The 279,362-nt window shown below is 40.4% G+C and overlaps 4 protein-coding genes, 1 long non-coding RNA gene, 1 other non-coding gene and 1 pseudogene across 9 annotated transcripts; 4 read left to right on the forward strand and 3 right to left on the reverse strand.

Moving 5' to 3' along the window:
- The first annotated feature begins 16,082 nt into the window (after positions 1 to 16,082).
- On the forward strand, positions 16,083 to 16,203 carry LOC136316572 (U4 spliceosomal RNA; annotated as a pseudogene).
- A 10,480-nt stretch (positions 16,204 to 26,683) lies between these two features.
- On the forward strand, positions 26,684 to 185,328 carry NT5DC1 (5'-nucleotidase domain containing 1). Of its 2 annotated transcripts, none has more exons than XM_066247960.1 (12): positions 26,684 to 26,871; positions 33,579 to 33,670; positions 35,095 to 35,166; positions 37,323 to 37,429; positions 43,546 to 43,625; positions 46,566 to 46,650; positions 160,353 to 160,527; positions 163,218 to 163,315; positions 171,676 to 171,794; positions 173,286 to 173,438; positions 177,983 to 178,151; positions 184,325 to 185,328. In XM_066247960.1, the coding sequence occupies exons 1-12, from the start codon at positions 26,779 to 26,781 to the stop codon at positions 184,438 to 184,440; spliced, it is 1,359 nt and encodes a 452-aa protein (XP_066104057.1). In that variant the 5' UTR covers positions 26,684 to 26,778; the 3' UTR covers positions 184,441 to 185,328. The 2 variants fall into 2 exon arrangements, with proteins under 2 accessions (XP_066104057.1, XP_066104058.1); XM_066247961.1 differs by having other exon boundaries at positions 46,569 to 46,650.
- Positions 47,654 to 85,951, reverse strand: COL10A1 (collagen type X alpha 1 chain). Of its 3 annotated transcripts, XM_066247959.1 has the most exons (4): positions 85,729 to 85,951; positions 56,078 to 56,246; positions 49,390 to 50,553; positions 47,654 to 49,122 (listed from the first exon to the last, which is right to left on the reverse strand). In XM_066247959.1, the coding sequence occupies exons 2-4, from the start codon at positions 56,229 to 56,231 to the stop codon at positions 48,665 to 48,667; spliced, it is 1,776 nt and encodes a 591-aa protein (XP_066104056.1). In that variant the 5' UTR covers positions 56,232 to 56,246; positions 85,729 to 85,951; the 3' UTR covers positions 47,654 to 48,664. The 3 variants fall into 3 exon arrangements, with proteins under 3 accessions (XP_066104056.1, XP_066104054.1, XP_066104055.1); XM_066247957.1 differs by having other exon boundaries at positions 47,654 to 50,553; XM_066247958.1 differs by lacking the exon at positions 85,729 to 85,951 and adding an exon at positions 56,746 to 56,808 and having other exon boundaries at positions 47,654 to 50,553.
- Positions 185,329 to 191,504: 6,176 nt separating the features above from the next.
- Positions 191,505 to 195,530, reverse strand: TSPYL4 (TSPY like 4). The gene has a single exon (XM_066248019.1). The coding sequence runs from the start codon at positions 195,463 to 195,465 to the stop codon at positions 194,230 to 194,232; it is 1,236 nt and encodes a 411-aa protein (XP_066104116.1). The 5' UTR covers positions 195,466 to 195,530; the 3' UTR covers positions 191,505 to 194,229.
- Positions 195,531 to 213,877: 18,347 nt separating this feature from the next.
- On the reverse strand, positions 213,878 to 217,200 carry TSPYL1 (TSPY like 1). Its single transcript, XM_066247919.1, has one exon. It carries the CDS (start codon positions 217,099 to 217,101, stop codon positions 215,791 to 215,793), a length of 1,311 nt encoding a protein of 436 aa, XP_066104016.1. The 5' UTR covers positions 217,102 to 217,200; the 3' UTR covers positions 213,878 to 215,790.
- Positions 217,201 to 220,041: 2,841 nt separating this feature from the next.
- On the forward strand, positions 220,042 to 241,950 carry LOC136316129 (uncharacterized). Its single transcript, XR_010727654.1, has 3 exons — positions 220,042 to 220,091; positions 237,700 to 237,896; positions 241,650 to 241,950. It is a non-coding gene; the product is annotated as an uncharacterized lncRNA (long non-coding RNA).
- Positions 241,951 to 256,169: 14,219 nt separating this feature from the next.
- Positions 256,170 to 256,245, forward strand: TRNAI-GAU (transfer RNA isoleucine (anticodon GAU)). The gene has a single exon. It is a non-coding gene; the product is annotated as a tRNA-Ile (tRNA).
- Positions 256,246 to 279,362: the final 23,117 nt, after the last annotated feature.

Genomic DNA, 279,362 nt, shown 5'->3' on the forward strand with positions numbered 1-279,362 from the left:
AGAAGGAAAATATCTCAACATGATAAAGGTCAAATATGATAAACCATCAGCTAACATCATATTAAATGGCACTAAACTGAAGGCTTTCCCCCTTAAATCAGGAACAAGACAGGGTTGTCCACTCTCTCCACTCTTATTTAATGTGGTACTAGAGGTTCTATCCAGAGCAATCAAACAAGACAAAGAAATAAAAGGCATCCATATCGGAAAAGAAGAAGTAAAGGTATCACTTTTTGCAGATGATATGATCCTATACATCGAAAACCCCAAAGAATCCACAAAAAGACTACTAGAAACAATAAGCCAATACAGTAAGGTCGCAGGATACAAAATTAACATACAGAAGTCAATAGCCTTTCTATATGCCAACAATGAAACAACTGAGAACGAACTCAAAAGAATAATCCCCTTCACAATTGCAACAAAAAAAATAAAATACTTAGGAATAAACATAACAAAGAATGTGAAGGACTTATATAATGAAAACTATAAACCATTGTTAAGAGAAATCGAAAAAGATATAATGAGATGGAAGAATATTCCTTGTTCTTGGTTAGGAAGAATAAATATAATCAAGATGGCCATATTACCAAAAGCAATATACAAATTTAATGCAATTCCCATCAAATTTCCAATGACGTTTTTTAAAGAAATAGAGCAAAAAATCATCAGATTTATATAGAACTATAAAATACCCTGAATAGCCAAAGCAATTCTAAAGAAAAAGAATGAAGCTGGGGGCATTACAATACCTGACTTCAAACTCTATTATAGGGCCACGACAATCAAAACAGCATGGTATTGGCAGAAAAATAGACACTCAGACCAATGGAACAGAATAGAAAGTCCAGAAATAAAACCACATATATATAGTCAAATAATTTTTGATAAAGGGGCCAAGAACACATAATGGAGAAAAGAAAGCCTCTTCAGTAAATGGTGCTGGGAAAACTGGAAAGCCACATGCAGAAGAATGAAACTAGACTACAGTTTGTCCCCCTGTACTAAAATTAACTCAAAATGGATCAAAGATCTAAACATAAGACCTGAAACAATAAAGTACATAGAAGAAGACATAGGTACTCAACTCATGGACCTGGGTTTTAAAGAGCATTTTATGAATTTGACTCCAATGGCAAGAGAAGTGAAGGCAAAAATTAATGAATGGGACTACATCAGACTAAGAAGTTTTTGCTCAGCAAGAGAAACTGATAACAAAATAAACAGAAAGCCAACTAAATGGGAAATGATATTTTTAAACAACAGCTCAGATAAGGGCCTAATATCCAAAATATACAAAGAACTCATAAAACTCAACAACAAACAAACAAACAATCCAATAAAAAAATGGGAAGAGGACATGAACAGACACTTCTCCCAGGAGGAAGTACAAATGGCCAACAGATATATGAAAAGATGCTCATCTTCTTTAATTATTAGAGAAATGCAAATCAAAACTCCAATGAGATACCACCTCACACCTGTTAGATTAGCTATTATTAACAAGACAGGTAATAGCAAATGTTGGAGAGGCTGTGGAGAAAAAGGAACCCTCATCCACTGTTGGTGGGAATGTAAAGTAGTACAACCATTGTGGAAGAAAGTATGGTGGTTCCTCAAAAAACTGAAAATAGAACTACCTTATGACCCAGCAATCCCTCTACTGGGTATATACCCCAAAAACTCAGAAACATGGATACGTAAATACACATGCAGCCCCATGTTCATTGCAGCATTGTTCACAGTGGCCAGGACATGGAAACAACCAAAAAGCCCGCAATAGATGACTGGATAAAGAAGATGTGGCACATATACACTATGGAATACTACTCAGCCATGAGAAATGATGACATCGGATCATTTACAGCAAAATGGTGAGATATTGATAACATTATACGAAGTGAAATAAGTAAATCAGAAAAAAACAGAAACTGCATTATTCCATACATAGGTGGGACATAAAAGTGAAACTAAGAGACATTGATAAGAGTGTGGTGGTTATGGGGGGAGGGGGGAAAGGGGGAGGGGGAGGGGCACAAAGAAAACTAGATAGAAGGTGACAGAGGACAATCTGACTTTGGGTGATGGGTATGCAACATAATTGAAAGACAAGATAACCTGGACTTGTTGATCTTTGAATATATGTATCCTGATTTATTGATGTCGCCCCATTAAAAAAATAAAATTATTAAAAAATAAATAAATAAATAAGCCTTTGAAGAAATGGTCTCTGCCTTTTAAGACTGTTACGAACTATGGCATCTCAAACCTTATGCAGGTTTCCTTTTTCCCAGAACCTGTTGGCTCCAAAGCAGTGGGTGTGCCCCAGCCCCATGGAAGAAGGGGAACAGTCTCTTTCCTGGTCTTGCTTTCAATATGGAAGGGTCTCTGAGAAGTCTGAGAGAAGGTCTGTGTGAGCCATGTGGGTGACAGCCTCATTAAAAAATAAATGACGGTGTGTGCATGTGCATGTGTGTGTATGCCACAATGTCTCTGTTGAGGACATAGGTTGGAACATACAGAAGGAGAAATTTGCCCCAGATAGGCCTGTGGGGAAAGAGAGCAGTTAGAAAAAATGAAGTGACATCTAAACTGAGACTTGAACAGTATGAGTGATCCAAATCAAAAGGTAGTGAAAGAAAGTGTCCCCAACAGAGGTAAAATGACTGTAAAGACCGGAAGCAACAGATAAGCTCGTATACTGGTAAGAACTAAAGGCTAAACTCATTTGGTATTTTCAGGAGGTCTTATCCAGGTCTGAAGAAGGCTTGCCTCTACTGAATTTCTCACGTGAAAGAAGAAAGGAGTCCAACTGGGACAGGATACCTGCCGATGTTTGGGAAAAACTCACTGGGGCTTCAGGCCACATTTTGATCCTCTCCATTTTGACACAAAGCATAGCTGGGTGGGCATCAGTATTCACATATTTGCTCAAGCCATATTGCTTGTAAATATTTAATGTTTGTGTGAACCATCTGAAGTTCATGTCAAAATGTAGATTCTGATGCAACAGAACTGGGTGAGACCTAGGAGTCTGCCTTTCTGACAGTCCCCAGATGAGGCCCATGCTGCTAATCTGAGTACCACAGTTTGTGTAGCAAGAGTTTAGTGCAGTGGTTCTCAAAGTGTGTGCCAGGGTGCACTGGTGCACCCTAGAAGAGTTCCAGGTGCACCCTATGGTATTCTAGAGAAATATGTGCCTGTTGGGAACCAAAACACCAACAGCGTTTTTGGAGTTTAGATTTTTGGGGGGCAAAGGTGTAGGGAATTGGGTGTAAGCTGACAGTCTGCCCAACTCCCCACCTCACTTGCCTGATTAGGTTGCCAAAGGCTGTTAAGCTGTGGTGCTGGATTGTTTACATTACTCCCCATGTTCCCCAGAAGGACTGGAGGCAAGTTTCTTCTATCCTTTGTTTGGTGTAAAGATGATATGTATGGTAGGGGTTTTCTGCACTCAACACAATTTAGAGAAAAAAAGAGAGGAATTCTTCAATGTATTGAAATGAGAGTTTGCCTTTTAAATATATGCCCAAACATTGAAGAAATCACTAGGACATATCAGGCTCATGTTTCTCATAAATACAAGAATGAAAAAACAACACATTCATGCCAGGACCAGCCGAATTTATTAAATCTTACTAAGAATGCATCTATATATATATAAAGATAACTTTTTTGTTTTTTTTTATTTTTAACCCCTCTTTTTTATGAATTCTAAGAAACATAACTCAAAAAATGTAACATAAAAATGTTTTTTAATGCAGAATAAATTTAATTTTGTTGCATTTATTTCATATAATTACCATAAAAGCATACTTGGACTTTATATTTTTTCTTTAATATTTGACTTAATTATTATAACATATTTCTCAGAAATTAGTATATAGTGTGCCTACAATTATTTGTAGGATTTTAAATGCGCCCTGACTTCAAAAAGTTTGAGAACCACTAGTTTAGTGACTCAAATCACAGCTTGCTTCTCTGAATGGGACATTAGCACATCCTCTACTCATAATCACTTACCTAGGAAAGTAATGTTATTATCTATCTTTTTTATTTTATATCCTTGAAAGACATTTTAAAGACTATCTGGTCCTATTACCTCATTTTAGAATGAAGGGAACAGCCCAGAAATGGAGGTGACTTGCTTCAGGTTACAGAGCTAAAATTGATAATAAAGTCAGTAATACCCAGCATTCTTGCCAAAGAAAGGGTCTTTCCTTCCCATCACACAGTTGCTTCTCTTCAAGAAGTCCAGTCAAAAGAGGATTCTATACAATCTTTGGCTTAGTTGGGGGAAGAGACTTTGGGAAGTAGAAGAAAAGAATGTGGCCAACAATCATTTTGACAGGATCCTACCCAAGATCCCAAAACAGGTTGTGTTCAAACTTGAGCAGAAATCTGGGCTCTTCATTCTCCTTCTAGGCAATTTATCTTGTATCTTTCTGAGTATTACCTCTGCAAATTACATAACCTTGAACCATAAGTTTTACTTTCTTATAATGCCACATACATGGTACAATAAATCTCAATAGCATTTTTCAACATTTTTATTATTTTTTAGTATTTACATAATTCCAATAATATTAAGAAAATCTTAACTCGGGGGGGAAAAATAGTGCCATATATCCAATGAGCATTAAAAGAGATATGTAATAATTTAGTTATGTTATCCAAGCTGTAAAGGCTTTAGTAACTAGCAACAACAAATGTACTGGTTCTTATATTGATACATACATGATTTTATATAGAAACAACAAAAAAAATTTATTCTAAACTTCCCAGATTTAGAATTTTCCAATGTCCCTGCCAAGTAATTGGGCAGAGCTTCAAGAATCTCCTTTCCAACTAGGCCTTTTTTTGTCTTCTTGATAAATAAGTAGTATACTTGGCATTCTTTATTTTGATATTGGACTATCTCTAAGTAACCACATTCAGGTTCCTACTGTTGATATCAATGGTGATTGTGCAACTGTATTCATGTTTTTAAGCATTTCTTTTCATTTGCTTCTTAATTTTAAAGAAAAAAAATCCTATTATCCTCATAAATTTCTACTATTTAAAGCCAAAGTTAAAGAAATATTTTCATTGATTTTAGATAAATTATTCCAACAAACTTTCAAAAATAATAAAACAATTTTTATGATGGTTAATTTTTTTAAACCCATGGCATTTTAATAACTAAGCTCACAGTAATAATGTCTTAGCAATGTTTATATTGAAAATCTTTTGTTGGCCCTGGCCAGTTGGTTCAGTGGTAGAGCACTGGCTCAGTATGTGGATGTCCGGGTTGGATTCCTGGTCAGGATACACAGGAGAAGTGACCATCTGCTTCTCCACCCTTCCCCTTTCCTCTTCTTTCTCTTCCCCTCCTACAGCCATGGCTTAATTGGTTCCAGCACATCAGCCCTTGGCACTGAGGATGGCTCCATCAAGCCTCCATCTCAGGTGCTAAAAAATAGCTAACTTGGTTGCAGGCAATAGCCCCAAACGGGCCGAGCAACAGCCCCAGACAGGTGGGTTCTGGGTAGATCCTGATTAAGACACGTGTATAAGTCTGTCTCTCTATCTCCCCTGCTCTCACTTGGAAAAGGGGGGAAAAAAGGAAAAAGAAAAGAAAATCTCTTGTTAAAACATATAACATGTATAGTTGGCTATGGCACAGCAATTTCTATACTTGTAATTTGTGTCACTGGTGCCCTGGCTTTGAAAAATGGAGTTTATAATTTTGGAAATATAACTAAGTCTCAGGGTTTTAAAATTCCTTGGAAAATCATCAAAGTAAGTATGTTTGGTATAATAAAAGCCTATTAGAAGGTGGTTTGCTTTTCCTCAAAGTTAAATGAGTCACACCTTGTCCTGTATATATATGTGTGTTTCATTTTGGCACAAAAATCTATAATCTGTGATCTGCCCTTGTCTTCAGGAAGGAGTAGTCATTCCAGTATTGAATGTGCACATTTTTACATCTCCTCAGCTAATAGAAATTTCAGAATATCAAATTTTTAAAAGTACAAATAAATTATGTTACAAATCCATTCTACAAACTTAGGGCCAAATGTACAGAATATAACAAATCTGAGTATCATTCTCCACTTTGGCCATCAGAAGATGGTCTGTCTACAGCCCTTGAAGGTCATCTGTTATACTAACTCCATTGCCCAGTTAGTGTCAGATGCAATCAGAACTTTGTCCAGTTATAAAAAAAATCAATCACACTCATCTGCTACTCTATCAGAAGCAATTGTAACAATTCATGCATTAGAACCGTGATGGCGAACCTTTTTATAAAAACCACCCACTTTTGCAGTGCTGGTCAACCTGGTCCCTCCTGCCCCGCCCACTAATGGGTGTTCCAGCTTTCCATGGTGGAGCAACCAAATGGCGCCATGATTGGCCCATCATGAAAGCTGGAATGCCCATAGTGGGCAAGAGGGACCAGGTTGACCAGCACTGCAAAAATGGGCAGTTTTTATAAAAAGGTTCGCCATCACGGCATTAGAAGACTAAATCATATCTTATTAATGGACCAGTTGAAGGAAGCATACTCTGGTGACCATTGTAAAACAGTGGCCTATCTATTAAAAGTCATTTATTTTAGGAGTTCTTTTGCTTCACTGAGCCAACAAATATTTATTGAGCTCCTACCAGGCATCAGGAACTGAGCTGGTGCTTGGAGATGTAAAATTAAATAAAACATGCACAATTTCTCTTGTGCAAGGACATTATTGCAAACCAAAAACGTGACCAGATAAATATTGTCGCCCTGGCCGGTTGGTTCAGTGGTAGAGCGTCGGCCTGAGTCCTGAGCGTGCAGGAGTCCCAGGTTCGATTCCCGGCCAGGGCACACAGGAGAAGCGCCTATCTGCTTCTCCACCCTTCCCCCTCTCCTTCCTCTCTGTCTCTCTCTTCTCCTCCTGCAGCCGAGGCTCCATTGGAGCAAAGTTGGTCCCGGCGCTGAGGCCTCTGCCTCAGGCGCTAGAATGGCTCTGGTTGCAGCAGAGCAACACCCCAGATGGGCAGAGCATCGCCCCCTGTTGGGCATGCCAGGTGGATCCCGGTTGGGCGCATGCGGGAGTCTGTCTGACTGCCTCCCCGTTTCCAACTTCAGAAAAATACAAAAAAAAATATATATATATATATTTTTTTTTTTTTGTGACAATATATATATATATTGTCAGTGCAAAGGGAGATAATGGATATAAATAAGATATAATTTGTTTTAGAAGTAATATCTCCTTTTCTGACCTCCACAGTAGTTTTCCACAATAGTTTTCTTCTTTTATAATTTATTCAACACATAAACATCAAACATCACCTATTAAGTCTCAGGCACAGTGCTTGATCTTGAGACTATAGATATGAAAAGAGATACAACCTATATCTTAATCAGAATGTATAAACTTGTAAAGGAGACAGAATTACACAAACAGTTACAGAAATAATTAAGGCATTTGCTAAAAGCTATGAAGCAGAAATACCAAGTGCTATAAGAGTATTATTGTGCTCTATTATACACAAGGGTCTTTAGATCTATATTTGTTTCATCTTTTTATCATACACAAAGCTAAGAAAAGTATAGTACATTGAAAAAATTGACATTAAATAAATATTTGTGGAGCTCTTGATCCCTGAATTTGAGAATGGGGTCAGAAATATCAATCTTTAAAATTGAAAATATGCATCAAAATGACTAGTTGTGATATTTATTATTGCTATTCAAGGATATTTCCAGTTCTCCTCTTTCAAGCACATGGTAGAATTGTACTTTCCTATTCTTTTCATGACCATATGATTTGCTTTCACCAATGAAATATTTGAGTTGATCTGTATCACTTCCAGCTAAAATCCCTTAAGAGTGTACAATTAGAAAAATACCATATGACCTCACCCATTTGAAGAATCCAATGAATAATGTGAACTGAGCAACGGAACAGAGGCAGAGGCGGGATCAAAGGGACCAGAGGGAAAGTGGACAGAGGGAAAGGGGAAGAGAGGGTGGGATCAGAGAAGGGAAAGAGATTAATGAAATTATATATACATAACACAGCATTATAGATAATAGGACAGCAAATCCTGGAGGGAAGGGGGAAGGCATTGAGGAGAGGGGACATGGGGGCGCCGAGGAGGAATAAGGGGATGGGGGGAGACATATTCGGTGGGACACTTAAACACAAGTTAAAATTATAAATTAAAAAAATAAAAAATAAAAAAACATTAAAAAAAAAAAGAGTGTACAATTAAATGCATTCCTTTCCCCTAGCATGACCACACCGTCCCATAAAAGGGACGATCTATTCTCCTGCTTCCTTGTCTGAGCAAAACTTGCAGCAGAACCTCACTGACCAGACAAGTACATATAACCTAATGGAGAAATACCGTTTGTTGTTCGGTTCCCATAGATTTTAAAGGCTGTTAAAACAACAAAAAGTATTTCTCAGAGATTTTAAGGGCTGCTTCTTATATGGCCTTAACCTGATATCCACTGATAACCTAGATAAAGTTAGATATTTTGTAGAAAGTGTAACAAGGGGGTTGGGGGGGCACCTAGGAGCGTATAAACTAGTGGTAAGATTAGAGCACCTCCTAAATCTCTAAAACTTAGAGTGCTCCCTGCAAAAGGACATATCCCTTTGAAATCGATCCTAGAAAATGTGATATGTTTATCATGAGAAAGTTTGTTGATGCTATACAAGTATTTTCCGTGTATGTGACTGATAAATACTGAAAGAGAAGACTGGTCGACAACAATGTATTTACCAATGTGTCTCTATTGTGCTCTGATTTTAGCTACCAGTTATTATTACAGAATTTTGGTCAGAATGAGAAAGGATCGCATTCTAGGACATGTCAGAGTGAAGTTATCAACGGCTTAGTAACACCAAATTACCTTTTTCAGATTCTGTATTCACTAAGCAATCTCTTTTTTTTTTTTGATTCCTGAATTACTAGCTTGCCAAGGATATCTCTCATTAAGAATTAATAATTTGACATTCTCTAATGAACTTGATTAACTATAATATATTTTATAAATTTGATCATTTGGGGGTAACTTGACTTTTACAAAGTTTCTGAGTATGCATTATTAAGAACCAGCCCCTGCATCTGTGGTGATTCTACTAAAGATTTGATGCCATAAGACACTCAGACTGAAGCAGCTGTCGGCCTAATTGTGACACATTTGGTGCTGGGAGACCATACTGTCAGTGTCTTAACCAAAATAGCAGCTACAGCTGGACAGGGTTATGTAGGTTAAAGTTATGAGAAATGAGAGAAATATTCACATTAATAATCTTGATCTTAAAGTTAGACATGATACCTCTAGAAGTTAAACTTTTAAAAGTTGTTAAAAATGACAGCTACATCCCTGCTGTCACAACATGAGGCAGAATGTTTAAAAATAATCTTTCTGAACTGGACTAGCTTTTAATATTTAATGTATTTCTATTTTTGCCATTTGTAAAACATCATCATTGTGAATATTTTGAGAATTGTTACTAATATGCATTTTATTAGATATTTTTCTATTTTATATGATTTATAAGATTAACCTATTTTTATGTTCAAAAATCCTGTTTTCTTCCTGTTAAATATATAGCTAGTGCTTGATTTATGACCACGATTGGTTCCGACAGACCGGTCATAGCACGATTTGGTCATAAGTTGAGTAGGCTATATGTACAGTACTGTGAAATGATGTTATAAAAATCTTTAAGTCATATTTTATCATAATTTTCTTTCATTATTGTTATATATCATAATTTTCTTTGTTCATTTTATGCCATTTGTATCATCTCTACACCATTTTGTTTCTTATTTTTACATTCATCAGGTTTAAGTAAAACACTGCATTACCAGTACAACTGGTTTAATATTTGCAAAACATACAAAATTACAAAATACAGGTGCATACAAAAATACAAAATACAGGTGTAAAAAATACCATAGGAAACATTTTCCCAATTGCAAAACATATCAAAATATATAAACATGTACGAAACATTTTATTGGCCAGCACTGTCATACATCCAGCTGGGCAACAGTTGCACTGCCAGACGTGGAGCAGTTGTGGCTAACGATTGTGGTCGTAAAGTCGAATGGCCATAAGTAGTATAGGTCGTAAGTCAATCAATACTTGTACTTTTAATTGTATACATGAGAATGTCAGAACGAGGCAAAAATCCATGTAACAGGAATTTGATGTGCAATGATCTTCACCAGAAAAATATCTAGTCTCTTAAGCAATGATTTTTTAATAGTTATTTCTTTTCTTTTTTTTTTTAACAGAGAGGAGGGAAGATAAACAAACTCTCGCATGCGTCCAGACCGGAATCCACCCAGTAACCCATCTGGGGCCAATGCGTGAATCAACAGAGCTGTCTTCAGTGCTATGGCCGATGCTGGAACCAATTGAGCCTCTGGCTGCAAGAGTAGAAGAAAGAAAGAAGGGAGAGAAGGAGGGAAAGAAAAGTACCAAAGATGGTTGCTTCTCCTGTGTGCCCTGACCGGGGATCGAACCTGGGACGTCTGCACGCTGGGCCAATGTTCCATCCACTGTGCCAACCGGCCAGGGCCAATAGTCATTCTTATGTAATAACTAATGTCTGTAGTATATTGGAAAAATTTCAGTAGAGGAAAAGCAGTCAATGATTTTAAAAATATTAATTGGAAACAAAGAGATGCATTGAATGTAACAGGACACAAAATGCATCAATACAACCACAATAATAAAAAATAAGTTCAGCAGAGATTATGGTTGAATATATTAAATAAGAAACACAAAATGCCCTGGCTGGGTGGTTTGGTTGGTTAGAGCCTCTTCCTGAAGTACAGAGGTTGCTGGTTTGATCCCCAATCAGGGCGCATGCAGGGGGAGGACTGATGTTCCTGCTTCTCTCTCTCTCTCTCTTTTCTTTTCTCACTAAAATCAATAAATAAAAATTTTAAAAAAGAAAAACACTAAACTTATTAAAGATGAAAGGGGAAGTGGCAGATATTATTCCAAACAGACACTATAGTCCATGGCTTATTTTCCTTCTGTACATCATATTATGTAAGAAATAATTTTCCAATTCATGCAATAATATTTATACTGCATTTTTAATTTAAGTATGCTCATAAATATTAATCAATTCCCACAACAACACTGTGAAATAACTAAGAACTATCCAGCCTACCCAGGCGGTGGAGCAGTGGATGGAGTGTTGGATGGGACGCAGAGAATCCAGGTTTGAAACCCCGAGGTCGCCCGCTTGAGTGTGGGCTCATCCAACTTGAGTGCAGGCTCACCAGCTTGAGCGCGGGGTCGCTGCCTTGAGCATGGGATCATAGACATGACCTCATGGCCACTGGCTTGAGCCCAAAGGTAGCTGGTTGATCTCCAGGTCCCTGGCTTGAGCAAGGGGTCACCTGCTCTGTTGTATCCCTTTAGTCAAGGCACATATGAGAAAGCAGTCAGTGAACAACCAAGGTGCTGCAACAAAGAATTGATACTTCTCATCTCTCTCCCTTTTGTCCCTGTTGTAAAATAAATGGAAGAAAGGAACGGAGGGAGGGAGGGAGGGAGGGAGGGAGGGAGGGAGGAAGGGAAGGAAGAAGAGAGAGAGAGAGAGAGAGAGAGACAAAGAAAGAAAGAAAGAAAGAAAGAGAAAGAAAGAAAGAAAGAAAGAAAGAAAGAAAGAAAGAAAGAAAGAAAGAAAGAAAGAAAGAAAGAAAGAAAGAAAGAAACTATACAGAGATGACAGACTGAGAGCTGAAAATGATGTTTGGCTATGATGCCAAGGACTGCTGAGGGAATTAAGATCGCTGACAACAGAATCCAGAATGTTGGCTCCTGGCTGCTGCCTGGGTGAAGGAAGCTGTCAGAGCCTTCTTGTTGTATCTTGACTTTTGTCCTCACAGTGACACAAGGAGTCAAAAGCACCTGCTTCTACATTACCCCTGTATGGTCAGCAAAGCTATCACACATTATTTCTATCCTAGCTCCTGGTGTTTCACTGAGTTAGGTAACTCATTTCTTCTTTAAAACAAGAAAATGCTCAAATTAGAGGCCTGCCTCAAGAACTCCTCCATGAGGCCAACTGAGAGAAGTCTAGCCTAGGAAGAAATAACATTGCATTCTGCAAAGCTAAAACCAGTCATACTCAAAGTGACTTATCTGAATTCTTAGTGACTAACACCTTTGTTTACATTTGTTTACATGCCTTTTTTTTTTTAGAGAGACAGAGAGAACGTCAGAGAGAGTCAGAGAGAGGGATAGATAGGGACAGACAGACAGAAATGGAAAGAGATGAGAAGCGTCAATCATCAGTTTTTTGTGCGACACCTTAGTTGTTCATTGATTGCTTTCTCATATGTGCCTTGACTGTGGGGCTACAGCAGACCAAGTAACGCCATGCTTGAGCCAGCGACCTTCGACTCAAGCTGGTGAGCTTTCTTGCTCAAACCAGATGAGCCCGCGCTCAAGCTGGCGACCTCGGGGTCTCGAACCTGGGTCCTCCGCATTCCAGTCCAACACTCTATCCACTGTGCCACCGCCTGGTCAGGCTGTTTACATGCTTTTAATGTTAGGGAGTTAATGGTTTGCATGCAGCTCCTGGTGACCAGCTCTCCTAGTTTACCAGGGACCGAGGATATCAAAGCACAAAGGATTTTCTGTGTTAACATTGGGAAAGTAGCAAACAAACCCAAGTGGTTGGTCACCTTACCTGCGGGTAATAAAATATGCCAGCGTTTCTTTGTTTATTTTATGTGATTAATTAACTCAATCAGTCTTACTTCTGTAAGGAAAATAAATATACATTGGGCAAAATTAAACTTGAGCAAAAACATTTTACATATATTTTTAAAATACACCTTTTAGTGAGTCTGGTAATGTTTTCATAGATAGTGTAAGTTCATATACTATAGTCATATTGCCATGGGATAGGGTCATCCCTATATCTGAAAATCCACTCAGAAAATTTGCCTGAAGATTCTTTCCTTGCATAGGAATCAGACTGGAGAGGATAAACTTACCTTGTCCCAACCTGAGGCCTCTTCTCTTCTCACCTTTGGCTCTGAGCCATCCTTAGAGCCCTACCTTAGAGCCCTCTTCGGGAGCATAAGAAACTTCCTAATGTTCTCCAGAGCACAAGAGAGTCTGAGTAGCAGCCCTTTTTTATATGCCATGCCTGCTCCACCTGCTGTGCCAAGCTAAATAAGGTCTTCCCTTGGAGCTTGGTCTTGCTGGTTACAGCCCAGGAAGCAAGAAGCACTTATTGCTCTGGGGTTTCCCCATCATCTTTTGTGAGGGCTCAGTCAGAAGGAGAGAAGCAGAAACAAGGCTCACTTCAATCAACCAAGAGGGGTTGAATCACTAGCTCTAACCAAGGCTCCTCTGATTCTCTTCTTCCCGCCTGCTTGTTGACCTCTTCCTTCATTTTGGGAGAGAAATAAATCAGTTCTCACATCGTCATCCATGTATTTCTCTGCTGTGGGTGGAACAGACTGCTGCGCCCGCCAGGCTTTGGCTTTTCTGTGGCTATTGATTATCTATATGACTATAGGCACATAAGCTTCTTTTCTTATTTTATTCTCATGCCCATTTTCTTATCTGGAAAAGTGGGGGTAATTATAGTACCTGCAGCATATAGATTGTTGTAAAAATCAAATGAGTTAATAGATGTAAAATGCTTATAAAAATTTTGACATAAAGTAAATCCTCAATAAAAGTTAATAATATTTTTTGTTTTCTTGTGGGGTTTTTTTTTTTTTTTGTATTTTTCCGAAGTTAGAAGCAGGGAGGCAGTCAGACTCCTGCATGCGCCTACTGGGATCCACCCGGCATGCTCTGCCTATCTGGGGTGTTGCTCTGTTGCCACCGGAGCCATTCTAGCACCTGAGGTGGAGGCCATGGAGCCATCCTCAGCACCAGGATTAACTTTGCTCAAATGGAGCCTTGGCTGTGGGAGGGGAAGAGAGAGATAGAGAGAAAGGAGAGGAGGAGGGGTGGAGAAGCAGATGGGCGCTTCTCCTGTGTGCCCTGACCAGGAATCAACCCAGGACTTCCACACACTGGGCCAATGCTCTACCGCTGAGCCTACCAGCCAGGGCTTCTTGTGTTTTTTAAACTCCAACTATAAATTACAAAAGTAGTAATAATAATGTTTTATTTTTCCTCTCAGAAGCTGTTTCTTAAAATAAAAAGTCTTTCTTTTACAACTGTTGCTCTTAGTAAGGACTCAAAAATCTACTTTGAAATTCAGGTGATAAAGCCATTATGGAAGAAAGTATGGCGGTTACTCAAAAAAGTTAAGAGCCTGACCAGGTGGTGGCACAGTGGATAATGTGTCGGACTGGGACTCAGAGGACCCAGGTTCAAAGCCCAAGGTTGCAGGCTTAAGCGCAGGCTCATCTGGTTTGAGCACAGCTCACCAGCTTGAACCCAAGGTCGCTGGCTTGAGCAAGGGGCCACTCGGTCTGCTGTAGCCCCTCAGTCAAGGCACATATGAGAAAGCAATCAATGAACAACTAAGGAGACTAAGGAGCTACAACTAAGAATTGATGCTTCTCATCTCTCTCCCTTCCTGTCTGTCTGTCCTATCTGTCCCTTTCTCTGTCTCTCTCACAACTATAAAAGGGTGTGTCTCAACCCCAAGTTAAGGATAAAAAAATACAAGAGTGATATTAGTGCCTTTTGCCAGCTATGTGACCTTGGCAAGTGTCTTAAATTTCAAGCTGCTAACTTCCTCATAATAATAATAATTTAATGATTGAGTAAATCAATCAACAAAATATTTATGATAGACACGTTGTCTGGTCTTGGAGATAAAACCTTGAACAAGACAGATACAATGTCTGCGTTCACAGCCTAGCATAAAATCTAGAGATAAATCAATAATTTATAAACAAATCTAGTAACATCAATTGTGATGAATTGGGACTTCAAAGTGGTCAGAGGCTTCCAAAAGAAGAGGCATTGAATGGGGAGACTTTATTAAAGACTTGAAAATGAGCTGGGATCAAGGGCAGAAAAGTGACTGAAGAAATGGACTTAAAGAGTTGTCTTATTTTGTAAGTAACTTGATATACATGGGACTACATTAAATTTGAGCAAAAATAGTAAATCTTTCATGATAAAGTAATGGCATTGCAAGGTTGTGCATATGAAGAGACCTCACACGTCAGCAGACGTGGCTGACAGATTGTCACCAAGATTGGATTTGAACTTCATGTGTAAAATAAGCATGCTCTTACCTACTTCTGTGTGGTCATGATTAAGTGAGGTCGTTATTTATTGTTCTTAACACAATACCTATCATGTAGAAGAACCTCAACAGTGTGTGCTATTTCTCCACTCACTGACAAGTCCCGCAACCCGCATGCAAATGAGTTGGGTGAGTGTATGCACAAACACACGCTGCAAAGAGGGAGAGACAGACAGAGAAGAATGTGTCTAGACCCAGAGATTCTGGAGCACCTGTGACTCTCCATAAAGTACTCTCGTATTTGGGAATGAATAGAAAGCAAGGTAGAAGGAGAAAACTGACATGCTGTTGTTTGTATTGCTTACGTGGCTAATTTTCAGAAGATACTACTAATAATAAATTATGTATATATTGACACTTCCAACTGTAAGCCATAAGCAGCATTTATTCAACCTTTCTCATTAAGAACTATTGGCACGGCCCTGGCCGGTTGGCTCAGCGGTAGAGCGTCGGCCTAGCGTGCGGAGGACCCGGGTTCGATTCCTGGCCAGGGCACACAGGAGAAGCGCCCATTTGCTTCTCCATCCCTCCGCCGTGCTTTCCTCTCTGTCTCTCTCTTCCCCTCCCGCAGCCAAGGCTCCATTGGAGCAAAGATGGCCCGGGCGCTGGGGATGGCTCCTTGGCCTCTGCCCCAGGTGCTAGAGTGGCTCTGGTCGCAATATGGCGACGCCCAGGATGGGCAGAGCATCGCCCCCTGGTGGGCAGAGCGTCGCCCCTGGTGGGCGTGCCGGGTGGATCCCGGTCGGGCGCATGCGGGAGTCTGTCTGACTGTCTCTCCCTGTTTCCAGCTTCAGAAAAATGAAAAAAAAAAAAAAAAAAAGAACTGTTGGCACAAGCTTTGCGCAGTGGCAGTATCGTAGCCAATGAGGTTTATCCGAGGCGCGATTATTGCTAAGAACTGTTGGCACGTCCAAATGACATTTTAAAAATGTAGCTTTAAGAACAAGAATAAATTGCAGTAGATAAAAAGTACTACTTTTCAAGAGTCAACAATTATAATAAATAGAATTTAGTAGGCAGTATTATCTCACTGTAGGCAGAATTTAGGAAACTAGGAGAATTCTGTGAACCTCACAATAAAATAAAAAAACCAAAGTTTTCAAAATAGCCACTTTTCTACATGATATATTATTAAAGTGTTACTGAGAAAGTTCATTCTTAGGTTCCCAAAATGTTGGCTTAAGTATTTTTACCCTGTGATTATTTGTACAGCCTGCATTAGAACGCCTGGAATAGATAGTGAAGACTTTACTGAAGGTCAAATAAAAAATTAGTGCCTGATATACTAGTATTTGAAAGAACTAAAAATTAACAGTTGTCTGTACACTGCCTGAAATCGCAGCTCCAAGTAATTAAACTCTTTACTATAAGTTTGTAAAATGTAACAACATGGAATTCAAAGTCAATATAGTTTCTCCTGCTCCAGGTAAGAACTTCTTTGTATGCATTCAAAATATCACAATGGCCTGACCAGGTGGTGGCGCAGTGGATAGAGCGTCGGACTGGGATGTGGAAGGACCCAGGTTCGAGACCCCGAGGTCGCCAGCTTGAGCGCGGGCTCATCTGGCTTGAGCAAAGAGCTCACCAGCTTGGACCCAAGGTCGCTGGCTCCAGCAGGGGGTTACTCGGTCTGCTGAAGGCCCACGGTCAAGGCACATGTGAGAAAGCAATCAATGAACAACTAAGAAGTCGCAACGCGCACAACGAGAAACTGATGATTGATGCTTCTCATCTCTCTCCGTTCCTGTCTGTCTGTCCCTGTCTATCTCTGCCTCTGTAAAAAAAAAAAAAATATATATATATATATATCACAATGCCACCTGACCAGGTGTTGGAGCAGTAGATAGAGCATCAGACTGGGATGTGGAGGACCTAGGTTTGAGGCCCCGAGCTTGAGTGCAGGCTCATCTGGTTTGAACAACTAAGGAGCCGCAAGGAAGAATTGATGCTTCTCATCTCTCTCCCTTCCTCTATGTCTGCACCTATCTGTCTCTCTGTCTCTCTCTGTCACAAAACAAACAAACAAACAAAAATCACAATGCCTGAAGATAGAAATTAGGCAATGGAAATTCATTCATTCATTCAGTGAACATTATGTGCCAGGTTGTGTGCTAGGCACTGAGATATAGATGTGAATAAGACACAGTCCCAATCTGTACAGCCAATACAGAAGCTTAACATAAAAACAGATAATAATAAAACAAGCCAGCAAAAAACGATATCTTCAGTTCCCTACAACTGGGTGAAATACTTCATCTTATTCCAAGGGTAATATGGGAGATAGCTTGCATGAGAATGGAGATTAGGAAATGAACAGAGGCATGATGGTTAATGTTATGTGCCAAGCTGAGCAGTCACAGGGCACCACCTGCATAGCTGGTAAGACATTAATTCTGGGTATGTCCGTGAGGATATTTCTGAAAGAGATTAGCATTTCAATCAGTAGACTAAGTAAAGAAGAATACCTTCATCATTGTAGGTGGGAATCATCCAATCCATTGAAGGCCTGCATAGAACAAAAAGGTGGAGAAAGAACAAATTCACTGTCTCTGCTTGGCCTAGAGCTTTCACCGGCTCCTGCCCTCAGACATCAGGGATCATGGTTCTTCAGACTTGTACTAAATTAACCCACCAGTTTTCCTCACTTTCCAGCTTGCAGATGGCAGATTATAGGATTTCTCAGTCTCCATAATTGTATGACCCAATATCTAAAATAAATCTCCACCTCTCTATATCTATATGCATGTCTAAATCTAACTTTTATCATTTTACCTATCTGTTTGTTTATATCTCCTATTGGTTTTGTTTCTCTGAAGAGTCCTATTACAAGAGAAAAAACCATTTGGCTAGGGTGTACAGGATAAGTTGAGGAAGCCATGCCAGACTAGCTGTACTATATTACAATTATTAGGTTTGTGTCATCTCCCTCTCTAAACTAGAGGCCCCTTGTGAGAAATACAATTTCATCTACTTTTGTATTCCAGTGCCTATAATAGTGCCTGGCATTGATAGGGGCTCAATAAATATTTCCCAAATCAAACTAAGAAGACAAGAGTGTACTACCATTAACAAGAAAGCCTAATTTTTTTTTCATATATATATATATATATATATATATATATTTTTTTTTTTTTTTTTTTTTTTTTCCTGAAGCTGGAAACGGGGAGAGACAGTCAGACAGACTCCCGCATGCGCCCGACCGGGATCCACCCAGAATGCCCACCAGGGGCGAAGCTCTGCCCACCAGGAGGGGATGCTCTGCCCCTCCAGGGCGTCGCTCTGCCGTGACCAGAGCCACTCTAGCGCCTGGGGCAGAGGCCAAGGAGCCATCCCCAGCACCCGGGCCATCCTTGCTTCAATGGATCCTCGCTGCGGGAGGGGAAGAGAGAGACAGAGAGGAAGGAGGGGGTGGGGGTGGAGAAGCAAATGGGCGCTTCTCCTAAGTGCCCTGGCCAGGAATCAAACCCGGGTCCCCCGCACACCAGGCCGACACTCTACCGCTGAGCCAACCGGCCAGAGCCAAGAAAGCCTAATTTAATAGAGAATTTCAACCAATTAAGTGACCAGACAATTCTTGGTTATAGTTGTGCTAAGATATTGAACAACTTTACCTCGTAGGCCTTAGAGGAGTCTCTGAGCTTCACGAGCCCAGCCTGCCCCACCTTCCAGGGCTAGCTTCTTCTGTTTGTGCCAGTATTGGTGCTAGATAAACATTACCATTCTCCTCATGAGCCACGATGTGACCAAATTTGGAGAGCACTGGACTAAAACACCCGTGGCAGGTTCCATTAAGTTTTAGTACTTTGCATTAGGGCAGAGAATGCACAGAGTAGATCACAGATGGAACACAAAGAGGATATAGAATCAACAATGGATTGGAGACAGAATAACCGACAGAGGGAGATAGCATCCTCAATATATTGTTTTCATTGAAGTTGAGAAGCTTTTAGAATAGCCACTGTAGCAGATGGTACTGGTAGGTAACCTGTAGCAGATAATACTGGTGGCCCTTAACCCACTTCTGATTTCTGCCTCAACTCACACGTGGTCATTGTCATGTGAACTCACAAGGTCTTTCTCTTTGGTGCCTGAGGGCCTTCTTTCAGGCTACAGGAGCTCCATCTTAAGCACAGCCTGAAAGTCAGTGTGTGGGTAACCATCAACTAAGAGAGAACAAGACAGGAGCCCACAGATAAATACTCAGCTGGAATTCTGAGAGATGGCGGTTTGCAGAGCATCCTATGACAATATGGGACAATTACTAGAAAAGGAAGGGTCACATCTGGATTGAGAGAGGGTCTGAGGTAGCCACCCTCCCTTTCCCCACCATGACATACACCCTCCTTTTCTGAGGCTTAAAAGCTGAAAGCTCCCTGTGAGGGCTCCCTGGGACTGCTCCAGAGGGGGCAGAGGCTGGCTGAGTGTGGAATGGCACACCTGAAATGGTCTCAAGGTTTGGTTGAAAACTAGAGATTTTCCTGATGACCCTGTAACGGGAGGTGTTGCAGAGCACCTGGTTATGCGGCAGAGAGGGGTGCTGATGGTGTGGCTGCTGTGGCCAGAGGCAACCACAGGCTGACTGGAATGGCCTCGCTGAGGAAAAGCAGTTGTATGGATGTAATTACTCAGGGACCAGAAGTCTCTCTCCAGACTCCTTGACCACATGTTAACCCTTCTGCAATTTAGAATCCCCACACTCTCAGGACAGCCAAGGCAAAGGGAAGTAGGGTGAATTGACTATCAAGATGATAGTGAGTTTAAACCAGAACTACTTGAGTTTACCTTGAGTTTATCTACGTTTTATTTCTAACTTAACAGATGTTAAATCAAGATTCCCCATCATATATGGTTCAAGCTGATGATTTGAACCTAACCCCAAAACTTAACATTTTTCTTAAATTTTAATGCATTACTACATTATTTAAGATCTTTTGAATCAGAATTTTGCCATTTCATACTTTAGTTCTCTCTACAAGAGGAACTCATTTACTAATTTAAATATTTGGTTCTTTATTCAGGTATAACCTTAATAAGGAATTTCCTACCAAAAGACTTTGTCCCATCATATCCTCCCCTTTCCACCATCAAAAATAAAGAAAAACACAGCAAAATTTCTAAGTAGGCTTCTTTTCTTGTGACAAGAGCAGAAATGGAAGGAAGAAAATAATGTATTTTTTATTTTTGAAATTTAAGGATTTTAAAATTACTAAAGATAGTAAATAAAAAATATTCCTAATGCAGAACTACTGCCCTCTTACGGCCACAGCCCAGTATTACAAATCAGCTTTTGGTTCTATTTAGCTAAATGGCTAATATTTAAATAATAGGTTAATTTTTTGGCATTTCTGTATTTCATCTTTCTTCAAATTACTAAATAAACTTTATTGTTCCCCCTTAAACAAATCATATGATACAGAGAAGATGTGTATGTTTACTTAATTTATATAAAAGGTCGAACATTACAATATTTACTCTGGGGTATTTAGAAAAGCACATTTTAATCCACTGAAAAATAAACAGGCCATTTTCCCTGCCCCAAAAATAATGGTTTGGCAAATAACACTTGCATTATTGATGTTAGCATACAGCATTATAAATCCACAAAAACTAATTTACTGAATTATTTTAGAGTCTAGAACTTAAACTATCCCGAAGTGCAGAGGTTGCTGGTTCAATTCCTGGTCAGGGCACATACAGGAACAGATCAATGATCCTCTCTCTCTCTCCCTCTCTCTCTCTCCCTTCTTCTCTTGCTAAAATCAATAAAACCAATCAATCAATCAATCAATATATAAAACTTAAGCTAACTGTTCTCAAAGTCACTATTTAGGTAAATATCAAATTTAGTAAAAGGCATACGTAATGTTAAAGTTGCTAAATTATAGTATTATATTTATTAAAATGCAGGTCAGTTATAAGAATAAAATTCAATGCTAGAAAATCAGCAATGAATATTATTACTTCTTATTTCTAAGCCTTTCTAAATTGTTTCATAACTTTCTAGTTATAAGAAAAAACACAATACATGGAAAACTAAAAATTAAAAAATCCTAAAACTTCACAGCATGGTATAAATATTCTATACGAGTAAAAATATCAAAATTTCTAAAACCAACAAATACCTTAAGCCAAAGTGTCTGCTATTAAGAGATCTTCCAAATGGCAAGATATTATCTGCTATATATTTTTTTTATAACAGCATTGATTAGAGTCCAATTTCCCTACTGACTGTATTAGTCTGCTTGGCCTGCCTTTAAAGAATGCCACAGACTGGGTGATTTAAATGACAGAAAATTATTTGCTCACCATTCTGGTTGGAAGTCCAAGATCAAGGCCTCAGTAGGATTGATTTCTGGTGAAACCTCCCTTTGCTTTCAGACTGCACCTTCTCACTGTATCCTCACAGGGTCTTTCCTCTGTGCGTGGTGTCTCTTCCAGTCATATGGAATTAGGGCCCCACTCTTATGACGTCATTTAACTACTCTTAACCTCCTTAAACTCCCTTTCTCCAAATATAAGGCTTAGGGCCTTCAACAGATGAGTTTGGGGGGAACAAATCCCTCTACCCGCTCCACATTTCTCCACCCCTCTTCCCTTTAGCAACCATCAGCTTGTTCTCTATTTTTTTCTTTTTTTTTTTTATTCATTTTAGAGAGGAGAGGGAGAGACAGAGGGAGAGAGAGAGAGAGGAGAGACAGAGAGAGAGAAGGGGGGAGGAGCTGGAAGCATCAACTCCCATATGTGCCTTGACCAGGCAAGCCCAGGGTTTCGAACCGGCGACCTCAGCATTTCCAGGTCGACGCTTTATCCACTGCGCCACCACAGGTCTTGTTCTCTATTTTTAAGGCTCTGTTTTTGTTTTGTTTATTTATTTATTTTGGTTTTCTTGGAGGCCATATACAAGGGAATTAATATGGTACATAAATATAGATATAGACCACATCGTTTTTTGTCCATTCATCTACGGATAGACACCTGTGTTGGCTGTTGTTCAGTAACACTGCAATGAACATAGGGGTACATATAGTTTTCAAATTAATGTTTTTGTTTTCTTCAGATAAATAACACAGAAATGAAATTCCTGGGTGCATGGCACTTCTATTTTCAATATTTTGAGAAATCTCCATACAGATTTCCATAGTGGCTGCACCAGTGGTGGGATTCAAATAATTTAACAACCGATTCTCTGCCCTAATGACAGTTTTAAGTATAAAAAAAAATGATATCATGAAAGGTAGTTTATTATTTCATGCATTTAATACTTAAATAAGAATAATAAAAGAGGTACATAAAACTAGATTATAAGAGTTTTAAAATATTAAATAATACCTGACGAACAACAATAAAACTGTTACTTAATATACAGGTATATTATATATAAAAGGTCTACCGGAAAGTTCTGTCCGTTTTTGGAATAAAACAAAATACAAATTTTTCTTACCGTCAATAAACTTTATTAAATAATATATTTCCACACCAATCTTATCTTCCGAATATGGTCCAAAATGGTTTGCTGAGCTGAATTAAGCCTTTCTGCAATCTCCAATGTTGTCAGAAAAGGACCTTGCTCTAACATGGTCTTAACAACATCGTCAATGACCAAAGATGGTTGCCCAGAACGTGGCTTATCAGAAAGGTCGAAATCACCTGTTTCGAATTTTTCGAACCGTCTTCTGCATGTCCTGTCAGAAACTGTACCTTCACCAAACACTTTCAATAAATTTCTACATGCTTCTGTAGCATTTCTTCCTTGTTGAAATTTGTATATAATACAGTGGCGTAAATGAACTTTATCAGTAGCCATGGGTACACTATCGCTTCACACATAAGGCTAACGTGAATCAACTTTTAGTTAATTTGCTACGTCAGTATGTATACATTAAGAGTCCAGGGGTCTCCAAACTTTTTACACAGGGGGCCAGTTCACTGTCCCTCAGACCATTGGAGGGCTGCCAAATACAGTGGTCCTCTCACTGACCACCAATGAAAGAGGTGCCCCTTCCAGAAGTGCAGTGGGGGCTGGATAAATGGCCTCAGGGGGCCGCATTGCAGCCTGCGGGCCGTAGTTTGGGGACGCCTGCATTAAGTGATAAAAATAGAGAGGCACACATGTGCCAAATAAACATGTGCTTACGTGTCGAAATTTGTTGTGATAGAAACGGACAGAACTTTCCGGTAGACCTTATATAAATTGCCCTCATTTGCAATTTTTTTCACCTATGGACAATGGCAAGAACATTAATATGGGCACTTAGAATACGCTGTTGCACAGAGGAACATTAAAAAAAGTAAGAAATGTGAATTTGTGATTTCCACATTGGGGGGTTGCCCAGGCACCCACCTTAGAGAGAACCTTGATGAGACAAGTGCCATTTTAACAACTGGTTCGCTGAACTCAAAAAATTAGGTATCGGTTCTGTTGAACTGGTGCAAACCAGCTGAATCCTACCACTGGGCTGCACCAATTTTGGGGGTGGAGAAGCAAATGGGCGCCTCTCCTATGTGCCCTGGCCGGGAATCGAACCTGGGTTCCCAGCACGCCAGGCCGACGCTCTACCGCTGAGCCAACCGGCCAGGGTCGAGCAGTAGTTTTTAATTGCTGCTCAGCTGACCATTGCTGGTCTGCCAGAAATTTCGTGCTGGACCAAAAGAGTTAGCCACCTTGATGTTGTAAGAAGATTACAGACTCTGGTTGAAAACCACTGAGTAGAGCCTCTTTTCATATATCTATTGGCCAGCTATCTGTCCTCTTTGTAGAAATATCTATTCAGGGCCTCTGCTCATTTATAAGTTGGATAGTTTAGGGTTTTTTTTTCTTTTTCTTTTAGTGTTAACTTGTATGTTTTAATATTTAATATATCACTCAAAGAAACAGAAATTAATTGGTATCTAAGTAGAACATTGAACTTTTGGTTGATAATAGAAGAGCTGTGATATTTTTTATTAGTAAATGTGATAAAATATATAGAAAAAAAGGAAATATTTCTATTTGAAAATAGCCTTATGACAGAAAGTAAATGTTTGTATATTTAAGTGCAGGGTTTTGTAGGGAGTCGAGAAAGGGAAAGAACCCATCTCACTTGTTCTCAGAGGACTTAGATGGAGCTTTGGAACACTGACCAGGAAAGGTTACCGGAGCTCCAGGAAGAGTAAAATCTTTCAGAATGATGGGATTGGATTATTCCCTAAATTATCCCACAAAGTCTGCAAATCATAGACTCATTCTGCAGTACAAGGGCTTTCTGTACATGAGAAACAAGAAATATAACAGTTGTTATTCAGCAAGTAGATGACCAGGTTGTTAGACAAATAAGGTTGTAAATATGATGTTTATAGTTTGCATTGGGTGTGGAAGACAGGCTGTAAGCTGGCAAGGCGCTTATAGCGTAAGGCTTAGTTTTAAGACCAAGCCTTTCTTACCCTTTAATACTAAGATCTTTTCAAAACTAAGCTTTTCCCCACACCCTTGACTGTTGCATGATGTGGGGTGGGGGAACAGTCTTATGAGGAATCCCATTTATACCTCAGATGAATGGCTTTGTATCAGAGATTCCTTGTTTGTATATTGGATTAAAGGTTTTGATTTTTACACTATAAAATGGGGCAGAGAAGCCCATGCTAGAGGAAAGCAGAGAAAGGAGAGCAGGAGAGGAAAACAGAGAAAGGCCACATGGAGGAAAGGAGAAGCAGCCAAGATGGCCGAGTGCTGAAGGAGAAGCCAGTTTGTGCAAAATTTGTGCAGAAAGAAGAAAATGGGGAACAGAGGTGAATAAGGCTGGTGACGTAGAAACCTTTAATTCTAGAAAATTTGGATAAGTCAGTGGCTTTGGGAGCCCAAGTGTTTTCCCACTGTGTGTATTTCTTGCCCGCCGGGTGCAAGCTAGAATTAAAGCTAATGGCCCACCAGTTCTTGGCTCCATTGTTTCATTACTGTCCGAATCAAATGCAAACCTACAAGGGCCAGGCGGCTCTGATGGTGGCCATGGCTACTGGCTTTACAGATGCCAAGGAACTGTAAAACTTAGCATTAGCAATACCATTTTAAAGAGGAAAGGTCAGGTTTCTTAACCCCTCCTTTCTGTAGAGACTGGAAAGAGAAGAATGCAGGAGCTTCTTGGCTTACAAGGACAACTGGGTCATCTAGTCACAGTTTAGCTGATTCCTAGAATTCTCTGAAGGGTGCCTGGGACCAGTTGCCACACAGAGCAAAGAAGGTAGAAGTTATCTGAAAGCCTTAGAAAACAATGTTTATGTACCTTAATCAAGAATTCCTATACTCAGACTCACCCTAAAGTCATGAGAGTAACGTATACCTCTAGACCGGTGGTAGTCAACCTGGTCCCTACTGCCCACTAGTGGGCGTTTCAGCTTTCATGGTGGGCAGTAGCGGAGCAATCAAAGTATAAATAAAAAGATAGATTTAACTATAGTAAGTTGTTTTATAAAGATTTGTTCTGCCAAACAGCAAAAATCCGACATAAAGTACTTGGTAATTATTATTATATGTTTTAACTTGCTGTAACTCTGCTTTATAAATTTTATAAAGTAAAGTTACTTCCCTACTTTATAAATCATCATTACTGTGGAACCAGTGGGCGGTTAGAAAAATTTACTACTAACAGAGGTACAAAAGTGGGTGGTAGGTATAAAAAGGTTGACTATCCCTGCTCTATATTAGGCCCTACATTTTTTGGGACTGTGCCCCATGTAGCTAGCTGGATAATTAATAAACTCAAAATTTCTTCTGTAACCTGCCTTGGTGTCTCTATGTAACCCGCGGATTACACTACTTTACAACAAAATCAAATAGCAAAACCAATATGGGTTTCCTTAACCAGTGTCATTTTACAAAATGGTCCCTCATGATTTCTATTAATTTTCGATGCCACTCCAGGGGGTGAAATGTAAAACATCTCCCAGTTCACTATTTAGGAATATATTTAGGAATTTACTATGGCAAAGTTTTTGATTCAATCCATGGTCAGAGATCTCGCGAGCAAAAAGATCTTCCCAATCCTAGGCCAACATGACCAGAGGAACATTTGTGGATAAAACTGTCTCCATAATCTCACTTACAGGCTCGGGGCTAATTTTACAAACTCCTTCCTTCCCTGGCGCCTCTGAAACGAAGGGGAGCCCCGGTTCATTTTGCGGCAAGGGCTATGTGCCAACAGGGGCTTAGCTGCGCCCTCAATTCCATCAGCAGTGGCAGAGCGCCAGGTCACATCCCGCCTTGAGGAACCCGGGGGACAGGAGCCTGTCCGGCGAATCACACCTGCCGAAAGCCAGCACACCGCTCTGTGCAGGCAAGGCCAGGCGCGCGAGGGGCGGGGAGAAGCGTCGCCTGGGCGGTGCTCGCTGGAGCGGGAAGCGCGAAAGGCCGCCGCGCCGCGTCCGGGGATGGACGCAGCCCCGCCCCGCCCCGCCCCGCCCCGCCGCGTCCTGCCGGGTCCTGTCCCGCAGCGTCCCGTCCGCGCGTTCTCGGCGCACTCTCCGCGCACAGGCGCTCGCCGGTGCTCCCCGCGCAGCCATGGCTCAGCACTTCTCCCTGGCTGCCTGCGACGTGGTGGGCTTCGACCTGGACCACACTTTGTGTCGCTACAACCTGCCCGAGAGCGCCCCGGTGAGTGGCGCGGGATGTCCAGGACGCACGGAGTGCAGCCTCCATAGCAGCAGGGGCTGAGTTTCCGCCCGGCTTAGGCGGCGGCTAGCGCTGCCGGGGGCCTGCAGCCGCCGCGCCTTGGGGCGGAACTCGGCCTCCCGCCGTGGGGCGGGGCGGCAGTGTGCATCCTCCGGTCCCATCCCGGGAGGTGGCCGGGGACTCACTGGACCTGGCCAGTCGTCCAGTTTGAGAGAGGGTTACGGAAGAAAAGGGGAGAAGGAAGGACAAATTATGCGAGATCGGGCTGGTGAAACGGTTCCTAGGGCAGAGGATGGGTGGGGCTAAAGGAACTAGGGTATCCTTTACGTCCCGCAGGCCTTGGAACTTCCCTGAAAGTCATTTTGTGCACCAGCAGCGCGCCACCTGGTTAAGGGCTTGTATTTTCCATGGCAGCGTTTTTCCTTTTGCGTGTCCTCGCAATCACCTGTCAGTTTTTAAACACCGCAGTCATGGAAAGATTGTGTAGTGTACTGGAAGGAACACTTGCTGAAAAGTCATTAGGATATCTTAGCCCTAATTTTGTCTTTTACCAAGAGAAGAAAATGACCGTTGCACATCTACTACGTGCTCCATGCACCTTGACTAAGTTTAATCCTAACAACAGCTTGCAAAGTTTGGGTCCTCACTGCACTTTGGAAGGGAGGAGAAAGTGGAGTATGTATGATTACACACCTGTAACCTCAAATGAATTGTTCTAACCTCCCCACCCCATTCCTTTGGTTTCACAAGAAAACACTGTGAAAAATCTAAAGGGTATTTTTGGGGGCGGGGGGCAGTCAGAGATCTCCGCATCCAAACAGAAAAAAAAACCCAGTAATGAGCACAGTGGTCAAAGCGAGAACTCTGCAGCCCGTCTGCCCAGCCTAGGGCACCAGCTCATCTGTTACTAGTTCTGTAACTATGCAAGTTATTTAATCTGTGTCTAGTCTCAGTTTCCCCATCTGTAAAATGGAGATAATTGGATTTACTTCAGGAAGTTGTTACAAGGATCAGCTAGGTAATTGAAGATGAATAATGCTTAGCAGTGTCTGCACAAATAAGGGTTTGCTTTTTGGTTACCACCCAAACCATTTTGGAGCTTTAGGGCATTGGTGCAGCTATCCCCCAGGTTCCTCATTATGGTGAGGTCAGTGCCCTAATGGGCTGGTCAGGTACCCAAAGGTCAGAAAAGTGTCTGAAGCACTCTGGTGTTCTGCAATATGTACAGATGCTTGAAAAAAAAGTGTATTGTTTCTGCTGTTGCACTTCTCTGCTTTTCCACTGTACAGGTGTTTGCTCAGTTATACTGAGAGTTAAGAAGGTTTTTATTTTCCTCTTGATCCTTTGGCTACTGCCTCCTCTAGGTCTTTGACTCATATTTTTCTTTCCTCTGTGCCTTTAAAATCCACTCCTGGTTCATGTTTTTGCATTTCTTCTGTAGTCACCTTCATTTGGAAGAAATTGTTAAAAACCACTGTCATGTTAGAGCCAAACTTATGCATATGTGAGCATTAGGTTTCAGAATATAAGATCCTTGAAGATGGGGGATTCTTTACTACAAACCTCACATGTATGTGAGGCTTAAAGATTGAAAACGGTAACCTGGTGTGCTTTGGATCCTGTTTGGTTTAGAAATATTTTATTAAGTACTCGCAGTGTGCTTAATACTATAGTAGATTTGGGGATACAGAGATAACACACAGGCCTTCAAGTGGCCTTGGAATGGGCTAAGTTGCTGGAAGGTTAGTTTGAGACCCCTGTGATGAGGTTAGCACTGTCTGGGCCTTGCTGCCTTGCTGCTGGTTCTTTGTTACCTGTGCCTAGGGCCCTCCTCCCTCCATTGCACTAACTTCTCATATGTCGGGTCTCATCTTAAATAGCACTCCCTTTGCAAAGCCTTTCCCAGCCCCCTAAAATTTACCCTTCCTCCCTCATCGCACCTCCAGTTTTCCATAACAGTCTTAATTTCTCAAAGCACTTAGACACGGTATTAAATTTTCCTGTTTGCTTCTAATCATCCCCTAGAGCCTGGAGCCTGGAGCCATGACTCTGACGTGGGTGTGTCTGGCAGTTTATTGTTTGTTCTGTGTGCCTGGCAGATAGTGGGTTCAATAAATAATTGTGGAATCATTGAGTAGATAGTAAGTATTTTAATAAACTGAATATGCCACTTAGTTCCACTATTCTAAAAGCATTCTGCTTCGATGAACTGCCTTGATCCTTACAATAATAGCCCTGTGAAGTAGATGTTACTATCATCACAATAGCTATTTGGGGATGAGGAATAAGAAAGGCCCAAAAGGACAAGTGGCTTATCCAGGATCACCCAGCACGGGCATTCTGGCCCGAGTGAGTGATGCTTGAGCTGGGTCTTAGCACAGGACTAGAGTTGGCCAGGCAGGAGGCAAAGAAGAGCACTTCAGGCAGAGGAAATAGAGCCAGGGCTAGGACCTAGAGCTGGGTGGCAAGTCTAAGGTTGGAGTAACGGGAGGATGCTGGAGAAGTCCGTGGCGGCTGCATCAGGGAACTCTCGGAGTGCCTCTCTTTTCAGTCTCTTAAGCATTTAGGAAGTGCAGAGTGTTGTGCAAATATGGAACCAGGTGTGTCACCTCGCTTGGGGGCTCCGGAAAGGAAAGGCTTCTTAGAAGTGATGACACCTGTGTTCTCCTGGGGTTGCAGACTCAGAAGTGTATGGAGCCAGGCAGTTGACCTGAATGGGAGAGGGGAGCCTGTAGCAGCCAGGGGAGGGGGGTGCGTGCACTGCTGAAGGTGCAGCCCTGCTCGGCTCTGTGCTTTTGCTGCGAGTGGAGGCTCAGTCTTCCCAGATTTATTCCTTTAAGAAAGTTAGAAATCTAAACATGTATGAGAAGTCTCTCAATTTTTAAGTGTTAGCTCATCTTCAAACAGTATGTTGGCAATCAAACATACAGGATACCCAGTTAAATTTGAATTTCAAATAACAAAATCATTGTTAGTATACATATGTACCCCAAATCCCATGGGATATGCTTATATTAAGAAACTATTTGTTGTTTATCTGAAGATCAAATTTAGCTAGGTGTTTTATATTTTATCTGGCAACGTGAGTTAGGAACCAGACATAATCTGCTCTGCATGTGGCCTGTCGGGCACCGGTTTGCAATCCCTGTGGAGCTGCATTATCGTCAGTCAGGTGAGACGGAGGCAGGCAGTGGCGGCCGAGCCGGGCTGAGGGAGGGGGCTGGTCCAGGACCTGTGCCGTGGAGTGGAGGCTTCTCGGGAGACTCAGCTTCATCTAAGAGAAAGCTCAAGAGCCGAGGCCCTGGGACTAGAAGGGGTTTCTGAGGCACAGAGTCCCCTGCGTTCTCGGCAGCACCACTGTTCTCTGCTTCTCCTTGCACATTGACCCCATTCTCTCCTGTTACAGAAATGCCTCCTCCGGGAGGGAACGCAGCTGTGGGGCCCTGTTGGCAGCCCTACTAGAAAGGGCTTCTTTGTCTCGGGAAGGAACCTGAGCCCATTGGAATCATAGGTCCGTGTCTTTATGGGTATTGCCAAGGGGGTGAGAAACTCCAGTTGTCCTGTCGCAGGAAGGTACACTGACGGAGGACACACTCAGACAACTCAATTAATAAAGGAAAGAGAATTTATTTGTAGCTGGTGGAGCACGTGGGGATAGCAGCACCAAAGAACGAGCTCCCCAATTTAGATTTTCTTACAGGTTATATACCTTTACAGTATCCAAGCAATGGGCATGTGATTCATTTGTTTAAGGTTCCCCAGAACGCAGGGAGAGGGGAAGGGGAGTTTCAGTGGGGTCAGCAAGGGGGAAGGGGTTTCCGGATCCCTGGTTGCAGCTACATACAGATCCTGCTTTTCTTCCTCTGTGTGGCAAGCAGCTCTAAGCAACCATTTAGAGAACTATGGGATGTAATTAATTTATAACTGGCTGACTCAGTTATCCCTGCTGGCTTCTTTCCCTTGTATTCTTCTGGTTTCTCTCCTCTCAAAGGAGGAGGGAGGCTTGCTCTTTCCTCAGTCCGAAACCATAGAAAGTGCCTTAACCAGAGGCAAGTCTAGTAGTGTGCAGTAACCGTTGGTAGCTTGAAACTGGCCAAGGTGGGAGTGTTTATACGGTGAAAATGGACAAATGCTACAACTCAGGCCGTTTTTTAAAACCAGCGCATGACTGATAATAATAGCAACACTTAAATTGAACTTACTTGTATGCCAGGCACAGCTCTAAGCTCTACATCTGTTAATCCCATGGCACTGGTTTCTTGCAGGGAGGCTCATGTGTGCGTGTTTTTACACTTGATCTTAGCCAAAAGACTGAGAAGCAATGTGTGCGTGCGTGTTTTTATTGTTCCTAATATGCCGTATTTCAGAATGACTCAGTATGTTTTGATTGATTTTTTAAAAATGATTGAATAAAAATCTATATAACAAATCAGGAGTGTTCACTCATCTCTGAGCTTCAGGAATGCTGTAGCAGCCCCATCTGGGCCCCACACTGTCCTGTAGGGCCTGGGATTTCTGGGTGGTTTTGAGAACCATCACCCCTTGATACATAGTATTGATGTAATGTGCGTCCGTCTGTTTACAATGGGCCTGAATCAAGGTCACATTGCATTTCATGGGAATGCATTGATAGTGACTTTCGTCAGCTGTATGACACAAAACAGTTCTATTTGACAAGAAGCCTTTGCTTTCTCCACACTCATTTCCTGACACTCATACCCTAGCCTCCAGCTTCCATCATGTACCCCCTGGACCTGTCCCCTCCCCTCTTAATTCACCAGCTAAGTGTTCCTCCTGAAGGTGTCAGTGTAAACATCACCATTTGCAAGAGGCCATCTCCCACTTCTTGCGCTGTGTCCTTACCTGCTTCCCCCAGTACCGTCCTGTGATATTTAAACCTGTCTTGGTTAACAGCTATAGAAGAAGGGTCAGGTTGCTTGCTGTGCCTTCCTAGACCCTGCTGAGTCTGACCCCAGGCCATGGTTCTGCCTCAGGTTCGAGTGCATGTGATGCTGGCCTAAGAACACTCTCTGAAGAAGAACGGGGAAAGGCTGATGTAGACCGTCATCCACCTTTTGCCTAAGTTTTGTTTGATATACACAGGTCTTTAAATATTGAGCCAGCTCTTTGAAAAAGCAAAACAGGTATTTCACTCAAAAAGCTGAGATTTTGTAGTTGTTGAGAAATCAGAAGATCTGGCCTGACTGGTGGTGGTGCAGTGGATAGACCGTTGACCTGGGACACTTGAGGTCTCAGGTTTGAAACCCCGAGGTCGCCGGATTGAGCACAGGGTCATTGACATGATCCCATTGTTGCTGGCTTGAGCCCAAGGTCACTGGCTTCTGTAAGGGGTCACTGGCTTAGCTGGAGTCCCCAGGTCAAGGCATGTATGAGAAGCAATCAATGAACAACTAAAGTGATGCAACCATGAGTTGATGTTTCTCCTCTCTCTCTCTCTCTCTCTCTTTTTCTTTCTCTCTCAAAAAAAATCAGGTTTGTCAACAACCAGCATAGCATTTATCTTTGTGCTTGCTTCCAGAGGCTTCCATTGTCCTTTTTCCTTAGTTTTTCTTATGGTGGAAAAATAAGAGATATGTCCTGTACCTGACGGAGGCTGCATGATTTCTCCTTAGGATCACCTGCCGGGTGCCATGTGTATTTCTCTTTGAGACTCCTTTGTGTCCAATGACAACAACTGAAACAAATAACTAGTTGGAGCCTGACCTGTGGTGGCACAGTGGATAAAGTGTCAACCTCGAAATGCTGAGGTCACCGGTTCAAAGCCCTGGGTTTGCCTGGTCAAGGCACATATGGGAGTTGATGCTTCCTGCTCCTCCCCCCTTCTCTTTCTCTCCCTCTTTCTCTACTCTCTAAAATGAATAAATAAAAAAATATTAAAAGAATAAAAAAAATAACCAGTTGGATGTCCTATAGCCAAGGGAAAACAGCCCAAGCACCAGGGGAGTATAGTGCCTCACTGGCAGTGGGCCCTTCCCCCAGAAGGGTTTTGCACAGAGAGAGCATTAGAAGAGGCAGTCCTGACACAGAACATAAATGGCTAGGAGGCCAGGGATTTCCATATAAGGCTGGAAGGTTCCTGTCTCTTACTGTAAGGTAAGGTAAACCTGAACAGGAGGACTGTGACTGGTGTATACTAGATTTCCTTGACGGCTATTCCCTGTAAGTGCAGGCTGACTTAGCTTTAGATTTGTGATGTGGGCTGGACCCCTGGAGCTGTCTCCATTTTGTGGGCCCGGATAGGTGAATGAACTTGATCACCTGAGATGGGGCCTTTCTAGCAAGATCGGACCAAGGCTAGATGTAGTGAATATATAAGTGGCCAATATGTTTATCATTGTGGTCACGTGTTAAGTAAGTTTACAAAGTTTTGCCAGGTTTTCATGATCTCCAACCCATTAGAATTTGGGAGTTAGATAAATAATTCTTGGTTGTATAATTGCATACTAATGATATAATTTTAGAGTATAAAAAGAGGACACTATAGGAACTTGGAGCTCGCAGGGGTGGTTACATTGCTTGGGAAGGAGATTAAACTGAAGAGCTTTATAATTGCAGATATTTCTCCCCCACCTGCCCCATGAACGATTTCATTAGGTCTTCAGGTGTGTGAAAGTAAGAATGAATACTGAATTTTATATTTAACCATTTTTTTTCCCTCTTATCTACAGCTCATTTATAGTAGCTTTGCTCAGTTCCTGGTCAAGGAGAAAGGATATGACAAGGAATTGCTTACCGTCCGTCCAGATGATTGGGATTTCTGGTAGGTTCTTGTTTTTAAGGTTTGCACATTCCTTCTAATTTTTAATTGTTGCTGATAAAATTTTAGTGCTTCCTCTTCTCTGGAGGCAGAAAATGAAATGTGAGATTGAGTGAAAGGACAAAATGCCTTCTCTACCAAAAATTTTATGTTTAATGAGTTAACGTCCTTCCTACTTTAAGTTTAGACTTGGTTAATTAAATGTTAAAACAAGCTAAGAGGCTATGTGACTGATTGGGATATTTTCACATGGTTAAGTGTGCTGTTATTAAGAATTTCAGAAGTTACAAGAACTATCTCTAAAATTTACATCTATTGAAAAGTTTTTGTTTTATTGCCCATCAGATGCACAACTATAGAAGGAATCTTGAATAAGGATCTGAATTAGGACACTTGGTTTTCTGTCATTTGGATAGATGTTCCTCTTTGTCTGGACTTAATGCTTATTCCCTTCCTGGGTTCGAACTCTGGGTTAGGATTCTCAACTTCCCAAGGCTTCCTAAGGCTTCCTTTGTCCTCCTTCCTCGTTTTAAGCAACAAAACCAAACAAAAATCCTATTAAACCACTTTAAGTTGTTCTCTTGAAAATTAATAGTAATCCTAAAACACATGAAAAATACATGCAGAAATAATTCTAGAGCAGCAGTGTTCATCTATTATGCATTCCTCTGATGTTTGGTTAGTCTTTTTTGATTTATTCCTTTTGTAAAAGAAAGAAGGGGAAACATTTTACTGTATGAAATTGCTGAGTGAAAATTTTACTGTGGACCAAGGTAAATAATGCTTCTAAAGTACCCTGTCATTTTTGTTTAATTCTCTTGGTATATGGTGGCCATTTTACCTTCTTGCTTTTATTATTTATAATAATGAATCTATACCCATTTTTCTCCCCAAAACCCACAAGTTTATGATAAGAAAAAAGAACTAAACTTAATATTTGACTTTCTTTTAGTTGTTTTCAATGATATACTTTACCCGGAAAACTAGTTTTATAACCTTGACCTAAACTGAGGCAAATTCTAAAGAATAAAAAAGGCCTCTGGCTAGTTTCTTAACTTGTATAGTGTGCGTGTGCGTGCATGCATGTTTTATTTCATGGAAAATATATATTTTTTAACAGAAACATGCAATGATGTTCAGTTCTGGTTCACTTTGAGTTTTGTATTTCTCTTTTAAAAGCTAAGGATTTTAGAAATAGAAACTAAACATGCTATCCTTTCTTTGCTCACATAACAGTTTTATATACTTGCTCTGTGAATGATGTTGAATTTTAAAATTCTTGAATATCCTTAATTGTTTGATTAATGTATCATTCACATGGGTGGGAGAATGCCTTTATTGCATTATGACTTTTTGAAAATACAGATTATTATTTACTGAGTTAGGTAAATACATGAACTGATGGTAATCATACATTTCTGTTTTAGTTGCAAGGGTTTGGCATTGGATCTGGAAGATGGGAATTTTATTAAACTTGCAGATAACGGCACAGTCCTCAGGTAATAAAATTTAGTTCTGAAGTCAAACTTTAGTCTTTTCAGGACACTTTATTACTCTATAGCATTTTATCATTAAGATATGGTTCAATTAGGTTACTGTTTTAGTCAGATGACAGATACTATGTGACTGCATGGACTTGTATGAATCGTTTGAGCCATTTAAATACAAATCTTAAGCATTAGATTTAAACATCTAGTTCCTTTCAGTTTAGCTCATCAGAAAGATTTGCAGGAAATACAGTAGAATGTTGATAACTTGCTTCATGCCATTGAGCACCCCTATTGCAAAAAAGCCTTGGAATTATGTTGTGTTCGGTGGGTATGTAGGTACCTGAAATTAAAGTTGGAATTCTTTTTATTGAGCTAGGTGAGACTGGATGTTGGATGGGGGTTGGTGGTCTACACGCACTTCTCTTTCTTCCTCCCTTTATCCAAACTCGCCGCTGTTATGCAGGATTCTTGTTGTGCCCCAGCTCCGTTTGGAAGGTTTTTAAACAGTTTGAATCTTCATCAGTCTCTCCTGCACTCAGTGCTGACTCCCTTCCCTCCTGTCAGGGCAAGCAGTCGAGAAGCAGCTGCTATTACTGCTCTGAGTCTTAAGAGACAGCATCGCAGAGTGAGCATCTGTTTCTTCCCCCAGTGCTGATAGTTCAGGCAAGTCAACCTGACCATGCAGCTCTGTGATTGATTATTTATTCTAAGAGTCCAAGGACAGGACACTCAGAGCAGGTTATTTCTGATACGTACTCTCCTTTTTGATACTTCGTTCTCTTTGCACAGAACAAACTCATGCTCTCCCCGCAGACCTTCTCCTAATGTGCAGCTAGCTACAGCTGCTACAGCTGTTGGTGTGGCCTCACGTCTGATTATTTTGTTACCATGCGCATGTTTTTCCCTGGGCAATAAGAGATAGAGTGTATGTACGTACACATATGTATATATCATACATACACACAGGGCAGTTTTGACCATGGCCTTTAACTCTATAGTCGTATTATTACAGTGCACTTGTTTATTTTAAATCCCAGATTAGACTGGAAAGCATTCCACAATTTTGCTTCTTTATTTCATTGTTATGCTGTCTCCCCTTCTCCCAACCCCCTTTCTACAAGGTCTGACCCTCTCCATTCAAGTTCTAACTAACCTGCAGTTTCTCCTGAATTTACTAGCTTACCTCCTTCCTGCTTGCTTTTGTTGAATATAGTAGCTTCCTTGTCTGATCATACTATATTTCCCACTCAGGGTTCCTCCATCGCTACATCCCACTTTCAGAAACATTAACCACTTATAAAAGGGAGGCTGTTTGTGATTACTCCTCCATTTGCCATTTTTATTTCATTTCCTTCTCCTTTCATTTTATACTGTGGCCTAGCTACCACAGTATAACCAAGAGAAGAATGACGACACTCCCCAGCATTATCATTTTTTATAATAAACTACTTAAAATATCATCTTTCTCCATAAACTTAAGAGTCCTTAATCAGGATGCAAGAGCAATATTGTGAGCATGGAAAGGAGCTACATCCTTGTCTTGCTGTTCTAAGTTTTGTCACATTCATCTCACTGTCATCCATTATGTTTTTAGTTATGTCGCATCCTTCAATGGGCAGGTCGCTTGCCCATCTTCACAGTCTCCTGTGCCCACAATCTGGCCACCCTGAGGTGCAAGACACATCCCACCTCCTCAGCAGAACTGGTGTGGCTCAGATTCTGACTAACTCTCCTACCTGCTGCTCCTTCTCTCCTGTTCCCAGAGCAGATCCACCCCCCCCCCCACTGTGGATAATTGTGCCCGTTAGGTTAATCTTATTGTCATAGTTACATGACAACTTCTTAGGAAAGGATGGTCACATATTTCTTCCAGAGAGATCATAGGTTATAATTTCTATGTTTTAGGTCTAGAGCAGTGACCACAATGTGGACCTCAGAGTGAGCTGTTCTTGATCACTTGCTAGTTGGTGGATGAAGTGGAGGAGGAGCTAGAGCCGTTGAGAGAAAGACCATTTATAGATTCCTGAATAGGGAGGTCATCCAGTTGAAAACAGAAACAAGGAAAACTTTCATGAATTGAAGTGGGGGATCTGTAATAGCAAAGCTGAAGGAAGGGGTATTCAAGGGAGCCATTGGTGAGCAGTGTACCTTATCTTTCAACCCAGGGCAAGCCACGGCACAAAGATGATGGCTCCCGAGGAGTTGGCTGAACTCTACGGCAGGAAGGAGTGGAAGCACTTCATGTCCGACCTTGGGATGGCTTGCCGGTCAGGTATGACTTACGTAGGCAGATCCCCTCCCCCTTTTTTTTGGACCCTGAGCCTGCTACATAAGGACATGAAGAAGGCCTTTTTAACGTTCTGCTGGGTATGTTAATTTATAGGAAGAGGATGTGTTTTTCTTCTACATGTGTCTGATTTCTCTTTGGCCCTTGATTCTGTTTTAGGTAAGGTTTTGTTGCTACTCCCGTCCAGCACTTGTTCTTGAGGAAAAAGACTAGTTCTTTGAATAATGTGTTCCTTAGTCTTCTGTGTTTTTATCAGTTTGTTACGGGAATAATATTTACTTTTACTTTTCCATCCCGTTTCTTCCTACATTCATATTACCCCCATCTCTTGTTTTCTAGAATTTTTCTCCTGCCAGTTCTATATCTTTTCATTTTTTCTTTTTCTTTATTTTCTTTTAAATAATTTTACTTATTTTTTTCTAGTCTTTAAAGAGCTTCACCATAGGCACAAATGAGAACATTTTTCAGAAATTATTTACAGACACAGATGTGCATCGAGTAGTAGGGAATAATTTTAAACGGTTATAAACAGACCTTACTAAAAGTCATAATTGTTAGTTTTTTGTCTTTTCTAAAATTTTTTTGCCTTTTTTCTCCCACACTACAGTTTTGATATATATCTGTTCTCCTTTAGAAACTGTAATAACTTGACAGTAGTCGAGTTAGTCCTTGTCATGGTTGTGTTTCCTTTATTTGTTACATTTGCTGTCTTTGAGAGTTTTGTTTTTGTAAAGTGATGAAAATGGCAGGAAATTGGAGTGCTCTTGATAAAGGAAGTTGATAGGAAACACTGAGACTTCACTTTGGGGTTAGGTATAGAATGCTTTCGACACATCTCAGCTCAGAATAACTAGCGGAAGTTAAATGGACAGATAGCCTTTACTCAAGTGAGGATAAAGAACTGTTGTATCTCCAGACATAGGCAGTTGTAAATAACCCAGAAGAGCGAGGCACACAGCTAAGTTTTTGACATCCATTCAGAAACAGAGTATTTAAAAAAATAAAGTTTTTCCCGTCTGCAAAAAGAGCATTCACCCTATCTGAGCCAGCTGTTTACTCACTGCTCCACCCACTCTCCAGTGGGAACCAGCAGCTTCTCTCTGGAGCTGAGTTTATCCAGGAGTCTCTGAGGGTGGCCTTGGGGTTCTCAACGCTTAGTTGGGTTGGTGAGGGAACTGTTTCCATTCCAAGTACCCAGTGGTCAAGCAGTGACATAACAGGGGCCTGTTGTTTCTGCAAATTGTAAGAAGCTAGTGCCTTTAAAATACGATGCTTGCTCTTTAATGTAGCGATGTATAAAAGAAGAAAATAAACGGCCTGTGATTCTACAACCCAGTTAAACTTGGTTTTCATTTAAAAGAAAAGTGAGCATATGGCTAGGAAATGTAAATATTATAGAAAGGAGTAAAATGAAGAGTGATTATATCTAGCCCCTACCCCCGAAAATTCCCTTTTCCCAAACTTATTTTTTAAAAGTATGCTAAAGGAATCATCCATTTTCTGTCCTTTGCTCTTTGTAAGTTACATCTTGGTGATCCTGTCAGGTTAGCGTGCACTGGAGGACCTCATTCTTCTCAGCGCTGGCATGCCCTGCTGCCCAGTGCCTATGCTGAGATTTATTTCGCCAGTCTGCTCATGGTGGACATGTACATTGGGCCTGCTGTTTGGCCATTACAAACAAGCCTGCAATGACTGACATCTTTATATCCGTACATTGTTCACTTTTATAGATATATCCCAGGGTGAACTCCTAGAAGTACAGGTACTCTAAGGGTATGCAGGTTTAAAATGATGATTAATATGGCCAAATAGGGATTTTATTTTCAGAAATTCCAGTTGATTCTTTGCATGCTATTTTCTTGTGCACTGAATGTATGTATCTTCTGAGTTAAGTAGAGAGTTGTGAAATTCATTTCCTACCAGTACAGTTAGGACAGTTCAAGCAATAATGTTTATGACAGTTTATTTTATAATCCCTTTCAGGATGTTGACTTGGCATAAGTATGGTTTTCCTTACCAGCTGATTACTGGAGGGCAAGTTCTTTTGAGCTTTTTTTTACAGAGACAGAGAGATAGATAGGGACGGACAGACAGACAGGAATGGAGAGAGATGAGAAACATCAATTATCAGTTTCTCATTGTGGCACTTTTAGTTGTTCATTGATTGCTTTCTCATATGTGCCTTAACCATTGGCCTTCAGCAGACCGAGTAACCCCTTGCTCAAGCCAGCGACCTTGGGTCCAGGCTGGTGAGCTTTTGCTCAAACCAGATGAGCCTGGGCTCAAGCTGGCGACCTCGGGGTCTCAAACCTGGGTCCTCGGCATCCCATTCTGACGCTCTATCCACTGTGCCACTGCCTGGTCAGGCTCTTTTGAGCTTTTCTCCCCCAAACTGATAGATTATGTGGAAACTGTTTGGTATAGTGCAAATCACAACCTGTATTATATTGACTCTGTTACTTGCTGGATAAAGAGATCTGGTCAATTACTAAGCCACTCTTAGCATCGCTTGTTTTGTTTTCAAATGGAGATAATATCACTCACCTGCAGGAGAAGTGAACTTACGCTAACATAAATTGTTTTCTTCTCCTCGGTGGATTCATTCATGTGCCTTTGTTCCATTATCACTAAGAGTGTGTAGTTTACAAAAGGGGTAGTGTTGACAGTATATTTGGGGGGAACAGTTTTTTTATGTGCAGAGCTTAATGATTAAGGGACTTGGTCTTGATTCAGAGGCTAGTTTTATTGAACTGAGCTCACCAACCACGTCATTGCCAGTGAGCCATCTGTTCTATTAGCAGGTGGAAGGTCTACGCCTCCATGCTGTACAGTGTCAGAGTTTTGGTGTTAGGAGAAGCATTGACAGAAGCCTGGCCTGGTTAAAAGGTCAAGGCTGAATAAGCCTCACTGTGTCCACACAATGGTCAGCCCGTGTTTGACAGTTGAATGACGTCAGCTCCTTGCCTCGTGGGTGGGAGTCAATGAGCCCTTCTCATTAAACCCCTGAGTTATTTTATTAGATCTCAATCAAGACTCATTAATATTCAACCCTTAAACTGAATTCCATCTATTAATGCCTACAAAGGGAGAGAAAGAGACGGAGAAAAACAAGGGTATAATGATACTCTGAGGATATGTAGGTTTATGGATATGTTCTACAGTGCTTAGGATCAGGCAGGTCACTCTCATGTCAAAGGCAAGAGGTAAGATAACATACAGGTTAATGAACTGTGCCCGCTGTCTTGCGTCAGGGGGGCCCTGGAGTACGGTGTGGTACAGAGTAGCAGAGCGTAGGCAGAAATGTACGTGGGCTATGATCTTCCTTTTCCTCCAGACTTCTGGCAAAGCCATTCCTAATCTTTCTTATGAATGAATAATAGTCTGAGATGTTCCCCACCCCCTGCCAACAATTTCAGCTCTGAAATAGTTAAAAACAAGAGCATGCCAACCAAAATATTTTTAACCGAAAAGAACGCAAACCAACCCAGCTGATTTATGAATTAACAGAAGAAGAACTTTGACTTATTTTTATAAATTCTTTTTTTTTTTTTTTTTTTTGTATTTTTTTTAAGTTGGAAACGGGGAGGCAGTCAGACAGACTCCCGCATGCGCCTGACCAGGATCCACCTGGCATGCCCACCAGGGGGCGATGCTCTGCCTCTCTGGGGCGTTGTCTGCCACAATCAGAGCCATTCTAGCGCCTGAGGCAGAGGCCACAGAGCCATCCTCAGCGCCCGGGCAAACTTTGCTCCAGTGGAGCCTCGGCTGCAGGAGGGGAAGAGAGAGACAGAGAGGAAGGAGAGGGGGAGGGGTGGAGAAGCAGATGGGCGCTTCTCCTATGTGCCCTGGCCGGGAATCGAACCCGGGACTCCTGCACGCCAGGCCGATGCTCTACCACTGAGCCAACCAGCCAGAGCCTATACATTCTTAATAATTTGACACAAGTGAAGAGCATTAATGACCTTTAAAGGGACAGACAGAAAGTTTTCTTCTGATTTACCTATGACACGACATCATTTCAAAATTATCCATTCTGTTGGATAACTCATTCATTCAGCAAACATTTTTTGAGTTCCTGCATAAGGTAGACATCAAGACAGCTTTGTTCTATAACCTCATACATAGCTTATGAATGAGAGGAAGAGGGACTCAAAATCCAGGAATTATAATACTGTGCACAAGAGTAGTAATGACCATTTGGAATGTACTTTCTTATATTAAACTAAAATCTGCCTCCACATATTGGTTCTGTTTGGTTCCTCTTTGTACCAAGAAGAATCTATGAGGTAGAGTTCCCCCAAAGCAGAGTATTGCTACCGACCCCAGTAGTGACAGTGAGACCATGGAGAGGGTAAGACAGGGGAGGAATGAACGAGGGGCAGGCTTTCACTGAGACTTCTGAGGAGCAGCACAGAGAATACTTTTCAGAGCTGTGAATCCAGGGGCCAGGAGGCTGGCCATCCATTCACTGGCTTCTGCCTCTGGTTTGAGGTTTGCCACCCTGGCCACGTGAGCTCCAGAGGCTTCCAGAGAAAGCAGATGACACAGCTGTGCTTGGGTAGAATGATGCTATTCAGTGCAGCTGCCGCTGGGATCAGATGTGGACCCAAGGGGTGTGACACGGGTCTTCAATAGTGTCTACCTAGGGACAGCAGACAGCTGATTCAAAAGCGACATCTGTGCCCAGGAAGGGCTCACGGTTAATTCTCTGTAGGGCCACATAGGATAAATCAAGTCCCTCTTCTCCCTGAGACGCTGGAGTGTGCTGGTCCTGTGCTCCCGAGTGTTCCTAAGATAAGTGCACCGTGTCTTCACATGGCACAAATATTTTATTTCTCTCATCACTCTGGTTGTTCTCACACGGTACTAAATAAAATTGCACGAAAACTGAATGTGGTCCTCTAAGTGGGCCAAGCAGCAAAAATACGGAAAGGCACTATTGTGAGGAGCACTTTATGATACTCCAGTGTTAGGTTGTTTTGGAATTTAATGACAATAACAACATAAACTGTGGCTTTTTCATAGTCCATTTTATATTTGGGGTATAGCCTATTTTTGGTTTAAAACTGTAACTTAAATATGTATATCATATTTTACCTTTCTTGTAGCACCCACATAGTTTAAACCTTTAAAAGACAACAATAGCCTATATTAGAGCCATTTTGAATGGAAATAGAGGCACCTTTAAATGAACTACTCCCAAAATCTTCTTAATAGGGGAAACTCAAGAGTTAAAATTTTAGCTTGAAGTAATGGTGGCTTTGGTTATGGTCAGTGGGTGTAATGGTTAGTGCAGGGTTCGGGAACCTTTTTGGCTGAGAGAGCCATGAACACTACATATTTTAAAATGTAATTCCGTGAGAGCCATACAATGACCTGTGTACGTTACGCGTTATCCAATAAAAATTTGGTGTTGTCCCGGAGGACAGCTGTGATTGGCTTCAGCCACCCACAACCATGAACATGAGCAGTAGGAAATGAATGGATTGTAATACATGAGAATGTTTTATATAATTAACGTTATTATTATTTTATTAAAGATTTGTCTGCAAGCCAGATGCAGCCATCAAAAGAGCCACATCTGGCCCACGAGCCATAGGTTCCCGACCCCTGGGTTAGTACAAGTAAAAGTTTTGTTCCAGGAACTGGCATACCTGAGCTAGCCTACGTGACTTGACGAGATCTGCGAGTGACCCACCTTTGTGGGAGATTGCAAGCAAAGCCTTTGTAGTCCAAGGATGAAACACCTACTGACTATAATCCAATTAACATTGACTATGATCTGATTAACTCTCCCTTGAAATTCCAAAACCCTTAGCTACTCTCTTCTTCCCCTTATAACAAGGTTGGCTGAGGATAGGGGTTAGAGATGATTTGGGAATGTAACCCCATGTCCCCAGATTGCTGGCCATCTGAATAAAATGCCTGCCCATGAAGGATTCAATCCCTGTCTCAACCTTTTTGCTTGAATTGGTGACAGGCAGCACGAACTCTGATATTTTCTGGTTTCATGTGTCTCTTCAGCAAAATTTCTGTGTATGTCACATAAATGAAGTATTGCCTGTAATTTGTTTCAAGTTTAAAATTTTGTTCTTTTCTAGGAAAATATTATTTTTATGATAACTACTTTGACCTGCCAGGAGCTCTTCTGTGTGCCAGAGTGGTGGACTCTTTAACAAAGGTGAAAACATTTTATTCATTGTTTTAGAAAACTGTAATATATACATTTGGTATAAACCAGAGGACTTAATTATATATGTCTTTTGCATTGAGATTTAACTCAATTTCTTGTTTGTGGTTTTAGAAGTGACTAAGGAGAAAAACAGAATTTGGCCAAAATGTTTTTGGAAAATTAATTAAGCAGGGATTTCCCCAAGGATAATAAACCTATTCTCCAATACTCCAGCAGGGGGTGCAAAAGTCTAGAAAAACAGTACAGAACTTGGCAGCTGCTTGAACTCTTTAAATGGTCAGGATATGGGGGATAGACATGCCCCAGGTATATATAACTCTTGAGTAAAAGGTTTATATTTGCCATAAGGAAGCCCAGTTCATTGTTTCTCTGCATTTAGGTTAACACACCTTTAAAATAAACTGTAACCACCCTTAAGAGAGCACATAATCTTGTTAACTAGCCTGTAATCCATTCCCCCGCCTTGCTTTCTCCCACCTCCCTGTAATCTTCCTTGTTTCCTTCTTAATGTCAGTTGCATAAAACAAGCTGCAAACCTGTTTCTTTGCAGAGCAGTTAGATCTTTCTCCCCAGCATATGTTATTAGGTTGGCTCAAATAAACTCTTACAAAATTCTCTACAGGTTTGAACATGCTTACATTAACATCTTTATCTTCAAGTCTACAGTGTGGCTTTAACTCTGCATTTCCCACTGATTGGTCCCATGTCCCAGAAAGCATTTGGTGCCTGGTCCCTGCCTCAGTTTTCTGTGGCTCAAGTCACACACCCCCATTTTGGACTTCATATTTTGAGGGTTGGGTCAGAGACAATGCACCTCAGTCTCTATTTGCTTCTTCAGAAAATATAGTCCAGTTGTGGGATAGAAGCTCACTGCATTTAAATAAAGCGAAGGAATAGGTTTAGTTTTGCTGTCAACTTGTAGAATCAACATGGGAAAAAAACACAAAAACAAAATATGCAAAATGATTGATGTCAGTTCAATAAATGCATTTTTTAAAGCAAAACAAAAAACTTGTATAGGGAAAAGTATTTTTTCGCTTTATTAACAGAATAAAAACAAGTAAAAATTATTAAAGAAATTCTACATATCTTAATACGTTCTAAATAATATAAAACTCGAAAATTAGATGAAAATTTAAAATTCATCATTTTGTGTATCAGTTTAATGCATATACACATTTTTTGCACTGTGTATCAAAAATAAATTTCTAGTTATATGTTTCTACTTAGAATTTAAACATATGAACATAAAGTGGTTTTATGTCATAATCACTTTCCTTTTTGCTAATGTTATCTTTTAAAATCATAATGACCATGTTTATAATAGAACACAGGTGATGGTTTAGTTTTTACGCAGAATTATAGTCATGTGTTTATGACGTTTCTGTAGAACAGAAGTTCTGGTGTTTGTAGAAGTTATTAATATGAGATGGAGTTAGTTTCTCATTTCATAGTTGCTACAAGCAAATGTACTGTCTTTACATATTTTGGAATTTTTATAATAGACACAAGTATCTAGTAATTGGTCTTTCTTTACATGGAAGCACAGCTTAATATTTTCCAGAAGCAAAGTGTTGTGGAGTTGTGTTTAAATGTAATATTTATTTGCTTTCTGGTTCAAAATTTTTTTTTAATAAAAATGATTTACACCCTGACCAGTTAGCTCAGCATTAGGGCGTCGGCCCGGCAAATGAAAGTCCCAGATTCGATTCCCAGTCAGGGCACACAGGAGAAGCAACCATTGGCTTCTCTACCCCTCCACCTCCTCTCTATTTCTCTCCTCCCCGTGCACAGCCATGGCTCGAATGGTTCAAGCAGTTTGGCCATGGGAGCTGAGTATGGTTCCATGGGCTCGGCTTGGGCACTGAAATAGCTCGGTTGCCGAGCAGTGGAGCAGCAGTCTCAGATGGGCAGAGCATCACCCTTTTAGGGGACTTGCTGGATGGATCTTGGTTGGAGCACATGCGGGAGTTTGTCTCTCTGGCTCCTGTCTCCCTGCCTCTCAGTTAAAAAATTAAAAAAAAAAAAAAAGATTTACATTCTGGATCTGGAACCTCCTTCATTCACTCTTTCATATTGAAATTCAGGTAAATGTGCTTTGAATTCCGAAGTAACCAGCTTTTAAGATTTTAAGTTTCAGGCTTCTTAGCCCCATTGATGCCAGAATAACACAAAATAAAGCATTCTGATCTCTCAGAGGCTGTAACATTGTAAATTTACTTGTGTATTTAGAATATTATGTAATGTTTATACTTTCTAGTGAGTGGAATTTTTTTTGGGTTATATGAACTATATTAATATTTAGTTGTATGTGTACTACATATATATATACACACATATATATATGTATATATATACATACACACACACACACACCCCATATTTTCCCATGTATAAGACGCACATTTTTGGGAAAAATTTGAGGTGTAAAAACTGTGTGTGTCTTATACAGTGGTTGTAGATATTTTTTACTTGCATTTCCCACTTTTTCACGCTTGTTTTTGTGCTCATTGTTGAAGACAGTGATTGGTCATCAGACACAGATAAGTTCAAACTAATGGATGGGAGTTTTGACAGTGGTGAGGAGTTATATGAATTTTATGATGAGTAAAACTTGAGTTCAATAACTTTATGTAATACATTTTTTCCCCAAATTTCGGGCCCCAAAATTAAGGTGTGTCTTATACATGGGAGCGTCTTATACATGGGGAAATATGGTACATATATATCTTTGTAATAGTGATCTTCATGGGAGATTTTTCTTAAAATCATGTTTAGGAGAATGAGAACTTTATTAACCTGGTATGTTTTCTAAAACAGGTCCCTGTTTTAGAATACTGTAACATTGTAATTATTTGCCAAGTATTTTCTGTTATGCTTAAAAATAGAATTACTACATGTGTTACATTTCAAAATTTATGTTTTTAGCAGAACAATGGTCAGAAAACATTTGATTTTTGGAAGGATATAGTTGCCGGTATACAACACAATTATAAGATGTCAGCTTTTAAGGGTGAGTACGGTGAGAATTTTCTAGTAGATGTTTGTGTAATGCTGTGTGTTTAGTAAATTACTTAGACATTACCTGCTCTGCTGCGTTCCTTATTTGGGACTTAATTTTATCCTAAATATCACTGTAAAGTTGGTATCATTTATATTTTAAGAGGTTCTTTTGTTTATTCTGAGCTGTGCTGTCCTTTGCGTACCTGTCAATAGGGTCATTTGTCTGTACCTGGTACTAAAGTTCTGGTTTGGGTGTTTCCTGGCTTGGCAGTTAGGGCTGGTGACACCTGTAGCCATTAGTGTGGTAGTTACAGACAGTTGGAAAAAAGTAAAAATTCCATTCTTTTTGCTTCAAAAACAGTACTGGCTGACCCAGAATGGGGGCAGAGGTATCACCAACCTGAGCCTAGGTTCTATTCATAGGTTTGGGTTACACAACTGACTTTTAAGAAAGAAAGAGATGTCTTTATGGTATGTGACCCAGGTGATCTCAACCAGACTGTTCTGATTCACCCAGGGGACTGATGGATGCTCAACAGCAGTATTTTTCAGCTTAGAAAAATACTGCCTTTTGATTAACATAAAAACTGCTTGCTTTCTTTTAATGTAATTTGAGTTATCAAAATAATCCTAAATATTATGATTAAAAACATATCGAGGCAACAGATAGTAACTGCAGAATACTTGTTCAAATTACAAGTCTCCCTGCCACCTGCTTCTTTCCCTCCCAGAAGGGCCCTGCTGCGGGGTGGCTGTCTCACTTTTCTCTCCCGGCCCCCAGCCCTCGCCCTGGCTCGCAGGTCAGAGTGGTTCTGCAGGTGCCTTTCGCAGGCTGCCCTCAGGGCCTGGCCAGGTGGGAATGCCCGTCTGTCTCCAGTGGAGGAGCATATCCGGGACAATGATAAAGCCACCCACCACTTTAGGGTTTTACTTTTTATTAACTTTGTAAAAAATGAAAAGCCTTAAAAGAATGGTTGAGAATTGCAAATTGCTCCTGTCAAATAAATTCCGCATAAAAATCCATTGATGTTATTTTTATTGCATCGTAAATAAGGAGTAGGTAAAACATTTCGTGCTTTAATAAGTGAGGCACAGCTTATAAGTTTTAACAGCAATATAAAAATACAGTACAGAGCATAAATAAATAATGTTTTTTCATGTCTAGGCAGATTTTGATAATAGTTATAATTTCACTGGAGTGGGAGGCACAAGGTACATACTGTAAACCCACAAAACCGTACAACATAAAACTCAATAAAGGACTTAAATCAAATTAATCACTCTTGTGTTAAATAAATACAATAGGTCAGACACCTGCTTCCAAGTTGTGAAGGGTATATAGAAAGCTTTTCTGCTATCACAGAAAAGTTTGAAAAGGTTCATGACAACAGCACCTTGCATTTCAGGTTAATTTCAACATAATACTTGGTGTTTTATGAGAGCTGTAAAAAGTCTATATGCACCTCTATATTTTAATAGATTGACTCAAGGGGCCATATAAGCCTTCGAGTAATGCACCATCAGAGAGAGCCTATGGTATATGATATCTTAAATTTGAATATTCAAGTATTTAAGTTCTATAAAGTTATGATACCTCCTGAATGTTTCCTAGAAGTTCTGTTAATTGTTAGAAACAGACTTATTTTAAAAGGAAATGCTGAGATTCTGAAATCAAATTTAACATAATATAGCATCACAGATCACAGTTTTTTGTGATCATTTTGTATTTTAGCTTAGCAGGACTTGTATGGTGAAATTTTTAAATACTGAAAGACTTCATGGAAAACTTTAAAGAGCCTTAGGGTTGCTGACTAGGAATTTGAGAGGGTGTTCACATACTGTTTACCATTGCTGCTCAATTTTTTCTGAGGGAAAATTTGTTCGTCTGAAAGCTCAAATCTCTATTTTGAAAAATTAAAATGAGCAATCTCTTTTTCAGCCTACCTCCATATGCATTTTGTGGGGCGGGATGAAGTTGGGGAATGCCTTTTCAAGCAGATTAATCTTAGCTTGTTGGAAATTGCTCACATTGGAGCCACTAAGAATCCTGAGAAAGAAGAATGGACATACTCAGAGGAGTACAGGCCATTGGACTCGGTGTTGGGCAGTTGGAGCCACACCTGGTCATTTTCTGTGAGGTCAATTATGGCACTGCCTGAAGCCTGATCGAGGAAGCCCTTGGTGTATTCATCATATGTGTACATCACGGGGGTGCCATTCTTATAGAGACCCACCCAAGCGTGGTTCCCTTTGACATGCACATGGTAGGAGAAATAGTATATTCCAGGTATCCTGCAGGTAAAGATTCCTGTTCTTGGGTCATAATGCTGCTGCTTGTTGTACACAATCTTATCGAACGGGATGGGAGTGCCTATTGCTGGGTAAGCTTTGGAGAGAATGACCGTGAAAGCAGACACGGGCGTTCCGGTTACGCCCTGGTTGGCACTAACGAGAGGCATCCCAGAAAGACTGGGTCTTTGACCTGCCTTTGTAAAGTCCTCAGGAAGGACTCCTTGGCCTGGGGGGCCTGGGGGCCCCGGGGGCCCCGGGAGGCCAGGCTCTCCAGCATGGCCTTTCGGACCTGGAGGCCCTGGTGGTCCAGTGGGTCCGCTGAGGCCCTTAGTTGCTATGCCGGCTGGGCCAGGAAGACCTGGGGGCCCTGGATCGCCTTTAGACCCAGGGAACCCTGGGATGCCTGGGGGCCCAATGGGGCCTTTGGTACCTGGTATTCCAGGAACACCTCTTGGACCTGCCTCACCATTGTATCCAGGAATTCCTTTAGCACCTCCTGGCCCCACAGGGCCTGGGACACCAGGAGGTCCTGCCACTCCAGGGTCACCTTTTGGACCTGGTAACCCTGGGTGACCCTTAGGACCACTGAGGCCTGGCTCTCCTGGGTACCCCGGTTTTCCATCTAAGCCAGAGGAGCCCCTTTCTCCCTTAGCCCCGGGGAGTCCTGGAGGCCCAGCTGGCCCCATCTCACCTTTGCGGCCTGGGATCCCATTGTTGCCGGGGCTGCCCTTGGGTCCTTGGGGCCCCATACTTCCGGGGGGTCCAGTCAGGCCTGGCTCCCCGGGACGACCCGCTGGGCCTTGTTCCCCTTTGGCACCTGGACCTCCTGGAAGGCCGGCAGGTCCTCTTGGTCCCTTCAGGCCTGGCAAGCCTGATTTCCCAAAGCCAGGAGGCCCCGGGGGTCCAGCTACCCCTGGAGCCCCAGGGTGACCTTTGGTTCCCGGCACCCCTGGCTGGCCCGCGGCTCCAGGGGCTCCTGGCTTTCCCGTGCCTTCGGGTCCTCGCTCCCCAGGCGGACCTTGGGGGCCTGGTAGGCCAATTGGTCCTCTTTCTCCTGGAAAGCCTCGATCACCTTTGATGCCTGGCTGGCCTGGAAACCCGTTTTCGCCCCTTTTCCCTAATCCCGGAGGGCCAGGCGGTCCCGTGGGACCCTGAGGGCCTGGAAGGCCCCTCTCGCCTGGACGGCCAGGGGCGCCGTATCCATTTCCCCCTTTCTGTCCATTCACACCAGGGACTCCGGGTGCCCCCTTTTCTCCAGGAAAGCCTCTCGGTCCCGGGGCTCCTGGGGGTCCCTGTTGGCCCGGTTTTCCTGAAACAGAAATTCCAGCTGGGCCTGGAATTCCAGGTGGTCCTGGTGGGCCCCGTGGTCCTGGCAAACCGGCTGGTCCAATGTCTCCTTTTGATCCGTATGGTCCTCTCTCCCCTGGTTTTCCTGGCAAGCCTGGTAAGCCTGGCTTCCCAGTGCCTGGTGGTCCCGGCGGTCCTGGCAACCCTGGCTCTCCTTGGGGTCCAGGACTTCCGTAGCCTGATTTTCCTGGTGGTCCAGAGGGACCTGGGTGCCCGCGAGGTCCACTTGGTCCTGGTGGACCGGGCATGCCTTGCTCTCCTCGTACTGCTACACCTGAAAGACATGCCCCATACATGCACCCAGAGAAGGGCATCATTAGTAACATTAAGGATAATCATTGCTTCTCAAAATATGAATAAGGGCAGAACATTGCAGTGTCAGTCAATCCATTTTTATAGGTTGGTCTTAAATGGTTTTAGACAACACATTTTATATTGTTTTAAAAACAAATATTTATATATATTCCCACATAGGTGAGATATAAACCTGAGACTCATGGATATAGATAAAAGTGAAGTGGTTATCAGTGGGAGGGGAGTAAAGTGGAACAAAAATATGATGACAGATAATGATTTGACTTTGGGTGATGGACACACATGCAATCAACAGTTCAAATGCTATAGAGATGTTCACCTGAAACCTATGTGCTCTTTTTTTTTTTTTTTTTTTTTTTTTTAATTTTTTTGGTATATTTCTGAAGTGAGAAGCAGGGACCAGAGAGATAGATTCCCGCATGTGGCCAGGGCCCAAACCTGTGTGCTCTTATTGATTAATGTCACCCCATTAAATTTAACTTCTAAATAAAAAAGAAAAGGCTCAACGCTAGAGCATAGGCCTGGTGTGTGGAAGTCACAGGTTCGATTCCTGGCCAGGGCACACAGGAGAAGTGCCCATCTGCTTCTCCACCCTTCCCCCTCTACTTTCTCTCTATCTCTCTCTTCCTCTCCCGCAGCCAAGGCTCCATTAGAGCAAAGTTGGCCTGGGCGCTGAGGATGGCTTCATGGCCTCTGCCTCAGGTCCTAGAATGGCTCTGGTAGGAAGGAAGCAACACCCCAGATTGGCAGAGCATCGCCCCTGGTGGGCTTGTCGAGTGGATCTCCAGTCAGGCACATGCCTCTCTGCCTGTCTGTCTCTCTGCTTCCCTTTCTCACTTCAGAAAAATATTAAAAAAAAAAAGAAAGAAAAGAAGGAGAAAGAAAAAGAAAGACAAAGATTATTAGAAAGTATGGTTTCACAAGACTAGCTACCATAGTACTTAAACTCCATCCTAATGATCTGTGAAAATATGCAGGGATTGAAGAATTCATCTAGAAGAAGAGTGCAATGGGAGCCAATTTATTATATGTATTTTGGGAAAATTATCTACCTAGGAAGAAAAGGAGGGAAAAAAAGTGTCTTACAGAAAAGGAAGAAAAGACAAGTGCAGAATAAATGGGGAAATATTTAAGAACTATGAAGATTTTCCCTCACAAAAGCTATTCTATAAGACATAAATGAGAAATACCCTTAATTCTAATTTATATCAGCCATGACCCTACTGAACACAGTTTAGATTTAGGTTAAGTTTTTGTTTTGTTTTTTGGGAACTCAGTACATAATATGTGCTCTTACATTCTCTGTTACTAACTTAAAATTGAAACAAAGAATTAGAGAATTAGCCCTAGTGGGAGAGGTACATAAAATAGTATTAAAGTGATTAAAGTTTTCCTTGATAAATGCAGATACATGTTGATTTCATAGAGCTCTCGGTTCATTTGAGCTATTTCTAATATAATAAATTTAAACTAAAACATCACTTAAATACTTGTGATATGAAAAGTACTGTTGAACCACAAGTGTGGGCGGAGCATCTGATAAGAGCTGCGATCACAAAAGGAGTAAGACAAGTGTGTGTGGGTTAAGTTCTTGTTTGTTTGTTTGTTTGTTAGTTTAGTGAGAGAGAGAGACAGACAGGAAGGGAGAGAGATGAGAAGCATCAAGTCTTTGTTGTGAACCTTAATTGTTCATTGATTGCTTTCTCATATTTGCCCTGACTGGGGGGCTCCAGTAGAGCAAGTGACCCCTTGCTCAAGCCAGCGACCTATGGGCTCATGCCAGAGACCATGGGGTCACATCTATGATCCCACGCTCAAGCCAGTGACCTCACACTCAAACTGGTGAGCCTGCACTCAAGCCAGCTACCACAAGTTTCGGACATGGGTCCTCTGTATCTCAGGCTGACACTATTCACTGCACCACCGCCTGGTCAGGCTATGGATAAGTTCTTTAAGAGGTATCCAACAGGTATTTTTGTCATTCAGAAGTGGGATGTAACAGCATTGCTGGCATTAGGATGTATCATAGGCCCTATGGCATAGGGAAGCATTACAGTGTCAAAGAATTGTTAGGCAGTAACCACCACAAGTGTCTATAGAAAATATTCATCTTTCTCAGAGAAGATCTTTAACAGCTAGCAAAGATAGTAATAAAATTATGTATGATTTAAGTATCTGGTTGCATAATTTAGGTTAAAATAATTTTTGGTTTAATAAATTTTCAGAAACATAATTAGAATGCCTCCATATACTATGTAAATTCTTGTGCTGTGTGAAAATGGTTCATTGTAATAGTAGATTGAGTAGATGTCATAGTAGTTGAATAGTTTTGTCAAAACCCTAAAAATGACTTACAGCTATGACTTTTGAGCCACATACTTTTTGTACAAAAATGAATAATATGCTTAATATCTAGTTAATGAAATCTTTAATGACTTTAAAAATCAAAATGAATACTAACTTGGAGTTCACATTAAATGAATTGAAATTATAAATTGAATTAAAATGAGAAATTATATATTAAACTATAAATTAACCTTTAAAACATAGGTATAGTTCCCTTTATTAGTTGTTAGTACATTTTAAAAAAATATTTCATATTAACCAACTGCCATGAAAGAAATAATCAGCCAACAGTAGTTGCTGATATTCTCTTGAGTAGAGATATTCATGAAATTCGAGTAACATTTGGTGACAAATGGAATATAAAATATAGAGCAGATTTTTTAAAATAGATATGCTGAAATATGAAAATTATTTTAGACCTGGGTATCTTTATATTTTGTACTAATTAGAGTTAGATTTAATTTTGCAAACATTCAAATGTAGGAGCTTTATTTACCCATGAATTTTCAAAAAAGGTTATCAGGAAAAAGACTGAGTGAGAAAAATCAATCTATGGAGAAGATTTTCATATGTTAACAGAAATCTTGTGATTGCTTTAGTGCATATACATTGTATCTCTCTATAAATGGGTGTTGATACATTGCAGCTAGATGAATAAAGGGTTTCTTAATGGTTTGGAATAAAATAATGCATACTTTAAAGTGCAACCTATGCCAGGTTGGAGTTTGCTTCAGAATATTATAAAGATCATGTCCATACTAAAAATAGTTGTCTTAATCTGTTTGGAAATCTGTTTTACCTGTTAAAATAGGAAACAAGTCTCCTTGAAAACGACTGCGTTAGACACCATTTGAGACTAGAACTTTAAGGACAGGGTGATCTCTGCCACCTGGAATGTGATACAGTACACATAAAATATACACATAAATACGGAAACCTCTTAGGGCAAGAAAGAATGTGACTTCTTTTGTGTCCCTAGAGGACAGCCCCTCTTTATAACCTGCCATTTGGGTGGTACCATCCTCATGGCAAAACAGTTACACAGTAGAGAAGTTTCTTAAATGCCCACACCCTGAAACAGTGGTTGGATGTGCAGGATGTGGCACCAGCTGTGGAGCCCTCGACAGCATCATTTAGTGTGTTTTGGCTGGCCTTTCTTTTAGCCTGTGTTGAACAGATGTGCATTTTGTATTTCTGTTATCAACTTAATGTTTAACTGGTATAAATTGTGAGCTTTGCCTTCATTCAGTGTACAATGCCTGGAAGAGGGATGATAATATATTGAGTTTCTACCTTGTATAATCAAGGCGAGATTAAGGTGGATTTAATAATTAAAATACAGCTTCTCAACTTTTTATTTATTAACAAGATACATAATTTTATTCTGCAGAAGTACCCAATAATGCAATAAATTAAAGTGAGAAGATAGAAATATTTTTAACCTTCTAAAAGTAGTGCATGTTATTTTTAATTTAAGAGAGTTTCTTATGATCTTGGTAAATATAAAAAGTCTGAATTTGTGGTCATAGAGAGTATAACCCAGAGCTGTTTGCCATATCATTTCTGAATTCCATTTGTTGCTTCAAGGATCGGGTTTCCTTACCTTTTCTTTTTCTTTCCTAACTTATCTTTTTCTCTTACTTGTAGTTTGAGACATTCAAGAGTATCTATTGTGTACCTGTGCATTTATATTTTAAATTATTGATTAATTTCAGAGAGACAAGAGACGAAAGGAGAGAAAGAGGGAGGGGGAGGGAGGGAGGGAGGGAGAGAGAGAGAGAGAGAGAGAGAGAGAGAGAGGGAGGGAGGGAGAGAGGGAGAGAGAAGCATTCGTTTGTTGTCCCCCGTAGTTGTGCATTCACTGGTCACTTCCCTTATGTGCCCTGACTAGGAATGGAACCCGCAACGTTGCTGTCCTGAGATGATGGGTCTTACCAACTGAGCTAACCAGCCAGAGCCCTGTGCATTTGTCTTTAAACATTAAGTTACCTTTCATGAAATAGTTTAAATTTCAACTTGATTCTTAAACAGACAATCCTAAGTTTAATTAATTAGTTCAAAATTATTGTCTCCAAAAGCATAATTTTTAAAGTGAATGGCAAATATCCTTAGCTTCATTTACAGGACAAAATATATAACTATAGTGAGAAAATACTATGGATAGAAGTGTAGAATCTTACAGTCAGTTCAAATTATTCGGTTTAATTTAGTAGATGCTTTACCAGGCAGTGTGTGTCAGATGTTATTTAACAGAATTAGTGAATATGAACCCTAACCATTGTTTTTCTTTGAGGATCTGTTAGCACTTTACTTAACATTTTCTCAGTACTCTTACAGGAGCTGAGAAAGCTGAGCTTTTCCTCAGAGGAGGAAAAGATTCAAGAAGAAAGTTAAAACAGTCTAAGGCTACACCACCAGTACTGTGACGGGGAGAGGGAGCAAGGGGGAGAAGGAGAGGTAGTTATAGCTAACACTTAAACACTTGACAGATATTAACTCATTCACAGGTCGTAACAGCCCTGTGAAATAGCTTTTCCTTTTACAGAAGAGGAAACTAAGGCACAAAGAGGATAACTAACTTACTTGGTTGTGTAGTCTGTGCTTAACTACTAACCTATACAGAAATGTATAAACTTACAAGAAGAGCTACTTCATTTGACTGTTAAATTTCTGAGAGCATAAGATTTTATTTCATCATTAAGATTCACTTTTGCATATATTTGCAAGCTAGCACAATAGTTTTTAACAGTAAATATATTTAAATATTCAGATATATAAACTGCTACTCTTGATTGTGCAATTGGCAGCTATTTTTAGTTAAACCACCTTCAACTTGATTAATTTTGATTGGATTAGTATTCTTAGATTATGAGTGGTTGTGTATGCAAAAGCATCATTTGAGGAACAAATTTCTGCACATAAAAAAAGTTCAGGTATATCTTTTTACTATACTTATTGTGCAAAGGATATTTATGTTCTTGTATAGACCTCCTTTTTCCATAGTTCATTTTGGGTTAATTTCAGAGGTTGAAATGAATTTAACACCAAAAAGAGTTAATAGCATTTTGTTAGATCATTAAAATTGTAGGAGGCAACAACCAACTAGTTAGTTGAGCAACATATACAGTTCAGTTTACCTTTACTCTTTATAGCATAGGGAATGAAGAACTGTGTCTTGGTGTTGGGTAGTGGGCCCTTTATGCCTGTAGGTGTTTGGTATCTCTCAGCATAAAATGCTCCATGAACCAAGTTCAAGGACGTTAGCAGCAAAAGGGCTGATTGTGGCAGCATGTTCTCAGATGGATTCTGAAAAAAAGAAATAATTTTATTCAGCTTTGTTTACTGACCTGTTTTATTTTTCTCATGTTGCACACGTGAATTCCTTATACAGTTACCTACTTTTATATCCTACCTTACATATTTTGAATATATTTCATAATTAATGAGCTATAATTTTTTTAGTTATATGAATATATGTTTTTGGGAAACCACATTCCAGTAGTCAAATAAAAATGAAGTCAAACAAACAAACTGTAATTGAATGCCTGTATTAAATAATTCAGGATCTTTGAATAGACAAATATATCCAATAGTTTTAAAATGCACTGAAATTCAGATTGGGGCATGTTTTTGCAAATTCAGTTTTTATTAGAACTATCTTTTATAAAGACAAACTTTCTGAGTGCATTTTAGTGGAAAGCATTTTTTTAAAAAATCACAAAGTCCAAGTTGTTAATTTATTAAAGCTTGTTGCCAAGCAAGCTGACATGGAGGCCCACCTGTGAGCATTGAGTCGGAGACTTACCTGAGTGCTGGAAATTCCTGGAGGTGGTTTGTTGGCAGCTTTCTGAGCCCTCCTCTACCCAGGTGAGCAATGCAGAAGATGCTCCCTGCAGAGCTGTCCTGCAGTATTTATACTGTTTTCCTCCTACTACATCAAGTTCCTAAACTTAAGCTCCTCCCCCAGAGGTGGAAAGCACTAATTATGGTGGCAAGTTCTATTGGGCAGACATAACAAGATCAGGGTAGGCTGTCTTTTTCCTTGTTTTCTCATTGAAAAATAAACTCTTTGTCTTAAACACATATTAATAGTTTTAACCATACACCATCTTTTACTGTGATTTTATTTTGGAAGTTATTACTCAGATGTTTAGGTTTGTTCATGATGGGATGATACTACCCCCTTTATATTTTTGAAAAGCACATTCTTGTGTTATTTGGTTGAAAATATTTGGTAGTATATAAAGTAAGAAGAAGTATTTTGGAGGATGTGTGGATTTAAAAGAGCATCCGGATTCTTCAATTATTACATAAAGCCATCAATGAGTACATTAATGTTCCTAAACTTTTATGAAAACAGCTCATCCCAATTCTTACTTATTTTTAGGCTTGAGAGTAACAGAGTGGTGAAAATGTAGGAATGCTGTTTTATATGTCTGGATTTTAGTGTAAGTCCTCAGAAGTTAAGAGAAATTTAAAATATAGCATATGAATATCTCAAGTGTTAAATATTAAATATTTTATATTTTTCAAACAGAGGAAAGCTATACATGAATTTGAAAGTAGAGTTAGCAATATAATTACCCTGAAGGATTTAGTTTATTCACGGTACTATGTTTAAGTAAATGATTTCAGATTTTATTGTTTAATTTTGGATATTTCTTTAGAGTTGCAGTAGAGATTGCATAAAAAACCTTAACCTGATAGTGTCATACAATGTCATTTAAATAAGGTTGCATATATTTTTGTGTGCATATATGGTTGTATACATATACTTATTTGTGTGCATATATGGTTGTATACATATACTTATTTGTTTATGGTTTAAATTTCAAAGGGACAATTTTTTTTCAAACTTTGCTTTCAGTTTTTTAAAAATATCATTGGCTTATGTTGTAATTTCCACTTAGGAATCTGGAATTAGCCCAATTGGAAAAAATTTTCCCCCAAGGTGACAACATTATACTTGTCATTTAAAAATAATTAGTATTCTCTTTAACAATTAAGGGCCTCTTAAAATTAGTTTTAGGGATCCTGAAGAATATAGTAAAGGTAGAAATTTGAGAAGCTAACTTGTGAATCTTATTGCATCATTTTGGAACTAACTCAGATCAACTGTATAGGTCACATAAGTGAGAAGGAGCATTTCATGCATAGGAATATATATATATTTTAAAAATCTCTGTAGAAGTAAAGTGATATGGATTCAGGATTGGCCATTAATGGAAATAATTGAATGTTTGACCAGTGCATGGATAAAGATTTGTTCTTTGTCTTTTCCCTTCTTCCTCTCTTATGTACAATTTTCAGTATGTCTTTTACATGAAGCTTGTATAGCACTTGTGGAAATGTTTAAGTGGTAACTCATCTCACCGCCTTCCTTTCTCCTCTCACTTTTAAACCTTTTACTGGTTACCATATTAAAAACCTACATTATCATACATACTGCCATTTACAACAACATGAATAGACCTTGAGAGTATTATACTGAGTGAAATAATTAAATCAGAAAAAGCTAAGAACTACATGATTTCACACATAGATGGGATATAAAACTGAGACTCATAGACATGACAGAAAATGATTTGACTTTGGGTGATGGGTACACAACACAATCAACAGTTCAAATGCTATAGAAATGTTTACCTGAAACCTATGTACTCTTATTGATCAGTGTCACCCCATTAAATTTAATTTTCTAAATAAAATTTTTTTAAACCTACATTATCTTATATATCTATTATAATACTCATTGATACACATGAAATGTGGCTTTATATCAGTTCAGATTAATAGAAGAATTGGGAAGTGTATATTCTAATCAGATTCCATCATTTGGAAATTTTCTATGGAATAGCTTTTGTAACAATTATATGTACTCCACTATGTCTGTAAAAGACCATGAGAGATATATGAGAGAAAATGGCACCTTCCATCTGCTTATGGTTCATTTGGACAGGATTTTGAAAAGGTCAGTTGGGTAACATTGTGGATGCTCTTTAATGCTCAGAAGAATTTGTTTTGAAAGAAGTTTTTGGAAATACATATTTTAGTATTTTTGTGTGCATATATGGTTGTATACATATACTTATTTGTTTATGGTTGAGTTTGCTACCCTTTAGATACCATTCATGCAAAAGTTCAAAAGATTTATTCTCAGCTCTGCCTATCCAGCATGGTGCACCTGCATAGACTCTTCGTTCATCGGTGGCTGTAGTAACTATTTTCAGAGCTTTTCACCTTAACCTCTCTAGGTGTCTGTTTTTTCAACACAATGAAAAGGTTGGGTTAGGTTTTTAATCTAAGCTTCTCCCAACTTTAAAATTAGATTATTGTTGTGTTTGAGGTATTCTGCTCTTCCTTGTGGTCAGACAGTGTGCTTGGCTCCATTTAGTACTTAATAGAGACAAAATCCATACCAGGTGGTTATATGTCTTCTTTTTGGGATACATAAATATATGTGGGTGTTTGTCATTCTATATTCCCCTTTAACTTTGGAAACTGTGGTGTCTTTATTGAATAAGCCTCAGATGTTCAACCCTTTTTGCAAATAGTGCACTATTTCAGCACAGGGAATCTGACTACTGTTTGCTTTGTTAGTCACATAAGAAGCAATGTCTTGACCAAAACAGATTGTAGAATCAGAATATTTGCTAGCCACACCCCACCCAATTGTGTATTTAAAACTATTTTTATTCTGGGAGTTTACTTTGTAGCTGTTTGAAGTGACTAGTCTGTGGCTTTATGACAAAAACCCATTCCACTTAAAAACAGAGAGCCATGCTCTTTAAACTAAGTAACCTAAGTGATTTTTAAAATATCAAATATAAATGATGTTTTTGCACATCTAACTTTTAGCTGCTATTAACCTTGCCTATTTATTTTCACTTCCTGGGATCCTTCATTAATTCACCAAATATTATTTGAGTACCACTCTGTGTCAGGCATGGGGATAAAAGCTGATGAATAATGTGCAGCCTGTATAGTGTTTAAGCACTGGTTCTCAACCTTTGTCCCTACTCGCACAGTATTGAGGATATGGCAGAATTCCTTCAATTTTAGACGTTCATTAATATGGTAGAGGTTCAGAGACTATATTTTGAAATTTTCTAAGTTGTAATGTCTTAGTCAATATCAGTGTTCTATAGTTTTTGCTCATATGGTTTCTAACTTTATTATAGAAAGTTTGTCTTATATAGAAGTGGAGAGAATAGTTAAACTGTGTGCCTGTGTACTCCCCCTATAGCTACTTGCAAGCTACCAAGATCAAGACAGCTAGTTCGCAAAACACCTGAACCTTCACCAGGAAACAGTACAAGCCAGTTCCAGATTTCCAAAACAGGGAGCATGCAGAGGAGTCTGGCTTCAGTTACTCCCCTACCCACCCTGGGTTTCACCTTCTAGAAGTAACATTTTTTTAGGTTTATCTTATTTAAAAATATACATTCATATCCCCTTCCAATTTCTTTGATAACTGTCATCATAATATACATATCTAGTTCTGCCTCTTTTTATATGACTGTTTATCCTGGAGACTGTGCTGCATAGTACTCCATTCTGTGACTGTACCACGGTTTTTTCAGCTTTTTCTCTGTTGATGGTCATCTGTGTTATTTCCTTTCTTTTGCTGATACAAATACTACTACAGTGAATAATTCTGTATGTGTGTGTGTGTGTGTGTGTGTGTGTGTGTGTGTGTTGACTGAATGTCTTTAGGCGAGATCTTACAACTGGGATTCATGAGTTAAAGATAAATGCATGTGTAATTTTGTTATATAGCATTAAATTCTCCTCCATAGGTGTATTATTGATATTTCACATTTCCACCAGTAATGTGTGGCAGTGCCTGTTCCCCACACCCTCCTTAATAGGATATGTTGTTAGGCTTTTCCCATTATAGAGATAAAACTTGGGACCTTGGCTAGTTGTTATTTTCATTCTTCTTGCTGAGCATGTGGTGAAGCATCTTTTCAGAGTTCACACCACATGTCTAGCCCACTTTCCTGTGTGTTCTGTATCTTAGGAATATGAGCCTCTCCTCTGTGATACAGTTTACACATATTTTTTCCTAGTTTGTCATTTGTCTTTTAGTTTGCTTATAAGGGTTTTTTTAAAAAGTTCAACATTTTCTGGTAAGATACATACAATTTTTATTCAGAATATTGTTGTTTCATAGACTCAGAGCTGTAAGGGATATTAAAGGTCACTTAGATCAATCATTTCATTCTTCAGATGAGGAAACTAGTTTCTCTGTTATGAATGTCTCATTCCCTAATGTTTAATCAAGTTAAATTTCTCAAGTGAAGAGCTGTTGCTGAGAGAGCCCGTTGAGGGAAAACACCACCAACTAAGCTGATGTGTTCATCTTCTCACCTAAGCAGGATGCTGATTTTCCTGTCCTCTAATTTTTCAGTCTGTTCGCAGTGGAAATGGGAAGAGTGCCCAGAAGTTTAATTAGGGCACTTGGAGACCCACAGCTTCCACCACGTAGCTATACCTCATTCTTCTTGAAAAAGTTTTAAGAGAACATTTGTGGGTGCTATTACAGAGCCCAGCAGCTAAAAATGATCTATTTGTGTAAATAGTCTAACTTGGTTTAGTGGTAAGATACCTGCTGAGAGTTTGAAAAGAGAAATTCATGCATAAAAACAGGTGTTTATGAAAACCCTTGCCACTTCAGGCCAGGTCAAGAAAAACTGAGAATCATTTAAAAAGTTTGAACAAGGGCTTTATATTCTATTTTCTGTTATACATAAACTGCTACATTACTTAAAGAATTCATAGTTTTGTGCCCCAGGTGCCTAATGACATCATTGTCTTTCCATAGTAACCTGCCCGGTTAAAAATAGAGAGCTTCTTGGCCCCTTGACCTCAAATCTTCAAGGACCTTGGCTGCCCAACAGGTTCTCCGCCATTTAAACACTTCTGGTCTCTATACAAACAAGTTCAGCTCTCACCTGCAGTCAGTCTCTGCTAAATGGAAAGGAGAAATTAGAGAGTTAAAGTGTTAACTGGGAAAGTCAGGGGGTGACACTTTTTATTTGAAGCTCTTTGCTACCCTGTTTATTGTCATGTATCAGAATGCCACAATTGCCACCTTCCTATGATGTGCGAAGTACCTAGAGGACACAAAGCACAGTTGTTGCAGGTGGCAACACAGATCCCCAAGAAACTCACCCGCCAGACCGATGCCCATGCAGGTGTTAACTTACTCATATTAACAATTAAAATACATCCCAGAGCTTTCAGTTTAAGTAATGTTGGGTCTTACTCTACTTAGTCTTTGATCTCCTAAATGGGGAAACAATGTGGGATTCTCAACTTCAGAGAGTTTGATGCTTTGGGTTTTTTTGTTTTTTTGTTTTTTAAGATAGCAAGCTTTTTATGAATTGGTTTATACTTTGATGTCTCTTGTAATATATCCTAGGTAACCTTTGACCTACTTCTTTCAACGGTAATATTTCTTCAGATTTAATATATTCAAAATAATTCAGCTTTGAGCTCAAGATTCATCTAATTCCTATCTTTAGTTCACTCCTGCCTTTCAAAATGGAAAAAGTCAAATATAGCATAAAGAACTCAAGTATGTAATTGTATTGGCACCAAAAACCTTAAAATAAACTTGAAGTTTAGTATTACCTTTTTTAAACTAGGACTAGCGTGCTTACCAAGAATCTTTTTCTCTCCGAATTTAGGTAAGTTCAGTACTATGTGTATAGTAAGTTGTGTTCCAGTATAAAGTGTCATTGACATAACGCTACTTCTTAATTTTGAGTTTGCAGCAGTTTCATTATTTGTGTTTATTATTTAGACAAACTTTCGTGGTTGAGCTGATGGAGTGGCATTAGAATCTATGCTTACTTTTGCAAAGAGCACTGCTAATTTACATTCATAAAAGACATTTTAGAATTTCTTTTTTTTAATGAGAGACAGAGAGAGGGACAGACAGGCAGGAAGGGAGAGAGATCAGAAGCATCAGTTCTTCTTTGCGGCTCCTTAGTCTCCTTAGCTGTTCACTGACTGCTTTCTCATATGTGCCTTGACCAGGGGGCTCCAGCAGAGTGAGTGACCCCTTGCTCGAGCCAGCGACCTTGGGCTCAAGCCAGTGACCATGGGATCATGTCTGTGATCCCACACTCAAGCCAGATGAGCCTGCACTCAAGCCGGCAACCTTGGGGTTTTGAACCTGCGTCCTCTGAGTCCCAGTCTGACGCTCCATCCACTGCGCTACCACCTGGTCAGTCTAGAATTTCACTTTTGATCTTCATATATATACAAAATTTTATATTTAGCATGAGTTAAAAATGACAGTATTTTACCTCTGATTACAGCTATGATGTTAAAAGAATAAAGCTATATGGATATTTCTCATTTTTGTCTCCAGTAGAAAAATGGTTTGATTTTCCTCATAAAGCTTGATTTCTTACATTGGCAAATGTTAGTTTATAATTTCTTTTTAATTTCTTCAAGGTGAGAGCCATTTGTATAAAGGTTGTCTGCCTTTGATGCCCTACTAAGGCAAAAGTCTACTGTGGGTCATTTTTTAAAATAGCATTCTGTGACTTTTACTTTAACTACAATAGATCTGATTTAACTTTGCCTTCAAATTGGACTTGCATGTATTAAACATCTTCTGTGGATCAGGGACTCCTTTTATTTGACCCACAATAACCTTTTGTGATAGATATTATCACTCGTTGTGTAAGGAAACTGAAGCCCAAGAGGTGAAGGAACTATACAGGTTCCACAGCCAGTAGCTGGCAGCGTGGAGAGTTTGGATGCCAGGTTCAAAGGCTTCATTGGCATTTTCTGCAAGAGCACGCTGGAAGGCATTTTTAAATATACTTCTTTTGCTTAATTTTCTCTGATGGTTCTGTAAATCAATTTACTTATGTTCCATTCCTATAGACTGTAGCTGAAGTGCTAATATATATATAAATACTTCCCCAGGGTAAAAGCACCTCCTTTGCTCTTCCGGCCACATCATGCTTGTTTCTGCCATACATCATTGTTTTCACAGTTTTCAAGAATTAGGATAGTTCAGTTGGTTACAGCAGTGATTTATAACCTTTGTTTCTCACGCACTCATCAACTAATTACTAAAGAAAAAGGGGCCCTGACCTCTTCTCCCTTAGTAACTAATTTATTTGTGCCATGAGATGAAAATGGTTGTATTTAGTCAGGGGCGCTGACCTTAGTAATTAGTGTGTGTTTGTGCCATGGAAAAAAAAAAGGTTGAAAATCACTGGGTTAGAGCATTGTCCCAAAGTGAAGAGGTTGCTGGTTCGATCCTTGGTCAGGGCAAATTCAGGAACAGATGTTCTTGTCTCTCTCCTACTCTCTCCCTTTCTCTCTCTAAAATCAGTACCATAAACATTAAAAAAAAAAGAATTAGGACCCCTTTTTTCAATTAAAATTGGGAGTACTTTGATTCATACATGGTTTATATAATTATTTTCTGTGAAAAGCAAAGAATATTAATACAGTGGTCATATTAGTATCTGCTACCTAGATTAAGAAACCTACATTAACACCTACTTTTTGAAGCCCCTAACGGAATACAGACACTTCCTTGTGTCCCTGTCAAGGTAGCTGTGATGAATTTTGTGTCTGTTATTCCCTCTGTCTTCATAGAAAGTGTACCCTTCCAAAAATCACACATATATATCCCATAATAACTTCTGTTGCATGTTTTTAAATTTTACTTAAAAGGAATTCTACTGTGTGTGTTTGTGCAACTTGCTTTTTTGATGTAACATTATGTTTTTGAGATTTACTCATATTGATTTGTGTGACTGTTGTTTGTTAATTTTTTACTGCTGTATAGTTTTCCCTGGTATGAGCACATCAGAATTTGTTTACCTGCTGGTGGATATTTAGCATTTTTTAAAACTCAGTGAGAGGAGGGGAGGCAGAGAGAGACTCCCACATACTCCTGACAGGGCTCTACCCAGCGAACCCACTAGGGGGCGATGCACTGCCCATCTGGAGCACTGCTCTGTTGCTCAACAACTGAGCTCTTTTTAGCCCCCCAAGTGGAGGCCCTGGAGCCATCCTCAGCACTCAGGGCCAACTCGCTACAATTGAGCCCTGGCTGCAGGAGGGAGAGGGGCGGAGAGGGGTAGAGCACTTCTGTGTGCCCTGACTGGGAATCAAACCTGGGACATCCACATGCCAGGCCAGTGCTCTACCACTGAGCCAAATGGCCAGGCCTACCTTAGTTTTATTTGTTTGCTGTTATAAATGATGCTTTAAACATTTTTATACTTGTTTCTTGACTATCTGCAAAAGAATTTTTCTAGGAAGTATATCTAGGATTAGAATGTTTAGCATATATATTTTTGTTTTACTGGCTAATGTCAAATTGTTTACTAAGGCCATTTTATATTTTAGCAGCTGAGTGTAAGAGCTACAACCTCTTGGTATCATCTTGGTTTTGAGGTTTGGCAGTCAGTAGTTGTAACATGCTTTCTCATTAGATCTTTATTTCCATATTTCTGATGAGGTTGAGCATATTTTCTTACGTTTATTTTGTTTACTGTTCTCTCAAAAGCCTGCGTGTATCTTTATGCATTTTTGTATTCAAATGCCTGTGTTCATATCTTTATGCATTATTTCTTGGGTTGTCTGTTTGGTTACCGTTGATTTTTTTTTTTTAGCAGCATTTCTTACATCTTTTGCATATTAATTTTCATTAGCTATATGTGTTGAAGATAGATAGCATCTTATACATTGTATGTTATCTTCCATCCAAGAAAGACTATTTTTTAAAATAACTCGCTGAAACCCAGTAAGTTATGTTATTTTTTCCCCGACTTTCAGTGGGACTCTAAGCCATTATATATATAATACAAGATATGGCACTTCTCTGAATGATGGTACTGAATGTTCTACTGATTTTTTCTTTTTGATTTTTCTTTCTCTAATACAGGTAAATGATTCTTTTCATAAAATTTGCACTTATTTTTTTATTGTTATATATTTTTATTTCTATTTTTTTTTTTTTTTTTTGTATTTTTCTGAAGCTGGAAACGGGGAGAGACAGTCAGACAGAGTCCCGCATGCGCCCAAACGGGATCCACCCGGCACGCCCACCAGGGGCAACGCTCTGCCCACCAGGGGGCGATGCTCTGCCCCTCTGGGGCGTCGCTTTGCTGCGACCAGAGCCACTCTAGCGCCTGGGGCAGAGGCCAAGGAGCCATCCCCAGTGCCCGGGCCATCTTTGCTCCAATGGAGCCTCGGCTGCGGGAGGGGAAGAGAGAGACAGAGAGGAAGGAAGGGGGGGGTGGAGAGGCAAATGGGCGCTTCTCCTATGTGCCCTGGCCGGGAATTGAACCCGGGTACCCCGCACGCCAGGCCGACGCTCTACCGCTGAGCCAACCGGCCAGGGCCAATGTTATATATTTTTAATTGATTGATTTTGGTGAGGGGGAGAGAAGGGGGGAGAGTGAGAAAGAGGGGAGAGAAGCAGTCAGCCTCAACTCACAGTAGTTGCTTCCCATATGTGCCTTGACTAGGCAAGCCCAGGGATTTGAACTGGCAACCTCAGCATTCCAGGATAATGCGTTATCCACTGCGCCACTACAGGTCAGGCCATCAGGCCATAAAATTTGCTCTTCTAAGTTTACTTGGCAAAAGGTTCAACCTCTATCATTAATGTAACTTTATAGTCACATTTGAATTCTAGTAAAATTTATTTTCTTCTCATGTAGTAATAACTAGCACTTCATTCTCTTTATTGGAGTTTCCAACAGGAAACTCTTTCTAGTTGAGGATTATAATCAGCATTTAATTACTGAAAAACATTGTACAGGGTCCTGATTGTTTCAGTAAGTCATTTTGAGGAAAATAGAGGATACATGTGAGATGCTTCTAGTAGACAGTACATATAAGGAATTACTTTTTCAGGAAGATTTTGAAGCTACTTGAATGAAAACCTGAAAAAGATTTGTTACCTCTTATTTTTATTTCATAGTTTATTTGTAGTGCATGATACAAATGGAATTGATGGATGCCAGGATATTATTCTTACTACTTTTATATTTACAAAAGTTTTTGTGGGGGGCTAAATGGATATCTTTTCTAAAACATGAAACACATTAATACAGTTCACAGGTGTTCCATTTTGTTTTTTGGAATTTGTGGGACCAGTTTTGGTAATTTAATTTTTAAAGACAAGTATACCACAAACTGCTCTATTAGACAGCAGTTTTGCTTTTAATAAAACATTAAAAAAAAAAAGTTGTTACCTGCATATATTCTTAGAAAAAATATATCAATAGTAGGGGTTGCACTGAATTAAAAACAAACTTGCCTGACCAGGCGGTGGCGCAGTGGATAGAGCGTCAGACTGGGACACGAAGGACCCAGATTCGAAGCCCCGAGGTTGCTGGCTTGAGTGCGGGCTCATCTGGTTTGAGCAAAAGCTCACCAGTTTGAACCTAGGATTGCTGGCTGAGCAAGGGGTCACTCTGTCTGCTAGAGCCCCCATCAAGGCACATATGAGAAAGCGGTCAATGAACAGCTAAGGTGTCACAACGAAGAGTTGATGCTTCTCATCTCTCTCCCTTCCTGTCTGTCGCTATCTGTCCCTCTCTCTGTCTCTGTCACACATATACAAAAAAAATAACAAAAAATATTTTAAAAAAAACAACAAACTTTTTTTTTTTTACAGAGACAGAGAGTCAGAGAGAGGGATCGACAGGGACAGACAGACAGGAACAGAGAGAGATAAGAAACATCAATCATCAGTTTTTTGTTGCGACACCTTAGTTGTTCATTGATTGATTTCTCATATGTGCCTTGACCACAGGCCTTCAGCAGACTGAGTAACCCCTTGCTCAAGCCAGCAACCTTGGGTCTAAGCTGGTGAGCTTTGCTCAAATCAGATGAGCCCGCGCTCAAGCTGGTGACCTCGGGGTCTCGAACCTGGATCCTCCGCATCCCAGTCTGATGCTCTATCCACTGCGCCACCGTCTGGTCAGGCCAAACTTACTTTTAATAACATGAAAACAAAAACTGCATACAACTTAACTTGGCTACTGAAAGTATCTCCTGCTTAGTTTCAGATTTCATATTTTATATTTAATTATTTTATGTCATCAGTGCTACTTCCACTCTTAAACTCATTTTTTTACTCCTCATACATGTTAAATGAGCATGTAAAATTCTGTGGAAATTTGTTGGAATCTGAAAATAAATATGTACAGAAAATGAAATCCTTTGTCTATAGCGTGTGCTAAACACTGAGCTTATAGTAAGCATTGCCATTAGCAACCTGGGTATCGTGATAGAATGGTAACTCAAAGAGGTGGCTGTGTCAGAGGTAAGCAGGAAGGAATCAGTGAAATAAATTATTTATTTATTTATTTACTTTGTTAAGTGAGAAGAGACAGACTCCTTCCCACATGTGCCCCAATTGGGATTCACCCAGTAAACCCCTACCAGGTGATGCTCTGCCCGTCTGGGGCTCCTGCGCCTTTGCTCAGCAACCAAGCTATTTCAGTGCCTGAGGCTGAGGCCATGCGTAGAGCCATCCTCAGTGTCTAGGGCCAACTTTACTTGAACCATTCGAGCCATGGCTGCAGTAGGAGAAGAGAGAGAGAGAGTTGGGGGCGGGGAGAAGCAGATGGTTGCTTCTCTGTGTCCTGACAGGAAACTGAACCTGGGACTTCACATGACAGACCAATGCTCTACTGCTGAGCCAACCAGCCAGGGCCAGCAAAATGAATTTATGGCACTCTTCCTACCTTGAAAAATGTAATTTTCTTGATTCTTTTTATTTCTTGCTGTCTTCTTCAGACTGAAGAAGGCATGCTTCTGTATTTCCCAGCCCCATGAGACAGTTTCTGTTCTAAAGGCCTTTACACGTCCCAGTTTCTTCATGTAAGTCACTGAGTATGTGGAAATCAAGCAGATGCTCCCAAATACATGCCTTAACTGTTCTCTGTTTATGTTTTTTAGTGGGAAAAGTTGGTGGGCAACAACATAGACATTTGGTTTTATATCTTATTTGGAAAAGGCTGTGGTTCTGTCATATATATTCTGATACTGCTATGAAATAACTGCAGACAAGATTTTGTGGTTTTGAGTAATATTTAGAAGTAATATCAAAATGCCTGATACTTGACTCATATTGAATTTTCCTCTCGCATGGATGATATTTGAAGGAATTGTCACCAATACAGGGCATTAGAAGGATTAGTGCTTCATTTTTCCACCTTTTTATTTTAATTTTTTTGTTGAAATTTTTTTTATTACAGACAATAGAAAAAGATAGGTGTAGTCTTATTACAGAATTGAAATGTAAATGAGAACAAACAGCTGTGTCCATTCCATATACTGAGCTGCTAAATAATGTTTCTTGAACTTGTTTTCCCTAATTTACCATATTACTTAAAATACAAGATTCTAAATGTAGAACTCAAATATTTGGATATATTGAAGTTAAGTTTGATTTTCAATAAGCTAGTAAATAGATTCTTAGCATTTACTTGTAATCCACACCAGACTTTGGGATGACTGTTTCTTAGACTTTATAACAGTAACAGAATCTTTCAGAGGGTGGGGTGAGATCACAGGAAGTAAACCAGAGTGGTGAGTCAGTGATTGGTCCCCGATGACTCTGAGCTAGTTCACCATATCCCAGCCACAAATATGCATGATAGGAGACTAAAACCTCTGTTTGGCAGATAGTTCAAAATGAGACTATTTAAAACAGATTTTAGACTGATAGCATTGACTGTTCTCTGCACAACTTTGTTGAAAGTTATTGGATTTGTTTTTAATGTGCTAGTTGCCAGCAGTTGGGGTCAAGATCTGAGGGAAGAGGTTTCACCTGGAGTATGGTGTGAAATAATTCTGAATGAATGAATGTAGATATTCTGAGATTTGAATCTATGTAGTTTATGGTTAAAAAGCACATGGAAAGTTATCAGGCTGCAGAAAACCACTGGATGTGTACTTTTTGAGTCGGTGGCATCAACCTGATTCTAGATAGCTTGTTAAATGGACTTGGTTATACTGACCTGCCAAATTGAAATAGGAAGGGGAAAAGTGAATTTCCCTGAAGCTACATGCCATAAGTAATTAATTAGTTTCTTCACTCAGGATGAGGGAAAGAAGTCCCTTTGGGTCAAAGCACGGAAAATTCTCAGCTGGCTCCTTGAAAACATTCTCCTTAAAAAAAGGAAATATGTACCAATGGTGAGGGCAAGGGTAACTGAATTAACAAGTAAGAGTCAAGGGGAGGAGAAATATTTATTTTATGTGTATCTTTTAGTTTTCTGTAATTATGATATAACATATTTCTTGCTTTAGTGTACTAGACACTCTTTCTGATCTATATTGTTTAAAAATGATAGCATTAAAACTGAATAAAAGTCCAGAAGTAGATCCAAAGGCACTGGTAAATTTAGTATATGATAAAGATATTTCAAATCAGTGGAAGATGAATTACTGAATAAATGGTGTTTGACCCATGGGTAGTCATCCGAAGAGAGTTGTGCACACACATTTAACACCAAAATAAATTCCATCAAGGTCAAAGATCTGAACATAAAAAAAGAAATAATAAAATTGCCTTTAGAAAATATGAAAGATTTATACATACATACCTACAGATATATATTTATATATATTTAATCCTTGAGTCAGAAAACCTTTCTAAATATGATTCCAAACCCAGAAACCATAAAAAAATGTATGAATGTGACAACATACAAAAATTCTACATATAAGAAAAAAATAGCAAAATTAAAGACAAATGGCAGAATGGGAGAAAAACTTCAAACTCATGTAATAGATAAGGTGCTCATAATCTTATAATGTATGAGTTTCTTTAGAAATTATTAAAAACAAAATAATCCAGTTGAATAATGGGTAAAGGAAATAATCAGTTAACAGAATAGTAATTATAAATGGCTTTAAACTATGCAAAATATATATTCTCACTCATAATAACAAATTGCAAGTAGAAACTGCTGCAGGAAGTGTAAATTAATACAAACTTAAAAAATTTTAAATTATTTATTTATTTATTCATTTTTAGAGAGGAGAGAGAGGGAGAGAGAGAGAGAGAGAGAAGGGGGGAGGAGCTGGAAGCATCAACTCCCATATGTGCCTTGACCAGGCAAGCCCAGGGTTTTGAACCGGCAACCTCAGTGTTTCCAGGTTGACGCCTTATCCACTGAGCCACCACAGGTCAGGCCAAACTTAAAAAATTTTAAATGTACATGACCTCTGCCCAAGAATTCTATCTCTAAGAATTTATCCTACAGATAAAATTGCATGTATACAGGTAATGTATATACAGGGTTATTTTTTACACTGTTGTTTATAATAATACCAGAAGATGGAAACTGCTCATATACTCATTAATAAAAACTAGGTACATTTGCATACATAGGAACAATGAAACACTAATGAATCATTAAAAAGTTGGAGGCACCTTGTTATAGATTGATATAGAAGGACCTCCAAATATATTTAGTAGAAAAAAAGTGTGTAGAATAGAGTCTGTGGTAAACAGCACTTGTGTAACATACATATAATTGTATGTGTAGCGTGGAACATCTCAAACAGTTTTTTTTTTAGTAAGAAACTAGTAAGAGTGATTGTCTTTTGGCAAGGGATTTGGGTGGGTGAAGGGTGCTGTGGGAAGAAGACTGACTTCATTGTATGCAGGTCTGCTGGTCTTCACCTTTTGAATGTTGCAACATGTACAAGGATAATCTATTCCAAAGTACATTGTATAAAAGGACTAAGAGCAATTGAAAAGAGAATGTGGCATTGTTTTCATTGCATTTTGCTATATAAGTCCTCCAAATATTGTCTGTTTTTCTTAACATTGGAATGCAGTTGTAAATAACTATCCTAAAATTTAGTTAATATTTTTTTAGGTAATATTACTGAATCTTGCATTATTTAAGACTGTCATTATGAATATCAGTTTGCATTATACTCTCAAAATACTAGACCTACTAATTAGTGGATGTGTTAATGATGATAGCAGAATTTATATGTATTTTTAAAGTACAGCAATATTTTTGTTACAGAAGAAATGGCTGGTTTATATAACAATATAATTATTAAATAAAATTTGAGAATTTTTGTTTTTCTACATGGGAAAGAAGCAAATGAGCAAAATAATATTTAGTATTAAGATACATTTAAGTGTCTGAGTGTGACGCTATGGATAAAGCTTTTTGACCCGGAATGCCGAGGTCGCTAGTTCAAAACTCTGGGCTTGCCTGGTCAAGGCACATAAGAGAAGCAATAATACAAGTTGCTGCTTCCCACTCTTCACCAACTCTCTCTCTCTCTCTCTCTCTCTCTCTCCCCCCTCTCTAAAAGCAATAAAAATTTATATATACAAATATATATATACTTAAGTGTACTGACTTATATTTTTAAACATATTTTGAATAGCTAATTTTATAGTCATTTCTGTAAGTCAGTCAAAATAAAAACATGACAGGGAAAATAAGGATCCAGCCAAAGAAATATTTTCAGTAACAGATATTATGTAACACTAATTTATAAGTTACAGTTTATTCTAAAGAGTGAATCCTTTTTTTATCACTAGGACATACTAAAAATTTAAGTCATGGATATTGAGGATGCTGCTCAAACTTTCTTAGACATTTGGATTTTTACCCTAATTCATGTGTTTCTTAATTTTTTCTGTCTTTATTATAAGACAAGTACATAATCCATGGATAAACACAGGTGGACAGTAAACCAACAAAATTCTCAAAATACATTTTGTCTGGCAGGACATTTTGGGTAATTACACACTTGGTTCAGAATTTGAAGGTGTAGGTGATATAATTAGCAATTTCAACACAATTCAAATTACTCAGCGAGTTCTAAATGTTAAATTAAGAATGTTTTCATAATTACTAGCTTAAGTCACTTTTCATAATTGTAAAAATTTCAGAGCAGAATAAGCCATTTCTATATACTAAGTTAAACTTCTTCCTACTGTGCATGACAGGAAATAGAATAGAGGGTGTGTTTCTTTACTAGACTGACTCTACATTTTGAGGATTATAATCTTTTAAATTATTTTCTTGCCAATACGAACAGAACACTGACCTATTAAACTGTTACTCTTGTAGGGTAAATAAGTTGAGTCTGAGATGGATCTTTCCACACAGTGGTGTTTGAATTGGGAAGTACATAGCACAAAGGTGAACCAAAGGATAGCTGTCAAAAGGGTAGCTAGACCTAAAATTAAAGGAATATTTCCCAGAAATACCCCAGTGCCTAGTGCAGCACTGAATTGTAAAGAAAATCCTTGAACTTAATGTAGGTATACAAATTCAGTGTAGGGATGGGGGCAGAACTGTTGAATCTCAACTCTCCATTTAAAATAAGTTATGAAGGCCCTGGCTGGTTGGCTCAACGGTAGAGCGTCGGCCTAGCGTGCGGAGGACCCGGGTTCGATTCCGGCCAGGGCACACAGGAGAAGCGCCCATTTGCTTCTCCACCCCTCCGCCGCGCTTTCCTCTCTGTCTCTCTCCTCCCCTCCCGCAGCCGAGGCTCCATTGGAGCAAAGATGGCCCGGGCGCTGGGGATGGCTCTGTGGCCTCTGCCTCAGGCGCTAGAGTGGCTCTGGTCGCAACATGGCGACGCCCAGGATGGGGAGAGCATCGCCCCCTGGTGGGCGTGCCGGGTGGATCCCGGTCGGGCGCATGCGGGAGTCTGTCTGACTGTCTCTCCCTGTTTCCAGCTTCAGAAAAATGAAAAATAATAATAATAATAATAAAATAAGTTATGAAGAATTATAGAATTGGAGCCCTGGCCGGTTGGCTCAGTGGTAGAGCGTCGGCCTGGTGTGCAGAAGGCCCGGGTTTGATTCCCGGCCAGGGCACACAGGAGAAGCGCCCATCTGCTTCTCCACCCCTCCCCCTCTCCTTCCTCTCTGTCTCTCTCTTCCCCTCCATCAGTGAGGCTCCATTGGAGCAAAGATGGTCCGGGCGCTGGGGATGGCTCCTTAGCCTCTGCCCCAGGCGCTAGAGTGGCTCTGGTCGCAACAGAGCGACACCCCTGAGGGGCAGAGCATTGCCCCCTGGTGGGCAGAGCGTCACCCCCTGGTGGGCATGCCGGGTGGATCCCGGTCGGGCGCATGTGGGAGTTTGTCTGACTGTCTCTCCCCATTTCCATTTCCAGCTTCAGAAATATACAAAAAATAAAATAAAAAATAAAAAAAATTATAGAATTGGAGAGCTTGAAGATTCTTAGAGATCTTTTTGGCCAGACTCCTTTCTTTAGAGATGAGGAGATTGAAAAGAAATACAATTAACACAAATATTAAGGGTTAAGACTCATGGCTTATTCTCTGAAGTCCAGTATTCCCCTTCAGAGCTAGGTACAAGTGAAGGCGCCAGTACAGCATTTTACCTTTATTCCCCTGGAGAGCTCCCTTTGAAGAGACTACCAAACTGTTATTGAGGACCTTAAAAAAGGTTTGTGGGCCATGAAAGATGAGACTTAAGGGGCTAGATCACATAGTTTTGTAGGCCCTGGTCTCATCTTTAACAAGGGCAATTAGAGGCTAGGCTTAAAGGGTATTTAAGAATGTCGTAGTTAGATGTCTGGCTGCAGTGTGCTGAACTTGGGGGAATCAGTGGTTACTAGATCACTTAAGAAAGTAGTGTTTTGGGGCCTGACCAGGAAGTGACACAGTAGATAGAGTGTTGGCCTGGGACGCAGACAACCCAGTTTCAAAACCCTGAAGTCGCCTGACCAGGCGGTGGCACAGTGGATAGAGCGTCAGACTGGGATGCAGAGGACCCAGGTTCGAGACCCCGAGGTCTCTAGCTTGAGCGCGGGCTCATCTGGTTTGAGAAAAAGCTCACCACCTTGGACCCAAGGTAGCTGGTTCGAGCAAGGGGCTACTCGGTCTGCTGTAGCCCCACGGTCAAGGCACATATGAGAAAGCAATCAATGAACAACTAAGGTGTTGCAATGAAAAACTGATGATTGATGCTTCTCATCTTTCTTCGTTCCTGTCTGTCACTATCTATCCCTTCTCTGATTCTCTCTCTCTGTCTCTCTAAAAAAAAACACAACAAAACAAAGAAACCCTGAAGTCACCAGCTTGAGCATGAGCTCATCCTGCTTGAGCATGGGCTCACCAACTTGTGCGTGGGGTCACCAGCTTGAGTGTGGGATCATAGACATGACCCCATGGTCGCTGGCTTGAGCCCAAAGGTCACTGGCTTGAAGCCCAAGGTTACTGGCTTGAGCAAGGGGTCACTGGCTTGGTTGGAGCCTCCCAGTCAAGACACATAAGAGAAAGCAATCAATGAACTAAGGTGCCACAGCTATGAGTTGAAGCTTCTCATCTCTCTCTCTTCCTTTCTCTCTCTCTCTCTAAAAAAAAAAAAAAAAAGTGTTTTGGACTAGAATGACGTAGTATAGATAGAGTAAGATATCTAGATAAGGGTAATATTTAAACACTACAAATATTTAGAGATTGGGGCATTAATCTAGCAATATTTGGTAAGCTTGCTTTTATTTGACATTGCTGTTATTGCTGTCTGTCATATATTCTTGTCATTTAATATAGTATCTGAATCTAGGGAAGCTAGAGAGTTGGATGTTTATACATGTATATAGTAGACCCTAAAGAGCATTTCTCGTATCAGTAGACACAATTTGTAAACATCAAATGTGATGAATTTGGGAATATAAATTAAAATTATATGTAATATATACAGTGTTCATATTTAAACATTACATACATTTGATTGGCATTTAAGTTTTATGAACAATTTTAGATCATAAGATTTTTTTTATAAATTAATAGGATTACACTTTACAATGTTTTATGGCACTTAAAAATGTTACCTTCTGTCGATTGAAATCTCAACATCTATGGAGCTTCATATCTTTCTGAATTTGCTCAGGGATTAGAATTTGCAGCTCCTACTCACAGTTTGTATCACCTGTTCAGCCCTTTGTTTTGCTCCTGTACAGTTCTCGTACCCACCTTCCACTGCTGTCAGTGCCTGAACCATGACTCTCTGTCTCCCTCTCTGCCTGCATTGTTAAGGACCCTCATATCAGAATGCTGTGCCTTCCAATGAGCGTATCAGCCATCTTAAATTCCATTCACATATGCAAATACATATTACTGTACATATTATCTTGGCTAATAACACAGGAAAAAATAAATGTTTTCAACTTATACTGGTTTTGGTTTACATCATCATCCAAATTACAATGGGATTAAAGGACACTTGTAGAGCAAAATTTTATTCCATTCATTCATTTATTCACTTGAAATAATTGAGCATTGGCATGCTGTTTCTCATTTAGGTTTGCTAATGTGGGCCATTAAACTTAAATAATTTTTATTGTGGTCTCTTGATATGCTTTTAAAGTTTACAAAGTTATCAAGAGAACAGTGCACATTGAAAAATGTGATATTAGGTTGTTAAATATAGGGTTAAGTTTTTAGATAGTGTGTTGGAAACCATTCATTTTTTATTCCTCCTTCCCATTTATAATGAGAATAGAGTCTGTCCATTTTAGCTTTTTTATAATAAATGCCAGCCTTAAACAAAACTTAACATTTTAAAAAGCAGCAACAAAATATTTCACTATAACCTGTAAAGAATAACAGTTCTTTTCTTGGTTGTTGAGACATTTATAAACTAATCATTTTGTCTCTTCAGACATTCTTTTGTTTCTGGAGCACCAAGGTGTTTATTTTGGCTTCTGAAGTTTTAGAAGGACATGTTATTTGGGGAGTAATTGATGCCAACTTTATTAAAAAACCTATTTTACTAAGCCACTTATTTGACTAAGATGCAGGATTACAGTGACCTAGTTGAATCTCGTACACCACTCCTTAAAAAGGGAAAAGAAATGGAAATTTTGGAGATGGAGTTTGTGAAGTTTGTATCTCCTAGTCCACTCTAAAAGGAAGTACTGTCTTCATTTTCATTGTACTTTCAGTGCAGTTGACGTCTGAAATACAAATTTTAAAGTAGTTTGAAGATTTAGAGTTTAAAATGAGAATATATGACTAGAAAATATAGGAGCTAATTGATTCTTTTTCACCTATTAGTGATTAGAGTTTTGACATGTTAAAGTAGCATACACCACAATTGACTGGTCAACTTCTTTTATTAATACTTAACTTCCATCTCTTTCATTTCATCCCCTTCTTCTTCCACCTGAGATAGATCCCTTTGCATCTTGTTTCAAAAATAAGAGAAAACATTAGATAATTTTTTCAGTTTCTCCTCTACCTTTAATTTCATCTATGATGGTGATTATCCATACTACTGACTCAGAGACTGAGGTGCCTTGCTCTTTCTCCAAGGCAGTCCAGCTCCTGTATGTTGGACTCATCCCCCTCTGTCTCAAATGGGACTTTTATTCTGACACTTATTCTCCATCCTATCTTCACCATATCCTTGTGTAAACCCCTTAACATATTCAAGGCTTTGAATGTTATGAAATGAAAGGAGAAACCATTCTAAGGCTCTTTTTTTTTTTTTTTTTTTTTTTTTTTTTTTTTTTACAGAGGCAGAGATAGACAGGGACAGACAGACAGGAACAGAGAGAGATGAGAAGCATCAATCATCAGTTTCCCGTTGCGCGTTGCGACTTCTTAGTTGTTCATTGATTGCTTTCTCACACGTGCCTTGACCGCGGGCCTTCAGCAGACCGAGTAACCCCCTGCTGGAGCCAGCGACCTTGGGTCCAAGCTGGCGAGCTCTTTGCTCAAGCCAGATGAGCCCGCGCGCGACCTCTGGGGTCTCGAACCTGGGTACTTCCGCATCCCAGTCCGACGCTCTATCCACTGCGCCACCGCCTGGTCAGGCCATTCTAAGGCTCTTTAGTTTTCTCTTTTCCTCTCTCCCTTCACAGCCATACTTCTTGGATAACTGCTCCACATTTTTGCAGTCCTTGACGCCCATGATTAATAAGATCAACCAGAAACTCTAACATGCTCGCTCCAGTGATCTGTTTTCAATAGTCACATTACCATTCTTCTAAATATCTGACATTATAATCACTATTTCTCAAAATTCAGCCCTATCTTGGCTTTCTTACTCCCTCTCTCCCTGGTCTCCTTATCAGCTCTGACTTCTTATTTATTCCTTGATTTCTTTTTCTACTCTGCTCATCCCATGAATGTTGGGACTCCCAAAGGTCCTATGTTTGGTCCTCACGGAGGGTAACTGGATGATCACACTCTTTGTCACAACTTCACTCCCTGTTTATTTACATGCTGATTTCTACCTTACCTGGTTTCTTCCTAAAATCTCTTGCCTCCTCTCCAGACCCATATTTCCAACACTCTGATTGAAACTTACTAGACACAGGGAGTTAGGAATCAGAAAACTGCTGTAATTGTCCTGCTAAAAGATGATATGGGAGTAAACTTAGGGGTTTCAGGAGATAGAGAAGTTAGGTTTTTACAAAGTATAGTAAGGAGGTAGAATCTTACATTTCTTTTGATTGGGGGAAGTGGGAGTGAAGAAATGACTGAGGTTCTAAGCTTGGTCACTTGAAGGTTTGTGGCTCCATTCATTAAGATTTCGGGTACAAGAAAATGGGCAGATCTTTCACAGATGATGGTTGTATCTTTGTACATGTAGAGTTGGAAGTATCTGTTGGATTTCAATACTTTATTTGACTTGTATGAATATAGAGTTTCAGAGAGATTTGGTATGGAGGTAACAGACTTGGAAGGAACCCATCTATAGGTGAACATTGAAGAAAACAAGCACAGAAGGTGAAGAGAAGGCTAATGTCACAGCTTTTCATAAACTCTCTACTCACATTTCCCACCACTTCACAAGCTGTTTTTCCCTATTTTTAATGTAAAGATTGTTGTAACCATGGCAAATCTCTTGATGTTCTTTTTCCTTTGTCTTAATACATATTGATCAATGTTTTAATCCCCTTTTCCCATCTAGTGAATTTTGTCTTCCAAAATTTAGCTTAACTATCATCTCCAGGGAAGCTCATCAGTTTTAAACATTCCTCTATCTGCTCCCGCACTTACATTTCTGTGACTTACATGTGTAATACCATTCCCAATAGACTGTCTTCTCTATAGGCTTAAGATGTATGTTGGCAAAGTCAGGGCCAAATTTCTTATTTGCTAAGGTATTAAGAATTTTTGGTAGAATGTTTTATAATTTTATGGCTCTTGAAAGTATAATAAAAAATAACTTGAAAACTAGTGCCTGGCTATGTTAATATTTAAACATGATTTTTTAAAGGTTCACTAAAAAATGTCTGTGACCTCTTGATTAAGCTCTGTGAACTCACCCGAGAAAAGAAACAGTAAATTTAAACAACCTTCCATACTGCTAGTCTTATTTTCATAGTATAATAAAACACAGAGAAATGATGGCTTTATGCTTTACCACTAGATGGCTGAATTACATTGCTTTTGGAAAAGAAGTGAACTCTTATTAATCACTCAAAGTACCTTAATATGTAGCATTTAACAAAATGTGTCTGATATATATGTACTAACACATATACATACATATACTACCCACACATAAATAATGTAATATTTGAATAGCTAAGTTAATTGGAATTAACTGTTTCTTAAAAACTTGTAGAAATTCTAACCTTGTATGATTTTTGCTCTAATTTGTTATATTTGCATAAGACACGTAAAAGGTCAGTATATTTTAAAATCATATTCTTGTTCAGAATATCCACAGTCATCAGCTCTGCAGTTTCACAGACACCTTGATGGTGAAGTTCGCTCTCTTAGAGAACCGGTAGCTGTTGTCGGATGAGGAGATTCACTTTTATCTTTCGATATAGTTTCGATATAGTCTTTGTTCAATTAGAGTTCAAAATGGAACAAAAAGATAATACTCTATTTCTTCATTGAAGTTTTAAGTTGCAAAACATTTCATTCCAGTTTTTAAATCTCCTTGAATCAACTGTTGGTCATAAACCCCTCTATTTTTAGTCAGGCTTCTGAAGTAAACTAAGTTGAACCAATTGAAATGGCTACTTTCATTTATCAAAAACAGTGAAATATCAGCAGTTTCATGTAGTTCAGCCGAATACCTTTGTGGTTTTAGTAATTTTCGTTTCTTACCTTGCATGCGGTGACCTGAATAGTTCCTGTCATTTTAGAGCTGTTGAGCCTTGGTTGGCACAGGTGGACCTTGACAGTTTGTTTCTTTACCAAGTGTGTGGGATTTGGGAGAAGACAGATGAACACAAATGCAGTCTGGCAAAACAACCTTCAGCGTAACAGCAGTTCTTAGTAAATGCCAGATCTTCCAGATACCTTTTCAGTGTAAAAGTATATGTGTTGAACTCAGAAAATGCACGGCACACCTTCTCAACGAGCACGGGTAATGCATGTCTACAGGGACTGTTGCTAGGCTTGTCTTGGTTATGTGCTCATTGAAGGGGTTGAACAAAAAGATGTTAAATTGTGGGTCTCAGATCAACATTTGTTTATAATATAGTTTTGTGCCTTGGAACAGCATTAATATAACTATACTTTTTACTTTTGGTTATTTAGTGATAATGCTAAAATTTTAAATATGTGAAATTTTAAAATAATTGGGAAATTTAACATTTTACCGAAACAGCAAAATATCTGAAGTGATGTTTTTGGCCAAATGAAAAGTTGCTGTCACTGAGGGCCTGATGTCTTTCCACTCCTGTGTCCGAACACCCTCCATAGTAATCCGTTTTTCCTCTCAGGGAGAGGCATACTTTTTTGATCAATTCAAAAGTAAACAAGGCAATACTTGTTTACTTCCTGAACTCCGACAACAGAGTCACCCAAACATGTACTCCTTGCTACAGGTGATCTTACCCGTGTTTTGGAATTTTAATGTCAACCTTCTTTTAGGTCTTCCAGCAAAATGTTGATTTTAAAAAAATACACAAAATTTTGTATTTGCTTTTTAAAAAAAAAGTATTTGCTTTTTTAAAACAAAATGCTAGCACAGTGACTTAATAGAACGGTTTGAAAGTACACTGTTCATGGTGTTTATTTTGTAAACTCCCAGGTTAATTTAAGTATGAAAGGGAGAGGTCCTCCCTGATAAATATTTGGTTGTTTTTCATGACGGAACTAAATAATTTCTTATTTGTTCTGTTTTATTTCACTCATCAAACTAATGTTTGACTGTTTATGCCTTAGGATTAATAATTGGGAGATGCTTCTTAGCAGGCATATCTTATTACATTTCTTGATTTAGCTATAATGTCTTGTACATGAGGAGAAATAATGAGTTGTTTTGAGAAAATACAATATTTCATCTGAGATAAAAATAGAAAACATCATTGAGGATTTTAAAAAATTACTAACACATTGTTTTTTTATCTATTTTGTTTTTAGTCCCTGTGCCGATTTGTAATGAGGCTATTATTACAATAGAACTTCATTTTCACAGGTAGTTTATAGACTCTATATGTGGCCAGCTTAATAAATATAGCATTGATGTATTTCTTCATTTGAATTATTTAAGGGTATAAATATTTAATATGGCTGTAGTTTACTAACTTCAAAATGCTCCAAGGATCTGGGATAATATGAGAAAGATGACACTCTTTTTTATTATGAATGATTGTTTTACTTAGTACTTTATAGTATTAGTTGTTTGGGTTTTTTTAAAATCGATTTTACAGAGAGAGAGAGGAAGGAAGAGAGAAAGAAACACTGATTTGCTGTTTCACTTGTTTATGCATTCACGCTTGTTTCTTGTATGTGCCCTGACTGGGGATCAAACCCACAACCTCAGCATATCGGGAAGACAGGCTAACCAACAGACTACATAGCTAGGGCCAGTATTCGTTTTTATTTTAGGGCTCCTGTAACTCATCAGCACAAGCACCTCTTCTGAAAATCAGTGACATTTGCTAGGTCACCTAAAGGACCTTTGTAAACCAAATTTTGACCAAGACCATAGTTTGAAATTAAATAATATAATACATTAAATCTAGTTTAAGAAATTTGACCGTGTACTTTACAAGACTAAAGCGAACAATTTAAAATGACTTTGAATCAATCAAAAATTACAAATACATTTACCTATCAGTATTCTATTCATCAGTGAAAGGACATATGAACCATAGTATCCATTATTACAACATTGGTATAAAAGGAAAAGATGGGAAATAAGGCATTTATTCATCTAAAAGGGACTAGTCGAATAAGCCACAGTGCAGCCACACAAAGAAATAATATGCTTCTCCTTTAAAAAGAGAGAGAGAGAGAGAGAAAAGAGGGAACGGGGGGGGGGGAGTTAGAGAGGGAGGGAGGAAACCACATATCCTGAAATGGAAAGATTTCTGGAATATGTAATTTTTGGTAAAAGCATGATACAGAGCTGTATACATTTTATGCTATCTTTTGTATGAACAGGATTGGGATGGATAAGTAAGTATTTATACAAAAAGACACTGGAAGAATATGCAAGAAACTAACATAAGAAGTTACCTAAAGGCACTGAAGGTTGGGAATAAGCTACTAAAAATTTCATTGACTTACATCAAGTTCAGTAATAAACTATTTCCTATAATGAAATATGATAGTGGCCTAATATACTCTTATTATGCCATTGCATAAAAACCTTGAAGTTATGTTAAGGTCATAACATTTTTTTACTTTGGAAAAGTATTAGTGGCCACTTGTTTCTGATTATCCTTCATTTGGGGGAACAATAAATATAATAAAGAATGATATTTTCCATTTGCCTCATTTTTTGTTTAACATTTCCTTTCTATGGAGTTTTCCTCAGTCTCTGCCTTTCTGATTTTCTGACAAAATTAATGCACTTTGATTTTGCAGGTTTGAAAAGAGGCATTATGTGGTCTCTGCTTTTCAATCCCAAAGTTCCAAACTTAGCTTATTAGAGTCTATGAAAGGGTTACCGTGCTGTGTATAGTACAAAGTAGAGAGGGATGTGTAATAGAGAAGACAGGAGAAAGTAATGGAGGGGAGGTAATATTTCCTCATTGGTAGCGGATGAGGAGGGTGTAGGAAGCCTTTCTGGGGCTCAATTACAGTTGCCTTAAAAGATACAGTAGAAACAGAGGGATGAAATCAGATGGATGACACTGAAGATATTCTTAAGACACTTTTATAACATTTGCTTTTATTTTTTTTCTTTTGATTGAATATATTGGGCTGAAATTACTTAACAGAATTATATGGGTTTCAGGTGCACAATTCTACAACCCATCACCTGTACAGTGTATTGTGTGTTTACTGCCCAAGTACAGTAACCATCCGTGACCATTGATCCCTTCTGTACTCTCCTCCACCTTCTCCTGTTACTCTTCCCTCACCGGTCACCACACTGTTGTCTGTGTCCATGAGTTTTTTCTTTCTTTTTTGCTCAATCCCTCTACCACCCCACCCAGTCCTACAATCATCAATAAATCAATAAACAAGTGCTGGCAAGGAGGTAGATAGAGAAAAGGGAATCCTCTGCACTGGGAATGCAGACTGGTGCAGCCACTGTGGGAAGCAGTGTGGCGTTATCTCAGATTAAAAATGGAACTGCCTTATGACCCATTGATTCCACTTCTGGGAATTTATCCAAAGAAACCTGAAGCACTAATTTGAAAGAATATATGCACCCCTGTGTTCATTGCAATGTTATTTACAATCCCCCAAATTAGGAAGCAGCCCAAGTGCCCATCAGTAGATGAGTAGATAAAAAGCTGTGGTACATTTACACGTTGGAATTCTACTCAGCCATAAAAAGACGGAAATCTTACCCTTTGCCACAGCATGAATAGACCTGGAGAGCAGTATGCTAAGTGAAATAATCTAGTTAGAGAAAGACAGGTACCATATCATTTCACTCCTGTGAAATCTAATAAGCAGAATGAACTAACAAGCAATATCAAGCCAGACTCACAGATAGGAAGCAAGCTGATGGCTGTCAGGGCAGGGAGTTGCAGGGGATCATGACATTTGCTTTTAAAATTCAAAGTATCATGAATGAGGACATTTGAAAACTTTATCAAAGATCTATATGGATATGAAGATAATAAAGATTACATAACAATAACTGTGCTCAAGTCCACCCTCCATCCCACTCTCTCATCACAACACAACTCTGAACAACATCCATGATGTCCTCCTCAGGGCTCCAGCTCATGCCACTAGCCTCTGGTCCGTGGAGGAGCCACTTCCTTCCTGGGAAGCAGGATTCCTGCATCTTTCCTCATGACAGCTGTGGTGTTCTGTTTTCTCTTGGCCTCAGTGCACTCCGTAACACTACCTCCCCTCTGAACAAATAAGACCGGAAAGGAAAGAAATTCACCTTGGGCTGCAATTCCCTGGATTATTTGGGGTGGGAATGGGGACAGCAAAACTTGTATGTATCCCCAACATTTGCTGTCCCAGGTATTTTGCTTCTTTTCCCTCAATCTCATGTTTTCTTGATTAACTTGGTCTAAGAATAAGGGTTCCCACCCCCAAATCCCCACAATCTCTCAAATTTGTTGTAGTGCTCTTAAGTTCTGTAAAACTCATTGTGTGGGACCAGTTGTTACGGTAGTGGAACCCTAGACAAATAACTTTTTATGGACTTGCACACTCACTTCAATCCTTTGGCCATGGCTATCTTGGAAGCCCAGACAGTGGGAACTGAACTGTGGGACAGGTTCAAAGAGTTGAAACTATGTTGAAAAACCTGTCTGCCAAAAACCAGTGTTGAAGTCTTAAACAGAATCGTTTTGCTTTTTTTAATCTGAAAAATAATTAACATGAATTGCTGAAGAGGTTTGAGTCCAAAGGGAAACCAAGGCTATATAAAACTGCTTTTTTCTAAGCTCCTCTTTTTCAGTAGACCATAACAGAAATGCGTGTGAATCCACAGGAGGGGCTACCTCACTGTCCTCTCCAAATTTGGGCCAATTTCTTAACAAAACAAATCAGTTAGAATAGTGAAATAGTGAAAATAGATGGAAAGATGAAATCAAGATTCAGTTCAGAGACTTTGAGAGGGAAATCATAAACATTACTAAAGACCAGTGGCTGACCTGACCCATCTGTGGAGCCTCTTCTGAACTGGGGCCCTTGATTAGTAGTCTAAAAGATGGACGACATTCTTAAAGTATACAAGCCAGATCCCTTACATGCACTACAAGAACATTCACAGGAATGAAAAGCATAGATTTCGATTCCGTTTGTTGGTACTTTCCTTTTCAGCCCTGTCTTCCCATCTTCTATTTCAAACATTCCCTTTTTAGAGAGTATCACACATAATTGGCAGCTTGAGCTCAAAAGAAGGCAATTTCTCTAAACTCCCCAGAATTTACTAGTTTAATAGCTAGAATAAATACAAATGACTGTACTGCAGTTTTTATTACATAATAACTGTAATTATCTGTCCCGGTCATCTCCCATTGTTGGGAGATGTTTAGTATTATAAAAGTGAGTGCAGGTCTGGGAGTGCTGTAAAGACGGTCATTTGAAGGCACATGCAGTTTCAAACACTGGCTTTCATGTTTTGTGCATCTGCGTGGATGTTTCCTCCCGTTTAATTCGCCTGACATCTCTTCAAACCCAGAAAAAGATATTGAGTTAGTTAATGATTTGCTTTTTATTTACCCATTGCTTCATGGAAGAAAAACTACAAACACAATCTTATGAAATACAGAAACAAGAATCATATTCTCTCTATATAAATATATTTTATCTCTTCAGAGAAATTGTTTAAAATAGTCATAATATTTGTGCCATGTTTTTCATTTAATTACAGCATTGGCCATAAAAACCTATTGTCACACATTTCCATTTTCCTACCTGTATTTGCTGGTCCCTAAGTACTTGTTGTTGGCTGGTCTTTAAAAGTCACTAGTCATCGTGGTGGGTTCTTCAGTTACACACAGTCAGGAGTTCATAGATGCTGCCGGCAGTGATTCCAGGCAGGAGAAAAACAGTCCACGACTTCCAAAACACTTTTGGGGTCGTTTTTGAACTTTATACTTTTTTTGTACAAAGCTCTGCTGAATCATATGCTGGCTACCAGATGATGGTCTGCCTTCTGATTCATTTCCAGAAGAAAATAAATTTCTGTTGTTTCCCAGCACTCAGTGACTTTGAGACGTGGATGGGGGTGGGGGGAGGGAATTCCATTTATTTGATCCCATGTGTTAATGCAAGAATGGAATGACACCTTGGCAAGAACACTTGCATTGGGATGGCCCCAAAAACAAATCTTTCAGTAGTGTCATCTAATAAATCTAAATGATGTGTGCATTTTAGAAGGAAAATTACTTTGTATCTACCTACTAACGAGCAATGAAGACTAGTTTCTTATGCTCTTTCTTTTTGGGGAACAGTGATAGTTCTAAAAATATACAATTATAGGTGACTTTTTCTTACACCTTTATTGATTTTTATTTTTTTACTCCTTTTTAAAATTGACTCAGTTGTGTGTTTATTCTTATTAAGAACCAGAAAAACATAACTGTTTCTTTAAAGAGAAAGAAAAGACTTCATACTAATTCATCAATCCTAGTCCTGTTTTTTACTCACATGGTTTTTACTGATTACCCAGATTCAACAATTTATCCATATGATTATTGATTTTTTTCTCCATTCCTTTGTCATTTCTCCTAAGTAGAAATACACTATGAATTATTGGACACTCTTTTTCACCGTTATAACTAAATGTCTGATTTTCTTAACATCATGTAAAAAGTTAATTTACCAACTTGTTGAATCTTTGTGCCACAGCACTGGTGGCTTTTTCTACACACTGATAAATAGAAAGCACTCTTAAAACCAGGTTGATAATGTATTTTTCGTCTTTTTTTTTTTTTTTTTTTTCATTTTTCTGAAGCTGGAAACGGGGAGAGACAGACAGACTCCCGCATGCGCCCAACCGGGATCCACCCGGCACGCCCACCAGGGGCGACGCTCTGCCCACCAGGGGGCGATGCTCTGCCCATCCTGGGCATCGCCATGTTGCGACCAGAGCCACTCTAGCGCCTGGGGCAGAGGCCACAGAGCCATCCCCAGCGCCCGGGCCATCCTTGCTCCAATGGAGCCTTGGCTGCGGGAGGGGAAGAGAGAGACAGAGAGGAAAGCGCGGCGGAGGGGTGGAGAAGCAAATGGGCGCTTCGCCTGTGTGCCCTGGCCGGAATCGAATCGGGGTCCTCCGCACGCTAGGCCGACGCTCTACCGCTGAGCCAACCGGCCAGGGCGGTTGATAATGTATTTTAAAAGTAATTCAGTCATAATCTAAATCCTTGATAACTGTCTACTGAATTTCCAAAGGGATCCTTTCATCTTATATCTAGTAGCTAGTTAAATATGTAAAAAATGAAAATGATTTTCCTGAAGTTAATTTCATCAGAGTAGTTTCTGTTTAAAAATGAAAGGAGTGAAATTTAAATTTGCTGCTTCTAATCTTGAAATGAGAGTAATTTTATTTACCAACTATGAAATGAGAAAAAATTATTCTCAGTTGGAATTAAGCTGATGAAGTATATTTCCTCTCTTTCAGAATTTTGTTTATGAAGTAAATTATTTAGGGTCACCTACTGTGTACAAAGTTGTATGCTAAGTATGCTATAGGGGTTAAAAAGATGTTTAAGAAATATTTCTTGCCCTCAAGAAAATTAAATCACACTCAGACTATTTATTGTAAGCATTTAGCTGCTTTAGAATCATCTTTTTTTTTTTTTCTTTTTTTTTTTGTATTTTTCTGAAGCTAAAAACGGGGAGAGACAGTCAGACAGACTCCCGCATGCGCCCGACCGGGATCCACCCGGCACGCCCACCAGGGGCGACGTTCTGCCCACCAGGGGGCGATGCTCTGCCCCTTGGGGGCGTCGCTCTGCCGCGACCAGAGCCACTCTAGCACCTGGGGCAGAGGCCAAGGAGCCGTCCCCAGCGCCCGGGCCATCTTTGCTCCAATGGAGCCTTGGCTGAGGGAGGGGAAGAGAGAGACAGAGAGGAAGGGGGGGGTGGAGAAGCAAATGGGCGCTTCTCCTATGTGCCTTGGCCGGGAATCGAACCCGGGTTCCCCACACGCCAGGCCGACGCTCTACCGCTGAGCCAACCGGCCAGGGCCTAGAATCATCTTTTATAGACATTTTTCACAGGTGATTTGTGTGTGTGTAATAAAATCATCAGATGTAAAAGTGATATACTTTGTACTTTAAAAACATCTATAAAATTAATTCACATGGAATAATTTTCTAAAGCAATAACAATAAACAATGTTGATATTGAACAATTGTATAGATTTTACTTGATGAAATTCAGCCATTTGACAAATTGATGTATGTTGCTCTTTCCTTCTTAAACCCTCTACCTCTCCTCAGTTTCTAAATTGGGTTGAATTGTTGTTAAACGGTACTTGTTCTTGGTGTCTTATAAAGTGGAGCTTTCTTAGAAAAGACAAAACCTGTGACCTTTGTTGAGAAATTAACTTGCATAACCCCCACATTGTGATGAATATGTGTGATTATTTAGCTCAACTGAAATGTAAAAATATTACTCTGTGTATCTGGTTTTTGTTTTCCAAAAGTGTTTTTATATCACCTTCCTTTATTGTTGAAGGATATTTTCGGTAGGGATAAAAGTCTAGGTTAGTGGTTATTTTTTTTCAGTACCTTTTACTTTCTATTGTTTTATGTTGAGAAGTCAGTTGTTGTTGTCTAATCATTAGTTCTTTAAAGGGTAGTCTGTTTTGTTCAGACTGCTGTGAAAAATATCTCTGTCTTTGGTTTTTATCTCTTTATTTTAATGTTCTTTTGTATAGTTTTCTTTTTTCTTATCTTTTTGGGGTTTGCAGGGTTTCTCAAATGTGTGCTTAATACCATTGATTGATTTTTGCAAAACTATGAGCCATTTTAGCTCCAAAAATATTGTTTCTATTCCTTATGGAATTTCCTTATGGAACTTCCGTTATTTTAGAACAGTGTTTTTCAACTGCCAATCTGCAGACTGGTGTCAGCCCACCAGAAAATTTGTTCAGCCTGCAAAGGCGTTAACCAATCTGATGTTACATAAAGATTATAGACCCATTGATCTTAGTGAAACTTGCTTATGCTCAGTGTGATTGCCACTTATCAGCCTGTATAACTGATGAAAATACCATTGAGGTTGTCTTAGATATCTTTGGAACTTGTAGATACATTTGAACAACCTTTTGCACTTTGCAGAGCATTTACAAATCACGCACAATAGACAAAAAGCATTTGGACAAATTTATGTAGTAGTCTGTGCATCAAACCTCTTTTCTAATTCTATCTTTAGCTGTGTCTAATCTGTTTTTAAATCTATCCTTTTAAAACTCAATTTTGGTTACTATATTTTTTAAATCTAGAATTCTGTTTAGTTCCTTTTATATTTTATCTGTAGCTCCTTGCATTTGGTATGCATAGTGTTGAGCAGATAAAATATATTATGCTCACTTTGTTAAAGATGGCACTGCCCACGTGGAAGCCAGTTGCCCAGGTGATTGCTTGGGATGGGTGTGATTGTATTAATGTGTGTTGGGGGAGGGCTTTCTCACTAAAACGTTTTAAAAGGAAGAGAGATCACGTTGTTCCGGGAGAAGAGTGATTATGTTCTAGGTCTAGGAGGAGCCCATGCTAGAGGGGAACAGAGGTGAATGGGGCTGGTGAGCTAGGAACTTTGATTCTAGGAAACTTGGATAAGTCAGTAGCTTTGCTGGATAAGTCAGTAGCGCAGAATGAGTGGGTATTGGAGCCCAGTGTGTGATTTACTTGCCCGATGGGTACAAGCTGGGATTAAAGATGATGGCTCACCAGTTCCTGGCTCCGTAGTTTCATTACCGTCTGTCCAAATCCAATGCGAACCTGCATGGGCCAGGTGGCTGTGATAGTGGCCATGGCTACTGGCTTTACACATAGATAAAAACCATAGTGTTAAGTTGGTCTCATTATGCCATAGGAGCCCCTGTGTATTGGGTTCCATCAACTGTTTTTCCCTCTTGGTGTATTTGATATTTTTTTTTTTTGCCTTTTTTTTTTTTTTTTTTTTTTTTGTATTTTTCTGAAGCTGGAAACGGGGAGAGACAGACAGACAGACTCCCGCATGCGCCCGACCGGGATCCACCCGGCACGCCCACCAGGGGGCGATGCTCTGCCCCTCCGGGCGTCGCTCTGCGGCAACCAGAGCCACTCTAGCGCCTGGGGCAGAGGCCAAGGAGCCATCCCCAGCGCCCGGGCCATCTTTGCTCCAATGGAGCCTTGGCTGCAGGAGGGGAAGAGAGAGACAGAGAGGAAGGAGGGGGTGGGGGTGGAGAAGCAAATGGGCGCTTCTCCTATGTGCCTTGGCCGGGAATCAAACCCGGGTCCCCCACACGCCAGGCCGACGCTCTACCGCTGAGCCAACCGGCCAGGGTGGTGTATTTGATATTTGATTTCATTTTGTTTTCATGTTATTGCCTCTTTGTGTACCTTTTTTTTTTTTTATCAGCTATTCTATTTTTTAACAGTTACTGAAAAAATTTGAGGCCCTGCATAATGGTGTTACCCTTCTACAGTGAGAACTTCCCTTTGCTCTGGCAAGCAGCTGGGGCACCAGCAATCTGGATCATCTTCAATTCATGTTTTCAGAGATGAGATGATTTGAAGTTGTGGCAGGCCACTGAGGAATGTTCTGTGTCTGGTTCACACTTATTCCTATAGGGTAGCCCTGTGAGTCACCACACAAATCATGGATGGATTTTTGGCCTCCAGCCTACCTTGTACTCTATTTATGCCACCAACTTCTTGAGGCTTTCTAGGTTTTCCTTTACCTCTTTTGGAATTGGCATTGCCCTAATTCCAGAAGGAGGCCCCAAATTTCAGGCTTATCTCCCTAGATTTCTGTCTTCCCTTATGTTGTCCCCTTAACTCTTCATTGACTTTTTGGCTCTCCATTGATTTAAATCATATTTTTTTCAAAACTTTGTCCAGTTTTTCTAATTATTCTCTTCGGATTGCATAGTCCTCCACTATCAGCGAGAGGCCAATTTTTTCAACATTTAAAAAATAAAAACATGGCCCTGGCTGGTTGGCTCAGTGGTAGAGCGTTGGCCTGGCATGCGGAAGTCCCGGGTTCAATTCCCGGCCAGGGCACACAGGAGAAGCGTCCATCTGCTTCTCCACCCCTCCCCCTCTCCTTCCTCTCTGTCTCCCTCTTCCCCTCCCACAGCCGAGGCTTCATTGGAGCAAAAGATGGCCCAGGTGCTGGGGATGGCTCCATGGCCTCTGCCTCAGGCGCTAGAGTGGTTCTGGTTGCAACAGAGCAACACCCAGGATGGGCAGAGCATTGCCCCCGGGTGGGCATGCCGGGTGGATCCTGGTCGGGCACATGCGGGAGTCTGTCTGACCGCCTCCCCGTTTCCAGTTTCAGAAAAATACAAAAATAAATAAATAAATAAAAACATTATAATTTCCAGTTTAAAATTATATATCCATTGCTTATTAAAAGTTCCACTTTTGTAAGTTCCAATAAGCAAAGTAATTACCTAGAATATCATCATACGTACCCTAAATCCTATATGAAAGAATATGTGGTAAGAAAATACATATCTAAACAAGAGTTTTGGCGTCTTTAGCTGTTCGTACTGCCTGCTGATCCAATATGTATACAATAGTAATGCATACCTTCTTTAGCTTTGGGGAAGCCTACAGTATCTGCTGTATTTTATGCTTAATTTTTTTCATTTAGAAATTTTTTTAAAATGGGTAAAACAAGAAGATTGAAGAGTTCTGTTAAGTTCTATTAAGTGTGAGATAGTCATTTGATGTCCTAGAGGGGATGTTAAGGACTGCACAGCTAGTGGGAGTTATATATAAAAATCTCTTGAGCCTGACTAGGCAGTGGCACAGTGGATAAGAGTGTCTGACTAGGACGCAGAAGACCCAGGTTTGAAACCCCAAGGTCGCCAGCTTGAGCATGGGATCATAGACATGACCCCATGATCACTGGCTTGAACCCAAAGGTCTCTGGCTTGAAGGGACCTTGGGCTTCATGAGCAAGGGGTCACTCGCTCTGCTGTAGCCCCCCCAGTCAGGGCATATATGAGAAAGCAATCAATGAACAACTAAGGTGCTGCAACAAAAATTCATGCTTCTCATCTCTCTCCCTTCCTGTCTGTTCCTATCTGTCCCTCTGTCTCTCTCTCTCTCTCTCTCTCTCTCTCACACACACACACACACACACACACACATACACACATCTTGATTATCAGCATATACATGGTATTGAACTCCTTGAAGGAAATAAAATCTCAGGACTGAGAGAGTAACAGGCCAACAGTGAGAGTTGCTTCTGGTAGTGGAGGAGTTAAGAAGAAGGTCAAATAAGACTGGAAAAAAGGAAAACAATAAAAATAGGAGAGAATGGTGTCCTGGGGCTAAGAAAAAAAGTACTCATCTCATGAGCTGTCAGGTTATATGGACAGTTAATTGGCCATTGGGCTAGCAATGTGGAGGCCGCAGCTGCCATTGTTCACAGCAGATTCCTGCTCTCTTCAGTAGGACCAGTTGGAAAGGAGAAGGGGAAGTGAGAAAGTGGATATGGCTGGCATAGACATCTCTTTATCAGTTTTGCTTGAAGTAGAGAAAGGGAGTGTAGTTAGAGGAGGGTGTGGAATCAAAATAGATTATCTTATGCCCCCAACAGAGAATGGGGTGTGATCTGAATGAGAAAAGAAGAATGGTGTATTCATATATACGTTTTATTTTTGTTCAAAGAGAGGATTCCGAGAAGATAGGCTTAAGTTAAACTGAGTTTGGCCTGACCTGTGGTGGCGCAGTGAATCAAGCTTCGACTTGAAATGCTGAGGTCACCAGTTCAAAACCCTGGGCTTGCCCGGTCAAGGCACAAATGGAAGTTGATGCTTCCTGCTCCTCCCCACTTCTCTCTCTCTCTCTTTCATTTTTATCTCTCTCTCTGTCTCTGTTCTCTAAAATGAATAAAATAAAATAAAAATAATTTAAAACAAAAATAATTAAAAACAAATAAACTGAGTTTGGAGTCTATCCTGCCACTGTGTTTGGGAGCAAATTACCTGGCTGCCATTATCTAATAGAAATAATTCCTATAATTGTGAATTAAAAATTAAGTAAGAAATGTATGTATAATGCCTGGTTCATTGTAAATAACAATACACTGTATTTATTTTGTTCTGTTATCTTTAAATTCTGAAAAGGCTATGTTCAGAAACAAATCATTCCTGTTTCTAGGGTTGTTGAGAATATAATGTTAAATGAGAAATGTAGGTAAAGTGCCTGACTCATAAAGTGAGCAATACACGTTAGTTAGCCTTTAAAATCTGAAAGGGTCTATGTTCAGAACTAGTTAAAAACCATTTGTGGATTGTTGGGCAGATAAAATGTATTATGCTCACTTTGTAAAAGATAATGCTGCCCATGTGGAGGCCGTTGCCCAGGTGATATTAATGTGTGTTGGGGGCAGGCAGGATTGTTGTAGCCTGGGCTTGGTTTTAGGATTAAGCCTTTCCCACCCTTTTTGATGTGGGGCGGTGCAATCCAATCATGCCTCAGAGAAGTGACTTTGTATTAGAGACTTCCCTATTTTGTATATTGGATTTAAGGGTGTGAAGCTACACTATAAAATGGGGGCAGAAGGGAGCTTGCGCTCTTGGTTCCTGGGATGATTAGCATGAGAGAGCAGAGGGAGCAGAGCAGAGAGCAGAAAGAGGCCATGTGGCCAGGAGAGAAGAAGCAGCCAAGATGGCGGAGTGCTGAGTGAGATGCCAGTTTGTACAGAGTTTGTATCTGGGATAAGGAAGGAGATGGGGAACAGAGGTGAATAAGTCTGGTGAGCTAGAAACGTTTGATTCTAGGAAACTCGGATAAGTCAGTAGCTTTGTGAGCACTGAATGTGAGTGGGTTTTGGAGCCCAGTGTATGTTTTTACTTGCCCGCCGGGTGCAAGCTAGGATTAAAGACTATGGCCCACCAGTTTGTGGCTCCGTTGTTTCTTTACCGACTGTCCGAATCCAATGCGAACCTGCATGGGCCGGACGGCTGTGATGGTGGCCCTGGCCGTGGCTTCTGGCTTTACATGGATAGAGTCATATTTCTTTGGAATAGCTTAAGTCCTCGCTTTTGCTGGACCTCACTTTCCCAAAATTCAGCCTTACCAGACAGCTTGCTGCTGTTTCCCAGTGCACTTCCTAGGATATCACGCCTCAGTTGACCAGCTCGGAAGATGTGGCCCTTCCCCCTCACCCCCAAATATCCCATTCTCATCTACCTGGGCCAACTCAGCTTTCAAACTTCAGCACAAGGGTCACCCCTTCATGAGTCTTTTCCTGACACCTGTTTTGTCCCACATAATTCTGTGATTGACCCCCATCCCTTGTGGCCCCATTTTAGCCTGTAATTACCCTACCACTCTTCTTTGGACTTCCTTAAAAGTAGTGAACATTCATCTTTTTATTCCCAGCACAGTACTTGACCCATAGTAGGTGTTCCATGAGCGATTGCTGAACCCATCAATAAATGTGAATGAACTGTTAATATAATCGTCACCACTGTTATGGTTTCACATATTTCAATGCTTTAATCACTTGGTTTATTAATTATTTGCCAAGCTTATTATTTTAGAAAGAATACAAGTCTTCAAATCAAATAAATGTGTGTTTTTGCTCTGGCTTAGAAGAACATTATTTTGTTAAAAGAGGTTTGAGACCAGGAATTACAGATAGACACTTTTTTCAAAAGGTCACTTATAATCTAGTTAGAAATTTGGAATATACTTTCTAAAACAAGTTATACTGTGCAAGTGTTAGTGCTGGTAAATATTATTATCATCGTAATAATCAGGTTTCAGACCTGCACTTATAAAATACTTGTTTAAATCATGATCTATAGCTTGAAAACTAGCTTTTGGGGAGGGTATCTGGAATAGGGCAGTGATGTGGCAGGAAGACAGCTGATTCCACATTTGATTAGGCTGAATTTTGCTATTTTCTATTCTACTTCTGATTTTAAAGATGATTCCTGAACGTTTCTCCAACGGTAGGAACAGCGAGGCTGTGTTGTGCACTTGGGGTACAGTGAGAGGCTTTGGGACAGTCATATGTATGAATGTGTGTTGTGCACTTGGGGTACAATGAGAGGCTTTGGGACAGTCATATGTATGAATGTGTAATTTATAAGTCCCTTGTTTTGAGGTTCAAGATGTTCTTAAAGAGTTGCCATTAAACCCAGATTTACCTACGAGAAGTCCAAAGATGAGAGTTTTCAGATTCACTTGGCTTAGTAGTGAGGGTTTTATTGATGGATGGCCCGCCAGATGAAGGCTGCAGTATCTGAAAGGAGACATTATCTTGTGGAAAGATTGTGAAGAAGGAAAGGAGCCTAGGCTCTTGCCCTAACACTGTTATTTTCATCCAAGCCCTGTTTGAATTTAAACAGATGTTGAGCTTCAGTTTTTTTCTGTCTAGAAATCAAGGTGAGTGTTAACTAACTGAACATTTTTTAACCTTTTTTTTTTTTTTTTTTTTTTTTTTTTTTTAGCAAAAGAGACAGAGAGAGGGACAGACAGACAGTAAGGGAGAAAAATGAGAAACATAAGTTCTTTGTTGTGGCTCCTTAGTTGTCCATTGATTGTTTTCTCATATGTGCCTTGACTGGGGGGCTCCAGCAGAGCTTAGTGACCCCTTGCTCAAGCCAGCGACCTTGAGCTTCAAGCCAACAACTGTTGGGCTCAAGCCAGCGACCATCGGGTCATAACTGTGATCCCACACAAGCCAATGACCCCATGCTCAAGCTGGTGACCTTGGGGTTTCGAACCTGGATCTTCTGCGTCCCAGACCAACACTCTATCCACTGTGCCACTACCTGGTCAGGCTGCTTCTCCTTTTGTAAATTTATGAACCCTGTCCAATTTTTCAAGTTATTTTGTCATTTTATATGGTATTGATGTATTTTAAGTTTAAAATATTATATCAGATTAATATATTATTGAAGATTTATTATAAAGTCCATTTTGAATATAATTTATAAAAAATTTTATTTTTGCTACAGATCAGGTAACATTCCATTTAGTTACATGAGAAACAATTATTTGTTGAGAAATTTTTAATTGTTTAATATATTTATGTGTTGAAGCATCAAAAATAGTCAAAAACTATTTTTATGTCTGGATGTTTAGAATTCTTGCTTTTCAGCCTTTAGGAAAATCTGCTCTTTGTTACTGTTTGGTTTCTAAATAATGAGATGGGAAAGAATGTTTCAGGGTTCTACTTGCAAGCATTTTTCTAGATTCTCATTGCAGGTGTGGATAACCACTTAGAATCAAATCATTTTTATATTGTTCCCTTAAATATTTTTTTCTGAAATACCAGAGATATCTTGATGTTATGTAAGACATTTGATCAGATGAATACAGTTTACAAATATAATTAATCTGAGGTGGACCTGTGAAATTAGTCATTTCTACATACTTTCATAATTAGTCAAAGTTTAAAATTTATAGTTTTTATGCTTTCTTTTTTCTGTGGTCTATCATGTGAATAAATTAAGCACCATATACTGCAAGTAACTAAAACCACTGTGTGAGTGTCTGTATCACAGCGCTTAGCAGTATCCATCTGGGTGATAAACTGCCTGTGTATAAGTGTTAGAGGCTGCTCATTACTACTTACTAAAAGTACACATCAAGGCTCTCAAAATTTTGTTTTAAAGGGCTACAAACTTGAAACTTTACAAATGTTTTAAAAACAGGAAGAAATTGCTACCCCTTACCAACCTGAAACTGAAATACCTGCCTCCACCTGGGTCAGTGGTCAGATGATGTGGAGAAGTAATGAAAACACAGAAGCTGGGCCTGACCTGTGGTGGCGCAGTGGATAAAGCATCGACCTGGAAATGCTGAGGTCACCGGTTCGAAACCCTGGGCTTGCCTGGTCAAGGCACATATGGGAGTTGATACTTCCTGCTCCTCCTCCCTTCTCTCTCTCTCTCTCTCTCTCTGTCTCTCCCTCTCCTCTCTAAAATGAATAAATAAACAAAAAAAATTAAAAAAAACACAGAAGCTGTCCTCTACCTGTGCGATTTTTGGACAACAGAGAAGAATATTGTAGTGATGTGGTCTAAGAGGATAGTAAGTCTGAACAGTGGGCTTCATTCACATGAAATGCTCCATCCAGGCAGCAGTGACAGAAAAGACACATGAGGGCACGTGTGCTCCTCAAAACAGACACCGGTCAGAGAACCCACTTGGTCATCTCTTTTGCTAGACATGTTACTTTTGTTTTTTAGTTTATTTTTTGTTGATTTATAAACTTTTTGTTTTGGGATAATCCCTAGATTTACAGATAAGTAACAGAGATAGCATGGAGAGATCCTGTATGCCCCTCGTCCAGTTTCCTCTAATATTAACATCGTCCATGGCCATGGTACATTTGTCAAAGCTGAGAAACCAGCATTGGTACCTTGCTATGAACTGAACTCCAGACTTGAACTGGATTCTACTAGTTTTTCAATTAATATCCTTTTCCGTTCCAGGATTCCATCCAGGATACCACATTGTGTTTAGTCATCATGCCTTGTTATTAGTCTCTTCGGGTTTGTGATATTTCTCAGCCTTTCCTTATTTTCCGTGACCTTAGCAATCTTGAGGAGTACTGACCAAGTATTTGGCAAAAATGTCCCTCCATTTGGATTTGTCTTCTGTTTCCCCCATGACTAGACTGGGGCTTTGGGTTTGGAGAAAGAGTCACCAAGGTGAAAAAGTATTCTCATCATCACATCATATGAGGGATATATGCTGTCAGTGTAATGTCACTGGTGATGTTAAACTTGATTATCTAAACAACACAGCATTTGCTAGGTTCCTCTCCTGTAACGGTACTATATTATATATTTACATTTTATACTCTATTCTTTGGAAGCAGCTTACTAAGTCCAGCCCTCCAGTCAAGTTAAACTCCTCTGCTTGGAACAGGAGAGAATATACTTATTTGGAAGTCTTTTATAAGAAACATTGCAGCCTGACCTGTGGTGACACAGTGGATAAAGCATCGACCTGGAACACTGAAGTTGCTGGTTTGAAACCCTGGGCTTACCTGGTTAAGGCACATATGGGAGTTGATGCTTCCTGCTCCTCCCCCCTTTTCTCTCTCTTTCTCTTCTCTTTCTAAAAATGAATAAATAAAATCTTTTTAAAAACCTTAAAAAAAGAAAAGAAACATTACAGATAGATTGTTTTGACCAGTGTTAGATTCTTCTCCAGTGTTAATTTTATCCCTCTCTCCTGAGGCAAAACATGATATGCATGTTCAGTGAAATATTCAACTCAAAATATGCCCATGACTAGATTGAATATATTTTCACCACTGAGTATAAAATTTAGAGCGTAAATGTTGCATGAATAACGTATTCCCTATTCTTGCCTGCTTTCATGATAAAAGTAATGAAAAATAACAACTGGTAGGGAGAACAGACAGACTAGAATTCTAGCGTTTTTCCCTTTACCATTTCAATATTTCTTGTTTGTTTTTGTTTTTAATGAAAGCCACCTTGAAAATTTACCCAGATAAAATTTGGACTGCTTCTAGCTCCCATGACTTTTTTGATTTGTATCTTGCTTTTGTTAAACTCATTTTTAAAGGATTCAGTCACCAGTTCTTCCACTTGCTTTGCAACCTGCTCATAGCATTAGGTAAATTCAGTCTGACTAGATTATTAATATTGTTGCCTGTATCCTTTACATAGGCTGTGTTGGAATAGCATAGTTTTTGTTTTGTTTTTTGTAGTTTTAAAGATACGTACATCTAAAAAGTTGGGTCCTGTAATAAACTGTTTTGATTTTCTCCTCATGGTCAGAATGACCATAATACTCATTCATAAGAGATACAGAATGTTTCCATGAACAGGATTATGTGTTCATTATTTGAAACATTAATAATTAGTTATGTTTATAGACTTTAGAAATTTAACTTTATTACAGTATAGTGTATCCACAATAACAGGTGCATATTCTGTCGACAGTTTGGTGGGTTCTGCTATATGTGCATGCTGAGTACCTGCCACCTCAGTCAAGGAACAGAACTTTTCCAGAAAGTTTCTTTTTCCCACCGGAGTCAGCCCTTCAGACATCTGGTTTCCCACCCCAGGAAACGAATGCTGTTATTTCTGCCACTGTTCTGACACACTATAGGTTAATTTTAGGAAAGCTTAATTTTATATTACATATATTTTCTGTAGCTGTCTTCTTGATTTTCTCTTTATATTTGCTTTTTAAGTTTTGCTATGATATTTTAATATTATTTATCTTGCTTGCGGTTCTCTGAGTTTCTTGGATCTGTATTTGATATCTTTTATTACTTTTTGGAAAATTCTTAGTCATTATGTCTTCATATATTTCTTCTGCCTTATTGTTTCTCTCCATTTTCTAGGACTGCACTTACATGTATTTTAGACCGTATGATATTTTCCTGCAGCTTTTGAATGCTCTGTTTCCACTCCTCACAGTATTTTTTTCTCTTTGTGTTTCAGTTTGGGTAAATTTTAGTGTTTTCTTCAAGTTCATTGGTATTTACTTAGATGAGTTGAGAAGCCTACCAGGGAAATTCTTCATCTCTGATCCTGCCTTTTTAATTTACATCCCTACTTGATATTTAATTTACCCCCTTCAACATCTGGATCATTTTTTAGTCTGTTTCTCTTGATTGCTTTGTCTCTTAACAGTGGGTTACCTGGGGCATTTTTGTTTTTTTTTCATATATGAGTCGTAATTTTTTATCAAATGCTAGATATGTAAATATTAGAGACTAAGGCAGTGCTTACACTTCAAAATGGGATTGTCTCTCCTATTGGGTTATTAGCATGTGGGGTTGAATCAGTCTATTCAGGACCTGAGCTGGGTTGGGGTTTTGTTAGGCTCAGTGAACCAAAGGCTTCCAGTTCCTCTAGCACTGGGCTTCCCTTGCCTACCACTGTACATAGCGCTGCTCTGAAGGGATTTCGTCAGTATTACTGCTCCACCCGCACCTTTCATCTGTCCCTGCACGTCTGCGCCAGAGAGGGCATCACACTCCTGCTCTTTCCCCAGGAGAAGACTGCTGTTGCTTGGCCTGCTGTGCTGGGCTTGTGTTTGGGCATGGAGGTGGGGTGTGCTTTCTCTGTTGTTCTTGCTCAGCTTCAGTTTTACGAAGGCCATGTACACCTAGATCTTAGAGGTGCTGTTAGCATTTTTGCCTCCTTCCTGCCTTTTACTTGCCATGCGCCCCGGGCAGATGTTTCCCGCCCCTCTCGGACCAGTAGGGAACCTCTGTTCAGCATTTGTATCTGGCCTTCCTCAGGGTACAGAGCTGCCCCTCTGACCACAGTCCGTCCTTTCTGGGGCCTGTGCACACTTGCTGCCCTCCCTCCAGCTGCTTAGGCCTCTTGCTTCATTGGCATGCGGAGTCTGCGGGGATAGGTGGGGCTTGCACCTGTCTGCTGCCGATATCTTCTCTCTTCCCAGGACTGCTGGTCACCTCCTTGGAGACCTGTTGCCTGGAGGGTTTGTTGTTGTTCCTTCAGTAGCTTAAGATCTTTTTTTCAACAAAAAGAGGAGTCCAAGGAAGTTGGCAAGGCTTTCTGCGTCACTCCCACCGCCCCCTGAAACCTGCACAGCTGTACCGCCTGTGAGGGCTCCCTCGGGTCTCCTACCCTGCCCCGGTCTTGTTGTGACTTACAGCGGGTGCTCGAATAACAGTGTTTCATTCCACATGGTTTCTCATCATGGAGCTGATGAGATGCCACAGGCACATCACTCTTGTTTCCATCAGTTAGCCTCGGTCATGTTATATATACTTCATTTCACTTAAAATCACAGAACCCATCAATTAGCATTGAAGATTTACTGGACAACCATGTGAGTAAGAGCAAAGACCCCTTTTGTCCAGTGCTCTCTGCTATTTCAGAGTGAAATGCCAGCCCACACTTGACTTACTGCAGCCTTTAAAAATTTTACCCGACATCATCTTACCAGCTTTGATTGTGGCTGACCTTTTTTCCTCCAGTGTTCTGCCACAGGTGAGCTGGCTCAGGTGTCCTATACCCAACCTCTGCTGATTCTTAAAATCCCTGTGTGCAGCACAGTGACTTCACAGAGAGGCTTACCTTTGATTTGGAGCCCTTCCAGATTTAACCCAACAAGTGAGCCCACAAACAAAACCAGAATCTGTCTGGTTTCTTCTTGCCTGACAGACTGCCCTCCCCTGGTGAGCTCGTTTCTCCAAGCCCAGTGACTGGTCCAAGATAGGAAGGCGGCCTCTTCCTCTTCAGTTCCTTCTCATGTTCACAGCTCTCCTGTGGTTTTAAAGAAATGTATGCTGTTGAGGTTTATCTTGGGATTTGTCCTGCTCTGGGCAGGACTGATGTCTTTCGCATCCTTCATTCCAACCAGTAGTTTGTAGATTTTTCAGCTACTCCATATTCTGCCTAAACTTTTTCTACTAAATAGACATTCATTTGAAGATTATACATATTGTTAAAAAATACCTACTTTGTATTTGTGGTGAAACATAAAATTAGTTTTCTTATTAGAGCTGGGTAGGAGGAGGTCTCTAATGAGTAAGCATTTGTGGGATTTATAGTATTTTGAGGAAGAGCAAGAATTTTACAGACTTAAGCACAGTAGGCTGAGTAAAAGAAAGGCATTTACTCTTTCTCACCTATACTATTTTTGCAACTTCCCCATAGTTTCTGCCTCTATATTTTAACTAATCAAAATTGCTCGTATATTAAGGAAAATAATTTATTATACTGTATTCTAAAGTATTCCATTATTTTTAGTTTTTACTTATATTAACTAAAATAATAGATAAGTAGTTTTTATTTTATTAAGGCAGATTTCTTTTTCTAGTCATCATTTTTATGTCTAAGCTTTGGAAGTTAACAGAATCCTATTGCTTTTTACTCATTCTTCTTGAATATTTCCTTAAAAACTACTTATTATAAGAAAATTATGTATATAGTAGAAACCTCTTAGGTCTATACTAAACATTATTATAGTGCAGGTATAACATGAATATGAATGAAAGTTCTCTCACTATGAAGTATGATAAGATAAAACTTATTCTTTGCTAACAGGTTTACCATAGTGTTAATGAATTTCTCAGACATTTAATAATGTTTTTAATACATTTTAGGATTATTCTTGTGATTTCTTCTTGGACATATATATGTAATTACAAGAATAGAAAAGTAGTATCTCCTTTGGAGGAAGAATTTGTTTGTTATAATAGAAATCATAGCCATAATTGAATTCACATAGCGAAGTTATGTGGTATACTCCAAACAGAACACATTCTAAGCAAGATATTTGAGCTTCAAATTTGATTTCTTGACCAGCCTTGTCAGGTAGCTCGATTGGTTAGAATGTTGTCTTGATAAGCCAAAGTTGGGGGTTCAATCCCCAGTCAAGCACTTAGAGGAATCAGTCAGTGAATGCATAAATAAGTAGAACAACAAATCTATGTCTCTCTCTCTCAAAGCAATCAATCAATAAAATTAAACATTTGATTTCTTGAAATATGTATATAATCAAAACAGCTGAACTGACATTATTAACGATTTAAGGTGGTTATTTAAATCAGAATTATACCTTTGGGGCTGTTTTGACTTTTTTTTTTTTTTTTTTTTTGCGCGACAGAGACAGAAAGAGGGACAAATAGGCACAGACACAGGAAGGGAGAGAAATGAGAAGCATCACATCTTCAGCACCTTAGTTGTTCATTGATTACTTTCTCATGTGTTCCTTGACCAGGGGGCTGCAGCAGAGCAAGTGACCCCTTGCTCAAGCCAGCAATCATGGGGTCATGTTTATGATCCCACACTCAAGCCAGTGACCTTGGGGTTCTGAACCTGGGTGCTCTGCATCCTAATCCGATGCTCTATACACTGCACCACCGCCTGGTCAAGCTATAGTAAACTTTTAGAAAAGAAAACTTAAATAAATTGAGATGGAGAATGAGGATGAGTTGCCACAGTTGCTTTAGAAGTATAGAGTAATTAAGATGTTAACTTTTTTATTGACCTGTTACATATCTTGAGGTGATCTTTGCAGACATAATATATAATATAATGTCCTCATCATCACCATTGTGATACATGTATCATGACATTCCAGTCCCCATGATCTTAAAATATAAAGAAGACACCATTGGCAGCCAGCTGAGTACATGGCATACAAACCGCCAGAATGAAACCAGAAACTCAGTTTCTGGGAAAAAGGGGTATTGTCTAGCTGGATATACTAAAAAGAGCTACCTACCTCGTTCTTGGTGAAATAAGGCACAGCATGTTTTTTGTAGCTTGGAAAGTCTAGGGTTAGAACCCAGGTTGCGGCGCTCTTTACTACCTCATCCTGGGAATCTATATTCTGGCAAGAAGTGATTGAAACTATTCCTGTCTTCTATTGGATGCACTTTTATTCTCTGGGAGTCCCATCCCCTCCTTTCTACTTGTAAACTTCTGTCTTTTACATGCTACCTTTTCTGGAATGGCAACACCAAAACATTTCTTGAAAATTGTATATAATTTACTAGTTAACTCGTGTGCATGTGTGTGTGTCATTTGTATGATAAAGTTTTTTTAAAAGTCCTTGCATGGGTTTTTGTTTGTTTGTTTGTCTGTTGGAAAACTCATAGACACAGACACAGTAATATGATTACCAAAAGGAAGGGAGATGAGGGAGTGATTGGGAAAGAGGGTCAAGTATGAGACGCTGGAAGATGATTTGACTTTGGTTGGTAAACAAACAATGCAGTACACAGATCATGTATCATAGAAATGTGCGCTTGAAACCCATCTAATCTTATTAACCAATGTCACCCCAATAACTTGAATAAAAAAAGACATTGCAAGACATGTTTAAAAAATGTATTCGCATAAGGGAATGTACATATTCTACACCCCACCCCCATTAACTATTTCGGTGTATCAAGGATCACGGCCGGGGAGACTGGTAGAAGTTCATGAGCTGTTCAGATCACTTGAGAAAATTAAGAAATCCCATTCAACCATCATTGGCTATGTTTCTGGTTTGCTCAGTGGTTCTAATATTTCTTTTTCTTCCTGTCAGCTCATACTTGGAAGATTCTCTGAATTTTGTAAAATTGTCAGTGCTTTTTAGGACCTTGCACTTTAATAGCATACAAAATAAAGACACAATAGTGAAACCTTTCTACATAATACACAGATTTCCTTCAACTAATACTTTCAATACAGGACTTCAACCAGCTTTTTTCACATTTGTTTTTAATTTTGTTTCAAAAATATTGATATATTAAAAAGAAAGTTTATAAACAAAAAATATCTAGTAAAGAATTAAGTACTAACAGAAGTCATCCACTTTTCTTTTTTTGTGTGTGTGATAGAAACGGGGGGGGGGGGGGGGGGGGGACAGATAGGAACAGACACACAGGAAGGGAGAGAGATGCGACGCTTCTTTCGTTGGGGCACCTTAGTTGTTCATTGATTGCTTTCTCATATGTGCCTTGACTATGGGGCTACAGCAGACCGAGTGACCCCTTGCTCAAGCTAGCGACTTTGGGCTTAAGCTGGTGAACCTTGCTCAAACCAGATGAGCCCACGCTCAAGCCAGCAACCTCGGGGTTTTGAACCTGGGACCTCTGTGTCCCAATCCGGTGCTCTATCCACTGTGCCATTGCCTGGTCAGGCTCCACATTTCTGTAGTAAATGGGTAGTAAGCCAACAACAATGGAACAAACTGCTTTTTCGATTATTCTATGTTTTTCATATTTAGTCTTTTAAAAACACCTTTTCTAACCCCAAATGATTTTAGAAAGCTAATGGGAACTTTAGATATAATTTTAGTTCAGTTCCTTATGTTATTTAAATACTGGGAGCCATGTGTGTTTACAAGATATCTAGAAAACCACGAAGTCTGAAGTTCTCATTTATAGTGTTGTTTCTGTTAAAATAAAATATGTAGAGTAGCTGCAATATAAATACTAAGTAGTATCTCACAGAATAAGTACATGCACAAGACTATAAAATTGTCTTTTATTACATGAGCTTTTCATTTCCAACAGATTCTCAATATAAATAATTATAGCCCCAGATTATTATCCTTTGCTATTTCTCTTGTGTTTATAACATTCATGACATACTTTTCAATTTTCTGTGTTTTCATTCATGGGCGTTATAGACTTTAAGGGGAAAACTGGATAGAATAGATCCAAAGACGCCACTGTAAGATCTCGGCTTTATTATTTCTGTGATTGAAACTCACCACTCTCTAAATATTATAAATGGCTTCCATCTGTTTCATTATAAAGTGGGTTAAAAATACATTCATGAGCTTCTTAACTATAAATTTTCTAGGTACATATGAAATTTATTACTAAATTTAAAATGTTTGAATTTAAGATAACCCAACAGAGGTATAGGAGGGGTATATAGATGCAAAGATTGATAGTGATAAAAGCTGAATGGTGGGTATAGCAGTTTGTTATACTGTTTTCTACTTATATATGTCTAAAAACTTCCATATAATTAAAAAATAGTAATATCTCCAGAAATATCAGATAAATGTCATAAACATTAGATACTTAAATTTCTGTTTAAAAGAATATAATGGAGCCTGACCAAGTAGTGGCGCAGTGGATAGAGCATCAGCCTGGGATGTTGAGGACCCAGGTTTGAAACTGAGATCGCCAGCCTGAGCGCGGGCTCACCAGCTTGCGTACAGGGTTGCCAGCTTGACCATGGGTTCAGAGGCATGACCCTGTAGTCACGGGCTTGAGCCCAGAGGTCATTGGCATGAGCAAGGGGTCACTCACTCTGCTGGAGAGCCCCCCACTCCCGATCAAAGCACAAATGAGAAAGCAATCAATGAGCAACTAAGGTGATGCAATGAAGAATTGATGCTTCTCATCTGTCTCCCTTCCTGGCCGTCTGTTCCTTTCTATTGGTGTCTCTCGCGCGCACGCGCAAAAAAAAAAAAAAAAAAAAAAAAGGGAATATAATGTAATAAAGATTGAAAAGAATCAATCATAAAACTATTAGCGGCCCTGGCCAGTTGGCTCAGCGGTGGAGCGTCGGCCTGGCATGCGGGGGACCCGGGTTCGATTCCCGGCCAGGGCACATAGGAGAAGCGCCCATTTGCTTCTCCACCCCCACCCCCTCCTTCCTCTCTGTCTCTCTCTTCCCCTCCCACAGCCGGGGCTCCATTGGAGCAGGGATGGCCCGGGCGCAGGGGATGGCTCCTTGGCCTCTGCCCCAGGTGCTGGAGTGGCTCTGGTCGCGGCAGAGTGACACCCCGGAGGGGCAGAGCATCGCCCCCTGGTGGGCAGAGCGTTGCCCCTGGTGGGCATGCCGGGTGAATCCCGGTCGGGCGCATGCGGGAGTCTGTCTGACTGTCTCTCCCCGTTTCCAGCTTCAGAAAAATACAAAAATAAAAAAATAGAAAAAATAAAACTATTAGCAAACTCAGTATATAAAAAGAATGTATAAAAATATTTAAAAGTTACTCCCTTCTCAGAGTGCAATACTGGTTTAACATTTAGAATAATTTAACTCATGACATTAGCCAATTAAAGGAGAAGGGTCATGAGGTCAGTAGATTCAGAAATACTCTATTAATAATTTTTTAAAACCTTAGGAAACTAGGACTAGAAGAGAACTTCTTGACTCTCGTTGTAGGATAGGTCTATACTTCATGCTCTTTGTGAAAGTGTGCTGTTTAAGACTGGGAATAAGACAAGGAGGCTTGTTATCTCCGGGTTCATTCGCTATACAAAAATCAATTGTGTATCCAGATTACAAACTAAAAAGTTTTTGAATACCATTTGCAGTAACATCACAAAAGAAAAATACCTAGGGATAAAATCACAAAGCCTATCTATCACAAGTCTTTTATGCAGAAAACTAAGATACTACTGAGAAAAAATAAAATAAGTCCTAAATAGAGAGCTATATCATATTCATTAATTGGAAGACTTAATATTTCAAAGATGTCATCTCTTCAAACTAATCATATAAACTCAATGTTATTTCAATCAAAATTTTAACAGGTTTTTTTAAAAAAAAAAAAAACAACTAAAACTGATACTAAAATTTTATGGAAATACAAAACGCAATGAAGAGTCAAGACACTCTTGAATAAGATCAAGGTCAGAGTATCTGTTCTATAAGACATCAAGACTTGCTGGAATATTATAGTAATGAAGACTGTGGTTTTTATGCAAGAGCAGATGAGTAGATCTGTGTACCCTGAGGTCCCAGGAACAGGTTCATGCACATAGACAAATCCCTGATGACAGATTAGGTACAGCAGAGCAATGGGGAAAAGACTGTCTTTTAGAAATAGTGTTTGGGCGGTTGGTGACCATGTAGAAAGTTGTAATACTTGACCCCCACTTTACACCGTACACAAAAATTAATTTCACATGTATTTTAGCTGTAAATGTCAAAGGCAACCCAAAACTTTCAGAAGAAAATGTGAGAGAATATTTTTATAGCCTTAAGGTAGTGGAAGATTTCTTAAATAGGGTTCGAAGGATACTAATCTTTAAAAAAAATTGATGTTTGACAGACATTAAAATGAAATATTTCTGTTCAGAAAATAATTAAGAGAATAAAAAGGCAAGCTATGGAATAAGAGACTATATTTGGAGCACATATAACTGGAAAAAGGACTTATCTCCAAAAAATAAAGAAGTTCTATAATCAGTAAAGGAAGACATCAACCCAGTAGCAAAATGACCAAATGTCTTGACAGGCATTTTACAAACAAGGAAACGTAGCTATTAATATTTTAAAAATGGTCTCTGGCCAGTGATTCAATGGATAGATTGTTCTAGAACACCAAGGTCGCAAGTTTGAATTCTGTCATTGTACATAATGGAAGAAATCATTGGCACAATGAAGTGAAATGAGTTGATACTTCTCTGTCTCTCTCCCTTAAAAAAAAATTGTACTTAATGTTTATTAATAATCAGGAAAATGCTCATTAAAAATCACAATGAGATGTAGATGTATACTCAGTGGCGTGGTTGGAATTATAGTCTGGTGATATCAACAGTTGGTGATCAGTGTGAACCCTCCAAACTGCTGGTGGCAGTATAAATTGGTTGAACTGGTTGTGAAAATTGTTGGATATTATTCTGTCAAGTTGGAGAAGAGCATTTTCCATGACTTAGTCATTCCATGCAGAAATATATGCCATTCAGAGTGTTCTTACTCTCTTTCACGATAGTTCTAAATTAGAGATAACCCATCAGTAGTGCAGCTGATAAGTTATGTAGTAGAATTCTGTTCTTCATTGAAAATGAAGAAATTATAGCTATATCAATAAAATGAATGAATCTTAAAAACATAATGAGAGAGGAGAAAAGCCAGACACAAGAAATATATACTGTGTGACTTAATTTATGTAATAAAATTTGGAGTGTAATGAACTAGTGTATAATTAAGTTATAAAATAAGAAATGAAAGGGTGTGAGTACCATAAATATTAGGACAGTTGTTACCTTTGGACAGTGGTGTTGGCCATCTTTTAAGGATCCTGGAAAAACGCTACTTCTTGACCTGGTCACTAGTTACATGAATGTTTACTTTATAATATTTCACCAAAGTTTAGATTTATGGTTTTTGTGCTTCTATGTACATGTATATATCTTACAATAATTTTTAAAGAGTCATGTGCCATTTCTGAATTAAAAGCATAAAGCTCATTTCATGGCTAATAACCTTGTTTTTCATTTTGTTTTTTTATTTGTTTAAAATTAAGCATTCCTATAATTTTAAATTACGAAGTCTAACTTTGTAATGGCAATGGATAAATAAAATATTAACATTGATTCACACATTAGATGTTTACTATATTAAAAAAGATCTTTAGAATGCTAGAAATTATAGCCTTGCTTATTCTCACCTTATAACAAAGTCTTCCCCTTTCAACTGACTTGTATTATAATGTATTTTCCCAAAGATTCATTGCATTCATTTGAAATGAAATACCTTTTCTCTTGAATTTTGTTCTTTTTTTTTTCACTCTTGAGAATTGTCTGTTAGGTGTAAATTTTCAGAAAAGCTTTACCTTGGTTAATTATCTAGAACTTTCTTCTCTCTCACTTAGACTTGTGTGACTGATTGTATATCTATATTTTTCCATGATTTTGAGTGCCAGTTAGGTCCGAGCCCGATTTGAGACATACACGTAGTCCCAGTGTTACTATATGTTTGCACTTTATTTCTTGTCTTCCTAGGATTGACATTTTACTCTGATTTTCTCTGGGTTGTGATTTTTTTTTTCTTTATATATCTCTGTCTTAACTTCTAAGCATTTCGTGCAAGTAATTCAAATTCTTTTTACATTAAGCAGAACACATGAATGAACATACAAACGAATGAATGAGTGTTGGATGGCGTTGACTTGTGTTTATGAAACTGCTGGTTCTCCATAGTTCTTGTGGATGAAATAAAGTTCAAAAGTTTAAACCAGCTATGCAGACTGTTTTTCTCTCCTTTAAAAGGGCTCTTGCTTGTCAAGTTAGAGTAAATATTTATAGTTGGCTATGGAAAAATGTCCTGAGGGTGAAGAAAATGATTTTAATAGAACTGTATCCTGAACAGGCAATGGATACAAAAATCCATTCATATGCAGAAGGTTGGACAAGTGAAGTAATGAGTAGGCAGCAGTTATTTAGTTAAATTCTAAGTGCTTATTAGCATCCATTTAAAGGAAGTACTTAATTATTTTTTTATACACTATGCTATATGTATGCAATTGCATTTTGGGAAGATTTATTTTTTTCCTTCTCCTGTTGAATTGCTGAAGTGCGTTTGTTGAAATTAAGGAGATTTTAAAACGGATTTCAATCAAATATAGTTTTCAGATAGTGGCAGAGTAATGTGAGCAGCATGATATAATGGGAACTGTATGGGCTCTGTTTAAATATGGGCAAATAATCTCACCCCTCTGAATCCACCTCGGGCTTTTTCCAGCAGTAACAGGTACAGCAATATCTACCACCAAGGTTGTTATGTGAGATGGGTGTATGAAGTTCCTGGCACGTAGTAACTGGTCAGTGTGTTTCTTTTTTTCTCTATCACCAGATTTTCAATAAGGGAAAGCTAGCCCTCCCTGAGGCAAAACAGTATTCTTTTTTTAAATTTTTTTTATTCATTTTAGAGAGGAGAGAGAGAGGGAGGGAGAGAGAGAGAGAGAGGAGAGAGAGAGAAAGGGGGGAGGAGCTGAAAACATCAACTCCCATATGTGCCTTGACCAGGCAAGCCCAGGGTTTCGAACCGGCGACCTCAGTGTTCCAGGTCGATGCTTTATCCACTGCACCACCACAGGTCAGGCCCAAAACAGTATTCTTTTAAGTTATTTTTTTATTTTTGTCTTCTTTTATATCAAATACAGTGTTTTGTTTTGTTTTTCTTGAAATGTGAGGTGGTTGTTACATAACACAAGGAAGTCAGTTTTGATGGTTCTTATTTAAAAGAGACGTGTTTTGCTAGTGGATATAGAAAGAGAAGGGAAAGTGTGGATAGTTATTTGGATGATGGTTGAGAGGTGAGGGGAAATAAGGAGTCAGTGTCACTGTATCTTGAGAAAACCAAACATACAACTCTCCCCACCCCCACCCCCACCCCCATCACATTAGTTGCTCTTTTTACACAGCTAAATTTAAATCAACCTGAATAAAAATGACAGTGGTTGTTGGGGTAAACACCGAGCAGAAAGCTTCTACTTTTACACAACTCTTTGCTTTATTGGGTCTTGAATAAAATCAAACAGGAAAGACTTTAGACCTGTGAAGCTGCCAAAAATGTAGTGGTCTCTGGACTCCTGACAGCTTCACTGCCAGGATCTTGTGGTGGATAAAACGGCTGGAAAGAAACGTTCTGCTAAGGAGCAGTGACAGGTCTGCTGGATTTCAGTAATCCAAGAAGGTGCCAGAGGCTCGCTCTGATGGTCTCATTGCGATGGCTTCTGTGTGGGTCTTCTGCAGGGCCCTCATCAGCAGTTACCCCTACTTATTTTAAAGATCAATACAAGGAAATCCTAGAATTCCAAGACTGGGAGGGATTTGAGAAATCATCTAACTTCAACTCTTTATTTTAAATAAGGAAACTGAGGCTCAGAGGCCTCAGAGTGACTCCTCCTAAAATTACGTTAGAACTAAGGCCAAGACCCTGAGTCTCTGAATTCCTGGGCTAAATGCTCATAGCAGAAGAACTGTTTTAAAAATGTAATGTGTGCTTCTCTACCCATTTAACATTATTCAACTAGGAAAGTCAGTATCTTAAATTAAAAAAGAAAGAAAATAAACAATTCCTCCCCTTCCTTCTGTAGTTTAGGAAGAATTTATACCTTTGACCTAAACTCCAGACACTGTTGCTTCAAGATACAAAACAGAAAAGAGCATCTGAGGTCTTTAAAAATGTTAACCATGAGTAAACAAGAAGCCTGTCTGGCTGGGTGTGTTATGATAGCCCATCGCTCTGTGGAGGGGAAAGGGAGAGGAGACTCAAAGGAGGGAAGAAAAAGAGTTTTATAAGTGTAAGTAATTTCTACTTAGTGTTTCATAAATACTTACTGACAGATTTATACTTCCGTGATAAGATGAAACAGCCTTCAACAGTCACTGTCTAACTCAAAAATATTTTTATGTATTTGAATAATTATACATAAGAATAACCACATCTTGATCATTCGTAACCACATCTTGATCATTCACTGTGTGTGATACCACCAAGTATATGGGATGAGCTGCCTCAGGCAGGTAAGTCTGTCCAGAATGCCTGTACCAAAAGTATTTCTGTTGCTAAAAATCATCTAAATTGTCTAAATATCTTTGTGTAATAATGTAGATTATGTAAGTTTCTAAAATCAACATCTAAATTTTGAGATATTACTCCTAAAAGTATGACTATTGACATGCAGAATTTGTATATGTGTGTGTTCACACACACACACACACAGTTGGCAAAAGTAGGTTTTCAGTTGTAAGTATGTGAAATACAATTTATTCTTATATTATTATTTATTATTATATATTTGCCATACGAACAACTGTAGACTTTTTTGGCCCACCCCTGTACTGTGTTCCCTGAACCTTCAGCTGTCGGGTTCTCCTTGTTTATTAATATCCTCACCAGCGGCCCTGGCTGGTTGGCCCAGCGGTGGAGCGTCGGCCTGGCGTGCAGAAGTCCCGGGTTCGATTCCCGGCCAGGGCACACAGGAGAAGCGCCCATTTGCTTCTCCACCCCTCCCCCTCTCCTTCCTCTCTGTCTCTCTCTTCCCCTCCTGCAGCCGAGGCTCCATTGGAGCAAAGATGGCCCGGGTGCTAGGGATGGCTCCTTGGCCTCTGCCCCAGGCGCTAGAGTGGCTCTGGCCGCAACAGAGCGACGCCCTGGAGGGGCAGAGCGTCGCCCCCTGGTGGGCGTGCCCGTGGTGGATCCCGGTCCAGCGCATGCGAGAATCTGTCTGACTGTCTCTCCGGGTTTCTAGCTTCAGAAAAATACAAAAAGAAAAAGAAAAAAAAATATCCTCACCAGCAAGAGAGCAGAAAACATGATCAGAAATTCAAATCAGTTTTGCTACTTGTGAGCCATGTTAATTGCTCCCCCCCTCCATTTTAAGACGTAATAAAGATGAGGTAGAAAGTATCAACAAACATAACAATGAGCATTTGTTCTTATGAAATGTATCTAATTAATTTCCCTTTGCCCTTTATTCAGATAAAAATTGATAATCATTAACATATTAATATTATGATAAGAATTTGTCATGTGGACTTTCAGTATACTTAATTTGGTAGGTAGTATATGATTAAGAGATAGGTGTGAATTTGGAGTTGATTTGTAACATTGGCAAGTTAATCAACCCCGATAAATCTTCATTTGCTCATGTTTAAAAAATGGGATAACGTCGTTATGAGATAATGTGTATAATGTGTTAAGCACAGTGCCTAACATGTAGTGCACTCTCAATAAATATTAGGTAATATTATTGATGAAAAGTATGATTCCCTTTTTGCATACAATCAAATATTCTAATCAAGTTCATTTCTGCTTTAGAGCATTATACTCATTTCCCCCATCAATTTAAAAAGAAAAAATTGGAACTGGTTTTTCAGCAATGAAAGATTTCAAATGGACATTCCTTCTCTCAAATTGGATTCCATGTTTCTAGAAAGTTAAGTGGGTTCTTGTTTATTAAAAATGAAAAAAACTCTTTCCTAAACTATTTCCTTTTAGTGTAGAATCAAAAATCAAATTTGAAAGAACATTAAAGAATATTTATTTGTGTGTATTATAAAAGGTAAACATGAAGCCCTGGCTGGTTGGCTCAGCGGTAGAGCGTCGGCCTAGCGTGCGGAGGACCCGGGTTCGATTCCCGGCCAGGGCACACAGGAGAAGCGCCCATTTGCTTCTCCACCCCTCCGCCGCGCTTTCCTCTCTGTCTCTCTCTTCCCCTCCCGCAGCCGAGGCTCCATTGGAGCAAAGATGGCCCGGGGGGCTGGGCATGGCTCTCTGGCCTCTGCCTCAGGCGCTAGAGTGGCTCTGGTCGCAACATGGCGACGCCCAGGATGGGCAGAGCATCGCCCCCTGGTGGGCGTGCCGGGTGGATCCCAGTCGGGCGCATGCGGGAGTCTGTCTGACTGTCTCTCCCTGTTTCCAGCTTCAGAAAAATGAAAAAAAAAAAAAAAAGGTAAACATGAAATTCAAAATTTTGAAATTGAATATTTCAGTTTTACCTTATATAAATACATACCTGTGTTGAGAGTATAAATCCTCAGCGAGACTCCATCTGGTCCCAGTACTAATATTTGGCGTCTGTTCCTGAGGGCACATTTTTCTCTATTAGGTATTCCTCCTGGTGTTAAGGGGAAACCTGTATTTTATATTCACACTACTAAAGTGAGCCTGCTTCTCTAAGGCTCGACTTCCACCAGCTCCTCACACGGCCTTTTCTCCAGACCCGTGTTCTCTTCCTGCATGGTCTCTGGTTGTCCTTGACCTTTCCTAGTCGACACAGAGTTGTACCTAGGAAGCTATTTGTGGGAGATAAATTTAGTTCTTCAGACTATGAATGGAATCTCATTCCCTATCATATGAATGATACATTATTAAAGCAGTACATAGTAACCCCAATACCTTACAGACTCATATATTACTTGAGAAAGCTAATATTTATGAATCTTTGGACTTCTTGACTCTTCCATTTGTTGCAGCAGATCTTTGTGTAATGGCCTTTCGGTTTATTTGTGTTTTTCTCCTAGTTCTGCCAGCTTCTCCTTTGTTTATTTACAAAAGTCCTTCCCCATAGAATCTGGTAATAAATACGGAGTGAAAGTACTCTGTTGCTTTCCATAGGAGTGCTGTAATTGATAACAAAACCCCTAAGTCAAAAAATCCTGATGCTTTACTTCTAAACAAAAAGCAGAAAGAACCCATGTGTTAGGCAGCTGCGGTGGAAGCAAAGAACACTGGCCTTTGAAAATGAAAACCAGGTTTCAGATCTGCAAATTGTTCAATCTTGGTTAAATTGTTCAGTCTCTAATCTTAAATCACTGTATTTATGTGAGGGGAAGATACTGCCTCCTTCGTAGATTGAGAGCATAAAATAAAATATGTGTAAGCAGTGTTTTATAAACTGGGAGTACCAAACAAATGGAGCTCATTAATTTATAGGGACTATATCTCATTTCTGTGCTAAGAGACGCATAAGCAAAAGCCTATCTTTAAGCATTTATAAGCAAAATAATATCTTCAAAAGTTCAAATTTTTTATGTTATATTAGACCCAAACATATAATTTTGCTGTAAAAATTTGATGATTTGATGAACAATAAAAAGTAAAGACATTATAAATTCCTGATAAAAAAAAATCTACAATGATGTAGAGTCCAATCATAATGCAAAAAAAAAGTGGCATGATTTTGAGCACTTACGAAAACTATGGAAAAGAAATTTATTTGATCTTAATTCTAATAACAGATTGCTCTTTTGAATGACGATTCATAAAAATGGACCTCTGGAAATAGTGTGATTGATTCTAAGACATTACTTACTTAACTTCTATGAATAATATTTATATGTCACCATACAGTAAATACAGATTATTTGCCTTTAATTTTTAGAAGCAACTTATAAATAAAACATAGAAAGGTTAGTTTCTATGTTTTATTTGAAAAAATAAATATATAAGATGGCGGCCAAAAGTTAGGATGTAAGAGTTGGAGAGTTGGGAAGGAGAGAGTCACTAATAGCCTATTTTATGTTGTGGGGAGTTAAAAATTGTTGGAGCAACAAATAGAACTTGGGTGCATTATTTAAAGTAAAAAGTGAACAGTAAAAGAATAAAGCTATAACTATAAATTGTAAAGAAAAGGGAGATGAATAATAAAGGGTAATGAGTTAAGTTAATCCTCATTTCTTGGGAAGTCAGTAGATGTGTAAAGCTATGAACTGAGAACTATAAGTACTGTATATTATTTAGAGTTGTGAATATAAATTATCAGAAGAGTTATGAACAAATAGCTAAAGAAGGTGGGCTTTGAGAACAGCACTGAAGACGGGATTATGGGGCTAAAACCTATTGTTTTATATTGTAAGCCATAAGCATTCTGTGCTACTGAAGTAACATTTTTACCATGTACAGATATTACTTTGATGCAAGCATTTTTTAAAAATGTGCTAATAGTGAAAAACTATGGATGGATACTGTGGCACATATAACCCCAGGCCCAAATTTAGACAAGATACTGTAATTCTTCAGGCCTAAAGTCATCTCACTTCCCTGTCATTTCTGCTCACCATTCCTAAACTTTCTATGTCCTGCTCTCATACCTGGTAGTATGGAGTGGTTTTGATTTCCAGTTTAGGCTCAGCCTGTGTCACGTTATGTTTTATGTCATTAGTGGAAATTCTTGATTATCTTATTCACTGAAACATCAAGATAGCCCTGGCTGGGTAACTCAGTTGGTTTGAGAATTGTTCCTTATACACCAAGATTATGGGTTTGATCTCTGGTAGAGCACATACAAGAATTAACCAATGAATGCATAAATGGCTAGAACAACAAATTGGTCTCTCTCTCTCTCTCTCTCTCTCTCTCGCTCTCTCTAAGTTAAAAAGAGAAGAGAGAGGGAGAGAAAGAGTGGGAGAGAGAGGGAGGGAGGGAAGAAGGAAGGAAGGAAAGTCAACATTCAGATGTATGTTAGTAGGTGACACCGTGTTTCTGCTGCTTAAAAATGGTTTATCTATGGCCCTGGCCGGTTGGCTCAGTGGTAGAGCGTCGGCCTGGCGTGCAGAAGTCCCGGGTTCGATTCCCGGCCAGGGCACACAGGAGGAGCACCCATCTGCTTCTCCACCCCCCCCCTTACTCTCTGTCTCTCTCTTCCCCTCCCACAGCAAGGCTCCATTGGAGCAAGGATGGCCCGGGCGCTGGGAATGGCTCCTTGGCCTCTGCCCCAGGCGCTAGAGTGGCTCTGGTCGCGACAGAGTGACGCCATGGAGGGGCAGAGCATAGCCCCCTGGTGGGCAGAGCATCGCCCCCTAGTGGGCGTGCCGGGTGGATCCCAGTCGGGCGCATGCGGGAGTCTGTCTGACTGTCTATCCCCGTTTCCAGCTTCAGAAAAATAAAAAATAAAAAAATAATAAATGGTTTATCTTACACCAAAATTGTATACTAAAAATTTACTATAAAAATCATGAAGCAGAGGACAATGTTGATTGTCCAAAATACTGGAAATTTTATGGAAGTACTATTTTATTTTCTGTATATTTCTAATAAGTTTACTTTAAATTTTTATTAAATTAACATTTGTTTCTGTTAAAGTAGTAGTGGTAGATCTGCTTGGACATATTCATTTTTAAGAATAGTTTATTATAGCAATAATTTAAATACCTTTAGCTATGACCAGATTTGAATTTGGTACTTTGATATTTTCAGGCTTCCGTTTCCAAATGTTTGGTTTTACTTTATAATTTTGGAATGGGGATGGTAGAGATAGGGAGAGGTTTCCCATATTTGATAACAAGCATTTTGGTCACTTCTTCATTTATCCTTCCATTCACCTACCCAATATTTGTTTGAGTACTGACTGTAAAACTGTGGTTGGTAGTGTGGGGACATCAAGGGGATAAACTTGACTTTGTTTATTCCTCTAATCTTCTAACCTCGTACCATCTTCATAAATCAGATTATATTGCAAAGCCAGTTTTCCTTTTCTTGCCAAATATTCCATAAGCATCTGATTTCCTTAATGGCTTAGACGTCAAGTCATCCAGCAACAACTTCCAGGGATTATATTTTAACTGTTAGATTATTTGTATTTTCCAAATCACATTTGTTTATTTCTGAATTGTAAGTCAGATTTTTAAAATTTTTCTTACATTTTTGCATTGATCTAACAAAAGCAACAGAACAATAGGAAAGAGTCCAGTTAACCAAAATTTAAACCTGCTGTTATACTTCATAGTACTTAAATATTCCCTAAATTTTTCCCCAAACTATAAATCAAGCCATTATTGGCAATTAGTTTAATTTAGAAACCAGTTTTCTCTTCTTAGTTGGGTGTTTATTTTATAAGCACAAAAATATTGTGAAAATTATTTATTTAGAAAAATATTTGAATGTCATTTTCTAAAATTACATAAAACTATATAAAATTTTGAAAAAAATATTTATATATTAAATTTTACAGTTTGAGGTCAGGGGAACAGGAAGAATAAGAATAGCTTCATTTCATCAAACAAAATGCATTTATCCCCGTCTACTGTGACACTTTTTGCGGATTTCACCAGTGTTGCTGGCTTTCTGGGTAGAGCATGTTTAACTGCCTCATAATTCTGCAGTGGCTGGAGTGCTGGCTCAGTCTTCCACTTTTCCTTCTGCTCGTTGTGCAGCTTTGAGTATGCTGGTTTTAACAAACACTCTCGCGGTGCCTGCCTTGAGCCGGGCGCCACTCTTAATTCTTCCTTTTCCATCCCTGTTCTGTCCCTGGTGTTGGAGGTATCCTCAAATGAAATAGCTATGTTTTCTTCAGAGTCTTGTCTGGTTGCACCTGATCAGCCCTTTTCTCCAGGGGGTCCTCACATTTCTAATGCTGTGCATTTCTTAGAGCCACAGCCTCAGAGCCAGGGGTTAGTGAGAAGCAGGGTCTCTTCTACTTCCTGTAGGGCTAGGCATGCTCTGGTCTCCTGTCCACCTCTGCCCCCTTTCTCCACTTTTAATCTGCCTGTTGTCCTCCTCATCTTCACTATCTTCTCCTTCCTAGCTAGGGCCTGAATTAGGCATGAGCCTTCAGAAACATCTGGGCATTGATCTGCTTTGCCTAGTTAATGATGCAGATGTTGGGATTTTCCTAAACCACAGTTTGTAGACACCATTCCCCTTACTGGGCTCCACAGAAGACTTATAACTAAACTTTTTACAAAGCCCACAAAAAGGCCTTTATTCCCTGCTAACTCTCTGAATACCATCTTGTCTGATTTGAAAAGTTAAGCAGAATTGAGTTCTTGGAGAATACTGAATAGAATGACTGTCCACATTCTTCACCTTCACCAACTCTTACCTCTGTTACCCTAGTCTTAAGAGCACACAGCCAGGTATAGTATTGAATAATAATTTCAGTGGTTGTGATGGATTTAAAGGACTATATGAATACAGTGGCAAAGGTACACAAGTTTAGCAAATCCCAGTTCTGCTATTTTCTAATTATTTAGCCAGTTGACACAATTATTAATAAAATTTCACATGTGGAAATAAAACTGAAATGGTATTTAATCTCATAAGCTAGTTATGTATGAGCATTCATTGAGATCATGTGTAAAGCACTTCACACAGGGCCTAACACACAATAACAAAAAACTCAATAAATATTCTTTATTAGTGCTACTACTGTATTTGGTAAGCAGTTACTCTGTACTGGGCATTATAATGCATTGAATACTTTTACATATGCATTTCCACATTATCAGAAGCTTACCCCAAACTGGACTACCCCTGTAAGCTGTCTGCATTTTTTTCATAGAGGGCAATGGCAATTTAGCTTCACTCAGAAAAAGTTTTCATCAACTTGTTAGTACCAGGAGTGAGCAAGCTTTTCCTAAAGCTTCCAGGAGAGGTCCTGGTAAACAAGAGGGTTCTTCTGTTAAACTTCTTGGTGGTTACTGACTACATCAACAAACAGGGATTCAGTCACTCACTTCCTTTCCAAATTGAGGTCACTGAGCAGTGAACAGTTTCTGGGTAACAGCCATCTACTTAGTAAGGTTCACCAACTTATGAGCAGATTTTCCAAGCCACCTTACTGTTCTGCACAGCTTGTTCCTAAACCAAAAGATGGCAGACAGCATGGCATGGCAAGTGGCTGATTACATGTAACTGTGTCCATCTTTGTTCTGTTCATTCCCTGCTTAGCTCAGGGAATTCATTTAAAATAGCACCTTCTGCTTCCATTTGACCTACAAATAAGAACCATAGAAGGCTCTTCTTATCTGCTTATGAGCCACATTTTTTTTTTTTTTTGTAATAGAGAAGAGAGAAGGACAGATAGGGACATTTGGACAGGAAGAGAGAGAGATGAGAAGCATCAATTCTTCATTGCAGCACCTTAGTTGTTCATTGATTGCTTTTTTTTTTTTTTTTTTTTTTTTTTTTTTTTTCCATTTTTCTGAAGCTGGAAACAGGGAGAGACAGTCAGACAGACTCCCGCATGCGCCCGACCGGGATCCACCCGGCACGCCCACCAGGGGCGGTGCTCTGCCCATCCTGGGCGTCGCCATATTGCGACCACAGCCACTCTAGCGCCTGAGGCAGAGGCCACAGAGCCATGCCCAGCGCCCGGGCCATCTTTGCTCCAATGGAGCCTTGGCTGCGGGAGGGGAAGAGAGAGACAGAGAGGAAAGCGCGGCGGAGGGGTGGAGAAGCAAATGGGCGCTTCTCCTATGTGCCCTGGCCGGGAATCGAACCCGGGTCCTCCGCACGCTAGGCTGACGCTCTACCACTGAGCCAACCGGCCAGGGCTGATTGCTTTTTCATATGTGCCTTGACCAGAGAGCGAGTGACACCTTGCTCAAGCCAGCAACCTTGGGCTCAAGCTGGTGAGCCTTGCTCAAACCAGATGAGCCCGAGCTCAGGCGGGCAACCTCGGGGTCTGGAACCTGGATCCTCCGCATCCCAGTCCAACACTCTATCCACTGCGCCGCTGCCTGGTCAGGTGAGCCACATTTCTTACCAAAATAGGAGGCTTTTTTTTTTTTTTTTAATAGGCTAACACACGAGAACACGAATCACACGAGATCTTCCATAATTGTCCCTCATAGCCACCAATAGGAAAGTAACTCAGCAAGAATAGAAAGTATGAAATTGGATGAAGGTCTTTAGTGGTAATTCCTTTGGCTTTAGGATCTCTCACCATAAGCACTATTGTCATTTTGAACTGGATACTTTGTTGTGAGAGTTGTTCTATGCATTGTAGGATGTTGGGCAATATATTTGGCCTCCATCCACTAGATGCCAGTAACAGCTAGCAGCACACCCCTTCCCAAACAAAAATGTCTCCAAACATTGCCAAATGTCCCAGGGGTTGGGGGTGAGGGAAGAAAATTTACCCCAGTTGAAAACCACTGCTATAATATAATTGAAAACAAAATTTCAAGTTGTTTCTTCTAGATAGATAGGGGAGTCTGTCATATGTCCCTGCTCAATTTTCCCCCTGAAAGGACTATCTTCTGGAAATATCTATTTCTTTTTCTTTTCTAAGTTGTTAATCTAATATTTTCTGCTTAGTCCTCATCCCAAAGACATCGGGTAGTAAAAAGAACCCTAAACTGTCATCAGAAGACTGAGTTTCCCCAGCACTGTCATCGTTAGCCCCGCTCTTGAACAAATCCCTTAACTACTCTGACCTTAGTGTAGCCATCTGTAAAGGGGTGAGTACATGAAAGGAGAGTGTGTGTAAAAGCACCTTTAAAAACCAGAGAAAGCACCAGTTTGGTTTCTGATGCCATGCTTCAGTAAAATGAACCAGGGCTCTTGGGAGAAATGGCTGACTCTAGGACTGGGGCAGGCAGGATACAAAATGAGCCTGTAGCATCTTGTAGCTTTGGATGCAGAAAGTAAGGAAGTGCTCAAAAAGAAAAAAAAAATTGTGGGGTATATCGAGGGGACACAGGAATCAAATAACAGAGCTCCCAATGGCCAAAGCTGGAATAATTTGAGAACAAAATAAATAAAGTAGTATTGAATTTATAACCCAAAGTATAAAACAAATATCAATGAGTCGTTCTAATATAAATAAATGATTGAACAAATAAATGAAGGAGAAGAGACTCCTTTCCTATGCAAAAGAATGCCAATTAATTTATACAGACACTTCACCATCAAGGAAGTGCAGCATAACTTCCAGCTCCTTAGTGGTAGGCTGTGAATAGTGACTTCATTCCAGTGATTATAGTACGGAAAGGAGAGAAAGAGTAAATTCGCTGTGGAGGAAGCTGACAAGCACTGCCTCAGCCAGGTGACCAAGGTCACCATCAACTCTGGTTAAGTCATGTTGATAGCGTGTACTCTTGATACACTCTGTTGAGAAGGGCCCCTAACCTTTGTGGTCTTCCTCCTGAAATCCTGTAACGCAAGTCTCACTGTGGGGGAAAAAAATCAGACAAATCTCAAATGAGAGGAGACATTCCACGGAATACCTCACCAGGACTCCTCAAAACTGTCCAGGTCATCAAAAACAAGAGGAACCTAAGGAGACATGACCACTAGATAGAATACGGTATTCTAGAGGAATCCTGACACAGAAAAGGTACATTCGGTAAAAACTAAGGAAATATGAATAAAGTTTGTACTTTAGTTAGTAATAATGTATCAGTAGCGGTTCATTAATTGTGTTCATAATATGTACTATTTTAAGGTATTAATAATAGAGGAAACAGTGTGAGATATATGGGATTCTCTACTTTCTCTGCAATTCTTTTGTAAATCTTAAATTATTCTGAAGTTAAAATTTTTTTAAAATTATGGCTAAAGTTAAGGCAAACTTTTATAAGTAAAGATTATTTTATCTAGAAGGGTATATCATCAAGCACTAATATATGATTTCCTAAATTTTCTATTTATGGAGTCTCTCTCCAGATTAATTCTCACAATGATGTTTATCGCCTTTATCAATCAGTTCTTCTAGTAGCTTGGGGCTCTTTTAGGTTGCCAGCTGGAGGCCAGCGGGTATCACGTGACAGCTCTCTACCTGTTGGCGGAGGTTGTGCAGCAGACCAGGGTTACTTTCTCTTAGGAGGAAACCCCATGTGCTCCCTGCTTCCCCCACCTAGTCAGAGAAGTACAGCTGTCTCTACAGCATACCGGCGCTTTCTTCTCAGGTCTAGAAGGTTCCCTGTTTGGGTTCCGTGTTCTCTGGGAGAATGGGGAACGTGAGAAGGTGTCAGCAGCCTTTTACAGTAGTAGCATGAAGCGCAGACCTGACCTGCAGTGAATGCCCTGGATATGTGCAGGATCGGGAATGGAAGATGGGGCTGCCCTTCGGAACGGCAAAGCCTTGGAGGAACTGTTAGCGGATAAAATTGGTTTAATGTAGCTAACTAGAACTAGTATCTTTATGACACTCTCACCTTTCTGGCTTTAGCCACAACACTTAACTACAATATATACAGTTGTCTACATCACAGTGTGGAAATTAGGGGCGCCAACCCCCGATGCAGTTAAAAATCTGCAAGTAGCTTTTTGGCTCCCCCAAAACTTAACTACTAATAGCCTACTGTTAACCAGAAGCCTTGTGGATAACATAAACAGTTGATTAAGACATAATTTCTGTGTTCTATGTATTATATACTATATTCTCAAAATAAGTTTAAAGTAAGCTAGAGAAAAATGTTAAAATCCTATGGAAGAGAAAGTACATCTACAGTATTTGCTGAAAAAATCCACATACAAGCAAGTGGACCTGCACAGGTCAAACTTGTGTAGTTCAAAGGTCAATTATAATTGGACGTTATCCCCACATCCTTATGCAGTGAACACTATTGTTTATTAATTCTCTGCATTTAGCACTGTGTAAAAGTATTATTTGAACTTGATACATTATAGAAACTGATTTCAGGATCACTTCATTATATAGGGAGCAGCATTCTGTAGTGTCGTAAGTGATGATAATCTCTTAGTGACTGTACATTAGCCAAGAAGTTTCCCTAAACTGACCAGTGACTTACGAAATCACTTCAGGGATGCTTTTCAGTTCTGAGCACCTCAGTGAGCTGAGCATTTGCCATAGTCAAGTTTACTGATGATATCGGAAGAGTTGTTTAGCATAAAAATAACAACATACCATGTGTTTAACCACTCTCCAAACACTCTCATTTTAGGCTTGTCGCCCATCCTACCCATGAAGTAGGGAAGGTAACATATGACCACCCTCTGATGGTTGAGGCCAAGGACACAGCTGAAACACAGGTGTAAAGCCTTAGCCACCTGATCCTGGGCACAGTGTTTTCCCTACTAGCCCGCACTGCAGCCTTGGCATGGTTTCATGGTTATAATAGTTACTTCTACCTTTTAAAATGCTTTATTTCTGGACTGAAACATGTTTGCTTGTTCTTTTGATTCAAATGCCACACTGTAGCTTTATGCAGCTACGGCTGATAATTTAAGAATAGTGGACTGAAGTTGACCTAGAGGGGTGCTGACGAATAGAACTTTCTTAATGATGAAGTGTTCTGTATCTGTGCTACCCAGTGTGGTGGTCAGTTGCCACATGTGGCTGTCAAACACTTGAAATGTGGCTAGGGTGTTTCGGGAACTGACTTTTAAATTTTAGTTAAATTTAGTTAATTTCACTTTAAATAGCCACATGTGGCTATTGACTACCATATTAGACCACCGTGGGTCTGGACATGGTAAAAATCCTCCATTATGATGCAGGTTCCTCCTGTATGTTAGTTAAGTCTCAGCATTGGTTGCACACACTTAGCCATTCTTTTAGAGAAAAAATATTTTTTTGAGAGCTTTTTTAATGCTTCGGATATTTGGAGTATATAAATTGTGGCAAAACAAAGGTCCTTCTAAATTTTGACCAACTTAAATTTAAAAGTTGTGAAATTTTAACTCGACCCCCAAAATAAAATTCACTGAGTCTAACCACCATATTCCTTTTGGGAAACATGAGGAGATAGTGATATCATATGTTCTTGATTCTACCTTTAAGAGTCCGGACCTTTAGGAAATTATTATTGGCAAGGCATTTCTTCCTTTGATTCTGAAAACAGAGAGCTATTTTGTTTTATAGATACACATCTGTTATTTGATGCCTGCAGAGTTCAGTGGCACTTGAAGTCAGGATTGAGTGATATTTACAGAGCCAAACAAAAGTTTAGTCACATGATGTTCACATTAGGCTGAGAATGGAATTCTGAGATTATAGTCTGGGAAAAGGGGAACTGTGTTTTATAAACTGACAACGCACTGCAGATCAACATTAAAATGTTAAAACAATAACAGCTGTTCTTATTACTACTGTTAAATTAAACAAGTAAATTCGGTTCCATGACTGGAAAAATCTCAAAAGTGAGGAAAGTACACAGGTAACAAATGTTACTAGGAATAATAGAAATGCCTTCTCCTAAAAGGTGGGGGTGCTATCTCATAAGCTGTTTTGTTCTAACATGGATTTTGACTGCTTAACTCAAGTGCTTAAAATGAAGTTTAGTAAACAACTAGCTGCCACAGAATGTATTAGAAAAACACTTTTTAAAAAAATTTTTCTTTATTCAGTTTTAGAGAGAGAGGAAAGATAGAAGGAGGAGGAGCAGACAGCATCAACTCCCATATGAGCCTTGACCAGGCTTAGTGCAGGATTTTGAACCAGCGACCTCAGTGTTCCAGGTTGATGCTTTATCCACTGCGCCACCACAGGTCAGGCTAGAAAAACACTTCTTATGCAGAGACAGGAAATAGTAAAGTTAATCTGAAATGTTATTTAATGCCAATTTAAGCAAACTAAATTACCACGTTTGATTTTTTTATATTCATATCATAGGATATGTTACATAGATTATCTCTTGATGTCACTCTTCAATTCTGATTTAGCACTTGATTCTACTCTATTTTTTCTATTCACTTTCATGGTCATGAAAATATTAATATTCTTAATAATCACTGTTTGTTAAATACTGCTAAATGTGAACGTATTTTCAGTCCCCAGAAGCCCTTTATATGTTCCCTTCCAGCCAATGTCCCTTTCCTGGATGAACATATAAAATCATAGATTAATTTTTGTCAGATTTTTAACTTGATATAAGTGGAATTAACCAGTAAGTATGGTCTTCAATCTGGCTTTCTTTCCTTAACATTTTGTTTGTGTAATTCATTCCTCTTGTTCCTTGTAGCAGTAATTTACTTGTTTTCATTACAGTATATCATTACACAGGGGGAGGCAAAGGTGAGTTTGTGTTTACAGTTGTGAGTATACAAAACATAGTTTATTCTTGTATTTTCATTAATTATTGTATTTTCCATACAAACAACTGTAAACCTACTTTTTCCCCACCATATATAGCTATATTGCAGTTTATCCATTCTATAATTGATAGACACCTAGGTAAATTTCAATTGGGGACTGTTACAAATAATGTTTCATGAACATTATTTACCTGTAATTTGTGTAACTATTTACATGTTCCTCTTAGACACTTACCTGGAAGTAGAGTTGATGTGTGATAAGGTAATGTGTGTTTTCAGTTTTGGTAGGTGTTGCCAAACAATTTCCCAAAATTCTTGTACAATACAGGAGAGCTCCAGATAGTTTATACTTCACACACACACACACACACACACACACACACTGTGATCATCAAATGTACCCACCTCGAACTTTCCACACAGTCATCCAAAAAACACCTTGCAGACAGTGGCCTTTGACCCAGTTCACTCTGGCAGTATAATTTGCAATTTGATTCTGCAGGGAAACATTTGGGTAAGAGAGTCTGATGCCCTTCTGTGAGCCTGAAGGCTTTTGGTGGGGTAAGAAATACTTGAGGAGTTAATAACGCTGGAATTTGCCAAATGCTCTCAGAGTGTGTTTGGTCAATTTTTATAATAAAGTAATTTGACATAAATGGACCTCAGTTCACCCAATTGAATCCAATGAACATTTGTTTTAATGAGTGTTTCATCCCAACCTTGCATAGTATAGAAATGCAACAGGAATGAAGGGTGATGCCTAATAAAGATACAAAAGGATGCTCTTTTATTGTCAAGGAAATGCAAGGTAAAAATACGAGATACCCATTTTCTACCTATTCGATTGGCAAAAATTAAGTCTGACACTATGTTCCTGTGAGAGTGTGAGGTAAGGGTATACACATAATTGTTGCTAAAATGTTATATTATCCTGGAAGGAAGGAAGCACAGTGTACCTACTAAAATTAGAACTGTACATATACAGTGACCCAGCCGTCTTAATTGTAGGTGTAAAGTTCTAGAGAAACTCAGATATACACAATAACGTTTACCCTAAAGTTTATAAGAATGAAAAACTCAGCAACAAAGACTGGCATCGTCCTCTGTGGTATATGCATACAGTGGCTCACTATGCCATGATTAAGAAGAATGAAACAAACATCTCTAGAATGTAAGCTCTATGAGGGCAGAGAATTTGCTTTTGTTTATTCCTGTGTCTTCAGCAACTAGAATTATGCACAGAATGTAGTAGATGCCCATTAATTATTAGCTGAATGCATCTGTAAGTACATGACTAGATGTTCAAATCATGTGTTGAGTGAACAAAGTAAATTGCAGGAAATTTGTATTGGAAAATATGTATGCGTATGTGGAATTCCATAAAAACTCACTGGAAAGGTTTACACCAAAATGTGAAATACGTACGTGTGCTTGTACATCTACAAGTACTAATCTGGAAAGATATACACCAAAATGATAACAATGATACCCTAAAGGGTAGACAAAGGGAAGGGACTAGAATTTGGGGATGGTATTCAAAGAAGTCTTTAGACTTTTCTGCAGTTTCAAATTTAGAAAAGGATACTCTTTTCTTATATTACTTGGGTAATTACAAGATAATTTTTAAATGACATTTTACTAGGGAAAGATACTTTCTAGTTATCTGGCAGGTTGAAATTTGCTGGGTGAGGAGCTCCTCCCTCTGGGGCCCCAAAGCCTTCACCCAGCTGTACAAAGGGTACATGCTTACAGGGTTTAGTTTCCCAAATAGAGTTCCTTGAATATGAGGAATTAATAGGGAAACAGCCATCCAGTGAGTCTGTATATTTCTTTAGAAATAAACCAGCTATTTGTATGTTTCTTTGTTCTGATTTTATATTTGTAGGATGCATTAAATTTGGGGTTTTGTTTTTTTTGCTAATTACATTCACATTACTTTATAAAAAGGTCCAGTAAATATCTCAGTAAAGGAGATAATAAATAAATAGAAGTAGACAGTAAGAAATACAGAATGAAAAGATCAAGAGGTGAGGATTTGTAGTCCATCATGCTTTTTCTCATTCATTGTGTGATCTTCAAGGTAATCCTCTGTGAACCTCACTTTTGTATCAGCACAGTGTGGGAGACGGGGATTTTGCCCCACACTTCTCATGCTCTGTAAGAAATTATATATAACTTATATGGTCAATTAATATATGACAGACGAGGCAAGAACATATGAATGGGGTAAAGACAGTCTATTCATTAAATGGCGGGAAAATTAGGCAGGTAAGCACAAAAATAGGAAACTAGACCACCTTCTTACACTTCATACAAGAATAAATTCAAAGTGGATTAAAGACTTAAATGTAAGACTCAATACCATTAAAAATTTTAAAAGATGGCCCTGGCTGGTTGGCTCAGTGGTAGAGCGTCAGCCTAGCGTGCAGAGGTCCTGGGTTCGATTCCCGGCCAGGGCACACAGGAGGAGCGCCCATCTGCTTCTCCACCCTCCCCCTCTCCTTCCTCTCTGTCTCTCTCTTCCCCTCCCGCAGTGAGGCTCCATTGAAGCAAAGATGGCCCAAGTGCTGGGGATGGCTCCTTGGCCTCTGCCCCAGGTGCTAGAGTGGCTCTGGTCGCAACAGAGCGACGCCCCAGCGGGGCAGAGCATCGCCCCGTGGTGGGCAGAGCATCACCCCCGGTGGGTGTGCCGGGTGGATCCCGGTCCAGCGCATGCAGGAGTCTGTCTGACTGTCTCTCCCCGTTTCCAGCTTCAGAAAAATACAAAAAAAAAAAAATTTTTTTTTAAAGAAAATATAGGCAGTAAATCTCGGACATTTCTCCTAGCAATATTTTGTTTTATATATCTGCTTGGGCAAGAGAAACAAAAGAAAAAATAAACAAATGGGACTACATTAAACTAGAAGTTTTTGCACAGCAAAGGAAATGATCAACAAAAACGAAAAGACAGCCTACTGAATAAAAGAAGATATTCGCCAGTGATATATCTGATAAGAGGTTAATATCCAAATTTTATAAAGAATTCTTATAACTCAACTCACACACAAAATCCAATTAAAAAATGAGCAGAGGCCTGACCAGGCGGTGGCGCAGTGGATAGAGCGTTGGACTGGGATGTGGAGGACCCAGGTTTGAGACCCCGAGGTTGCCAGCTTGTGCGCGGGTTCATCTGGTTCGAGCAAAGCTCACCAGCTTGGACCCGAGGTCTCTGGCTCGAGCAAGGGGTTACTCAGTCTGCTGAAGGCCCACGGTCAAGGCACATATGAGAAAACAATCAATGAACAACTAAAGTGTCGCAACGAAAAACTGATGATGTTTCTCATCTCTCTCCGTTCCTGTCTGTCCCTATCTATCCCTCTCTCTGACTCTCAGTCTCTGAGAAAAAAAAAAATGAACAGAGGACCTGAATGTCAGACACTTCTCCAAGAGGACATACAAATGGCCAATAGACTTATGAAAAGATGTTCAACATCACTAATAATCAAAGAAATGCAAATTAAAGCCACAATGGGATATCTTCTCATACCCATCAGAACAGCTATCCTCAGGAAATCCACAATCAACAAGTGTAGGCAAAGATGTGAAGAAAAGAAAACCCTTGTGCCCTGTTGTTTAGAATGCAGATTGCTACATCCATTATGGAAAACAATATGGGGGTTTCTCAGAAGATTAAAACTGGAACTGCCTTATGATACAGCAGTTCCACTTCTGGATATATTTTCAGAAAAACACAAAACAATTCAAAATACTGTATGCACCTTTGTCTACATTACAGCATTATTTACAATAGTCAAGATATGGAGCAACCCAGGTGCCCATCAGTAGACAAGTGGATAAAGAAGATGTGGTACATAAAAACAATGGAATATTACTCGGCCATAAAAAGACTGAAACTTACCTGACTAGGCAGTGGCGCAGTGGTTACAGCATTGGCCTGAAGGCAGAGGATCCATATTTGAAACCCCAAGATCACCGGCTTGAGCATGGGCTCATCCGGCTTGAGCGCGGGCTCATCAGCTTGAATGTGGGATCATAGACATGACCCTATAGTCACTGACTTGAAGCCCAAGGTCACTGGCTTGAGCAAGGGGTCACTCGCTCCGCTGTAGCCCCCAGGTCAAGGCACATATGAGAAAGCAATTAATAAACAACAAAGATGCCACAATGAAGAATTGATGCTTCTCATCTCTTCCTTTCTGCCTCCTCCCCCCTCTCTTAAAAAAAAAATACAAGTGCAACTTTATTGTGACAACATGGATGAGGGTATTATGCTAAGTGGTGAAATAAGTCAGTCCTTGAAAGGCTGATACCATGTGATTTCACTTATCTATATAGGGAATCTAAGAAAAAAATAAAATAGAAACAGACTCATAGATATGGAGAACAGACTGATAGTTGCCAGAGGGAAGAACGTTGGGGTTCTGAGTAGAAGGTGAAGGGAGTAAGAAGTACACATTGAGAGTTACAGAACACTCACAGGAATCAAGTACAGCACAAGGAAAATAGCCAATAATATTGTAATAACTGGATGGTGCCACCTGAAACTAATGCAACATAATATTGAATGTAAAAGAAAAAAAAAAGAAATGATATATAATAGAGTAATAGGACAGTTAGCCCTTTGTTTTGCCCAGAAGTGACAAAAAGAGGGACCACCTTGCTTCCCCCTCTGTAGACTTGGGTTTTTTTCAAAGTATGTTTTAAAGGTTAGTGCCACTTCCATAAGGGAAATTTTGCACTTTGAACCCATGCTGCGGAATTCTGTGATACAATGTGGTCCATGGCTTTTCACAGTTGATTAACTGCCGGTATTTAAGCCAGAGTAACTGACAGTGTTCACTAGGTACCAAGCACTGTGCTGAGTGTTTCACATACATCATTGCATTTAACCCACACAATAACTTTAGGGTATGGGTCCTATAATCATTTCACAGATGAGTCAGTAGTTTCCGAATGATTAAGGCACTAATCCAAGTAAATTGCATGACTGAGTTTTGAATTAAAGACTGTCCAGTCTGAATACAGGACCATCCAGGAACACACAGGACCATTTCCGTAATATGGTTATATATGTGTGTGTCCGCGCTATACAGAACTGCTCTGTCCTTTGAAGATTTTTCAGTAGGAATGGAATAGCCACTCTCCTTAATAACAATAGCCATTGCTTAATGAAGTCATCTGCAAATCATGAATTCTTTTCTCCCTTCCTTCCTCCTTTGCTCTGTAATGATTTAATTTGCTGGCATGAGTCATTTAGATTACACTCCTTTTGAAGTTTCACATAGAGTTTTTATCTGGAAGGAAAAACATTTCCTTTGTCATCGTTTTCAGATAAGTTGGACAGTTATTGGTCATTTATGAGGTCGAGTGCGATTTCCTTTTCATTCACATTTTTTTTCATGAGTACACATAGCTCATTTAGTGTTTATTGCTAACATTTGCCAAACACTGTGAGTAAAATATTTGCCTCATTTAAATTGAATTTTGAATGTTTCCTTGGTTATTGAGTAATCCCAGGCTTTGGGGTTCTTTGGGTCTATGTTGACAGCTCCTTTCCTTTCAAAACGAAATAGTGTGATCACTTATGTCATATGCTTTCTTAACAAATTTTTTCCTAGGTCAAAAGAAAGTAGGAATATAATTTTTCATCAGTAAATGGATTATTGCAGTGTTGTTTTATTTGGGTCCTCTGGGAACTTGTAGGACCTCTGTGTTGATAACTAGCACTGTGTTGTGCTTATAGCATATTTGTTGTGCTTTATCCTAAAAGACCGAAGACTTATACCATCTTTCAGATTTATAGTCCTACACCTTATACCTTTAGCCTTGAGATTCCATATAATTAGAACTTGGGGTAAGTAGGCCTCATTTAGACTGAGCAAGAAAAGGTTTTCCTTTGACTACAGAAGAAATGGTTTATATTGTTAAACCACATAGTACTCTAAGATTTCAAGGGACTGTATTTAACCTTCTTAAGAGAAGATTTAGTTACATTACCTTTACTGACTATATTCTATATGCTAACTATAATGGCACACACAAAAATAATGCTTTATGGAGCTTAGGTGAAAGATCAAAATCTATTGCATAGTTAATAAACTGTATAGAAAAATTGATGAATAAGTATTGCAGTATGTGAACTAGGACAGGGTAGTTGGCATATTCAAAGGAGAGAGCAAACTAGAAAGAGTGGGCATTAAACTGACCCCTAAAGGACAGTGGAATTGAGAAAAGCAGAGAAAAAGGATAATGGGGTGGGCCAAACCAGAAGCACTCTGCCAAAGGCATTGCTGGAGAAACCAGCATGCCCTGCGGTCCAGCTGAACAGCCTTCACTTCCCGTTCAGGGTTCGGTGGACTCGGCTCCAGACCTCTCCCAAAGTTCGGTCTGTACCTTTTCTTCTCTCCTCTCTTCTGGGTTTCTCTTTGTCCCATTCACAACCTACTGAAATGCCTCTCACTGACGGAGACCCAGTCCGCTCTCCCCTTCTCTTGCCCCCTCCCCTCACTGGCCTGAGAAGAAGTAGTCATTTCTTCCCCAGCGGCTGCGGCAGGTGACCATCTGCTGGTCCAGCACATGTCGGACTGCATTTCAGTTTCGATTGTTTTAACATTGAGGCCTTCTTGCAGGTTAGAACCACGTGTCATCTAGCTATCACATCGTGCTTGGCCCCAAGCAGATACTCAGTAAGGAGATACTGGTTTTATGGACTAATGAAAAAAAAAAATGTATTTCTCTAACTACATTTTCTGTTAACATTAATAGAGTCTACAGTTACAGAAGTAAACGTTTCATTTTTTTATTGTAGACTTAATGTGTCTTTCTTTTTAAAAACCTTTCATTATACATATATATATGAAGACAGTTCTTGCCTAACCAGGCAGTGGCAGTGGATAGAGTGTCATCCTGTGACACTGAGGTCCCAGATTCAAAACCCCAAAGTTGCCAGCTTGAGCATGGGATCATAGACATGACCCCATGTGTTGGTCAAACAAGTTTGTAAATGTGATATATATGTTTGCTCGCTTTGGGTGTGAGAGATAGACTGTAAACTGGCAAAGCCATTATAGCCTAAGGCTATAAGACTATATAGGCTTAGTCTTAAAACTAAGCCTTTCCCTCCCTTCTAATACTAAGGTCTTCTCAAAACTAACCTTTTCCCCACACCACTGACTGTTGCATGATAGGGGGTGGTGCACTCTTATGAGGAATCCCATTTATGCCTCAGATAAGTGGCTTTGTATCACAGACTTCCTTATTTGTATTTTGGCTTAAAGGCTTTAATTTTCTACACTATAAAGGAGATAGACCGGGGACTTTCTTTGGGGGTTCCTGCTATCAGCATTGCAGAGGCCTCCCTGACCCCTTGCCCTCCATGGGAAAAGCAGGTTTTCTGCTTTTCCCTTGTCTTCTCTTGTGGCTTGCCTGTCTTAGTGAGACACCAATTAACAGAATGGCCCACCATCCTCCGACCACACCATTTCTTTAAGGTCTACCCGAATCCAATGGGAACCTGCATATGAATGGCCACGATGGCGGCCCCTGGCCATACACAATGGTAGTTGGCTTGAGCCCAAGTATTGCTGGCTTGAAGCCCAAGGTTTCTATCTTGAGCAAGGGGTCACTGGCTCGGCTGGAGCCCTTCTCCCCCATCAAGGCACATATGAGAAAGCAATCAGTGAACACCTAAAGTCCCACAGTGACAAGTTGATGCTTCTCATCTCTCTCCCTTCCTGTCTGTCTGCCCTTGTGTAGAGCCAGTAGACACAAGCACCATTGCAGCCGCATGGCCCATGCAGGTTTGCATTAGATTTGGACAGACGGTAATGAAACAGTGGAGCCAAGGACTGGTGGCCATTACCTTTAATCCTAGCTTGCACCCGGAGGGCAAGTAAAAATACACACTGGGCTCCAAAACCCACTTTTTCAGCACTCAGAAAGCTACTGACTTATCCGAGTTTCCTAGAATCTAAGGTTTCTACCTCACCAGCCTTATTCACCTGTTTCCCATCTCCTTCTCTCTGCACAAACTCTGCACAAACTGGCTTCTCCTTTAACATTCCATCTTAGCTGCTTCTACTGGCCTCCTCCACATGGCCTTTCTCTGCTCTCCTCTTTAATGCTAATCTCAGGAACAGAGAGAGAGCAAGCTCCCAGTCTGCCCCACTTTGTAGTGTAGAAATCAAAACCTTTAATGCAATATACTTCCTTATTTTAATGCAAAATAAGGAAGTCTCTGATACAAAGTCACTTATCTGAGGCTTAATGGGATTCCTCATAAGAGTGCACCACCCACATCATGCAGCAGTCAAGGGTGTGAGGAAAAGCTTAGTCTTAAAACTCAGACAAAAAAAACAAAAAACAAACTCAGGCTATAATGACTGGCCTGCTTACAGCCTGTCCCCCACACCCACTACAGACTATAAGTGAGCAAATATATGTATCATATTTGCAAACTTATTTGACCAACACCTTGTTTATAGCTCTCTCTCTCACTCTCTCACTTAAAAAAAAAAAAAGTGAAAAACAGTTTCTAACCTTATTGTAAAGACATTTTGTGTAAACCTGGCAGTTTTTTTATTTTTATTTATTCTTTATTAAGTTAGAGGAAAGGAGGCAGAGAGACAGACTTTGGCATGCACCCCGACTGGGATACACCTGGCAAGGCTCCTGTGGACCAAATCTCTACCCATCTGGGGCCACTGCTTCACTGCTCAGCAACTGAGCTATTTCAGCACCTGAGGCAAGGCCATGGAGCCATCCTCAACACCCAGGACCAACTTGCTCAAATCATCCCAGCCATAGCTACAGGGGGTGGGGCGGGGGGAGCAGATGGTCGCTGCTCCTGTGTGCCCTGACCAGAAATCGAACCCAGGACTTTCACACTCCGGGCCAACGCTCTACCTCTGAGCCCAGCCAGCCAGGGCATTTTTTGATATTTTAGAATATTTCATACTTCAGTGTTTAAAAAATCCATATGACTGTCATCTTAATACAGCCAGATGTTTTGTTTATTCAGAAAAATCCCCGAGACATAAATTTGTTCTTTTTAAGTTAAATTGGAAGGAGGTAGAAGGAAAGAGGTGAAAGGAAGAGAGGAATCAAGCCAAAGGAGATAAAAGGAGACTGAGGAAGTTCAAAGTCCTGCCTGGAGGACCATATTCTGTGGAACCAGCCGCACCCAGCATTAGTCACCTTTGAACTCTTCCTGTCCAGGTTCCGACTGTTTTCCACCTGAAACCCTGCCTACTCCTTCCACGGGCTGCAGCCTCTGCCCCAGGCTTTCTCAGTGCCTCCTAGCAGTGGTTCTCAAACTTTTTTGAAGTCAGGATGCACTTAAAATCCCACAAATAATTGTAGGCACACTATATACAAATTTCTGAGAAATATGTTATAATAATTAAGTCAAATATTAAAGAAAAAAAAAAAAAGTCCAAACATGGTTTTATGGTAATTAAATGAAATAAATATGACAAAATTTAATTTATTCTGACATTTAAAAAATTTTGTTATATGTTTCGAGTTATGCTTTTTAGAATTCGTAAAAAAGAGGGTTTAAAAAATAAAAAAACGACCAAAAAGTCATCTTTTTATATATATAGATACATTCTTAGTAAGATTTAGTAAATTTGGCAGGTCCCGGCGCGAATGCGTTTTTTCATTCTTGTGTTTATGAGAAACATGAGCCTGATGTGTCCTAGTGATTTCTTCAATGTTTGGAAATATATTTGAAAGGCAAACTCTCATTTCCTCATCAGTACATTGAAGAATTCCTCTCTTTTTACTCTTGTGTTGAGGGTAGAAAATCCTAATTCACATAAAGAGGATGTTGAAAATTGTAGAAAAATTTCAAAGCTTTTTTAGATATTGCCACATATTATTCTTTTATAGAAATCCAAAAGGCTTCAAGACACAATTCTTGTGTTTAATCATCAATCCAAAACCCCCACCATACATATCATCTTAACTTTACACCAAACAAAGGATAGAAGAAACTTGCCTCCAGTCTTTCCGGGGAACATGGGGGGTAGTGTAAACAATCCAGCACCACAGCTTAACAGCCTTTTGCAACCTAATCAGGCAAGTGAGGTAGAGGGTTGGGCAGACTGTCAGTTTACAGCCAATTCCCCACACCCCTGTCCCCCAAAAATCTAAACTCCAAAAACGCTGTTGGTTTTTTGGTCCCCAACAGGGACATATTTCTCTGGAATACCATAAAGTGCACCTGGAAATTTTCTAGGGTGCACACTTTGAGAGCTACTGTCCTAAGAGATTCTTGTAGAGTAAGGACTTGGTCCCATGACTGATCGATTTTGGTAATATTTACTTAGGAGCTGAATTTCGCTTTGGATGTTTATACCAAATAGTAGTGTCTTGGTATTCTACTAGGATACATACTTCAAAAGAAAACCCAGGTTAGAAGAGGCAGAATGAAAGTTTTGTTTCACTTGTTTTGTTTGTTTGTTGAAGAATTGTTAAATAATTGAGCTCTTGAGTTTGCAGTGGGAAGCAGGTTTTCTTAAGACGTTTATAGTAAATGAAGGCTAATTTCTAGTTTATAACTCCTTTGTTTCTGTTATTGTTTCTCATCTCTGTGCCTCAAAGCTAGAGAAGTCAGCTGGAACTTTTTTTTTTTTTTTTTAGGAGTAAGCACTGGCACTTCACTGAGCCTCCTTTGCCCCAACCTGTCCTGTTTTAGTTCTGATTTTTTCCAGTTTCTTTCTTTTGGAGGAGGGTGGGAGGTTTCAAGTCTGGATAATCAGTGGGCCTACTTCCTCTGCTGAAAACAAAACCTTCCAAGACGGTTTTGTGCCTGGCAAATATATTTAAAAACTACTTGAGACGAAACTTAGTTTATTTCTTTGAAGCTAGCCCCTAAAACTTGTCCCAGGTTTTACCCGGAGGCATCTTTAATATGCTGTACCAAGAAAAACAGCCCTGTTTTCTTAGCAGTTAATTTGTAAAACTGCTTTTAGGTAACAGTGCTAGTGCTTTTACTGAACCAAAGTTCGTGTGCCTGATGCTTTGAAAGATCAAAACTCTAGTTGGGAAAGGTTTATTGTTTCAAAGGCACCAACCGAGAACATGGGAGACCTTGTGGTGCCTCAGACCCATCCTCCTCGCTGGAGAAGACCAAGGGTTTTTAAGGAGTCAGGGAACAGGGATGCAGAAGGATTTGTCTTCATTGGACGACCTTGGAGTTTGGCCATTTACAGTAAAGGGGTGTCAACACCAGAACTATCTGGACAATGGACCCTTGGCTCCTAAATGAATCTAGTGTTCAAGTCCCAGTTATGCCCTGGCCCTTTCTATCCATCAGTGGGAAAAGGACTGTTCTGGGGAAAGTTCTCTCTACACATGCTTCAGATTCATGACTTGTGGTTTGGGTCTCTTATCTCTGAGAAACAATTCAGTGCCTTGTCAAACAGGATAGACCATTTTGAGCTGGTTCTGCTTTTACTGTGCCTCTGTTCATCCGAAGCTACCAGCTCTGTAGGTCCTTCTGATGATGTCATCATGTCATCATGTGCATTTGTTGGATCTTTCTACTTCCTCTGACATTAACAAGGGAAAATACTACCAGCTGTTAGCTGTCAGACCTGGGTTTGCAGTGTCTTACTATGGCCCCTACTTTTGCTCTATTAACAAACAGACCAATGAGCCTGAAAACATTTAATTCAGAGACTGAAAATAAATTGCACCAGAGTCATAAAGGCAACAGCAAAAGTAGACTTAGATTTGCTTTACCAAAATGGCAGAGTGAAGATAACTCTTTTCTGGCTCAGTAGAATAAACTGTTGAAGGTCCCAGGCCAGGGAATAACATGAGGGCCAAGAACACCATGCCTGGGGATCCACTGTAATGAATAAATACACAAAGATGTTTGCATCATCTTTCCAAAGGCAGTGTTATCTCAAATGATTTTCTAATATTAATTCTGCTGAGGCTTAATACCCTTTAAACAAAGTCTCTCAAACTAATGATTTCATTAATTATTTTTGTTGGCACTTTTTTTTTTAAGGCTCTATTTATTCATTTTTAGAGACGAGAGAGAGAGAAGGGGGAGAGGAGCAGGAAGCATCTACTCCCATATGTGCCTTCACCAGTGTAAAGCCAGTAGCCATGGCCACCATCACAGCTGCCTGGCCCATGCAGGTTTGCATTTGATTTGAACAGACAGTAATGAAACAACGGAGCCAAGAACTGGTGGGCCATTAGCTTTAATCCTAGCTTGCACTCGGCAGGCAAGAAATACACACAGTGGGAAAACACTTCCTTTTCCATTCAGGGCTCCTAAAGCCACTGACTTATCCGAGTTTCCTAGAATCATAGTTTCTACCTTACCAGCCTTATTCACCTCTGTTCCCCATCTCCTTCTCTCTGCACAAACTCTGCACAAACTGGCTTCTCCTTCAGCACTCCACCATCTTGGCTGCTTCTCCTGGCCTCCTCCACATGGCCTTTCTCTGCTCTCCTCCAGCATGGGCTCCTCTGCCCCATTTTATAGTGTAGAAATCAAAACCTTTAATATACAAACAAGGAAGCCTCTGATACAAAGTCACTTATCTGAGGCATAATGGGATTCCTCATGAGAATCCCACCCCACATCATGCAACAGTCAAGGGTGTGAAGAAGAGCTTAATCTTAAAACTAAGCCTCAGGCTATAATGACCCTGCTTGCTTACAGCCTGTCCCTCACACCCAATGCAAACTATATGTGAGCTAACATATACATCATATTTACAAACTTATTTGATCAACAACCAGGCAAGCCCAGGGTTTCAAACTGGTGACCTCAGCATTCCAGGTCAATGATTTATCCACTGCGCCACCACAGGTGGTTGTTGGTCAGGCCGTTGGCACTTTCTAATAGTGAGATACAACCATTTGTTATTTGTTACTGTCCCTTAATTAGAAATGCTGTATCTGTATCAGGAATAGGCAAACTTTTTCTTAAAGGAACAGATCATAAAGATTATAGGCTTTATATGGGCACTTACGTAACCATTTAAGAAGTACAACCTTCCATAGCCAGCAGGCTGTGGTTTGCCATCCTCTGGTTGATCACCTGACAAGTCTTGTCTGGTGGCTCTCCCATCACTCACATTGCTACACTTACTAATCCTCTGCTGTTTGTTCGACATCAAGAATGTAAATATCAGTAGTAGAGCGTCGGCCTGGCGTGTGGAAGTCCTGGGTTCGATTCCCGGCCAGGGCACACAGGAGAAGCGCCCATCTGCTTCTCCACCCCTCCCCTTCTCCTTCCTTTCTGTCTCTCTCTTCCCCTCCCGCAGCCAAGGCTCCATTGGAGCAAAGATGGCCCGGGCGCTGGGGATGGCTCTGTGGCCTCTGCCTCAGGCGCTAGAGTAGCTCTGGTCGCAACAGAGCGAAGCCCCGGATGGGCAGAGCATCGCCCCCTGGTGGGCGTGCCGGGTGGATCCCGGTCAGGCGCATGCAGGAGTCTGTCTGACTGCCTCCCTGTTTCCAGCTTCAGAAAAATACAAAAAAAATAAATAAACACAATTAAGTAACACTTAAAAAAAAAGAATGTAAATATGAATATAAAGACAGTGCCTTTCCTAAGAGATCTCACAGTCTCAATAGAAAGAAAAATACATTGGAAGTGTTTATTATTGTGTAGTGTGATGAATATTGTTCATGTCTGGAGGTAGCGTGACAGGATGAGGGTGTTGGGAAAGCTCCACAAAGAACATACATGATCTTGTGACAGGTTGCAGACGTTTCTAAGCTGCAAAGGGAGGACGGTGCATTCTAGGAAATGATAATATTTATTCCTTAATGGAAGACATTTATTTTGTCTTGTTTTCCTATCTCAATATGAGAGCAGTTCCTAGATAATAGCATAGATAATATCAGCTCATTGACGACAAAGAATATCTGTAGAAATTCTGAGGAAAAGCACATTATGCAATAATTATAGAGCAAAATAAGTGTACCATTGAAACATAATTTTTTTTTAACAGACACTGATCACCAGGTAGCTTAGACCTAAAACACATGGATTTGGACATGTAAGTAATATGATTTCATGAAGTTTAGTGTGCTAGGATTCTTGAGACTCTATTCCAAGTTTGTTACCAACTGTAGTTTTTAGCAAAGTCTGTCATTTATATTAGTTTCTCCATAACAGGACAGGTTTGAAGTAGACAGTTTCTAAGGCCCCTTCCAAGTCCAGATGCTGTGACTATAATTAGACAGAATGCATATCAATAGCTACTCTTTTACTCTGCAGAAATATTATTTGTTCAGATTTTCAACTCCCACTTAATTGAATTCCAGTCAACCCCGTAGTCCCTGAACTGTGATGTACAGTGTGTCCGTCAAGTCTGCACTTTTGACCGGTCACAGGAAAGCAACAAAAGATGATAGAAATGTGAAATCTGCACCAAATAAAAGGAAAACTCTCCCAGTTTCATACCTATTCAGTGCAGTTCAATGTGGGCTCACGCACAGATTTTTTAGGGCTCCTTAGGTAGCTATCCCGTATAGCCTCTACAGACTCATCACTGACTGATGGCCTACCAGAACGGGGTTTCTCCACCAAACTGCCGGTTTCCTTCAACTGCTTATCCCACCGAGTAATGTTATTCCTATGTGGTGGCGCTTCGTTATAAATGCGCCGATATTCACGTTGCACTTTGGTCACGGATTTGAATTTAGCAAGCCACAGAACACACTGAACTTTCCTCTGTACCATCCACATCTCAACTGGCATGGCTGTGGGCTGCTCCACTGTATACACGGTGTTACGTCACCATCTGCGCATGCGCACATACTGCCATATCATCCTACAGAAACTGGGAGGGTTTTTCTTTTATTTGGTGCAGATTTCACATTTCTATCATCTTTTGTTGCTTTTCTGTGACCGTTCAAAAATGCACCATGACTTTACGGACACACTGTATGTAGTAGGGTACCATATGCAAGAAAAAAAAGTGAGAAGTTATGGTATCCTTGAAGTTATATGCTGTCACCATTCCATATAACTGGAGAGGCAGACCCACTACATTCAAATTCTGGCCCTGCCTGACCAGGCGGTGGTGCAGTGGATAGACCGTCGGACTGGGATGCGGAGGACCCTGGTTCAAGACCCCGAGGTCGCCAGCTTGAGCATGGGCTCATCTGGTTTGAACAAAAAGATCACTAGCTTAGAGCAAAAAGGTCACTGGCTTGAGCAAGGGGTTACTCCGTCTGCTGTAGCCCCACGGTCAAGACACATATGAGAAAGCAATCAACGAACAACTAAGGTGTTGCAATGAAAAACTGATGATTGATGCTTCTCATCTCTCTCCATTCCTGTCTGTCTGTCCTTATCTATCCCTCTCTCTCTCTGACTCTCTCTCTCTCTCTCTCTCTGTCTCTGTAAAAAAAAAACAAAAAACAAATCCAGGCCCTGCCACATTCTAGCTCTGTGACTTCAGGTAAATTCCTTAGCTTTTCTGTAACTAAGTTTCCTTATCTGCAAAATGGAAACACTGTAGGACCTGTCTCATAGGGTTGTTATAGTGGTTAAATACATTAATATGTGTAAAGGTCTTATGTACGGCTGGTGCAGAGGCCGCTGTGGCCGTGCAGGTTCTCATTGGATTGGGCAGATGGTAACGGATGTGGAGCCAGAGGATGGTGGGCCATTCCGTATATTAAAGTTGATGAGGAAACAGGCAGGAAAGATCGCTTCCCTTTCTCTCAGGGCTCCCAAGCCCTGACTTGGTGTGGTGTCTGCTTCCACAACTCGGACTCATTCTCCATACTCACCCTCCAGACTCCCAGTCCCCCACCAACCTCAGCACTCCCCCCTTCTCCTGCACTTTCTCTCTCTGTGTGTGTCCCTCTCCTCCCCAGCAAAACTGGCTGGGGGAAAAACCCTTCTCCAGCAAACAACAGAGCCTCCCAAGCAGGAACGCAATCTACAGTCTGCCGCCCTGAAGGCGAGCACCCCCAAACTCCCCTAGACTATATACACATGGTGCTGCCCCGCACCAGTGCAACAATTAGGCAAAATATAAGTGATCAAATCTGTTATAAATTTGTTTGCCCAACATCTTAGAATTGTGTTTGGCAAAAATAAACATTCAAGGTATGTCAGTTGTTATTACTAGTAAACATTATTATAAGCAATGCATTTATAAAATTTGATATTAAATTACAACCACTAAAATGTTTAGAAGTTGCTCGAAAATGCTAAAAAATAACTATGTGGTATTTAAAATTTCCATTTAGTTATACATGAATAGAAAGCATACTGACAAGAATCACTCCAAAACACTAGTATGTTTAATAGTCTGAAAATATAGCCCCTAATGAATTAAGCTTCTCAGAATTTATACTCTTGTTTTCTTTTTGAAAACGAGCTAGCCCCATATAATCAGTAAAATGCAGCAGAAATGATACTGTAAGACTTCTAAGGTTATGTCATAAGAATTCTTGTGGCTGTCACCTTGGTATCTTGGAATACTTGCTCCAGGGACAGCTCGCAGCCATTTAAGAAGTCCAGTTACTTTGAGACCAGCATGCCGTGGCGAAGTCTGATCTTGCTAAAGGGAGAGATGTTTCACCAGCCCCTGCTGTTCCCGCATCCCAGCCCAGGTGCCAGGCAGTGAGAGAAAAAAACAGATAATTCCAAACGCAGTGACATCTGACTGGCACACCCCACGTGGGAACTGCCCAGCTTAACTCAGTCAACCCTTGCTTAGAACCATGAAGGATGATGATTGTTGGGCAGGCGAAATATATTATGCTCACTTTGTTAAAGATGGCGCTGCCCAGGTGATGATATTGGTTGCCCTTTTTGCTTGGGATGGGCGTGATTATATTAATGTGTATTGGGGACAGGCTGTAAGCAGGCAGGATCATTATAGCCTAAGGGCTTAGTTTTAGACTAAGCCCTTCCCACCCTTTTTTGATGTAGGGTGGTGCACTAATGAGGAATCCCATTATGCCTCAGATAAGTGACTTTGTATCAGAGACTTCCTTATTTGTATATTGGATTAAAGATTTTGATTTCTACATTATAAAATGGGGGCAGACCAGGAGTTAGTTCTTTCGGTTCCTGAGATTAGCATTAGAGAGGAGAGCAGAGAGATGCCACGTGGGGGAGGCCAGGAGAAGCAGCCAAGAAGGCAGAGTGCTGAAGGAAAAGCCAGTTTGTGCAGAGAGAAGGAAGGAGATGGGAAACAGAGGTGAATAAAGTCTGGTGAGCTAGAAACTTTTGATTCTAGGAAACTCGGATAAGTCAGTAGCTTTGTGAGCACTGAATGAGTGGGTTTTGGAGCCCAGTGTGTGTTTTTACTTGCCCACGGGTGCAAGCTAGGATTAAAGATGATGGCCCACCAGTTCTTGGCTCTGTTGTTTCTTTACCAACTGTCCGAATCCAATGCGAACCTGCATGTTGAATGGCCGCGGTGGCGGCTCCTGGCTTTACAATGATAAATGTTGTTTTAAGCCCTGTGCTTGAGGTGGTTTGTTGGCAGCGTCAGAAAACCCAGTACAGTGAATTTTCTATAGCAAGAATGCATCATGTTTAATGAGGAAAGCAATCATTTAATCTCATTAATGTTATTTTCAGCTTAATGTTATTTTCAATGTAGTTTCAACATTATTTATTATGAACATTTGTTGGGCAACTGAGTTTATAAAATTTGTGTTTTTTGAGTTTGCTCACTTTTTTTTTTAATTAACTTGGTTAACATTTTTTTATTTTTTTATACAGGAACAGAGATAAAGTCAGAGAAAGGGATAGATAGGGACAGACAGGAAAGGAGAGAGATGAAAAGCAGCAATCATCAGTTTTTCGTATTGACAACTTAGTTGTTCATTGATTGCTTTCTCATATGTGCCTTGACCGTAGGGCTACATACAGCAGACCTTGCTTGAGCCAGCAACCTTGGGTCCAAGCTGGTGAGCTTTTTATCTTTTTTTTTTTTTTTTTTTTTGCTCAAGCCAGATGAGCCCACGCTCAAGCTGGCGACCTCGGGGTTTTGAACCTGGGTCCTTTGCATCCCAGTCCAATGCTCTATCTACTGCGCCACCACCTGGTCAGGCGAGTTTGCTCACTTTTATTGTTAAAATTGGTGCTGGGCACCGCCAGGTATGTTGTCTGTGAAATTGCAAATTACCTTCCTGCTTGGGAAGGGCCATTGTTATGCTAATGTTTTCTGGAGGAGGCGGTTTCATGCCAAAAGTTTTGAAAAGAGCAGAGAAGGAGAAGGGGAAAGAAGGAAACCATGATGGCAGGAAAGGAGGAGCCAGTTTGTGCAGAGAGGAGAAGGGAAAAGATGTGCAGATGGGGAACCAGAGGTGACTGAGACTGGTGGGGCCTTTGATTCTAGGGAAAACCGGAGAAGATTTTTCTGGTTGTGGAACCGGAGAATGTGTCAGGGTTTTGGAGTCCTGTGTATTTTTTTTTTTTTTTCTAGGTCTTTTTTTTTTTTTTTTTTTTAATAAATTTTTATTAATGGTAATGGGATGACATTAATAAATCAGGGTACATATATTCAAAGAAAACATGTCTAGGTTATTTTGTCATCAAATTATGTTGCAAACCCCTCGCCCAAAGTCAGATTGTCCTCCGTCACCCTCTATCTAGTTCTCTGTGCCCCTCCCCCTCCCCCTAACTCTCTCCCTCCCTCCCTCCCATGTCCTCCCTCCCCCCCCCCACCCTTGGTAACCACCACACTCTTGTCCATGTCTCTTAGTCTCATTTTTATGTTCCACCAATGTATGGAATCATGTAGTTCTTGTTTTTTTCTGATTTACTTATTTCACTCCTTATAATGTTATCAAGATCCCACCATTTTGCTGTAAATGATCTGATGTCATCATTTCTTATGGCTGAGTAGTATTCCATAGTGTATATGTGCCACATCTTCTTTATCCAGTCTTCTATTGAAGGGCTTTTTGGTTGTTTCCATGTCTTGGCCACTGTGAACAGTGCTGCAATGAACATGGGGCTACATGTGTCTTCACGTATCAATGTTTCTGAGGTTTTGGGGTATATACCCAGTAGAGGGATTGCTGGGTCATAAGGTAGTTCTATTTGCAGTTTTTTGAGGAACCACCATACTTTCCTCCATAATGGTTGTACTACTTTACAGTCCCACCAACAGTGAATGAGGGTTCCTTTTTCTCCACAGCCTCTCCAACATTTGCTATTCCCCGTCTTGTTGATAATAGCTAATCTAACAGGAGTGAGGTGGTATCTCATTGTAGTTTTGATTTGCATTTCTCTAATAACTAATGAAGCTGAGCATCTTTTCATATATCTGTTGGCCATTTGTATCTCTTTCTGGGAGAAGTGTCTGTTCATGTCCTCTTCCCATTTTTTTATGGGATTGTTTGTTTGTTTGTTGTTGAGTTTTATGAGTTCTTTGTAAATTTTGGATATTAGGCCCTTATCTGAGCTGTCGTTTGAAAATATCAGTTCCCATATAGTTGGCTGTCTGTTTATTTTGATATCAGTTTCTCTTGCTGAGCAAAAACTTTTAATTCTGATGTAGTCCCATTCATTTATCTTTGCCTTCACTTCTCTTGCCATTGGAGTCAAGTTCATAAAATGTTCTTTAAAACCCAGGTCCATGATTTTAGTACCTATGTCTTCTTCTATGTACTTTATTGTTTCAGGTCTTATATTTAGGTCTTTGATCCATTTTGAATTAATTTTAGTACACGGGGACAGGCTGTAGTCGAGTTTCATTCTTTTGCATGTGGCTTTCCAGTTTTCCCAACACCATTTGTTGAAGAGGCTTTCTTTTCTCCATTGTGTGTTCTTGGCCCCTTTATCAAAGATTATTTGACCATATATATGTGGTTTTATTGCTGGGCTTTCTATTCTGTTCCATTGGTCTGAGTGTCTATTTTTTTGCCAATACCATGCTGTTTTGATTATCGTGGCCCTATAATATAGTTTAAAGTCAGGTATTGTAATGCCCCCAGCTTCATTCTTTTTCCTTAGGATTGTTTTGGCTATTCGGGGTTTTTTATAGTTCCATATAAATCTGATGATTTTTTGTTCCATTTCTTTAAAAAATCTCATAGGGATTTTGATGGGAATTGCATGAGTCCTGTGTATTTTATCGTCTGCCCTAATTCAATGAGAACCTGCATGTGCATGGCGGCGATGGCCGTGACTACTGGCCATACAGTATTGTAGGGCCTGAGACAACCACCCTCATGGCCATGCAGGTTCCATTGAAGTTTGTGGAATTTGTGTTATTTGGTTTTGCTCACTTTTATTAAAAATAGTGCTGCCCACGTGGGGTGGCTGATTACCTTCATGCTTGGGAAGGGGCTTGGTTATGCTAATGTGTGCTGGAGGAGGGGCTTTCGTGCCAAAAAGTTTAAAAGGTGAAGCTAGGAGGCCATTTTGAAAGGAGAGGAGAGACCGCACTGTTGCAGGGCAGAGAGACCACGTGGTTGCAGAGGAGGCAGGGAGCAAGATGGCGGGGAGCTGAAGGGGAACAGAGTTGGCGGCCTTTGATTCTAGAAACAACCAGAAAGATTCTCCTGGTTGTGGAACAGGAGAACATGTGAGTGGGTTTTGGTGCCCAGTGTGTTTGTTTTTACTCAATGGCCGGTAGGAGTCGAGAAATAAAGGAAAATAGCCCACCAGTTCTTGGCTCCATTGATTCATTACCGTCTGTCCTAATTAAATGGGAAACTGCATGAGCCAGGCGACTGTGACGGTGGCCATGGCTACTGGCCTTTACAATAAACAAAATGTTGCAAACAGTGTTGGGGTTTCATTCACTCCCTGAGGCCCATGTATGTACTTAGGTTAAGAATTTTGGTTTAGGGTTATAGGATCCATGCTGGATATGGCCATCCCCCCACCACCACCCCCCACCACCACCCCCACCCCCAGCCAAATGGCTCGATGGTTATGGATCCTGACTTGGGGCCATGAGATAAAGGGTAGTCAAACTGAAATTAAGGTTTTAACTAAGAACACTGGGGAACTGAGTCACCAGATCTGTATCAAGGAGGGGCAATACAGAACAGGTGCATACCCTCCCCCCTCCCCCCTCCCCCCTCCCCCCTGCTTACTTGCTTAGTTTTGCTTGAGTAACGCCCACAGTTTAGCTATTTAAACCACACCCCACCCAGCAGGGCCATTGCTGATGCCTCTGTATGTGAGTAATAAAGGTTTTGTTTGCTCCATCTGTTCCTCTTTGTGGTTTCTTTGGGATCCCGCATGAACACCAGATCCATTTTCCAGGTCTGGACCTCCTGCGTTACAGGGGCGATATTATTCCTCAAGTGATGTTGCAGAGCGTTACATGTAGATCTTACCTACCTATGTTTGTTATATCAAAGAGAAAGAAATGCTTTTCTCTCTTATCAAGTCCATAATTTCAAATTATATTACAAAATTTATATCTGCCAAAACAGTTACCTGAATTAAAATCTTACTAATTTAAAACTTTAGTAAGTCCCCCCCCCTTTTTTTAATTAACCTTGAATAACTGTCCAGGTGTGATATTTTACATAGAGTGTACAACTGATACAGTACAGATGTAGGTGGGAATATTTGGTGAAAAATAGAATAATACCTTGTTGGACAAACGAGTGTATGACAAGTGTGTTAGGCTTGTTGGCCTTGTACTTTGTCTGATTGGTGCCTGAGCTCGGGGCAGCACCTCATGTGTGTATAGTCTGTGTAAGGCTGCAGGTGCTTGCCCTCAGGGCAGCAGATAGCAAATTGTGGATTGCCTGCCTGCTTGGGAGGGGCCGTTGTGCACCATTGTTTGCTGGAGAAGGGGTCTGCCCCTGCCCCCATAACCTGTTTGGCTTGTGAGTCCTGGGAAAGAGAGAGAAAAGCAGTTTTCCCTGCCTACTTGCTCCTCTGCCGTTGTGAGACGCTAATATAAACGGAATGGCCCCACATTTCCCGGCTCCGCGGTTCCTTTACCATCCATTGTGAATCTGTATGGCCACTGCCACCAGCCTTACATGCCTCGTTAAGAATATCTGCTTCACTAGGTTGTGTGTGCCCTACGTGTATATATGGCACAGACCTAACAGGTCTATAGAGCTTTCCTGTTTATGTAAGACTCTGTGAGACCAGCTGTTGGAGAGGTAATCCTTTGTGACTGTAACCTGTCTCTATTTTCTGATGTTGATTTCCTCTGAGTCAGGGTTCTGAAGACTTTTGGCTTTATTCATAAGAAAAGATATTTCTGAAGACACTGACTATTTCAAGTAAAGTGATTAAGGAAACAGTGCACCCTTGTGATAAAATATAATCTTTAAAATGCATGTTCCTTGAAGACCAATCAATGTTTTAAAGAAATCTCAAAACTTTTTGAGTTGGGGTTAATGGGGGAGAGGGGTTAAACCTTTCAAAGAATTTATTTTTTTCTGTTCTAATCGCTGTGTATATCAGTAATTGGTCATTGTCTCATTTTCTAAGTTCACATTTGGAGTAGGTGAGAAGTCAGAACTATATAGAGTTTGCCTTAAATACTTGTTAATTTTGGTTTTCTTTAAGCTGTTCAAAATATTTAAGTTGACATAGTTATATATGTATTTACATTCTGTAAATGTATATATAATAGAAACCATTGAGTTATTCTTTGGAGGTGATGGGGTTCAGGGAAAACTGACCCAAGATATGTCTTTTGAGATATTAGTTATTTTGAATAAGTTATTTGAGAAACAGCCAGTGCAAGAACACTGTGACTGTCCTTTGCCCCCCAAAAGCAGGAAATAAATCTCCCAAGTGAATGTATCCTCCCTATTCCAGGCGGAAGTTAGAAGGCATCCTTATCACCAAAAAAAGGAATTCAAAGCCCAAAAAGCAGACAGACATTGTTACTTCTCCATTAATTTGCTACCTTAAGTAAAAACCCTTTGTTTTGTCAAATCTTCACAAATAATTTCTTTCACTTTACTCAATCTAAATCTTCTAGATTTCTTTTCTTCCCTTTTTTTTTTTTTTTTTTGACAGAAACAGAGTCAGAGAGAGGGACAGATAGGGACAAACAGGAAGGGAAAGATAAGAAGTATCAATTCTTCATTGCAGCTCCTTAGTTGTTTAGTGATTGCTTTCTCATATGTTGGTCAAATAAGTTTGTAAACATGATATATATGTTTGCTCGCTTGTGACTTATAATGGGTGTGGGGGACAGGCTATAAGCAGGCCAGGTTGTTGTAGCCTGAGGTTTGGTTTTGGGACTAAGCTTTTCCCCACACCCTTGACTGATTATATGATCTGGGTGGTGCACTCTCATGAGAAATCCAATTATGCCTTGGATAAGTGACTTTGTATTGGAGACTTCCTTGTTTGTATATTGGATTAAGGGATTTTGGTTTTCTACACTATAAAGTGGGACAGACCAGGAGCTCAGACACACAGTTCCTGCTATCACAATTGCAGGGGCTCCCCTGATCCCTTGCCCTTCATGGGAAGAGCTGGTTTTCTGCTTTTCCCTTGTCTTCTTTTGTGGTTTGCCTGTCTTGGTGAGACACCAATAAATAGGATGGCCCCCCATCCTCTGACTCCGCCATTTCTTTATCGCCTGCCCGAATCCAATGGGAACCTGCATGTGAATGGTCACGATGACGGCTCCTGGCCTTACAACTGGCGTAGTTTCCGGCAGGATTCAGAGATTGGTATGGAGCCACCACCCTTGATGGGTGGGATAGAGTACTGGTTGCTGCTCTGGCTCCCCATGGCTGTCCTTTTAGGGGCCATGGGCTACATGTTTTTTACTCAAGAGGAAACTGCCCGAGGTCAAAAGCTTCAGCATGAATTGCAAACAGAACGGCAGAAAAGGCTGGAACTGGAGCGAGCACTGGAGAAGGAATTACGGGTTCGAGAGTTGCAGTTTACCCTGGAAGCTGAACGTCTTCACCGGCAGTTGTTGGAGAAACAACTCCGGATTCAAGAGCTCGAGTCTCAGCTTCTGGCCAAAAGCCAGCAGCCACAGGAGCCTAAACAGTCACCAAAGGAGCAGCAGCATCCGTGCCGGTGGATTGGCTTTGAGTCAGCGGGAGCCGGCGCTTGCAACTCCTCTTCTGAGGATGAGAAGGCTCAGGCTGAAGCTGCCATACGCACACTGAGAGCCCGACCAGTTGTCGCCAAGAAGGTAAAAACCCAGCAACAAAGAGTCCCTCAGGGGCAGCCACAGCCTCCTGCCCAGGTAATGGAACACTCTGTGGTCCGGCCCTATACCCAGGCAGAGCTGATGGAGTTGGGGGCACAATTTAGGCAGAAACCTACTGAATCCCTGGTAGCCTGGTTACTACGATTATGGGATATAGGGGTGGATGGCATCATGCTCTCCAGAACAGAGATGGAGAAATTGGCCGCCATTACCACACACTCTTCCTTGAGGCAGCGTCTTCAGAACTGCCATGGCAACCCAGGAGACCATACCCTATTAGAATGGGTGATGGCTGCCATTCGTATGGTCTGGCAGAATGCTGGAGAACTGCCGGGGGCAATGAGTCGGTGGCAGTGCTACAGTGAGTTAGTAAAGGTCCTTCGAGAACTAGGTATGAAGAATGCTGTTTTCAACCCTGGGTCTCGTGGGCCAGACGAAGAAGTGTTTACGGCCAAAATGAGGGAATTTGTCCTTGCTAGCGCCCCATCAGCCCTTTTTGGGTCACTTGTGGCTATCTTGGGCCCCTATGTGGGGCAGCCCATCAATGCAGTTACACAGATGGTAGCAGATTTGGGAGAGCTGGAGGCCGCTCGGGATCATAAAGCAGTGAGGGCTGCTGCCTATGTTTCCCCCCCAACTAACAAGGGAAACGGGCCTGTAAAGGTTACCCGAACGCAGATGTGGGTAGACTTGATTGCGGCTGGAGCAGATAAGGGGAAATTGGATGGCCAGTCTAATAAAATTCTTTTGGAGCTTTGGCGGCAGCTTAAACCAGAACAGAAGTTCCAGCCACTGAGACGAAAGGCCCCAGCAGCTACCAATAAAACGTTTGGTGCGCGCACAGCTCGGTTACAAGATTATATGATAGAGACAGCCGAGGGAGAGGGGAACTCCCAAGACCCATTGTACCAGTTTGAATAGGAAAAAGGCCGAGGGACCCGTCTAACGGGGATGGGCGGGGACCGGAGGCCACATGTGGAACTGGCTATCCACTGGTCCCCTTCCAACGTACAACAGGTGTTGGCCTTGGTGGATACAGGTGCAGAATGTTCCCTTCTCTATGGAAACCCAGAGCGGTTTGCTGGGACCCCAGTGGCCATTGACGGTTATGGGGGCCAAACTGTCCAAGTGAAGCCAATAACTATTCCATTGGGGATAGGGAGACTGCCTCCTAAGCCATATAAGGTGTATGTATCTCCTATTCCTGAATATATTTTGGGGGTAGATGTCTTGCAAGGACTGTGGTTGGAAACTACAGCTGGGGAGTTCCAGCTGCGGATCAGGGTTGTGAAGGCAGTATTGCGGGGACATGCATCACATTCCCCTTTGCAATTACCCATCCCTCGGCGTGTGACTAACACCAAGCAGTACCGCCTGCCAGGTGGTTATGAAGAAGTCACAGGGACAATCCTTGAACTAGAAAAGGTGGGGATCATCCGGCCAGCACACAGTCCTTACAACTCCCCAGTATGGCCTGTGCGCAAAGCAGATGGAACCTGGAGAATGACAGTAGATTACAGGGAACTTAATAAAGTTGTTCCCCCTTTGCACGCTGCTGTTCCCTCGATAGCTAACATGATGGATCGGCTAAGCCATGAGTTGGGGACATACCACTTTGTGGCAGACTTGGCCAATGCTTTTTTCTCTATTGATATAGCCGCAGAGAGTCAAGACCAATTTGCCTTCAGTTGGGAAGGGAGACAATGGACCTTTATAGTGTTACCCCAGGGCTATTTGCATAGCCCCACCTTGTGCCATGGGCTGGTGGCTGCTGACCTGGCTAAATGGAAACAGCCAGAGGTAGTCTGCATGTACCATTATATTGATGATATTATGCTAACTAGTGATTCTCTTTCAGAATTGGAGCAAGCAGTCCCTACCCTGCTATCCCATTTGAAAGCATGTGGCTGGGCAGTTAACGAGAACAAATTACAAGGACCTGGGTTATCTGTTAAATTCTTGGGAGTTGTCTGGTCGGGTAAGACAAAAGTTATCCCTGACGCAGTTATAGATAAGATTCAAGCATACCCCGTGCCCACTACGGTAAAACAGTTACAGGAATTCTTAGGTTTGTTGGGGTATTGGCGAGCATTTATACCGCATTTGGCTCAGTTACTACGCCCCTTGTACAACCTTATTCGAAAGGGGGTTCGCTGGGATTGGACTGAGCAGGCGCAAGGTTCATTTGCAGCTGCTAAGAGAGCTGTCAAGGTGGCACAGGCCTTGAATGTGTTTGATCCTGCCAGGCCCTGTGAGCTGGATGTTCATGTAACCTCGGAGGGGTTTGGATGGGGCTTGTGGCAGTGGACAGAGCGCCTACGGCAACCTATTGGATTTTGGTCCCAATTGTGGAAAGGTGCTGAAGTTCGTTACTCATTAGTAGAGAAGCAGCTGGCAGCTGTGTATGCTGCCCTCCTGGCAACTGAGAGTATTACAACCACAACACCAGTTACAGTCAAAACAACATACCCTATAGCTGGATGGGTGAGAGATTGGGCAACTAAACCACATAGTGGTATGGCCCAAATGTCTACCCTGGCCAAGTGGGGTGCCTATCTGCAACAACGCTGTGCTCTTAGCACCAGCCCATTGAGGGCAGAACTGCAGGAGGTCTTGGGTCCAGTCACCTATGCGACCTTAGTGTCAGGTGCAACTGGGGCTCAGGAGGCAGAACCTGAGGTCAGTCCTTACCAGGAGGGGCGGGTGCCCATCCCCGAAGATGCCTGGTATACTGATGGTTCCAGCAGGGGCCAACCTGCCAAATGAACGGCTATCGCCTTCCATCTGGCCACTGAGACTATTTGGATGGACATGGGTACAGGCCAAAGCAGCCAATGGGCAGAATTAAGAGCTGTTTGGCTAGTTGCCCATAATGAACCTTCACCTCTGGTGATCTGTACTGACAGTTGGGCTGTCTATCGTGGACTGACCCTTTGGATTGCTACTTGGCACATTAACCAGTGGATGGTAATGCACCGTCCATTATGGGGTCAGGCCATGTGGCAGGACTTATGGGAAATAGGACACCAGAAGCAGGTGACAGTATATCATGTCACAGGGCATGCCCCTCTAGCCCATCCTGGGAATGATGAGGCAGATACGTTGGCAAGGGTGCGATGGTTGGAGACTGCACCTGCAGGTGATGTGGCACAGTGGCTCCACCGGCGCCTGCTCCATGCAGGACAGAAAACTATGTGGGCTACGGTTAAGGCTTGGAACTTGCCTGTGTCCTATGCAGAGGTACTTGCAGCCTGTGAGCAATGTGCAGTATGTTCCAAGGAACACCCTCGGAGACCACTGGTGTCACCTGGACAGATCCAGAGGGGTCATGTCCTACTGACACGATGGCAGATAGACATCATTGGACCCTTACCAAAGTCAGAAGGGTACCAGTATGCAGTCACTTGTGTAGATACTGCCACCGGGCTGCTTGCTGCTTACCCCACTCGTAACCCTGACCAGAGGGCAGTCATACAGGCTCTGGACCGCCTGAGTGCTGCATACGGGCGACCGCTGGTCCTTGAAAGTGACAATGGTACCCACTTCACTGGTTCAACAGTGAGGCAATGGGCTCAAAAGCTGGGGGTGGACTGGAAGTACCATGTTCCCTACCACCCCCAGGCTGCTGGCATCATTGAGCGTTATAATGGACTCTTAAAGCAGGGACTGCAACAGGAGGGGGGCACCGGCTCTCTTACTGGATGGACACGCCGCTTATGGACAGTACTTCGGATTTTGAATGAGCGACCTCGACGGGGAAGCCCAGCTCCAGTAGAGGCCCTCCTGCATCGGACAGCTGCCCCTATTCAATTGCAGATACGCACTAAGGACATTTTACTCAAGCCAGGTTTCGGACAGCAGGGCAACGTGCTCTTGCCTGCTCCAACAGCCCTTCTTAAAGGACAATGGCTTCAATGGACTTGGCCCTGGACTGTACAGGCCCCCCATCTGAGATGGGTGGCCTTGTTGGCACCATGGGGAAAGGGGTTACAGGTGGACCTCCAGTTAACTCCTTGGGCAACCAGCGCCTGGCCACCTAAGGTAGAAGTGTATTATCCCTTGAGTGCTCAAGGGGACAGCATTTTGAAGGGCACCTTTGTAATTTCTTTATGGCCAATAATGAGTTCCCCTATTTTACTACACATAGAACCAGCAGATGCTGGTGTATTGGCCAATAAGGTTTGGTACGCCCGCTCAGGGCGGCCTCTGGTGCCAGCTACAGTGCTGTCTGCAGATAAAACTCTGGCCTGTATTCTGCCAGAGGGAAGAGATTTGCCTCTCTTGGTGCCACTGACAGCTCTCTCATTTCGCCCATAGTTTTTGATCTGTTAATCCTATTGCTGTAGTTGGTACTATTTCTGTTTATGCAATGTATCCTACTCTTTGCACAGTGACCATCATGGAAGATGCCTGTGGTTTAGATTGTAAAGCGAGCAAAAGGGGTGGAATGTTGGTCAAATAAGTTTGTAAACATGATATATATGTTTGCTCGCTTGTGACTTATAATGGGTGTGGGGGACAGGCTATAAGCAGGCCAGGTTGTTGTAGCCTGAGGTTTGGTTTTGGGACTAAGCTTTTCCCCACACCCTTGACTGATTGTATGATCTGGGTGGTGCACTCTCATGAGAAATCCAATTATGCCTTGGATAAGTGACTTTGTATTGGAGACTTCCTTGTTTGTATATTGGATTAAGGGATTTTGGTTTTCTACACTATAAAGTGGGACAGACCAGGAGCTCAGACACACAGTTCCTGCTATCACAATTGCAGGGGCTCCCCTGATCCCTTGCCCTTCATGGGAAGAGCTGGTTTTCTGCTTTTCCCTTGTCTTCTTTTGTGGTTTGCCTGTCTTGGTGAGACACCAATAAATAGGATGGCCCCCCATCCTCTGACTCCGCCATTTCTTTATCGCCTGCCCGAATCCAATGGGAACCTGCATGTGAATGGTCACGATGACGGCTCCTGGCCTTACATCATACATGCCTTGACCAGGGGGCTACAAGCAGAGTGAGTGACCCCTTGCTCAAGCCAGTGACCTTGGGCTTCAAGCCAGCAACCTTTGGGCTCAAGCCAGTAACCCCTCACTCAAGCTAGAGAACCCTCCTCGCTCAAGCCGGCAACCTTGGGCTTTCGAACCTGGGTCCTCCGCATCCCAGCCCCATGCACTATCCACTGCACCACCACCTGGTTAGGCTCTTGTAGATTTCTTTATTTGCAAATATATTATATAGAAAGAAATCATATAGGATCATGAATAGGAACTATTTGTTTTTTAATAATTTCAGTTTAATCTTTTGCCCTCTATAAATAAAACAAATTAGAACATAGTTAATCTATTGTTTATCTTCAAAAATATTTCAAATATCTTAAAAAATATTTCAAAGACTATTTGCAAAAATATTTTACTATCTCTTGGCAAAAAAAAATTTGTATATGTATGTATTTCACAAAATTAATTATATCGTTTCTTACAGCAAATAACATTTCTCATAACTAAACATTTAACTGTTCACTGGCATGCTTGTAAAGGTCATGTTTCAGGCTCTCCTAAGTTATGTTCTACCCCGGAAACGATCGCAGACTTTAACTGGAAGCTGATAGTGGAGGTTTTAGTACCCCAGCATCTGGAATCCTTGTGGCCAACAGCTTTAAAAACTCTAGCCACAGATCTCTCAAAGAGTAGTTAGACAGTTAACCAAAAAAAAAAAAAAAAAAAAAAAAAGCTTATTCTGTGATGATAGAAATAGCGATATGGCACAATTGTCTGTTAAATTAAAAAGTGTTTTTAATATTCAAGTTGTACCTTTTTCCCCTTTTACCACAAGAGGTCCCTAAATCCTGAGTCATGTTTGATATATGTAGACCATTTTATGTGCATATCAGACTGTTGGCAACACTTTGCTGTTTATTCTCATGATTCCATATTAACCCATTTTTTGTTTTGTTTTGTTTTGTTTTTACAGAGACAGAGAGAGTCAGAGAGAGGGATAAACAGGGACAGACAGACAGGAACGGAGAGATGAGAAGCATAAATCATTAGTTTTTTATTGCACCATCTTAGTTGTTCACTGATTTTGCCTTCTCATATGTGCCTTTACCGTGGGCCTTCAGCAGAGCAAGTAACCCCTTGCTCGAGCCAGCAACCTTGGGTCCAAGCTGCTTTTGCTCAAACCAGATGAGCCTGCTCTCAAGCTGGCGACCTCAGGGTCTCGAACCTGGGTCCTCGGCATCCCAGTCCAATGTTCTATCCACTGTGCCACCGCCTGGTCAGGCCATATTAACCAGTTTTTTAATATAGGAAAGCTAAGCTTTTATTCTTTAGAACTAACTTTAAAATATTTTTTCACTTTCAATCCCATCTGGATGCAGAAAATACCAGCATCCAAGGATTTTAGAGAGGTAGAAAGGCCAGGAAAATGAGTTACATAAAGCCGTGAAATAGGGTTCCTTTGAGGTTAACTAAAAAAACACAGGCTCCGTTGTGAGTTGAGGACAAACAAGATCATTCCTTTCTTTTCAACTTAGGTCTAAATTCCCTGTCAGTGTTAATCTATCAGCGTCATAAATTAATTAAACATGATGATTTTTCCTTAGGGATAAAAAAGGGATGGTACTTTAGATAGGATGACTTTGATAGGGCAGTGTTTTTGTCACTCACAGTTAGGTTATACATTACGAACAAGTAAATATTCCTGTGTCTATCCCTGCACTAATTTAGGTATTCATTGAATGCCTGCTCTATGCCAAGCAGAAAGATATACACCCTCCCTTTGAACTCTAGAGTCCCTTTGGGGAGATAATTTAATTAACAACTGTAATTCAGTGCAGTATAATCAACCTAACTTCTGTTGGTTCAATAGCTTGACTTATGTCTATTTAAAAAATGAGTGTGTATTACAGACAACAACAAGCTTAAAAATAGCTAAGAGACTGGATCTTAATTGTTCCCATCAGAAAATAGATGTGTAACATATAGAGGTGTAGGCTAACCTACGGTGGTAATCACATTTCCATTTATTTATTTGTTTTTTTGTTTTTATTTATTTAAAAGGGTGTGGGGGACAGGGACAGACAGACATGAAGGGAGAGAGATCAGAAGCAACACCTCATGGTTGTGGCACCTTAGTAGTTCATTGATTGCTTTCTCATGTGTGCCTTGACCGGTGGCTCTAGCTGAGCCATGACCCCATGCTGAAGCTCAATGAGCCCGCATTCAAGCCTCCGACCTCAGGATTTTTTTTTTTTATAAATAAATGTTTATTTTAATGGGGTGACATCAATAAATCAGGGTACATATATTCAAAGAAAACATGTCCAGGTTATCTTGTCATTCAATTCTGTTGCATACCCATCACCCAAAGAGAGATTGTCCTCTGTCACCTTCTATCTAGTTTTCTTTGTACCCCTCCCCCTCCCCCTCCCTCTCTTCCTCTCCCTCCTTCCCTCCCCCCGCCCCCCGTAACCACCACACTCTTGTCCATGTCTCTTAGTCTCGTTTTTATGTCCCACCAATGTATGGAATCCTGCAGTTCTTGTTTTTTTCTGATTTACTTATTTCACTCCGTATAATGTTACCAAGGTCCCACCATTTTGTTGTAAGTGATCCGATGTCATCATTTCTTATGGCTGAATAGTATACCATGGTGTATATGTGTTAAGGACCTTAGGATTTTGAGTGTCCCAGGCTGACACTCAATCCAGTGCACCACTGCCTGGACAGGGATATTGTCATATATTTAGACGTAGCAAGTCAACATATTGTACACCTTAAACTTTCATGTTCTATTTCAATTACATTTCAATAAATAAAAGTTTTTAAAAAGATGAGTTTGTATTTGTGTAAATTATACTGCTCACAAACATTAGGGGATATTTCAAAATAAATATGAAGCTATAAAATACCCCCTAATGTTTGTGAGCAGTGTATATCTTATTTCTTTAATGATTGGAAGTTACAAGGGGATGAAAGTATTTTCTCCAGCACTCAGTGATCTTTTATAGTAGGAGCAACTCATAATCTACCATTGCGTATCTATTTGTACAGGGTTTGTCTGGTTTTAGTTTGTTTATTTCAATCTGGCTTGTGAACAAAGCAAGGAACCCCTGTTCTTATCTCAGAGAGTAGCTTTCTCAACCAAATTATTATGTCTGCACACTTTGCATTAGGCTTATTAAGGGATAATAATAAAATTAATCTATGTAAGAATTTTTAAAATACAGTATGTAAATGTATATGCTGTTTTTTAAAAATTCATTTGGAAATGGGATGGTATCATTTTAATAGTATTTTATATTTTGATCACTAGATGGCACTAGACACATATGTATAGCTAAGGAAAAAAGTAGCCTTTTTCAGCAGTTGTACCTAAATACAGCTTAAGTATATGTTTTCAGCATCATACACTATAATATTATATAATCTTTTCTTATACAGCTTATACAATTTCTATTGCTACAAAAGCTTTGTTTTTCTGGCCAAAATAATTTAACATATGACTCAGGTTAATAAATTCTGAGATACAGTCTCTGTCGGTAGTTTGATGGTAACTCATTAAATTATTTTATTCTTAGCTATTTAATTGTATTATTTTCTGTCTCTTAAATTAGCCCTATCTTACTAGTACCCTCTTTTCCCTGAAAAACAGAATATTTTAATTTTTTTAAGCTTTTGGGATTAAAAAGCTTTAAAACATTATGTAGCCTTATAGTATATGGCTTTGGGAATATTGAGAGATCTTTGAGATTTCCTCAGATGTCCCTATAGGGAAAAATACAAGAATACAAGAAATTTTTGTTCTTGGTCTCCTGACATCTGAATATTATTATCATAGTGTAACATGGTCATATTTATTTTGGTCTGATTATGATTGATTCTTGCAATGTATTGCTCTCTGAAGAGAGATGGTCTAGATTGCAAATAATTAACATCCTTAATGTTTATGCAGTTGTTAAATTGAGTTACTTCAGGTGACCAGAAGAAGTGCAGAATTTGGGTGGTACCTCCAGCAGTGGTGAAGTCGGTGTCTTTGTGACCCAGTGGTGTCATCAGAGACCAGGGTCTCTTGCAGACTCACACTAGGTATTTCAAACATCAGCTTTGTATTGCAAGTTGTAGCAGTTCAGGGTAGAGCATGTAGTCATAGCAAAGTTCAGAGTAAAAGAAAGGACATGTCTTCCTGTGTAGATTTCTTTCTATCAGTGGTATACAATATTCCAAAGACCTGCAGCAGAGTTCTCCTCAAGTCTCATTGGCCATGCATGGCCTCCCACATGGTCCTAAACAACACACAGGCAGGGAAGGGAATTGGTTAGACTGGCAGAGACCCAGGCCCTCCCTGAGCACCCAGCCCCTCAGAGGAGGATAAAAGGTCAAATAAAATCAAAGTACTTTCCAAGACAGGTGAGAGTGAGTGGATTTGGGCAGGCAGGCAACAGTATTTGCTACTATTTCTGGGTTAGTTTCATTTTATTTATTTTTTTCACTTTGAGACTCTTCTTTCCTGTCCTGATAATCTTAAAATGTACCTTCTATTTCTGTTTTTTCAACTGCATGACAGTGTACAGAGTTGCAGGGGTAGCCTGTGTCTTGCAGTTTATCATTCAATACGAGCTCGTTTGTCTTGTTTATCTAATTGTTCTTTTCCTAGCAGTTAAAGAAAGTGAGAACTGGGGTTCTCTGTCTACTTGTTCATGCTGTCATGCCCAAAGAACAGTATCTGTAAACTGTTTTGTGACTTTAGTAGCACTTCAGCCACATCTGCAATTGTCTGCTGAGTACCCACAATTCTGAAGGCACCAAGTAGGTGCGCCTGACCTGGATTTCCGGAGCTGTTGCCCCTTTCTGCCCTGGAGCTTAGTCTGAGCCCTTGGACTCTCTAAACACCCAAAGGGGCAGAGTCAGCAGTCCCAGCTCAGGTTCTTCAGTTTTCGTTGTCAAATTCCGTGCCTCTGACCTTTTCTGGCTTGCTTTTGCGTTTGGCATCCCAGCACCTCTCAGAGGCTATATATAACAGCCTAGCTTTTTCTAATCTGAGCTCCGTCTGCAACAGCAAGCAGCACTGCTATGACTCGGAGAACCCAGTTCCCATCTTGGCTACTTTGTGCCAAAGATGTATTCGTGGTGCGTGATCCGCATATTTATTTACTACCTGTATTCAGCAAATATATGTTGAATGATTAAAAGAATATATATCAATTGATATTTCAAATGCAGTTAGCTTTTCTGATACGAGATTGTTGATTATATTGTTTTTTTGGTTTTTTTCTTTTTTTGTATTTTTCTGAAGCTGGAAACGGTAAGAGACAGACAGACTCCCATATGCGCCCAACCGGGATCCACCTGGCACGCCCACCAGGGGCGATGCTCTGCCCCTCCAGGGCGTCGCTCTGCCGCGACCAGAGCCACTCTAGCGCCTGGGGCAGAGGCCAAGGAGCCATCCCCAGCTCCCGGGCCATCTTTGCTCCAATAGAGCCTTGGCTGCGGGAGGGGAAGAGAGACAGAGAGGAAGGAGGGGGTGGAGGTGGAAAGCAAATGGGCGCTTCTCCTATGTGCCCTGGCCGGGAATCGAACCCGGGTCCCCTGCACGCCAGGCCGACGCTCTACCGCTGAGCCAACCGGCCAGGGCCTGTTTTTTATGTTTTAACAGTTTATAAGTTCTTGTGAAGTAGCCAAAAATATTCTTAACTGACATTTTCGTAATAATATTTTTAAGTAAAGAACATAGTAATAAATGCTAGATATTTTAATCTGTAGTTTTGAGAGAGATCAACTTGTTTGAGAACATGCTGAGTCAAAAAACAAAAAAGAATAAAACTATCTCCTTGATATTTTTATTTTTCAGAAAACTGTGGAATATATTTTCCTGAAATAAAAAGAGATCCAGGCAAGTATTTACATAGTTGTCCTGAATCTGTGAAAAAATGGCTTCGACAGCTAAAGCATGCTGGGAAAATTCTCTTATTAATCACCAGTTCTCACAGCGATTACTGTAGACTTCTCTGCAAACATATCCTTGGGTAAGTGATGAGACATTTTGTTTCCATGATCTTAGAAAATACTGCTAGCAAATTAGACCAGTGCTTTTTAAAAAGTTCTCCACCATCACTTTATAGTTATTTAAACACCTCTGAGTTTGTCTTAACAACTCGACATCTGCAACATATCCCAAGTACATTTTAACAACACAACATTACTGGGGTTTGTTATGCTCATAGTTTGCTGATCATCTGGGCTTTGGATTTTCTTTATTCAGTGAGAGGAGGGGAAGCACAGAGTCAGACTCCCACATGCACCCTGACTGGGATCCACCTGGCAAGCCCACGAGGGGGTTATGCTCTGCCCATCTGGTGCGTTGCAACTGAGCTCTTCTTAGCACCAGAGGCAGAGGCCATGGTACCATCCTTAGTACCCAGGGCCAACTTGCTTCAATCGAGCCATGGCTGCAGGAGGAAAAGAGAGAGAGAAACAGAGAAGCAAGAGGGGGAGGAGTGGAGAAACAGATGGGCGCTTCCCCTGTGTACCCTGACTGGGAATTGAACCCCGGGACATCCACACACCAGGCCAATGCTCTACCACTAAGCCAACCAGCCTAGGCCTAGGTTTTCTTAAGGTGGATGCAGCACATGTCCTTCATGCCATCTTCCATGCACTTGGTTTCTCAGCTTGGGATGATTAGTGAGGGGCAGAGCTGTAGGTTTTACTCCCTGATGGATAACTGGCATACAGCCCCTCGGTAGCCTTTTCAGTGTGGAGCTATACTTTACCACTAAGCACAGCCAGAGATGGGATTGACACCCACGAAAATCGAGGCGGTATAAATGCATAGACTTGAACATGAGACAGACATGGCTCAAGCCCAACCTTGCAACTTACTGTATGATCTGGTGCCTCAGTTTCATGACCTTAAAAATGGAGCAGCTATACCTCATAAGTATAAGGGGATATTTATGTACTGGTAAAGTATAAGGCAGAGTAATTGGTAAGTTTCAGTAAGTCTTAATATATATTTATGTCATTCTTCTGGGCAATACCAGGGACTATCCATGGACAAAGCAAATACTGGGAGTATGAAAGAAGTTCTAGCTTTAAAACTGACCTCTGGGTGACCTCTTTAGCCTCCAGTTCCATGTTCCTCAGCTCGTGTGGGTTTAGATTGGTCTGTGGTATATTTACAGTCTGTGAGTGGATGTTCTGCTTTCTGAACAATACCTAGGCTTGGGATCCATAAAGTGGATTAAGGCTGATTGATGTCCTGGATGCCTTGGAAAGGTGCCTCTTATCAAGCCCTTTGCTTTCCCCGTAGTGGAACCATGCTTCCAGTTGTACTCTCCGGAGTCTTGATCTCTTTAGTTAGCATAAATAACCAAGATGTTTTCTTCCTATTTTAATTTATCTTTAGCCCTGGCCTATTGGCTCAGTGGTAGAGCATCAGCACTGTGTGTGGATGTCCTGGGCTTGATTCCTGGTCAGGGCACACAGGAGAAGCAACCATCTGCTTCTCCGTCCCTCCCTCTTCTCTCTCTCTCCTCCCCCTCCCACAGCTATGGCTCTATTGGCTCAAGCAAGTCGGCTTATAGTGCTGAGGATGGCTCTGTGGCCTCTGCCTGAGGCGCTAAAAATACCTTGGCTGCTGAACGAAGCAACACCCCAGATGGGCAGAACATCGCCCCCTAGTGAACTTGCCGGGTGGGTCCCAGTGGAGTCACGTGCAGGAATCTGTTTCTCTGCCTCCTCTGCTCTCAATTAAAATAAAACATAAAATAAATAAGTAAAAAAAATAAATTTATCTCTAGTACTGTTTTTTGTGTGTGTGTGGTGTTTTTTGTTTTTTTTACAGAGACAGAGAGTCAGAGAGAGGGATAGATAAGGACAGACAGACAGGAACCAAGAGAGATGAGAAGCATCAATCATTAAGTTTTTCGTTGTGACACCTTAGTTGTTCATTGATTGCTTTCTCATATGTGCCTTGACCGTGGGCCTTCAGCAGACCGAGTGACCCCTTATTCAAACCAGCGACCTTGTGTCCAAGCTGGTGAGCTTTTGCTCAAACCCAGTGAGCCCGCGCTCAAGCTGGCTACCTCGGGGTCTCAAACCTGGATCCTCCGCATCCCAGTCTGACGCTCTATCCACCGCGCCACTGCCTGGTCAGGCTCTAGTACCGTTTTGATTTGTAAAAGTATTTGGGAATGTTGCTCAATGTTACTTCTCCATTACCACAGTGAGTCCCTCAGGTACCAGGACTACCAGCCCTTTACCATCCCAAATAATCCTAAATATAGTATTAAATATAATACAACTGAAAACAATTATTGTTATCTAAAAATTGCCACAGTATAAGACTACCCTGATTTCAAAGTAAAGTATCTTCACATTTTGAATACTTTCAGAAGCATAGCTTTGACCATTTCTATTAGAAACTATTGAATTCACTTACTGTGCCTGTTTCATGAGAAAGCTTAGCACCTCGAGTTACTGTGCTCATTCTTTTCTTGTGTTTGTATCAGGGTGTTTTTCATGAACACTAGTGCTAACTCACCTTTTATTTCCAGTGTAAGATTTACCTTAAATCTGTAGAAAGCATGTAAAAAATTCATCAAAAGATAAGAAATGATGGTGTGGTCGAGTAAATAGGTGAAGATTAAGTCTGTTTTATATGGACCATTTCTAATTCCTTAAAATAAGCTTATGAACAATTTGTTGCTTTCAGAAATGATTTTGCAGACCTTTTTGACATTGTGATTACAAATGCATTGAAGCCTGGTTTCTTTTCCCATTTACCAAGTCAGAGACCTTTTCGGACACTTGGTAAGTTACATTTTAGTTTTTTTCTTCTTCTACTTTAGATTTGCTCATTCATTTATTCAATGAATCATCCCTTGGTTAACAGCCATGTGCAGAGTACTGTGTTAGATGCAACAAGGGGTATAGAAGAGACACTTTGTTTTCTTTCCGCTCATGGGGGAGAAAGAAGATAATAAACCTATGTTTGTATCAAATCTTCCACTACCACATTATATCATAATCAGTTGTCACTCTCTCCCTGACTTTAAAAATGAAGGTATGGGGTTTGCCTTAGTTTTCAGGGCCTAAGTAAATGCTTCAATACATAATTGAGGGATGAATTAATTTTAATAAGTCAGAATAGATAATTTTCTAGAACAAAGGTGCCTGCAGAATACATGAGGATTATAAAAAATGAAGCCGTTTTCTCTGGGGAACAAGCACAATCTTCAAGGAAGGGTGGTTAGAAATGTCACACATTTAGGAGAGGCTGACGGAGAGGTGAAATGAAAAGAGCAAACAAATTTTTCAGATGAAAATGAATAGCGTGAGGAGGCCCTGGCTGGGTAGCTGAGTTGGTTGGAACATTGTTCCCATACACCAAGGTTGCAGGTTCATTCTCTGGTCAGGGCACACACAGGAGTCAGCCAGTGAATGCATGGATAAGTGGAACAACGGGTTGATGTATCTCTCTCTCTTCCTCTCTCTGTCCCTTCCTCTTTCTCTCTAAAATCAATCAATAAATAAAATTAATATTTTAAAAAAGAGAGAACAGATCCTGACTGGTACTCAGTGGGTAGAGCATTGGCCTGGCATATGGATGTCCTGGATTCGATTTCCAGTCCAGGCACACAAGAGAAGCGACCATCTGCTTCTCCCCCTCCCTCTTCTCTCCCTCTTCCCCTCCTACAGCCAGTGGCTTGATTGGCTGGAGCGTGGCCCTGGGTGCTGAGGATAGCTACATTTGAGTGCTTCAGCCTCAGGCGTTAAAAAATAGCTTGGTACTCAAGCATAGGCCCATGATGGGGTTACTGAGTGTATCCTGATTGGGGCACATGCAGGAGTCTGCCTCACTATCTTCCCTGCTCTCACCTAAAAAGAAAAAAAGAGAGAGAGAAAGAATAGCAGGGGAAGAGGTTAAGGTGTGCAAATTGCCAGTTATAAAAAACAGTTATACAGCCCTGGCCGGTTGGCTCCGTGGTAGAGCGTCGGCCTGGCGTGCGGGAGTCCCAGGTTCGATTCCCGGCCAGGGCACACAAGAGAAGCGCCCATCTGCTTCTCCACCCCTCCCCCTCTCCTTCCTCTCTGTCTCTCTCTTCCCCTCCCGCAGCCAAGGCTCCATTGGAGCAAAGTTGGCCCGGGCACTGAGGATGGCTCTATGGCCTCTGCCTCAGGCGCTAGAATGGCTCTGGTTGCAACAGAGCAACGCCCCAGATGGGCAGAGCATCGCCCCCTGGTGGGTGTGCCGGGTGGATCCCTGTCAGGCGCATGCGGGAGTCTGTCTGACTGCCTCCCTGTTTCCAACTTCAGAAAAATTAAAAAAAAAAACAAAAACCAGTTATACAGGGATGTAAAGTACAGTATAGGGAATATATTATAGTTGATAATATTGTAATAACTATGTGAGGTATCAGATGGGTTGTAGACTTACTGATATGATTACTTCATAAATTATATACATATCTTATTATTAGGTTATACACCTGAAACTAATATGGTATTGTATGTTAATAGTAATTGAAAATATTTTAAAATAAAATAAAGCTGTTATATCACCTTAAATGTATCAAATGGAATTTCAACTTTATAGCAATTTGATAGCCATCATTGTCCATTTCAAAAAACAGAAGAACAACTGGTTCAGAATGGGCAGAAGTTTCTGCATTTTTTTCTTGAACTTACTTTCCTTTCTATATATTTTCACAACAATTTTTTAAACTTTTAATTGAAAATCCCTACAGGTTCATAGGAAGGTGCTAAGAAATGTACAGGGTGGTCTCATACACTCTTCACCCAGCTTTTCTCAACATTCACATGTTGTATAATAACAGGGCAGTATCAAAACCGGGAAGTTGACATTTGTACAATCCAGAGTTTATTCATATTTCACCAGTATATATGCACTCATTTTCTGTGTGTGTGTGTGTGTGTGTGCGCGCGCTCTATACAGTTTTTTAAAATGAGAATAGTGGAGTAAGACATTATGATAGGTGCTGTCTAAAAACTTATTGAGTAAATATTAAAAGAATAAAAGAAGAGCCTGATCAGGAATGAAGAAATTACAGGGGTATGAAAGGCAGTAAATTTGGTTGTTGATATCTGTGGTGTATTTTATTTTTATTGAAATTGATGTCAAATAAGCTCAGTGATAAAATTAATATTTTAGGACCATTCAGAAATTCTCTTAGGCAGGGACCACCTAAAATAAGCCCAGGAAAGGTTGGAAGTTGAAATACAGTAAATGGTTATAAATGCATATAAATGTTTATAAGGCATTAACAAATCAAATGTATAGACATAAGGACAGATTTTAGTTGTGTTTAAAAGAGACTTATATATGTATATTATATGCATAATACAAATAAGCATCCATTTTAATAAATGCTTTATAGTTTTACTTTTTATTCAGATGCTTAGCATTATATAAACAGTTTGGGCAGTTGGAATGATATTTAATATACATTTCTCCTTACTTTCCTGTGGCTACACATTACCATTTGTGGGGATTAAATTTAAAATCCATCTAAAGAATGTTCGTGTGAATCACACACATCAATTGGTTTTGTAAATATACAGTGTGTCCGTAAAGTCATGGTACACTTTTGACCGGTCACAGGAAAGCAATAAAAGACAATAGAAATGTGAAATCTGCACCAAATAAAAGGAAAACTATCCCAGTTTCATAAATACCTATTCAGTGCAGTTCAATGTGGGCTCACGCACAGATTTTTTAGGGCTCCTTAGGTAGCTATCCCATATAGCCTCTACAGACTCATCACTGACTGATGGCCTACCAGAACGGGGTTTTTCCACCAAACTGCCGGTTTCCTTCAACTGCTTATCCCACTGAGTAATGTTATTCCTATGTGGTGGCGATTTGTTATAAATGCACCGATATTCACTCACGTTGCACTTTGGTCACGGATTCGAATTTAGCGAGCCACAGAACACACTGAACTTTCCTCTGTACCATCCACATCTCGACTGGCATGGCCGTGGGCTGCTCCACTGAATACACTGTGTTATGTAATCATCTGCGCATGCGCACATGCTGCCACATCATCCTACAGAAACTGGGAGGGTTTTCCTTTTATTTGGTGCAGCTTTCACATTTCTATCGTCTTTTGTTGCTTTCCTGTGACCGGTCTGCCGGGGACCAGCCCCGGGGGGAATCCAGGGGTCCCACAGGAAGAGACGGCATCGGCACGAATCGAGTGAGAGAGCCGAATTCTTTTCTTTCTCTTTATTCTCTCGTTAGCATTTACTGCCAGGCATCTCTCTCCATTGCCGGTCTAGCTTTCCTTTTATGCACACACACTAAGTTACAATCACATGGTATTCAGAATACATTGATTAGTCATTGTTTTTGTTTCACTATGGTTACATTTTCTAGGTAACAGTTAATTCATTTCTATAAACTATAAATCAGGTGGTAAGTCATTCAAAGTACAATTATACAATAACTTGAACAGCAGTAACAGTATTGATACAAACTTCCAAAAGGTCAGTACTGATTAATAACTCTACCTTGTCTAGGATTCTATTGTCTAGTCAAATTTTATTTATTACTATATTCATACACTAATTAAGTTCTAACTTTACTTTTTTCAGAGTGTTCCACCACCTGCAGGTCAGGTATGCAAGAAGAATGGAAAGTTTCTTTACCACATGAAAAGACTAGGGAGGAAAAGTGATGAATTAAGTGAAGGCTGAAAGGTGCTCTGTGTATAGTTACTGTTTCCTACCTATTCATAAGTCACAATCTATTCTTTCTAACATGATTAATAAGAAGAAATTCTCCTACAAACTTAACCCTTTACGAGGGATATCATAGCCAGCCTCTATGTCTATGAGCCCAGTTCAAGGGGCTTACAGGCTTTTCTGTGGAACTCACACCCTCTGTCTCATTTCCAAAGAAATTACTATGAATCTACAGGGAAAGTACGGTACTATTATCCCTGTGCCATAAATGAAAGCACACACCCAGAAAAGGGGGGATATAAGGCCAGATTAATTCAAAAAGGTCTAAAGGGGAAAGTATCGTTGTGCCTTTCCTTTGCGGTGACTTTGTCAACCCGCAGCTGTTAGTCTTCACTGTGGTGACTTTACTAACCAGCAGCCATTGGTCTTCTTCTGCTGTGACTTTGTCAACCAGCAGTTGTGGATCTTCTTCTGCTGTGACCTTGTTAGCCAGCACTAGTGGATCGGCTCCCGACATCGGTCAGAAGTGCACCATGACTTTATGGACACATGGTATTGATGTACTATATATGAGAATTATAAAATAACTCTCACATGTTTTCTTCTAGTATTTTAATAGCTTTATTCTTTACATGTAGAAATTATATTATTTCTAATTCATCCTGGCATCTAATCCGTGATGTAAGTTCCACCTTTATGTTTTTACCTGATGTTCTCACAAGTGTGTTCCAATGTTATTTTCCCCACTGCTTTGCAATGTCATTTTCATTACATACCAAATTCTCTCAGAGATATGAGATTGTTTATGGACCTTCCAGATTCTTCCAATGGTCTGCTTATTCAAATATCAGAACCAAACTATTTTAATTATTGACACGCTATATTTTTCATATCTGACAGGGCTAGTGTCCCTCATTTCAGGGAAATTGATTTTGTATATTGCTAAATCAGGAATAAGTCATGCAATATGATTGTGTAACCATTATGCTGTACACCTGAAAGTAATACAAATAATATTGAAAGTAAACTGTAATTGAAAAATAAAAATTATAAAGTGCAAAAAAAAAAGAATAAATCATATCATGCCTATGGGGCATTTGACAATATCCATAAAAATACACTGCTCACAAAAATTAGGGGATATTTTATCCATTCATATTCATTTTGAAATATCCCCTAATTTTTGTGAACAGTATATATAAATACATGTACTGACCCAGCAATACCATTTGTAGTCATTTTACAGAGATAATACCTTATTGGGGAAAATAAGTATATTAAAATTTAATGTCTTACTGGGTGAAAGAGATGAAAGGGTTACGAAGTACACGTTGGCAGGTACAAAGTCGTCACAGGGAAATAAAGTACAGCACAGGGAATTCAGACAGTAATATTGTGATAACCATGTGTGGTGCCAGGTGGGCACTGGAAACATCAGAGGAGCACTTTGTAAAGTATGAAAGTATGTGCTTATCTAACCACATGCTGTAGACCTGAAACCAATGCAAAATAATACTGAAAGTAAACTGATTGAAAAAAATTTTAAATATTTCTTAGAAACACTGTAGTAACAAAAGAAAATGAAAACTACCTAACTGATCATTAGTAGGGGACTGGTTTAGTAAATTATGGTTTATACACACACTTAAAATCAATGCAGTTAAGAAAAATAATGAGGTTTTGTATATACTGATATAGGATTACCTACAGTGTCTATTAAGTGACAAAGGTAAAACAATGTGTTAAATATACTATCATTTTATAAACAAAAGGGAAAAATAAATAAAAATCGATGTAGCATGACCAGGCGGTGGCACAGTGGATGGAGCGTTGGACGGGGACACGGAGGACCCAGGTTTGAAACCCAAAGGTCACCAGTATGAGCCCAAGGTCGCTGGCTTGAGCAAGGGGTCACTCGCTCTGTTGTAGCCTCCCAGTCAAGGCATATATGAGAAGCAATCAATAAGAAACTAAGGTGAGCCTGACCTGTGGTGGCGCAGTGGATAAAGCTTCAACCTGGAAATGCTGAGGTCGCCGGTTCGAAGCCCTGCGCTTGCCTGGTCAAGGCACATATGGGAGTTGATGCTTCCAGCTCCTCCCCCCTGTCTCTCTCTCTCCTCTCTCTCTGTCTCTCTCTCTCCCTCTCTCTCTCCTCTCTAAAATGAATAAATAAAAAATTTAAAAAAAAAACAACTAAGGTGCTGCAATGAAGAATTGATGCTTCTTATCTCTCTCCATTTCTGTCTGTCCCTCTCTCTGTTTCTCTCTGTCTCTGTCACACACACAAAAAAGAAATTGATGCATTAGTTTTGACTTTGAACTTCTTTGTGCTATTTCAAGCCCTATTCTGTGCAAGACCGTTGACAGTAGCTTGGTTACCTATTTCCTGAGGAGCACACAAGCAGTGAAGGCCCAGGGGAGTTGAGAGTCATGGGTGTCAGGCCCTAAGGGATCCTCAGTGTACCACACGGAGGCATAAACAAACACATAAGCAAGCCAGGAAACCCGTGAAGTCGTGTTATGTGTTGCGAAGGAAGTAGCCGCCTGATGAGGCCACCCTGAGTGGCTGGCCAGGAAAGGCCCATCCAAGAAGGTCGGGGAAGGTGACTTGCCAGGAGGGACCTGCGGGGTCAGTAATGAGGAGGGCAGAGCGTGAGTGTTTCTGGCAGTGTGACATACTGATGCAAAGGCCCGGTGTGGGCGCAGTGTGGGTGAGGGCCAGGCACAGAGGAGGGGCAGGTGGTTCTGGCACATGGCCATGGGGAGGGAGGGTTGAAACCCGGGAGGCAGGCAGCCTCACACTCTGGGGAAGGAGCCATCTGGTTCACTTCCGCTGAGCAATCGGAAGCTGTTTGGTTGAGGTGGACGAGTGACATAGAGACATTTTGGGCTGCTCGGTGGGGAGGGACTGGATGTGGGGAGGGATAGACAGAGAAGAAGACCAAGCGATTGCAGTGTCCCAAGTGAGAGGTTGTGTTTTGGGGTCTGAAGCCATAGTCCTGGAGATGGACAGAAGTCCACGTGTGTATTTAAGATACGATATGGAGGTGGGGAACACAGCAGCAGACGAAAAGAAAGGAGTCATCGAAAATGACTTCAAGGTTGTTAATTTTTCTTTTGTCTGAATTGAGCAGGTGAGTGCATGGTGATACCACTTACAGCCATGGGGAAGAATGCAAAAGGAAAGTTTGGATGAAGGGGCTATAACTATTAAGAACTCAATTTCAACATATTAAATTTGAAAGGCCTAGCAGTGATCTAACTGGAGCTATCAATTAGGAAATTGTATAAATGAACCTGGAGTCTAAGAGAACAGGTATAAGTTCAGGATATAAATTTGGGAGTCGTCAGAGGTATTTAAAGCCATGGGCTTATATGAGATCAAATAGAGAATATAGAGAGGCCAAGGACCCAGACCAAGTCTGACACACTAACGTTAAGAATAAGAAAAAGTGTGCAGTCTAGAAGCAGACATTACTGTAGGAGGAACTGGAGAGCACAGGGTTCAGAATCTAGAGAGGAAAGAGGAGGTTGGTCAACTAGGCAAATGCTACAGAAAAGTCCACTGCAAAAGAAAACAGAAAGTCTGCTGAAGAAGGCAAGACAGAGATCAGAGATCACCGGCGTCCTGAGAGCAGGGGCAGAAACAGGCCACATCACAATGTCTTAAAGAATTGATTGAAGGTAGTGAAACCAACGAGTAGAGACAGCTTTTTCTAGAATTTTAGCTGTGAAGACAGAGAATTGAGGTTTTAGCTGAAAGACAATGTAAGATCAAGGTCATATTTTATTATTTAGAGTGAAAGTATTAGAATACACATAATATATGCTAATTAAATGGTCTAGGATAGTGATTTTTACCTGTGACACTTATGTTCTTCAGGTCAAATTTGGCAACATCTGGAGACATATTTGGTTGTCACAATCTGGGAGGCAGGAAGCCACGGGCATCTAGTGGGTAGAGGCCAAGGGTGCTGGTAAACATCCTACAACATGCAGGACGGCACCCTGCTACCACCAGCGAGGAATTATCTAGTTATTTGGTCCCAAATCTCAGTAGTGTCAAGGTTAAGAAAGCCTGGTCTAGTAGAAAGGGACAGGTTGATGGTGATTTTATTATATATGGGTTTAATGTCTTATATAAATCCTTGATATTAAGAAATAATCTGATATGAGGGATTCAAATAATCCTCTTTGTATTAAACCAGAAAAAAATGTTTATTGTTTTTCCCCCTCTTCACAAACTGATGTTAAAGTTTTACACACACACACACACACACACACACACACAGTACCTGCTTATGTGTTCAGGAAGTGCGCGTCATAGTAGCGCTCACCGAGAGCTAGCTCCCGCCGCACGTGGTCCCTTCCACGCAGCCGCGCCTGCGTGTGGTCTGAGTATGGTCTGCCCACTGGGTGCTCTCACTGGACCAAAACGTGTGATTTTGAAACTTTATTTCCAGAGAATGATGAGGAGCAGGAGGCACTGCCGTCTCTGGATAAACCTGGCTGGTACTCCCAAGGAAACGCAGTCCACCTTTATGAACTTCTAAAGAAAATGACTGGCAAACCTGAACCCAAGGTACTTTCTCATCGAGGCGGAGTCCTTGATTCCCACGTGCAGACAAACTATCAGTATTATAAACTAAAACCATGATTTTAAATGCGTTTATCTTAGTTGCGTCTGCCTACCTACTAACCTGTTGTCTGACCTCTTCTGGTTAAGCCTGTCCTTTGTTTGTTTGTTTTTTTGTTTGTTTGTTTGTTGTATTTTTCTGAAGCTGGAAACGGGGAGAGACAGTCAGACAGACTCCCGCATGCGCCCGACCGGGATCCACCCGGCACGCCCACCAGGGGGCGATGCTCTGCCCCTCTGGGGCGTCGCTCTGCCGCGACCAGAGCCACTCTAGCGCCTGGGGCAGAGGCCAAGGAGCCATCCCCAGCACCCGGGCCATCTTTGCTCCAATGGAGCCTCGGCTGTGGGAGGGGAAGAGAGAGACAGAGAGGAAGGAGAGGGTGGGGGTGGAGAAGCAAATGGGCGCTTCTCCTATGTGCCCTGGCCGGGAATCGAACCCAGGTCCCCCACACGCCAGGCCGACGCTCTACCGCTGAGCCAACCGGCCAGGGCCAAGCCTGTCCTTTGTTGATGTCCACCAGCTCTTTATTTGTAGCAGAGATGAGCAGAAATTCCCAGCAAAGGGCCACAGATCTAGGGGGATATACCTAGATTAGTTTGTGGGATACCTGAGGAATGATGTCCTGATAATAATCCCCCCAAAAATGTGTTTATATGTAAGATAAGTAGTAACTGAAATTACAATACGGACTAGCCTAAAGACACACTTGCTTTTGACATGCTGGTCACATTGTTGACGTTGGACCTTGGCACATTTTTAACAGCAAGACCTTTCATCTAAAAAATGTTTGCCAGGAGCCCCATGAGCAGGAGAGGTCAGTGGGTAAGAGCCCCACTCCATGGCTCCCATGTTGCCACCGCTCCCTGGGAACTCCAGAGGGGTGTAGTGGACACTGTGCCCGTGAAGGTTCTAATTCATATTCCCTTAATCTCCTTTTCTCATCTGTAAAAGGCATGTGGACTACACCAGTGGACATCTAGTCTCAGAATACCAAGGGAGCTTCCCTGAATCCAGCTGCCCAACCCCACTCTCAGAATTCTGTTCTGGCAGGTCCAGATGGCACCCAGGAACCCTTTGGGAAAGGGGTTGTGATGTGCACTCCTGCTGGTCTAACCCACTGTAGCGAGTCATCCCTAATATCTCACCAGTTCTTTAATTCTAGGGGCAAGTTTAACTCTAAACATATAGACTCTCACTTCTTCAGAATCCCTTATTTTCTGCCTTTTTCTGTGTGCACAGGCATTGCGTAACTTCTTAAGATAAACCTGGCACCCTGCAAACCAAATTGGGCAAGTTGATGGTCACCGTAAAGTTATTCAAGGAAGTTAAGATATTCATGCAACTGTCAGAGAAATCTTCTTCACCGTCCACGAAATGAACACTGTTCTTTTTCACAATTCTAATGCCTCAAACAGAATTTGCTGTGTGACTTACAGGTTGTTTACTTTGGTGACAGCATGCATTCAGATATTTTCCCAGCCCGCCATTATAGTAATTGGGAGACAGTCCTCATCCTGGAAGAGCTCAGAGGGGACAGAGACTGGAAGCCGGAGGAATCAGAGCCTCTAGAGAAGAAAGGAAAATATGAGGTAAGGGTTCCTTTTAGCTCTTTCTGTTCTTATCTTAGACAGCGTTTGTTTGTGCCAAAAGAGATGAAATCTGTTGGCGGTTATTGTGATCTTGCTGTCTCCACTCCGTAGTTGATCTTGTTGATAATGTAAATGATGCCAAGATAAGGCAGCTCTGTCTGCCTGCCCTGCCCTCTGCTTGCACAGCGCCGTGGCTCTGTGGGTGTGTTTGGTTGCGGCTGCGGGTACCAGGGCCTGACTCAGTATCATTACACTGTCTGTTTTGCTTGGCCATGAAAGTGCTTGTGCTGTCTTCATGCATCTGACTTAGCTGAATCCGTCTCTCCTTTAAGCTATGCCTGAGCCCCCAAAGGAACTTAGGTCAAGGCTTGAGATAAAGTAAAATATGCCATAAATCTAGAAAGGGAAAATAGTGTTTAAAAGCAAAAAGGAAGCAAAAAAGATCAGAAAATAAGATGCGTTTTTCTTTTTCTTTTTTTTTGTGACAGAGAGAGAGGGACAGATAGGGACAGACAGACAGGAAGGGAGAGAGATGAGAAGCATCAGTTCTTCTTTGTGGCACCTGAGTTGTTCATCAATTGCTTTCTCATATGTGCCTTGACTGGGGGGCTACAGCAGAGCCAGTGACCCCTTGCTTAAGCCAGCGACCTTGGGCTTCAAGCCAGCGACCTTGGGGTTTCAAACCTGGATCCTCTGCATCCCAGTCTGATGCCCTACCCACTGCGCCACTTCCTGGTCAGGCAAGATGCATTTTTCTAAGTTAATTCCAGTGGCACAATTAAAATGAAGGAAATATTCAAGTCAAAATAACAAATATCATATCAAAACAGTACCAGTAAAAAAATAATCTATCAATACACAAAAAGACGTAGAAGAAACTTAAGTGCGTATTACTAAGGGAAAGAAGCCAATCTGAAAGGCTTTTTTACTGTCTGATTAAAACCATATGACAGTCTGGAAGAGGCAAAACTATGGAGAGTAAAAGGACCGGTGGGTGCCCTGCGTTTGAGGGGAGGAGGGTGAATGAATGGAGTCTGGGATTTTTATGGTGGTGAAACTGCTCTTGATGGTACTGTAATGGTGGGTACCTGACTTTCTGCATTTGTTAAAACGCATAGAATTACACAACATTAAGTGTGAACCCTACTGTAAACTATAGACTTTTGTCAGTAATATAAGCCATATTGGTTAATCAGTTGTAACAAATACACCACATCAGTGAATGTAAGATGTTAATAATGGAAGAGACAATGGTTGAGAGGCAGGAGGGGAATATATACATAGGAATTTTCTGTACTCTTTGCTCTATTTATCTGAAACCTGAAGCTGTTCTAAAAAATACAGTCTATTATTAAAAGAAAAAACAACTAAGCAGACCCAACAAAATGTTAGAAACCTATGAGGTTTCCACCGAGGAGCATTTAGTCTTCAGTGTGACATTGGTAGTTCCTTGGCTTATGGGAGTTATGAAGGACTTGAAGAACACCCTCCAGCGAACCTGAGTGACTTTGCAAAAGGTTTTCAGTAAAAAGAGGTGTGCTTTCTTCAAAATGATTTGAGAATATAGGCACAGCAATAAGAAAGTGAGGATCAGCAGGTCATTTCCTCCAGTAGTATGTACAGCCAGAGGTCCCCAAACTTTTTACACAGGGGGCCAGTTCACTGTCCCTCAGACCGGTGGAGGGCCGCCACATACAGTGCTCCTCTCACTGACCACCAATGAAAGAGGTGCCCCTTCCGGGAGTGCGGCGGGGGGGCCAGATAAATGGCCTCAGGGGGCCACATGCGGCCCGCGGGCCGTAGTTTGGGGACGCCTGACAGTAGCCCCATCCCTCCCCCCCCCCGCCCCTTTTTTCTTGATAATTAGTTACAAACATATCATAAACAGAGTTAACAGTTAGAAAATAGTGAGTCAATAGCTTGAAGATTTTAGTTTCTGAGATTCTTCCTGTTGAACTCCACATATTTCAGAATGCTCAAAAATTTTATAAGTATCAAATGTAAGAGTTTATTGGATTAGCAGAATTTATAAGGCCACTCATGAAATAGCCAGCCTGACACTACTCTTGTTCAACACTGAGTTTTGATCTGTGCAAGCCTCTCTGCTAAGAACCTCAGGAACTTACTGTTGAGTTGTACACAATTTCTTTTTACAGGCTGCATTATAGTCTGAGAATAAAGGGAGTCTGGTACTTGAATATGCAAATAAAGCATAACTGCCTGAACAGGGTACAAGCTATAAAAGGATTTTAAATGGGGCAGGGTGGATACTTTATTAAGGAGAATTAGAGGAAACTGCATAAAGAATGTAGAATTTCAAATAAATGTTGAAGCACAGGTACATCTTCAACTGATGTGTAATGTATTCTTGGTTCAGGAAATAACATAAGTATACAGAGACTATAGTGTACAGGCTACAGTGCATCCTGGACCATGTGTGAGTTTGTCCACTAATGGCACCACTAACAGCTTGTGAAGGTGGGAGTAACAGTGATAATGCAGCTTTTGTGTAGCAGCTGTGTGGTGGGCTCAGCTGACCGGTGGGGACATGGAAGGCTGTTTCCGCAGCCTGTCCTAGAGGTAATGCAAACATGAACACGTGGGTAGTAGTGAGAAAGAAATGGAATGTGTTCTAGAGCAGGGGTCCCCAAACTTCTTACACAGGGGGCCAGTTCACTGTCCCTCAGACCATTGGAGGGCCAGACTATAAAAAAAACTATGACCATATCTTATTTTAAAGTAAAGAAACAAAACGGGAACAAATACAATATTTAAAATGAAGAACAAGTAAATTTAAATCAACAAACTGACCAATATTTCAATGGGAACTATGCTCCTCTCACTGACCGCCAATGAAAGAGGTGCCCCTTCCGGAAGTGTGGTGGGGGCCGGATAAATGGCCTCGGGGCCGCATGCGGGCCGTAGTTTGGGGAACCCTGTTATAGAGGCACAACTGATAAGCCTGGTGCTGGTGGTGAGGGTTGGACTCAAAACTTGAGCTAGTTTTTGAGCACAAGCAACTAACTGGAAATGATGTGTTTTGTTCGTATAAATATGGAAGTCAAGAAAAAGAGCTGGTTTGTGAGAAGGGAGATATGATTGATTAAATGTTGAATCCTGTTTCTTTGAAATATTTGTAGGATGAGGGAACACAAACATTTAGACCATGGTAGCATCCACATTATAGTGAACAGAGAGGGTAGATAGATCTGTCTTCCTCTTTTTATAGGAATAGGGAGGCACCTAGATTCTGTCATTTGTCAGACCATTTTCTTTTTTCTTTTTTATTTATTTTTTAATTTTTTTTATTTTTCTGAAGTTGGAAACAGGGAGGCACTCAGACAGACTCCTGCATGCGCCTGACTAGGACCCACCTGGCACGCCCACCAGGGGGCAATGCTCTGCCCATCTGGGGCATCGTTCTGTTGCAACCAGAGCCATTCTAGCACCTGAGGCAGAGGCCATAGAGCCATCCTCAGCGCCCGGGCCAACCTTGCTCCAATGGAGCCTTGGCTGTAGGAGAAGAAGAGAGAGACAGAGAGAAAGGAGAGGGGGAGAGGTGGAGAAGCAGATGGGCGCTTCTCCTGTGTGCCCTAGCCGGAAATCGAACCTGTGACTCCTGCACATCAGGCTGACGCTCTATCACTGAGCCAACTGGCCAGGGCCTTTGTCAGACCATTTTCTACGTATATGTAATTGAATCATTTCTTCTTAGACTCATTATTTTAGAAAAGATAAATTAAATTTATCCTTGAAATTGCTGAAATACGCCTTAAATGTATACACTGGAATATGAATATTCATATTCCAATACTGCTTTTAAATATCTTTGGTGAAATTCAGATAGGTTCTTGCCAAATGCTTTCCAAACACCATCATCTGAAAACACATATTCTTATCTTGCTTCACAGAGTGGGTTCCAGCACAAAGAATGTACAGGCATATTTGGGACTCTGTGAGCTAGAAAATGAAATTCCATCGGAAAAGGATGACATGTTTTATAATCCAGATTAGATGGACAAGATGGGATTTTTTCAATTCTTAATTGTATGCCGTGTCCATGAAACGCTGAGTATTTCTTGAGTGGGCCTTTACTTGAGTCCGCCGTTTTTATGCACCTGTGCTCAGCCTTAGGGGTACACAAACACTAAGGCAGCTAGCCTTCTGTAGTTAATAATCTTGCAAGGGGGAAGAGTCAGTAGTATGATAGTTGTGGGACAGTCTGAGCAGTGTATTAGGGATAAGCTCAGGCTGGAGGAAAGCGGCGGAGACCTCCTCCAACCTGCGTGTGGGAGGTCAAGGATGGCATCCCGGATGGCATGTAGGCCCGTTCCAAAGGAGTAGCAGGGTTCCCGGAGAGAGCCAGGGGAGGATACTTTTAAGGACTTCTAAGCTTTGTTTTTCTTTTTACTTTTCATATGGGTCTACAGTTTGGTTAAGGAAACAACTGAACTTCCTTCAGATTTTTTATTTTGATTTACTTAGTGGAGGAAAACCATAATAAGATTATACATTAATCAGTTTTTGTTGTTCTCTTGTTTCAGGGACAGAAGGCAAAGCCTCTAAATTCATTATCTAAAAAATGGGGCTCCTTCTTTATTGATTCCGTTTCGGGACTGGAAAATACAGAAGACTCCTTGGTTCACACGTGGTCCTGTAAGAGAGTCAGTACTTACAGTACTATTGCAATTCCAAGTATTGAAGCAATAGCAGGTAAGTTTCACCTGCTACTGGACAATAATTATCTAAATTACTAGAATTCTTGCCTTTCAAAGAGAAAATCTTTCCATGACATTTGTTTTTCTGGAGAAACCTAGGTTATTATGACCTGCCCACCTCCTGGAGCCAACAACCAAAGTTGGACAATTGTTTTTGTTTTGTGGTTTTAATCTGCTTGGGGTCATAGGATAAAAGTAAACAAGAAGCTCCCCTGAGCATTTTGATTCAAGAGAGAACACCAAAGAAAGGGAGTGGGTCTTTCAGCAGCTTCATGAGCCCACAAGAATAGAAGGTGGAGGGTCGACCCTCCTGGGGGACTCTTGGTCTTCGCTGAGACCCTGAAGGAACGATTACCTTAGAATAAGGATGAATTAAAAGTAGGACTGAAACTCAGCTTTAAATCAGATTAATCCCTAAAATTGGGTTTAGAAAATTTTAGATTGGTAGTGCCCCAAGGCACTTAATAGAAACCAATGAATATCCCCTTGAGGAATATAATATTCTAGGACTCTGCTTATTTCCAAAAGCAATATAAGGTTCTGCATATAATGAAAAATATTCAAGCTCACAAAAATATGAGACTCTGCCTGACCAGGCAGTGGCACAGTGGATAGAGTGTCGGACAGGGACGCAGAGGACCCAGGTTCGAAACCCCGAGGTCGCCGGCTTGAGCACTGTCCCATCTGGTTTGAGCAAGGTTCATCAGCTTGAGCCCAAGGTTGCTGGCTTGAGCAAGGGGTCACACGGTCTGCTGTAACCTCCTGGCACATGAGAAAGCAATCAATGAATAACTAAGGTGCCGCAATGAAGAATTGATGCTTCTCATCTCTCTCCCTTCCTGTCTGTCCCTGTCTGTCCCTCTCTGTCTTTCTCTGTTTCTGTTACAAAAAAAAAAAAAAGGAATATGAGACTCTACTAATAGAAATAACCAAGTTTACTTACTATGGTCAAATACAGAAATGAGAAATATAAAAAGAATTGAAAAATTTTAATTGAAATATTAAGAACTTAATGGGTGGGTTTAACAGCAAACACAGCTGAAAAATGAATCGGTACACCAGAAAGTGGGTCAAAATATTTTTAGACTGACAGAAATGGAGGAAATCTATCTCTAGAAACCTACACTAAAGTAAATACTAAAGGGTGTTCTTCAAGCAAAAGAAGAATGAACCCTGTTAGAAGATTGGAGAGGCAAACAGCTACAAAAGGATAGACATGAATAAAATGAATATTTACTGTTGGAAATAATGAAAAAGTTAAGTCCTGTGGGGTTTAAATGGAGAATTTTCATAATGGCATTATATAGGCAGTCCCCAGGTTATGAACAAGATAGGTTTGAAAATGTTTAAGTATTTATATGTATAGAAAGGTAAAAATAAGTACTATGTTAAGACAGATATCTAAGTTGCATTTATTAGGTAATTGTCCCTGTTCAGACATATATACAAATTCAGTTTAAGAACAAACCTACAGAATCTTTCTCATTCAAAACCAGGGGACTACCTATAAATCCCAAAGGGAGACAGCTGAAGCTAAAGTGTTCTAAATCCATGTATTATATCGTAAAGGACAAGAGTATGATAGTGATAAGTCAAAAATGCATGTTGTAATCAAAAGAATTATAATGATAAACATACTGAGCTAATTATGTAAAATAACTTTAAAATAAAAACAAGGGGAGAAAAAAGAATAATTAGAATAAGCAAGACAAATGGAGAGCATTCAGTAAAATGATAGATTTAAACCAGAGTAATTACATTAAATGTAAGTGGCTAAATACTCCTATTGAAACCCTGAATGAAATAACAAAACCCAACCATGGGCTGTTCGTAAGAGATATCTCTGAAACATAAGGATACTGAAAGTTTTAATATCAAAAGATGGAAAGAGCCTGACCAGTCGGTGGTGCAGTGGATAGAGCGTTGACCTGGGATGCTGAAGATTCAGGTTCGAAACCCCAAGGTCACTGTCTTGAGTGCAGGCTCACCCAGCTTGAGTGCGGGCTCACCAGGTTGAGCATGGTCACTGGCTTGGTGTGAGCCTAAAGGTTGCTGGCTTGAGCCCAAGGTCACTGGCTTGAGCAAGGGGTCACTGGCTCAATTGGAGTCCCCCCTCAACCCCGTCAGGACACATATGAGAAGCAATCAATGAACAACTAAAGTGCCACAACTTTGAGTTGATGCTTCTCATCTCTTTCCCTTCCTGTCTGTCTGTCCCTGCCTGTCTCTTTCGCTTAAAAAAAAAAAATGGAAAGAGATGTCACACTAACATTAACCAAAAGAAAGTTAGAGTTCACTGTATTGATGTGATACAAAGTAAACAGACATTAAGGAAAGATAAATCCATTAACATGAAAGAGGTTAATATATAATAATAGATCATGATATAATGTTTCAGAAATATATAACTGAAAGTCTGATATATTCACCAGGGTCCCTCTCTTATCTCAGAATTTAATCCCTCCCCATTTTCTTAGTACCAAGAAACGGCTGCAACCCCATCTGCTTTACAGCGGGTGTATGCTCCTGACTGCTTCTTAGCTTCCTGCCGTTCCCTTCACAGTCTGGAAGAGGGCTTGAGGAGAAAACCAGTCGAGTTCATTTTCCTACCCTTTCCTTCACATCCCCACAATTTTTCTTTGCAGCTCTTCAAGATGACAGAAGCTGTCCTGGTTTTCCTGCTGCTAGTAACTGCCCCAGACAGAGTTGAGTGCCCAGGGAAACGCTGTGGCAGAGTGTAGGCTCCCATCTGCCCTTGTTCCTCCTGACCCGGGAATGTGTGTTCTTCCGTCTTCATTGTCTCCAGCTCTCCAGTGACTTCACCCTGATGTTTATATTTTATCCAGCTTTTCTAGTTGTCTCAGCTCCAATTTAGAAGTGAAAATCTAGGTTTTTTTTTATTTTTATATAAAAATTTTCTATCGATTTGAGAGAAAAGAAGAGGGCAGGGAGAGAAGCGTCAGCTCATTTCACTTAGTTGTGCCATTTAGTTGTGCACTCATTGATTGCTTCTCATACGTGCCCTGGCCACATTTTATCCAGAGCCACCCAGCCAGGGCCTAAAGGTTTTTAAACCTCATTTCCTCCCTCACAGGCGAGATATGAAAGAAAGAGCAAAATACTTATCTGACGATGATGATGATGACAACTCTGACATATGCATGACCTTCCAAAAGGTCCGTGCGCTGTGCCAGTATGCAAATCAGTTAGAAGTCAGTATATCCTACTTGTTGAAATAGTATCTCATTTTCATTGGTTTCAAGTGGTTTATTTTTTTATTTTGTTCTATGTTTACACACATAGCATAAAAGAAAGATAAGCTAGCCTGACCAGGTGGTGGCGCAGTGGATAGAGCATCAGACTGAGACGCAAAGGACCTAGGTTCAAAACCCGGACGTCCCCAGCTGGGTTGAGTGCGGAGTCACCGGCTTGAGTGTGGGATCATAGAAATGACCCCATGAATACTGGCTTGAGCCCAAAGGTCACTGGCTTGAATTAGGGGTTACTCACTCTGCTGTAGCCACCCGGTCAAGGCACATATGAGAAAGCAATCGATAAACAACTAAAGTACCACAACAAAAAATTGATGTTTCTTATCTCTCTCCCTACCCGTCTGTCTGTCCCTCTCTCTGTCTCTGTCACACACACAAAAAAAGGAAGATAAGCTAAATATCTGTCTTCCTTTTACAAATGATTTTCCTTTTAAAGAAATGGATCTTGTAACTTGAAAGAAGGAGCCAGCCCAGAATTAAACTATTATTTTCAATTTTTATATTTTACTCTTTTTTTTTCAGTGATTCAAATTTATAATGAGAAGAAGGTAATGTGATAATGGAAGTCACTGAATTATTCTGAAGTATCTGAATAAAAACTGTTTAATAGACTATAAATGTGAAATGGTAAAATAGTCAAAGAAAAGGGAATCCTGTTATTCCAAGATTTAAATATTTTTCCAAAGAATGTGAAAATAGCCCCACCTTTATCTTCTGCGGTGATCACCTCCTTGCAGAAGCATAATCACAGCAGCGGCAGTTCCCTCCCATTGTCATCTTCCAAAAGCTTTCCAACACAGCTTCCCGGGAGAGAACTCAGAAAGGCCTTTGTCTCTACCTTTTCTCAGGAGAAAATATTCACCCAGTGAACAAAGCTAAACAAGTAACAATTTTTTTGTGTTGGGATGGCAGAAGATGAGACTTGGTATATCATTGTCATTTGTTGATGTCGATGTCCAAGACACTTCCTCAAAAAGCGAAGTGTTATTTTGTCAGTTTCTAAGTTAGCACTCATTGCTGTGGTCACCGTCTCATAAAGTTCTATCTCACACAGAACTTAAAGTTGATTATTTTAGTTAACTGTTTTAGTAAAGTTGGATACCACTGTATAATTTACCTCCAACTAAGAAAGATGACTGGAAGAAAAATAATGCAGTAGCCATGGCTTTAGACATGTTGAAGATAGAATCATTATATAAATGTTACCCTGCTAATTAATATCTTTTGTTAAAAATGGGGGGGGGAGGGTCCTGTGAGTTGCTCTGTTTGTCATGTTATTTTATCTAGAACTTACTATTTAAGAATATTTGTTCATTTTGGTTCGCTTCATTTTATTATATAATATGGTTGTTATTTGGTACACAGTTAATAGAACATTGTTATGTTAGACAAGAATTCGGTTCTTTATCTACCTTTTGTTTTCTTCCAAATAGCACCCAGCAGTTACTTTCCTATAACAATGACATAGATGTTTCCTTGCTCAATCGTCAGCCTAGAGATCCTTGTTTTAATAGGACAGTCAGCTGATCTCAGTTTAGCTATTTCTTAATAGTAGTTTACCTTTTTTGCTACATAGGAAAATAAAATTTTTGTTTTAAATAAGATTGGAGGTAAAACACAAACCTGATACTACCTCTTAAAACCTTTTTTTATTCAAGTAATGTTTCTTTATTCATAGATATCCTGTTAAACTTGGTTATCTCACTGCCATTTAAATGCATAGAAGCCATTTTTATAGATGTTATAAAAGTTTACATTTATCAGTCATATATGCATATGTTATAATGGCGATTGATTTATAAGCATTTTGATAATGTAATCATTTTAACTTTATAATGATAGCTACATAATTATAATTTCTAATTACTATAGGAAATGTATAGGAAAGACAGAAAAAGATGGTGGCTCACCTCTTAGCCGGTCTTTTAGTGGCTTATTAGAAGGCCTGGACCTCAGATTTGTAAGTTTAGAAACTTAGTTTTATCAGTTTTCAGTGCCTTTTAATGTGTGTCTCAATATACATTCCAGCTAACTGGGCAGTGACGTCCTGTGCAGTTCTCTAAACTGAATGTATTTCTGCTAACAGGAATCTTAGCTTTCTCTGGAATCAGAAAGAGGGTGTTCCTTCTTCCCAGTCTCTAATAGTAATTTTCTCCTCATGAGGGTTAACTGCTTGAGCCTCTGGTGTTTAAAATTTTTATGCTAGTGTCATTCTCAAAATACACAGACCTACCAAATGTTTTACTTGTAAAATTTGTGAAATAAGGATTACTGTTCAGTATCAATCTGTATGTGCTGAGTATTATAACATGACATATATCATAATGTGTAACTTGTAATATTCCTGATAATTGTTTCCTTGGAGAAATTTGGGAAGAAAATATCTGAAGACTGCTTTTTGAGAGACTTATATGAAGACATCACAGTGTCTTACCATCAAGAAAGATTTTATGTTCTCTCTTCTGATTCTCTTACGGCTGTGTGTAATGCTTATCATATGGAGAAAGCTGCTACATTGTGATATTTGAATCTTCATTTAGCTAAGTAGTCAAAGTTTATTCTTAGTAACCGAAAGGCTGAAGATTTTTTTTTTTTTTTTTTTTTTTTTTTTAGTGAGAGCAGGGGAAATAGACCAGGAATCAAACCTGCGACTTCCACACACTGGTCGTTGCTGTACCACTGAGCCACCTGGTCAGGGCCACTGAAGATTATTAGTTCTCATTTACCAATTACATGATCCTCTGAGTAAGGCCTGAGATATTTTTAAATTTAAAAAAATGAGATGCTCGTCCTTATTTTATGTGTTCAGTGACTATCAAATTTTGATGTTTATATTTATGGAAGGGCTTTTGATAACCGCAGAATAATCAAATTATGGTTTGTGTTTTTTTTCCAGAATTACCCCTGGACTACAAATTTACAAGGTTCTCTTCAAACAATTCAAAAACGGCTGGCTACTACCCAAAGCCTCCATTGGTCTTATCACAGGATGAACCACTGACAACCCAGTAACTTATCTTTACTGAAAAATGAAGGAAGACCGATAATGAAGCAAATGTACTGTAAAAATGTTAATGTTTTAAAAAATACTGTAAAATGCTTTATAGAAACAAATTCTTAATGAAAATTGACGGAGAAATTGATGATGTTTTCCATAGGTCCTGTTTCAACTCTCATTATATCAAAATCTCAATATCTTAGAACTGGAAAGAACCTTACTAATAATATTTTATATACTACTAGTTCTAGAATTGGAATTCACCTGGGACACACAAATATACACGCATATTTAGACCTAGGCCTAGGCCAGTGGCTCACCTGAAAATCTGATAGAAATGTAAGTTTGCACGTCCCACCCCGGACCTACAGAATTAGAAACTCTGGAAATGGGGTCAGCAATCTGTTTAATAACAGTGTGATTCTCACTAAAGTCTGAGAACCACTGGCTGGACTATAACCTCCAGAGATTGGTTTATTTGATCTGGGGATATGGATGAGCATTGACATCTTTTATATGCCCCAGGAAAATCCAGCCTGAAGTTATAATAATTGGTCTACTTCTCTTTCATTTATAGCCAAGGACATGGATTCTGGTGAGATTAAATGACTTTTCCAAGCTATTGGGTTTTTTGCTATGATTTTGTTTTCCAAAGCAAGGAACAGAGACATGATTTCTTCTGATACCACACAGCCAGTATGGTGATACCAGAAGCCAACCTCCAGTGTTACCTATTAGAGTACCCCCTCCCCTCTAATATTAAAGGCTGTTTTGTTCATTCTCATTTACTTTAAAACACGTATTCTCAAAAGGAAAAATAAATCAGTTCTTAGAGTGAAAAAAAAAAAAAAGATAATGCAATGGATTATAATCCTCCAAAACGCAGCATTACCCAATAAAATCTATTCCATAGTTTTTATTTTTCTCATTAAGGAGAAATATAAAGTTAAATTTCATTTTTCTCTTAGCGGGGTGGGAGCAGAATAATGGAAGAAATGTTGAGAAGAACTGCTTTACGAGGTTTTATTGGTATACTACAATCCAGGGTTGTGTTCCATGTGCTATGCATAGTCATATTAGTAGCTATTTGCTGTAAAATGTTTGGAGCCAGATAACGTTTACAATATAAATCTTGGCTATTCTTTATGTTGTAATTTTCACTCTGTCCATTGTGAACAAGGACAGAAAACACACTGATCACTATCGTTATTTTACTTGGACTGTAGCAGAGAACTTAGCATATTGATGTATACAATGAAAAGATAAATATTTTGTTAAAATATTTAAATGTTCAAAAATAATCCCAAATAATTTATGGGAATGAGTATCTCAGGGTAGGTTAACAGTTACTGAAATCATTTTTTCAGAGTCAGTATGTTTCTCTGATATATACTAATATAATAATGTGTTTGAAATTGATTTCCTAAATCTCATTGGAATAAGTTAACGAGCGTACATAATCAAGCTTAAGGCTCAGTGATAAATGCTATCTCATGTATACTTTTAATACACATTTAATTTCTTTTAAATAAAACTATTTTTTCTTACAATTTATTTTGTGAATGGCAAAGAATAATAAACCTTTAAATGCTTATAAATCACTATTGTTAATGTGAAAATGAGAACTCCAAAATAAGAAGTTAATTGCACTTTTTGGTCACTGAGGAGTGAAAAAAAATTCACTCAGGTCAGAAGTTCTAGTCCCACTTTTACTAGTACCCATCTAAAGAATCTGAACAGGTTAATCACCTAATTTGACCTCAATTTTCCCCATCTTGTTGAAAGAGAAGGTGAGAGTTTATTTCCACGTTTCCTTCTGGTTTGATCCCCAGTCAGGACACATACAGGAACAGATGGATGTGTCCCCCCCTTCTCTCTTGAAAATAAATTAATTAATTACAAAAATTAAAAAGGCCCTGGTTGGTTGGCTCAACAGTGGAGCATCAGCCTGGCTTATGGAAGTCCCAGGTTCAATTTCCCAGTCAGGGCACATAGGAGAAGCAACCATCTTCTCCTTCTTCTCCACCCCTTCTCTTTCTCTCTCTCTTCTCCTCCTGCAGCATGGCTCCAATGGTTGAGTAAGTTGGCCCCAGGCGCTGAGGATTGCTCCATGGCCTGACCTTAGGTGCTAAAATAATAGCTCAGTTTCCGAACAACGAAGCAGCGGCCCCAGATGGGCAGAACATTGCCCGGTAGGGGGGCCTGTGGGTGGATCCCAGTCGGGGCACATGCAGGAGTCTGTCTCCCTCCTTCTCAATAAAAAAAATTAAAATATAAAAAGAATATTGAGGTAGCAAAAACATCAACTGAACCTAGAATTACAATCTAAAATAACTACTGAGTTTGTTTAACTCTAAATTGAAATCGAGTATTATTTTCCCACCAATTCACATCCCAGAATAATTCCATATAAAGTTTATATATGTACATATAATTATATATGTGTACTGTATATGTATACACAGACTTTTAGAGAACTTGTTTGAATGAAAAAAAAAATGTGTGATTATTTTATATAACAAACCAGCATAAAATGGAGTGTCAAACTACTCTTTGGATATGACTGACTGAATGTCAGAATCACATGAATAGTTGTTGTTTTTTTCAGGTGACGTTGCAGTAGCGTTCCCTTACCCCTTCTCAGGCTCTTGATAACAAGGTTATCAGAGTTAGCTTTCAAATCAGTGCAAGACTGGGATGTATTCGAGAGAGAACTCACCTAGTATGGTCCAGTTACTGCCCTTGAAAATACTTGGGCATCTAGTCCATATAGGGTGAACTCAAAAGAAGGTAAATTCTTGTTGGTCTCTAGAATCATCCTCAGCAATATGGTGAAAACATCATAGTAATGAGTGCTGACTTCTTACCAGGCTACTGTATGTACCTTATTTACTCCCTACAACAATCATCTGAGGAGTGCATAATTATTAAAGTTCTACAGATGAAGGAATTGAAAATCACGGAGGTTAAATTGTACGCTTCCTCAAATGAGGTCTGTATAATGAAGTCTGCTCTTGGAAGCCACAGATTCTAAAGGCATCAATAAGCAGGTCTAGCCTGACCAGGCGGTGGCGCAGTGGATAGAGCGTTGGACTGGGATGCGGAGGACCCAGGTTCGAGACCCTGAGGTCACCAGCTTGACCGCGGGCTCATCTGGTTTGAGCAAAAAGCCCACCAGCGTGAACCCAAAAGTCACTGGCTCCAGCAAGGGGTTACTCAGTCTGCTGAAGGCCCACGGTCGAGGCACATGTGAGAAAGCAATCAATGAACAACTAAGGTATTGCAACACGCAATGAAAAACTAATGATTGATGCTTCTCATCTCTCTCTGTTCCTGTCTGTCTGTCCCTGACTATCCCTCTCTGTGACTCACTCTCTGTCTCTGAGAAAAAAAAGAAAAAAAAAAAAGCAGTTCTACTTTCTTCATAGTCAGGTTTAAATATTCACCATGACTACTTTAAATTCTCCTTTCTTGTGTTGAGGAAACCAAAGTAGAGGAGTAATGAAAACTAGTCCAAGTAAACTTGGAAGAGAGGAAGGGTATCTGGGCCTGTGGAAAAGTTGGGGCATTACTTAACAACTACAACAGCACAGACATCCTGTCAGGTTCTTGTACCTGGCACCTGTGCTCAGACTCACTTAAAAAAAAACAAACTATTTTACTTTCTTGGTACTTTGGCTTTGGTACTATCTTGGTAAAGATCAAAGCTTAATAAAGTTTAACAAAGTTTAATAAGTTGGAATACATTCCTAAGTACCTGTTAAAAGGAATCACCATGCTGAATTAGCCCTGGCTGGTTGGCTCAGTGGTAGAGCGTTGGCCTGGCGTGCAGGAGTCCTGGGTTTGATTCCCGGCCAGGGCACACAGGAGAAGCGCCCACCTGCTTCTCCACCCCTCCCCCTCTCCTTCCTCTCTGTCTCTCTCTTCCCCTCCCGCAGCCAAGGTGGCCCGGGCGCTGAGGATGGCTCTGTGGCCTCTGCCTCAGGCACTAGAATGGCTCTGGTTGCAACAGAGTGACGCCCCACTTAGGCAGAGCATTGCCCCCTGGTGGGCGTGCTGGGTGGATCCCAGTTTGGCGCATGCGGGAGTCTGACTGCCTCCTCATTTCCAACTTCAGAAAAATACAAAAAAAAAAAAAAAAAAAAAGAATCACCATGCTGAATTGAGAAAACACTACCTAGCCTGACCTGTGGTGGTGCAGTGGATAAAGCATCAACCTGGAACACTGAGGTCTCCGGTTCAGAACCCAGGACTTGCCTAGTCAAGGCACATATGGGAGTTGATGCTTCCTGCTCCTCCCCCTTCTCTCTCTCCCCTCTCTCTAAAAATTAATAAAAATCTAAAAAAAAAAACACTACCTAAATTTAATAGCTGTCAATATTTCTTTATACTTTGTAGAAGCTAAATTTCATAATTAAAATATTTAAACTTTTGGTGCATTTACTCCTGTTGATAAAAGGAAACTGCTAATTTCATTCATTTATGCAGCAAACATCAAGATTACATATGTAAATCAGGAGTATTTTAATCTGTAATGTGGAATCCTGTATTAAAATAAGTGATAAAAAGTACCTCTTTCAGAAACCATTCATGAATGGGTTAAGAATAACTATCTGAGGCCTGAATATGCACATTAGTAGGGTTTTGTTTTTATTCCATTTTTAGAACAGTTGTCTGATACAGAAGGTAGCCTGAAATCAGAAAATTTAAGTCTGTGTGACTTGCATCTTAGGCAATTTTGCTTCAAGTTTCTGAGCCTCTTTCACTACTACTTAAATGGAGATAGTAAAACTCACTTCTGGCCTGACCAGGTGGTAGCGCAGTGAATAGAGTGTTGGACTGGGACTCGACCCACATTCGAAACACTGAGGTCACTGACTTGAGCATGGGATCATAGACATGACCTTGTGGTTGCTGGCTTGAAGCCCAAGGTCGCTGGCTTGGGCAAGGGGTCACTCCCTCTGCTGTTGTCTCTCCGCCCCCCAACCCCCTGTCAAGGCACATATGAGAAAGCAGTCAATGAACTAAGGACGACTTGATGCTTCCCATCTCTCTTCTTGTCTGTCTGTCTCTCCCTATCTGTCCCTCTCTCTGTCTCTGTTTGGGGGGGGGGGGAGCATCAGGATTATGAAGTTAACATGAAAACAAGTGGAAGTGCCTGACATATCTTAAGATTGTGAAGCCAGGGAATGTGTATCTGAAGTAAAATAGATCACTAAGGTTCAAATAATTAAGAATATGGGTAAATTTGGGGGGTTGTTTTTAAACATTTTTTTTTTTTAATTTTTATTTTTTACAGAGACAGAGTAAGTCAGAGAGGGGGAAAGACAGGAACGGAGAGAGATGAGAAGCATCAATCATTAGTTTTTCATTGCGCGTTGCAACACCTTAGTTGTTCATTGATTGCTTTCTCATATGTGCCTTGACCGCGGGCCTTCAGCAGACCAAGTAACCCCTTGCTGGAGCCAGCGACCTTGGGTTCAAACTGGTGGGCTTTTCCTCAAACCAGATGAGCCCGCACTCAAGCTGCCGACCTCAGGGTCTCGAACCTGGGTCCTCTGCATCCCAGTCCGACGCTCTATCCACTGCGCCACTGCCTGGTCAGGCTGGGGGGTTGTTTTTAATAAAGAAAACTGACTTAAGGAAACTTGAGTTAACTGAGATAAAGCAGAAGCAGAAGCAGCAGCAGCAGTAACAAGGAGAGGTAACTGAGTGAGGAAGGTCTGAGAAGCCTTTTCTGGGTGGTCTGGCCTATGGGTGTCTGAGCTGAATGCCCAGAAATGATGAGAAATTGTTGTCAGGACCAGGGAAATGACAAAATGTGTCACTACTACTCACTGGGCAGAATGCCAGAGCAGACCAAAATAATAATATATACTTATTTAGTGAAAGAATGAGAGAACCTCTTAGCTTGTCTGGAGGCCTGCATAAAGAATAAAATTGTGTCTAAAAATGAGAAAAAGTATAATGCAAAGTAATGAAACAGGGCTGTAGGAGTGAACTGACTGGTTAATAGTACAACCTAGAGAATGTCTGACTGGGACTAATTTTATTAAACAGCAGAAACCACGGTCATCTCTGACAAATGAGTGCCACCAGCTGAACAGAAAAATAAATGGTAATGGTTAGAAGCTCATAATAAACTAAGGGCAACAAAATCACATCTTTTTATTATATCCAGAACCAGATAACAGAGAATGCTTGAAACTGGTGGTTGACAATGCAGCAATCAACCATTCAATTGAAAAAGTAAAATGAACATTGTTAAAGGGGAGTTAGGACTAAGATGGGTGTAAAACTTGGAAAAGAAAATTTAGCTTTCCAATATTTAAAAGTTCTCCAGGTCTAGAAAAATTACACTTCAGCAAGTAGACCTTGCTAGAAAGAATTGCCCCCAAGAGTCAGCAAGCCTGTTTAACTACAGATACAATTCAGTAATTTGGGGCCAACTGTCAGATTTTTTAGATGGTTAAAAATACATGGTCACTTTCAGATCTTGCAACACCCATAGCCCCCTCTACTACAGAGGATGCGGAAATCGGTATTTCCCAGACCTTCCAGTATGTAATAGCTGCTGAATAACAAAACATTCCTCGCATTGAAGTTGTGATGTCTGATGTCACTTGTTTGTAGACATTACATTTAGGTTAGATTTTGTTGTTCTTCTTTCTCTTTAAAGCACCACATTGTTGTAGGAAACGAATTTAAGTAGCACTTACAGAATACACGGTGTTTAATTTTTCCAAAAGTCTTATCTTAAGCTGCTTAAGAAAAGAATGAGACCAAGGGAAAATGGGGGTTATGGTTAACATATACTACAATAAGGATACTCCACAGAAAGCAGTTAAGTGATAAATCAACATATGGTGCTTCAATATCCACCAAAAACATCACTGGCCATAAAGAAAATGATTCTGTTCATGAGTATGCAGCTACAGTGGGCCTATTTACCACTTTCCAAGAAAAAAAAAATCTTAGGTTTGGTGGCTGTTGCCTCTTTTTAACCTTCAGGATGTGGCTTACTGTGACCATTTGACAACTTTAATATTTGCAACTTTATATTAATCTAGACAACAGAGAACTTTATTAATTTTTATTTTGGTGAAAACAAATACAGCAGAGTGACAGATTTTATGTTTTCTTCAAGCACATAGGAGAAAACAGAAGCACTAAGGATCCTTGTTTAGTTTGACAGCAATTCTACAAGTACTTACACTGGGTTAGGAACATAAAATATCAAGTACCACATTATTACTAGGGCAAAACATACCAAGTAAGACAGTCATGGTTCTCTTCTTGAGATTACTTTCACAAGACGGTGACATGTGCAAAATTTCTTCAAAGATCACATTATTCAACCTATATTTCTAAGGATAGAGCTATATATGAAGAGAGACCAGAACAAGCTGATAATAGTAATAATATTCACAGACATCTTCACACCATACAGGAAACAAGTTTGATATTTTGCACACATTCTCAATTACAAGCAAAATGCAGTCCTATAAATATCAATTTTGCCAGCAAGCTAAAGTGGAGGAAGGAATTAGGATTTTACTCAACCAGTGAAATAAGCATACTACATCATCAATCTTTCACATGTAAAAGGTCACTCCTAAAATATATAATTGAAAACATCCAGATTTGCATTTTGTGTAAGAAAAAAAATGGTGAACTCAAGGATATAGGAAAAATTGGGGGAAACCCTCTTCCAAGCATCCTCTTTGATTCTCCCACCTCTCCCAGGAAAGCCCTGAGCCTCCCCTCCCCCCCCCCCCCCCCCCCCCCCCGGGTTCCCTCTTCCCTGCCTGCCATTCCAAGCCCAGTCCACAGCAGGTTCATTGCAGTTTCTCCGGCCTAGAGCACCCTCCCCAATGCTCTGTGTCCAGACTTCCAAACCCTGGGGAGCTTATGGCAAGGCCTTCAAAAATAAAGAAGAAATGACAAGGCTGGGTGTCATCAGCACCACCATACCCCTCAGTAGAACGGCCCTGTCAGCACTGTTGTCCCACCTACTGGAATTTCATCTGAATATCCCACAGACTCCACAGATCTCCTTACTCTGCGTAGTAGGAAGGCTTCCTAATCTGCCACAATGCAGACAGAAGCCTGTTCGTTCTTTTGTTAGGACAGAAGCAGGGAAGAAAATGGGGAAGCTGAGGACTGACAGCCGAGGGCCAGGCAGTAGCATGGAGGCCCTTGCGACATCAGGGCTACAATAAAATAGTAAAGACGGGTGACCCACAAAATGCTGCCTTCAGGTTATGTCAAAATGGTTCAAGCCCCACCCCCAAAAGAGAATTTCCATCTTTACAAGAGTCAAACTAACTTTTAGTTGCTTTAACCACTGTCTCTTGAACCCATCACTGAAGAACCTGTCTCTCCTCTCAGCTTCTCAAACTAAAGCTAAAAATTCAGAGATTTTAGTAAATGCCTACAGGGGAAAGGAGGGGTTGTTGAAGTTGGACTAAAGGAACACTGCCCATAACTAAACAATCTGCCTACAAGTCTCCCTTTGAAACATTTAGACCTAGCTAAAGGAAGTGGGGTGGAGGCATGGGGGCAGAAGAGGGCAATGAGACCTGGCTAATCTAGTGTACAGTAGCTTTCTCCCTTGGGGCAAAATCAAGGGGAGAGCAAATTAAACAAAAAGCCTACTTTGCCAATTTTGTTTCTGAGGGAGGGAGAAAGGAGGGGAGCTATGAGGGAAGAAGTGTGGGAGGGAGGGAGAGGGACCAGGGACAGGGAGATAGACCAAAAATACATCTTCCTCTGTGCCCCCATCCTGGTTAACTGTCATGTTCAGAACAGGTACAGGAGGGGTTAAGAACCGGATGCCTAACAAAATTGCCTAGATTAAGGGTGGTTTATTGGCTAGGGCTCAGAAAAGCTGTTGGAAGGGACCCAGTTCCAGCATTGCTCTGGGCATTGTCACATATGACTGACAACCTTCCTCACAGCCACCTGAATTTATTGGTGACTATTTAGGGGGTGGTTCCTATGTGCTGCCTGGGGGTAGCACAGCTAGTTCCTGAGGCAGGCAACGATGCCCAGGCAAATCTCATCCAAAAGACTCAAAACAGGTTTGGGTAGGCCATGGCACAGGCTTTCATACTCACCAGTACCTGGTCACAATGCAGACGGACCAAAGGCACAGAAGATCAACATCTACACTTCCCATCTGTTACCTCATTCATGCCTAGTAGCCAGCCACCTGCTTATTCTGCCAGATAACCAGCAGGCTGGATGGCACAGGCCAAGGAAGGCAGCTGGGAACCAGTTAGTGGTGGCTTGCAATGTCCAGTTAGGGTTGATGGCTGGCATCATCTGTATCAGCTTCATCTTGCAGTGGTGAAACTCAGAGATCTTGCCATAGAGTACAGGGTATCAGAAGCGCAGCCAGCGTAAAGTATGAAGTTCCGCTAGTTATTTGCAAAGATATACATCAAGTTTCCTTGTGGTTGATAACCACTTAAAAACCTTGGAAAATGCCATCATCACAGAGCCCAAGGCATGCAAAGGGAGTCAGTGTGTATGTACAGCATCATGTGCTTGGCACAGAAGCAGTGGAAGGCCATGCACTTGGAACACGTTAACACTTTGCAGAACAGCACAAAGACCCAGAAGAAGAAGAGCATAGACATAAGCGACAATCTTGCAACTGACTGAAGATTTAGAGGAACTGAAGAACAAAACAATCCAGTGTAAAGAGAAAGCAGATGGAAGATTGCATGCTGTTGGCTGAGCCTAGAATCCAAGAGGAGGTGGTAAGGAAACTGCAGGAGCTTCTCACAGGGCAGGAGTTAGCCAGACTGGAACCGGAAGGACCGCGAGCTCTCCACTGGCTGCCTTGCTGGGTCTCGAATTCCTCTACGGGGCCCATCACCCATCAGGTAATACTGTAGGGGATTGGGCCACAGTTCTGCTTTGATAATCTCAGCAATTCTGTCGAATTCTAGGAGGCTATGGTCTGAGAACCAGTTGAAGAAACTGGGGATCGTGTTGCCTTCCCGGTTCCTGTGGATATGGGACTGGGGGTCTTGGCCCCTGTGCCAGCGGATTGGAGTGGAAAGAGACACCACCCTGCCAGAGGATCTGCGCTCATACTCCTTGACCAGCCCCTCATTTCGGAAGTAGGGGTTGCCCTGAAAGATGAACTTGAATTTGCAGCCTGCTCTAGGGTGTTTAAGCTCCTCCACCTCCAAATTGATCATGTACCTCATCATGTCTTCATCTAGACCACTGATCATAGGTGACAGCTGGGGGTGGTTCCGAAAGGCAGTGACCCAGAAACCTGGGATATTTTGGATGATGAAACTTCTGCGCTGCATATGGAGCCTTCGCATCCGGCCAAACTTGCGCTCCAGCTGAAGGAAGGCCCTGTCTGCCTGGGCGTTTACGTTTGACAGCTCCTGGTCGATGGCCTCCAAGGAGTCCATGCAGTTATTGATCTTCGGGGCCCTGGCCCGCGTCTCCTCTTTCACTCCTCCTACCACCTTTTTCTCCTTCTGTATCACCTTCTTTTCCTCCACCACCTCCTCTGCTACTCCCTCCTTCTCCACCGTCCCAGAGATGGCGCAGTCCTTTGTCATCACTTCCTTGGCCTTCGCCCCAGGCATCATCTGAGACCCCGACCCCTCTGCGCCACCGGATTCTAGAGCTTTCTCCCCACTCGGCTCTCTAAGCTGACAGCCATTTTCCTGGCTATTGTCGGATGCCACCGCGGGGGAGGAAGGGGCTGCTTTCACTCCCTCCGTGGGAGATGGAGCCTCTTTCTGGCCGGCTTTAATTGCTGCAGCGCCACGGCTCCCAGCGATTCGAATGCGGAACACAGGGCCATAGCTGGCGGGGGCCTGGGGGGCGCCTCCCTCCTCAGAGGTCTCCAAGCTGCCCTCACCTGTGTGCGCCATCACCTGTGTAGCCTCGGTTTCCTCGCGCTGGCACTGGTTTAGGTCCGGATGTCCCGGGGCATGGTCAGGAGTAGCGGGGCCGCAGGTTTCAGCGACAGAAAGGTTGTTACCGTCATCCAGGCCGCTCATTTTGGTATCAATCAGACCTGCAGGACGAGAACGATGCTTGTCCTCTCTGCAGAAATGGTGCTCCGCCCCTCGCGCCACCCCTCTCTTCCTCTCTGGGGAGGATGCTGCTATGGCAACCGGTGACGTCAGCCCGATAGCGTCTTCAAATCGCGCGAGAACTATCTGCTGGTTAGTCAAGGTTATTTCATTGTCTATATGTTACAAAATGTTTTTCGTTTAGTCAGTGTAGAAAGGTTTGGTTTACAGCAATAGATGCAGACCAAACTCAAGCCTGTGCGAATTGTATTAATGTGGATTTATAAGGCAATGAATGAATTTCTAAGACACCTAAGCTATTGTCTGTTAAAATATTTGCTTAAAAGATAATGCATAGTTATTGTTTGTTCTAGTTAGCTCATAGGGCTTCCATGTGTAAAGTCTATTCAGCCATTCACAAGCTTTCCTCCTTTAATGTACAGATTCATGGCTATTTCCAAATATTTGAGCTGAACAGAGTTTAATTTTTAAGAAAAGGGAAGTGTTACTGTATTGTGAGCATTTAAATAATTAGGAGCAGTTAAAAGGGAAACTTCCCTCATCATAAAAAGACATAATAAAGAATAATTTCAATTTTCCTTACATATTTTAAAGTTTATATACTTTGGCCAACAGCTACAAAGCAATGGACAATATTTCCTCTTCACTTTTAACTAATATAAGTAGTAAAATATTGTATTTTCCTTACCTAGGGGTGACTGAGACATGCACAAGAATGCAAATTCAGCCTTTAAGCTTTACTGGAAGAAATATAATATCAGGAGATTTTAATTTCTAAAATTATGCATAGCATATGTTGCTTATCCTCAGGTTATAACCTTAATCTAAGAAAAAGTCCTGCTTCATAATGCCTCTGGGCATGAAATCAGCAAATATTGGCCAAAATTGGCTTCTGTGATCCTTCACTGCAGGATGAAAACAGTAATCAACTGTTTGCAGGCACTAAAGCTGTTAAGTGCCTTCACTAAAATATCTTAAGTAATATTTAAAATGTTAATGTTAAAATACTTAAAATGTAAGAAAAGTTACTGTCTATTCAAGTCAGCTCATACAGTTTATTAGATAGCGATGTCACTACTATCAGTTATTAGTTTGTTGGAGTGTGAAAATACTGGTGTAGGTCCTTAGAAAAATGCAGGAAGGAAAGCTAGAAGTTTGCATAAATTTGTTTAGCATCTTAAATTTATATTAGAAAATAATTATGATTATCATTCTTCGAAATAGAAACTCCACCACAAAGCACCCAGATTACGATCACTTTCAAATAAGGGCTCAGAAAGGATCGACTAAGAAGTAAGGACTTAGGGGGAAAGGCTTTAGAGAAAAGCAGCAGGTATACCGGAATTTCTAGTGAGAGAAGTGGTGTGGCTCCCCTCACCCCCAGGCCTCCTCCCCAGGCAGTTATGGAGTGGAGTAAAATGTTTAGGACAGGATGTGCCACCTACTCTTTGTAGGACAGTGCCATCTGAGGAGAGGGGTCCCGGATAGGAGGTTAACACAGAGAGGGTGGCTCCCATGTCTAAAAGAAAATACATAGACCTTCCTCCAGAGTCAGAGTTTAGCTCACAAAGGTTTTCCAGAGAATTCATTAACAATCATTTTTGTACCCTTAGGCTACTCAAGAACAGACTGTCTGGATGATTGCTGCCCGCTAATCATTTATTCAATAAAAAACTGTGCAGGTATTTTCCCTCCCAGGAGGACACCCGCACCTTTTTCTTTCCCCTTCCCATCTTCTTCCCAAACAGATGTGCATCTTCTAAGGGTCCCCAGGAGACTTGCATCCAGGGAAGCAATGGGCAGTGGCAGCTCTTTCCTGGCTAACCCTCAAACCTGTGTCCAAGGCCCCCTTTTCTCTTACTTCCCTGTGAGCCAAAACAACCCCACCTAGGCTCTCCCGTTCTTCTTCTATTCTAGGCCCTTCCTTGTTTCACTGTCTCCTGCTTCAATAATCATACTCTCTAGTCCTGGCCAGTTGGCTCAGTGGTAGAGCGTCAGCCTGGCGTGCAGGAGTCCTGGGTTCGATTCCCAGCCAGGGCACACAGGAGAAGCGCCCATCGGCTTCTCCACCCCTACCCCTCTCCTTTCGTTCTGTCTCTCTCTTCCCCTCTCACAGCCAAGGCTCCATTGGAGCAAAGTTGGCCTGGGTGCTGAGGATGGCTCTGTGGCCTCTGCCTCAGGCACTAGAATGGCTCTGGTTGCAACAGAGCGACGCCCCAGATGGGCGGAGCATCGACCCCTGGTGGGCATGCCGGGTGGATCCCGGTCAGGCGCATGCGGGAGTCTGTCTGCCTCCCTGTTTCCAACTTCAGAAAAATACAAAAAAAATAATAATAATAATCATACTCTCAAAATAAAAATTAAAAATTGTGCAAACAAGAGTCACTCTTCCCAAACTACAGTTAGTTTTCTCTCCTTTCCTCCTTTTTCTTTCTTTCTTTCTTTTCTTTTCTTTTTTTTTTTTCAGGGACAGAGAGAGAGTCAGAGAGAGGGATAGACAGGGACAGACAGGAACGGAGAGAGATGAGAAGCATCAATCATCAGTTTTTTGTTGCGAGACCTTAGTTGTTCATTGATTGCTTTCTCATATTTGCCTTGACTGCGGGTCTTCAGCAGACCGAGTAACCCCTTGCTTGAGCCAGCAAGCTTGGGTCCAAGCTGGTGAGCTTTTGCTCAAACCAGATGAGCCCGCGCTCAAGCTGGTGACCTCAGAGTCTCGAACCTGGGTCCTCTGCATTCCAGTCTGACACTCTATCCACTGCGCCACCACCTGGTCAGGCTCTCCTTTTTCTTTTAATAAATCCTGTTTTTGCCTTTGTAGGGTAAAGGTCTATTGATTTATCCTTCATGTAAACAAGTAAACACTGTGCTAAAATTAAATGACTTAGTGACTTTGAGTTTTTCTTTGACACTACTCTGCCTTCTTTTCCTAAAGAATCTTATACTGTTGAAAGATTAACTCTCTTGGATTATTATAACCTGAACCAAGATGCAAAGAACAAGCAAATGATGAATTAAAGTTACTCTGCCATGCAAGAAGGAAAAGTTAGCTATTTGCAAAAGAAAATTAGGAAATTATATAAGGTCACAGTCTGAACGCAGGTAATCTGACTCATGAACCTGTGCACCCACTTACTATATTATTCTGCAACCCTACACAACATATACAATAAGAAAACACTTTCTTAAGAAATAATACCACGTGACCATCCCCACTTAATACTAAATCTCCTTTATCATCCCTGCCCCATCCATAAACATAGTAATAATTGTTGGGGAAATGCCCAATTACTGACAGGAGAAACAAGAATTCATGATCCTTACTTAAATGCCTTAGGTCAACAGTTCTCAACCGATCAGATATAAAATTCCTTTTGTTGTTGTTGTTTTGTCTTGTTTTCTTTATTGTTATCATGTGGACCCAGTTTTACTGGATGAGGATAGAAGTCCTTGGCTAGAGTTCTAGTTCATGAACTCTGGGAATTTGGGTAAGTGACTTAACTTTTTTGAATCTCAGTTTTCACGTTTTATTTATTTATTTATTTATTTTTAATTCATTTTAGAGGGGGGGGGGAGACAGAGAGGGAGAGAGAGAAGGGGGAGGAGCTGGAAGCATCAACTCCCATATGTGCCTTGACCAGGCAAGCCCAGGGTTTTGAACCTTTGAACCGGCAACCTCAGCATTTCCAAGTCGACGCTTTATCCACTGCGCCACCACAGGTCAGGCAGTTTTCACATTTTAAATAAGAATAATATTGTTATTATTATTATATGTTATATATATTACATTATTATATGATCACGCAACCTATCTTCATCCTCTTATAGGTCAACACTGTAATGTATGTGAACCTTCTTTGTAATAAAGAAGTGATTTCCTTTTCCCTTACCTCCATCTCCTCTTTTTTTCCTTCTTCAAAAATTATTTCATGGACCATTACAGCCAATATTTACTTAATTTTTTAACCATTTCCTCTGAGTGACCCTTAAGTATGAAAGGAATTATGTCTCCATAACTGAATGAATCTCCTCTCCTAGATTCCAAAAGCTCAGAGTTAAGTTGAGCAGCAACACAAGCATTCTATGGCAATGTTTCTCTTCCTCAGACAGGGCAAAGGTATCGCCAGCAGATAGACATTGTGTGTCCAGGGTCAAGACAAATTGCCAATTCCAATAGAAAACTGTCCTACCCTATGAAAAATCAACAACTGAAGAACATCTTCCTTTATATTTCAGAAAGATGCTGGACTGATTGAATTCCTTGCAGGTAAGAGTCAAGGGTGGACCTGCATTTGGCACCAACTCAATGTGAAATTTTATGTAGTGGCCATGAAAATGCACCTTAAGACCTTTTAAATAGAGGGAAAATATTTGACATAGGGCCTAAATGTGTCCTGAAATCTATAGGCTCCTTCAGCAGAGGCCACACCTTCTATGAGCTGCTCCAGCCAATAACCTGAGCATGGCTAGGATACTAAGGGAAGACCATTTCTGGGAAATGTGGGAAATGGTTGACAGCTGACCCTAGCTGACCCAAGGACTCCCAGTGGCCCTGCTCTCTTTTTCACTGAGAATCAGACTTGCTTCCTATTCTGAGGACTTTTCCATCTTCTTCTGGCTCTCTCCCCATTTCACTCATACAGGCAGTTCCCCTAATAAGACTCTGTGCCAGTTTGACTTCTGCTTTTCGGAAGACCTGGAATGATACACTTGGAAGATTTAAATCTCTCAATTTCAACTATTATGTCTTGCAAATTGGAAGGGTTGAGGGGCACAGAGAAGAGCTAGAAGAGGGTAAAGACTTGTTTAGTGCCTACATATGTGCCATACCTTATAATACATGACTATCACATCACCTTTAATGTGCCAGGTGTACTGCGATTTAATAGAAGAGGAAGCAAAGAATCAGAAAAATTAAAACATTAGCCCAATATTATTGCAGAGACTAGATTTGAGCCCAGGCATCTTCTAACTTCAAGGTTATTTCTTCTCTACTACTTTCTCTGCTTCATGGCTGCTTAACTATGAGGATCAAGTGAGATAACAGATGTGAAAGGACTTTGTAAATGTAAAAAAGTGTTACTTCAAACCTAGAGGTTATCATTCGTGTCAGCTGCAGTCAGGATCACTACATAATATGTAGGGCCAAGTGCAAAGTGAAAATGTGGGGCTCCGTGTTCAAAGTTTGTTGAGAATTTCAAGATGGCACAGCAGAGCAATAAACTGTGACACCCAGAAACCCAGCCATGGTCTCAGCAGAATTGTCACTGCAGGGGCAATCAAATAGAACTTGCAGGAAACCTTCTAGAATAGAAACAACATCCTTAAAAAAATAACATTTCTTCCTCTGACAAATGTTTTATAACTCCTTTTTCCTTTCTCAGCATTCACAAAGTTATCAGGTACTATTTTTTTAAAAATCAATATAACATCTTAGTTGTAATTGAAAGGAAAAAGAAAATAATTTTTTAAAGATCTATTTTAATTTGTTAATGCTTGGGCATGCCTACACTAAATGACAAAAATAGATGGCTATACCTATAGAATCACTAGATCTTTATATATTTTGGAGATTAACCTTTCTTCAGTTATATGGTTTGCAAATATTTTCTCCCATACCATAGGTTGCCTTTTCTGTCTGTTGGTTATTGATAAAATAAAATTTTTTAAGTATTAGAAAGCTTTATGCCTGACCAGGTGGTGATGCTGTGCATAGAGTGTGTCAGACTGGGACGCAGAGGACCCAGGTTCAAAACCCCGAGGTCCCTGGCTTGAGCACGGGCTCACCTACTTGAGCACGAGATCACTGGCTTGAGCATGGGATCATAGACATGACCCCATGGGGGTTTGAGCACAAAGATTGCTGGCTTGAAGCCCAAGGTCGCTAGCTTGAGTTCAAGATCACTGACTTGAGCAAGAAGGTCACTCATTCTGCTGTAGCACCCCAGTCAAGGCACATATGAGAAAGCAATCGATGAACAAACGTGCTGCAACAAAGACTTGATGTTTCTCATTTCTTTTATGGTCTGTCTGTCCTATCTGTCCCTTTCTCTGTCGCCCCCCCAAAAAGAACTTTGTGTCAGTTTATTAGGCAATTGTTTTCATGCTTAGTGTTAGGTAAGGTAATGATATAGTTTACAATAATGTTTAAAAGAAGATGAAATAAGAAATTGCTTTAAAAATGCAGTATATAAAAACAATGAAAAATGTTTTCATATGTACAATAATGCTAGGTTCTGACTTAAGTAATAATTAATAGATATTTTTTATCTACATGAATGCACTAGATCCATGGTCGGCAAACTGGGGCTTGCGAGCCACATGCGGCTCTTTGGCCCCTTGAGTGTGGCTCTTCCACAAAATACCACATGCGGGCGCTACCTCGATAAGGAATGTACCTACCTATATAGTTTAAGTTTAAAAATTTTTGGCTCTCAAAAGAAGTTTTAGTCGTTGTACTGTTGATATTTGGCTCTGTTGAGTAATGAGTTTGCCAACCACTGTACTAGATAATTTTATATAGGGCCCTGTCCCTCACACTGCAGGATGTCTAGCATCCCTAATGTCCCTAATAAATACCAGTAGCATCCACATTCATTGTAATAATCAAAATAACTCCAGGATATTTCCCAAACACCCCTTAAGGAGAGGTACACATATGCATTGAGAATCCATTCTTTTGTTGTTGTTGTTGTTTTTTATAATTTTTATTTTATTTATTCATTTTTTTAGAGAGGAGAGAGAGGGAGAGAGAGAAACAGAGAGAGCGAGAGAGAGAGAGAGAGAGAGAGAGAAGGGGGGAGGAGCTGGAAGTATCAACTCCCATATGTGCCTTGACCAGGCAAGCCCAGGGTTTTGAACCGGCGACCTCAGCATTTCCAGGTCGACACTTTATCCACTGCGCCACCACAGGTCAGGCTTTTGTTGTTTTTTTAATGCTTGTAAATATAGTATTCCCATTTCTAGTCACTAGAGGGAGAAAGTGGTCTTTAAGATGATAATCTGACTGGAGTTTGGTTTTGAGGTTTAAACTGCTCTGAGGAGAATATTTATGGAAATTTTAGACTATACATTCATCAGAAGAACTATGTCATGTGTTTTAAACATATATTGGTGGTCTATATATTGTTAAAATTAATTACAATCTTTATTATACTTAGGCTATCACCACTGTTACAAATTAAAATTTTCTCAGACAAGCTTATTTGGTTATGATGGCTCCCTGTGATAATGTTTAGGCAAAAATATGTCATATAGCCTCGCTTTCCTCAATCATACGGGAAATCAGAGACAAGGTTCCTGACCTGAATGACTTCATATCTTTGTATGCTGGGTGAGATAGTTAATTTTATGTGTCAATTTGACTGGGCCAAAGGGAACCCAAATTAAATATTCCTGGGTGGGTTTTGGGCGCATTTTTTTGGAATTAGCATTTAAATTGGAGGACTCAGGAAAGTAGATTGCCCTCCCCAGTGTGGGTGGGCATTATCTAATCCTTTTGAAAGCCTGACTAGAACAAAATAGAAAATGGGAAAAGGAAGAATATTCTCCTTTTGCCTCCAGCCTGAGTACTTGAGCTGGGCTATCTCCTACTGCGATGGTGTAAATCTAAGGCCGATTTACACCATCGGCTCCCCTGGTTCTCAGCTCACCAGCTCTCCTGGCTCTCCAGCTTGCAGACAGTAGATCGTGGGACTTCTCAGCCTCCATATCACAAGAACCAACTCCTCATAATAAAGCTCTTTCTATTAATTAGCTCTATTTCTCTGGAGAACCGTGACTAATACAGTGGGCAAAGACACATACATTGGAATCAGACACATCTGACTATAAGTCTCAGTAGTGCCACTTAATAGCTATTCAATATGGTCAGGTCAAGGTCACTTCCCTGAGCAATAATTTTTTCATCTACAACACAAAGATAATAAAACTTAATTTATAAGACTGTTGTGAAGATGAAATAAGATGTATGTAAAGAGTTTATCCCAATCCACTTTCAATAAATAAAAGCTGAACTGGTAATTTTTCACATTTTTTGCTAAGATTTACCAATATTAAATATACTATAGTGAAAGCAATATAAAATTCATGTCAAATTCTGTTATGAAACTTTACATGTATAGAGGTCCAAAGATGAAAGATATCTGCAAAGAATGAAGTCGTGAGTAAAAGGAATGAGAGTTGAATTGGACCAAGTAGGATACTATTTGAATAATCTGAGAAAGATGCAACATTGGGACATAGTAATAATATTTATCTACTAGGTTCCCGTTATTTCCAAATAATTCTAGATATATAGTATTTCCCATTCATGGGGGAAAAGTTTATTGCTGAAACTAAAATGCATTACCACATTTTTCTTCGTAGAATTACCTTAAAGACATCATAAAATACCTTGAGAAAAAGAATTAGTTCTCCAAAGTCTGTTTTTAACACATAGAGAGGATTCATCAAAACTGACCCAACAGTAAACTTAGAGAATTTTTGGCCATTAATAAAAATGGTTGACTATAACAGCACCTAGACAACCATGTACCTACCCACCAGTTCTTTTTTTAAATTCTTTTTATTGAGAGGTGGGGAGGCAGAGAGACAGACTCCACATGCGCCCTGACCAGGATCCACCCAGCAAACCCCCTACTGGCCAATGCTCTGCTCATCTGGGGCCACTGCTCCATTGCTCAGCAATGGAGCTATTTCAGCACCTGAGGCAAGGCCATGGAGTCATTCTCAGCACCCAGGGCCAACTTTGCTCCAGCCATTCAAGCCATGGCTGCAGGAGGAGAAGAGAGAGAGAAGGGAGAGGGGTAGAGAAGCAGATGTTCAATTCTCCTGTGTGCCCTGACTAGGAACTGAACCTGAGACTTCTACATGTTGGGCCAATGCTCTACCACTGAGCCAACTGGCCAGGGCCACCCACAAGTCTTAGATCCATCTTAACACACTCTTAACCCTTTCAGTAGTGAGATTTTTTTCATGCTTACTGACCCCCAAGAGTGAGTTTTCTTTTTTCAAAAACTGAAATTAGGTCCAGTTACAGTTTTATTAACTTAAAATCAAGTTTGTTTGATAACCAATTTATGGAAACAAGAAGACATACATTTGCCTTTTTTTAATGTTGCCTTACACATTTTTAAAATAAAAATTTTTGTGCAGTCGTACTCTGGGTAGTCAGGAGGCACGAGGATGTACATGAACGTCATACTACTGAAAGGGTTCATTGTAGTGTGCTAATAGAAGACAGAACTTGGAGAGGATGAGAATTATTGTCTAAGTTAATAACTCTGTTGATTCAAACTTCAATAAATATACATTCTCTACATTTCTTAGTGATATCAAAAGTTCTTTATATCTCAGAACCAAATTCCAGAATAACATTGGCTCATTTTGAATTACATTGGCTCATTTTGTTCTTCTGAGGGAAGGTATAATCAAGCAATTTAATTCAGGCAGTAAACATACAAAACTGCATTTTTTAATATAGGAAATATAGATAGTTATAATCTGACAGGGTTAGAACACCATCTATTGTTTAACATAAAGAAATAAATATTTAAAGATATATAAATAGATCCCTTTTTATTAATTTTTAAAATTAATGTGTTTATTTATTCATTCACTTTAGAGAGGAGAGAGAGAGAGAATAAGAGGGAAGATCAGGAAGCATCAACTCCCATATGTGCCTTGACCAAACAAGTACAGGGTCAAATCGGTGACCTCAGCATTCCAGGTCAACGCTTTATCCAGTGCGCCACCACAGGTCAGGCTTAAATAGATCCCTTTTTAAAGCCATTCATGAATGTATTAACTTTTATTAAAGCCATGATATTCATACTTAATTAAGGTTTTTATGCCTAAATCACAGGCTGCTGCAATATGGTGGAATGTGCCCTAGCTTGAAATAAGAAACCTTAATTGAATGTACTTTGTGTTATTTACATTCCAATTTACAGAGCCTCTATTTCTCTTTATTTAAATAAGGACAGTGATATAAAAACTGTACAGTTACAAATGTAAATGATAACTGACATAGAAATTCCTGTTATTTCTAAGAATCTGCTGAAATTAAGACAGGTGTGTACTTGAAGCAGAATTGGTTATCTGAGGCTCAAATTGTGACTCTTTGGGGTAAGAAACAATTGCGATTAAGAGTACAGTGGTACCAGCCCTGGCCAGTTGCCTCAGTGGTAGAGCGTCGGCCTGGCATGCTGAAGTCCTGGGTTCAATTCCCGGCCAGGGCACACAGGAGAAGCACCCATCTGCTTCTCCACCCCTCCCCCTCTCCTTCCTCTCTGTCTCTCTCTTCCCCTTCCACAGCCAAGGCTCCACTGGAGCAAAGATGGCCCAGGCGCTGGGGATGGCTCCATGGCCTCTGCCTCAGGCGCTAGAGTGGCTCTGGTCGCAACAGAGCGACGCCCTGGATGGGCAGAGCATCGCCCCCTGGTGGGCGTGCCGGGTGGATCCCGGTCGGGCGCATGCGGGAGTCTGTCTGACTGCCTCCCAGTTTCCAGCTTCAGAAAAATACAAAAAAAAAGAGTACAGTGGTACCTTGACACGTGAGCAATTTGAGAGACAAGCAGTCATTTGTGGGATTTTTTGCTTGAAGTCATGAACGGATTTTTGAATCACAAGCTCCCACCACCCTCCACTAAATAGCCTGCTGAACGTCCTGAAAGGGAGGAAGAAACAAACTTCCATGGAAAGGTTTTTATTGAAACGGCCTCTAAGTGAAAGCAAGGAAAATATGGCAAAAAAGCCAAAAGTCAGTGAAGAAAATGATGATGATTAAGCAAAGTAAAAAAAATAGCAATTAAGTTTAGCGATAAAGTTACATAAGTAGTGTGTAAGTTAAATTTTGCAATTAAGGCCCTGGCTGGTTGGCTCAGAGGTAGAGCGTCGGCCTAGCGTGCAGAGGACCCAGGTTCGATTCCCGGCCAGGGCACACAGGAGAAGCGCCCATTTGTTTCTCCACCCCTCTGCCGCACCTTCCTCTCTGTCTCTCTCTTCCCCTCCCGCAGCCAAGGCTCCATTGGAGCAAATATGGCCCGGGCGCTGGGGATGGCTCTGTGGCCTCCGCCCCAGGCGCTAGAGTGGCTCTGGTCGCAACATGGCGACGCCCAGGATGGGCAGAGCATCGCCCCCTGGTGGGCAGAGCGTCGCCCCATGGTGGGCGTGCCGGGTGGATCCCGGTCGGGCGCATGCGGGAGTCTGTCTGACTGTCTCTCCCTGTTTCCAGCTTCAGAAATATAAAAAAAAAAAAAAAAAAAAAAAAAAAAAAAACATTTTGCAATTAAATGTAACACTAAGCTTGTAAAGAGTAAGTTATGTTAAGCAATAGCACACAAAATGAAAACCTCCTCCACCAGTCTCCTCCCCCTTCGCCAGCATCTTCACTTGACCTGGAAGGTAAATACACTTCATAAACCAGTTTATTTCTTTAAACTCTCTTATTATGTATCTCTATATATGTATTTGTTATTTATAAAGTAAATTTTCTTATTTAAAAGCATATAAAACAAAAAATTTGTGTGGTTTTTGGGGGCTGGAACGGATTAATTGCATTCCCATTAATTGAAATGGGGAAATTTGATTTGACATACGAGCAAATTGAGTCATGAGCTCAGCCCATGAAATGAATTAAACTCATGTGTCAAGGTACCACTGTATAGGTAAATATCTTATTTTGTTTTCATAATGAAAATAAATTCAGGAAACAATCAACTAGAGAAGAAGCAAGAACAGCAATAGAGTTTAGGTCCCCAAACCTTATCATGCATCAGAATCACTTGGTGCCTGACCTGTGGTGGTGCAGTGGATAAAGCGTCAACCTGGAAACACTGAGGTTACCGGTTCAAAACCCTGGGCTTGCCTAGTCAAGGCACATATGGGAGTTGATGCTTCCTGCTCCCCCCCCCCTCCTCTCTATAATGAATAAATAAAATCTTAAATAAATAAAAATTTTAAAAAAATCACTTGGAGTGCTGGATAAAACACAGTTGCTAGGCTCCACTTCCTGAGCCTCTGATTCAGTAGGTAAGACATGGAGTTCTAGAATTTTTGTTTCTAACAAGATTCTAGTGATGATGCTGCTGGTCTGGGGACCACCCTTTGTGATTCACCCACTGCTTTAAGTAAAAGCAGAATAATCAGAGAGAAGGGTCCGAATAAGGAAGGGCAGAGAAGCATCTTGTAGGTATCTGATGAATGTGCAGAAATGGAAAGGGAAACTCAGGGAGATTCCTGAGAGTGCCCCTGAGAGATTATTGTTATGTCAGTACTACTTCAGGTGATACTGTCCTGAACAGACTTCTTTAGTGACCAGAAGATGATAGAACCTCTAAGTCTGCAAGTTAAGGGAATGTCTAGGGAGATCAACTTTGGCCTGGCATTGAAGGAAAAAAAGTTAAAAAGCAATTCCAAGATTGGAATTATAAATGGAATTACACAGCAGGAAAAAGAATTTACAAATAAGGTTGTGCATGTCGAGTCAGCAACTTTTATTTAAGCACAGGAGAGATATCAAAACACTGGAATTGGGCAAATGGAGTTCTAGTTTTTGAATTCCCATCAATATTTTAAAATCTATTATTAAAATTGTAATTTACATACACTATAATGCATGGATATTAAGTGTACAATTTGAAAGTTTTTGTGTTTTTTTTTACAGGGACAGAGAGAGTCAGAGAGAGGGATAGGGACAGACAGACAGGAACAGAGAGAGAGATGAGAAGCATCAATCATCAGTTTTTTGTTGTGACATTTTAGTTGTTCATTGATTGCTTTCTCATATGTGCCTTGACTGAGGGCCTTCAGCAGACCGAGTAACCCCTTGCTCAAGCCAGCGACCTTGGGTCCAAGCTGGTGAGCTTTTTGCTCACGCCAGATGAGCCCGCGCTCAAGCTGGTGACCTTGGGGTCTCGAACCTGGGTCCTCCACATCCCAGTCCGACACTCTATCCACTGCGCCACCACCTGGTCAGGTGTTTGTTTTTGTTTTTTTTTTCTTTCTTTCTTTCTTTTTTTTTACAGGGACAGAGAGAGTCAGAGAGAGAGGGATAGACAGGGACAGACAGACAGGAACGGAGAGAGATGAGAAGCATCAATTATCAGTTTTTGTTGTGACACCTTAGTTGTTCATTGATTGCTTTCTCATATGTGCCTTGACCGGGAAGCTACAGCAGACCAAGTAACCCCTTGCTCGAGCCAGCGACCTTGGGTCCAAGATGGTGAGCTTTTTGCTCAAACCAGATGAGCCCGCACTCAAGCTGGCGACCTCAGGGTCTCAAACCTGGGTCTTCCACATCCCAGTCCAATGCTCTATCCACTGTGCCACCACCTGGTCAGGCCAATTTGACAAGTTTTACAAATGAATACATCTATATTATCACTCAAATCAAGATATGGAGCATTACTATCACTCCTGAAAGTTTGCTATGCTTTTTTCCAGTTACTCTCCCCAACCACTCAACCGCCTGGATTCACATATACCAGTTACATACTTTGTACTCTTTTTCTCTGGAGTCTTTTGGGAAAACTTATAGAGGTGTACTGAAACCAGACTCCAAAGGCGGACAAGGGCAGAGACCAGAGAAAGATACTAACAACTCCAAAACTAAACAAGTTTAAGGGATCTATGGACAGAAGCATATTCTCATGGTAAATTTCCTCCTGGAAAGGGGAAGGAGGCATGATATATAGAGCCAAGTGGCACCTGTTTACTCAGGTGACTTGTAGCCATGTGGTACAGGCTTAGTAAGAGCTGTATAATCAATCCAAAGCAATCAAAAACTTAATAGACCCCTTTATCTATTCAAGAACACTCCTTTCAGGTGATACTAGCCCACCTCAATTCACCCAAGTGTGAACTGGTGGTGGCCTTGCTTCCCAAGATGACCAAGAATCATGGCCAGGTTGTTGGTGGTGATAGAGGGGGCAGAGATAGATTATAATTAATAATGGTCTTCAAGTACTTAAGAGATCTTTTGTAGAATAAGGCTATTTCCATTCTGCAAGACTACAGGGGTTATAATATGGAGCAGATGTGCTGAGAGCCTACAATATGCCAGGAACTTTGCCATAGCTAGCTGTTATAATAGATTTCTGAGTAAATGTAACAAAACTGGGAAAAGAGTGGGCATTCCCTCATTTGAAGAGTCCAAGGAGGCCCTGGCTGGTTGGCTCAGCGGTAGAGCGTCGGCCTGGAGTGCGGGGGACCCGGGTTCGATTCCTGGCCAGGGCACATAGGAGAGGCGCCCATTTGCTTCTCTGCCCCCACTCCCTCCTTCCTCTCTTTGTCTCTCTCTTCCCCTCCGGCAGCCAAGGCTCCATTGGAGCAAAGATGGCCCGGGCACTGGGGATGGCTCCTTGGCCTCTGCCCCAGGTGCTAGAGTGGCTCTGGTCATGGCAGAGTGACGCCCCAGAGGGGCAGAGCATCGCCCCCTGGTGGGCAGAGCATCGCCCCTGGTGGGCGTGCTGGGTGGATCCCGGTCGGGTGCATGCGGGAGTCTGTCTGACTGTCTCTCCCCGTTTCCAGCTTCAGAGAAATACAAAAAAAAAAAAGAGTCCAAGGAACAGTTATCCATGATTCTCAGACATGTCTGTACCTTAGGATCTAACTTAATTGGTTTGGGGTACAGCCTAGATATCAAGAGTTTTTTCAAAGCTCCCAGCTATTTATAATGGCAGTCAGGTTTGAAGAATATTAGGCTAAATGACTACTTATCTAAATGTAAATTAAATGAGAAATTAAAATTGAGAGGAAGGTAAATGAGAATTATATTGATTACATGCTGCTGTATGCCAGGCATTGGGCTTGGCAATTTTGCACTCTAACCTTTATTAACAATGTTACTACTTGGAATCTTTTAGAATAGTATCTGGCACCTAGTGAGCTCCCACGTATTTGTTGTTATTGTTATCCCCTCTACAAACTTGTAATGAACGCTCCAAATCCAACTGGGGAAATACTAGCTATAATATAGGTATTATTATCCCTGCATTAAGAGGCTTAGAGAAGGTCTTTATTTTGGCTAATGTACTTGGAGGAAATTCTAAAACTGTGATTCAATCCCAGCTAGTGTGTCCTCCCTGTCTCTTTAGGCCACAAGTCAGACATCTTATTATTTACAAAAATTAGCAGCTTACTTACGTGATACTTCTCATTTTTAATAAAACCATTTCTTCCTGGCCTGTTCTCAAGAAAATTACAATAATTGCAAATCCTGAGAAAATTAAGCCAAAAAGTCGATACTAAATTTTCCTAATGTAGTCTGATGGAAATTCTGTGGGTCTTGAGAACCTCTGAGGTCAAAGAAAATGGATCAAGGTGGACATTCAGAGCTGAAACAAAGCCCTTCAAACATGGAGAAAGTACTGCTCACAAGTGAAACATCTCATACACCAGTAGTTGGCAAACTCATTAGTCAACAGAGCCAAATATCAACAGTACAACGATTGAAATTTCTTTTGAGAGCCAAATTTTTAAAACTTAAACTATATAGGTAGGTACATTATTAACTTAATTAGGGTATTCCTAAGCTGGTCTTTGCGCCCGCATGTGGTATTTTCTGGAAGAGTCACACTCAAGGGGCCAAAGAGCTGCATGTGGCTTGTGAGTTGCGGTTTGCTGACCACTGTCCTATACTAATGAATGGATAAAGGTTATATCTGTTATACATTAATTTCAATTACATATTAACACAAGAAGGAGAAGTGGCCCTGAGGGAGTGGTCCTGATCATCTTATACTTCCTTTAGGCAAACGGAGTGCTAGTTTTCTTCTGCATGTGACTAGTTTGAGTATGTCATTCACTAAAGAAAACATCCAAGGAATGACACCCTCTCAATTAGATACAAACTTCTTCAAGGGCAAGGACAATCTTTACTATCCCATATAAGCCTTAATATAGTATCCATACAAAATAATAATTGCTGCAAGGTTGTAATTACTACACTAATTTTCAAAATATAAAATATGCTTCTTCAAGGGGTGAGCAATTGACTTGATGTAAAGCTAGATTCAGACTTTCTGTTGCTAATAACTAAAACTTGGAGCCCATGTAACATACACAAAATGGTATGTTTAATGACTAAAATGATTTTATTCTCTGAGCTTCATGTACATCTATCTGTAAGCCAAAAAATACAGAACATTTTATTTAAGAAAAATATAAAGCTATAGGTCTTAAATGTCTCTAGAGATTTATTAACCAATATAACTATCAGTGCCAATTTGGCACTGAGACCTATCTTATTTATATCCAGAAAAACAGTTTTGCACAGTACGTTTTGCAAAGTACTGAGTATATCTTAGGTAGTCAAGAACAAGTTGATTAAAGGCATTTCATGTTACCCTTTTTACCCACTGGCCTGGACCTGTACTTTACCTATCCTAAATTTAAACTAGATAACCCTTGTTCTAAAGTTACAATAAATTTCATGGGGAGAAATTAGCAATGTTTAATTTTGTTTTTTTTTTATGCTCTGAGTTATTCATCAAGATGTCTAGAACTATGTTGTCCCATGTAGTTTAAAATTTACCATTAACCACATTTAAAATATGGATAAGGCCCTGGCCGGTTGGCTTAGCGGTAGAGCGTCGGCCTGGCGTGCGGGGGACCCGGGTTCGGTTCCCGGCCAGGGCACATAGGAGAAGCGCCCATTTGCTTCTCCACCCCCACCCGCTCCTTCCTCTCTGTCTCTCTCTTCCCCTCCTGCAGCCAAGGCTCCATTGGAGCAAAGATGGCCTGGGCGCTGGGGATGGCTCCTTGGCCTCTGCCCCAGGCACTAGAGTGGCTCTGGTCGTGGCAGAGCGACACCCCAGAGGGGCAAAGCATCGCCCCCTGGTGGGCAGAGCATTGCCCCTGGTGGGCGTGCCCGGTCGGGCGCATAGGGGAGTCTGACTGTCTCTCCCCGTTTCCAGCTTCAGAAAAATACAAAAAAAAACAAAAAAAAACCCCTAAAATATGGATAAATATAAGAAATTAGTATACTTTACTTAACCCAATGTTATCGAAATATTATCATTTCAATAACATAAAACATTAAAATATTTTATTCTTTTTTCCATACCAAACCTTTGAAATCCAGTATGTATTTTATACTTACACAAGATCTCAATTTGGATTAGCTACATTTCAAGTGTTCAACAGCCATTGTAGGCTTCTGGTTACTGTATTGGACAGCATATGTCTAGAGTTTAACAGCCTTTGATATCTAGTTTAATGGTCACTTTAAGATGTACATCAAAGTTGATCCAAATGGTTGCTCTATTAAGCAACCATTAACCAAATAGTTGCTCCATTAAGATGGCAAGTGGAAAGTAAAATGTTATACTGTTTGGATCTTTTCTAATTACTTGAACAAGAACCTTGCTTCTATTTAATAAAGGCTTTGCAATTATTTTTTTACATCAATTTTACAAATGCCTTGAAAACTATTTTCATTTCCTTATGTAAAGTCTTTATGGCTACTAGGTTATTTTGGGTTTTTCCTCCCTCCATTTGTCATTCAATACATATTTATCTGGTGGCAACTATGTGGAAAACATTAAGCTAGATGCAGTGAAGGTAAAAACACCCTCCCCCATCTCTGCTTTCATAAACTGCCAAACTAGAAAGGGACAGTGAAAAACCTGTGACTAAATCTTTTATTTTACTGTATCACTGTTTCAATTATTTGTTTGCCTATCAGTCTTTCCCCATTCTTTAACAAAAGGGAATGCACTTTATCTTCCTATACTTATCTTCCTGAGGCCTGACAGAATGACTTTATAATCATGCAATTCAATATAATGAATTATTGTGTTATTTTCTAGAACAGAGGATCCTACAAAGTACACCAAGTACGGTACCTAAAATATTTTTCATCTTCCTTAAGGGGAACAGAAAAGTGTAAGGCAGAAGAGTTATTTCTCACAAGGCTTGAAAGATGTGACAGATAGAAGGTGGTGAGGTCTGAAGAACAAATTTTTACAGCTGAGAAAGTATGGGACTAGAAGAGTATATAATTTACCATAAGAATTCTCTGAATGTGTGCTTATTAAATGCAAAAATGACTGAAAAGAGCCTGGATAATCTGAGACTCTCATCTACACAGATAAAATTGGAAGCTTTAAGGATGTTAAGGGGGCTGGGGTGGGAGGATCCTGCACAAACTGTACAGGAAAAAAGTGATAACATGAGTAGCAGTTGCAGTTGTTTACATTTTAAAGCAAACAAAAGCAATATCCCTCCCTACCTTGCAAGGTACAGTAGTGTGCCTTTTTCTTTTTCTTTTTGGTATAATGCTTGTATCCATATAAGAATTTATTAAATTCCATAATCAGTCATCTTGAATAATTTCAAGCATGTTTGCTGGCAAGGTGAAAAATAAGAACTCTTAACAGTAACATGCGTTTATTTTACCATCATGCACATAAGGAAAGATAAAAATGCCAATGGTACACTTCCAATTTGACAGAGCAATCTCCCAAGTATAATATTTACACTATTTGGGAAAAGAGACATCGATTACTAAGTTGTTACCAGGGCAAATTATCAAGACAATTAAATTACACATACTTTGCAGGTTATTTTTCCATGAAGACAACAATTTCCTAAGTCTTGAAAATCTGACAAGACCGAGTTATTTATATTTTGAGAACAGTTTTGACAGAAACAAGTTCAAAACCACTATGAATATTCATTTAAGTCTCTATATCATACTGGGAAAGTAAGATTGTTATTTTTCTAAATGTTGCCAAATGAAAGCAAAAAAAGCTTGTATAGCTCAATTTTCCCAGTAAGCAGAAACTCAGAAAATAACAAGATTTTACTAAATACTAGTGAAGTTAAGGACAGTATTAATCTTCTGCATAAATTAAGTCAAATGAAAACAAAAGAGAACACATCCAAAGTTGTATTTCTTTAAAGAACTCTTCCCTTGGCAACATATTTAACACTACAATCTCCTTCAGTCTCTCATGGAAAGTCTGATAAAAAGTATTTCTCTCTTCCCATCACCACTAATAAAAAGAACCTTTTCCTTAAAGGTTCTCAGTCAGCCAATCTTAATTATAGGCCCAATTTTTACCTGGCTCACTTCTGCCTACTCAGGGCACCCATCACACTCTTTAGTTCTTCCATCCATTATGAACTAGGTTAACACTTTTCGCTCCTCCTAGATCTGTCTCCCTTTAAACCATCCAAGTATTGGAGGGTGGAGGGTAGGGAAGAAAGCAGAGGGAAATAAGAGCTCTGGTAGCCTATTTTACAGGACAGCCTGTCCCTAGAAATCACGGAGCTAGCCAAATTAAACTAAAAGGTCTGCTTTTGCGGATGTTTCTCTATAGATATATATATTTTTTTAATTTTTTTTTGAGATAAGAGACACAGAAAAGGTATATTGTTATCCTGACAATCATGTTCAGGATGAGGAAAGGAGGCACAAAGAGGTATGCCCACGTTTTGTGTGAATTCACTAGATGGGGCTGAGAAAGCCTGGACACCATCCTTACTCCTGTCAGTAGGGCAAGGTCTAACCTGTCACCTCAACAACTTGTCTGACATGTCATAGGCTTCTGGATGATGGGGGTTGGGGGAAGGGGGGGTGAGGAATCAAGGAGATGTCTTTTGGGTAGAAAATCGAAGGGCTGGAAAGGAAATCTGTGCTAACAGGAAACTTGGGTCCACAACCAGTTCTGGAGATTCTGGTTTACCAGAAATCAGAGAAGCTGACAACAGTTTGGAAGGTGTTCATCCAGTAGGTAGTAGCCAAGAAGTGTGGGCATTGTCAGAAGCAGGCAACACTAGGTGACCAGAGGTGCAAGGGAGTCCCATAAGTCACAAAGAACAAGTGGCCACTGTTGCTCTCCCTTGATAGCAGTAATGCCCTGTAAATGTCCATAGGCTATATGCCTGCACTGCAGAGCAGAGTGGGTAGAGTGGGCTCCTAGACAAAGCCAGAATTCCAGGTGGTAAGATCCAGACTAGAAGCCCTGGAAACATATAGGGTCCAAGCACTGCAGATAAAGGCAGTACAATTTAAAGCAACTTGGCTTAGCAGCAGTGCGAATCACAGCCATGCAGCATGTGACAGTAATGCAGAAGAGCGTGAAGTCTACATAGAAGCGGAGAAGCATGGCCACGAACGTCTCCATCTTGAGGCTGAAAGAACTAAATGTCCAGAGAAAAAAGGTTGCAGAAATGTCAGGAAAACAAAAGCCTAGAAGGCATACCCATTTCTGACGCCCAAGCACAGGTTCAGCAAGAGGGGTCAGCGAACCTTGCGTAGGGGTAGTCCAAGGGCAAAGTTTAACCAGACTGAAACCCAAAGGGCCTGGGGATCTCCACTGGCTCCCTGAGTGGGCGACGTCTGACTCGACGGGCTCCTTCACGCAGCAGGTAGTACTGCAGGGGGTTTGGCCACAGGTCCTCTTTAATAATCTCAGCAATCTTGTCAGACTCTGGAAGGCTGTGGTCTGAAAACCAGGTAAAGAAACTACAGACGAGGTCTTGGTTCCTGCGAATGAAGGACTGGGGTTCATGGCCCCGACGCCATATGATTGGAGTGGAAAGAGACACCACTCGGCCAGAGGCTCTGACCTCATATTCCTTGACAATCAGCTTGTTTCTGAAGAAGGGGTTTCTTCGAAAGAAGAACTTGAACTTGCAGCCGGTTCTAGGGCGTCTGAATTCCTTCACTTCCAAATTGGTGACGTATCTTAACATCTCTGCGTCTTGGCCTCTAATCATGGGGGCCAACTGGGGATGGTTCCGAAATGCAGCGCCCCAGAAGCCCGGGATATTCTGAATGATGTAGTTCCTCCGTTCCAGGTAGTGCCGGCGCATCCGTCCGAACTTCTGCTCCAGTTGCTGAAAGGCCCTGTCAGCCTGAGCATTCACAGTGTCCAGTTCCAGCTGGATGGCCTCCAGGGGGTTCATGCGCAGATTCAGATTCAGGAGCCGGGGCCTTGCCTCCCCCTCCCCCTCCTCTCTGTTTTCCTCCGCCATTTCAATTTCTTCACCTACCGGCATGTTCTCTCCCTCCATCTCCTGCTCCACTACTTTCTCCTGGTCCACTGCATCCTTTCCCACCATCTCATCATCCACTGCTGCTGAGTGGGTGGTGTTTATTTCCATGGTCACTTCCTCGGCCTGAGCCTCTGCGACCACCTCAGCCCCCGACATCTCTGCGCCACAGGTTTCTAGAGCCTTCTCCGCACCGGGGCCGCGCCGCTCGGCCTGCTCACAGCCAGAGTTAGGGCCGCCGCCCGTTGCCATGGCCACAGGCTCAGCTGCCAGGCCCTCGGCGGGAGGCGGGGCCTCTCCTTGCTCCGCTTCGGTAGCTCCGTAACCGAGATCCCCACCGACTCGGATCTGGGGAGAACTGCCACAGCCCGCGGGGTCGTGGGGGGCTCCCCCCTCCTCCGGAAGCTGGGGCTGCGAGAGGGCGACGGCCTCCAAGCTTCCCTCACCCGTCTCCGCCATCACCTGTGACGCCTCGGTCCCCTCACGGAGCTTCAGGCACTGGCGTGGGTCGGAGTCACCTGGGGCAGGGTCGTGAGTAGCCGGGCTGCCGGGCTGGAGGAGAAGGGGCCTCTCGACCCCACCCAGGCCGCTCATGCTGGTAGCAGCCTCTCCACCCGATGGTAACGTCTGCCTTCTTCCCAGAGGCCGCGCTCGGTGGGGGCCGGCCGGTGGTGCCGCCCACCCTCCGGTCTCGCGAGTGTCTCCGTGAGCGTGACGTCACGGCCGTGGAGTTCACCGGAACGCGAGAAGTGGCTGCTCCCGTTACTTGACGTGCGAGCGTGTTTTCTTAGTTTTGCTCGTATCAGTTTTATCCAGTGGAAACATAATTTTTGACTGACGTGAATCAATGTAGATTGGACTCACAGTGCATCTGGAAACTGCCTTCAGCATGGAAGCTGGGGTAATTGTGGGGGTCACAGTGCTACGCTGCATACTTTTTATGAAGTCATGTTTTTCTGATTTTCAGTATTTTTTTAGGCAGGAAGGTTTATCAATTTCCTGTTACTACATAATGTCCGGGAGCTAAAAATCTCTATTTCTTAGATGAATTGCAAATTATTTCCCTTTTCTCAAGTAGAAGTGACATTAAAATATCTGTTTTCATCACTGAGAGCAAGTGCTACTCTGTAGCATTTCACCACTGAAATGCTGCTTATTATTCCTGGAGAATCCTGAATTTGTAATCTGCATTGAAGAAGAGCTTGTGGTGCATCAGCTGCTGCTGTGTGGAAGTCCTGGGTTCGATTCCCAGCCTGGTCACAGGAGAAGCGCCCATCTGCTTCCCCACCACTCCCCCTCTCCTTTCTCTCTGTCTCTCTCTTCCCCTCCTGCAGCTAAGGCTCCATTGGAGCAAAGTTGGCCCGGGTGCTGAGGATGGCTCCATGGCCTCCACCTCAGGCGCTAGAATGGCTCCAGTTGCAACGGAACAAGGCCCTGGAGGGGCAGAACATCCCCCCAGTAGGCATGCCTGGTGGATCCTTGTCATGCGCATACAGGGAGTCTGTCTGCCTCCCCACTTCTTCAGAAATATACAAAATAAATAAATAAGAAGAAAGAAAAAGAGCTTGTGCTACATGTCTGCAGTAATTAAACCAAGATCTGTTTAAATCTTGCTCAATGGCCCCTCAATGTAGAAAATGGAAAAGCTATTTCCAGTTCATTTTAAAGTTGTATCAGTGTCCCTTGGTTTTATTTTTAGATTGTGAGGAAAGCTGGTGTTAGAAGGTAACAAGGCCTCAGAGAAATGACAGTTGAGGGGTGCCACCTGCCTCCATTTTAATGAAGAAAAACCAGTTAAAATGGATAATCGAAATGGTCTTGAAGTAGAAAACAAACTTGCAGAATGCCAACATGCAGTTAGTTTACTTGAAGTGTAAAGGAAGCAAACTTTTTTTTTTTGCTTTGCCTTATATGGTAGGCTAAATAATGCCTCCCCCCCAAATGTCCAATGCCTAGTCTTCAGAATCCATGAATATGTTTCTTACATAGTAAAGAGACTTTGCAGACATGATTAGCTTACGGATCTGCAGATGGATGATTATCCTGGACTATCTGGGTGGACCCTATGTAATTATATGGGTCCTTATAAAAAGAAAGCAAGTGTGTAGTCTGAGAAGAGAGGATGACCAAAGAACAGGTGAGAAAGAGAAAAGAGAGATTTAAAAAGGCTACATTGCTGGCTCTGAGGAAGGAACCAGATCCAAGGGAAAAAAGTACCCTCTACCAGGAGTCCCCAAACTTTTTACACAGGGGGCCAGTTCACTGTCCCTCAGACCGCTGGAAGGCTGCCACATACAGTGCTCCTCTCACTGACCACCAATGAAAGAGGTGCCCCTTCTGGAAGTGCGGCGGGGGCCCGGATAAATGGCCTTAGGGGGCTGCATGCGGCCCACGGGCCGTAGTTTGGGGACACCTGCCTAGACACTGGAAAGGTGAGGAAATAGATTCTCCTCAAAGAACCTGCAAAAGAATGCATCCCTGGCAACACCTTAATTTTTTTTTTTTTCATTTTTCTGAAGCTGGAAACAGGGAGAGACAGTCAGACTCCCGCATGCGCCCGACCGGGATCCACCCAGCATGCCCACCATGGGGCGACGCTCTGCCCACCAGGGGGCGATGCTCTGCCCATCCTGGGCGTCGCCATGTTGCGACCAGAGCCACTCTAGCACCTGGGGCAGTGGCCAAGGAGCCATCCCCAGTGCCCGAGCCATCTTTGCTCCAATGGAGCCTTGGCTGCGGGAGGGGAAGAGAGAGACAGAGAGGAAAGCGCAGCGGAGGGGTGGAGAAGCAAATGGGCGCTTCTCCTGTGTGCCCTGGCCGGGAATCGAACCCAGGTCCTCCGCACGCTAGGCCGACGCTCTACCGCTGAGCCAACCGGCCAGGGCCGCAACACCTTAATTTTATGAGGCCTAACTGCCAGCACTGTAGGATAATTTGTTTAGGTTCCTACATTTGTGGAAATTTGTTACAGAAGCAATATGAAATGAGTATTCCTTGAATTGAGATTTTGTGCTGCATTTATGTATAGCTACCCTTCAACTTTGCCATTGCTGCTTCTGAGGTCTGTCCAACAGCCTGATTTAACATATTTTCAGTTTCTTTTTGGTTATTGAGACCAGAAATTTACTCATGCAATACACAGAAAGACAAAATTAAAGCCAAAACCTACCACAAGAGATATTTGCAAAGATTGTGAAGTCCAGGAGAATGGGGTCATGTTTTTGCTTACCACTGTTTACCTAGTACCTGGCACATGCCCTTGCACAGTGTTTGCATAGATTATTAGAATGTTAAATAAAGGGAGAAATTAATAGAACACAGTTTCTCCTGCCTGCAGCTTGGTGCTTGCAAAAGTAAAGGGGACACAGATATCCTTCCTGCTTTTCTCCCTATGTGCCACCACGAAACCAGAAGACTGCTCTACTGTATGCATGAAGAAAGTCCTAGTCAAAGTGAATTTATATATATGCATCAGAGACTATGAAAGCATTAAAAAAACCAAGAAAATAAGTTTTGTTTTACAGATAATTTGTATTTGCATGGTCACACTGGATGACAAACTCTGAAAGGACCAACATATTTAGGTGAGTATCCATAGCAAAGCATCAAACTACTAACACTGTATTTCCAATTCTTGTCTCTTTTCTGAACAAAACAAAGTAATGATTCTAGACCTTAACTTCATTTCTCTCTGCAAGAAATGGATATAGAACCTGGGGTGCATGGCTGAAATTACATTTGTATAGATAAGAATGAATAATGGAATTCTCCACAAGACCCTTTTCCTCCCTCTCTCCCTCCCTCCCTCCCTCCCTCCCTCCCTCCCTCCCTCCCTTCCTTCCTTCCTTTCTCTCTCTCTCTTTCTTTCTTTCTTTTTTTCTTCCTTTCTCCTTCCCTCCCTCCCTCCTTCCCTCTTTGCCTGCCTGCCTTCCTTTTTTTGACAGAGACAGAGAGAGTCAGAGAGAGAGACAGATAGGGACAGACAGACAGGAAGGGAGAGAGATGAGAAGCATCAATTCTTCATTGTAGCATCTTAGTTGTTCACTGATTGCTTATTCATTGATTGCTTTCTCATACATGCCTTGACTAGGGGGCTACAGCAAAGCAAGTGACCTCTTGCCAAGCCAGTGACCTTGGGCTCAACCCAGCTACCTTGGGCTCAAGCCAGCAACCTTGGTCTTCAAGCCAGTGACCTTTGGGCTCAACCCAGCTACCTTGGGCTCAAGCCAGCAACCTTGGTCTTCAAGCCAGTGACCTTTGGGCTCAAGCCAGTGACCATGGGGTCATGTCTATGGTCCCACACTCAAGCCAGCAACCCTGCGCTCAAGCTGGTGAGCCTGCACTCAAGCCTGATGAGCCAGCGCTCAAGCTGGCGACCTTGGGGTTTCGAACCTGGGTTCTCTGCATCCCAGTCCAACGCTCTATCCACTGCACTACTGCCTGGTCAGGCAAAGCCCACTTCTTTCTAATTGCAATGAAATTATTCTCAGTCTTGGAACTGGAATAATTTAATTTGGTCTGAAATGGAAACTTTTATTACTCTAATATGCCTTCTATTTTTTAAGCAGAAGACAGTGCCAGGCTTTGACTGGTCCTAGAAGATGTGGCTTTATTTGTCAAAATCACCATTAAGTTGTCTACATAAAGTTATCCTGTTACTTCCTGTTTCTGCTTCGTGGGAAAAGGACTGCTCTAACTGAGAATGTTAGGAAAGACTCTGGTGGTAGATGCTACATGTAAATGTAATTTAATTTCTCCAGATAGTGTTGAGACACTTTGGAGGATACTTCCTTCTTTTATTGTCCTTCTATTATTAGAAAAGCCATGATATGAAATATTTGATTGACTATATTCAGAAAATGAGGAAAACTTATTTTTTCTAATTTTAATTATCTAAAAATTAAAGTAGCGAACGATTGTGAATGTAACTCTTCATTGTAAATGATAGTGAGCCTACGTTTAAATAAGAGAAAGGTCAGTGAGAAGAAAAGATTTAGAAGGGAAAGTAGTTCTGGCCAGGGAGCTTGGTTGGTTGGAACATTGTCCCAAGCACAGAGGTTGCCAGCTTGATCCCTGGTCAGAGCATGTACAGGAACAGATTGATGTTCCTGTCTCTGTCTGTTTCTCTCCCTCCTCTTTTTCTCTCACCAAAATCAATCAGTAAAAAAAAAAAAAAAAACTTAACAGAGGGGAAAGTTGATATGTGTACTTTATGCCATTTTTTTGTTTAAAGGAAAAATTTTTGCTTGGAAGAAGAAACTCTATAGGATTTTAACCTGCATCAAGTCTCATGTGCTCAAAGTGCTGAAAGTTATTTTACCACACAGGAATAAAATGTGGTTGTTATTTCCCACAGAAAATTGTGCTTTTAATAGTAGGAGCACTACTTGTTGAAGGGTTTTTTTTTTGTTTTTTTTGTTTGTTTGTTTGTTTTTACAGAGACAGAGAGAGTCAGAGAGAGGGATAGACAGGGACAGACAGACAGGAACAGAAAGAGATGAGAAGCACCAATCATCAGTTTTTGTTGTAATACCTTAGTTGTTCATTGATTGCTTTCTCATATGTGCCTTGACCGTGGGGCTACAGCAGACCGAGTAACCCCTTGCTCAAGCCAGCGACCTTGGGTCTAAGCTGGTGAGCTTTGCTCAAACCAGATGAGCCCATGCTCAAGCTGGTGACCTTGGGGTCTCTAACCTGGGTCTTCCGCATCCCAGTCTGAAACTCTAGCCACTGCGCCACCTCCTGGTCAGGCTTCTTTGTCATTTTAAACCTGACAATTTAAAAGGATTATGTATGTCTTTTACATGACACAGGTTATCCTGCTAGCCGAAACATTCTCTCTTTAGGCAGATATTATTCTCTAAGACCCCACCACAAACCTATCTTGATTTAGAACATGCTTGGGCCTGACCTGTGGTGGTGCAGTGGATAAAGCATCGATCTGGAATGCTGAGGTTGCCAGTTCAAAACCCTGGGATTACCTGGTCAAGGCACATATGGGAGTTGATGCTTCCTGCTCCTCCCCTCTTCTCTCTCTCTCTCTCTCTTTCTCTCTCTCTCTCTCCTCCTTCTCTCCTCTCGAAAATGAATAAATAAAGTCTTAAAATTATTTTTTAAAAAATAAATAATAGAACGTGCTTGGCATTTTATGTCCATTAAATTGTCAAATTTTGGAAAGGACAAAACAGTAACATTGAAAGGTTAACTAATTTAAAGAGGTTTTACATATATAGCTGCTACATTCCCCCTTTCTTTTCCTGGGCACAACTTTTCTTAACCACCTTACGACTCATTTATCTTCTTCCTCTGAATTCAATCTACAACTCTTTTTTAAGCTGTGCCATGCAATTTAGCACTTAATAATACTCTTTCTCTTAGTGACTCTGGATTGTCATACCTTTCAGTGTCATCATCCAGTATCCAGCATCCCAGTCTCCCAGCTTCCCAAACTCCCAGCTTCCCAGTATCCAAGCATTCCAGCATCTTCTGATGGGATAGGACCACCGTGCTTCTTCATCTGTACTTAGTATAGCCTGGAGCTGAGATTTGGTAGCTCCCTAATGATATTTGTTGATTTGAGTAGAATAAAACCTTAAGTGATCTTATCAAAGCTATTAATTGTATCTATACTGGCATTGCATTTTATTTGATGGGAAAATATATATTGGCTACATTTCATATATTACCTTTTTGTACCTTTGGACGATAGGATATATTTGTATAATACTAAGCATTTCTGTGGCAATTGGCAATATATCTCATTGCCCAGAAGATAGTCTTATCTTTTTTTAATATGGGTCAGTGATAAAACATTCACAAACCACAAAGTTATTCTCCATCATATCAAGAAATCATAAAATCATCAGGAGTAATTTCTCAGGTAGTAAGGAATTTAGCAGAAGTTCAGACACTTTTGTTTTGCAAAAATATTTCTTTTATGGTTATAATTAATGAAAGTTTGGGTTTTTTTATTTACTGCTTCTGATGTACAGCCATTGTTGTAAACACCACTGCATGTGGTGTACTGTTTAGTTCTAATAATAACCTTGTGAGGTAATGCTCTTATCATCTTTATTTCACTCACTAAAGAACTGAGGCAAAGAGAGACCAAGTCATTTATTAAAAGCGCCATACAAAATGGTAGAACCATGATCTGAGTCCAGGTAGTTTGATTGAAGATATCATTCTCTCTGTACAAAATGTGAAGTCACTTTCTTAAGACAAGCATAAAACTATCCTCATTTAATGTTAAATTAATACACAATTTTTTGCCTCCTTCCCTGTTCCCCTAGCCACAGACATATTACTATTTGTTAGGAAATTGTCCCCAAGAATTTTCTTTCTGTTTAAAGGAAAAGCATTTATTCATGATTCTTTAATTCAATATTTTCTAAACCCTATCAGACCAAATGTCACTGTTTATAACAGATATTTTCTAAAATAGGCTTTGCTTCCTTGAAATGAAACCCATAAATAATTTAACTCGCCTATGCACATAAACAGAAAAACATCAATATAATGTCTTGACTCTGATATAAAAGAGACATAAACATAGTTTATAATAGGGTATGTTTTAATATGTAAAGGCGTTAACATACCCACACTATGAATAACAAAGTAGAAGGTTATACCTGTTGGTACAATCACCATGGATAGAGACTGACAGGTAGCTCTTACTTGTAGCTCAAATACCATGAATAAAATTACTCTTGGTGATGAGATTTTCTGAATTGGTCACCAATTCAGTTAAATTTTAGAAATGAAAACATTCCCCTCGATTGCCATGGCCCAGTATTTCTTCCATTATAAGAAATACAGTCGCATTTCTGAAATTAGGATGTCTTATGAGAGCTGTCCGTCAGGACATGGTTGTAACTATCATTGCCTGAGGATGTGCAAACTTGGTTATTGTTACTGATTTCATTTTTGGACAAACTGATTAAAGACCATCCTCAGCAGGGATGTAACCACTAGTTATTGTGGTCACAACTTTCCAACAATATCTTTGGAAAGCTCAAAAAAGTACCAACATCAAAACTTACGGTAATTGGTCTCAGTGGACTTCAAAGAAAATCCTAAACACAAGAGTTGAGTACTATTTTAAGGAACATAGCATCATCAGAATCCTTGATAGCAGAGAGGATAGTACTGTTTGAAAAAAAACATGAATATTGACAACTATGAACCAAAACCTGTTTCAGAAATTTTTCTGAATATGAAGAAGCTTATAAATACCTTAATTTACCTTACTTTTGTTTTTCCTTTTTTATATGTTCTATGTGATATTTGATTTATATCTGTCTAAATAAGCGTACAAGAACTCTTTAGAGCCTGACCTGTGGTGGTGCAGTGGGATAAAGCATAGATTTGGAACACTGAGGTCGCCGATTCGAAACCCCAGGCTTACCTGGTCAAGGCACATATGGGAGTTGATGCTTCCTGCTCTGCCCCCTTCTCTCTCTCTCCCTCTTTCCCTCTTTCTCCTCTCTGAAAATTGAATAAAGTCTTTTTTTTAAAAAGAACTCTTTAGAGGTAAAGGAAAAATTATGTATAAGAATGTATTATATCATAGTTTAATTGGCAATGTTTTCTTTTTTCTTGGTGATATTTAAATAATACTATATTTTACAACTGATGAAATTAAATGAAATGCCATAATTCCCTTCCTGGAAAATTGATTGAATAGTAAAACAATACAAACATTTTGTTTTTATATGTAAAATTATGATAAATTCCAAGCTCAGATAAATAAATACAAGTGGGTTTTCCCTTTCAGAAGTGGGGCAATTTTTTGTTGATGAGGACTTCATGCATGATATCTAGCATTCCTGACTCTACCTAATGAAAGCCAATAAAACCCCCATTCTTTATAATAACCAAAGTACATTTCCACTGATTTCCAGGAGACCCGTAGGGAGGGTTCAGCTCCTGCTGGGACTCTTGTAAATACTTGGTGGGTATGGTATTCCCATTGGTTTTTCACTAGATGGAGCAATAGGACTTTAAGAATGTCTAGTCTATGATGGAAGAACTTTGGAATGATCTTTTACTGTAAATAAATTACTCTTATAATTTAAATTGAATTGTAATCTTTTATTCCCACTAAGCAATAATTGTTACAAAGTAGTTTTCTCAAACAGGTTTAGGTTTGTTATGATGGCTTCCAATAATCAAATAAGACCACACAGTATCTCAAATGACCCTGCATACTCCTACAATGTCCCTACCTGTGTAGACTGGAGTCCTGGACCTGGTTTCAAGTTTGAGCTCTGCTACTTACCTGTTTGACCTGAAAAAGTCATATCATCCCTCTGAGTCACAATTTTGTCATAAGTGAAATAGATTATACAACATACTTTACAGGCCTATTGAAAAGATGAAATAAGATTTGGAAAGTGTTTAGCACTATAAGCTATCAATGAATAGAAGCTGGTAATTATTTTTTATATTGTTTTATGCTAAAACTCACATTAAAATTAAACTATTGTACAAGGTATGATCGTATTAAATTTCATTGTAAAACAATTATGTGAGGCCCTGACTGTCTCAGAGGTAGAACATCGGCCCAACATGTAGAAGTCCTGGGTTCGATTCCCAGTCAGGGCACACAGGAGAAGTGGTCATCTGCTTCTCTACCCCTCCCCCTCTCCCACCTTCCCCCTCCTGCAGTCATGGCTCCATTGACTCCCCGTGAATTAACCCCCACCCCCCAGGATAGCTCTGTGGCCTCTGCCTCAGATGCTAAAAATAGCTCGGTTGCTGAGCAAGGCCCCAGATGGGCAGAGCATTGCCCAGTAGGAGACTTGCCCAGTGGATCCTTGTCTGAGCATATGCAGGAGTCTATCTCTCTGCCTCCCCTGCTCTCAATTTAAGAGAGAGAAAAAAGCAGTTACGTGTTTGGGAGTTCAGAGAAGAAAGACATCCACATGGTCTAGAGTGATCAGTGAAAGTTTCATGGAGTAAACAAGACTTGTATACTACTATGGGGAAAAGTTGACTAGCTTGAGCAGGGGGTGAGCATGACTGCTGCAGCTAAGACCTGCACTGTCCAACATAGTAGCCACTAGCTACATGTGGCTATTTAAATTAATTAAAATCAATAAAATGAAAATTTCAGTTTATCAGTCACACTAACTACATTTTAAGTGCTCAGTAACAACATATGGTTAGTAGCTACCGTACTGGACGACTTACAACATTTCATCATGGCAGAATGTTCTGTTGAACAATGCTGTTCTAGAAGTAGAGTTTCTTCGGGTGGTAGAATACTTGCCAGAACTAAAATGCCATACCACAGAGATAGCAGGTCATTACTTTATGAAAGTATTAAGAAAAAACTTACTTATGAAAATTTATGTTTTTAGCTAGCATGTTCTTTGAGCAAAAATTGTGTGTGTTTATAATTGGGAGTAAGTACTAGTTATCTACTAGCTCACAAAATATCAAAAAGATAACCCAAATGTTATATTTATTTCTTATAAAACAGATTTAAAATAATTTGCAAATGTGTCTGACCAATTACTCTTCAGAGAAAGGAAGCTAAAAAAGTCAAATGCAGGAAATGTTAGCTGAAAAATTTGTATAATTTTATTAGTCATTGATGGATTGATTGATTTTAGAGAGAGGAAACGGGGGGGAGAAAGAGGGAAAGAGAGACATCAAATTGTTGTTCCACTTATTTAAGCATTCATTGGTTGATTCTTGAATGTGCCCTGACCGGGATTGAACCTGCAACCTTGGTGTATCAGGGCAATGCTCTAGCCAACTGAGCTATCTGGCCAGGGCTTATTAGTCATTTCAATAATCAATAAAATGTATGCTTGGTGAGATAAAACCTTAATGTATTTTTAGTAAGGTAAAACAATTTAAAATAAAATGAAAATACTGTTTGTGAAACAATTAATGAAAACAATTACATTGATTTTTTAAAGTCAATGTGAATTATAGTTATTTGTTTGGTACAATACCAAAAATCAACAGTCAAGCCATTTAATAAACATCACTTTTATATTTGAAAGCATCTCAAAATCCTGAGATTTAGAAATTTCAACCTGACCTGGTGGTGGCGCAGTGGATAGAGCATTGAATTGGGATGCTGAGGACCCAAGTTTGAAACCCCAACGTTGCCCGGCTTGAGTGTGGGATCATAGACATCACCCCATGGTGATTGAGCCCAAAGTTACTGGCTTAAAGCCCAGGGTCACTGGCTTGAGCCCAAGGTTGCTGGCTTGAGCAAGGGGTCACTCGCTCTCCTGGAGTCCCCTCTCCCCCGACAAGGCACATATGAGAAAGCAGTCAATGAACAACTAAGGAGCTGCAATGAAAAATGGATGCTTCTCATCTCTCTCCCTTCCTGCCTGCCTGTCCCTTTCTCTGTCTCTCTGTCTCTCTCACTAAAAAAAAGAACCAATTTCATACAGCAGAAAATGTGCCTTTGCATTTTGTATAGTCTGAAGTTTACATGAGCAGCTAAACATTTTAACAGTATTATGAATTTGTATAGTCACTGTTCATTAAAACTCTAGAGTAGTATATAATCTTACAAAAATGTCAGTAAATTTTTTTGGGTGTGAGTACAGTCCCAAGGTCAAAGAACCTTTTTAGAACAACCAGACTCTCATAATGGAAAAAAAAAAAACCCTCTTATTTTAAACCAAATTTCATCTAAGTCATTTACTACTTTTCACATAAAAAAGTAATTAAGTATGAAAAGTTCATATTATGGTATCTATTGTAACTTGATACTTTGGTTGTCATAACACTTCATCCATTAGCTGAGAAGTCTGCCTTGTGAATTCTTTGGCTCTAAGACTATATTACAACTTCCTTTGGTTTGTAAGCAAGCCATTCTATGCCACCTGTTTTAAACAAGTGAAAGGTTGATTTGGAAAGAGACCACCACTCATTCATTTGATCATTAATAGAAATTATCTCATCCCCTCTATGACATAGGTAGAATTCACCTTATTGTGAAGATGGGAAATATCAGAGGTCAAATGACTTGCCTAAAGTTACTTAGCTAGTAAGTAATGGAATGTGGATATAAACTCAATTTGCCTGACTTCAAAGCTTTCTACTATCATCTGTTGATTTTCTGATTTCTTGAAATCTTTGACAGCGATGGGGGAATCTCCAGGACTGCTGTCTCTTTCCTGATAGTTGCTTTTTTCTGGGTTTGTGTTTTCATTGCCTGGCACACAGAAAATTCTTGTGTACTGTTGGCTGCATTGATTGAACAATTCCACACTGAAGGGTTAGTTGAACAGCCACAGGAGCTTTAATATATTAATCTAAACAGAGCATATGGCTTATATGAGACAAGTGCCCTCAGTGGAAGCATTTTTTTAAAATTTTTATTTTTTTACAGAGACAGAGAGAAAGAGAGAGGGATAGATAGGGACAGACAGACAGGAACAGAGAGAGATGAGAAGCATCAATCATTAGTTTTTCATTGCGCATTGCAACACCTTAGTTGTTCATTGATTGTTTTCTCATATGTGCCTTGACCATGGGCCTCCAGCAGACTGAGTAACCCCTTGCTTGAGCCAGTGACCTTGGGTCCAAGCTGGTGATTTTTTGCTCAAACCAGATGAACCCACGCTCAAGTTGGTGACCTTGGGGTCTCGAACCTGGATCTTCTGCAACCCAGTCCGGTGCTCTATCCACTGCGCCACTGCCTGGTCAGGCTCAGTGGAAGAATTTTTTAAATGTGGGACAGATTTTAAGAATTAATACCTCCTACTACCGCTTATATTTCTAACTTAACATTTCCAGCTTCTCGGACTTGGGGTTCAGATGTTTCATTTGCTGATGAGTGAACTCAAAGATAGAAGAGCTCTAACAAATAAATATTTAATTAGTTTTTACTATATTGAGAAAGAAGTCTTGAAAATAAAAGTTTGTTATCAGAAAATAAAGTTCAGTTTAGACATAATTCTACCTCACTCTGAGAAGAGAGGCAATCTGCATCCCATACCATCTACCCAATATGAAGATGGAATTAAGGTTGCTAAACTGACCTGGAGATAGATTTTCCTGGGTTATCTGGGTGGGCCCAATATAATCAGAAAGTACTTTGAAAATGGAAGAGGGGGGCACCGGAGGTAAGAGTGAGACCATGTGAAGAGCACTCTACCAATATTGCTTGCTCTGAAGATGGAGGAAGAGGGCACTTGTTAAGGAATGCGGGCAGGCTCTAGAAGCTAGAAAGGGCAAGGAAGTGGGTGTTCCCCTGAAGGCTCCAGCAAGGAATGCAGACCTGCCGATTCCTTGAGTGTGGCCCAGTGAAATCCATTTTGGACTTCTGATCTCCAAAACTCTTAAGATATTAAATTTGTGTTGTTTTAAACTACTACGTTTGTAGTCGTTGTCACAGCTACTATGGAAAGCTAAACAAATATGTAAAGCTTTTATGGCAACACCTGTTCTGATATTTAGTGTTCATGCAATACTGATAGCTAACTCAGTTCCAGTTTCAAAATTTACAAGAAGCATTTGACTTTTTCTGCATTTCAGAAGTGGACGGGGGGGAAGAGGAGCCATCCTCTTCCACTCTGTCTCTTCATGAACACCCTTATTAATCACTTACCGTATTTCCCCATGTACAAGATGTCCCCATGTATAAGAAGCACCTTAATTTTGGGACCTGAAATTTGAAAAAAAAAGTATTACATAAAGTTATTGAACTCAAGTTTTATCATAAAATTCATACAACTCCTCATCACTGTCAAAATTCCCATCCACTAGCTTGTCCTCATCTGTGTCTGATGATGAATCACTGTCTTTAACAATGAGTGCAAAACAAGCACGAAAAAGTGGGAAATGCAAGTAAAAAATCTACAACCACTGTATAAGACACATCCAGTTTTTAGACCCCAAATTTTTCAAAAAAGGGGGGGTCTTATACATGGGGAAATACAGTAACTCCTGAATAGAACATTTTTTTGCATATCTCAGCCTATATGTATTATCTTTTCTTCTTTGAAACTTTAGGCATTGTTTGTATATCTATTATGATTTCTTCTTTTGTTTTGAGTTATTTGTGAATTTATTTTACTTATCCCTCATGGTTTGGAAATAAGTTAAACATGAGGTCAATTTTTATTAGCTTTTTTTATTCCCAAGAGGGTATCAGTTTACATTAAAGTAGGTAATAATTATTAAATAGTATTAAGTGATAAATATGGGAAAAGAAGTGAAGGCAAGATTTTTCTAATGTGAAGTGAGAATTACAGAGTCATATCTACTCACGTGCCAGTGGCAAAACTTGGTTTGTAAAGGAGGCAGAGAGAAATTAGTATTTAATGTGGTTTTGTGCTCATCTAAAATTCTAGGGGAAGAAGAGAGGACTGAATGTTGGGGTAAAAAGCAGTTTCTCCCTCTACTGTTTTTAAGAATAATTTGAGCTTCTTAAAAGTTATCTATAATTATGAGTTTAGAAAGCTATTAAAGAGCAAAATGTCCCAAACGCATGGTAAACTAGAAATGTAGGTAAACTCTCATCCTGAAAGGCTGCCTGAATTAAAACAATTATTTCTTGATTTTGAGTCTCATAGAATTTGAGCTTATAAATCTTACAACTATTATGACTGAAATGTAAATATATTTGACTATTTGGGGCCAAAAATTTTAAGAATATAAGCTAAATTAGGTCAATTTTATAGAGTCTGCCCTTCAGAATGTGCTCATTTTTTAATTCCTGGCTTTAATGGCAAGCAGAGTGAAGAAGAAAAAAGCAAAAAATAAAAATGTGTGCTACATTTGTGGGTAGTGGACAGGTTGGTGGAGGTAAACACAGAGTTCTGAGTATAACTACAAATATGCATTAACTCAAGTTTTGATAGACAACTGATTGGACCTTCATGGATTTTTTAAGGAAGAAGAAACAAACCAAAATTTTAAGCTGATATAATCTTCTGAGAATGCTATTGTTTTTACTTGGGTGCTTTTCTCTGGTGTTAAGTCATCTAGTTAATGCAGAAGTACAGCAGCATGTGGTTAAGTTACTTTAGAATGGGTGGATTGCTTCCTTTTTCCTAAATGAGTCATAAGACATTCTAAGCAGAGAGGGCATAATCCAAAAATATCTATATAAATTTAGTTATAGATTAGGTATCAATACAGGTATAGAGATAGAAGAGATAAGGACAGGGATAGAGACAAAGACAGAGATGAGGGAGTTTCTCTCATTCAACTTTTACCAAAGAAGATCTCCAAAACTTGAATAAAACTGTTCACAACATTGTTTTCTCACCTAAAAGGTCCAAGATAGTATTTAAGAGTGCACTTATTATTAATGTTGAAATGGATAATTCCACAACATACTGTGAATTGAAGTTGAGAAAGTATAATTAGTACAGTCTAAAAGAAAGTTAAACATACTTTGCTATTTTCTGAGACTGCTAGTGTTTTGGTGATGGGCAAGAAAAATGTAGAATATTTGATGGAAAAATAAGTGTGGAATTTTAATAAACTGCCAGTCTGCTAATAATTTTTTTGTATTTTTTTGAAGTAAGAAGCAAGGAGGCAGAGAGACAGACTCCCACATCTGCCCAGCTGGGATCCACCAGCATGCCCACTAGAGGGTGGGGCGTTGCTCCCTTGCAACCAAAGCCATTCTAGTGCCTGAGGCAGAGGCCACAGAGCCATCCTTAGAGCCCAGGGCCAACCTTGCTCCAATGGAGCCTTGGCTGCAGAGGGGAAGAGAGAGACAGAGGAAGGAGAGGGGGAGGGGTGGAGAAGCAGAGGGGCACTTCTCCTGTGTGCCCTGGCCAGAAATCAAACCCGGGACTTCCACATGCCAGGCTGACGCTCTACCACTGAGCCAAAGGGCCAGGGCCTAATAATTTGCTTTTGTTCAAACCTTTTGAATTTGGCAGTTATTCATAAACCTTAGTCCAGAAAGAAGTGTAAATTTTTATTAGAAAGATGTGTACAGTGTTCAGAGAGTAAAGAGAGGGTACACCTTCACATCTTCCTGAAACAGACTTTATTCAGTACTAAATTACTAAATTTGTACTTTCAGAGTTTGCTGTAGTCTTTTGGGATGAAAAGTCACCATCAGAGGAACAATTGGAAATAATAGAATTATGTTTAAATAGTAAATTTCAAGTCGTACATTTTAGGTGGCTTTTGCTATTTTTGGAATACTAAGTAGTCCTTAGTAGTACTCCTTTGCTTTCAAATTTGCATATTATTTCATACGAACATTAACTGAAAGAAAAAAAGCCCAACTTCAAACGTAGTTCAAAGAAGTTTCTTTAACTTCTAAATACATAATTTTATCACTCTTTTTGGTAAACTTTCACAGTAATGAAGAGCTTGGAAGTTTTAGAATTCAGAGGGATCATGTATAATATTTAGCAATGGCTTAATATGCTTCACAACATATATTTATCTTATATTTTACCTCCTACTAAAGATCTACTTTGCATAATTGTTTTCCTGACTATTCTGCCTCAGGCTATTAAGTCTAATGAAGGGAGTTTTGGCCTTCAACTAACTTACTATTGCTAGTGTCAAAGAACTATTGTCCTTCCCCCCTCCGCCCCCCCTTCCTCCTACCCTTTGAATCTAAGTCCAAAATAAATGAATGGTAACAAGTTTTCTTCACTGCTTTTTAGTATAGAGTTTCAGTTCAGGAAAAGTTCTGTTCAAGAATGAATTCCAGCAGTGTTCCTACTGCCAGCAGGCAGCATAAAAGTCGGAGTATGGAAGTCAGCCAGAGTAAATTTTGCTGAGTGAAGTCATTTATATATGATAACACATGATTATGATTCGTAATGCAGCTTCATGGTCATCTTAAGAGTTTAAATGATAAACATTTATGAAAAACAAATTTAAAGATGAAATCATCCCAACTGTGATTTTTATTCAGATGCTATTCACACACACACACACACACACACACACACACACACACACACACAAAATAGGGAGGAAAGTCCTAAGAGAGCATTCTTAAATTGTAGAATGGTGAAACTACTAAAGTAGCCCAGCTGAAAGGTTTTGGAGTGAGTGTATGTGTGAGCAGAGAGAGAGAGTAGGCAACATTTTCTGGGTCAGGCTTCTCCCTGGAGGTGAAAGGCAGTCCTGAGAATCCACCTGGAAAAGAATCTTGATTCTTTTCCTTCCTGGCGATGGCAAATCCTTCCTAGAAGCCATGGTATTAACTATGTGGAGCTAGGCTGCGTCACCCAGTGTCTCAGGTAGGGAGGTCTAGTCCTGCTCAGGGTTGTGCCCTTGCTCATTTGATATGTTTCTCAGGTACCTCTTTTATAAGAAGACTGTGTGTGCTACGAGGGAGTTTATTCAATTCTTCATGCATTTATTCTTGATCTTCCAATTCCATCTCCACGCCACAACCAGAGTGATCTGATAAGTAGCATCTGCTTAGGTCACATTTTTAATTAAAAAACTCCTCAATGGCTGATTATCTCTTAGGATAATTTTACCTCACTGGAGGCTCGCTATCTCTCTCTCCCCCTTTCTCTCCCCTCTAGCCACAGTTACGACTTTCATTTTTACATTTTGGCTAAGTTCTTTCCTGCCTTGGGTTCTTTTTATGAAGTTTGTTTTCCCCGAAATGCTCTATGCCTCCACCCTCCCTGCCGGCCTCTCCCTTTCATCTTGCTCACAGGCTACCTCCTACTCATTTTTCTCATCTCAACTCAAAAGTCACTTCCTTGGGGAAGACTTCTTGAGCCTTTATAAGAACTTAGGTCCCTTCCCCTCGCGGTACTCTAATCCCCCTTTGTAGCACTTATTACAATTGTAGTTCATTGTTAAATATCTGTTTCCCTTGGTAGATTGTAAATTAAATGATGACATCAAGTATGCCTGTTAATTGCTGTACCCAAGTACCTAGACCAGCACCTAGCACTTTGTAGACATTCAGTATATACTTTATTTTTCTTTTCTTTTTTTTTTTCAGAGACAGAGAGAGAGAGAGCCGGGGAGAGGGATAGATAGGGATAGACAGACGGGAACGGGGAGAGATGAGAAGCATCAAACATCAGTTTTTCATTGCAACACCTTAGTTTATTGATTGCTTTCTCATATGTGCCTTGACCACAGGCCCTCAGCAAACCGAGTAACCCCTTGCTCAAGCCAGCGACCTTCGGTCCAAGCTGGTGAGCTTTTGCTCAAGCCAGATGAACCCGCACCCAAGCCGGCGACCTCGGGGTCTCGAACCGGGTCTTCTGCATCCCAGTCCGACGCTCTATCCACTGCGCCACCGCCTGGTCAGGCATCAGTATATACTTTTTGAATGAATGAATGATCCAACAAGTGGCCAACTAGATGGCTGAATGGCTGGCTGGTCTGATAGTTTTGCACATACAACCCACCTCCCAGGGCTTCAGGCGGGACATCAGGAGGCAGGTGCAGGTGAAAGTCCCGTATAGCACAGTGAGGGTGGAGCAGGGCTGATGGGGGGAGGGGCTGGTAAGCTCTTTTCTTAGAGGAAGTTATGGTTCAGGATGGATAGAGATCAACTAACAAAAACCATATCCTGGAAAAGAGTGAGGGCTTTGAGTTGAATAGTGAGCCAGACCGGTAATGGTGCTGACAGAACCAAAGATGCTGAAATGAGGAGCTAGACAGATGAAATGAAGGCCCTCTTTGTAGTTCTAGATACAAGGTGCCAAAGCCTAGGGAATCTTCTGTGAGATCACTCACATTTTCATCGGTGAAATGTTCATTTAAAAGCCCCCTGTCTAGGTTGCAAAGTATTAACCCCCTGCTTTTAAAATGCATTTCCATATTTTTCTTAACTGAAATCTTTACAGTCCCATGAATATGGAATGCAGAATATTTTGGATTTTAGAAAGGAGATAGAGTAGATATACCCTGAATTAATTACTGTCCCAGTGAGTTCTGAGGAAGCCCTTGTTATCAAATACTTTAATTGTCATGCAGTGAAATGAATGAAAATTCATAGTGAGTGGGATAAATAAATACTATCAAAAGCCTCAGGATCATTTCAGGTCAGGCTTTACTGCCAAATGAGATATAAAAATACTTTCAGAGAGTTTTGGATTTGGAAATGCTGGGTGAGGGATCGTGGACCTGGTACAAAGAGTTGTGCTTCTGGCACTCAGTTAATTCCTGTGTGACTGGTTCTCAGCAGCGAGGGTCGAGGGGTGGCTGCTCTGATTTTCTGACTCCAGAGCTCCTCAGTTCTGCTAAGAAATCCCCACACCCATCTTCCCAGAAGGAAATTTGACCATCTCTTTTCTCTAGGCTACTTGAGATGGTTATTAGTCTATAATCTTTTTTAAGTGTCTGTTGTGTTCAGGGCTGGACCAAGAGATAGAAAGATGAACAGAAGACAGGTTCATCCTTTAGGTAAGACTCTATCCTGGACACCTCACCTGAGCTCCATGTCTTATTTCCATCTGCACAATCCACTGATCCACTTAGCATTCAAAAGCAAACTGATTATCCCCCTTCAGTCTAAAATCAAACAAAAAACAAAATCTATTATTTATCATCCTTTTTACCATTCATAAAATGGCCCAAGCTAGAATTAAACTTTGTCTTTTTTTTTCATATGTAATTACATGAAATGCTGTCAAATTACTCGCATGGGTACCCTTGTCCCATCTCTCTAGGCCAGGAGTCGGGAACCTTTTTGGCTGAGAGAGCCATAAATGCCACATATTTTAAAATGTAATTCCATGAGAGCCATACAATGACCCGTGTACATTACGCATTATCCAATAAAAATTTGGTGTTGTCCTGGAGGACAGCTGTGATTGGCTCCAGCCACCCGCAACCATGAACATGAGCAGTAGGAAATGAATGGATTGTAATACATGAGAATGTTTTATATTTTTAACTTTTTATTAAAGATTTGTCTGCCAGCCAGATGCAGCCATCAAAACAGCCACATCTGGCTCGCGAGCCATAGATTCCAACTCCTGCTCTAGGCCTTCATTACCTCAGCTGTTTTCATCTCCCAAGTCTCCTCTCTGCCCCTTATTTTATGCTCTCTCTTATCCATCCATCTTTTTCTCACTGGCCTTAGTCATTTTTCAATAGTAAAGTATTTTAAATATGCCATGCACTTAAAATTCCTTATTGGTTTTTTTAAATGTCACTGTCATAAGAAAAGAAAGGTTGAGGAACTTTTCAGGTTAAAGGACACTAAAAAGATAAGAAAATGAAATGCAGCACATGGTCCTGGGTTTAGTCCTATGCAAGATAAGAGTTGGCTTACCATACAGGTCATTATTAAGACATTTGACAAAATTGGAATAGATGAAAGCATATCAATATTAAAATTTCCTGAAATTGATAACTGCAATGTAGTTATAAAAGGGAATGTCTTTATTCTTGGAAAATACACAATGAACTATTTAAGGGGTAAAGAAATGAACTTCTCTTAATTTGTTCAGGAAAAGAGTGTGTATATAATCTGAGTATATATGTGTATATATTTGTGTATGTGTGTGTATACATACACATGTACATCTGTATATGTCTATTTACATATATCTAAATAATATATACACTATACAAATATAGAATAATGAAACAAGTGTGGCAGAATAGTAATAATTGGTAAATCTGAGTAAAGAGTATATAGGAGTTCATTGAACTATTTGTGCAATCTTCATATAAGTTTGAATTATTATTATTATTATTATTATCATTATTATTTTGTATTTTTCTGAGGTAAGAAGCAGGGAAGAAGACAGACTCTTGCATGTGCCTGACTGGGATTCACCCAGCAAGCCCACTAGGGAGCAATGCACTCTGCCCGTCTGGGCAGTTGCTCTGTTGCAACTGGAGCCATTCTAGCGCCTGAGGCAGAGGCCATGAAGCCATCCTCTGCACCCAGGCCAACTTTGCTCCAACTGAGCCTTAACTGTGGGAGGGGAAGAGAGAGATAGAAAGAAAGGAGAAGGGGAAGGGTGGAGAAGCAGATGGGCGCTATTCCTGTGTGCCCTGGCTGGGAATTGAACCTGGGACTTCCACACACCGGGCCAACGCTCTACCGCTGGACCAACCGGCCAGGGCTTTGAATTATTTTAACATTAACATTTTTTAAAATTCAATTTTCAAATATTAAACATGCACAATTTTACCATCTTCCCACTGCTCATCTAAAGAAATTTTAAGCTCCTCAACATCATGCTCAGGGATTTTTTTATAATCTGGATTCAGAATAGTTTTTTTTCCCTACAGGTATTCCTTATTTCATCTATGCGGAAATGCTCGCCACTCACTCCTCCTCCTGTGTTGTATTCCTGTTGTCCTCTCCACAAGCTGTGCTCTCAGTGTTCCTCCCCTGGGGACCCACTCTCGCTCTGAGACCACGCTCGCAGGTCCTTCCTCGGCAGTACACTCCTCCGCAACTGCAGGCAGAGCGAACACTTCTCTTGGTATGCACTGAATGTTGGTGTTCTCTGAAAATCTTATGTTGAAGCTCTAATCCTCAATGTGATAGTATTTGGAGATGGGACCTTTGGCAGGTAATTAGGGTTACATGAGGTCATGAGAGTGGGGCCCTTCTAAGAAGAGACACCAGAGAGCTTGTCTCTCTTCCCGCCATGTGAGGACACAGCTAGAAGATGGCTGACTGCCAGTCAGGAAGAAGAGTTCTCACTAGGAACCCAAACTGCTGGCACCTTGATCCTGGACTTCCTATGCTCTAGAACTGAGAAAATCTGCTCCTGTTTGCTAAGCCATGCAGTCTGTATTTTGTTATGGCAGGTTTATGTAGTTTTTGTTTGTTTGTTTGTTTTAAAAAAATAAGTCATACATCACATACACCAAAGCTGAAAAAGAAGCTCTATGGATAGCTTGGTTGATTACAGCATCATCCCAAAGTACAGGGGTTTCCAGTTCGATCCCTAGTCAGAGCACATACAGAAAAGGATCAATGTTTCTCTCTTTCTTTCCCTCTCTCTCTCTACAATCAATCAATAAAAATTTTTTTAAAGCTGTAAAAATAGCCTGACTGGGCGGTGGCACAGTGGATAGAGCATCAGACTGGGATGTGGAAGACCCAGGTTCGAGACCCTGAGGTCGCCAACTTGAGCGTGGGCTCATCTGGTTTGAGCAAAAGCTCACCAGCTTGGACCCAAGGTCTCTGGCTCAAGCAAGGGGTCACTCTGTCTACTGTAGGCCCATTATCAAGGCACATATGAGAGAGCAATCAATGAACAACTAAGGTGTCGCAACGAAAAACTGATGATTGATGCTTCTAATCTCTCTTCGTTCCTGCCTGTCTGTCCCTATCTGTCCATCTCTTTGACTCTCCCTGTGTCACTGAAAAAAAAAAAAGCTATAAAAATAAAAAATGTCTTGTCATTACTGACCCCCATATTTCTTTCACATACTATCTAACTATCTAAGGAGAAATTTGTCATTTCTTCTGCAAAATCAAGGCTTGGACTAAATTATTAAAATTCCTTTCAGCCTGAGGTCACTAAGGTCCTAACACAGAAGATTTGATTTGATTTATTTTATTTTATTTTTAATACAGATTTCTGGGTCCCAGTGATTGAATCAGTGGATCAGGAGTTTGGCCCCAGAAATCCAAGCTTTTATTTTTTAATTAATTTATTGATTTTAGAGAGAGAGAGGAAGGGGAGAGAGAGAGAGAAAGAGAGAGAGAAACATTGATTTGTTCTTATGTATGTCCTGACAGTGGATTGAACCAGCCACCTCTGCACATCAGGATGATGATCTAATGAACTAAACTATCCTGCCAGGGCTATTTTATTTTTAAATTTACATTTTATTTATTTATTTTTGTGACAAAGACAGAGAGAGGGACAGATAGGCACAGACAGACAGGAAGAGAGAAAGATGAGAAACATCAATTCTTTGTTGCAGCTCCCTAGTTATTCATTGATTGCTTTCTCATATGTGGCTTGACCCGGGGGAGGGGACTACAGCAAAGCAAGTAACCCCTTGCTCAAGCCAGTGACCTTGAGTTCAAACTAGCAAACTTGGGCTTCAAGCCAGCGACCTTAGTTGGGTTGATGGAGGGATCATCTCTATGATCCCATGCTCAAGCCAGCAACCCCACGCTGAAGCTGGTGAACCCAAGCTCAAGCCACATGAGCCTGCACCCAAGCTGGCAACCTAGGGGTTCTGAACCTGGGTCCTCTACATTCCAGTCTGATGCCCTGTCCACTGCGTCACTGCCTGGTCAGGCTACATTTCATTATTTATTTATTTAGTTTTGTATTTCTCTGAAGTTAGAAGTGGGGCAGATAGACAGACTCCCGCATGTGCCCAACGGGAATCCACCTGGCATGCCCACCAGGGGCAATGCTCTGCCCATCTGGGGCGTCGCTCCATTGCGGCTGAAGCCATTCTAGCACCTGAGGCAGAGACCATGGAGCTATCCTCAGCACCTGGGCCAACTTGCTCCCATGGAGCCTTGGCTGTGGAAGGAGAAGAGAGAGATAAAGAGAAAGGAGAGCGGGAAAGGTGGAGAAGCAGGTGGGCGCTTCTCCTGTGTGCCCTGGCTGGGACTTCCACACGCCTGGCTGACGCTCTACCACTGAGCCAACCGGCCAGGGCCTTCACATTTTATTTTATTTTATTTTATTTATTTATTTTACAGAGACAGAGAGAGAGTCAGAGAGAGGGACATATAGGGACAGACAGGCAGGAACAAAGAGAGATGAGAAGCATCAATCATTAGTTGTTTTTTTTTTAATTTTTATTTTATTTTTTATTTATTCATTTTAGAGAGGAGAGAAAGAGAGAGAGAGAGGAGAGACAGAAAGAGAGAAGGGAGGGAGGAGCTGGAAGCATCAACTCCCATATGTGCCTTGACCAGGCAAGCCCAGGTTTTGAACCGGCGACCTCAGCATTTCCAGGTCGACGCTTTATCCACTGCGCCACCACAGGTCAGGCAATCATTAGTTTTTTGTTGTGACACCTTAGTTGTTCATTGCTTTCCCATATGTGCCTTGACCGTGGGCCTCCAGCAGACCAAGTAACCCCTTGCTCAAGCCAATGACCTTGGGTCCAAGCTGGTGAGCTTTGCTCAAGCCATTTGAGACCACGCTCAAACTGGTGACCTCGGGATCTTGAACCTGGGTCCTCCGCATCCCAGTTTGATGCTCTATTCACTGTACCACCACCTGGTCAGGCTACATTTTATTTTTAATTGCAGTTTACATTCTATATTATTTTGTATTAGTTTCAGGTGTACAGCACAGTGGTTAGACAATCACATACTTTACAAAGTGGTCATACCAATACTTCAACTGGCAACCTAGGGATTTTGAACCTGGGTCCTCTCCCCCCATACATAGTTATTACAATATTGTTAGCTATATTCTTATGTTGTACTTTACACATCCCTATAACTATTTTGTAACTATCAATTTGTACTTCTTAATCCCCTCACGTTTTTCACCCAGTCCCCCCCCAAGCACCTTCTCTTCTGGCAACCCTCAGTCTGTTCCCTGTATCTAAGAATCTGTTTCTGTTTTGTTTGTTCACTTATTTTATTCTTTAGATTCCACATATGAGTGGAATTGCACAGTACTTGTCTTTCTCTGAGTTATTTCACTTAGCACGATACCCTCTAGGTCCATCCATACTGTCACAGACAGTAAGATTTTATTATTTTTATATGGCTGAATAATATTCCATTGTATATATAGAATATTCCACTGCCCTTTTTATCCACTCATCTATTGATGGGTACTTGGGTTGCTTTCATATCTATTGTAAATAATGCTACCGTGAACAACAGTGTGTATATTTTTTCAAATTAATGTTTGCATTTCTTTAGGTATATCCCCAGAAGTAGAATTGCTGGGACATAGGCAGTTTTCGTTTTACATTTTTGAGGACCTCCATACTTTTCTGTATAGTGGCTGCACCAATCTGCATTCCCATCACAGTACATGAAGGTTTTCCCTTTTTCCACATTTTTGCCAACACTTGTTATTTGTTGGTTCATTGATGATAGCCATTCTGACATGTGTGAGGTAATATCTTACTGTGGTTTTAATTTGCATTTCTTTGAGGATTAGCTAACATAAAAAATTTCAAAATGAGGAGTAGCCCATTGGGGTTGATATGCTCTAGAATCCAACAGCACCTGATTTGGAAATTCAGTCATATCTCTATATCTCATTTCTTATTTCTACCTACTCCAGCCACTGCTCTAGGTGCTGGGAAGGCAGCTGTAAATAAGACTGTCAAGACCCCTACTCTCGCTGGACCAGGCAGTGGCACAGTGGATATAGGATCAGACTGGGATGCAGCGGACCCAGGTTCGAGACCCGAGGTCACCAGCTTGAGCAAGGCTCACCTCAAGCAAGGGCTTACTCGGTCTGCTGAAGACCCACGGTCAAGGCACATATGAGAAAGCAATCAATGAACAACTAAGGTGTCACAACGAAAAACTGATGATTGATGCTTCTCATCTCTCTCTGTTCCTGTCTGTCTGTCCCTATCTGTCTCTCTCTCTGTCACTGTAAAAAATAAATAAATAAACAAAATTTTAAAAAAGACCCCTACTCTCATGGTGTTTTCATTCTTGTTGGAAAGATTGACAATTAAAAATATATAAATATATAAGTAAATAATGTAATTTTGGATGGTGGTAATTTCCCTGCAGAAAGATAAAGCAAGGTAAGAGATTAATAAGTAAAGGGGGGATAGAAGTTAGTCAGTTATGGAACATTCTCTGAGAGGTGCTACTTGAGAGAGACCAAAAAGAGTCTAGAGAAAAGCATTCCAGATGGAAGGAGCAGCAAGTGTCAAGGCCCAGAGACAGGAAGGCAGATAGATGATCCAAGCACATATTTTACAACTTGCTTTCTTCACCTGATTTTATGGTGAGCCCACGCTTAAGCTGGGTGAGCCCGCGCTCAAGCCGGCATCCTTGGGATTTCGATTCTGGGTCCTCTGCGTCCCAGTCTGATGCTCTATCCACTGTGTCACCAGCTTGTCAGGCTTTTTTTCCACCTGATTTAAGAGCTACACTGTGATCTTATTCATTCTTTTACCTAGGTGCATTTTATTCTATTATATTCACATACCATGATTTATTTAGTAGTTTTCTATTGATAAACAGTGTGGGTTGTTGCCAATCTTTTTTGTTATAGGCAAAAAGTTACAAACCTGAAATGTCAGCACAGCCTGCTGGAATCCAACCAACAGACTCTGAGCTGAAAACACATCTCAGTCTTTCTGTGTCTTTTCTTGTTTCACTCTTCATTTCTCCTATTTCACTGACTATTTTAGGCACTAGGAATACAGAAGTAACAAGCCCCAGGTCCCTGTCCTCAAAATGCTTATTTTCTGATGGGCAGGATAGGCAATATGAGAATAAACATGTATGTTAAAAGAATAGTTTTAGGCCCTGGCCGGTTGGCTCAGCAGTAGAGCGTCGGCCTGGCGTGCGGGGGACCTGGGTTCGATTCCTGGCCAGGGCACATAGGAGAAGCACCCATTTGCTTCTCCACCCCACCCCACCCCCGCTCCTTCCTCTCTGTCTCTCTCTTCCCCTCCCGCAGCCAAGGCTCCATTGGAGCAAAAATGGCCCAGGCGCTGGGGATGGCTCCTTGGCCTCTGCCCCAGGCGCTAGAGTGGCTCTGGTCTTGGCAGAGCGACCCCCCGGAGGGGCAGAGCATCCCTCCTGGTGGGCAGAGCGTCGCCCCTGGTGGGCAGAGCGTTGCCCCTGGTGGGCGTGCCGGGTGGATCCCGGTCGAGCACATGCGGGAGTCGTCTGTCTCTCCCCGTTTCCAGCTTCAGAAAAATACACACACAAAAAAAGAATAGTTTTAGATTGTGACAAATGCCATAGAAGAAATAACGCTTTTTAAAGTGCATCACATTGCTTTATATATAGGTTTGTGGAGCACTTGGTAAATTTGATTAGAACTTACTAATTATGTTTTTGATTTTTAATAATAATGACTGACTAGCACTCATAAATGTGAACATCTCTTTTTTAAGGATTTTTAAATTTTAATTTATTTTCCAAGTTGACATACAATATTAACTTAGTTTCAAGTGAATAACATAATTATTAGATATTTATATACCTTAGAAAGTGATCAGCCCAATAAGTCTGATACCCATCTGACACCATACATAGTTATAACAATATTATTGACTGTATTCCCTATGCTGAATTTTATATTCTCATGATTATTTTTATAACTGGAAACTTGACCTCTTAATTTCTTTCACCCTTTTCACCCATTTCCCAAACCCTCCTCACATCTGGCAACTATCAATTTATTCTCCATATCTATGAGTTTGTTTCTATATTGTTCATTTATTTTTTTTAGATTCTGCATATAAGTGAAATCATATGGCATTTGTCTTTCTCTGAGTTATTTAATTGAGCATAATATTCTCTTTGTCCATCCATATTGTCACAAATGGCAACACTTCATTCTTTTTATGGCCAAGTAATATTCCATTATACATATGTACCACATCTATCAAGGGACACAGGCTACTTTTATATCTTGTCTGTTATAAATAATGCTGCAATGACCATAGAGGTGCATATAACTTTTCAAATTAGTGTTTTCTACTTTTAATTTTTTTTATTTTTTTTATTTATTGATTTTTAGAGGGGGGGAGAGATAGAGAGAGAAAGAGAGAGAGAGAGAGAGAAAGGGGAGGAGCAGGAAGCATCAACTCCCATATGTGCCTTGACCAGGCAAGCCCAAGGTCTCGAACCGGCAAGCTCAGCGTTCCAGGTCGATGCTCTATCCCACTGCGCCACCACAGGTCAGGCTACTTTTAATTTTTTAATGAACCTCCATACCATGTTACATTGTGGCTGCACCAATTTATAGTCCCACCCAACAGTGCATAAGGGTTCCCTTTTCTCTACATGCTTATCCACACTTGTTAATGTGACTATATTTAGATAGTTCACACATAATTTTTTAGTAAATTTATTGCACACAGTGTTGGAGTAACATAGGCTAACTCATATCCTGAATCAGAGAGAAAATTCATGGAGAAATGAATTGCACATAAGCGTATGCCCTTCTAGGCACAGAGCTATTTTCTCACTGTGCACCTCAAGTTTCACTTATCTTAGTATCCAGGGCTCTCAGCCACTGCCTTGATGGTTTCCTTTTTCCCATTTTTTTTCTGTCAGTTTAATCTCTTATACTATACCAAGAGTCACTGGCTTGTCTTTTTCTTTTCCGCTCCATATGCTTTTGTGATAAGGATGAAAGAAGATTTTTCTGTCTTATCAAAAAGCATGACTCTAGCAGAGCGCATTATGTTTTTCACATAGGTTCTAAAATGTTTTGCAACATGTGTAAATTGGTTGTTGCTCTTTCATTTAATCAACATCAAATTTAATTGTTTTTAGTCATGAGGGTCACAGGAACAAGTTTTCTCTCCCTCGCATTATGTGAATCTTAATATGCATAGTTATCTTGTAACACCTACAAAATATTGTTTGCACATCTCATAGAACTTTGGGTCAGATAATTTATTCTAATAATGCGGTTTCTCCAGATAATGTCTTCAACTATTGTTTTTCCTAATTTCTGGTCTCCTGTAAATTTTCTAAGTTCCATCTAACTCTAAACATGTGTTTAAAAATAATAATTAGTAGTAGTAGTATATTAAATTATGTCAAAGTGCATTTTATAGTGTTCTTTTACAGTTTTCTTTAGCCATTTGTAAATAGAGACCAGTAGATAGCTACTCATGTGACTACTTTAATGTAAAGATGCTTAAGGAGTTGGCCTGAGCTATAGGCAAAGTGAGTTCCTTTAGCACTTTATCTTATCCATGTCCTCTATAAAGGTTGCATTTAGCAATATTTGCTTCTGATGTATGGCACCAGCAAGAGCTACAATCAGGTACAGGAATCTGTGTCAAGAGGCAAGCTCTGAGACCCATTGTTTTAGCATTTCTCCTCCAGCCTCAGATTGAAATTCTTCCTAGGAGTGAGTTGAGGGGGGTCAGGTGGGGGTAGTCCTGAGCCTGATTAGCCCTCTCTCTCAGATGTACTTAAGCAGATTCTTTCACCTTTCTGTATATCAGTTCCCTCATTAGTAAAATAAGAGAATGGCAAATAGTACTTATTGAACGTTATGCGGTAGGCATGTCCAAACACCTTGCATATAATCTCTGTTTAATATTCAAACCCAGTCTGTGAGGGTGGAAGATCCGATACACACATATTCTCTCAATCCCCTGTCACCACCCCCTTACTTTTCCCCTGTATTGTCACATTACTTTCATACACACATATGCACGAACACACACACACACACACACACACACACATATTTATTATATTGTCATTTTGTCAGTGTCCTTAGTCTAGAGTGTAAATGTCACCAGGTCAGGAATTTCTGTTTGTTTTGTTCACTGCTATATGTCTAGAACACATCCTGGCACTCAATAAATATACATTGGGTGTTGAATGAATGAGATACAGAGAGATTAAGTAATTTACTGATGCTCAGAAAGCTAGTAAAGGGGCGGAGTTGGGAATTGATCCCACATTGTTTCTCTCCAGAACCCAGACTCCAGAGCATAACGTTATATTACATTAAATTAGGCAATTGATGGCTTCCAAAGCCATGAATCATATAATGCTGGTTTCACATCAGAATTGTATCTGGTGCTTCAAAAAAAAAATACAGATGCCTACTGCTCCCCACTATACCCCATTAAGTACTTTGATTTTCCTTTAATGAGCCTGGAGTTACTACATTTTGTACCAAAATTCCCAAGTGAATTTCATTTGTACCTAAGGTGGAAAATTAATGCTTAAAGTTTATCTCAATAAATTCCTTATCTTTATAAATCTTTAAGATTTATCCAGAACAGAGCTCAGATTGAGGCTGAAAAACAGAAGGACAAGTAGGAGATAGTAGGACCAAAGTTTCTGAGTTAGGGTCATGATTGAGTTCATGGATCTTTCTATAAAAACTTTCCAACTAGTCTTAATCATGTAGGATTGTCCGGTGACTCGTAACTTGAAACTTTGCTATAGGCTGTTAATGAAGAAGTAATAATCTACATGATTTAAAATCAGTGGTTTAAACACTTAGCAATTTAACTATATACCTAAGTGATTTATTATCTAGAATATATTATGTCTGTAAAGAATGTTATAGTATGTACCACCAAAGAAATAAAATTACCAGTTTAATGCCCAGTAATAAAAGGAACAGTAATAATGAATGTTATGATAGAAAATATTATTTTTATTAAAAATGGTAATTAATAATTTGAAGATTATGCTTCTCTTTCAGACATCTGTGTCTGACAATAAATGGACAGTCTAAAGCTCCCCTAGAACTAGACTTCTGAAAATTGTTATAGCTTTTATGAATGAACCCTGTTCTACTTGATAAACAGGATTTTTTACAAGTATTTATACTTTTTGGTGAAGCATATCCCTTCAAGTTGTGAGGAAATCATTACCATAGCAATGCAATAGAACAGGAAGCTTGGTATTTGGTTGTGCTAAAGGTGACTTCCTGATCCTAAAACTAAAGAATGAAAAGTATTTAGCACATGCCTGTGGAATTGATTCAGCACCCTTTTTATCAAAATATTCTGTCCAGATACCTTAAGTCATTTACTTTTCTTTTTCTTTCTTTTTCTTTCTTTTTTTTTTCTTCAGAGACAAAGAGTCAGAGAGAGGGATAGATAGGGATAGACAGACAGGAACAGAGAGAGATGAGAAGCATCAATCATCAGTTTTTCATTGCGACACTTTAGTTGTTCATTGATTGCTTTCTCATATGTGCCTTGACTGCGGGCCTTCAGCAGACTGAGTAACCCCTTGCTCGAGCCAGCAACCTTGGGTCCAAGCTGATGAGCTTTGCCCAAACCAGATGAGCCCACACTCAAGCTGGCGATCTCGGGGTCTCGAACCTGGGTCTTCTGCATTCCAGTCTGACACTCTTTTCACTGCACCACCACCTGGTCAGGCACCATTTACTTTTCTTAAAACTTCTGTGAGTTCGTGTTAGTATGTATTCTCCAAGAAGCAAATGCCAAGTCAGGATTAAATATGCAAAAAACTTACTAGGGTAAATGCCTGTATGAGAAAAGGGGGAAGTAAAATGAGGAATCTGATCATATCCTTGTCTTACTTAAAATTCTACAATGCTTTCTATGGCCCTTAGAGTGCATACAGCATCTTTAAATTGGCCTGTAAGGCTCTGCCTGGCACAGGGCTACTCACTTTCAGAGCCTCAGTTTTTGATTCTTTCCCCTTCAACTTCTTCACTTGGATATGTTAGCAAACAATTAGCTTCTTGAATATGTCCTTCTCTCTCCTGTTCACAGGTTTTTGCACTTGAAGTTCAGTCCCCGCCTTTTCATATAGCTAAATCCTACTCTACCTTCACATCTTAGTTTAATCCTGACTTATTCTGGGTAACTGTTCCTGTGTCTTTGTTAACATGCCATTGAATCAGCTCTGACTCCTGGCAACCAATGGATGAGTGATGCCTACAGTGTCCTTTCCTCAACAGGTCTGCTCACCTCCCGTAGATTCATACCTATGGCTTCTTTCTTCTTTTTCTTCTTTCTTCTTCTTCTTCTTTCTTCTTCTTCTTTTTCTTCTTCATCTTCTTTCTTCTTTTTCTTCTTCTTTCTTCTTCTTTTTCTTCTTTCTTTTTCTTCTTCTTCTTCTTCTTTCTTCTTCTTCTTTTTCTTCTTCTTCTTCTTCTTCTTCTTCCTTCTTCCTTCTTTCATCTTCTTCTTCTTCTTCCTTCTTCCTTCTTTCTTCTTCTTCTTCTTCTTCTTCTTCTTCTTCTTCTTCTTCTTCTTCTTTTTCTTCTTTCTTCTTCTTCTTCTTCTTTTTCTTCTTCTTTCTTTTTCTTCTTCTTTTTCTTCTTCTTCTTTCTTCTTCTTCTTTTTCTTCTTCCTTCTTTCTTCTTTCTTCTTCTTCTTCTTCCTTCTTCCTTCTTCTTTCTTTCTTCTTCTTCTTCTTCTTCTTCTTCTTCTTCTTCTTCTTCTTCTTCTTCTTTCTTCTTTCTTCTTTCTTCTTCTTCTTCCAGAGACAGAGAGAGAGAGTCAGAGAGAAGGATAGACAGGGACAGACACACAGGAATGAAGAGATGAGAAGCATCAATCACAAGTTTTTCGTTGTGCATTGCAACACCTTAGTTGTTCATTGATTGCTTTCTCATATGTGCCTTGACCGTGGGTCTTCAGAAGACCGAGTAACCCTTTGCTCGAGCCAGTGACCTTGGGTCCAACCTGGTGAGCTTTTACTCAAACCAGATGAGCCCACGCTCAAGCTGGAGACCTCGGGGTCTCGAACCTGGGTCCTTGGCATCCCAGTCCAATGCTCTATCCACTGTGCCACCGCCTGGTCAGGCTTCTTCTTCTTCTTCTTCTTCTTCTTCTTCTTCTTCTTCTTCTTTTTCTTCTTCTTCTTCTCCTCTTCCTTCTCCTCCTCCTCCTCCTCCTCCTCCTCCTCCTCCTTCTCCTCCTCCTCCTCCTCCTTCTCTTTCTCCTTCTTCTTCCTCCTCCTCCTCTTTCTCGTTGTCTTCTTCTTCTTCTTCCTCCTCCTCTTCTTCTTCTTCCTCTTCCTCTTCCTCCTCTCCTCCTCCTCCTTCTTTTTATTTTAGAGAGAGATTGAGAGAGAGAGGACAGACAGGTTCAAACAGGAAGAGAAAGAGATGAGGAGCATCACTGTGGCACCTTAGCTATTCATTGATTGCTTTCTCATATTTTCTTTTATGTGCCTTGGCTGGGGGGCTCTGGCTGAGCCAGTGACCCCTTGCTCAAGTCAGCGACCTTAAGCTTCAAGCCAGAGAACTTTAGGCTCAAGCCAGCGACCATGGGGTTATGTCTATGATCCCATGCTCAGGCTGACGACCCTGTCCTTAAGCTAGATGAGCCTACATTGAAGCCAGTGACCTCAGGGCTTCAAGCCTGGGTCCTCAGCATGCCCAGGTCAACGCTCTTTCCACTGTGCCACAGCCTCGTCAGGCATGCCTATGACTTCTTTTATGGAGTCAATCCATCTCCTATTTGGTCTTTCTCTTTTTCTATTGCCTTCTATTTTTACCAGTATTATTGTCTTTTCCAAAGAACTCTGCCTTCTCATGTTGTGCCTGAAATAAGACAGCTTCAGTTTTGTTGTTTTTACCTCCAGCATTGTTTTAGGCTTCATTTACTCTAGGACTCACTTGTTTGTCTCTCTGGTAGTTCATGATATCTCCAGTAAAAGTTCCCTTATTATAAGAACTCAGCAGTCAATAGATTGTCCTCCCACTCCTCACCTCCAACCCTTAAAAGGATTGTCCTTATTCTTATGCGCAGGAAACACAGATTCCCAAAACCATGTCTGTTGTTGATCTTTTCTGCTAATTCCACCATCATTTTGATGTAACTTTGTTTATATCCTATTTAGTAATCTTTCCAGATTTTTCTTGATTTTTCACCTGGCTCCAAGGTATATGCTGTAGCAGGCACAATCAGGGAAGTAAAAATATTTTGTCTTTTTTTCCTAGTCTGCTTTAATATCTAAGAATGAGCAACTTGATGGGATTTGGCAGTTTGGGTTAGTGGCTAGAACATGAGTTTGGGAGTCAAACTCAGTTTGTAATCCCAACTTCATTTCTTAATATCTGTTTCAGTTGACTCTGTGAATCTCAGTTCTTCATCAACCAAAAGGGCAGGGAAATTATGGTTGACTTGGAAGAACAGGGTGCTTGCTACTGACCATTGCTCCTCTGGTTGTCAAGTCTCATGGGATCCCTTAGAGTTCAGGAGAAAAAGAGAGACCAGGAAAATGCCCCTGGTGGGAGGGAGGAGAAGAGGAAAAGGAATAGGAAGAAGGGAAGAGCATGATGGGTCCTCCATCCTAAGGACTTTTAGGATGGAAATTTGAGGGGAGCTCCCAAGGAGGATCTCAATAGAATACCCAGCAGCTTTCCAGGTATGTCCTTTTAGAGCTGTGGTCTCCACTGATTGGTTGATGCCAGGGCAGGGGTTGACACCAGGGCAGGAGGTCATTAGTCAATGCAGCTGGTCCTGAGGTCAGCTGTGGCATGCTTGCCTGTTTTTGCTGCATTTCTGGGCCTGGAACTGAACTATAACTGAGACCTAGATGTTATGCCTAGAGGTTAATGCTTAAGGGCTATTCTCTGGCCCCTTTGTCCATACCTCCCTCTTAGAGGGTCTAACCCACCTGACTAGCAACCTGCCAGTGGAGGAAACAGCTTGATGAGGCTCCGGACTGCATGACCAGCATATGAAATCAGGGGGTCTAAACCACATGACCACAATATGCCAGCTGAGAAGATTATTCTAGGGTAGAGATCCTTGTTTTTCCTGTTTTGCCCGTTGCTGGGGACCAAGGGATTTCTGTCCTGGTGACCTTCTGTGCCTGGCCTATAGCCCTTGCTCTGCTCATCTGTCTAATTGCCTATGTGTGTTGCTACAGAAAGTACTGTATGTTTTTAACACAAGTAAATTTAGAGACACACCTGCTAAACATTGGACTCTTGATTGCCATTTTCATTGCTTTCAGTACAAGTTCAGGTCTGTTCCCCCCATGCTCACTTCCACCACAGAGGTCAGAGCAGCACATCAAAGCCAGAAATACAGCAAGCCATCAGAGTTCAGATTCTTTCCTGCTTCCCTGTGGCGGGGTCAAGAATACAAACATCTTCAATTGCTACAGCAGGAGGGAACATTACTCCATCAACAGAACTAAACAGGAAGCACCAAATGGCATTTCTTCTATTTATTTTATGACTATTAAGACAGACGTAGTTTGGTTCTTTCAACCAAATTTGTCAGTGAAGCATAAAAAACACCTTATAAACACTTTATAAGGTGTAGTTATTTTGGTTGGTTTAAACTCCACAAAAAAGATTTAATGCTGTTTTCTCAGTTATTTTACTTACTACAATTCATGGAACACTACATTTTTAGGATGTTGGAATTTTACCATATCTTAAGTTATTTTTTAAGTTGTGAACCAGACACTTAACATTTGCTGCATTCTATTGAGATTCACATCATAACTCATTTAGACTTTAATTAAATTTCTCAGATATTTCTTTTCCAGATGCAGGAAGATGTGCATGTATTACGCAGAGTACTTTTACTGCCCTTCAATGTGTGACAGGGTGCTGAAAGTGTGTGATGTAGCCAGGAAATACCTCAAATGGAACTTTGGAGATTTATTCGCCTTACCAAAATTTTAATCTTGATATATTAGTTTGTTATCCACTTCATTACATCAGAGTAAGTTGTATTACTCACTGCCAGTGACAGCATCTGAGCAGAAACGAGGCACAGTGTGATCATTTAAACAAGCCCAGTGAAGGGGCAAAGGGGAATGTCATTTGTATTTTTTATGAATATTTCCAGAAATAAATCAATGAGCCACATTATTCTTATAATTATTTGGAATTATTTAGTTCCAGAAGACTATTTGGCCTGCTGTTAAAAGGAAATGAATGTTTCTTTTCAGCTTCCTTCATTATTTTTCTCATCCAGCCAGTGGTGTACCAATGGTGGGAGTGGCCCACCCCTAGGATAGGCAATAAGGGAATGCTTTGTGTGTAGAAATTTTTAAAGAAATAAAATAATTATAATAAATGCTAGTCTGCTTTATGTTATTACTATGTATTGACAATTCTAAGCAATGCCAAAGGTACTACTCCTCTCAGAGAAAAAAATATTTTGTTGATGTAAGATCTAAACCACTGTTAAAATTTCTGAAATTTAATAGTATATTATCCTTAAGCTAAAAATTGTCATGTTTTTTATTACTTATTTTTAAATAAGCATTGCATTCTATAAGGAAGTAACTCTAACTCTCCTGCACTGAACTCAGCTACTCATGTGTATTTCAAGAACAGGCAGCCACGTTCTGTTTATTCATTTTCATAATCACTGTGCTATAATTGTTAATTTTGAATCTATGTTGAAACACAGGATTCCATAGTACCACAGGGGTGAGAGATATGAACTGAACCTGAAGAAAGCTCAAATTTTGCAGCCATTTAAAGCTTTGGAGAATTTTACCAAATATAATAGAAATGTATGATAAATTTTCTGGTGAAAGTATTTTAGCAAAAAAGTTTCCATTACAGAAACATTTGAATGTTGATTAGAACTGATTGCAAAAAATGAAGAGACATGGTTGGTATTACAATTTCTGGAATTTACAGTTAAATGGTTTTTTATAAATTCATGATAAAGTTATTCTTATTTTAAAATGTTTTGAACTATTTGTATATCTGGGTTTTTGGTTATTTTTATGTAAAAGAAACAGTTGAGCCTGACCAGGCAGTGGCTCAGGGGATAAAGCATTGGCCTGGGATGCTGAGGACCCACGTTCAAAACCCCAACGTCACAGGCTTGAGCACGGGCTCACCAGCGTGAGTAAGGGGTCACCGGCTTGAGTGTGGGATCATAGACATGACTCCACGGTCACTGGCTTGAAGCCTAAGGTCTCTGGCTTGAGCCCAAGGTCGCTGGCTTGAGCCCAAGGTCTCTGGCTTGAGCCCAAGGTCACTGGCTTGAGTCCAAGGTCTCTGGCTTGAGCAAGGTGTCATTGGCTTGGCTGCAGCACCTCTACTCTGTCAAGGCATATATGAGAAAGCAATCAATGAACAACTAAGGTGCCACAACTATGAACTGATGCTTCTTATCTCTCTTCCTTCCTGTCTGTCTCTCTCTCTCTTGCTAAAAATAAAGAAAAAAAGAAAGAAATGTTTGAAGTTAAAATAAACAAAAAGTGTCCTTCAATCAACTATGAGTAGATATAGAGTGACACATCTCACTATCCTGATTCCATCAACCATGACTACGTGAAAATTAATTTGACAAAGCCATTGGTAAATTTGCAGAGGTGAAGGTGCAAAGCCAGAAACTGAAATGGAATAATTTATAACCATGGCAAATCAATATGTAGGTATGAATATTTTTCTAAAAACACAATAATGTACCTAAAAGTTTTAAAACTTTGGGGTTTCTTTGCACTTTACTAATTTTTACTAGCATTGCTGTATATGCAAAATGTAATGAATGAAAATTGTCACCATCTACATTTATTTCTGGACATAATAATTGTTTCTTGTTTTATTTCATGATCATTACTGAAAATACTTTTGTTATATGGAAGCAAAGGTGTTGAAATTTGTCCCTTTCAGGTGTCAAGTATACTAGGTATGTCACTGCATCTATGTTTTCATTTTAACTCAAAACAAAATGCATTCTTGATCTTTTTAGTACTATAATTATGCTTTAGAAAATCATGCCCAAAGCAATTAATTTTAATAAGGTAAAGTCTTAATAACTAAGAAATAGAATAAACTACACTTAAATATAGCTCTTGCCCACCACAGATTTTGGTAATAGATATGTTTCTAATAAATGTATGCTTTATGGCTTCACTATTTTATATATGCTTAGTAAGATAAAAATAATACCAAAATTCGGCCTGCTGAAATTTGAACATGAAAAAACAGAAATTATGAATATCTTATAACAATTAAAAATAGTTGAATCTAATTTAAAACTTCCACTACAGGTACAGATCACTTCACTATTTAACTCTAGCAAATGTTTTGTTTTGTTTTGTGTTGTGACAGAGACAGAGAGAGAGACTGGTAGGGACAGACAGACAGGAAGAAAGAGAGATGAGAAGCATCAGTTCTTCATTGTGGTTTCTTAGTTGTTTATTGATTGCTTTCTCATATGTGCCTTGATGGGGGGAGCTACAGCAGAACAAGTGACCCCTTGCTCAAGCCAGTGACCTTTGGGCTCAAGCCAGTGACCATAAGGTCATGTGTATGATCCCATGCTCAAGCCAGCAATGCCTCACTCAAGCTGGTGAGCCTGCGCTCAAGCCAGTGACTTTGAGCCTCAAACCTGGGTCCTCCGCGTCCCAGGCCAACACTCCATCCACTGCACCACCGCCTGCTCAGGCTAACTCTAATAAATGTTTAAGGAATAAATATCTTTATGCCTTTTCAGAAAATAGAAAAACAAGAAGCTCTATTCAACTTAATTTTGGAGGCCAGCATAACCTTCATATCAAAACATAAAACGGGCCCTGGCCGGTTGGCTCAGTGGTAGAGTGTTGGCCTGGCGTGCAGGAGTCCTGGGTTCGATTCCCGGCCAGGGCACACAGGACAGGCGCCCATCTGCTTCTCCACCCCTCCCCCTCTCTTTCCTCTCTATCTCTCTCTTCCCCTCCCGCAGCCGAGACTCCGTTGGAGCAAAAGATGGCCCGGGTGCTGGGGATGGCTCCATGGCCTCTGCCCCAGGTGCTAGAATGGCTCTAGTCACAACAGAGTGACGCCCCGGATGGGCAGAGCATCGCCCCCTGGTGGGCGTGCCGGGTGGATCCCGGTCGGGTGTGCCCCCCCCCCCCCCCCGTTTCCAGCTTCAGAAAAATACAAAAAACAAACAAACAAACAAACAAAAACATATTCCGAAAATGATGAAGAAAAAGTTTCTGGGCAACCTCAAATCATAAACATACATACTGAAATTCTTAATGTCAGCTCCCCAAACAACATGTCTAAATTATACTATGTCACAAATACGTTGACTCTGTTGTAATCATGCAATGTTAGTTTAACATTAGAAAATCAATTAGTAGAATTTACCACATTAATACAATAAAGTTAAATTGATCATCTTACTACAAAATCAGTTGATTAAAGTCAACATTTGTTTGTGATTAAAATCCATCTTCTGGTAAACTAAGAATAGAATTTCTTTAACAGGAAACACGCACAAAACACCAATAGCAAACACCATAGAAATATTGAAGGCTTTCCTTCTGAGATCAGGAATAAAACAAGCATGAGAACTATCACCAATGCTAGTCAGCCTGCTACTTACTACTTTGCAAACTTCCAGCAAAATTAAAGCCAAATCATGTTCTGAAAGGTAAAGAAATATTATATTTCACTTTCCCATTTGAAGTTATTCACAAACAGTTCCACTTTCTGTTGCCCTCTCACTCCACACACTGCCTTTCACAAGCTGTATTCAGACAGTAAGGCTCTCTTTACTGACGGTATTGTTTTCTTCTCTTCCTTGTCTACTCAATCAATCGTCAACATCCCTCTGAGAATTATGTTCAACATATAAATGTTCTTGTTGTACATTTGTATTTAGATGTCAACTCCTTCGGAATCCAGAAAGAATTTTATTTTGGTTATACTTATAATAAATAAATCTCTGTTTTATAGAAGAAAAAATATAAAAATTTATATCTAGCAGTATACTAACAGAAAATACATTCTTGCTGAAAAGGTTCATGATGACCTAGAGAGAATCTAAACTCTTGAATGGGAGAATAATACATAAGCTTCCAAGATTCTAAATAATGTGCTAAAGTTGATTTTAGGCAAAGCTTTGCTCATCTAAATGAAGTGGATAGTTATAGATTCTAAAAGTTGTATTAAAAATACAGAAGCATTATTTTAAAACTAATACTATATTGCCACCTACCTGAGTGACATGTGAGCTGTTCTATGTGCTTTCACTTATTAAAAAAATAATAATAACATCGAGTTATATTAGTATAATTTTCTTGTGCTCAAAATGTCTGACTATATATCTTAGGCTAAATTCATAGTCTTTATTGCAAAAAATATTAATGACTACCTGATGCATACATTAATATTTATGACTATAAGGAGAATAGCTATTAATAATGATTTACTGCCCTGGCTGGTTGGCTCAGTGGTAGAGCATCAGCCTGATGTGCAGGAGTCCTGGGTTTGATTCCCGGCCAGGGCACACAGGAGAAGTGCCCATCTGCTTTTCCACCCCTACCCCTCTCCTTCTGCTCTGTCTCTCTCCTCCCCTCCTGCAGCCAAGGCTCCATTGGAGCAAAGTTGGCCCAGGCGCTGAGGATGGCTCTGTGGCCTCTGCCTCAGGCTCTAGAATGGCTCTAGTTGCAACAGAGCGAAGCCCCAGATGGGCAGAGCATCGCCCCCTGGTGGGCATGCCGGGTGGATCCCGGTCGAGTGCATGCGGGAGTCTGTCTGACTGCTTCCCCGTTTCCAGCTTCAAAAAAATACAAAAAAAAAAAAAAATGATTTACTGATAATGCCCATGTTCACCTTTGACCCTTCAAAATGTCTGACTATGTATCTTAGGCTAAGTTCTTAGTCTTTATTGCAAATTATTAATGACTACCTGATGCATATATTAATATTTATGACTATAATGAGAATAGCTAGTAATAATGATTTACTGATAATGCCCATGTTCGTCTTTCACTCTTTTTTAATGCAATAACCCTATGAATTGTAAAGACTGTCATTACTCTTATTTTACAGAATAGGAAACTGAGGCACAGGCAGTAATTATGTGCTAAATATCTCACAGTTGATAAGTGTCAGAGCTGGTACACAATTCTAGATAATCTTACTCTAACAAGTCTGACTTCAGAAACCCTGCACCTCACTGCCATGCTACAGTACTTCATACATATGAGGAAAACAGAGAAGAAGAGTTGTTTTGTGCAGCACTTACTTTAGCTAAATTTTGCAATAGTGTCATTATTCATCATTTAAAATTAGAAAGCCCTACTTGGAAAATTAACTGGATAAACTGAAAAGCATTGACACTACTAATGATTACATAGAATCTTGAGGTCAAATAAAAGCTGAAGATTTAGAAAAATTATGCTTTGATGAAGTATGAGATTTCAGATGTGTCATAGAAGAATGGTTTTACGTACTTTTTTTTTTTTTTTTTTTTACAGATTCAGAGAGAGTCAGAGAGAGAGATAGATAGGGACAGACAGACAGGAATGGAGAGAGATGAGAAGCATCAATTATCAGTTTTTTGTTGTGACACCTTAGTTGTTCATTGATTGCTTTCTCATATGTGCCTTGATCGTGGGGCTACAGCAGACCAAGTAACCCCTTGCGCAAGCCAGCAACCTTGGGTCCAAGCTGGTGAGCTTTGCTCAAACCAGATGAGCCCTCGCTCAAGCTGGCGACCTTGGGGTCTGGAACAAGGGTCCTCCTCATCCCAGTCCGACGCTCTATCCACTGCACCACCGCCTGGTCAAGCTACATACTTCTTAATGACTATTAGCAAGCAAAATTGTCCTGTGTGATTTTTTTTTAATGGCTCTGAGGACATTGAACGTAAGTTAAATCTGCCTGATTTCAGTAACACCCTGAGAGTTTTTGGGACATTATGAAATTTGCTAAAACTGTTAAGGTTACACTTTCAGCAACAGCAACAGGAATTTTACAAGTATTGAAGCTTGTAAAATATTTCATAAGATATAATGGCATAAAGCAAAGAGGATCCCTGCTTTCTGAAAGTTTGCATTATGCCACTTCACTTTCTGGGAAGACATATGGTGTACCTGTTCTCCCCAAATGAGTGAAATCTAAAGAAGATGTTTGCTTTTTACCAAAAGAGCCATTACCGTACTAATGTACATCTTTTGTAAAAAGCAAAGTGGCATAATGCTAACTTTTGGAAAACAAGGGATACCTGTACATTGATACTCTCTAGTAAGAGAAACAACCACAAAGAATAAACTTAATTAATTCTTTTTTTTTTTTTTTAACAGAGACAGAGGGATAACTAGGGATAGACAAACAGGAACGAAGAGAGATGAGAAGCATCAACATCAGTTTTTCGTTGCGACACCTTAGTTGTTCATTGATTGCTTTCTCATATGTGCCTTGACCGTGGGGCTATAGCAGACCGAGTAACCCCTTGCTCAAGCCAGCGACCTTGGGTCCAAGCTGGTGAGCTTTGCTCAAACCAGATGAGCCCGCGCTCAAGCTGGCGACCTTGGGATCTTGAACCTGGGTCCTCCACATCCCAGTCCGACGCTCTATTCACTGCAACACTGCGTGGTCAGGCTTAATTAATTCTTTTAAATACCGCCTGACCTATGGTGGCACACTGGGTAAAGCATTGACCTGGAATGCTGAGGTTACTGGTTTGAAACCCCAGGCTTGCCTGGTCAAGGCACATATGGGAGTTGATGCTTCCTGCTCCTCCCTCTGTTCTCTCTCTCTTTTTCCTCTCTCTTTCCTCTCTCTCTAATAAAAATGAATAAATAAAAAAAAATAAAATCAATAAAAAATTATTTTAAGTACCAAGAGCTTTGTTATTCTTCACATCTTTGTTTGGTGTCCTGATTAACCTTCCCTTTTTGGTTCTATTTACCTTTAATTAATATGCATTCTTTCATAGTAAAACATTTTAAGTTCAGATCCTGTAAATTCAGAGTTCATTATAACTAATAGAATAAACCAAAGATTACTTTGCATAAGTACAGAGATAAGAAGTTTTAGCTAAACAACTTGACCATTCCTAACCAGCATTTGCAGAGTTTTTGTTATCTAATTTAAAAAATCCAGGTAGCTTATTCCATTCACAGAGCTGTAGAGTGATAGCTTTTTCTTTCCATTTTCCAGCAAAGCACTGTGCAGGCAGCAGCATGTTTATAAAAGCAGCTTCATGCCAGTGAATCAAGATTCTTCAGCTTTCTATTTTCAAGGGTCTCGGGACCTCTCAGGGCTTGCCCAAATATCTTTGACCAGGTCAATCTGTAAGTACAAGTTGCTCTATGATTCCAAACAGCAGAACAGAGTATTCCAGAAATGTTTGCTCTAATCTTTGTTTTATTTATCTCACGTGTCCTGTGCTAGAAGCACTGTTCATCTGTATTCATTTACTAGTAACGTGCGCCTGTTCAGCAGATGTATTAGTTTGTCTCCTTGTCTGTAACTGGTTGAAAAAGTCCAGGGTGGGTCTCTTCCACCCCAACCCTTTCCATCTGCTCACCATATTCCATATCCACGTGTCCTGAACTTTTCATCTCCTGTAGCTGATGTGGTCACTCTATGCTTCCAAGAACTTACATAACGTTAAGTCTTAGAACATTTACAAGTTGTCAGAAAACATGTACCCACCCACAAGTCATAACCCTTTCCTCCATTTTTTTCTTTTTCTTTAAACATCATGTTTTATTTTAGTTGAATTGAAAAAAAGTCTAGAAATTTTTCACAACTGGAATTTGGGGTTGGTGAAAGGAAGTGGTAAATATACTTTAGAAAGGAATGTTCTGACAAATTAAGTTTTTTGTTTTTCAACCATGGGAAGCTATCATTTTGTTGTTTTAACAGGGAGTAAAATAATCAGAGCTATGCTTTAGAAATATTAATCTGACTACTTTGTTTTGGAAGAATTAAAGAAAAGAGAAGTCAAACAAGGTCATGAAAGACAGTTATTGCTGTCAGATAAATCTGGGTGAGAAAATAATGAAATATGAAACTAAGGAAGTAGGAGGGGAAATAAATAGGAAGGAAAAATTGTCAGTAGAATTAGAAAGACTTAGCAGCTGTGTAAAATTGGGGCAGAAAGAAAGTTAATGGTCACTGAGGCCTCAGGTGGCTTGTTGCCCACTCTTAGCATTAATGCTATTATGGAAATATGGAATAGCGAAGTAGAATCTCTTTTCTCTACTTAGGAGACCAGTAAAGCATGCAAGAAAAGGTATTTAACTAGGCAATGGCAATACAGAGGCCATGTTATAATATTTGAAAGTTTCCTTACTAATCGTCTATGAAAATGGATAGAATGTCTATGTGAAATATGTAACATTAGAAAGATAAGAGTTGCATGGAATTTTAAAACACCCACACTGAAATGAAATGGATTGAGAAAGAAAAGTATACAAGGGAAGAATAGTTAGGGAGGTGTAAAGAACCCATGTGAGTACACAATAACAGAAACCCAGGGAGGAGAATTTCATGCAGAAAGTGTATAAGTTTTCGGTCATTATATTTTCAAAAAAATTTAATCCCCTTTTTACTCTCCTTTCCTTTGGAAACTCCCTTACATGGATATTGGTATATTTGCTGTTCCCTGACAGGTCTCCGTTTTTCAGTTTGGATAATTTCTATTTATCTGTCTTAATGTTTACTGATTCTTTCTTCTGTCACCTTGAATCTGCTATTGAGCCCTTCTGGTAAATTTTTATTTCAGTTTTCAAATTGAGAATATACATTTGTTTTTTCTAATTTGTATCACCTTACTAAGAATTTCTATTTGTTGATTCATTGCTGTCATATTAATATTTTTCTTTAATTCTTAAACATGGGTTACTTTAGTTCTTTGAACTAAATAGCTGCTTTTAAAAAATAAGTGCTTTGTAAAACAAAACAAAACTCATAGACACAGACAATAGAATGGTGATTTTTTGGCATTTTTTATCTGTAAAATTCAACTTTTGGAAACAGCCAGAGATTGTTTATATGCACCGCTTTATTTCCTTAATATGGGTCACATATTCTTGTTTCCTTGCACATCTCATAACTATTTTATTGAAAACAGGACATGTTTGCCTGGTCAGGCAATGGTGCAGTAGATAGAGTATTGGTCTGGGACACAGAAGACTCAGGTTTGAAACCACAAGGTTGCTGGCTTGACTGCGGGCTCCCTGGCTTCAGTATGAACTCACCAGCTTGAGCACAGGGTCACTAAATTGAGTGTGAAATCATAGACATGATCTCATGGTTGATAGCTTGAGCCCAAAGGTTGCTGGCTTGAAGCCCAAGGTCACTGGCTTAAGCTCAAGGTTGCTGGCTTGAGCAAGGGGTCACTGGCTTGACTGGAGCCCCCCCCCCACCTCAAGGCACATATGAGAAAGCAATCAATGAACAACTAAGGTATCACAATGAAGAATTGATACTTCTCATCTCTCTCCCTTCCTGTCTGTCTATCCTGATCTGCCCCTCCCTCTGTCTCTCTGTCTCACTGGCTTTCTCTCTCACTAAAAAAAGAGAGAAAACAGGACACATTAGACAACATTGTAATGAGTCTGAATCCTGATTCTTTAATTTTTACTTCTGAAGATTATTGTTGCTGCTAATCTTGTTTTAGTACCTTGCCTGGTCTAAATTTGTAAAATTTTTCTCCCCTGCTATTTGCATGTGCTCATTTCTCTGCTCAGTTAAAAAAATATGTAAATGTAGATATATGTATATGTATGTATATATATGTGTGTGTGTGTATATATATTTATATTTTATATACCATATTCATATCTATATGTATTTTAAACTGAGCAGTTTTATATGTACATATAAATATATATAGACATATAGTTCTGTATATCAGTATCTATACATATAAGTTTATATAATACACACACACATATACACAGACGCTTATTTTTATTTCTAAGCTTGGTTTCCTAAGGTTGTATGGCTTAGTGATTAGATGAACAAAATGTTCAAAATCTTGAGCCAGTAAGAGCTTCTGTCCTCTGCCAATAGGACAATCTCTGTATGGGGAGGGGAGCTCATTCGAAGTTCAGACTGTTTCAAGTCTGCTCTAGCTCCAGCTTCTGCTCTCCACTGAGCCTTGTCTTCTATCCTCTGTGCATGCACACAGCCCCAGAGTTGGCTGGGAATGGGTGAGTAGCTTTGGCTCTTCTGGTCTCTATATGTACACAACCAGAAATATGCCTCAACCATGACCACAGCCCCAGACTAGTAAAGCTGTTGGCTCTCCCTATTTACCCACCTAAGAGATCATCATTTCCACAAAAATATGCTGCTGGGATTGTTGTCTCCCACTATTCCAACCAGAGTGAGCTCATACTTACTATGACAGAAAAGTTGCCAGTGCTCATGGCCTGCCTTGCCTCTACAAGACCTCTGTCCTTATGGGCCAGTGGAGGGGTGTGGTAAATGGGGGAGGAGTATGATGTTGGGGTGAGCAGCTCCAGGCCAGAATGTCAGAATCTCATTAATCTTACTCAAAGTTTAGCAGTTTTTCAAAACTAAACACTGCTCAGATTGTCATATGCTTTTGGTTAATATTCAAAGTTGCTGAAATGATTGTTTTCATCAATTTTATCCAGCTTTACAGTAGCTTTTGGAGAGAGGATTGGCCATAATCAGAAACTTGACACTTATTTATTGTCTTAAGAAGAATGGGCTATATATTATTAATTTTATTTCATGTTCACATGCAAAAAATTTTATTTAAAGCTTACCTGAATATACTTCTCCTCTTTATAATGTTTAGGATTCTGACTTTGTAACTTGAAGAGACTAAGTAGTCTTAACCTAGGTTTCATTTTCAAATTTTATACTTTAGTTCTCTATTTTAGAGTGATTTATGTGTCATAAAAGAATAGGATAATAAGAAAACTGAAAAGTGATAAGGCCATTTCAAATGCCTTCATCAAAACTGTTCAAGGGGACATGGTTGAGAAATTATAAGAAGGTCAATGTAGTATCAATCTATATTATTCTAGGACCTACTTACTCACAGAGCCGAAACCATCTACTTTCTAACCCCTATTGCAATAAACTTATTTATAGAAGCATACTTACATAAAACTTATTCTTCCGAGAAAGGAACTTATATCTTTCCTTTTCATATCACAAAATCTTCACCTGGAGAAGCCTGAGTAAACCAATCTGAAAATCACATTTAGAACTTTCAGGGTCTTGAACTTCAATTTATCTCAGGGGTTAAATGATTAAACAGGGCCATCATTAGCCCATTATCATATCCACTGACACAATTGTCTATTCTTTGAAGGAGCAAAGAACCCAGTCATGCATTGTGTGTATTCAATTGGTGACTATGACATTTAAGACTGTTTCTTAACCAGTAAGGTATATGGCTTTCTAAATATCAGATACATCCTTACTCTTGTGTGGTCCACACATAGGTTTTCACTAAACATGTAGACAACTATATAATCTGCCTCCAAGTAAAAAAAAAAATGCTAGGGAAATATTTGAGTTTTTTCCATGAGTGTAGACATGATGAAGATAGACTATTTTGTTGTATAAACATTTTCCAGGCATATCTTCCTTTCAGAAAAAAAAATAAGTTCTGAAAGTCCTTCTGTTTCATGAAACAGTCCAGTCTCTGTTCTGTATTATATTACTCGACATAGAACTTACAGTCCTGGAAAAGAATGTTTGTTCGTTTGTCAAAAGCTACTCAAATTGGATAATATTATTGATACTATAGTTTGTTTTTACCAAGTGTTTAGAAGAACATATGCTGTGATTAGACACCAATTTGGTTGTTTACCTTTCTTTTTTTGTGCCAAATAGTGAACACGATTAATAACTTTCCTATAACAGAGATGTGAATGTTTTCGTCTTGATGAATTCCTAGTCTCATGAAGCCACAGTCTCAGAACCCTTATTTTAACAGAACAGTCATCTGATCTCAGTTTGGCTATCCCCTACCCAGATCCCCTGGCAGCAGCAGAGTAACCCTTGCTAGGACTGAGGAGAGAAAACAAAGGGTCTGTTTTGTATATGGTAGAAGATAAAAAATAAATCTGATAATTCATTTCACATACTAAAACTTTATTTTTATTTTTTAAAAAATTACTAATAAGTTGATAACCTATTAACATTAAAATTTTTAGAAACCATTTTGAAAGCTGATTTTTTTTTTTTTTACAGAGACAGAGAGAGAGTCAGAGAGAGGGACAGATAGGGACAGACAGACAGGAACAGAGAGAGATGAGAAGCATCAATCATCAGTTTTTCGTTGAGGCACCTTAGTTGTTCATCGATTGCTTTCTTAATGTGCCTTGACCGTGGGCCTTCAGCAGACCAAGTAACCCCTTGCTCGAACCAGCGACCTTGGGTCCAATCTGGTGAGCCCGTGCTCAAGCTGGCGACCTTGGGGTCTCGAACCTGGGTCCTCAGCATCCCAATCCGATGCTCTATCCACTGCGCCACCGCCTGGTCAGCGAAAACTGATTTTAATAGTATATTCTTATTGAATAATATATCACAACTATATACTATTACATTCTGTTATAGTGGTGTTTATTTATTAATAACTTTATTATTTTTACCTCATCATAAAATAGCTACATATGGTATACAGTGAAAATTTTAATAATGTGTCACAGTAAAAAGAATAAGAATTATTGACCATGTTGGATTATATTTTATGAATCCAAAGTCCTCAAGTATGTAATTTTAGTAACTCAAGTTTAACAATTTAATTCAAATGATTAGCCTCTGCTAATTACAATGGTCTTCTTTGTTATTCCGTGTACTCCAATTCTAATCTCAGGGCATTTAGGAATCTGAGTTTGGTAATCAGAAAGCGCCCTGGTGAGTTATGAATGCAGACAAAGGTATAAAGGAATGTTCATCCCAACTCTGCTAGAACCTGGATAGTTGTCTCTTACATTTTATTAGACACCTTTATAGTGACTTAGTTCTCTTATCCCGTAGTGCTACTTTTCAGTTTATGAGAACGTTAAGTCCCATCATTAAATCTCCACTAATTGTGTGTAACCTCCTTGGTGTTTAGTTTCCACTGAACTATAACAAGATCACTGCAGTCTGCCCATCACCTGGGAAAAGTTAAAATGTCCAGACCTCAGTTCTATCCATAAATATGTAAAATGAAAAGGTCAAACCGAATGTTTAGCTATAACATTTCATGATTTTAGGTGTTTATACATTCTTGGAATAAATATCAATACATAGTAGTGTCTTACTGAATGTTTCTTTAAGCCAGTGGTTCTCAAAGTGTGTGCCAGGGTGCACTGGTGTGCCCTGGAAGATTTCCAGGCGAGCCCTATGGTATTCTAGAGAAATATGTGCCTTTTGGGGACCAAAAAACCAACAGGATTTTTGGAGTTTAGATTTTTGGGAGACAGAGGTGTGGGGAATTGGCTGTAATTGACAGTCTGCCCAACTCCCCACCTCATTTGCCTGATTAGGTTGCAAAAGGCTGTTAAGCTGTGGTGCTGGATTGTTTACACTACCCCCCATGTTCCCCGGAAAGACTGGAGGCAAGTTTCTACTATCCTTTGTTTGGTGTAAAGTTACAAAAATACTGCTCTTTTTGTTAACACATCATTATTATATTTATTATTAACACATCATTATATTATTTTTAGATAAATACACCCTAATAAAATGAATAGATTTCTCAAAAAGAAGCGTGATTTTGAAAGATCTGATTCTGGAAGTGAGCAAAAGTTAAGTGTAAATAAAATAGGACTTGAAGGCTGACGGGCAGAATTTAATTTATAGCATTTTCCATCACTTAACACTAAACAATACGATTGGATTAGAAACTCATTCATGGAAGCTTGAAGTGATTTTAGTTTATTTATTTATTTATTTTTTAAATTGTTTTGTATTTTTCTGAAACTGGAAACGGGGAGGCCGTCAGACAGACTCCTGCATGCGCCTGACTGGGATCCACCCTGCACGCTCATCAGGGGGCGATGCTCTGCCCATCCAGGGCGTCGCTCTGTTGTGACCAGAGCCACTCTAGCGCCTGGGACAGAGGCCAAGGAGCCATCCCCAGCGCCCGGGCCATCTTTTGCTCCAATAGAGCCTCGGTTGCGGGAGGGGAAGAGAGAGACAGAGAGGAAGGAGAGGGGGAGGAGTGGAGAAGCAGATGGGCGCCTCTCCTGTGTGCCCTGGCCGGGAATCGAACCCGGGACTTCCACATGCCAGGCCAACGCTCTACCACTGAACCAACCGGCCAGGGCCTGATTTTGGTTTAACATTAACAGAAGAAGAAGAACTGGCAGCTATATCCACTGATCCTGGATTGATGATTACACATAAGGAATTGTCTCTTGAAGCCTTTTGGATTTCTATAAAGGAAGAATATGTGACAATATCTAAACAAGCTTTGAACATTTTACTACAATTTTTAACTTCCTATTTATGTGAATTGGGATTTTTTACCTTCAACACAATTAAGAGTAAAAAGAGAGTAATTCTTCAGTGTATTGATGAGAAAATGAGAGTTTGCCTTTCAAATATATGCCCAAACATTGAAGAAATCGCTAGGACACAACAGGCTCGTTTCTCATAAACACAAGAATGAAAAAACTTAATACATTTGTGCCAGGACCTGCCGAATTTACTAAATCTTACTATGAATGTATGTATATATATATATAAAAGGATAACTTTTTTGTTGTTTTTTAATTTTTAATCCCTTTTTTATGAGTTCTAAAAAGCATAGCACAAAAAAATGTAACAAAATTTTTTTTAATGTCAGAATATTTTAATTTTTTTTGTATTTATTTTGTTTAATTACCATAAAAGCACGCTTGGATTTTATATATTTTTCTTTAATATTTGACTTAATTATTATAACATATTTCTCATAAATTTGTATATAGTGCACCTACAATTATTTGTAGGATTTTATTTTTTTATTTATTTTATTTTTTATATATATATATATTTTTTCCATTTTTTTTCTGAAGCTGGAAACATGGAGAGACAGTCAGACAGACTCCGCATGCGCCCGACCGGGATCCACCCGGCACGCCCACCAGGGGCGAAGCTCTGCCCACCAGGGGGCGATGCTCTGCCCATCCTGGGCGTCGCCATGTTGCGACCAGAGCTACTCTAGAGCCTGAGGCAGAGGCCACAGAGCCATCCCCAGCGCCCGGGCCATCTTTGCTCCAATGGAGCCTTGGCTGCGGGAGGGGAAGAGAGAGAGACAGAGAGGAAAGCGTGGCGGAGAGGTGGAGAAGCAAATGGGCGCTTCTCCTGTGTGCCCTGGCCGGGAATCAAACCCGGGTCCTCTGCATGCTAGACCGACGCTCTACCGCTGAGCCAACCAGCCAGGGCTATTTTTTATATTTTTCTGAAGCTAGAAATGGGGAGAGACAGTCAGACAGACTCCCGCATGCGCCCGACCGGGATCCACCCAGCACGCCCACCAGGGGGCAAAGCTCTGCCCACCAGGGGGCGATGCTCTGCCCCTCCGGGGCGTCGCTCTGTTGTGACCAGAGCCACTCTAGCACCTGGGGCAGAGGCCAAGGAGCCATCCCCAGCGCCCGAGCCATCTTTGCTCCAATGGAGCCTTGGCTGCGGGAGGGGAAGAGAGAGACAGAGAGGAAGGAGAGGGGAAGGGGTGGAGAAGCAGATGGCACTTCTCCTATGTGCCCTGGCCGGGAATCAAACCCGGGACTTCTGCACGCCAGGCCGACGCTCTACCACTGAGCCAACCGGCCAGGGCCTATTTGTAGGATTTTAATTAATTTATTTATTTTTTTTTAGAGAGGAGCAGGAGAGATGGGGAGAGAGAGAAAGAGTGGAGAGACAGAGAGAGAGAAGGGGGGGAGGAGCTGGAAGCATCAACTCCCATATGTGCCTTGACCAGGCAAACCCAGGGTTTCGAACCGGCGACCTCAGCATTTCCAGGTCGACGCTTTATCCACTGCGCCACCACAGGTCAGGCTATTTGTAGGATTTTAAATGCACCTCAACTTCAAAAAGTTTAAGAACCACTGCTTTAAGCAAATCTATTATCTATTTACATGTAGCTTCCTTGGCAAACCTTTCAGACCTTAATTTGTTCTGTTACTATGTCTACAGATCAACTCAACTAAAACAGCCAGTTAAAACTATTTCTTCTGTCAATCACAAGGGTTCCCAAGACATAGGGTTGCCTCAAATGATGAAGTACCTGCCTTAGAAGAATCTCTCAATATGGTGCTGAATTGGCATGGGTCATTAATTCTAATTTCTAGACACAGCATGGAGGTAGCTGTGCTTGGAATGGTGGTTCTGAAAGACAAAAGGATATAAAATCCACAGGGTTATTGCTGTGTGGAGCAGAGGTCAGTAGCTCATGAACTAGTAGTAAACATCCAGGAAATAAGAATTTGGGGATGCTTTGAGGAGCACATTTCAAACTATTATAACCTCATATGTTTGTGTTAAAGAAGTAAGAGGGCCAAGAAGAAAACGTTAGTCAGGTCTGGGACTCTACTCATTCCAATAATACGCCTGGCTGGGAAATTACTGCCCCTTTTCCAACATAGCCTTAGGGCAAGTCTGGACAACTCTGAGTGGGCAAAAAATTGGCTTCCCAAAATTGACCTGGCTTGCCAACCCAACCCACACACATGCCCTGCACATGGAATCTTTCTTTCCTCTAAACTTTCCCCTTCCCTTTTCCCTTCCTCTCATCCACCTCCCTGCTGCTTTCCTTTGCTCTCTTTTCTTTTCTTTTTTTTTGCCAGAATGATTTGTGGGAATATGGAATGTGTTTGTCAGACAAGTCCATCAGGGACAGTTAAGAGTAAGACAGAGGCATGAGTCTTGTGGTCATCATAAGTACTTCAGTTTCCATACCAACTCATTCTTTTATGTTAGCTAAGTACTGAAATCAAGGTTTTCACTAATTTATGCTTCAAATATACATAGGACTAAGTGTGTTTGTGTCTATGTGTATACATGGACGTGTATATGTGTGTGGGTCTGTGTGTGTATAAACACTGATGGATATTTCCCTAAATGAACTGATGATGACCTCTAATTTGTGGTTTAGCAAAAGAACTTTGTGTTCTACTTTTCCTCTGGAGAAATGAAAATACTATGAAAGAGGGTGGTAAAGCAGCACCATGCATGGGTGTGTGAGTGTTGGGTAATATTGGGTGGAAATTTTAAGGATATCTTCCTTTGTTATGGATAGTTATGGGAGAATAAATATGTTTTTCATAAAAGCCTCCTTAATTTCTAGAAAAATCTCATAAATGTTTATCAGTAAGGTCTTTTAATAGACTTTGTTTTATAATAGCTACCTTGGAGCTTTTACTCTGCCTGTCATTGTGTCCAAACTCTATAGTCTACTATGCTTCACGCTCATAACCTCACACATGGGCTAAACATCCTAGCCGAGATTTGGAGAGGCCAACTACTTTGGCTGAAGTTACAAGTCAAATAAATCGTATAGCTGTTATTTGAACATAGATCTGACTAACTTTTGTCATTAGACACTTACCATTTTGGCATAAAGGGACTCAGAGGAGTTTAGTTTTTAAATCTTATTTTTTGATGAGAGTTTATTTATAAAGATGTTTGCTTTTTGTGATTTTTAATGGGCAATGTAAAATAATTTGATAATTATTATTTTAAGTTTAATAAAATCTTTGTGTAAATTTTTTTTCTTTATTGATTTTTTTTTTTTTTTTTTTTTACAGAGACAGAGAGTCAGAGAGAGGGATAGATAGGGACAGACAGACAGGAATGGAGAGAGCTGAGAAGCATCAATCATCAGTTTTTCATTGTGGCACTTTAGTTTAGTTGTTCATTGATTGCTCTCTCATATGTGCCTTGACCGTGAGGCTACAGCAGACTGAGTAACCCCTTGCTTGAGCCAGCGACCTTGGGTCCAAGCTGGTGAGCTTTGCTCAAACCAGATGAGCCCGCACTGAAGCTGGCGACCTTGGGATCTTGAACCTGGGTCCTCCACATCCCAGTCCGACGCTCTATCCACTGCGCCACTGCCTGGTCAGGCTCTTTGTGTAAATTTAAATATAATCATATATGCAATGCACTGAGATTTATAGAAAGAGTTTTTAGAGTAGATATAAGCAGTCTTCAGATACTGAATCATAAGAGATATCTGCTTTTATAGAATGATGTAGCATTGCTTTCTAGAATTGAGACTTCAGATAGTTTCCAAATATACACTTAATATGCAATAATATTTAGAGGTAATATTCCCTTAAATTCAATTCTTCTTTTAAAGAGAATAAAGATAATATATATTAATGCTATGCGGGAACAGGGAAAATCTCCATTCTCATATTTGTCCTTAAAGTGCGAGGCAAGAATTAGTGATTATAAAGTAAATGTTGATCCAGATTATATAAATTTAAAGATAAAAATTCTTTTAAAAAATTTTAAGGAGGTTGACCTGACCAGGTGGTGGCGCAGTGGATAGAGCGTTGGACTGGGATGCTGAGGACCCAGGTTTGAGACCCCAAGGTCGCCAGCTTGAGCGCAGGCTCATCTGGTTTGAGCAAAAGCTCACCAGCTTGGACCCAAGGTCGCTGGCTCCGGCAAGGGGTTACTCGGTCTGCTGAAGACCTGCGGTCAAGGCACATATGAGAAAGCAATCAATGAACAACTAAGGTGTCACAATGCGCAATGAAAAAACTAATGATTGATGCTTCTCATCTCTCCATTCCTGTCTATCTGTCCCTGTCTATCCCTCACTCTGACTCTCTCTCTGTCTCTGTAAAAAAATAAAAAAAAAAAAAAAATTAAGGAGGTTGGAAAATGCTAGGTGGTAATATTTGTTGAAAGTCTGTTATATACTTTGTGCTGTTTGGGTCTTAGAGAACATAATCTCATGTTGATACTTTAACTGCTCTGGGAAACAGACATTGTTTTCAAGTCAAATTTAAGAAAGAGTAGATGGAGGGTTTATATAATAAGGGAACAAGGAAACTCAGGGACTTAATGTAAATAAGGCCTTACAAAAACTTTATTTTTTTTATTTTTATTTTTTTCTTTTGCTCTTTTCTGAAGCTGGAAACCGGGAGGCAGTCAGACAGACTCGCACATGCACCCGACCGGGATCCACCCGGCATGCCCACCAGGGGGCGATGCTCTGCCCCTCTGGGGCATCGCTCTGTTGCATCCAGAGCCATTCAAATGCCTGAGGCAGAGGCCACAGAGCCATCCTCAGGGCCTGGGCCATCTTTGCTCCAATGGAGCCTCGGCTGAAGGAGGGGAAGAGAGAGGCAGAGAGGAAGGGGAGGAGGAGGGGTGGAGAAGCAGATGGGCGCTTCTCCTGTGTGCCCTGGCCGGGAATCGAACCCGGGACTCCTGCACACCAGGCCGACTCTCTACCACTGAGCCAACCGGCCAGGGCCACCTTACAAAAACTTTAGTTAGGCCTGACCTGTGGTAGCACAGTGGATAAAGTGTCAACCCTGAATGCTAAGGTCACTGATTCAAAATCCTGGGCTTGCCTGGGCAAGGCATTTATGGGAGTTGATACTTCCTGCTCCTCCCCACCTTCTCTCTCTTTCTTTCTCTCTCCTCTCCTCTTTTCTCTAAAATGATAAATAAAATCTTAAAAGAAAAATACAAAGCTTCAGTTAGAATTCTGTCCAAATTGAAAGAAGCTCAAAAAACTCTCCACCTCAAGGAATAACAATATTTTTCTGGTGCATATTTATTTATGATTGTTATATCTTCATGAGGAGTTGACCCCTTTATTATATAATGGTCTTTTTTTGTGTCTTGTTACCATTTTTGGCTTAAAGTCTATTTTGTCTGATTTAAGTATAGCTACTGTTGCTTCTTTGGTTTACAGTGGAAAATCTTTTACATCCCTTAACTTTAAGCATTTATGTTTTGTGGGGTTTTTTTTGTGACAGAGATAGAGAGAGAGAGAGAGAGAAAGGGACAGATAGGGACACACAGACAGGCAGGAAAGGAAAGAGATGAGAAACATCAATTATTGTTGTGATTCCTTAGTTGTTCATTGATTGATTTCTCATATGTGCCTTGACTGGGGGGCTACAGCAGACCGAGTGACCCCTTGTTTGAGCCAGTGACCTTGAGCTCAAGCTGGTGAGCTTTTGCTCAAACCAGATGAGCCCGCGCTCAAGCTGGCGACCTCGGGGTCTCGAACCTGGGTCTGCCACATCCCAGCCCAATGTTGTATCCACTGCGCCACTGCCTGGTCAGGCACATTTATGTGTTTTTAAAGCTGAAGTGAGTCTCTTGTAGGCAGCAGGTAGTTGGGTTTTATTTTTTTATCCATATATAGGTCTTACTATTGGGGAATTCAATCCATGAACCTTTAAAGTATTTAATGACAGATAAAGACTTACTAATACCATCTTATCATTTTCTGCTGTTTTGTAATTCCCTTGTTTTTTCTTTTCTCACTTGCTGTCTTCCTTTATTAAGCTATGATTTTCCATAGTGGTATACAAGAGGTCCTCGGTTTACGACAGTCTCGACATATGACACGTCGGGTTTATGATGCTCACTCCCATAAAAACTTTAAAAAATTGAAACATGAGTGTTTTGGCTTATGTTGTTACATCGCATTTACGGACTACATGGGCGAATTAGTTTGGTTGTGTGCGGCAGAAGGACGTACAGTATTCTTTTTCTGTGGCTTAGTTGTGTGTTTTTGTGTTCTAGCTTATGATTTTACAACTGTGTTAAGCTAGGTAAGTGACTTAAACTAGGGTGTGTTTTAACTTACACCAAAATTTGGGTTACATCACTGATGTAGGAACAGAACTTTGTCCTAATCCGAGGACCCCCTGTATTTTGATTCTCTTCTCATTATTGTTTGTGAGTCTATTATAAATTTTTGCTTTGTGGTTACTATAAGGCTTATATATACACATTTCATAAATATAAAAATGTATTTTACATTGACAACTAGTTAACTTCAATTGCATATAATAACTCCACCCCTTACTCCCCCCTTTTATGTTGTTGATGTTACATTCTAGCTCTTGTTTATAATGTATATTCACTCCTTTTAGCATTTCTTATAATTGATGATGAACTCCCTCAGCCTTTTTTGTTGTTGTTGTTAGGGAAAGTTTTTATCTTGCCTTCATTTCTGAGGGATAACTTTGCTGGGTAAAATATTCTTGGTTGGCAGTTTCTTTCAACACTTTGAATATATCAGCTTCTTTCTCTCCTAGCCTGCAAGGTCTTAACTGGGAAATCTGCTGATAAAAGCTATCACAACTTTATAGGGGTTCCCTTATATGAAAAAAAATATTTTTTTTCTTGCTGCTTTTTAAATTTATCTTCACCTTTGATTTTAGACTGCATTATTATAATGTGTCTTAGAGAAAATAATTTTGGATTGAAATTTTGGGGTGATCTATAAACTTCATGAACTTGTATGTTCAAATCTCTTCCCAGATTTAGAAAGTTCTCATCCATTATTTCTTTAAATAAGTTTTCTACCTCTTTCTTTTGGGATTCTAATGATGCAAACATTGTTTTATGTAACGGCGTTCATAGGCTTTCTTCATTTCTATTTTTTCTCCTGTGATTGAATAATTTTGATTGATCTTTTACATCATTGATTTCCTCTCTTCTTGGTCAAATTTGCTATTGAAGTCCTCTATTCAGTTATCCATTTCAGTCATTTTATTCTTCAGCTCCAAAAAAATCTGTTTGGTTCATTTTAATATTTCTATTTCTTTATTGAGCCTCTCATTTTGTTATTGTATTGTTTTCCTGATATTATTAAATTGTTTATTTGTATTCTCTTATAGCTCTCTGAGCATCTTTAGAACAGATTGTTTGTCAGGCAATCCTTTGCCTTCATTTGTTTGGGGCCAGATACTGGAGGTTTACAGTATTCATTTGGTGGATTCACATTTCCCTGATTCTTTGTGATTACTGCAGCTTTGCATAGCTGTCTGTGAATCTGATGTAACAGTCACCCCTTCTAGATTCATGGACTGACTTTGTTAAGGGAAGATTTTCACTTGTGTGTGGGGGCACACTGGAGCATACTGTGACCCCAGGTCTGGTGGTGCAGGGCACCAAGTATGAGAGCACGTGGAAGCATCAGCTTCAGAGCCATGTTGTCTCTTTGGCTCAGGCTACTGGGGCCCACAATATTGACAACTCTGTGGTATTTGGTGAACACTGAGGGGGGGTTACATGGCTGCAAGGGATGTTAGGGTCCTCAGCAGTGCTTCTAGATCCAGTGGCTTAGAAACTAGAGCAGAGGATGGAGTGGGGAGGGACTCATGGGATTGGCATCAATGAATGAGAATACCTGTGTGGTGAAAGGCCGTGAAATCTGCAGGGGTGGGGGTTCTGTGGCTGGTGCATTGGTCATTCGTTTCTTCAGTGGCAAAGACTTCTAGATTTGTCTGCAGATCAGGTCACTGTGAACTATGGTTGCTACTATTGCATGTTGCTATTGGTATCTCCTGCTCTCCCCCCCCCCCCCCTTATTTTTAGCTGTTTCTCCATGTCTCAGCGCTACTCGTTTGGGTATGGTGAAACCAAAGAAGAACCTTTGTGTAGTTTCTGAAAAGGCTGAGTAAGCTTTTTCTTTGCAGGAAAAGGGAATGCTTTCTAGCTGGGAGTTTCCCTCTTGGCATTGAGCAATGCCAACTGGGAGAAGGGATGATGCAAGCAAAATGATGCTGTCTTCATTCTCTTCTTGTGTGTTATTCTCAGATTTTTTGTTCCACTGTGTTGCTTAAGTTTCTTAAGTGAACTCCAGAGCTCTCTCAGCTCTGGATAAAGCAGTCTGTGGATAGCCATCTAATTGTCGATCTTTGTTGGGGTACAACAGCTGGGTTCTCCTATGTCACACCATATTGGTCTCACCTATTGTTTTTTGCCTGATGCTTTTAAATGTTTTCTCCGGTGAAGCCACGGATATCCTCATCTACATTTGATACTCCTTTTACTCCCCTTTGATATAAAATCGGGGCTAATTCAACCTAATTTCAACTTACCTGTTTTCTGAAAATTCCCTGGTATCCTCTTTTGTCCATGCTTAAATGATTTTGGAAGTCTATAAGGCAGACTTTTAATTATATACCCATTTTTTTCATGTCAGAAATATGAAAGTATTATGGGATTTTTCTCTTTGTTACGGTCTCTCAACTACTCTGTCACCACTCAGTTGAGGACATCTGAAAGTGAGAATCAGTCCTAGACTGAGGGCAACCACTCTACTCAAATGTTAAACAAGCTCAAAAACAGACCTGTAACTACAGCTGCAGCTCCATTAGGTCACCAGCTACGCATGTCCTAATAGAGTGGAATCTGGTCTCCTTTGTTCTGCAACATCAGCTCATTGTTCTTTAGTACATCTTAACTTGAAAAAGTTAAATTGTCTTTAATAACTGAAAGCATATTGTGCTGTCAGGATTAGTGTTGAAATCTCCTAGCCACATAGCAGATTGAAGGTGTCTTCTTGATAACTTTCTGGAGAGTCTCTGGAGAGGATGCTAACCACATGAACACTGCTTCCCTTATTCTACCCACTGCTAAACAGCAGGAAGGCTCAGTTAGGTCGGTGAAGTGGTTTTCAAACACGGCCCTGCAGGCTGGTATGAACTGGCTGCACATTAGACTTCTCTGGGGAGGTTATCTAAGATATGGCTCATGCCCAAGGAAAGGGGCAGACTCAGAAGTACTTTTATAAGCTCCTCCAATATTCGGTGAATAGCCAGGCTTTGGAGCAATAGTTCAGAACAGTAAAGAGAAATGTAGCTCCTGGTCCCATCTTGAGAACTTTTCACTCCTCTCTAGACCTGTATTGTCCAATATTCTAGATGGGAGCCATTAGCTAAATGTGTCTATTGAGCACTTGAAGTGTGTAAAGTTACTCAAGATTTCAGACATGTTGAAATGACAATATTTTAAACATATTAGCTTAAATAAATATGTTTAAAATAAATGTTTAAAATAAATATGTTTATAAATCTGTATTTTACCTGTTTCTTTTTATACATTTACTGTAGCTAGTAAACATTTTAAATAACATATGTGGTTTGCATTATATTTCTGTTGATCTAAAAAGCATCTGTCTCGCAGCTTAGAAATTTTGAATTATAAAATTCTAAAGTTCAAGGATCTTGTGTATAATACAACTCTTTCATTTCAGAAGTGAAGATACTGGCACTCGAGTGAATGACATAACTTACTCAGTTTACCTGAGTGGGTGACAGAGCCAGGTTGTCCCTGAATCCCACATCCCTGAGTCCCCACCCAGTACTAGCTTCTCTGTCTCATGCTGTCCGTGTTTGGCTGCAGTAGCCACAGTGAATTTGTTTCTGAGTTTCTACAATTCTAAGGAATAGAAAATCTCACAGACCCTGTTGCAATCTCTGCTCACCAGGTTTTGTCTGCATAGCCAGTGCTTCCAAAATACATTAGTAGAGAGCAGTATTTGGGTCTTAGTTGATTTCTCCCCTTTCCACCATCTCATGTTAATTATCAGTTTGACTTCACCAATAGCTGTGATTTTAATGAGGTCTTAGTATCTTTTCAAAGCATGGACCCCAAAAATAATCACTTTGAGCTAATTGAGAAATGTGAACCTTTGAAATTCATTAATAATGTTTTTCTCCTCAGTGTTGACTACATCTTGGTTTCCTTTGGCATCCGCAAAACAACTTCCTTCTCTCTTCTCCACAGCTAGCTTTCTCTTCAGAAAGATCTAGTGCTGATGGGTGGGGAGCCTTTCCCTGGTTCCTGACCTTAGACCATAAAAATTATTTTTTTTTTAACATGGCATCAGCAGAGTCTTGCTTATATAAGACTTTAAAGCCAAAAAATATTTTTCCTTTTCTCATATCCTTTAAAAAAACTAGTTGAGAATTTTAAGAAAATGGTGTTATTGGTAGCATCCAAAATATTTCTAGGCCCGGCTGGTAGCTCAGTTGGTTAGAGTATCATCCCAGTAAGCCAAGGTTGCAGGTGTGATCCCAGGTTAGGACATATACCAGCAGCAATCAATGAATGCATAAATAAGTAGCACAACAAATTGATGTTTCTCTCTCTATTCCTCTCTTTAAAATTAATACATATAAAAATTAAAATATATATATTTCTAGAATCCCTACCCTACCACCAATAGGAATAATTGCTGCTCCGAATGGTGCCTTCCAGGGACTTACTTTCCTGGGTGATTCTAAGCCCACTGAGATCCATGTACGTACATGTCCCAAAATGTATGAAAATTCATTTGAGTGTGTGTTTTGAAGTGTGTGTGTGTGTGTGTGTGTGTGTGTGTTAAAGTCAGTGAAGATGCAGAGAAATGCCTAACTGATGTCTTTGCACTTTGATATATATCCTTCTGGATTCTTTAGGTTTAAGCTGAGCTGTCAAGAGTAGAATTTATAGAGAGTAATTAACCCAAGTCACCGATAAATTCAAATGCCCCAGGCAAATAAGAATATGTGAATAAATCTGGTTTTAAGGTTTCTTAGACTTTTTAATTTTAGTCTTTTACTGTCTAGTTGAATCCTCGCTGCTGGCAGAAGGCAGACAGGTCCTCTTGGCGTGGCTCCAAAGCCCTGTATCCAATGCAGCAAAAATTTCTGATCACAGCGCCCTTCCTCTTACCATTTATAGGTGTCTTTTACTGATGCTGACTCTCTCAGACCATAGAGACAGTCACTCTGTGAAAACTAAAAAAATAACAATCAACAGATGCCATGTTTAGAAATCATAGTATCAGCACCATTTATAACAGCAGACTGCAACTGATACTGGTATACATACTACCATAAAATTATTTGTAAATAGAGAGGGTAGGAAGAGTTTTTAAAAGCTTTTAGCTCTGGCCTGACCTGTGGTGGCGCAGTGAGATAAAGCGTCAACTTGGAACACTGAGGTTGCCAGTTGGAAACCCTGGGCTTGCCTGGTCAAGGCACATGTAGGAGTTGATGCTTCCTGCTCCTCCCCCCTTCTCTCTCTCTCTCTCTCTCTCTCCTCTCTGAAAATTGAATAAGTAAAATCTTTAAAGAAAAAATAAGTCTTTAGCTCTGTTCAGAGAAAGAGCTACTCTTTAGTTATTAAAAACCTGAGATGAGGTAGTGAAGGAATATGGTGGGTGTGGTCTGGAATGTGCAGACTTTGGGACAAATCCTTCCCAGTGGCAGGAACTGATGATTCACAATAATCCCTGGGGGCCTTCTTGTTAATGAGCTGATGACTTCTAAGCTGTTGGGTTCACCCCGCCCCCCCCCCCCCCCCCCCCCGTGCTCTCTAACAATTGCAAACATTTCTTGGTGTGCCTCATAAACACATAATCTTGTTAGAAGACCTATCTATGTGGTTGTTGAGAAAAACTTAAAGGTAGTGTATTGCTTTAAACCTTATCTATTTACTATTTCCTTCTCTTGCCATTCTGAGCAGCCACATAGTGTTTGTTTTTAGACAAAGTTGCCTCTGCTTCCTCTTTGGCTAAAGCATCAAGGCATCTTCTTATGTGTTTAACAGATTTGTGTAGGTTAGAAAGAGTTCAAAAGCCACTTCCAGTTTCATATTTTTTAGAGGTCTATACTCATAAATTCTGATAGTAAATATAAAAAATCTCTTTCTACACATACATGAGAATCCCATGCAATGTTTTAAACTGCAAGTTGCAATCCATTAGTGAGTCTTGAAATTTATTTAGTTGATCAAAGTATGTCTTTCTTTGTTAAAAAATATACTAAAATAAAAATATAAACATTACTTCCAGGCTTTATTTTCTACATATCTATTTCTATATCTTTATCATCTATTTTTTATTTCTCTCTCTCTCTCTCCCCCTATCTACCATCTCTCTGTCCATATTAGTTTTTAGTTAAAAAAAAAAAAAAAAAAAAAAGGTTTGACTGACCAGGCAGTGGCGCAGTGGATAGAGCATCTGAATGGGATGCGGAAGACCCAGGTTCGAGACCCCAAGGTCGCCAACTTGAGTGCAGGCTCATTTGGTTTAAGCAAGGCTCACCAGCTTGAGCCCAAGGTCGCTGGCTTGAGCAAGGGTCACTTGGTCTGCTGTAGCCCCTGGTCAAGGCACATATGAGAAAGCAATCAATGAACAAGCAATCAATGAACAACTAAGGTGCCACTACGAAGAATTGATGCTCCTTATCTTTCTCTCTTCCTGTCTGTCCCTCTCTCTGTTTTTCTCTGTGTCTGTCACAAAAAAAAAAAAAAAAAAAAAAAAAGGTTTGAAGAAAAGCTGCCTTAAGAAAATTGTCAGAAATAGATTATTAGACTTCGTAACTCTTCTTATGATTTCTTGGTAGACTAAATAGGGAACACTTCCTATAAGTTTGCATATATGATGACGTCCTATTTTACAACTACCTCTTCCCACAATTTCCTTTTTTTGTCCTTGTAGAACTGTGCATAATGATATTAAAAAGGGAGTAATATGAAGTCTTAGGACACTTTGATAAACTTTCAGAGACCTTTACCTGGATAGACCCACTCTCTCTGGGCCAGACCTGGCTGATATTTCTTTTCACTGTTGCCATCCAGCAAAAGAGAATGTCAACCCCTCAAGGTCCTTGCCTTCTGTGCACTCACTGTCACTGCTCTATCAAAGAGGTTGTAGAAGAATCCAGG

This window comes from Saccopteryx bilineata, chromosome 12, assembly GCF_036850765.1.
Source record: "Saccopteryx bilineata isolate mSacBil1 chromosome 12, mSacBil1_pri_phased_curated, whole genome shotgun sequence".
Taxonomy (NCBI): Eukaryota; Metazoa; Chordata; class Mammalia; order Chiroptera; family Emballonuridae; genus Saccopteryx; species Saccopteryx bilineata.

Excerpts from the sequence above, each read along its gene's own strand:
- NT5DC1 (XM_066247960.1), top strand. The coding sequence starts at position 26,779 with ATGGCTCAGCACTTCTCCCTGGCTGCCTGCGACGTGGTGGGCTTCGAC. Across the intron at positions 26,872-33,578 it reads ACCTGCCCGAGAGCGCCCCG|CTCATTTATAGTAGCTTTGC; the intron begins GTGAGTGGCGCG and ends TCTTATCTACAG. Across the intron at positions 46,651-160,352 it reads TAAGATGTCAGCTTTTAAGG|AAAACTGTGGAATATATTTT; the intron begins GTGAGTACGGTG and ends TTTATTTTTCAG.
- COL10A1 (XM_066247957.1), bottom strand. The coding sequence starts at position 56,231 with ATGCTGCCACAATCAGCCCTTTTGCTGCTAACGTCCTTGAACTTGGTT. Across the intron at positions 50,554-56,077 it reads CTATGCTATAAAGAGTAAAG|GTGTAGCAGTACGAGGAGAG; the intron begins GTAAACTGAACT and ends CATGTCTTTCAG.
- TSPYL4 (XM_066248019.1), bottom strand. The coding sequence starts at position 195,465 with ATGAGCGGCCTGGATGACGGTAACAACCTTTCTGTCGCTGAAACCTGC.
- TSPYL1 (XM_066247919.1), bottom strand. The coding sequence starts at position 217,101 with ATGAGCGGCCTGGGTGGGGTCGAGAGGCCCCTTCTCCTCCAGCCCGGC.